The 260006-nt window shown below is 39.8% G+C and overlaps 3 protein-coding genes across 20 annotated transcripts; 2 read left to right on the forward strand and 1 right to left on the reverse strand.

The window, feature by feature from the left end:
- The first annotated feature begins 36949 nt into the window (after nucleotides 1–36949).
- HTR2A (5-hydroxytryptamine receptor 2A) lies at nucleotides 36950–77022 on the forward strand. 9 transcript variants are annotated; one of them, XR_004417111.1, is made up of 6 exons: nucleotides 36950–38555; nucleotides 42551–42751; nucleotides 60541–61340; nucleotides 61933–62001; nucleotides 65720–65747; nucleotides 76878–77022. XR_004417111.1 is itself a non-coding variant. In XM_033052779.1 (4 exons), exons 1-4 carry the CDS (start codon nucleotides 38156–38158, stop codon nucleotides 61942–61944), a joined length of 1413 nt encoding a protein of 470 aa, XP_032908670.1. In that variant the 5' UTR covers nucleotides 36950–38155; the 3' UTR covers nucleotides 61945–65540. The 9 variants fall into 9 exon arrangements, 5 of the variants coding, with proteins under 5 accessions (XP_032908670.1, XP_032908668.1, XP_032908669.1 ...); XR_004417112.1 differs by lacking the exon at nucleotides 65720–65747; XR_004417110.1 differs by having other exon boundaries at nucleotides 36951–38555; nucleotides 60541–62001; nucleotides 65715–65747.
- A 235-nt stretch (nucleotides 77023–77257) lies between these two features.
- Nucleotides 77258–90317, forward strand: ESD (esterase D). 2 transcript variants are annotated; one of them, XM_033051612.1, is made up of 9 exons: nucleotides 77258–77324; nucleotides 79255–79330; nucleotides 80258–80346; nucleotides 81816–81914; nucleotides 85410–85534; nucleotides 85861–85980; nucleotides 86160–86258; nucleotides 88876–89043; nucleotides 90092–90317. In XM_033051612.1, the coding sequence occupies exons 2-9, from the start codon at nucleotides 79263–79265 to the stop codon at nucleotides 90170–90172; spliced, it is 849 nt and encodes a 282-aa protein (XP_032907503.1). In that variant the 5' UTR covers nucleotides 77258–77324; nucleotides 79255–79262; the 3' UTR covers nucleotides 90173–90317. The 2 variants fall into 2 exon arrangements, with proteins under 2 accessions (XP_032907503.1, XP_032907505.1); XM_033051614.2 differs by lacking the exon at nucleotides 77258–77324 and adding an exon at nucleotides 78484–78755.
- Nucleotides 90318–92073: 1756 nt separating this feature from the next.
- LRCH1 (leucine rich repeats and calponin homology domain containing 1) lies at nucleotides 92074–212119 on the reverse strand. 9 transcript variants are annotated; one of them, XR_004417015.1, is made up of 21 exons: nucleotides 211816–212119; nucleotides 155618–155762; nucleotides 152641–152767; nucleotides 146460–146565; nucleotides 145832–145968; nucleotides 144556–144683; nucleotides 142690–142774; nucleotides 138078–138183; nucleotides 137433–137545; nucleotides 135880–135947; nucleotides 134906–134992; nucleotides 131935–131971; nucleotides 131132–131245; nucleotides 129019–129069; nucleotides 127712–127784; nucleotides 121895–121999; nucleotides 117540–117649; nucleotides 112906–113043; nucleotides 111384–111461; nucleotides 103504–103761; nucleotides 94611–94697 (listed from the first exon to the last, which is right to left on the reverse strand). XR_004417015.1 is itself a non-coding variant. In XM_033051608.2 (20 exons), the coding sequence occupies exons 1-20, from the start codon at nucleotides 212063–212065 to the stop codon at nucleotides 94584–94586; spliced, it is 2175 nt and encodes a 724-aa protein (XP_032907499.1). In that variant the 5' UTR covers nucleotides 212066–212115; the 3' UTR covers nucleotides 92074–94583. The 9 variants fall into 9 exon arrangements, 3 of the variants coding, with proteins under 3 accessions (XP_032907499.1, XP_032907500.1, XP_032907502.1); XR_004417013.1 differs by having other exon boundaries at nucleotides 121895–122002; XR_006162930.1 differs by having other exon boundaries at nucleotides 129019–129066; nucleotides 211816–212118.
- Nucleotides 212120–260006: the final 47887 nt, after the last annotated feature.

A 260006-nucleotide genomic window follows, 5' to 3' on the forward strand; every position in this document is an offset into this window, starting at 1 on the left:
ATCTCTCCGTTAAACCCAAGCCCATGTGTTTCTGGTTAATAAGCAAGATTTCTAAAAGCTGAAGAACTGACACTCATTAAGATGACTAGTCCCTAAAGTAAGGTTGTGAAAACAGGTTTACCACTCAGCCCTGGGAGTATTAGCCCAAGGAACTATTAACATTTATTTACTATTGTTGAATCCCTCTGAGAAAATTAGGTTATCACTTCATACAGATTAATCAATTACTTTGCTTCAACCTACACGTGTCAGATTTTATTACATTCTCATATACTTTACATCAGTGATTATTTGAAGGAGGAAAGTACCAAAGATAACAGAGGAAGAAGTGTAAGTTGCTGTGTGCAATGAAATTTTATGCTGCGTGCCACAATATTATAATAATGAAACTGAAAGATCAGTATTACATTGCCTTCCTTTTTAATACAAACAGAAACTTACATGTAAATCCACTTAAAATTTAGTATGAAAGGTGACCACTGTGAAAGGAAAGCAGAATAAAAGAAAGCAAAACTTATACACGATTTTCTAAATGTTTCTAAATCTCTAAATGATATTTGTCTGAATCATGGTCAGTCAATACCACAGCAGATGGTGCCTGACAATTTCAATCCTGTTACAAACAGCATCACCAAAAACATCCAGATTTCTGTATTGTACAAAATCTAGCACACAGGGAGAGATGCTCCCATATCCTTAGTTATCATCTCACTTCTGTCACATAGATTATTTTTGAGACCACAGGGCAGAAATTAACAACAGAAATTCATGGTCTTTCTTCACCAAGAAACAAAGTAGTTTTATTGAGTGTTTGCCCACAGTGAAGAACCATAAAGATTCTGAAAGCCAACACCATAAATAAAAGAGAGGTGGTAAAATAGCATCAAGAGGCTTTCATTTTAGCCAAAAATAGATCAATGTACTTAGAAGTTAAATATTGATCAAAAGACAAGACATCAATCAGATTTCACTGGTTTTTAGCAGGTCAGAAGAGCAGAGTGTTCAAATTATTAGCTAGATAAAAGAGGTACACTTTGTAACTCTGCAAACCACAGGAAAATAGATACTGATCTTCACATTAGCACTGAACACAGCTCTCTTGATGTGAGCAAGTAGCTCACATCTCCAAGGAATGCTGTCTACTCACGTAGCTGAGGAAGACTCAGGCATATTCCAAGTTGGCTTATTGGAAACAAGAGGTTGAAGAAATCCTGCTAACATTGTACATAATTGAGGCCCTTAAAACTAGAAGTAGATAGCTAGCAGCTGATAACTTAATAGAGATTCTTGAGCAGTGCCTGGAAGTTCTCTAGGAGGGAGGCTCAGTTTTCAGGTCATCCTGTCAATCACTTTTACCCTAAAATAAAGGACCAACCAGACCAAAAACACATATGGAATGGGCATAATGGCACTGATTTCATAAACTGCAATATCCCAGAAAGAAGCTACTAAATATATCTACAAAATTCTATGAGATGGGAGATATTATAGCACATTCTTAATACCAAAAACCCTTTCATACACACTTGTTCAGAAAAGGACATTCAAAGGTAAATGAAGGCTCCCAAAAACAAGCCTCTTCATTGTTGGAAATCTAGTGTCATTAATATGACTCTACTCTAAGCAAACAGAATGAGAAATTATTAAACCTTCAATTAAGCACTGTCAGATATAACTATGTGAAAGCACTACCATGCAAGATGAATTGTTAAACAGCTAACAGAAATAGTGGATAAAGGAAAATTATTTAATATAGAGTATTATGAAATTACAGATGTTTCAGTCAAGAGTAATGTGCCATGCATGAGATGGTCAGATGTTTTCCTGTCACTTGTAAGTGTTGTTTTTACTTTCATATTCCATACCTGAGGTTGCACAGTAATGCCAACAGACCCCAGAGGACCCTTAAAATGACTGCAGACCACTTTGCAGGAGGTTTGGTAGCCCCCATAAGACAGAATGACACATCCCATTCTGTTTGCTTTCTAAAGCTGCTCTAATTTTTCTCTGCAGTTTGCAGGAAACTGTCAAAATTCAGCAGACAGAAAGCCCCCAGGCTAAAGAAATACTTTCTCCCATCAAATTGCATTTAACTTTGTTTGAGTTATAAACTGTTAAAAACCACAAGATCCCCATTAAAGCCTGAAAAGCTCAAGAAAAATTATTTCCAGCAAAGTGACAAAACAAGTCTAAAAAGAGGAGGGGAAGAGGATTTATTGATTTATTGCACTGCCAAGGAGCACCAGTAGGTTCTGGGAGACACCAGGCCATGGGGACCTGTGCCAGCTCTGGTTGCTCTGGTCATACCTCTCCTCACAGTCTCCTCTGGCCAACAGCTGGAACAGCAGCTGGAGCACTGTACCCCTGTGCCAGCAAGGCTAAGTCCCACATGACAACCTGCTCCAGAGGAGGTAAAGATTAAGCTTCCAAAGACTTCTTTCAAAGTTTTCTTAAAAAAAAAAAAAAAAAAAAAAAAAGAGAGTAAAAGTTAAATTTATAACCACCTGAATAATCTTAGTTCTCTAATTAATTCTCCACATCCATCATGATATAGTCTACTTTTATTCCTGTGTGCTATTTTTTCCCTTGTTGTGATCCAATTCATCCCACATAGTGTAATGATATTCCTTGCAGAGGGGAAAGAATAGTGATAGCACATGCAGCCATGATATGATTTTTCCTTCACTTACTGTGCCCTTGTAATGCAATGCTGATCAGGTCTTTTTACCCCCACAACAACATACAAGAAATATTGGTGACCTGTTATGCATTTGATGAATTTTCTTTAATAATTTCTGATAATTTCCCACTAACTTCCCATTTCTGATGTGTCACAGAGTTGTTTTGTTTAATTTAGTTTTGTCTATAAACTTCCTTACAATCAGAAAAACTATTGTCATTTAATCAATGCCCCTAGCACCAAAAAATTTTATTATTATTATATTTTTCTCATTACTAATATATTTTAAAATGTTTCAGCTATCTTAAGTGGTGAGCTAAAATAACTTTTATTGTAAGATTACTTCCTCTTTGAGATTTTACTGATCAAAATTTTTGCCTGACAAAAATATTTTCTTAATTTTTTTTTAAATTCACATTTCTGCCTTATAATTCCATGCCTTTGTTTCTATGTCTTTTTTAAACACCTTCACCAGGTTCACTGCTTATAATACTCAAAACTTGGTAGGCAGTAAAGTTTTCAGTTAATCAGCATATACAAAGTTAAAGCTTTAATTTAATTTTAAAGCTTTTAATTTAGCTTCTCCAATATTTTTTTGACATTTTGACAGTGATGTTGCAGTGGCTCAGACACTGCTAAATTCTAATGAACAATTAATCTGAGCTGCATAATTTAACTTCAGAGTATACAAAAATCAGAATTTAACTACAACTGAGCATGACCTACAACAAAAAAGTTAAAAAGTAAAGGCAGATAGAAGATTATTACAGGCAACTTAAAGGTAGCTAGTGAGCCCTTATTTTAAGATATTTTTTAACCCTTTCTTGTATCAGTGAAAGGAAGATGAATCAACTACGAAACCTGGCCAGAACAACATAGAGTCATGTAGCTCTCTGAGTAGTGTAAGAGCTCTAAAAGTAACAGTTTCAGGATAGAATTCAGCATCATAAAATGTAGCTTTTCAATAAAAATTTTGAAAAAGGTTTGGAATCCCCCCCCACTGGAGGTGTTCAAGAACCGTTTGCATGCAATCCTGGATAACATCCTTTAGGATGAGCAGGGAATTTGGACCAGAGGACCCAGTGTGGTCCTTTCCCACCTGATCCATTCTGTGAACACAACCACAGGACCTCCAAAAAGGAAACCTCTGTTGTTCTTGTATGGCTCTGAGATGCACACTTGAAATTAAGAAATCACAGACAAGGCTTCATGTTTACACCTTTAGAGAACCTTTACTACATTTTATGGCATTTATATGAAAACATCCCTTCACTTACAGCTCAGGCAGATTGCACACTAGTGAGAAACTCCTAGAAAGACTAATGAAGAGCAACAGCTGCCCTACATGGATTTCAGATATTTTACTGCAAAGGTTAAGTACACAGTGTGCTCACAGTAGAGCTTTGAACTTGGGAATAAACCCTTTTACTTGTAGAAGTGAAAAGTCCTTGGCAGATGTCTTACCAGAAACTGGGTATTTCTATACAATTTCTTCAGCTTATGAGGAGAGAAGGACTCCAGCCCCATTGAGCTCAGTACCGAGTGTCAGCCTGTCCTTGGTTGATGAGGAAGCCGGAGTCAGCAGAAGTGATGGGCTCTCTTCACATTCAACCTCCAGGCAAAGCATTTTAGAGACAGCTGGGGTGAAAGATGACATAAGAAGAAAAATTTGAATATTGCCTCACAATTTTTCTGTCAAATCAAGAAACCCATCAAAAAGTTAGGAAGAATTGAGGGAATTATTACTCCATGGGAGATGTCGTACAACTGGAGTGGAACTGTCTATTCCTGAAGATGATTCTCATTCTTCCAAAACACACAGGTGTCTGAGGGAAGGGCCTGTGGCAGGATCTCAAACCTCAGTTTAAATCTACAGAGGACACTTAAAACCAAAGGACATAGTACTTCCTTATAAATTGTTTATTAAAATTATTCTACCTATTAATGCAAAAAGCAAAGAACTGCAGCTGAATTTATATCACACATGCAACTTTTCATATCTGAGGAGGTCTTTCTGCACAATGTTCATCAAAAGCAGAGTTAACTACTGTCTGTATTGCAGAAGCAGTTTATTATCCCAACGTACTCTGTGGACTGGACTGACTGATTATATCAAACAGGAATGTGTACAGTAATTTCACGAATACAAGCCACACCATTTTGACTAAGATTTTGCTCACAAACTGGAAATGCAGTTAATACTCAGGAGCGGCTAATATGTGAATAATTTTCTGACATTTACAACCTCAGAAGTGCCAGCCAGAGTGCCGAGCCGAGCAGCTGCAAAGCCAGCATTTCGCGATTGTTACAAATTGTTACTCTGTTGCGCCGCGGGTGGAGCCTGGCTCCCTGCAGGCAGCACGGGGGGCCGGGGAGAGAGGAAGGAGAGCTCTCTCCTTCCCTCCTCTGCCGCAGCCCGGGGGAGAGACGGGGGGGCCCCGTGCTGCCACTGCCGTGGCTCTGGGAGGCGGTGGGGGACCCGGGCCGCCATTGCTGCGGCTCGGGGAGGCAGCTGGGGCCCCGCATCGCCATCGCTGCAGCTCAGGGAGGCGGCGGGGTGCTCCGTCCCTGCCCGCCGCCACCGCCACGGGAGCTGGGGGTGCTCCGTCCCTGCCTGCCACCACAGGGCAGTGCTGGGCTGTGGTGACCGAGCCCAATGGCAGCGGTGGCTGGCCCCGAGCGGCCCTGCCGAGCGGTAGTGCCGGGCTGGGCCACCTAGCCCCGTCGGCAGCCCCGAGCGGGCCAAGCCTGCATAGCCCGAGCTGAGCCAGTAAACCCCACCCTGCCGCAGTTCTGTTACTATTTGGCAACTGTGTTGCACGCAGGTCCTCGCTGTGAACTACAGAGCGGCTTATATTCAGGTGCGGCTTATTTATGGACAAAGAACGAAATGTTTGCCAACACCCAGAGATGCGGCTTATACTCAGTGCGGCTTGTATTCGTGAAATTACTGTACATTGATTGCACATTGATTTAGAAGTACAGTAATTTCACGACTATAAGGCACACCCTTTTGACTAAAATTTTTCCCCGAACCCGAACATGCACCTTATAGTCCGGTGTGCCTTATCTGATGGACAAAGTTCAGAAATTTGCCTACCCAGAAGTGAGAAATGTGAGCCACGGGAGGAGCTGGCAGGGCCGCGGTTGCCAGGTGGAGGCGGGGAAGAGCAGCAGTGGGCACGCCCCGGCCCTGTGGAGGCGGGACGGCCCCTCCACAGACACGCCCCAGCCCCGTGGAGGCAGCACGGAGGGGCGGTGCGCATGTCCCAGCCCTGCTGGGTACAGGCGGCTCCAGGGGCCCATGGTTGCCGGGTTGAGGCGGGGCCTCGGCCAGCAACCGATATACAAAAATGTTTTTGATAAACTGTTACTGCATGATCAACATGGGACTATTCCATATATTCCAGCCACCCTTAGAACTGCAAGAAATGCTTGTAAATGTGAAGTGTGCTCTGCAGTCAACTAGCTTGAGTTTGGCCATACATCATCTGTGACAACATTATGACTCCACTGCTAATGATGACTTTGGGATACACCTTTCTGCCCACAGACAAATGGAGAAGGATAACAAATGGTTTCTTGCCAATTGCCTTCATCTATACAAAACAGCAAAGCATTCAAAAGATAAATCAACAGGTAAAATTGTGGACTGTATAGCAATGATTTTGACTTCTTTTGTCTGGAATTGCAAGTTTCAAAACTACTGAAGTTCCTAAATTTGGTATGTCTGAAGCAGTGAGGAAGTATAGCCTGCATCATGGATCCTTCCATGTCTAGTGATTGACAAAATATTAAAAAGTTTTTATGTTAAGAGGAGTTCCTACAGAATGGTGGGGATTTCTACCTTGAAACTTTTAAAATATTTTAAAATATATTATTTTAAAATAATATATTTTGGGAAGAAGCAGACATATTTTTGGTGGCTTTTATTTCTCTCAAAAACTCAATACTTCTTACAACCCTTCAGAAATTTGAATACTCTATATATGATGAAGTGTATGGACTCATAGAAAAGTAAAATGTAATAGAAAAAAATCAGGTTTGTTGGTCAAGAATGCCATTCCTATTTAAAAGCATGAACACGACAAAGTAGGTAAAAGAGGAAGTGCGACATTATTTAGAGACATAAAATACATATAAATTTCTCTTTCAATTGAGGAACAGTAGTACATTATCTTAATCTATTACCTTTCTTAAAATAATACAATTACTTTTTAAGGAAGACATAAAGATTCCTGAAAGGTTGAAACTTGACAAAAAAGCTAGATCATAGAAATATGTATGTGTGAAAAAAAATTGTGTACTGAAAAATTCAGTAGGAGATTTATACAGATTTCAGGAATTTTACATTAGAAAATAGGTTATATTCAACCATAAAATCTTGTTTTGGTTTATTAAACCATATGGGTTAAGAACTACTTTATTATGTCCAGCTTAAGCTATACCCAGACTAGTTCTTCCAATTTTGAGGGGATTATTTCAGTGAGCAGGTTTCTTTCTTGTTTTTAGCTATCCATTCCATAAAGCTGTCTGCTCTACTCTGTTCTTCATTTTTACCATCAGTAAATGTTTCACTAAGATATTTTCTCAACCAGAAACATTGTCATCAACAACTTGTTAAAGAAATCCCATTTATTTACTTCTCTATGTAATCTATCCATGTTAGCTTTTCATTGCATATGGAGAAAATGAAGAACTTTTGTGGTGACAGATTCTATGCAATGAACTTGGACAGTTAATGGAATGTGAAACATGTGGGTATAAAAGCAAACAAAATAAACACACTGATTTTGCTAGCATGTTTATTTTTCTAGCATGTGGTTTGAGAAAATGTGTGTTCATTCAAAGTGCAAAAATTCATGTGGTTTTGTGCAACAAGTTTTAATCCTTGTTTACAGGTATGCAGCTTTACATTTGTCAGAAACACTACAGTATAATTACTGTTGACACTGTATTGCTGACACACAGCTGCAGCAAGGAGAGAATAAAGGAGTGACATTTGTTGTAGAAAATAAAAACACCAAATAGGATAATTCTTGCTGTCTCCCTTCCTCTGCTTACTTTTCCTTTCATATGTGTTAGCACATTTCTTGTATATAAAAATAAAGACAAATCTATATATTTCTTTGAAATAAAAATAAATAAATGAAAGATCCTGAACTTGGAGATAAAATTTCTTTTCCTCCAAAGGTGTTTGCAAACTCCACTTATGAAAAAGTTCCATCTCTGACTACTCAGGACAGAGCCCAGTGCTATGTGACAGATGCAAGGAGCACAGTCAGGTTGGTGTGGGGAGGCTTTTCAGATGCTACAGGACTCTAGCAAGAACAGATACTCCCTGTTTTCATCCTTTATGAGTGACCTAACTTGATGGCAGACACATGGCAACAGATTTTCCATCATGCCTTTTATGCAGCAAAACAGCTCTGGTACTAAAACTCTTCTTACAGCTGTGCTTAACTTCGTGAGAACTCTCACAGGGAGCAAAATTGCCCTATTTGACAGGGCAAGATCCCCAAGGAGAACTTGAGTACATGCATGGAGGGAAGTGATTACAACTCTTATTTCAAAGTTCTTTACATAAGGAATGAGGGATTCTCTATTTGTAGTTGTATGTTGTTTTTTTTCTTTTCCTCCCCACAGAAAAGAAAATGTGAAATACATTCCCAAAGCCTGGCAGTAACTACATTTCGAACTTACTCAGGTTTACAGAGAAGCAAGTAGTAGATCTGTGACTTCACTTCAAGCTAAGGCCAAGTTCTCTCTAATGTTTTCCTGTGCAGCAGTGATTTGGAAAAACAATACCTCCCACGACTTGCAATGCAAGTTGTTGTTCCCTGAGCATGTTCACTGAGATTAATTTGAACAGAATTAGTGGTTTTATCTAAAGGTTTCTATCTAATTGTACCCCAAACTTATCACATTATAATTTAGGAAGTGCTGCTCAGCTGAAGAACAATTAATAGATAGGATGAAGGGTGACAAACAGTCAGGGGAGTGACAGTGTAGGTTAAGAGATTGAAGCAGGTGTGTGAAGCCAAGTTAGCATCCAACGACAGAAAAAAACCCTATTCTTGGCCTCACACTCAAAATAAAAAATGAAGAGTTCTTGCAACAGTGTGATTTACCATTCTCTAATCGAGACAAAAGAGAGAAAAAGGAATATAAAAGTCGGCAGAGGAAAAGCAGCTGCTGAGGTAAGCACTCCCAGCCTCAAAGGAAAAACTGGAAAAATCATAAAAGTGGTCAGAGCAAAGAACCTGTGACATCAGGACCAGAAAGCTGAATGCACACACAGCCTGTGGCTTGGTACTCATGTACCCCTTGGCACTCTATGTACCCCAAATACCCCCAGCTCCCTGGACAAGAGAGAACTCAGGTGATATTAGAAAGGAATGCTTATCACTGCTTGGTTTTGTGCAATTTTGTTTGTTCCCAGTAAGCTTCTCCATTAGGTTTGTCCTATTTCTACCTTCACTACTAACTGTTTGATTACTTGCTGACTGGGTTTATCCCTTCAACAACAGCCATGGCAGTGAAGCAGAGAAAAAAAGGGTGCGGGACCAGAAGAGGAACAACTTAGGTAAGGGCAGAGTTTCTTTCTAAAAGGAAAAGTTGCAGGTGAGAAATAGTAATTGTAAGAAAATGTTCAGTCAGTGGAGTGTAGTTTTAAGTGCAAATTAAAGCTCAGAGGAAAGTCTAACTCTGAAAGTGAAGTTGATGCCAATTAAATAGAACTGCAGCCTGAAACTCTCTGCAGAAGAAACAACAGTTCCACAGCTCTGTCACTAAAGTCTACTTCCTTCTCTAGACGATGCCTTTCCCATTAAAAAAAAGCCACACTGCCTTGTTCTCATCTCAAAATAACTCAAATTTTCTTCCTTTGGTTATGACTGTTCAGTTCCTTGTCATGGCAGGAAACTGAGTTAAACTGAGTTGCTGTTGTAATTTTCTGGAGTCAATTTGAGGTTTGTGCAAGTTTTATTGGGGAGAAATATATAGAGCTCCATGGGGTATTAGCATGGACTCTGTGTGTAATATCCCCTCTTCTCCACACCTATCCTGAAATAGTGCCAGAAACAAGCCAAGAACACTACCAGTACTTACTACTATTGAACTTTTAACTTTGATTTCTCGAGTAATTTACAGATGATTGAAATGCTGTTAACAGCTCCAAAATCCAGCCTCCAAAATTATTGCTGCCATTTTTGACCATATGTGTTCTAAATATAACTTGTTTTCTTCTATGAAAACTATGATTAGAAGACTCAGTGAGCCCTATATTTTTTAAATTACACCATAATTATTTCCCTCAGTTCACTGCTTTGCAGCTCTTACTGTTTCCTGTGGCACAAATCTCCATTCCCTATCAAAGGACTTTGTTATAGCTTTGCCTTTTAAGACCCTAACTGGAGATTGCACCAGGATATACTGCCAGGTAGAACCAGGGAGCAGCTTGTAAACAGACCAGTTTTTGGTCTGTTTATCACTCTGTCACTGACTTTGTTAACAAAGCAAGGATATTACAGGAAAAAAAATAATATTGGGAGGTTATAGTAGGTTAGAAAGTGACTATGAATCAAGAACATGCTGCAAGAAACTTCAATCCAATTTTGTGATGTACAGAGGCTTCATAAGTGGCAAAGGATGGATTTTTTTCTGTCCCACACAGCACTGTTGAGAACCTGTCTGGAGTACAAATTTGTAAAATATGATGATCACAGAAGAAAGTAACTCTGTTTCTGAGAGCTTTAGAAAACAGAGTGATGAGAAATTATTTTCAAAATTTTGTTGCTTCTATCCAGAAGAGAGAGACTTAAAGAAAAAATGAAACAGAAGTCAAATGTTTTCCACATCTTCCAAAATAAAGAGTTTTCATAAAGGACTGTGACCAATGGTTTCATTTTGCACTGGGCATGGAATGGAAGGTTCTTTGCCACAGAAGATAAATAATCAAATATAAGAGAAAAACACCTTCCAAATTTAGTGATATGGTGAAACACGGATACCTGGAATATATGGCACTTTCAAAGCAGGGCCAAGAACATGCACTTAATCTTCCCCAGAGAAGGGAGATGGCTAAAATGACTTCTTCAAGACCCTTATGTGATTAATATTTTCTTTGGTTTGTGCACAACTTAAATTCTACACACCCAGCTTTCAGAGTATACCACCAAGCTGCCCACAGCCAGTTGAAAAATGTTACTGTCATCACCAGAAGCTACTAGAGAGATTTTACTCATCAAATGTCTGTTGGTATTAGCTGCCAAGTAGACAGCTGTCCTAGTAGTGAAGTCCTCCCTTTCATGGGTCTTCTTCTTTTGCTGGTAATGTTTCATGCTAGTCTAGTACATATTGCATATCTCTTTTTTCTCCTCATTTCTGCTTATAGAAATTTGTTGTCATCATATAAATCAAGCACCTTTTGTTTTATTTTATACTGTATATAATATAAATATATTATCTTTATAAACCATATGTTAAGCTGACTTTTACAATGGAACAGTTGCCTTGGGTTTGGTGGGATGGTTCAGAGAGCTCTCAAGGGCATTTACTCTAAAATCACTGGAGCAGGTTTATATTCCTCTGACAGAGACCACGGTGAACGTGCAGCAAGCACATACCTACTCATGATGTGATATGAACCAGATGTTAAGAGGAAAATGGGGAGGTGTTTCAGTGGCTGATATGGAAAAAAAAATATATTTTTAAGCAGGAAGTGTTGATTGCTGCTTCAGTCCCAGGCTAGATTTTAACAAAATTGTGTCATATGCACAGTATGCATGCCTTAGCCTTCTGACTGAAAAGAGGACCAAACAAAAAAAATAATGTGTAATGGACTCCTAATGATTTGTCCTGTAAAACTGGTACCCAAACTCAGCTGAGATTTACAGTCACCATTTTAAACCCCTTATCACCTATAGTGTTCACACACAAATGATATTCCCTCCAATCTCATAAATTCTAATTAGCTTTAACTCTGAGATCTTAGAATCTCACTTTGCTACAGGATCCCTCAAGAAGAAAAGTAGAACATTGGAATGATAGTCTGATATAATGTTAATAACCAACAAGCATTATGTTCAGATCTCATATCCTTAATTAAAAAAAATACAGTTGTCCCATTTGGAATTTGCTAAAAAATAATAGGACAGATAAAAGTAAAACATTTACAAAATGTTTTGATTACTACCCTTAAGAAAAATTCGTATCACAAATGTATTTTGTACTAGTGTAGTTCACCATAAAGAAATTCAGAAGCTGGTATCTGAATTACACCCTTACTGGTTTTAACTGGAAAAGTGCTGAAGGGTTTACTTCATTGCTGGTATGACATGTTGCCTGAAATCTGGGGAACCCACTTTTCCTTGAGTTACTATGTGGTCTTCCTTTATCCAATGCTGCCTTTAAAGATACAAAAGCCAATTGCTTCTCACATTTTACAGTTTATGTCATTAAAGACAATGATCTGGCATACTTTGTGCTTTCTTCCCTCCTGTTCTAGGCTTGACCTTATTATCCCCAGCCTTTATGGCATGGGGATAAAAAGGACTTGGCATTTCCTGCTGGTAAACCCTTGTGCTTTCTTTTTCACCCATGCAGACTTACTCTGTTCCTCAGACAGGCTTTTTGAGTGCTACCTTGGAAATACAATTTGAATTCCGCTGGGCTAAACTCAGTTTCACTTTGACTGTATACTCCCAAATATCTTTTGCAGCATTACAGCACTCTGACTATCTTCTTTGCTCAAAGAGAGACCTGTCCTGTGTCAACAACAATAACATCTATTTCTACTGCTGTAACTTAAAGCTAGGCTGCTGCACTGATGCAAACTCTCCAGAATGATTTCCTGTTCTTGCAGACATGTAGTGTGTTATATGCACAAATAATGATGTGAACATGTTAAGCTGGTTTTAAAAGTATCCTTTCTATAGGAAGTGTTGACCAAAAATTAAAGAACAATATCTTTTGCCTTATATAAAGCAAAACCTATAATGTATGTATGGATTCTTTGCAATCACCTTTCTCACTTACTTGTTTTTCTTCACTTCCTCTTTCTTTCTGCTGGAAAAAAGTAAGGAAAAGAATGAATAGGAAGTAGTGGACTGAATGGGGCAATTTCTCAAATTTTCCTTCTTCTAAAGAGTCTTATTCACTGTTTTCTTGCTCTTCCTTCCTCTGTCTATCACAAGCACAGTTTTAAAATAGAAAGGAAGAAAGCACAAGAAGTCGTGAATATTTTCTTTTAAATTTTCCCTCTCCTTTACCACTAAGAAGGGGAATAAACCAATGAGATGCACAAAAGAATGAAGGGATCTTCCATATTTTCGAGACAATCTACTCCAAAATCTTCCCAAATTAAATCAGCTTATTCAATTCTGATCATAGATATCTGTCTGTAAGGTGACAAGATACAAGTGATTTTCTTTTAATCAAAATGAGCAAATTGAGATGTTCTTTTACGCCTGAAGTTTGACTTTGATATTCATTAAAGATCTTCCCCTTCCAAAGGTGACAGAGAAACAGCAGCTGTGGACAGTTTAGTTACAGCTGAATCTGCAGTAATCCTTCCACAGGAATCCCCTTGTATTAAATATTCATGGAGTTTTTACCCTCTGTCTGTCTCTCTTCTCAAATTTAATTTGCCCTCAGCCCTTTGCACACGACACATCTTCCCAAGGAATTCACCCCTGTATTTCAGAGGGATATTTGGCTTCCCTGCATGCACAGAAATTGCATCTCCTCTGCTGAATCAGAAGATGATCAGACCTGTGTGTGAACTGGATTTGTTGTGCATTAAGTGGTTGCTCTGTGAAAGCTTCCTAAGCTATGGAAGAGCAAGGATCAACAAAGAGTCCATCTTTAGGAGAGCAGGGCAGAAATTCAACCCCATTGCTCTCTGGGTGGCTGGATGGGTGGCTAACACAGGTACCTACATCACAAAGCAGGGAATATTCTGGCAATGGGCTCCACACAGCTCCTGCCATCCTTTTCTCTGTGGAACCTGCACCTATGTCAGACACCCACAACACCCGACGAGCACATGATGTAGACATGCAGCTCAAAACCTCTGAGCAATGAGCTCTGGATGTTTATGGTCTACACTGATGCAGCATCTCCAGCGTTGGGCAGTGCAGGTGTCAGGCACAACACACAGCTGAGTGGGTGAGAGAGGGAGGTTTGTGCTGTCAGACTAAAGGCAAAAATACAGTTTGGGGTTACATCTGTACTTGCCCCAAGACATCCCACAGGATGGCATCTGCTATCTCCCTGCCAAAACATAGGCATATGTTCTGTTAGCCAGTGTCAGCAAACTGCATGGTGATGGCCACATTTCTCCTTACAGAAGGACTTTATCACAGTAAATGACTACAGTACTAAAGTAAATGTCATGAATTGGTTAAACCCCTCTGAAGAATTAGATCTGAGTTTCTACTTGTCCTCCTTCTTGGAGAAAAAATTTGAAAATTAATGCTATTTCTTTAGCTGCAACAGAAAACAGAACTGAGAAAATTATTCCAGAAATTGAGAGGTTTTTATTTCTTATAACATTATAGCACACTTTCTCAAACTGAAAATGTTACAGTGAAAATGCAATGTACTTCTGCTTGCTCTGCTATAAGGAGCAGTAATTCGTCCCAGGAGAGGACAACAGCACTCCAAGAACTTTTGCTGTCCTAGATACAGTTTCAGCTATCCCCTGGAAGCAGTGATATATTCAGGAATCTTTGTGAGAAGGTAGAAAAAAAGAGCAAACACCTACAACTCCCATGAGATGCTCTTGACACACGTTGCAAGGAATTAATAAGAAACTATTTGATCCCACAACTTCTATGCTTCAGTTGAGTAGTCTGTGGTTTCCAAGAACTAGTGGGACTGCATGTCTGGAGGGTCGATTTTTTCTTTACATTTATTTTCAAGTTTATAAGTCTCAAGAATTATTTCAACAACCTGCCCTAGAACCCTACCAAGGGGAATATCTTCTGCTCGATAAATATGATTGTGTTCCAGCTACCAGGACACAAGACTAGGGCCTAAGGCTGAGTAGGTCAGAGAGGAACAGCCACCCACAAACCCCAACACTAGTCAGCATTTCTTGGGAGTGGAGCAGCACCAGGCAAGTCTGATGTGTCCTGGGCCTGGTGACAGTCAGAGAAATGGTTGTTATTACCTGCCAGCTCTTCCAAGCTGCCTCTCACACAGCTTTGAGCATCACCTGGATCTGTGATCTGACCATTCAGTGAGTGAATTCACTTCTTCATGAGTCAGAATTGATCAACTGCTGACAGAAGCAGGTATAGGTATCTTTCAGCTGAGCTCTGAAGTAAAAATTGCAATCACAGAAATGGAGATTTCATAGCATCTTCCTAAGTGTCCTGGTATTGATCAATGTCTGCATACTGCATCTCTGGTAGTTTCCTTTCACATGCATGAATTCCTAACTTAACTATCTCATAGGATGCAAGATTGGGGTCTTGTCATTTTATGGTCTCTGAGGACAGAAGACTACTTCATTTCCACAGGCAAAGGAAGAAATCCTTTACAAAGAAAGGGTAGAAAGTTCCCCAAGTCACTAATTCCAAAGTCTGGCACTGAGAAATATTTTTCATATATGCATTTATGCAGTATGTGCAAACATATTATACACAGGATGTAATAAGAAGTAGGGTACTAATTTGGTATGCAACCAGGAAATATCAAATTACGTTTCCAAAACATCATCATGTTCAATGTTTGAAGAGACTTGACTTACTCATTGATTAAAATCTGGTCCAGCCGGTTTGTTAGACTTCAGTTACCAGTCTTCTTTAAGCAAAACGTACTCAGTGATTAGACAAAGAAGTGTTTCTTTTGTTTTCATTGCAATTTCTCAGCTTTATCAAAACTGTCTGCCCTTAGATACTTCTCTCAGTCATATTCTACATACCTACAAAGGTTATTCTGTAAAACTCATTCAACAAAGAAGTACTCCCTCTATAAAAATATAAAATAAAATAGGTAAATCCCAAGCCATGTCAGCTCAACCTCCCTTACACCCTTTGCTTTCATCAATAAAACACCAGTACCTTGGTTGTGACCTTTGCTCTGACTCTGTGTATGATTCAGAGTATTCAGAACAGCCCAGCTGGTGCGTAAACAACTTCTAAAAGTTAATGTAGCAAAAACTATGGAAGGATTATATGCTGCACAGTAAGTGTGCTCTTAACTTTAAGGGACATTGCAATTGCTCAGCATTATGCAAACTGTGAATCTGCATAAAATAGGTAAGAATTATTTTTGTTTTCACCAAGACTTGAAGCTCTAAATTATGTTGAGTGCAGCTAATTATAGGATAGTTCTTTGCAAAGGGAACAACTTATTGTTGCAGAGGAGTGCCCATATTTATTATCATCTCTTGACAGAGGTTTAAAAAGCCTGCTTATAAAATATTTTCTAGTTTTCCATTAAAAAAAGTTGTCCTTGTTTCTTATCAGTATATTCCATTTCTCTCCGGCAAAAACAATATTTATTTTCCCCAAGCTGTGTCTGTTTTACCCATCATAATAATCAGAAAGCTATTTCCCTGTCTTTATCCTGATCTATGAGATTTTCCACACAATTTTCTCTCCCAGCCCTTGTCAGGAGGGGGACAAATTGCACAGTTGGACTTGGGGAACTTGACATGTTGCCAGCAGAACGTCTGCTGGAAAGACTCTGCCCGCTCTCAGAAGTGAAATGATTATCACCCTACACCTGCTCAGAAGCAATTAATCCCTGGAGGTGATGACCAAGGTGATCATGCAAGTACTTGCAAGTATAGATGAGCCCATCAAGGAACTACATGGAAATAGCCAAGTTTAGCATTTATTCTGAGCTGAGCATTCAATTCCCAGCTTACCTCAAAGGCAGAAACTCTGTTTCAGTTCACCCTTTATTCAATAAAAGTTATTTTGCTTTTCTATCAAGTGCGGCAAATTATTTAAGCCTCAACTTTAGTGGAAGGGCAATTTAATTAATTCACAGAGTTATTCTTTTAATTGGATTTGGGTGAATCAACTTTTCTGAAACTCAGAAAAGGAGGTTATTGGCTTGACTTTACAGATGCTATTCTTACATTTCAGCTAGCACCAGAAGCAAGGTTATTTCTCTCTGAGGATGTCAGTCTGAGACAGTTGCATCCACTGCATTTTTATTATCTTACTAATATAAAAATTCAAGAAAATTGAATGTTAAAATCAAACTCTCTCCTTCTGGATGCATTTTTTAATTATGTAAATATTAATTAGACTGACACAAAATTGATCAACAGGCTATCCTAACTGTCAAGAAAAAAAAAGTCAATTAAAGGGGAAAATATTCACATTTTAGTAAGGAAATATTCTCGTCAACTTCATCATGCAACTGTGGTGATTGATCCACCTGAGTTGAGCTTGGTAGATGACACCAGTGATGTCCACAGAGCTTTTATCAGTTGCCTTTTCTGTATTAAGTAAAGCGAATTCAGTAAAACAATGAAGAACAACCAGACTGGTTTACATTAAAATAACAGAGGGTTCTTCCTGTATTCTGGCAGGACTAGGTAGCTGAGGCCATACTACAAAACTAGGACTGAAGCAAATAAAAAATTCTCAATAACAACCTTCTAACCTAAATCTTGAGATGCAAGACATGCAAGAGATGCACTTTATCAACAAGATATGCCAAGGGAAAGATTTTTCATTTTCTCTTTTTGTAGCAGTGAATTCTTGAGTCATTGGGAAGCACAGATCTATTATAGTCTCATTTCCAAATATTAGGAGCTTCTGGATGGTGCTGTAATATAAAAAATGCTTCTGCTTTCACTACCCTTTCCTTCCCTTCCCAGCGCACAAACAGGAGTAGGCAGCCTGTTTGTGTTTACTTGCCATGTAAAAGCCTCATCTGAGTCTGGGACTGAGCACATGGTTCCTGATGGCCCCAGGGATGGTATGAAATGAGAATAGGACACAGTTCTTTCCTCCAGAAAGATGATAAAACAAGAGTCTTATAAGAAAAGTTTGATAAGACAAGAAATACTGTGAAAAGAAAGAGAATGCAAAGGGGGTGAAATAATGTCACCTCGCTATCCACTGCCAGAGCTGGAACTCTGCTTCTCTTAAAACCATGCAAGATAATTTGCACCTGCTTCTATAGGATCAGCAGTGAACAGTGTCAAGAGAAAGTCCCTCACAAGGGGAACATTCAGTCAAAGAGATTGTGTATCTGAACAATAACATAAAGTTCTTCTAACAGTAATATAAAGACAAAACTGGAATTCAGGTAAGGCAATGGATTCGCATATTGTGGCTGCACTTGTAAACACCAAGGTAGATGTTGACATTTAATTTTCTCACATTTATACTCCTAAGAGGAATTATACATTCAGTTTACATAAATTTATTGCCTTAATTTCTTAGCAGTTCTTGGTATAACATTTAAAAGGTAAAAAAAAGTTTTTTAATACATATTGTGAGGTCTTGAGTCCCCATGAATTACAATTATAAAGCCTTCCCTCTAAAACAAAGAGCAGTCTAGATGTGAGTGTGCACAAATGAAATGGCTTCAGAGATGGGAGGAAGAGGTAAGTGCTGTTTTGGGACATGTGCACAAAAACACATTTATGGAGGTAAATGCTGTCTTCTCTGGGAGTAGAAATATGGGTGCACAGTTGCATCTGAAGTCTTCAGGTGTGAACTTCTCATTGCCTTTTCTAAGCAAAGACCCCATAAGGAAAGGGAACTTGTGGTTCTGTTCCTATGGAAGTCTGATAAGACCATCCACTTCCAAACACCAGGACTCAACTAATGTTTTCCATTCATACTTTGTAGTGACGGGAAAATTAGAGGGGTTTATTAAACAAAACTTTTTTTCAGAAAGCTTTGCTCTCCTTCAAATGTTTTCAGATTAGGAGGGAAAAGCCCTTTCTTTTTCTTAATCAAGTATATATTCCTTTTTCCCCCAATGAAATGCTAGTATTTTTTAAAGAACATTTATTTTCCAAACAGTTCTAGTGGATATCTTATGCCAATGACTAATTATGTAACTGACGATCATTTAGAGGTTATTATATGATCTTGTGTAGTGCAGGTTAGCTCTGCTGAAGTCCAACAAGCCACAGTCAGGCAGCGAATTTCCCAAGATACGGTGAAGTCTGTAGAACTGCACCACTCTATCTATCCCCTCTGTGTTGATGCCAGCCTCTTAACCTGCAGTGATTAATGCACTGAGTCTTACTCATCTCCTTCCCCTTTCAGATCAGGGCTGCATGCACACTGGCCATGTGAGCATGGGCAGGAGTGTATTCCTTCCTCTAAATTCCTTTGCACATTTCCCACTTGCAAAAGGCCTGAACAGCTTATGAGCTGCCCACTGTGGCTAGAGAGGAAATTGCTTCAATCAAACAATTTCCCACTCTGCGATGATAATATGTACTGTGACATCTCTGCAGGACTCCTGCTGCTAATTTAGCTTAACATCAACGTGCAACATAACAAAATCATTTGGCAATGGCAGTGTTAGGATTCCAACCAGTGCAGTTGCCATGACATGAAGGGGAGTTTAATCTTCTAAACCAGGAAATGATGTTTTAGCTGGAAATGACTGTGAAGATTTTAATCTGAAAATAAGGATATGGAGTTTTCCAAACTACGGCATGTACATTACCAAACCTGTGTATGACATTACACTGACAGTACTGTAGTTTTTACAAATCCTGCCTTAATACCATAATCAGTACCTTTATTTTGAATTCAGGTTTTCATCTGATTTTGATGGGAAAAAAAATTGGTATTCTCTGTGCTTCCTCAGACCAATATTGCTCTGAAAAAAAATTCCCTCTGACTGTACAAGTAGAAAACACAGCAGCATTTAAGATTTTGTTTTCTCCTTCTAGACTATCACATTAGAGTTGGACGCTAGAAGTTAGAAAAAACTCTCCAGACAGTGAATCTAATTCAAAGCAAAACACTTGTTGTCATCTGTTTGCTTTCTAAAATCCTCGTTCACAAAGGTCTCTGAACTAGATTTCCCCAGAAAGGGGAGGGGATAAGATGACAAAAGGAAATTGTCTCTTTGCTTCAACCTGTTTTCACTCTACCCTTTTCTGCGCTTAGACTCTGCTATTTTCATTTATTCTGCAGACAGTTCTACAAATACTTCATGCTTCTGTTGCCCCTTCTTGTATATCTTCACTAACAGTCCAATAAATTGAATCTTTCCTGTTAAGCCCCTAAACTTGTTGGGGTTTGTTTGAGACCTGGTATGTTCTGTTTCCATTCTACAGTAATACTAAATTGTGTGTGTCTGTAGAGGCAGACCCCATCCTCGATCCACAGAACTTTACCAGGCAGGAATGAAAACCAAACAGGACACTCCAACCAAATCTGGGTGAAAAAACTCTGCCAGTCCTCAAATCTATATATCATTCCAACCTGCCTTCATTTTCACTGAGGCAACTTTGGGGCACCAGCCTTCTACACACGTGAAATTTAAAGTTCTGTCTAGGAGTTTAATTCCCAACTACTCTATGCTAGATTCACTTAGGAATAAAAAAGTCTCACTGTACATTTGCATCAAATATTCAGTAATGATAAAGTAGTCAGCACCTCTCCACTCACAGTAGGTCCTCCTCAGATTGCATCCACTCAACCTGTCCTCTTTCAGGGTGTGTTTAATGCTTTATCACTGCTATCTCTCAGTGCCTCATATCCTCCACATTCCTTCAACATCAGCACTGCCATCCCTGTGTGGCTTCCAGAGTGGGCCACTGCTTGGCCAACAACAGTGTGAGAGGATCAGGTGGTATCTCTCTTTCCAAAAACACTACAGCCAAAGCAGGTCACAGTTGAAGGCCTTGCCTTTTCCTAGCCTGGCTTCTGTCTGCTCTTCTACCATCCTTCAGATCAGACTAGGTAGAGCAAAGAGACCAGGAATTGTAAATCCTTTAGCAGATCATCTAAAGTGATAACCTTCCCTTTAAGGCAAGCATTCGCTTTCATTATGAGAGCTCTGTAGCTTGGCCAGTTGCTGCTGCAGACAAGATTTATTCATGTGAAGTAAGGAAAGAGACTTGCTTTTCAGACCAAAAGAGGATTTTTAAAATTTTATTTAAGACAAAGCTTAAACTATTAAACTGTTCTAGTGTGGACGTAAAATATAGCACCAGATCCAGTACAATATTTCGTAAATAAATCTGAGAAGCAGAGACATGGGACTCCTTGCAGTTTCAGACCAGTTTTTGAAAGCAGTTTCTCAAGGCACTTCTGCGGCAGAGAGCACATGCCCTCAGAAAAGCAGCATGGAGTGAACAAAGGAGTCAAAGCTAGGGTAGCCAAATGTACAGACTTCTGCAATGAAAACATATTTGGTAACCCATAAAACATACTGATAGGGCTGAAATCAGCAGGTGCAACAAATACAGATAACAACATTCCACAGGCCAGGCACCCAAGGGCATAATCTGCCCTGTAAGCCTGCCCAAGCACAGGTTCTTCTTTTTTTCCTTCCCCAGGAGTAAAGAACAATTCAACATTTCTTGAGGTTCTGGGACATAAACAATCTGTCAGAATTACACTTGGGGGCAGTCCTACTTTGTTTTGTTCATTTATTTTTATGTGTAGGACAGGGTAAGCACTTACAAATATTTTCCTGCCTGGAGCAGGAAGGGGGATGGTTGCTGGCTCAGCAGCTTGAATTGCTTCACACAAAGGAACTGCCCTTGCTCCTGTGCTCAAGCAGTCATGCAGTTGACACTTATGCAAATGCCTGTCCATATACCATGGAACCTCCAGCTGGCTCCTATGCAAAATAAGATTGCTTGCAGTGTCCAAAACCCTGCCCAAGCACACGCAGCTGGAACAGGGGATGGCGACACCATTATGACTAATGCAGGCTATCAATTAATCAAGGAACTTCCGACTTCAGATGCGTTTGGGAAACCCTACCGCTGCGCTATTCACTTTTTGTCCTGGATGCTTATGGGTGTGGCGGTGCCTAAGACTTAAAACGGGAAGGATTGAGTTTGCTTAGCCCTTAAATACTCGTTTGCTGGAAACTGTTTCCAGCAGGAAAATCTGCATTGCACATTTAAAGAGAAAAAACCCAAAAAACAAAACAAAACAAACAAAACAGAAATGTAGCTAAATCCTATGAGTAATAGAGCAGCTTAAGAAATGTGTAAAATCTGCTCAGAAGCAGAACAGAACAAAACAAAACAATTATTATTTTTGCACTTTAGTCTGTTCCTAGTGGGTTGTTTGCAAACCCCAGCAGGTTTCTTGATGCTTCCTGCTGTTACCTCCTGGGATGTTCCTGTGACCATTCAGCATCACAGAGCTAAAACCAAAACCAGCTGGCATTTAAGGCTTCCTTATGCTAACTGCAACAGCGAGTAGTTTTCAGAATATCTGTCATCCTGGAGGAACAGGCAGGATCCATGAAAATGAGGTGGCTTGTGACTTTATCCAAATATTGTAGATCCAACTGCATTCCATGCACACTCCTGGGCTTCTCTTCCAGAGGCTTGTTTCTGTTATATCACAATGCTCCCCTTCTAGAGCTATAAACTGAAAGAGGAACCCTTGAATAGAGATTCCCCTCAGAGGTTGGAGTTCCCTAGCTCCCCCGAGGGGAATTCTTTTAAACTCATTAATGCTCATACCTCTGGCAATCTTTTTTGTAACAATGCTTTGTAAAGTTATACCAAGCACAGGCTAGCAGAAGACCTTAATCTGTTCACTCTGCTCCATCTTACCATCCACATCAAGCCATAGTCTCGGTACAGAAGAATTTCCCAGATCATTAACTGTCTTTCAAGTTACAAATCCAGCTTTCCCATGCTCTCTGCTGCACAAGGAGGATTGCTTTTCTCATCCTTCACACCCAGCAGGTCAGTTGACAGTGGTGCAGAACCTTTTCTATTTCTCCCACTGTCCCTTAGCTGCCACTGATGCATCACTTCCTGCTGCCTACTGCCTACTTGGCCTCCCCAGTTCAGCCTTCCAGTGTACAGTAAATTCACGAATACAAGCCGCACTGACTATAAGCCGCATCTCTGGGTGTTGGCAAATATTTCGGTTTTTGTCCATAGATAAGCCGCACCCGAATACAAGCCGCTCTGTCGTTCGCAGCGAGGACCCGCGTGCAATTAGTAACAGAACCGCGGGAGGGCGGGGTTTACTGGCTGAGCTAAGGCTGTGCAGGCTCGGCCCGCTAGGGGCCGCTGACGGGGCCAGGTGGCCCAGCCCGGTGCTGCCGCTCGGGGCCACCCGCCACTGCCACTGGGCTCGGTCACCCCGGGTCAGCGCTGCCCCGCGGTGGCAGGCAGGGACGGAGCTTCCCCCGCTCCTACGGCAGCAGCGGCGGGCGGGGACGGAGCTTTCCCGCGCCCGTGGCGCCGGCGGCGGGCGCGGACAAAGCACCCCGCCTCCTCCCCGAGCCGCGGCAATGGCGGCGCCCCCCGCCCCGCCCCCCCCCCCCCCCCCCCCCCCCCCCCCCCCCCCCCCCCCCACCTCTCCTCCCCGGGCCGCGGCAATGGCGGCACCCCCCCTACCTCCTCACCTGGGCTGCGGTAGAGGAGGGAAGAAGAGAGCTCTCCCGCCTCTCTCCCCGCCCCCCGTGCTGCCTGCAGGGAGCCAGGGCAACACGGTAACACTGTAACAATTGCGAAATGCCGGCTTTTACTGGCCGGTCCTTGGCTCGGCACTCTGGCTGGCACGTCTGGGGTTGTAAATGTCAGAAAATTATTAATATATTAGCCGCACCCGACTATTAGCCGCACTTCCGGGTTTCCACCAAAATTTTTGTCAAATTGCTGCGGCTTGTATTCGTGAAATTACTGTAATCATTGCTATACCTTCTTCAGCTACCCTGCTCAAAAGCATCTATTTCCCACCAATGTCCAGTCGTCCAAAGCATTTGTCTTGCTTTACCCCCTTCATCTGTCTCTATCTCCTCTCATGCCTTACTTTTCCCAAACCTTTTTAACACAGATAAAGTTAATCATGAAATGAAACAGTTGAAGAATGGGAAGGGCAAAAGCTTCTCATTCACTTCTTTTTTTTTCTCTCCTGTTTCTAAGGGAAAAAATCCAAACACAATTTAAAGGACTGAATATGACTGAAATTACACTGGAGGGGACAATCTGTTCCAGCTCAGAAGGTGGTGGGAAGAGAGTCCAAGCAAAAGCAAATTGTCTATTTCCTATTGTAAAATGGTAGAACAATAGTATTAATTGTCTTCCATTCTATATGCAAGGGTTTGGCAAACCTGTCCTGGCTGTTGTAATACCATCAAAGCTGAAATGCTAAGACGTATGCCCAGTGAGATATTGTAAAAACAGAGCAGCAAAAAGGATGCGGGGGCTGCATGAAAAGCTAGCTATGAATACAACTGGGCTTAAACACATCTGCAAAAGAAAAGGGACAGAGATTTTCTTAACCATTTTTGAAGGGTCGGCACACCAAGGGGAGTTACCTCCTGCAGGAGAAAGGATGCAATTAGGAACAGTGGATGAAATCATGAGGTGAATTTAAACTGCCCATTGTGAAGGGGAAAAAACAAAACCTCTTTACAAAGAAAGATATTTTAGGAAGCAGGCATCCCATTGATTGGAGTGTGGAGTACTGATCAGACAGAAGCACATTGCTTGCCTCAGTCCTACACTGCCGGGGGTACACAGTAGCTGATCTAATGGGGTTTTTACATCTGTTCACTCCATGTTCTGAATTAAATGATTGCAAACTCAGTATTTGTATGTATTTATTAAAATAGTTTATGATTGTACTCTCAAGACAGAGTTGGGATTGTTCAGCCTGGAAAGGAGACTTTATAACACCTTCCAGTACCTAAAGGGGGCTGCAGGAGAACTGCAGAGAGACTTTTTACATGGATATATAGCAATAGGACAAAAGGAAAAAGCTTGAAACTGAAAGAGGGTGGCTTTAGATTAGCTATTAGGAAGAAATTATTTCCTGTGAGTGTGTTGAGGCACTGGAGGAGGAGATTGTGGATGCCCCATCCCAGGCACTGTTAAAGGCCAGGATGGATGAGGCACTGAGCAACCAAGCTTAACAGAAAGTGTCCCTGCCCATGGTTGTCAGTACACAATCTTTAAGGCTCCTTCCAACCTAGACCATTCTAGGGGCCTATGGCTGACTCTCTGCTCCATGTCCCATAGCTTGGCATTATTTCATTTTCCTCTGTTGCCAGCTCAAGTGCTGCTTCAATTATTAACGAAGGAGTGGGTTTTTTTGAACCTCTTCTTATCCCAATGTATTAAATCTGTCTTGGAGTTGTACTACTGTGTAATTAAATTTAATGCATTTGAGTTGGAGGCACAAATAAGGAGGATGCTGCAGTAGCAGTGTAATGATGGGATTTTTTCTCCAGCTGATGACACACAACGGCACGTTTCCAATTTTCAAATTCTGACTCTAATGGTTCATTCCTTTCTTTGGCAGGGGGCATGTGTGAGACAGAGACACAGGGTGCAAGCACTGAGCTGTTTGTTTTGCAAAAGTCAGTAGCCACACAGAGTACGTGAACCCAGAACAATAGTTCATCCCACAAATTGGGTGAGGGGACATTCAGAAAGCAGATTTCAGGTGGTAATTTGCTACTTAGTCTGGACAGTACAGAGCTTACAGATTTCCCTTGTCAGTGCACACGGACGTTATGGGAACTTGGAACAACATATCTAAACATCTAAAGAGCTGCAGGAGGATGGGAAAGTTAGGAGCCCTGTCCTAGACAGCTGCAGACAGGAGGTTCACCATGCTTCAGCTTCATGTTTGCATTTTTCTGCAGCTCAGGAAATTTCCATTCTGAACAGTTAGGTGGGTAGCACTGACTTACTTATTTTGGAGAACCACCTACAAGTCCCAGTAAGTAATGTACCCCCCTGCCAGGAAGCATTGAAGTGTGCAGCCCATAAAATAGGATCTGGATCACATCTTTTTAGCTTCACTGAGATAGTTCATGCATTTTGACACAGGAATATCTGCCCCACATTTTCCAAATTATATTTTGTGGGAGCTCAGTTCTCCATTAACTTCACATTAGTGAGAACATTAATGGACAATCACTGAATTCACTGAGGAAAAAGAAGTTCTTGCTGTTACAGAGTCTTCCTTTATTTGTCTTGGATGACTCCATTTTCTTTGTTCACATATCACCAGCACAAGATCAGTCAAGCCGGATGCACCATTTCAGCAGCCTAATATTTAAGCACATATTTACAGGAAAAAGGTATTCCCTGAGCAGCTCTTGACTCAGGACTCAGGTCCAGACTGGCAGGGCCCAGGCGTTTTAGCCACTATACAGAGCCACAATACAAGGCTCGCTCCTGTCAAGCATTTGGGTGGATGCCTGATTTATTTTCAGAGGCAAATTTTTGGCTTGAATCTTGCATTTTAATGCTATGCATTAAATTAAACACTACACATAGAACATCAAGGAAGCAATTCAGCTCTCTTGCGATGTACTGATTTCACCTACCATGTGCCAGGTATGTCTCATTGCCTTGAAATTTTCCAACAGCACAGAACATTTTGATTTCTGTTCCCCTCATGGTGGGCTTCTTGGGCACAAGGTACAAAGCACAAATAGCAGAAGTGAGAATTGTCCTCCTTACAGCAAAAGTGCCTCTTCAAAGTCAACATGCTTTTGACACTTGTCATTTTCACTCCCAAAATGCCCTTCACAGAACTTCTGACTTGAGTAAACAGTGTGTTGCTAAGAAGTGAGTTGTGTTCATAATAACTCCGTGAGGCAACCAGGAAAGGAGATACATTTTTCCCACTGCCTTTTCTCCCTTGGATTGTGCAATCCCAAAATGCCCTATAAATAAAACCAGACACATATAAACATACAGGCTCCAACCTCTGCCAAGCAACTCGTGATGAGGCTTCCAGTGGCACCCACACTCGGTCACCTCAACCCAAGGATCACAAATCCCTGTTCTCAATTTGCTCCTCGTTATAACCAGTGCAACTGATTATGATTTCTTGCCCACACAGTGAAAGCACACATGTCCATCCCAAGCCTCCGTTTATAAAGACAGGTTCTTCACTGTTTTCTCTCATCTGACTGTCATGGGATTTCCATTGTTCCAGGTATTAAAAGTCAGTCTCAGTCGGCAGAGTACACTGGAACAGTGCCTCAGGAAATGGCAGTAAGAAGATCACTAAGGCCCAGATTCTGGATCTGGCAAAGACAAGCTGTTTTCCTCCTGGAAACACGTTAAGAGTGAAAGCAGGAGATTTTCCATTTACATTGATTTACTAGGGGTTTGAAGGACACTATGCTCCCTTGCCAAGTTCTCCTTTTCTTAGTACAAAGAGGGATGCGAGTCTAAGTTACTTGGAGCAGTTTTTCTTTTACAGGATGCCTGACAATCACATGGAAAGAAACAGTCTAAGAAATACTGAAGAATAAATGGGCATTAAAATTAATACTTGATAGTGTATGAAAGAGCACATTAAAATTTCAAAGAGAACCATGGACCATGAAGACTCTTCTGGAGTTTTGTTTTTCACAAGTTTTTTTTGCACTTGAAGCAACAAACGGATGTGGGAAAGGGTCGTTCCTGGGCTTAGAAAGGAGTTTTTGTCAAAGACTCATCTGACTCTGCATGCCTGATACCTGACTCATGAATCTCGACATCAGGTCATGATAGATCTTCCTTCCTTTCCTTTTCTTTCCTTCATCCAACAAACACCAAACCCTTCTCTAGCTTCCTATACACCCCTCACTTTCTGTTCTGCAGGTCTTGCCAATTTGCAGCAGTCCTTGCTCCTTGTATCTCTTCACCTTATCAAACTGAATGTCTACTTTCACATATGCTTTTGAAGTGCCACCCTTTTTGCCCATGACTCGTCACCATGTGAGAGCTGTGGCACAGGTCCCAGTTAGTCACTGCCCTCATGTCCCAGGAATTGCCGTCTGGGCTTTCCAGGCTGCCTCCCACCCTTCCTGTGGGCAGCCCAAGGGTGCTCATGCATCCTCCCTGCCCTTGCAGACATGGAACTGGCAACCTTAATGAAGACTTTCCTTGCTGGTATCTCACAAGGGATAGCTGCCAGGGCTACACAATATGCTATCAGCCATGCTCATGAGGAACATGCATGTTTTGGGAAGTGTTCTGATTCATGTGAGTCCTAGTGCTGTGCCCAGACACACATAGCTTCCTTGCAATGGGTTGTGCCAGCACATCTCATAGGACTTTCTCACAGATCACCAGGGCAGAGCAGCAGCTAACTGGGATTTATTGGTGTGCATTAGCTCAGTGACCCTGCATGTACCACAGAAAGCTGCGATGCCCTGTAATGTATTAGCAGACACTATAAAAACTTGTGGCTGGAACAGAGTGGATAGCTTCCACCGTTCAGCATTTTCATGCTCCTAATGCTAATGACTGTTCCCTCGTTCCTTTCTCTCATCAGCAGCCCTCAAAGAAGCATCATTAAGACAGCATATTCCCACACCAGAAAGACATCAGGCTCAGTTCATTTAAAAGACATATTTCAATAAAGTTAATATAACATTCAGATCGGAGATGTCTTTAGGGATTCTTGTGCCTGCCCTGCATAACTCATAGCTCACTCAGCTGTAGCCCAGGTTTGCACAATATGGGTGTGTAAGAGCTGGAGATGCTGGGTTTTCCTAAAATACTCTTAATCTTAGTCAGCCTTTTATTGCACTCCACACCAGTGGTGTTCTGACATGTGTTAGAATGATATAAATAAAATTACAGTAATTTCACGAATACAAGCCGCACCAATTTGACTAAGATTTTGCTCCTAAACCGGAAATGCGGCTAATAATCAGGAGCGGCTAATACAACCTCAGAAGTGCCTGCCAGAGTGCTGAGCCGAGCAGCTGCAAAGTCGGCATTTTGCGATTGTTACAAATCGCTACTCTGTTGCACCGCGGGTGGAGCCTGGCTCCCCGCAGGCAGCACGGGGGGCGGGGAGAGAGGCGGGAGAGCTCTCTTTCCTCCTCTGCCACAGCCCAGGGGAGAGACGGGGGGGGGGGGCACCGCCATTGCCGCGGCCCGGGGAGGAGAGGGGGGACCCGGGCCGCCCCTACCGCGGCCCGGGGAGGAGGGGGGAAGCCCGCGCCGCCATTGCTGCGGCCCGGGGAGGGGGGGGAGAAGCCCGCGCCGCCATTGCTGCAGCCCGGGGAGGGGGGGGAGAAGCCCGCGCCGCCATTGCTGCGGCTCGGGGAGCCGACAGGAGCCCCGCGCAAGCCATTGCTGTGGCCCGGGGAGCCGACGGGAGCCCCGCGCAGCCATTGCCGCGGCTCGGGGAGCCGACGGGGTGCTTTGTCCCCGCCCGCCGCCGCCGCGGCAGGAGCGGGGAAACTCCGTCCCTGCCCGCCGCCGGCGCCACGGGCGCGGGAAAGCTCCGTCCCCGCCCGCCGCCGCTGCCGTAGGAGCAGGGGAAGCTCCGTCCCTGCCTGCCACCGCGGGGCAGCTCCGACCCGGGGTGACCAAGCCCAGTGGCAGCGGCGGCCGGCCCCGAGCGGCAGCACCGTGCTGGGCCACCTGGCCCCGTCAGCGACCCCTAGCAGGCCGAGCCTGCACAGCCTTAGCTCAGCCAGTAAACCCCGCCCTCCCGCGGTTCTGTTACTAATTGCACGCGGGTCCTCACTGCGAACGACAGAGCGGCTTATATTCGGGTGCGGCTTATCTATGGACAAAAACCAAAATATTTGCCAAGACCCAGAGATGCGGCTTATAATCAGTGCGGCTTGTATTCGTGAATTTACTGTACATTAAAAAATCAGTCCTTCACTTGTAGTCCAATTTACAGTACTTGCTTCTTAGGTGGAAATTGATATTTGGATCCTCAGCGGACTCAAAACTGAGTAGGGAGAAAATTATATCTAAAATGTTTACAGAGATATCAAACTTCACTGGAAAAATATTTGCTATTGTAGTAGTATTTCACTTGTTTCTTTAAGCGATTCAGTGATTTAAGTAAATACTTTTGATTGCCTTCATTGTTCTAAAGGAAAACATTTGGATTCCAGTAATATTTAGGAAACAGAACACAGAGCAGTGTCTATTAAACTGGGTAAGTAATAAAAGCTCCTTTCTCCTTTTACAAAACAAGCTGTTGGGCTTTGTGATTTCTCTAGAACCTTAGCAGAAAAATTCTGCAGGCTTTGAAGAGAGTACTTGTTTAGAAATGGTATCTAAAAAATAAGTTGGCGATTAATTCCATCACTAAGTGAAAAGGACACTACATTTCCCCAGAACACCTTAAATTATAGTAAAGCAATTCTGTGAGAAACACAGTATTTAAAATACTGGAAGTTACAGCAAAATATCAGCACAGTTGTTTGAGTCAACTAGTTCAGACAGCAGTGTCTAGATGTAAAAGACAATTTACACAGCTGGAGGTAACATCATTCTTTTGTTGTATTTTGTGGATCTGTCTTGGCTTCCACTGTTTTAAGAACCAGACCCTGCTACGAAGATACAATCAGTAGCTGGACATGTGAATCGCCACCTTACATGAAATGAGTAGAGGGTGGGATCCAGCTCAGCAGCCCACTGAAAGACTGGCCCTAAACTCACTGCCTCAGCATCAGTGGAAATAAACACTTTTCCATGCAGGGAGCTGTTTCTTTATGCACCTAAAATTAAGATGCACATCTATCTTACACAGGCAAACTGGATCCCAGCATGTAATGGCAACCAACACTCCTGGCAAGCCACAGTCACAATATCATGACTGATATTTAAGGGTTCCATCAGCCAATGTGTCTGTATTACTTGTTTGCACTTCCTTGCCAGTCCACATTGCCCAAACAACTTTGATTTAATGCTGGACTATTATGCATGAAGAAAACAATTTTACCTGTTTCACACAAAATCGGACCTACTGGGGAATGTCTTTTACAGAGCTCTTGCTGACATCCATTAAAGCTTTTCTAATCAGTTAAATATAACTAAACAATACCTGATAGCAAAAATCTTAAGTTTGCCAATGAGGAATAATTGCATATTTCTAGAAATACAGCACATATTCAATAACAGACATTCATGCTAATTCATGCACTGCATAATGTTTTCCACTTTGATGGTTATAAATTACTGTAACTTAATAACTTGGAAAAATGTCCTATCCCAGGAATAACAGAGGACATATATTTTTATATATGCAAAACTTCAGGGCTGCAGCTGTTTGATTCTGCCAAATGTACGGAAAGTAAAAATATTTTAATCATCACTCTTGTGGTGCTCACCTATTTGACAGCTCTGTGGTACTGACTAACATACACTGGTGAACCCATGAGCTTCTGGAAAGTACAAATATTTGAGTTAATCCCTGCCACAACCCAATGTTGCAAATCCAGAAGAGATGATCCACATCTTTGAATTCAAAATTGATTCCTCTTTCTCTTAAATGCTTCTCTATCCATCAATGTCGAAGCATAAATGTGGGAAAGTCCTTATGTATTCATTTTGTTCTTGTGTTTCTGTTTGCGTGCTACCAGAGAAATAAGAGTAAAAAAGTAACCCAGAGAATTATGGCCAAATCATAGACTGGAACACGCTCAAAAAAAATGAAATTGCTTTTGTCTTCCTTTTGTTTTCCCTTTCCTTTGTACTGACCATCAAAGTGATGGAAGTTTTTTGAAGAGGGGAAAGAAAGAAAGGATGGAGTGCCCCCACCATCTTCTGCAGCGCCTATCACCTGATAAAAGGCTTTTAAGCTGTGAGGTTCTCCAGACATGATGCTGTCTTGGCAGACAGTTCCCACAGCCAAAGGCCCCTTTGCAATATAGTGCATTGGTTTTGATCACCCCACTAAAAAGAAGCTATTCCACTGGGTAACAGATGGGGGGAGACAGGCTTTGGATGATGACCAATGTTAACTGTGGGCAGGAAGTGCATCTTTGAGCAGCAAGCTGAATCAAGTGTAAAAGGCTCACTACTGCTTGAAAGTTTAAACTGAGGAAAAAGATAGTGAAAGAGATTCGTGTATTAATGCATGGAATATGGAGCTTTATATGATGGAATTTACAGTGATGTGTGTCAGGATGCAATAAAATTTTACCTACAGAAAAACTGGCCAAACTGTAACACAGCTGACCATAATATAACATAATATTGTCTCAGAGCAAGCCAACCTATCAGCTAGCAGAGCTGAAATGAGAATATTCAAAGCAACACAAGTTTTAGTAAATCAAATGTCTGCATATACCTCTTGTGGTATGAAAGGTTATTCTCAGGTACATAAATAGTTAATATTTACAGCTGAGAGCAAGACATGGAGAAGAACCTTTCCCTTCAGGTTTCACTGAAATAAAGCATAGATTTTTAGACAGGTTTCTAAATAAGGCTGCAGGGTTCCTCCTTAAAGCATCAGAGGCTTTTGACTGCTTCAGCACAAAAGCTTAGGGACACTCCCCAACAGTTAAACCTCTGGTGGTAAATAAAATTTCCATGAAATCAACTTTCTGTTCAAGGAAAAAATCAAATCAATTTTACCCAAAGCAGTCAGGTTTCCTCTGGGAAAATCAAAACAAAATATTTTTTTCACTATGGGTTTGACCCAAACCAAATGTTTCAGTTTATTTTTTAGCTGAACAAGAATATTCTATTTCAACTCAGTTCAACTTGAAACTGCCTCTGGGTGTGCTGTCTTGGTGGTTATAAATTGCCCAGGAGAATCTGGGAATAAGACAATTTGCATCCCAGCCGGTTAGCTGGCTCATAAGAAAATATTATTAATTCAACAATATTAAAGCATCATATTTAGAACAACAAGACTGAAGCAATATATTTGGATACTTTCAAACCAAAATCCTTCATAACTTTGCCTCCCAATAAAAATTTTTGATACAGAGAAAGAAATGTTTAAACAGGTAAAATTGCACATGAGAAAAAAAATTAATTCTGACTCTAATTTCCAGCCAACTAATTATTCTGTCATTTTTATGCCACAGTAATTCCATTGAGCTCCACTGGAATGACACAACCTAAAGGGGCTGAAGGTACAGTATTACCAACCTGACCTCAGAGCTTGGGTTTAGGCAGATAAAAGATGTGCCTTAAGGTGCTCTGGGCTCTCACTCACATTTAACTTCCACGTGGCACTGTATGTATGCACAGGAACTTGTAGATCCTGAAATAATAGCATGGTTAGAAAGGATGACACCCTACAAATCCTCAGGAATATGGCACATCTTTCCAAAATTCATGGATGAATGAGACAGTCAGGTTTTCAAAAGCAAGCTATGAATTCAGCTTCAGCTGGGACTGAACAGAGATTGAAACTAGCATTAGTGTGTGGGATAGACAAGAAAATTTAGAGCGCTTCAGCTATATATATATGTATATTTTCTTATTACTTAGAAATACTAGTTAAACTGAGTTATTCCAGCTTTTCCCTTCTACCTCAGCTTTTAATATTCAGTTGTCATTCAAAAGCAATACAGAGCAAATTATTATTACAGACATCCAGTTTCACAGCAAAGACCCCTACAATATCACACCAGTTACTCACCTCAGGTTTGCAGTCACCAGGACACAGGGCTCTGGTGCTGCAACACCCAGCTTGCTCAGGATCATCAACTATGAACAGCAAGGTTAGAGGATGCTATTCCAGCATGGTTTTCAGAAGGCTCATGTTGAGCTATTCTCACCTCACTGCAATGACACAGGTCTAGAAGGCTGAGAGGTCCAGAATGAGCTCAACTGTATCAAAAAGAGAGGAGTGTTTTTAGTTATTAGTTCTGGTTTGTAATAGCTAGCCTCTGATTCACATCCAGCAGTCCCTGATGAATGCAAACAGAGACACCAATCTGTGGTAGTCTCGACCACAACACAAATTATTCACATTCCACTTTAGATATCAGAGTGATTGATTAACATCTGCAGTTACTATTACATTTACTGATTACAAAATCTATTCAGAATACCAGAGAGCAATGGCAAACTCAGAAACTGGGGATTTTTACACCTTAAACAATACTGAGAACACCAAATTTGAATTATGTAAACTAGGTTTTTAACTTCTCATTTTCAGATGAAAATTATTGAAAAGCAGCATTTCTAGGAAGTGTTTATGTGCACCAAGCATAAAAACTCTGTCCAAGAGAACAGAATAATGTCCTACAAAAAATTTCCAAGCAGAGCTAGGGAACAGGGAAGGGGCTGTCATGAATTTGTTACATTGGTGCCTTCCAGAAATTAAAAAGCAATATGCAGTCTGTTCCCATGCCAGCTGTTTTTCTAGAGACTGTTTTCTGTCTACCGCAGACCACATTATTGCCATTTTAAGCTAAGATTTCACTTAATTTACATAGGCTGGGACAGACCGCAGTTGCCTGCTCTTAGCGCAGACACGCTGCCTGGGACTGCAGGTCGCAGCGTGTGAGGCTCTGCTGCTATCTTGTTTGAAATGGAAAATCATGGGACCTGCAGCTGTCCAGAGATTTCCACCTTTAGGAAAAGCAATGATCAAGGCTGGCTGGGACATGACTGATCACCTAGGGGTTGTACCAAATTGAATTCTCAAGGTAGAGCTCATGCTTGGTTTTGCAGATGGGTAAGGGCCCTGGTCCCCTCTTTTTGTTGGGCTCTGCAAATGAAGATTGGACACCTCTTTTGCTTGATACCTGCCGTGATACTATGTGGAAGGAAAAAAAAAATCAAATTCTTGGGAAGAGGTGAGATGAGAGATTTTTGCGGTCAAAATAAAATAAAAATCTTGAGAAAAATAATACGATAAACTCATGATCAGTTGCACATCCAACACACTTTACTAGAAGACATAAGATCACAGATTTGATTCTGATACATCAACCTACACAAAACTGGTTTCTGATTTATCCATGCTTCATCTGCAAACCTTAAAAAAAATTTAATATGCATGTGCCTCAGTTTCACATATGTCAAATTGTTTTCTGTGAGGACAGCTAAGTTTTCAGAAGGCACTCAGACCTTGTGGTAGATACTCATGTGTTTAAAGCTATACTAGAGTAAACAGTGCAGTCCTTAAATGAAGAGCTTATGACTGTAGCTGCAAAGGTCTTAGGTAAGGCAACATTCAGCTGACTTGCACTTCACTTTTGTGTTCTTGACGTCCAGAGTAGAGCTGCAGTTTTAAATGAGTCATTGTACACCCCCAACCATAGTGTTTGTCAAGGTCCAACTTAGGCCAAGTTTGGAAGAAATTAACTTCTTTAATTGGTATGCAAATATGACTAAGTCAATTAAGTTACTTCATAAATAGTGAACAGCCAGGGCTCATTGATCTCTCCTGCACGACCCTGACACTTTGCCAGGGTCTTTGCTTTGAGTAGTAGATCTCAAGGTTACTCCTCAGAGTTGAGAGATTCCTTGACTCAAGAGATTCTCAGCAAGTGATTAATAGCATGCTAAACTCTGAAATCTTAGCTAAGTGACACAAAGGATTGATTGTGCATGTATAATCCTTGAGACATAAACCATTGCCTAAGTCTGGGACTAAGTTTGGAATTAGGCACACATAAACTCCCTTCTGAGAAGGAGCTTAGAACACAAGGAGGTATTTTCTGAATCTCATGACTCAACAGGAGAGTCTCTCTCCCTTCCTATTTTGTCTGATCCTGTCCTCTATGCCATAAATAATCAAGTGCACCTTGTCATCAGTTCTTATTAAACCCTTCTCACATTTACTGTGAAACTTGGCAAAATCACTGGGTTATGTCAATAGGCATATTGTTATTTCTTTCTTAGGAGTGACATCCATGACTGCTATGCTATAGCTGTCAGAGCCCAGAGCCAGCCTTCTAAGAAAACAACAGGACACCTGGGCTCCTCACAAAGGTGTATGTAGCCCCAGCCAAGGAGTCCTGTGCCCTGTTCTATACAGTAGCTGCATTCAGCAAAACTGGAGCCCACCCTCTGCAATCAGATATGCACCCTCATGTGCATGGAGATGGCTGCCAAACCCTCTGGTGCATGGGTACCAAATTCACTTGATGAACACAGTAACCCATTTGGTTCTTGTTTAAAAAAAAGAGAGAGGAAAGTTCCTCTTTTAGCTTCTGGGGGAGACTGCCAGGGCTGAAAAATTTCTGGCTAAACTCAGCATTACCACCTTTTTAAACCAGTCTGTGTTATCTGATAGTCTTCTGGCTTCACCTATGGGATTGGGAAACTTTAGTCCTGTGATGACATGTTTCCAAATCCCACATGGGCACCAGTGGAAGCTACTGCCTTGTATGCCCAGTCTTACTGGGTTCATCTGAGTAAAGCTGTCTCCAATGAACTTTACTGTGAAAGGCTTTCTCTGACTGTGCCCCACTGATCTAAACGAGCTTCAGTGAGTGCTCTGAGGCTCACTTTGGCAAGGTTTGGGTCCGTGAAGAGAATCACATGTCAGCTGAGTGTAGTAACGTTCCATGTTTCTGGAGCTCCCTAGGATCTGCAGCAGGGTGATCAGTGCTGCACACAGAGCTGAGCTGTGGGAGCAACCTGTGGCTCCCAAGGGCCTGCCAGGACCCACAGGTGCTCTATGCTCTGACACCTCTCTGAGCTCCCACTGTAAACTGCCTGAGCCTGCCTCTTTTAAGCCACTGCTCTCAGTGTGAGTGAAGTCTGCAATATATGTCAGGATGCACAGGTGAGCAGCAGACCCACTCAGCCAAAATTTTGACAGCTGTAAGTCTCAGAAAGTCTGGGGAGCTGGTTTTATTCAGGTGGCAAATTGAAGAGTTGGCTATTTCTTCATGTGCGTCCTGGCAGCAGAGGTACACGACAGAAGCAGTGTGAGGCTGTTTTGTTTCCCCTTTGCTCCATACACACTTTGCTTTACAGAACTGCTTCATTTGGGATGCCTGCTTGGGACAGGCTGCTGGAGTTAGGTGTTACATCCATCTCCTGACAAATGAGTATGACATCAGAGTGACTTCAATTTTTTATAAATATCTATTGCCAATTTGATTCACATGTCAGCACAGACCTCAACTTAAAACTGAAGGAGATTGAATATTATGCCTGCCTTTTAAGGCTGGTGGAATGTCCCCTCTACGGAAAAAACTTCTCACTTACGTATTTCACTAGTATCTACCATTGCAATCCTTAGATTTTGTCTCACTCAAGCCTGCATCCTGTAAATCCCTGTAATTGCATGCAGCTGTTTGTGAGCCATCCGCTGCAAATTGAAAGCGTGCATTGAAAAAGCCCCCAAGCAGAGAACTCTGAAATGAGCACTGAAAAAGCTGCTGGTTTACCAAAAGGACCCTCTCAGCTCTGCCCTCCCCTGCCCTCCTCTGCTGTCGCTACCTTGTGGTTTATGACATCCAGAGAGTGGGAGGTCTGACAATCCGAACAAGGCAGCAAGGAAGAAATTCCATTCCTGTTGCAATCAGTAATTCCTCCGTGGAGGCTGCTTTCTCGTGAGTGTGTGCGCGCGCTTTCTTTTGTGTCACTTCAAGAAGGGCTCTGATATTATTATTACTTTAAATATAGCTTGCCCTGGGGCGGGGAAATGCACAAGGAAAGAGCCGGCAAGCAGCCTATCTCTCAGAAGAAAAGAGCAAGCCTCGCAGCACAGGAACTGGCTTCACTCAAGTGTGCAGTTTAGAAGTCAAGAAACTATTTGAAATACCACCATTGTGGAGGAGGCTGAAGAAAAAAAGACACGGAACTGGATAAACACAGTGAAGAAAATGGTAAACCAGGGTGCAAAGTGCATCTATGTGCAGTTTGAAAGTGGGCTCTGAAGTGCAATGTAAGTCTTCCTTAAATTCTATTCTTTTATAACAGTATCTAGTTGTTTAATTTCCATTCTGAAGCCATGCTGGGCCGAAAGGTACAATTAGCTACAAAAATCAGCATGGAGCAGAATGTGTAGTCTCTGATAGAAGGCAGAAAATGATTCTGAAATACAGCAGAAGACAGAGACTATCAGCTCTATTATGAAAGATACACTATAAATAAGAGCATATTTAATTATTTCAAGAGAAAGATGCTGGATGGAATCACTAATCAACTTCCTTAATAGAGAAGCAAGAGCTTTGCTGTTTGATACAGCAAGCTATTTTAATACTGCTGTGTTTAAAATTGTGTGATTACAGTTACCAATAGCAATAAGATGTAGCTCCAGAGGGGAGTCCTCGTGGTTGCAAAAGTTTTATGTCTTTTATTTCTCCAACATTTTTGCTCTCTGAAGCCTCAAGTCCACATTCTGTATCCTACAGCCCAGTTTTACTTTTCAGCTGGATTTTCAATATATGCCAACACTGGACTTCCTATGGAACTGTAAACGAAACATTTCAGCCTTCAGAGTAATTCTGGTATGTTTTTCTACATCATCCTAAAATACAGAATACTGGCAAAAATAAGGTCGACGAAAGATTGTGCTCCCTCAACTTCTGGCATGGAAAGCTGAGGAATATAATGCCCAATGGTGACAAAGGGTGATAATTTCCTGTTTTTCACAATTTGTCTCTGTGGTTTTGGACTTAGCAATGGATATTCTTTGTGATGGAGAGAGCTCTGTGAACCCAACTGCAAACTCCTTCATACAAATAAATCATGAGAGAAGATTCTACAGAAACGTTTATGGGGCTGGAGAAATTAATATATCGCATCTCTGCAACTTGACTGTGAACTCTGACAACCTAACCAACCTTTCATGTGAAGGTAACATGAGCCCACCGTGCTGCCCTACACAGAAAAACTGGCCAGCTCTGCTGACAGTGATAGTGATTGTTTTAACCATTGCTGGAAATATTCTTGTCATCATGGCTGTTTCACTGGAGAAAAAACTACAGAATGCCACTAACTATTTTCTAATGTCACTTGCAATAGCTGATATGCTGCTGGGTTTCCTTGTCATGCCTGTATCCATGTTAACCATACTGTATGGTGAGTATTAGCTGTGTAACCTACTGCATGTATTGACAAGCCTTAAACATTGCATGCAATAACATCTTGTTATTATGATTTCATTCTCTTACCACAGAAAATTGTTATCACTCCATATAAGTGTCACTGGTTAATGGATGGAACAGGTGAAGTACTTGAATCTTTTCCTACTTTATATTTCCAGCTACCTGAACACAGTACATAATGTTAGTTTATTACTCAGTTGTCAGTTGAGTTGTTTCAAAATATATATGAAGATGCTTTGTTCTTTCTATTGCTTTCAGGTTTTTTCCCCAGCTCATAATTTTCATATTCCCTATGAGAATGTAGGGTCCTGCCAGGGTCCTTTGCTCTGCAAATGTGTACCAAAACACTAATGACTACTTTTAGATTCAAAGTAGGCAGCCCCCTCAATTTTTACTGAAGTAATACAAATGTAAATAATTTTCTTATCACCAATACTCTGCTTAGATATCTGACTTACTAACAAGCAGATTACTGCTGGAATAAATATTGCAGGAGTTAAGAAATGAATGGGCATTAATTCTGCCTGTTTACGAATGCAAAATTATCATTTCTTAAGAGAAGTTATTTAAGTTAATAATGACTCACAATTCATGCCCTTGCAGGTGATTAATAGCAGATCTTTCTTCCCATTTTCACCAAAATCATTTGCAGCACAGCTCATGCAGGAACAAGGAGCACCCTGTGTGTTCAGCACCCATTTTGTCAGGCTGTTACTGTCCCTAAACTTCAGAAACTAGTCTTCCAGTGCTACAACTGAATTGCTACACTTCAGAAAGAAGCTAGACATAGTCAGGAGGAAAATGAGATTGTTTGGAAAGATTTCTATTAACTTCACTACTTCGAGACTTAAGGTCCAAACATGAGCCTGTGATTTAAGGGAGATTAATCCAGCAAGTTGGAAGTCTATTTTCCATGTTCAGTATCTCTACACAGATCGCCCCCAGTAGCATTTGCAAACTGCATTTGGCATCAGTGATGGTGCAACACTGTGATTTACCGTGTTAGTGAGCGATTATCTTTGGCGGGAGAAACAGCGTGAAACAGAAATTGTCCGATGGTTGAGGTTTGAGTCGTGCGTGATTCCCTGAGACAAGCAACAGGGACTCCTGCTGGCCAGGCTCCGCTGCCGAGGGAAGGGACGCCCGAAATCCGTGTTTCGGGAGGGGTTTGGGGGCTGGGGCGCTGGATGCCTTTCCTGCACGGCGGGATTCCGGAGCCCTAGTCCCGGGAAAGGCTGCGCCGCCCTCCTTGGCCACGGCCGGGCACGGGAGGCAAAGGGAGCGGCTGTGCTGGCTTTGCCTCCTCTCTCCCTCCTTCTTCCCTTGCAAGACCAGGAATGGCAGCAGCATAACTTGGGGTGACAAATCCTCTGGTGGCACACACTGCTACCAGGAGAGCCATCTTGGTGTGGTGCACCATCAACCTCCAGGATGATCAGTGGTGGCATGGAGGGAAACCTTCCCTTCCACAGGAGCATTTTCTTGGCCACTACTGCTCAGCTTCAGGCACATCACCTATGCTGACAGTCTTGAGCTCAAACTGGAGGACTTTGTGCACACCTGCTCTGCCAGGACTCCTCCAAGGCTATGGAACAATAGTGCTCCACCACCCTTTCTGCAGCCCCTTGAAGGGCTATGGTGATTGCTTGGCTTAAAGGAGAGATGATTTTCTTGAGAGCTTTACAGCTACTGTGGGCAACCCTGGTTTGGGTGCCTGGCCATGTGCCTGTGCCAGCCCTTTGGGCTGGGCAGTGTTCTCCATCCACACAGCAGCCCCAGGCTCTGCTGGAAACAGCAGCACCTGGTAACTCCTACCAAGGTGGCTACAGAGCAGAAAACTTCCTGGAAGATGTTTTCTATACCCTTACTAAGTGTGCACCTTATTGCATCCAGAGTTTTCTCCTCTCATATATTTTCTTTCCCCTTTCTTGAATCTGTAGTCTCTAAGGAAGTTTACCTGACAGATGCTGTTTTATCCCTGCCCCATCCTGGTTATTGCAAAGATGAGAAGTCTAGAAGGATATGACAAATGTGTTCCCAAGGGTCACTGAAGCAAGAGAACAGATATATGTTGTCAAGTGTAAAAATACTTTAACAGGTTTCCCTGTGCAAACTGGTCTGGCCTGACATAGAGATGTTACTGGGAAGTCACACCCTTGAAATCCAGCCATCGCATAACACACTCCAGGGACCAGATTTCCCAACAGAAGACCTGAAAACATGATAAAATACATCCATAAATGCTGTGTGGCTTGTCAGGGTCAGCTTGTATTACAGCAACCCAAGAACACCAAGAAATAGGTCTCCTCAGTACTCACTGAGACTAAATGTAATTGGGCACAGACCTACCTCCTCCACCTCTCCTTCCATTCTTGCTGTTGCAAATCTTGTACTGTATCTCCAAAGGAGACAGGTAGTCCCCAAAATACTAACATATTCTCACAACATGAGCTTCGGCATTGCCCCGTACCACACTACAATGGGCAGCTTGGTTAATATGCTCTAAATTAAATCACTACAAAATAAGGACCCTGTTAACTTCAAAATTTGCTCAAAAAAGAGCTATTAGTGGTCCCTGCTGGAGTAGGAGGCTTTTGAATGGGGGGTCCTGCAGGGCTCTCCTTAGCCTGGGTCTGTTCAGTACAGTCTGCTTTGAACTACATGTATAGTGTGTGGAGTGAGAGCATACACAGCTTTCCAAAAGCACCAAGCTGGGAGAGGTTACAAGCACTCAGAGGGACAGGATGAGAATCCTCAACAAGAGTCTGGACCCCTGAAGAGAAAATCTGAAACCAACAAGTACCACCCAGTGAGGGTAGGTGCAAAGGTAAAAGAAGCAAACCAACTTCTGCTGGTGAAATTTGTCCAGGCTTCAAGAACGCTGAACAAGATCTGGTTGTCAAAATATATCGTTAGCTAAACTAGCTAGCTTCACTAGCATGATATTTTCATACAAAAGGCACTTACCATTCCAGGTTGTATAAGTAAAGACATTACCTTCAAGATCCATGAAGAAATCTTGTATTTCACTTAGCTGTCAGGAGGTCTTTGCAAGAGTACCGAGTCTTGCTTTAGTCTGAACGATAAACAAGATGCAGATAAATTAAACAGATTCCAGGGAAGAATTAGAAGAAGGAAAACAGTTTTAAAAGCATGATCTGTAAGAAAAAGATAAAATAGTAGGCTTTTCTTAGACTGGAAGACAAAAAAATAAACACAAAACTAGGCAAGCCATGATAGTCATCTCCCAACAGCCTTGAGAAAGGAAGGTAATCAATTAATCTTCATGGGTAGTGGAAAGAAAAAGGAAAAGGTAAAGGCTTAATTTGGAGCTAAGAAGCTGTAAGTTGGATATTGGTAAACACTAATGCATCTGCTTTGTATTACATTCCCTGGAGGAGCCTATCAATATTAATTGACAGAGGGAATATCCTTTTTTAGGTATGTGGTAGAGGCCTAAAGACAGGTGAGATAAATATCACTGGTAAGCAACAAAGTAATTTTTCTTCTTTAGCTTCCATTAAATCCAAAGTTTTACTTTTAGAAGGCAGCTTTACATATCAGCAGGTGTTGATAATACAGTAATTATGTGGACAAAAAGTCCTAAAGCAAAACTGAGAACTTGCAGATTTACAATGACAAAATTGCTTCTTTTTTCATAGATTTGCTGCCAAAAATGTTTAATCATAGCAGCAAGCACTAGCATTACGCAAATAGAATTAAAAAGAAAAAACATATGCTGCCTGTAGCCTGGGAAAGAAGCAGAGTTAACCCCAAAAGCTACAGTTAGAAGGCTGCAAACAAATAAAAATATTTTCTTAGAACAGTGTAAGGCAGCTTCTAAATGTATCACTTACTACTACTAAGTACTTACTACTATCCTACTAGAAGGACATATGCACTAAGACATGTGTCACAGCAAAAGATGCATGCCACATCTTTAGCTGATGCCAGCTTTCTCTTGTGCAGGATATGAATGGCCTCTACCCAGGAAGCTCTGTGCCATTTGGATCTACTTGGACGTGCTGTTCTCCACGGCGTCCATCATGCATCTCTGTGCCATCTCGCTGGATCGCTACATCGCCATCCGGAACCCCATCCACCACAGCCGCTTTAACTCAAGAACTAAGGCTTTTGCCAAAATAATTGCTGTTTGGACCATATCAGTTGGTAAGTGAGGCAACACTTCAGCATGGAATTACAGATTTCCAGCTTTTGAGAGGATTTGACATACATACTGCAGTCTAAAACTTTATTCTCTGCCTACAGTATTTTGCTTTCCACAGTCTAAGAAATGCTGTATTGTAGTACTTATGCAATGGAAATCAACAAAAATGGGAAATGGAGGAGAACTGAGCAGCACTGAAAGAATATACATTAGTGATAGCCTGACTGCATTCAAGTTTATGATAAAGATGTGTTGATTTCCCATACTGATGATCCATCATTACCTAAACAAATATAGGAAAAGAAAAATAGATATTAACTGGAATAAGTATTTTTTTGCCAATTTCTTATTTGGGTAATTTGCTTACAGATTTTTCTCATGGGCAGATCTTCTCTGCCTATCTTGGTGTGTCTGGTGGGGAATTTATGCATCCTATTTAGGAAGCAACAGATACTGTGTAGAGTGAGAATGAGAGATGTCTCTCCAGAGGACAGTTTAGAATTACAGTCTGAAATAGGTGTTGTGAACGACCCAGTACACAAATCTCTTTTGTGGTGGCAAAACCCAGAGCCTTGAAACTAGGCAGAGAACACTGATCTTTCATTCCCATGGTGGCAGCATGTCCAGAGCAGCCTTATGGCATGGAGTTGGAAGAGTTTGGTGTCTGATGCCATCAGGGATTTCCTCACACACCTGGGGTAGAGGTCCTCAAATGCTTTGAAAACGTAGTTCTCTTTCAGTGCTTGTGGTTTTGTAGACCCTTGAGCATTAGCAGCTCACATATTCAGAGGCAGGAAGAATTCACTCTTTTGCCCTAGAAGAGATGTGAGCTGTCAGCAATCAAAGGTAATTAGCTCCTTCCCTGGCTAATACAAATTATTGCAAGTGGTAACAGTGATCCCTTACCACTCTTCCCAGAGGAGGGAGAGGAGATGATGCCTAACATGCTGCCAGCCTGGCACTCTAAATTGTCTCCTGACTTCCCTCTTGATCCTGGCCCACAGTCTGAGAAAAAGCAGCCTAGGATTGTTAGGATTTAAAATAGCTGTATCTTCCGCTGCACAGCAAGAAATCGTGGGAGTATTCACTCAACAGAGGACAGTTCTGCGTTTTCCATGACCTGATGAGGTTCAACAACATCTGGCTCTGGGGTGCATTCAACTGATCAGATGTAGATGTCTAGCACAGGCCAGGTGAACTCCACCCTAAAAATATCTAGCTCTCAACTATAAAGGAAGCCTATAGCAACTCAGATGTAGACATCTTCATTTAGATTAGACGAAACATATCTTGTGTCTTTTACAGTCACATTTTTAAAATCCAGTAGAAAACATATTACCTACTCTGTCCAGTTTTTCCAGTTTTTGAAACTGCTAAGTGCAAGTATTTTCAGTGCATTTCTCTATATAGCCTAAATAGTTCAAACACTCCTTAAAATTGTGCATACTGTGTTTGTTGGCATTTGACGCCTTGTGCTTAGTGTGTGTGAAATTACTGTCCTTTTCAAATGCAAATTCACAGAATTATCAGAATGACCATTCCAGGGGCAAACAAGTGGTCCACTTTGCTGTTTTGCATCTTTTCTCAGACAGGGACTTACTGACTGAGTATCTAAATTATCTCAGTATTAAAATGAATCCAGAAATAAGGTGTTATTTTAATCCTATTAGTTAGAACATGGTTTATGTCCTGTAGCAGAAGGGTTAATTTCTTTGATAGCTTGATACTTTGTTTCAAAAGTTATGGTTTTTCTTTGCAGTAATAATTAGTAACATATCAATTGTAAAAACACCTTTTCTGCTCTCTGTAGAAACTGTCTTCTAACAGTGATGAGTCACAGATGTTATTGTTATTATGGCAAGTGATAGCAATGTGCTCCATATTTATATAACTCCAAAAATACAACTCCTTATTTTATTGGAAACCACTCATGTGTGGCATGAGTGAAGAGGACAGAGTCCTGCTCTACTGAAGCTGGATAAGGACGTGTAAGGGAACAGTTGATGTCAGGAAAATAGGAAGGGTTTTAGGGCAGCTCCATCTCATTCACACACTTCGTAACACCAAAGCAGTGAGGAGGCTAAATGGTACAAATTACTGCAGGCAAGCACACTTAGATGGGCAGGAATTAAGTGGTGCTTAGTTGGTTTCTGGTCTCAAGGAAGCAAGGGGCATGGGGAAACCAGCTGAAGGAAGAAGGGTCAGTTTTCTAGCCTGGCAACAAACTGTAGCAAATGGGATGCGCTCCAGAGGACAGATAAGAAAGCAAACACATAGGAAAAAGCTATAAGAAACTGATGAGGCAGTCGCTGCCAGGCTGGACTAAGTTTGCACTGTGCCATATCGCCATATTAATAGAACAAAGAAAAATGCCAGTATTATAAGGAATCTTGACAGGTCCCAGATCACACATGTAACCTGCTGTCTGTCAGTCATCAACCCTTATCCTCCTGGTTTGCCACCATCCAGCTAGGAATATGTAGAAAATGGGTTTCTGAAGGTGCTTTCTATATCACTTAGTAACTGGAAATGCTTTTTGAACAAAAAGATGTTCCATGTATCATTTACCAGCCTCCTGGTTCTCAGTGCTACTTAGAGTGACAAGGCTATAAATGATTTAACTCTTTGCATTTTCACACAGCTATGGCTGAGAACTCTTACTGGGATGAATGAGGCAAGACACTGGCATAGGTTGCCCAGAAAAGCTGTGGGTGCTCCATCCCTGGAAATGCTCAGTGCCAGGCTGGATAGGGCTCTGAGCAACCTGGTCTAGTGGAAGGTGTCTCTACCTGTGGCAGGGGAGTTGGAATGAGATTACCTTGAAGGTCCTTTCCAACCCAAACCATTCTATGATGGCACAAGCAGAGCTGGTGTTGGGCACAACACATTCTCCACAGCCCCTAGTGTGGCCACTATTTCACTTAAAGATACAGATCCAAGGTTTTGCTCTCCAGCCTCACTCAGATAGATATCCTTTGACTTCCCCATGTTCCTACACTTGACAGCTGAGCTGGTGACCTGTGAACTCTTATGAAGTATGAGATGGAGAGTAAAAAGCAAGAGAAAGAAAGGAAAGATGTTATGTTTCCTGGTGCAGAGGTTCATTTTAGCAGAGGAGAGGGGGAAAACAGCCAACAGTTGTGTGTTGGCAGCACATTTAATCAGTTCCACCTACCATGCAAACAGCTCAGGCCGAGCCGAACAGCACTTACGGATCTACAGGGCTCTCAGATGCTACCTTCTACCACCATCAACGTGGAAGCAAACCATTTAATCCTACCACTTGTCTTTCAACCTTCTCTCTTTCATCCCATTCTTTTTCTACAAGAGGATCTTTCTTCTGTTGCCATTAGAATTTAATTAACAGCCTTTGACAAAAAGTATTGTCAGGGATTTCTGGAAACCTGGGAACATTATAGCAGGTGGATTGTCCTTATCCACTGCTCACTGACTCCTGCAAATACTTCTAGATGATTTTTGGGGCCTGAAGAAGCTCTTCTAGTGCTTCCCAACCCATCTAGATTATAATTTCTAGTGTACCAAACTAATTACACTTTTGTTCACTAAATTAATATTTTTCATTTTATTCACAAAATACACAAATACATTCAGTCAATTTTAACCAAAGGCAATCAGTGATATTCCTTCCATTGACTTCAGTGAAATATGAAGCATTTAAAAAAACAGCAGGAAAAAACCACAGACAGTTTAATTTACTTGACTTCTGAAATCTTGATTTTCTCAGTTTAAAAAAAGTGAATTGTGCTAACATTTGTTTTTGCATTTAGTGGAAGAAAAGCATTTAGACAGAAGCCTTTGTTTCACTAGACCATGTAATGCCACAGGCAATTGGTTTAGAAGAGATTCTAATTACTGTAACACATTCTAATTGTGTCTTTAATTCTTAAATCATCCAGTATGTACAGTGGCTAGATAATTAGATTATTTGTAGCTGTTGAAGGCAAAAGCTCATTAAACCCTCAAAATTATTCCATTTATTTTAAAGCACAGAGGTCATTATTGAGAACAGGTGTAAAAAGCCAAAGGATTCCCCTCTGCTGGAAAAAAAGTAGAATTTTGAATAGAACTGGACTCTATAGAATTGTAAATAGAGCCTATGCTTAAAAATACATGTCAAATACCTTTGAGTCCTAAATGGGCCTGCCAAATGCATTGCTCTGCAAGAGGCCAATAGTGCATCATTTACTCCTTGACAGGGTAACATAAAAGAATTACAGGCATGAATGTTAAGTCCTTATATATAAACATTATATATAAACATTCCTCAGTTCTTATTTCTCTCTATTCCTCTGTTAATGCTCTAAGTAATGTGAAGTTTGATGAAGCTCAAGCACTCTAAGCTGAGTTTTCTCTTATCATTTCTCACTCAGCCTACACATCTGTTCATTGCCTTCAGGCAGTCTCTGCACTCCCCAGTCACTAACAACTCAGATTTATTCAGTACTTTTCACGCAGAAAAAAAAGCCCAACATGGATCTGGATGAAGCTGGTAAAATACCTCCCACCACATAATTCTAAAATTTTGCCATTGCTTTTGAGACTTCAGAAAGGAGAAATACTGTAGCATGTGAAGCAATGTTCAGAGCGAAGTTAACTCCAGGTGTACAAATCAAGACCAGCACAACTGAGGCCCCAACTACAGTAATTTCACGAATACAAGCCGCACCAATTTGACCAAAAGTTTGGTGGAAACCCGGAAGTGCGGCTAATATTCGAGGGCGGCTAATACATGAACAATATTCTAAGAGCTGCCAACACAGAAGTGAGAGCCCGCGGCAGCCCCAAGCCAAGCTGGAGCCCAGCCGGCCCCGGCTGAGGTGGGAAAGCCTGGCAGAGGCGGGGCTAGCAGTGTGGGGGGCGGGCGGCAGAGCCTGGGCCAGCAGGGCGGGGCAGGGGGGGCGGCAGAGCCTGGGCCAGCAGGGCGGGGGAGCCCAGGAGAACTGGGGCTAGCAGTGCAGGGGAGCATGGCAGAAGCAGGAAGGCTGGCGGGTGGGGCTGCCTGGCAGCGGGGGAAGCCCAGCAGAATCGGGGCCAGCAGCGTGGGGGAGCCCGGCGGTGCGGGGGCCTGCAGTGCCGGCCAGGGCGAGCAAACGCGGCAGCGGTGCAGATGGGAGGGGGCGGCCGGCGAGCCTGGCGGCGGCCGCCCCGCCGGCAGAGCCTGGCAGCGGCGGCTGGCCTGCCGGCTGGGTGACCAAACATGGCGCGGGGCGGCCGGCGTGCCTGGCAGCGGCGGTGGCGGCTGGCCCGCCGGCAGGGCGAGTAAACGCAGCAGCGGGGCGGCCGGCGTGCCTGGCGGTGGCAGCGGCAGCTGGCCCACCGGCAGGGCGAGTAAACGCAGCAGTGGGGCGGTGCTGACGGGAGAGGGGGGGCCAGTGAGCCCGGCGGCGGCTGCAGCACCACCCGGCCGGCCCCGTCGGCAACCATGAGCGGGCCGAGCCTTCCTGGCCCCGCCCCGAGCCAGTAAACCCCGCTATGCCGCGATCCTGTTACTAATTGGCCAATTTGTGAAATCTGCACACGGATTCTCGCTACGAACGAAAGTGCGGCTAATATTCGGGGTGCGGTTTATCTATTGACAAAGACAGCAACATTGTCGAGGCACCGGAAGTGCGGCTTATACTCCGTGCGGCTTGTATTCGTGAAACTACTGTAATTTGGCAGTGTGGCATTTTATGCTGCCACGGAGGCTTACACCTCCTTCACAGGCAGCCTGCAATTTCTCTGCATGACTTCTTGCTGCCTTACAGTGTAGGAAGGGCCAGGCAAGCAGCAGGGACTGGGAGAGTTCAACCACCCGTGCCTCTGGATTGTTTTGCTGAGAGCTTTGGGCTCCTTAGGCTCAGCCTTCTTTCTGTCAAGGACAGCTCCATTTGAAAATTCCTTTACAGTTTTCAAAAGGCACAAACCGCTAATAATCTGCAGGCTGGGAGTCCCTGTCTTAAATCCTCTACACATCCTTTTCTTCCAGGTGACATAATTTGCCATTTTAATCAAGTCTAATTTACAGATGCTTTGGCATAGGAAGAGATCATTTGTTAAAACATGGAATATTCTGCCAAAATATACAAAATTGCAAATAATTACACACTGAACTGTACTCTGACAATATAGATTTAAAGCTCAGCACCTAAATTTGGAAGTGCTCAAGCTAAACTTAAAATATCTGCTACACTACCCTTTTCCCATCTAGTCATTCACTCTGCTTCCATTTCTTCTTTTGAAGACTTTGACTTTTTGACTTTGCATTCTTAGAAGTTTTTACAATCATTTCCCTAGGGAACATTTCTTTTATTTTTATCATAGTCATGAAACGATCTCTCAGAGAGTGAACATACTATTTGCTCACTCCAACTGCAGGATCTCAGGGGCAAACATTGTAGGTTTTATGTTTGAGCAACCCTGGGACCTTCACCAATTGTGGATGTAGATGATGCCATAAAAATAAAATAAAGTTGTAAAAAATTGTTGCACAACATATAGAGAAATTTGCATCAATTATAATGAAGGATGTTGGCATGAAATTTCATTAATAAAGTATTAGAACTTCAGAAACATCTCAGAAATAGAATCTTCATTATATTTTTTCATAGAGACACAATGTATGAGGCTTCATTGCCATACTAATGACTACTACAGTAGTGACAACTAATGAGAATAAGCCCTTCATGTACAGGTTGTCTTGGGGAAGGTAATCTTCAGATCCATGGGAAAGGAATATTCAGTGTTATGATGCACATTTCTGAGTTGACTAACATATGCATTCTGGTCATGAAGCATTACTTAAGATAGTTCTGAAAAAGACACATAAATATCCTATTTACTTTGATGTAAATTATCCCCATATTTCCAATGTAACATAACCCTTTATTTGATTTGTGCTTCCCAGAAGAGTGAACACATCCACCAGACCATCAGCTTACCACACTTATCTCCCTCCCATAACTGTGAAGGTTTAAAAGCCTTGCATTTTGAACTTGTAAATGTTTGTTCATCTGACAAGGAGGTGTTACTAACATTATACTTTTCTTTATGGAAAAAAAAAATGCTTAAAAGAATGTTAATGATTAAACTGCTTTCTAAATTCTCCAAATTTGGAAACACAGAGATAAAGAAATGAGACACAGGCGTGTGTCCATAGGGATATATTTGCAAACCAAAGATACTGAGAACCCAGCATTCATCTGGATGGGGGAGAAGATATTATAACAGTAAAAATGTGTCATTGATGGAAAAATAATTATTATGTATATATTTACCACATTCTTTGGGTAATTACATCAGGATGAGACGAAAAAGGCACATACTCATTTTGCGAGCACTCCTTTTGCAAGAAGCAATCTGCTTTTCAGCTGAAAAAAGGAATGAGGGGTGGTCATGACATTATTATGTGGTATTTCTTTCAACTTTGGTTTTATTTTTAAAGCCAAGAGATAAACAGCAGAGCTCTATTTTTAATTGAAAAGAACCTGCTTGGTCAAGGTACTAATGAAAGGATTAGTCGTCTTTTTTAAAAACAACTTGTCTTTTTTTTGAAGACCATAAGGACCATGTTCTTCTTCGTCTTGAAGCTACCAGCAAAGAAGCATTGAATTTATTTGGCCAGCCCTGTCCTATTATGAGGGTTTTTTGAATGAATAAGTAACTATCAGTGGGTGCCAATATGACCTATAATTAGCCAGTATCTCTGTAGCGTACATCAGAGTACAGTAATTTCACGATTATAAGCCGCACTGAGTATAAGCCGCACTCCCCAGTGCCAGCAACTTTTCATTCTTTGTCCATACATAAGCCGCACCTGATTATAAACCTCACATTACAATACAGAGTGTGATAAAAGGTATCTATTCTATCACCATCTGTTGAGGGTGGGGGCAGTGATCCTTATCTCAACGGCAGATATTCTGCTAATGGACCATCCATTGAAACCAGGCAGGGCATTGTTCTTTATCTTTTCACAACCCATCCTTCCTCCAGCGAGTCATTTTCTGCTAATGGCCCATTGAGTCCCACTGTGTGACTGATAAAATTACTGCATCCCATTGGGAGTTGCTCCAGCCAGGGGGAAGAGCCCAACATTTCTTACCAAGATAAAACAGAGGTTTTGGGATACTAAGGGAGCCCATTTCTCCACTGGACTCCAGAGGAAAACCGGATTTCTCCACATCACCACTGGGCTTTTAGAGGGAAACTGCACCTTCTGCAGGAGCACTGCTCCAACTGAATCACATCTGTCACTGCAGGAGGACGCAGCCACCATTTAATGGGACTGCTACCAACACCCTGCCTGACGGGGTGTCAGGTTGTACTCTGACTCTGTCAGGGTCTGGGGTTTGTTCTTTGTAGTACTGTATTTCTATTTTAATTTCCCTAGAAAAGAACTGTTATTCCTAATTCCCATATCTTTGCCTGAAAGCCCCTTGATTTCAAAATTATAATAATTTGGAGGGAGGGGGTTTACATTCTCCATTTCAAAGAGAAGTTCCTGCCTTTCTCAGCAGACACCTGTCCTCCAAACTAAAACAGCAACTTTTCGTTATTTGTCCATATATAAGCCGTACCTGATTATAAGCCGCACTTCGGGTTCGGACCAAAATTTTAGTCAAAATGGTGAGGCTTATAATCGTGAAATTACTGTAAATGGAATATTTCAAGAAAAAATTTTTCTGCATAGAAAATGTCAGATGCAACACAAATGTGAACAAAAGAAGTGTACAAGGAATTACGTTGGGATTCATAAATTCTGTTGTCTGTACGCTGTGACTGCATTTAATCACCTTCTAAATTAAAAATGGAGCTGCTTAAGTAGCACTGTGTTGCATAAAAGAAAATGTCAAGAAAAGAGAAAATTTCATTCATTTTAAAATTATATAGAACAATATTACAAGTTCCTTTATTTATTATATTTTACTCAAGCTAGATGTGTTTTATGATGTTAAGAAAGGTTCATGCATCACAGAATTCTTTAAAATTAAAACCTTATATTTATCAGCAGGAGCATTGCAAACTATTGAACACTCAGGCTGCAATTAACTTTCCCCACACATTAGCTGGCCTGTGCCATTGGCATCCCTTCTAAGCAGAAGCCCAGCTAATAAAAGTCAAGGGTTTTGTCAGAATTGCAACAACATATTCCTAATTACCTGAGACAAATTTAGAAACACCTGTCAGGTGATTTTGTCTGTGATGTCCTCCAGGGTCATTGATGGAAAATAGCTTGTTGAGCTCCTGTGATGTCCTGAAAGCAGGCTGTAGCATTGTGATAAAGGCTTTCTTTTCTGCCTGATCAAAATTGGAATCTGTGTATTTCACAGTATTCAATCCTGCCTTTATGTTGGAAATAAATCACACCCACTGGGAAGACTTATTCCCTTTTGGCAGAACATAGCCCTTATTACGACTTCTTGTATTTGATCTGAGTTCTGAAATGTCAAATTGACCACTATTGCCAGGATCATAGACTGAGCTGAACTGTGAGTATCCTGGGAGAAAAAGTATGTGATTTTAGGTCCCAGGCACACTAAGTGAGCAGTGTAAATTTCCCCTTGCAAGCACAGAACAACTCAGAAGTTTTAGATTGAAAGTTCCCTGGTTAAATCCAGCCCTGTCTTGCATACTACTGCAAGACATGAGGAGGTCACTCCTGCATTTCTTGTTGTGAAGACAGTTCATGTATTTATTTTTCATTTTTAAGGTGCTTTGTGACATTTAACAGAAAGATAAGTCCAGGGATCATGCTGTAGCACCCACATAGACACCAGTAGGTGGGAAATATGGGTAAATGTGACCAGGGCATTGACTGGTCTAAGAGTCAGTCAGGGTGAAGGACATTAGCTGCAGGGTAGACAGTAAAAGCACAGTATCCTGACTCATCATCTTCAGACCTGTGCAGGTCTCTAAGCTGCTTCTCATTCTGTTTTTCCTTCCAAATTATCTGTGGCATCACAACATCTATCTGAATAACAGTCCAGCCACTGCTGCAGTCTCCTTGTATAACAAGTAAGAAGCTGACAATTTGCTTATTGAGCAGCTTCTGCAAACAACCACAAAGGGAGGCATGGAGAAACAGCTGGGAAATGGTCTGAGGTCTAGAAAACCTAAAAGAATTACAGTTTTTGTTATCTCTGTCCTTCAGATGGAGTGTGAAGTTATTGCAAAAAAATTAATAATAATAATTTTTAAATGTATCTGATAGCTACATTCAGTCTTCTTTTAAACAACACAATGAGGCCAAATAGCACTGCTGAAGAATTCTCAGAGATATTACCAGAAATCTCTGTTGAGTTCAGTGGAAGATTAGGGCAGTGTCAAGTAAATTATCAGCATTCAACAAATCACACCAAGTAGTAATTACAAGACAGAGATATAAAACCTGGGATATTAGGGGATCTTGTCACTTGGACTGCTCTAGGAGGCATCACGTTATTTGCTTATGGTAGTGGAATATCTAAGACCTTTCCATAATTTCTAGCTTATTGCTGCTATATGTAATTTTTAAAGCATTACTGTGTGTGTAGCATGTATAGCACATAATAAATTAGCCCCAAGGATTCTTTAGGAGATTCATAGCTAAACAGACAAACTGATAACATCTGATCTAGGAAGATCCTGTTAAAAATGTATGGTATTTCCTTCTTCTCAAAGCACTATTATCCCCAAATCTGCTCTCCTAGGGGCCTGAACAGTGAACACTGCACGGCCATCTGACATGGAATACAGAATAAACAGAGGAGGCATCACAGGTGGCTGGAATTAATCCTACACATGGCTCTTTTCCCTTGCAAATTAACATATTTACCAAGGCCAGTGCCAACCATAAATTTGTAACTTCTTTTGAGTAGAAATTAAACCGTTGCTACCGGGAGCTTAAAAATATCAATGCAATATAAACAACATTAATTGAGTACACAGAAAGGAAAAGGGTGTTTGACCTGCTCTGCTGCATTTTGCTGAGCCACAGAAGCAGCAGATTTAAATAGATGGAGGACAACCTTGTCTCTCTGTGCAGAGAGAGCCTGGAGACCTGTAGAACCCCTCGAAAATTTTCAGACTAGATATTAAGCTCTTTATTTTTCATCACTTCTAATCACCATGGATGAAGGGGTTACACAGCTGTCATTAGCCTATGTCCCGTGGAGGAGCACATCAAGCTCAGCTTTCTTCCAGCTCCCAAGTGACAGCAGAATTGTAGCTGCTGTCACCTTGGACTTGGACGCCACTCAGTCAGCATTCTCAGGCAAGTTGCTTCCTCACCTTTATTTCTAGCTGTTTGATAAGTGTAGACTTCTGCATGCCCTTTTATGACTGGGTAACCAACTTAGAGAGATAAATAACTTCTCTCAATTGGAGATCTCTGTGAGAAGCCAAAAAACACCTCGGAATAAGCCTCTGCCCAAGTAAAAAATAATGTCACTAGTTGAAAAGCAAAGACTGTATTGGGAAATAAGCTCCACTTAGCATAGCAAAGTAAAGTATTTGTTCTTCCTCAAATACTCAGAAGGCCTGAAAAATCCAACTAGAAAATTAGAGGAACCAGAGTGCAAATAAGTCCTGCAGCATAACTAACAAAGAGAATATCAGGAGCGCATAGGCAGGAAAACCACTTAAAGCCGAAAGCAAAAAAACTGTTTCCTGCTGTTGGATTCTTGCTGCCTTTACGAAATAGGGCTGTGTGCACGTTTTGAGGATTATATCAAAACAGAAAGCAACTCCATCAACGGCTTCCTCTTTCATAACTCAGCTCACTCTGAAGCCCAGGGTTTCTGAACAGCTGGGTCAAAAAGGGCCACCTGTCCTTCATTTCCTGCACTGTCCTCCCTGTAATTCTCCTCTAATCCTGTTAATAGTTATTTCATTATCGCAGTTCTACAAATTAATTTGGAGATGCATATCTCTGTTCTTGTTAAGAAATAGGCTTCAGGACTGAGGACATAAATGAGAAACATATTAGGAAACACAGACTTGTCTGATTTTGTTTTTCTAAAGTGAAATAGATAATTTATGGTATAAATTATCATTTACCATATTCTTCTCACATAACAATAATTGAATGTATCTCCTGCTAGGCTAAATAATATGTTTCCTTAGAGATTTTCTGAGCTGTCAAGAACAAAGCCATTTCAAAATTAATAGAATAATCCAACTGTTACCTGGCACCCCCTCTATGTGATGTTAAATTTGTTTTCCTTTCTCTTGTATTAAATAGAACATGTGAGATCAAATAAAGTGTTCCAAGGGAAAGATACAGAAAACCAGCTCCATGTGTGCCCTTGAATAAAAAACTAAATTTGGTCTATCAGCAGTTATAAGGAAAATGCCTGGACCCACTCTGATTCCGTTCCTGTGAGTACAGCCTCTTGGGATGCAGAAAGGAGACAATGCTCCCCCAGCACTGTGACTCACTTAGCTCTTGAGGAAATCCATCTGAAAACAAAAATTATGTGGGGATTTGTGAGAGAAAGCTCCTCATCTGCTTCTGCCTCCACCAACACATGTGCCTACCACCAGGGAAGAATCCTGTGCTGGTCTCACATGAGAGGAGAAATTCTAGCCCAAGACTTTGGGGACACTGTCACGCTGACTAGGGAAGGTGTAAGATTTTTAACATTCATGCTAACTAGATGCAGCCTCAGATGGTGATTCCCAAACCACACAGAGGTTTTCAACAGCCTCTCTTCCCAGGTGGAAATTTCTGCTTCTCCACTGCCACCCATCAGCAACCTGCACGCATTTGAAGTATGGCTGGCGCTACTCTGGCAGCAACAAAATTATCTCAGTGAAGGGTTTGTCATGACTGGAAAGGAGTTAGTGGGAGAATAACATTTTCAGGCACATGCAGAGAGCAGTGTTTGCAGGTCTGGGGAAATGATGAAATAATGACAAAACAATGAAATGTTGTGATGTAACAACCATAATGGTTAGTGTCAAAAGCCAAACAGAGACATGAAGCCAGACTGAGCAGCTCCTCTGTGGATGTTTAAGTGGAAATAACTGTGGCTAAACTCCAGCTCCTCATATAAGACCCAGACACCTTGTCACCCTTGACACTTAGAGGAGGACGTGGTCCCTCTGCCACAAGTCACTCATTGTGGCTTGTATTTGTTGAGCAAACAAACATCCACGCAGGGCACCATGGTAGCCCAAAGGAATAAATATTCTTTTGTGTGGTTAATTAAGCAAAAAATATTGAAAATAATGTTATGACAATGTGCAACAAGACTTCTATATAACGTGAAACTAAGAGTATGCATTGCATACGTGTAGCAGGTGAGTTATACATGGACATCTATTTGCTGTTTGAATGTGTAGGTGTACCTACACAGGATATTTTCTGAGAAAAATAGGCACCAGATACCAGCATGGGCTTTTCTAAAGAAATTAGACAATATGGCCACATTAGCTGCTTGAAGGAGACACTGGCCTCCTCAAGCAGCAATCCTTTCAGAGCTCCCCAGAGTCACAACACATCTTTGTGCAGTGGCCTGTGAGCTGGCCCATGACCCAGTATGTCTAAATCAATGTGACTGCTAAAACCTGAGATGGGGAGGGTATTTTGTTTTTCATGAGAAGGTGAATAAAGGTGCCAAAGCTTTTGAGAAACTGTAATGACATTTCTAAAAGGTAGTTCCTAACCCTTGGACATTTACTAAGGCACAGAATAATGCTCATTTGCATTAAACAAAATTGAAATGGATTTATGCGAGGTAAAAGCATGTGACTGACAGTTTCTGCTTAAATGAGACTTTACTGAAAGAACCTTGACCTTATCAATTCACTTCCCCCTCCTTGCCTTCACCCCAAGTAACCCAAGTGTGCCACCTACACACACATTGTAAATTATGACATTGATTTATTCATAGTCCCAGCAGCTCAAGGTAGCTGCACACCCAGTTTACGTGTCCAGTTAAAGTGGTTTCACAGCTGTTGCATACTTCTGAAGCCAGCAATGTGTACCACTCTATCAACCTTTGTCAATTGCACCAGGCTTTTTGAGAAAACAAAGAGGATGCCATCGCTTTATGTCTTAACCTTTGATGCTTTCAAGAGCCTTTTGTCATTCTCAAACTGTGCCAATATTCTTGATGTTTAATGCAGAATTTATTAGTCATCTTTAGTGTTTGGGCTCTGTTGTGCAGTTTATTAAAAACCACAGTTTGAAACAGTCATGTGTGTATAAATCAAACCATATTAATAAACCACCTTGTACCAGAGGAACATAATATTTAGGGCTTGTTCACAAGGGAAAATGTTCTAAATGGAAATTTCAACTGGAAATGGAGTGGCTAATGTACTTTCAGTGCTTGAATGAATGCTCCTGTTCTGTGCTGGATGCTTCCTTGGGCCTCACTTTAGTTCTTTTGAAAGCCAAGGAAGATAAACCATAAAAAAGCTCCCAGGGGATACCAAGATTTTTTCCAGACTGACCTTGAGCTAGTGGGAGCATGGAATGAGCAGGGTGTGGAATAGTTGTTCTGTTACAGTCCTCAGGTTGTTTCCTTCAGATCTACTGTTGGCACATGCTTCACTTCCCAAACACCTGTTTGTCCCTACCTGGTAGCTCTGTATGATCCTTTCTTGTGAAGCTGATTTCTTCTTATGATGTTTGAATGCACAGGCACCATCTGTGTCTTCTTAAATATACAGTCACCAAGAGCAGGGAACTGGAAAGCAAGGACAAGTAAACCAGCGAGAGTATACATCTGAATGATCCAGGTGAAACAGATCATTCATATTCAATGTTTTAAGAATTAATTCAGTTGGTTGCAATAGTTCTAGTGCAACTTTAGACCAGGACATTTTGTTACAGATTATCGGACAAACTTGATCTTGACCAAACATGACATGTGGGTGATACTCTTGGCCATATGTGATGATTCCAAAAAATCCCATCAAAATAGCAATGTGAGTTGCACATGGAAGCTCTTTTACTAACAGTTTAAATATGACTGCCTTTGAATTTGGTCCTTGTGCCCTCATGAAATTTGCTATACTTATGCTGCAGAAGCCAGCTGCCAAGCGGGGACAAACCCTGTTCCTTTCAGGAGGGAAACAGTAAATTCAGTCCCTGTAGAGACAGGAAAAGAAAAAATTGGGCCAGACATTAACTTTTTCCATGCAGGAATGCCACAATATCATTTGGGGGTTGGCCTGCCATCAACTGATCTGGGGTTACACAAAAAGCAGTTTACAGCTGTCAGTGTTCTCTGCCACCAAAGCGCGGTATCTCTGCTTTTTTCAAACTGTATGCAGCCCACTTCCCTGTGGCTGGAGGGGAAAGATGCCTCAAATGGTCACTCAGAAAAACTCACGTGACTAGCAGTGCCTGCTACAGCTGTATTGGCACAGCACTTCTGTGCTTATTAAAGGAATGGCAAAGAAATGCAAGAACTTCTGCTACACACTGAAGCCATTTTTAAAAGTCAGAAATCTGGATTTAGATGCCAGTCTCCAGAAGCTGCTAAGAACGAAACAAAGCAGCTAGGGAATTGCTCCTCTTTTTTCAGGTGAGAAGTTGTAACAGACCTTGGCCCTTTACTTCAAAAAGTGTGTAAATTATGCTAAAATTTTCCTCTTTCTAGTGCTGCTGCCTCTGCTCCATGCCTCCTCATGCAGCTGAACCATAGGTAGTAATGAAAATCATCTTTTTACTCTGTCAATACCATTGTTTATTTTATCTCTGCAGCTCACACTAGGTCTTTGAATTAAATGAAAAAACAGCCTCGCTGTTATCAGCACAGGGCAGAAGCAGACGGGAAACTTGCGGTATTGCTCTGACTAATGCTCTATCTTCGTGCAGCTGGAGTATGATACTGGGAGGTGCTGGATGCCTTTAGCACCCCTTCACCTCATCCAAAAAAAGAAAACTAACTTCAAAGCATTCCTCATTTCCCTGGAGTTTTCAGCACCCCAGATTACTCAGCCATGGCTGGACAGTCTGGCTTCCGATGGTGACTTCTTCCTCCGTGTTTTTAGTGAGACAGACTCGGACCTTTTCAGCCAGTAACTAAAAACACTGGAGGTTTCTGTCAGCTCAACTCAGGAGCTGCCACACACTGCATGAGTTTGTATCTCACTCACTGGCTTTTCCTAGCCCAAGTTCAAGCATTTGGAGCTTGTGCGGGAGAAACAGAAAGGGTAATACCACAGGCTCTCCACCAACTTCTGCCCTGGGCAGATAAAAACAGCACTTTTCTAAAGTGGCCTGAGGCAATACCATGACTCAGTTCAAAGTTGCAAAGACAAAATAAGCTATAGTGTTCCTAGAAAAAAAATATCTTTGTAGAAGCTCCAGAAGAACAGAAAGAATGAAGCACCTGAACAGAATAATAATCTAATATTATAACTGTGATTATTATTGTTTGGTATTGAGCCTGCACGCCCCAGCCTTCCTCTAGGACTGAAGCTGTTATGCTGGGCACCAGATATGTGTGAAATGAAGAGACAGGCTATGCTTTTAAAAGGCCCCCAGTCTAAAAGTGGGAAGAAGGGAAAGAGAGATAGAGGAAGGTACCATTGAAATGCAGATGTTTTAGGACTCGTTTGTGAACCAGTAAGGACACTCCTGGGCATCCACTGAACAAAGTAGAGCACAGCATCCTCATATCATAAGAAATTCTTCTCTAGTCAATGTTTTTATGTCTCATAAGCCAAATACAGCAACTGGAATTTCTGTTCCAAAATGCAAATGGGACTGAAGGTCTCAGAGCTCACAGGAGTCAGACTCCTCTCTGCTTTTATCCAAACAGGGCTGCATTATCACCCCCTGCTTCACGCCACTTCTACTATCTTCGCGGCACGTCATCTCTTTCATTATCTGAACACCGCCTCTCTGAGAGAGACAGCATCCATTTGGAGGGGAAATGACAAATGCTGAAAAAAACCCAAAATCAACAACCAAAGAAACAGCAGCTGTTTGATTTTACCCAGCATTCACAGAAATTCCTGAGGAAATGGCTGAGCAGCTTGAAACAGACAGAGCAGTCCAAGGAGAATGAACTTTGTCACCTTGTCTTGCCATTCATGACAAGCCAAGGACGCATGCTCCAGGGGAAGACAAATTTTGCATGGCTGTGCACACAGAAGGCAACCTCTAGCAGCTGGAAATACAGTGAAAGGACTTTTGCAGTCCTGCAGGAGAAACTGCATCTCAGGCTGCCTCATATCAGTACCTCTCAGTGCTTAATTCATTCCCATTGTTCATCTGGCCATTGCCACATGGGAAGTTGGGTTTTGTTTATAGTCAACACATTTAGCCTGTGTTGACTATATGGAAATCACAGCAAGAAAAGAGAATACAATAGCAAGAAAAGATTACAATGAAAGATTACTCTTAGACCTATGACAAAAAATTATCTTTCCTCCTAAAATCAGTATTTCCCAGCCTATTTAGAACTCAGAACACTTTTAATCCTCTAATGAAAAACAGTCCAAGAAAACTCTTATGCCACTCCAGAAAAGAAATCTTGGTCATAGTTCATAAAATCCTTTGCCAAGGTGGCAGGGACCAAGGAGCAAGTATAGAGATCATTACAAGAGGTCCAAGATCCAAAAACATGCTTTTCTGGCTTCCAGAACCAAAACCATGATTTTCTGGTGTTCCTAGGACAGTTGGAAGGAAACAAATGTGTTCTACCTGTGACTGAGGTAATCTGTATAGCTACGATCACCTCGGCCACAGGTAGAACACAAATAGATGTTTATTTGTTTTTTCTTGGAGGCTGGAAATGTTTTTCATTATTGTTTTTAACCTCTTCTTTCTCTCATCCACCTTCAGGTATCTCCATGCCTATACCCGTCTTGGGACTACAAGATGACTCCAAAGTATTTAAGAAAGACATTTCTAAGAAAGATATCTGCTTACTCGCAGATGAAAATTTTGTTCTAGTAGGCTCTTTTGTGGCATTCTTCATCCCTCTAACCATCATGGTAGTCACTTACTTTTTAACTATCAAGTCACTGCAGAAGGAAGCTATGCTATGTGTGAATGACATTGGCCCTAAGACCAAGTTTGCTTCATTCAGCTTCCTCCCTCAGAGTTCCCTGTCCTCAGAGAAACTCTTTCAGCGCTCCTTGAACAGAGATACGGGGACTCCAGGGAGGAGAACCATGCAATCCATCAGCAATGAGCAGAAGGCTTCCAAGGTCCTTGGCATTGTCTTCTTTCTGTTTGTTGTGATGTGGTGCCCGTTCTTCATCACCAATGTGATGGCTGTTATTTGCAAGGAGTCATGCAAAGAAGAGATCATTGGAGGACTTCTTAACATATTTGTTTGGATTGGCTACCTTTCTTCGGCTGTCAACCCACTGGTATATACATTGTTCAACAAAACATACCGCTCAGCTTTCTCTCGCTACATACAGTGTCGCTACAAGGAGGAGAAGAAACCTTTCCAGCTGATTTTAGTGAACACTATCCCAGCACTCGCATATGACTCCAGCCAGCTCCAGCTGGCACAAATGAAGAGTTTGAAAAAGGAGGCCAAAATGATGGCTAAGGATTACTCGACGGTCACGATAGGAACACATCGTTTAGATGGTACCTCCAAGGGAAGTATTGGCCCAGGGAATGAAAAGGTTAGTGGTGTGTGATGGTCAGCAGCTGCCATGACAACCACCTTCTGTGCACTGAAAATTTCACCTGCTGTGAGAAGCTCTGATAGCTTAGGAAAGTCAGCTGTGCTCAAGAGACCTTCCAACAACATCATATACTCCTCACATTATCCTGTGGATGAAAAGCAGGGTTGAAAGGGTATCAAATGTGCAATTTTTTTCCATACAGTACTTTGGCTGTTTTAAGCACAGGCTTTATTAAACTTATTTTTTTAATCTTCTAAAGGATATATTTCTTAAACAAAAAAAACCACAATTTCTGGTGTTATAATATGGGCTGTGAAGAAACCTACGCATTTCTTTTAGCAAATGAAAGCTAAGCTGTCCTTTGATGTTCTTGCAGAGTAGGCTCCAGCTAGTTTGTCTTGCTACAATTGAGTTTTGTTATCATTAACTGGATGAGCACTTTACGTAATTTTAAATAAAATGATGGTTCATTTGCTAATATATATTTAAAATAAATCCTAAAGTATTAAACAAAATATATTCAAACTGCTATAGATTAATTATATGGACATTTTGTTAACTGTTTTTATGCTATTTTTTTCTTCCTCAGTTACCATCCTGAAATGCCCCTGGGCCTTTATGCCATTTGTTCTGTATTTCAAATAAGCAATCTTCAAAGGTAAATTATACTTGAATAATCCTCTGTTTCCACCACCACCACCTGTAATCTTTATTTCAGGACTTGTAGTTTATTTGCATTCAAAAATTTCATGTGTTCATCTTAAAAATTGAAAGTAATGTTTTCAAAATTATTGGTCTTAATTCCCCGCTCCTCCCACTAGTGGTGACAGGGAGGTGAAGTGAGAGAACAGTGGAAAACCAGGCACAACACTGCTAAATAATTTCAGCACCACTTCCAGATTCATGACTGTTCAATCCCAAAAAAGTCTGATTTAAAAACTGTCAGAGGAAGTTTTGCATGAGTAAAGCCTTCAGTGAAAGGTTGAAGCAGATTCTCTCTCATAATTTCTCTTTGGTTTAAAAGGCCATTATGAAGAATGTTCTGATTTTGGTTTAGGGCTTGTAAAGCCAGAATTTTTGGAAAACTGTTAGTTGCTAAAAATTCTTTTCCCTTGTTTCACTGTATTGCTGTTAAGGCAGATTGCTCAGGAATGGTCAGAAGATTGCACTACTAGGACTCAGCCTTAAAGAAACATGTATGGGCAAGTGGGGCTCACTTCAAAATAACAGCACCTGTAAGCAACACTGCATTTCACCTGCATAGATCCAAGGGCAGAATACATTGCACAAAGAACATAAAACACATTGCCTGACAGACATGCCTAGTCATGAAACTCTTTTTTTTCAGGCGTCATAGCCAATGTCCCTGAGGCCAGTGGGACATTGCTGAAGAGGAGAAATATAAATGCTGCATTCACATGCAAAGCTTAAATCCAATCATTTGATTCATTCCATGAACTTTGAAGCCATAATCTCATCAGAACCAGGATGCATGCCAGCTTCTCTGGAAAAAACTGCCCATCCAGAAGCAAAACTCCAATGCCTTCACCCATCCTTCTATTGAAGTTGTTCAGTTTTTACAAAGCAATTAATTTCCACTAAGTCAAAGAAAGAGAGACACAGGGAGAAACTGAACCTTATTTTATCCTACCAGGTGGAACTCTTTGGAAGAAGAAGGCCTTTAGCTTAAGATACTGATCTATGGCAGAAAAGGACTTAAAAGTTGGCTGGGTATTTGACTTATTTCCAGGAAGCTGATTTACTGTCATATATACTGTATAACTAAATGTGCTAGTTTCATCCTCTGACATGGGATAGGCAGGAACCACTGTGCACTGGTCACACAGAAGCTTTGCATGCACATGATGACACTGACTCACCCCACAGACCTCAGCCTCTATGTCTAGGACAAAGTGTCATGCTGTAGCCCCATTGTATGCCATGTATGTCATCTATCACCTCGCTGGCATTCATGGTTTTCCCCCCAAAACTGGTCATCTAGGATGAACCGATAAATCAGGTGGAATAAATACTGTGCTCACCAGGTGCTTTATATGGTCTCTCTGTCTCTGGGTACATTTGATTACCACAATCAAACTGAACAGCTTCAGCAGAAGCAAAAATGAACTCGCTGCTCCTACCTACATATGCACACATCCCACTCCTACACAGCATTGTGTGAGGGTGTCACACTGGCAAAGAAGGGATTCCAGGGGGATTATGCTAAATGTAGATGAGCATGAGGACTACCATAGTAGTAGGTGGGAGCAGTGACTTTCTGACGTTTCCTGTCAAGTTTGATATTGACCCTAAATCTACTACTTTGAACTAAGGACAATGCCCATCTTGTATCCCACAGATGTCCTCACTCTGCCACTGGGGTGATGGTTTTGAGGATTTGCCCTTGGAAATGCGTATCTCAGGGAATATGCAGGCAGTAATAAAAGCAAAAGTATTTTGCGAGAAGAGGTCTGAGGTTCTAGATCTGCCACCAAACCAGATTGCCTTCATATGATGAATATTGACAGGGGACTAAAGGTCTCTAAACCTACACGTGAGGGGAAAGGAAACAAAGAGGTTCCACCAGTGGGGAGAATTGCCACATTTTTTGCCATTTATGCCTGACTCGATGCAAGTTTCTCTGGCCTTGCAAAAGAAAGAAGTAGGTGGGACAGACAGCTTGGGTCTTATCACCCATTTGTGCCAGAGAGCAGAGCCCATCTGCATCCTGTAGGATGTATATGGCACCCTGCACTTCTCCGGAGCTCAATTCCTCCCAAATCTCTTGAGGGTCCAGTTGCTGCTCTGCACAGTCTCCTTCACCAGCTTGCAGCTGATAAACTGTTATTGAACATTTCACATTCAGTGCTTATGTTCTCCACCTATAGTCTGCATTTTGCCCACATGGCAGAGCAGATCAGTCCTCTGTTTCTCTTTCATTTCACCTTCTGTTCCTCATTCACAATGTCAAATTGCTCAGGTTGCAAATACTGACAGGGAATGTTTTGCTACAATCACAGAGGGTTTAAATTACTGGCTTGAAGTTTCATTACAAGATGACTCTGAACATTTTTTTTTTCCAGCTTACTAAAATAAAACCTATGTTTTGGACATAAGAAACTTGACAGCATTTAATTAATTGACAGCTGGAGATAATATAACACTCAGTTTTTGCTTAGGATCAGGGAAAACTGATGTCTGACATTTTGATTCTGGAGCACTCAGATGATTTTATTGAGTGAACAGCAGCTTTTGCCTATGAAGCCTCTGAAGGCCAGGAATACACAGCAGATAAAGACCAATATCTCCAGCTCTTTATGGACTTTTTTGATAGTTTAGAAAGCCCTGATTCTGCCACCCTGCATCAAAATATTAATAGATTTTTGTGCAGTTTGCCTTAGTGAGGATGACAGAGTCAGGATATGAACTTGTTTTAGCTACCATGCCAAATCTGTTAGAGGTTGTTCATCAGTAGATAGCAATTAATGGTCTCATTATAATGCAGACAGTTGACAAAGCTCAGCTGTTTTAAACTAGGATTTACAGCACTTGGCCCATGCTTGGAATAAACACCATAGTTTAATACGACCAGCTTCAGAGCAACATTTCCATCTTCCAAAAAACTGTGTTTTCATTATGCATCAGACTAGAATGGAATTTTTTGCAATTATTCAAGTTAAAAAAAAGAGAAGACATTTATACAGACTGGTTCAGAGGTTAGGGCCTTTCCCTTTTCACAGGAAAAGCATACTGAGTCAGTCTGTCGTATCTGCATCCAAAAAAAACCACTTCATCTGAAAAAAAATTTCAGCATCAATTTTTTCAAGTAGATTAAGATTTTATTACTGTTAAGACGGCATCTGAAAAATGTCCAAAGACATGAAGCTCACCATGTATCTCCTAAGCTGGTGTGCATCCTTTTTACACTTCAGGGTAAAATTCCTCTGTACCTATCCCATCCAGTCAACCATGCACTGTACTTATGTAATTATTGCCAGATGGTGAGATGCATTCTATTTTGAATACCTATATGTTTGCTTATGTAAATACATAGAGAAAAAAATTTGCTGTATTTTGTAATGTTAATGTAAAATGGTGTTTCAATGCTTTACTGTTTTGTCTGATTGCACTGCTAGTAAAGCAGATTAAAATATTCAAATGTCATCAGTTGTTTTATAAACTGGAGGTTTGTCTTAAGTAGATAATTTGGTTTGGTTTTATTTATCCCATAAATATTCAGTACAAAGTCTGCTGAAGGCTAAAGCAATTTTACATATTTTGCTGGACAAAAAGAGAAAGCATGTTGCAGAATTTAACTGTCTCAGTAAACTGGTCCCAAATGAGCCATTGTAATCATTCTCTTTTTCTAAGGACAGCCATCCTATTGAAGATGTACTCTTTGGGGTAAGTACATACAACTTAATAATTTTTGGTCTCAGAAACAGTGTAATTTGCAATAGTAGAAAGACAAATTAATTTCACTAAGAAACAGAACTGTAAGATTAAAATTTATAAGCTGTATTGGTTTGCATGGTAAGGCTTCAGAAGAGAGGAAGCTACAGGAATGGGTTCTGTGAGATGCTTCCAGAAGTTTTGCCGGTATCTGACAGATCCAATGCCAGCCAATTCTAGGATGGACAAACTTCTGGCCAAGGCCAAGCCCAGCAGCCACCACTATGCTGCCAGTGGGGTAATAGATTTAAGAAGTGGGGAAAAGCTGTTCCATTGCAGCCAGAGAGAAGAGTGAGACTGTGTGAAAGGAACAGCTCAGCAGACACCAAGGTCAGTGGAGAAGAAAGAGCAGGAGGGAGCAGAGATTCCCTGGTGCAGACCATGGGGAGGCAGCTGTGCCCCTGCAGCCCAGGGAGGTCCATAGAGGAGAACTCCTGTGGAGAACTCCACACTGGAGCAGGTGAATGCCAGAGGAGGCTGTGATTCCGTGGGAAGCCCGTGCTGGAGCAGAGTTCTGGCAGCATCTGTGGGAAGCCAGTGGAGAGAGGAGCCCCTCTGGAGCAGGTTTGCTGGCAGGACTTGTGACCCACAATGGAGCAGTTCATGAATAACTGAGGGAAGGATGCATGTTGGAGAAGTTCGTGGAGGACTGTCTCCAGAGGGAGAAACCTCAAGCTGGAGCAGGGGAAGAGTGTGAGGAGTCCTCTCCTTGAGGTGGAAGGAACAGCAGAAACCACCTTGAAACCAATTCCCAACCAAAACACAGTTCCCATTCCCCATCCCTATGTGACACCGTGGGGGAAGAGGTAGAGAACATCAGGAGTGAAGTAAAGCCCAGGAAACAGGGAGAGGGGTGGAGGGGTGAAGCTGTTGAAGATTTAGCTTTTATATCGTATTAGACTACTCTGATTCGATTGGCAATAAATTAATTTCCCTAAGACAAGTCTGTTTTGCCAACGACAGTAATTGGTGAGTGATCTCTTCCTCCCCTTTTATCGACCCGCGAACTTCTCCTTGCGTTTCCTCTGCCCTGCCTGGCTGGGGAGAGGAGCGGGAGCTTGGCGTTCAGCCCGGGTCAGCCCCACCGCCAGAGCAGCACGCACAGCGCGGCACCGCTAGAGACAGAAAATAACCCCGGGTCACAGAACCACAGTGCCATCTATTGACGGCATTTTCTTTCACAAAGAACATTGAGATGAGAACCTCAAATGGATTTTAATCGTTTTCATTTTCCCTGTTTTAAAACCAAAATAAATTTATTCCTCCAACTGATCTTATAGCATACAAGCTGTTGTTTGCAATGGCAACACATATCAAACTAGTACAGCTGTTAATAAGCAATCCCTTCAAAACCATGATGTAATCTTAAGATTTCATCGAGCTATATAATGTGTCAAAAAACCCATACAAACTGTATTTTTCAGAAGCTATCAGACATAGGGAATCAGATTGTTTTATCTGCAAATATGAGACATACCACAAGGTGAAATGTATCACATAAGATCCCTGAACTGCAAATCCACTCAAGTGTTACCTCAGTACTACTAGACCTCTGTATGTAGGCTCCAGCATATCATAATTTGTTGTGTTCTTTGGAAAACTCCCTTCATGTTAACCTGTTTCTACATAATTTGCATTGAAAATTTCAATTTTGATTGAAAGAGAATAAATTTAGTTTATCAATATGGCACTTCAAGACATAAAGATGATCGAAAATGAAGACACTGAATGAAGTTCCATCTACAGATGCATTCTCTGAAGGGAGTCAGCATTGTAAATGCATCAACATAGTCCCTTATCAAAGGCTCAAAAAACCCCAAAAGTTAAGACAGTTTCTTGTCATTATCATCAGTTGTCACCTGCTCTTCCATAAATACTTCTGCAAGTGCATTTGCAATTGGCATAAAGAAAATCTCAAAGAGTTTATTTGCAAATTCTTAGGTCACAATTCACTAGCAAGACAAATATTAGTATTTTGTGAGTTCACTTTTATTCTTCTGTTACATGGTAAATGTTCTGTAGCAGTAGAAGAGATTGAGAGTCTCAGAATCCTTAAACACTTTTGTTCACAGCTCTCAGGAACCCAGCAGTAAAAATTATATTCCTGCTAAAAATTATATAACTGCTGCAGGAAATGGAAGCAAAGAAACCAGCAGTTGAAATGATGGTTGCTGAATTTCTAAGCAAATTTACAACATGCTTGTTTTGTAAAGTCTCTGCTGCTGAATAAATTGAAACAACAAAGATGTTTGGGTGATCCATGCCTCTTTGCAGAAGAAGCAAAAAGTGTGCAAGTTGAAAAACTTATTTTTTCATGAAGGCATTTAGACTGGGAACTGCTGGTGACTCCTAGTTAAATGTCCAGGCCTCAGCCAGTTGAGCCAGCTCCTAGAGGCAATAGAGAAAGAGAGGCAGCCTAAAATTAGTATTTTAAGCAAGTGGAAAGAATTACCCTTTGGAATTTCCTACTGAAGAAAACACCAATCTTCAAATACCACAAGTATAAAATATCTCCATTCCCAACTAACAGCAGATGTAATGCAGCCACATAACTTTGCTTTTCAAAACTAAATAATTCAGGCTTATGGGGCCAAGGCAATGCCTGGAGACAAGTATAGGGAATATTTTTCCCCCTAGTAAGAGGACAATTAACAGTCACATTGGGGATTCTTGAGGGAAAGCTGAATGTGTCTTTTGAGGAACAACCACCTGCAAGAAGGTGAAAAGACTGAACTGATCTTCTGATCTGCCCAAAAAGACAGTGGCTGATGAAAGAGGACCACACTGCGACATATTAAGTGAGGTTTCACCTTACAGATCTACACCTAAGGATAAAAATGGGGAAAGAAGCACATTGAACAGATTGTTGCAGTCACTGTCAGCCTACATTCACTTTTATTTATTCGCACAACCAGTTTCAGGAAAAGACAACTGCTGCTGGGGACTTATTTGCTGATGGGCAACTGAGGTATAGTGACATAAAATCAGAAAAAGAAGCCACTCAGTAAGCTAGGAAGAGGACCTAGAACTTAAAAGACATGGATGAAGGTCCCCTGCCTGTAAACTTTTACTTTCCAATGCTGGTGAAAACAGATTTCAAAAGCACATCTGGAAATCTGCAGTTCTTATTGACCCATGGAAAAAAAAATTCTGGCAATGCATAGTTATTGCAATTGAGATTTATGTGTTTGAAATTAGTCAAGTTTACTTACTTTGGGTTTGTAGCACCAGGAGAAATATGGATCAAAAGTAGTTATAAAGGTACTTCCTGAGATGAAGTACAGCAGTTGTGAGATCCTGAAGGGCTCAAAGACAGATTGTCCTAAAATTCCTCTTTGAAACTTCCCACGAGAAAAAAAATGACAGCCATTTGGGAAGCAGCACACAGGACCTGAAAATTCATCCAAGGCATACCTACTTCAGAAATTTTTTGAAAGAGATGGAACTATTCAGGGTCAAACAAAGGCAGAAAATCTCAGGATTCAGAAGCAGACTAGTCCAACAGTTACTCCACCAAAATATTTGGAGTTGCTGCCTACAGCTATGCATAAAATAAAGGATGAAGTTTCCACAGGAGCATAAACATCATGGCTGCACTTTGGAAGTCAACATTTCTGTTCTCCACAGAAATTATTTTTCCCCCCTTCCTATCTTGTAGACAGTGAAACCTTCAAGTGAGAAGGGTTGTTTCAATATGTTTTTCTACAATGCTTTGCACTGTGGACCTGGTCACTGTCAATAGCAATGAGTTCTTTCCTATTTTTCCAATGAGCTGTATTATCAATAGTGACCGATATTATCAATAGTCCCTTCCTTATGGCAACTTAGATTCTTTTTTCCAGAACTCCAGAATATGTTTCTGAACAGAAGTCACTTCTTTTCCTAAAAATCTATTATCTTTCTCTCTTTATCTTTGTTACTGCAGGCAGTAATATAAACAGGTTTCCTCTTACCTACATATCTCAGACTGTACTCCATCTCATCACCCAGGTCATTAATAAAGACACTAAACAGCCTGTCCTTCGTATCAATCCCTGAGCAGTGTCACTCTGACAGCTGGACTCTGGACTGCTGATCAATATTCCCTGAGCCCAGCAATGAAGCCAATTTTCCACCCACCTTATTATCCACTAATCGAGCTCATATTTCTCCACTCTTGTTAAAGGAGACAAGGAAACTATTAGAAGTTATTTCAAAGCCCTTGCTGAAATATACAACTTCCACTGCTCCTGCTTTGTCTGTTGAAGCAGAATTCTCTTCAGGAGGTAACTAGACTGGTCAGGTGTGCTGTGCTCTTGGCAAATCCATGTCGGTTATTTCAATCCACCTTCTTGTTTTTGTGTACTGGAAATGGGTCCCAGGAGGATCTGTCCCATTACCTTCCTGGTAAGGCTGACCTGCCCTTAGTTTTCTTGATCTTTTAGACACCAGTTTAGATACTTCCAGACACCAATTATAACTAAATACAGTAAATTCACGAATACAAGCCGCACTGAGTATAAGCCGCATCTCTGGGTGGTGGCAAACATTTCGTTTTTTGTCCATAAATAAGCTGCACCCGAGTATAAGCCGCTCGGTGTTTGCAGCGAGGACCCGTGTGCAACAAAGTTGCCAAATAGTAACAGAACAGCAGCAGGGTGGGGTTTACTGGCTCAGCTCGGGCCATGAGGGCTCGGGGCTGCTGACAGGGCTGGGTGGCCCAGCTCGGCGGGGCCGCTCGGGGCCGGCCGCCACCACTGCTGGGCTCGGTCACCCCAGGCCGGCACTGCCTCGCGGCGGCAGGGGGGACACAGAGCCCGCCGGCACCTGCGGCGGCGATGGGAGGTGGGGATGTAGCCTGCCTGCTCCTGCGGCGGCGGCACACGGGGACGGGAGCCCCCCGAGCCGCAGGGCCAAGCGGAGAGAGCTGCCCCTGCCTCCTCCGAGCCGCGGGGCCAGCAGGAGAGAGCTGCCCCTGCTTTCCCCGAGCCGCGGGGCCAGCAGGAGGGAGCTGCCCACCTTCCCCATTCCCTGTGCTGCCTGCACAGAGCAGTTCCACCTGCCGCGCAACAGAGCATCAATTTGTAACAACCGCGTAAATGCAGGGTTTTACTGGTAGGAGCTCAACTTTGCAGTTTGCACTGACTTGGTTTGCACTCCCAGGGTTGAAAATGTCAGAAAATTATTCACATATTGGCCGCACCTGAATATTAGCCGCATTCCTGGTATGGGAGCAAAATTTTGGTCAAAACGGTGCGGCTTGTATTCGTGAAATTACTGTAATCCCTATATTAGTGACTGAAAAATTGTTCCCTTCAAGGTTTATTCTTCTTTTAAACTTTCAGAAGACTTCTCTTTTCTTAAAATTCAGATCAATCAAGTTGTTTGGCAATTGTCTTTGCGCAATATAAGCATCTACTTTTATTTTTTCATTTTAAATGATGTTTGGAATCTTCTGACCCTTTCATGCCTATACTTCGTCTAGGAATCATATACATTATAGAAAAAATATTCTTTCTGCTGGGCATCATGCTGGTTGTTCCAAAATCCATGTAGGCATACTCTTCTTTGACAGCAATAAATTACTGCTTTTTCCTCAAAGCCATGCTCTTTAAAGTAATTTTTTATTGTAATTTTGTAGGACTCTTTGTCTTACCTCATTATAACAGATTTAAATAATCCTCACAGGAAGAATTTATGATACACGTGAACTCCTGCTACTACAACCCTAATTTTGACAAATGATTTCAAGTTTGTGGCCTGAACTGTACACCAAGACCAAGAAGGAAAGTCTACTGTACATGTATTACTTCAAGGCTCATGTAGGCATCAAGGCATGCCAGCTGGTATTGCTGAGCTTAACTTATTCCACAAGACCTAAAGAAAAGTCTGTCTCCCTTGGAAAGACACCCACAAGCCTAAACAAATGGCTTTTATACCTCCACATCTCCTTGCAGCTCCCATTAATAAGACAAGCCCTGGTGTTCTACTATATTATTTATTGGTTTAAATTGAATTTAAATTGGTCCTTTGGCATTTACTGAATCAGATCTTCATTATTACATTCCTGTCAGCCAATATCTTTCCTTAGCTGCAATTATACATCAAAGTTTACTTGAATATCTGAATTCAAAATACCAGCCTCAAGGGCTCAGTAAATAAATGTGAAATTTAAAACCGTATGTGGAAAAAATTCTCAAACAAGCAGACTCTTCATAGATTAAAAATTAATCTGTACTAGAAAGAAATAGAAAACAAAAGACATAATACAAATGCATGCAATTAATTTACTATGAAAAAACAAGACTTCTTCATTTTTAATTGTAACACATTAAGAGGAAAATATTTTCTTTCCAAATTATCAGGTGCACATTCCTCACTGGATTTAATGTCAGTTGTAATGTGCTTAATTTTCCATTTTTCAGAAGAGATAAGAAAATATTACTAATATTTCTTACATTACTGTAATAAAAGAAGGATGACTGGGGTTTTTTTCCTTTGAAAAAGTTTTAAGTGCTTTAACAGCTCCAGGGACAAAGAATTTTTTAAAAAACATTACTTCTTCTATTTTCTTATCACAAATTACTTGTTTCTGCAACTGCAAATCTTCTGTGTATATACTTTCCGCAGCCTCTCTGCAAAGAGGATTTATTAACATGCTCAGCCTCATAGCAGCTCAGAGCTATTGAGGCCATTCCTGACCCCCAGTGCAGTGCTGCAGGAGCACCAATCCAAGATAAAGCCAAGTGAAAGACGAGTCAGGGGAGCTATGTAACTGGGATTACAGTGCAAGCAAACCAAATGACTATGCTGTGTCCCCAAAAGACCTAGGGACTCAAACAACACATTAATGAACAGAAAGGAAATAATGAAATCAAGAAATAGAACAAAGCAGAAAAAAGCCCTCAATGTACAGAGATAAAGAAAGTGAGGAAAGGAAAAGAAAAGGAAAAGGATAAAAGATAAGCCAGATGGATGTAAAAGGAAGGGGAAATAATAAAGATACAGTAATTTCACAAATACAAGCCGCAGCAAGAAGACTAAAATTTTGGTGGAAACCCGGAAATGCGGCCAATATTCTGGTGCGGCTAATCTATGGACAAAAATGTGATATCTGCCCTTACCTAGTATCATGCTGGTCCAGTCCCGAGCCAAAACAGCCTGAAATCCATGGTTTCCCGTTGTTCCGACGATGAACCAATCAGAGAACAGCTTATTGCCTGCCTGTGGATGGCGGTATTACTGAGGGGCGGGGGTTGTTATCGGGGTGAGTTACCTCGGCAGTTCGATAAAAGTGTGTGATATTTCTCTGTACTTTTTAAAGTGTTTTCAGTCTTGTGTGGCTACGGGGCTGGCTGGGCTCGCAGGGAGAGGGCTGGGGGAGCCTCTCTCCCCGCAGGGAGAGGGGTAGAACGGCCACTCGGCTCGCAGGGAGAGGGCTACAACGGCCACTCCCCCCGCGGGGCTGCGAGGGCTACAATGGCCGCTCCCCCCGCGGGGCTGCGAGGGCTACAACGGCCGCTCCCCCCGCGGGCTGCGAGGGCTACAACGGCCGCTCCCCCCGCCTGGCTGCGAGGGCTACAACGGCCGCTCCCCCCGCGTGCTGCGAGGGCTACAACGGCCGCTCCTGTGCCAGCACGGAGATGTGGCTCCGCTTGGATCTCAGCTGCCTGCCCGCGCGGCTGAGCGGCTGTTTAAAGGCAATGCGGATCCATTGGGAATGCTCGCAAAATGACCACACTATTGTTCCTGTCTTTTTCGGCTTGTAAATAAAGGGTGTGTCTTTTTTCACTTGGAAACAATGTTTCCGAGGTCGGCAGTAAGCCAGTAAGCCCCGGCGATCCCGCGATTGTGTTACTAAATGACGATTTTGTGAAAGCTCGCGGCGAACTAAAGTGCGGCTAATATTCCGGGTGCGGCTTATCTATTGACAAAGACATCAATGTTGCCAACACACCGGATATGCGGCTTATACTCCGTGCGGCTTGTATTCGTGAATTTACTGTAATCAATAATCGATAATCATTATGCAGAAAATTCTCCCTTTCCCTGTGCAAACTTTCTCCCTTGAAAAACTAAAGACTTGAAACAGGTTGTGTCAACATAGCCAGCATGAAATATACTGAGGGATGATAACATTGCAAGTGTGTATGTTTCTTGAAAATAACTGATAGCGTGGCATAAGACAGTCTTAAGATAATTTAGATAAGTATCACATTAGAATTCTAAAATACTTAACTATAATCAATTGCTATAAAGAACACTGAAGAAGTTCTTTACAGAAAAAAACAGCATACAAATAATCTCTTGGCAAAGTCAACAGTGAAGTGTGAATTCAGAGCGCTGAATAACTGAAGTGATTATGAGATCACATACAAAAAGCTGAGAAAAAAATGACTGAAAAGTAGGTAGGAGTAAGTAACCACCACTCTTAATTCAGACTACCACAAAAAGTTTTAGAACATTAGACAAGCCTGTATCTGTGGAAAGCTGGGGTAATGTAGGAGGGTATCTTCCCCAATAACTTGCAGCTGTAGTGATCACCAAAGAAGAAACATCTGTACCTGGCCAATCAGTCTACAGGATATAAAGGAGTAGGGCAGCTTTCCTCTAGGTAGAGGCACTTGTGGATGTAGACAGGTTAGAAGGCTGCTGGCTGGGCTGAGAGGTGCTAAGGGACAGGTAAGACAAGATGATGTTGTATGAAGGTCAGTCAGGGTTAGGTAGCCATGCAGAATTTTTCAGAGCTGTGCGGAACTGCCTATAAGTAAAGGCATCGGTACAAGCTGCTAATAAGAGAATGGAGACAGAATTAACAGAAACCTATAAGAAAAGGAGACAGAGTTGTATGAGGAAAAAGGTCTGAAGACAAAAATGTGGAGTTTGTGAATGAAGACTGGTAAGGAATGCCAGTGAGAGGGCTGATGGTGTTGCCAGCCCTGTCTTGCCTTAGCTGTGATATGTACCCAGATGCATGGCTGAGGGAAGGACTGAACTTACTGCAAAGACAACGGGAAAGGAAAAATTTAGTGTCATAAACTTAAGGTGTACAGGTTGTTTGGCTACAATGTGGAAGTTTCTTGCTGGAAGCCTTACAGAAAATATGTTTGAGAGTGTTGAAGCTACTGATATGTTTCCCCAAGTACAGAAAAGATGGTCAAAAAGCAAAAGCCTTTCTGACATGCAGAGACTTTCTTACTGATACCAAGAGAAATTCTAGGTAGATGATGTGAAATCATATCTCACCACTGGATGAGATAAGGGAGTAGCAAGCCCTGTCTGTGTAGGGGGGACACAGAGAAAGTATGTTCTGCTGTACTGGAATACAATAAAGGAATAAATAAAGCAAGAATACACAAGCCAAAATATTTTCTGAAGTAAGTACCTGTTCCTCTTTAAATATCCTCATTTCTGCTGGTTGCTCTGCTGCACCCTATGAGCCTTTTAATGATGAAGGAAAGGAAGTCTGTTTCACCTCTAGTATTTTTTGGAGAATTTGAAGTGATAGGAAAAATGGAAACAAAATGAGTTCACAGGTGAGAACTGCAGATGCCGTCTGAAAGAATACAGAAATGGAATTAAGGTTAAACAAGTGCGCATAATCAAAGATTCCAGAAAGATCTATACCACAGCACAGGGAAGACTACACCAGCTTGGTGCCCTCTACCTTACACTGTCCTTAACACTTTCCTGGTGTGTCAGCTCTGTGCCATGAAAACAGCTCTCTGGAGGACTGAGACACAGCTCTAACATAATTTACCTATGCATTTATGTTCAGTCATTTTTGACTGAAAAGACATAGAAATAATGCATACATCTTGACATCCTAACATGGAGATGTGGGAAGCCAGGGAAACTCATCAGCAGGCTCTGGTGAATCCTTCTGAATATATCACTCTGAAATGTGAGTAAATTGGGCAGAGCTTATCTAAGGGACTTGGATAGGAAGAGCACAAACACATCAAAATTTTATCAGTATCACTGCCTGAGTTAGGCAGATTTCATATTGACAGTAGATAAATAGATAAAAACAACTGCAGATACCAGGGAAAGTGAGATATGTGTAACAACAGCTGTTTATATATATAAAATAGAAAACAGACTGGCTACAGTTCAGTTCAAATAACTAACTGGGCATATCTTGCTAGTGAAAGACATATAGGGAGCTACAAAATGCACACATAGAGATGGAAGGAACCTGAAGAGTACTGAAGTAGTAAAGAAACATAATTGAATTTGAGTGATGGCAGCCTAATCACAGCTTGAAAAAGAAGTTGAGGAGGTTTAAACACTCAGAGACAGACTACTTGTACCAACTGCATCCAAATACAGAGGCAGGATAGGAAAGCTGCTCTGGAAGACAGGATGCAAGGCCCAAGGTCTGGGGTCCAGCAGCTTTGGTCCAAGTGGATCTGCTGGGGAAGAATAAAAAATAATGGGGGTCACAAAATTGTCAGTACTGTGCATTGCTAGAATTAGGGATCAAAAACATAAAAGGAATTGGAAAAGTGAAGATTGTAAAATGTTGTAGGCAAAAGTAGTTACTGTCAATGCAGTATATGGTAGAAGACTACAAAGTAGGAGGGAGCTTTGAGGACATCTTTTGACAACCCATAGACATCTTTAACTGTAAATTAATAAAGAAATAATAAAAGCCCAGCACAAAGTGGGATAATTTGGATTATGAATAAGATGGCAGTACTGCTAAATAACAAGCAACGAAGTTGCTTTGTGATCTGGCAGGTGAGGTGTAAAATACCTACACCTGAATTTGGATTTATTGTAAAATTAGCGGTTTGTCTGGTGGCATCTGTTATGAAGAACTCTGAAATCCTGAGGGGAAGTAAAACATTTGAGATGCAGTGGTCCCAGTTCAGGCCACGGCAGCAGCTTTTTTCCCCCCTTCAAATGATCAGGGGACAATGGCATGGAACAGAAACACTGTTTTGAATAGTTCACTACTACGGTTCTGTGGTGGGTTTCTTGTGTCAGTGAGTTGCGACTTGATGGTCACTATCTCCCCATCAGAATTATCTTCTACCCAATCAGAGCTGATTTCAGCACCGTTAATGAGTTTTCTTTGTTGTTTCTTCCCTGTCCTAGGAGTTCTGCCAAATGTCCTTGTGTGGCCCGTGAATTCTGCATTCTTTGTGTGCAGTAGCAGCAGCACATCCCTCTCCCCAAGCTTTGCTAACCTCCCACTGGATCTGAGACCACTGACACGTGTCAAGCCCTAAAACTCACCAAGGCAATTTTACCGGCAAGCAATTTGCCTTTCTAGCACCTGGGCGTCAATTAGAACTTGTTCGCTGCTGTCTCACGGACTAAATCTCCTTTCTTGATTATGCTTCAAAGCACAGCGACCAAACATCACAAAACAGCCTTTTTTAAGAGCACGTTTACACACCCGACGCGCCGCAGACCCGGCCGTGCCGGGGGGAAGGCCCGGCCCCGCGGGGCCATGGCGGGCGGGGGCGGTGCGGGCCGGCCCTGGGGCGGGGCAGGAGCCGCCTCCTTTCAGGGGCCGTCCCTTCCCGCCGCTCCGCCGCGGTAAGGCAGCGGGAACGGGCCGGGAGCGCGGGGAGGTGGCAGGGCAGCGGGCGGACCGTGCGGGCCTGGCCGGAGGGAAGGGCGGAAATGGAGGCACAGGAGAGCGCAGCGGGCAGGCCTGGCTGTGCGGGCCGGGCCGGGGCCTTGCTGCTGCTGCTGCCCCAGCGCGGCGCTGCCGGGCCATGGCGGGCGGGCGGCCCTCAGGCCCGGCCCCGCGGGACACAGCCATGAGCCCTCAGGGCTCTCCGTGCAGCCTGGCTCTGCTGGCCCGTGGGAGTGCGCAGGTGTGAGGGATGGAACGCCTGCGTTTTGATGTTTACCTGGGTTCCTCTTAGGGTTTTCTTGTGTGCCGGTGACAGGACCGCAGGGAATGGCCTGAAGTTGTGCCAGGGGAGGTTTGGGTTGGATATCGGGAAGAGTTTCTTCACCCAGAGGTAGCTGGGCACTGGAACAGCTCCCCAGGGCAGTGGTCACAGCAGCAGCCTGGCAGAGCTCAAGGAGCGTTTCCACAATGCTCTCAGGCACAGGGTGTGACTCTCGGGGATGGTGCTGTGCAGGGCTGGGAGTTGGACTCGATGGTCCTTGGGCGTCCCTTCCAACTCAGCATATCCGTGATGATTCTGTGACTGTGAAAAACACGTTTTACTGTTTTGGTAAAATTTTAAAAGGTTTAATAAAAAGATAATAGGAGATGCACATAAAGTAAAGGGTTAAAACGATTGGGTGCTTGACAAGTTGCTAAGCACACACAGTTGTTTTGGGAAGGTTCTTTTAAATACACTTTACAATACATTAACTTGTTGCATATTATAGGGGTTTTTTTGCATAGTAAAAAGTTTTTGGGAACTGTTTAGCGTGGCTGCTTTTTGGGTTTGCTTTTTTAGGGTATGTGTGTTTTTTGGCTTGTAGTTCTAATATTTTTTATTATTTTTTAATTTGGGTGGTAGTTTTGGCTTTTTGCAGTTGGTGAGCGTTGATAATTGTTGTGTTAGTTGCAGGTTTTTTATTACACATTTGCGGGTTGTTATTTTAATTAGGTGGGTAGTTTAAGCATACTGTCTTTAAAAGCTTATGTTTAACTTTTGCTATTAGAAGAAAAGAAAAAGTCTTATATTCATACAGAAAAGCTATTTTAACATTATACATAAAGTATTTATTTTAATAGTTGCAAAAAACCAGCAATGTGTCATGTACTTATAACAGTGACCCTGCAGTCTGTTCACCTTTCAGCTGCCTGCTTGGCCTTACTGCCCCTGTGCAAGCTGACAACATCCACTTCGTGTCAGCATTCCCGAGTTTCCTTAGCACACTTGTGCTACCAGCTGCTCTAAAACTCCCATGACTCTCCTTTATTTGTATTTTTCATACTGTTTGCCGTGGAAATAAGCCTTCTACTCCTCTGTTTCTGCAGTCCCACAGACTTAGAACATGGTAATTAACTTCCATCAAAGATGAGAGTAAGGCTCAGTATTGTGGTAGTTATTGTCTGGATACTGTCACACATGAGAAGGAAAGGTGGGACAGGTTTTTCTCCTGCATAGTAATTGTGGAGGTAACAGCCTGGCACAGGGAGCTCCACGTTAAATCACAGCACGTGGGAATGCTTGTTTGGTAGCCAAAGAGCAAGCCACAGTTAGTCCTGAGGTAAAGGTCATTGGAGATGTGGGTCTGTAGGAAAGCAGGTAGGCTCTGCCCACAAGAGTTCAGCCTCCCCTGCCCCATTTTTTTTGGGAAATAGAAAGTTAATGAAACATCAGAAAGCACGTGCAGGAAATTCTTCTGAGAAACAATAACATTAAGCCACGATACGACAAGTGTATTCAACTCTTCTGTTCTCAAAAAGTCTAAGACCAAGATTATTTTATTTTCAAATTTAACTTTCTCCTTTTATTTTCCTTTTTTTTCTTTTTTTCTTTTTTTTTCCTCCCAGTTAAAATCATGGCACTGAAACAGGTTTCCAGCAACAAATGCTTTGAAGGTTTCCAGAAGGTGTTTGAACATGACAGGTAAACACCACTAAAGCAACCAAGATGTTTAGCTTGGGGCAGTGAATCCATCCTGTCAGTCTGCAGGAAGACAGCCTGCTCTCACTAATATCCATATTTCAGTCAGGAATAATATCTGCTGCTGCTTTGGCTATGCTCTTGAATTTCTGTGTTAATGTTTAACATAATCTAGTGTACTTAGTGCTGCAGAGCTGAGGTGGGAAGCTAGTATTTTTACCTTTGAATATGAAGCTTCCTTACTTTGGGTTGTCCTGTTTGCAGCACAGAGAGCCACCGTGTGTGCAAAGTTCCGCTCATTATTGGATATCTTACTTCTGTGCACTCTGAAAAAGTGCTGTGAGCGGTGACTTGGTGAATAGATCCTTGTTTAATAAAGGTGTACAAAAAACCAAGCTTTTTTAAAAAAATTGACTCAAATAAAAATGAAGTCATCAGTTATACTTTGATAAGAGTTTATTGATTGTTCTAGGCTTTAGTCTTAATTGAGCTACTAATTGGCCTGTGCACTTAGTAGGTTGAAAACCTTCCTTTCAGCATATGCTGTGCACTTTATCTTGTGCAAGTCATGTGGATGTGTTCTTCAGTAAAAATTATTTAGCATTTTGGTAGCCAAAACTCAAGCTAAATACTGCTGGGATTCAAAATTTGATTTTTAACCTGTTCTCGGTTAGCAACACTGTGAAAATGTGGCCTATCTGTAAGTCTCTGTTTTGAGTATATTCAGAACAAGGTTGAAAAGTTAGCTGTTGCCAAATCTAGAGTCTGAGTTTAAAAATTGATTTTCCCTTCCTTTAACTTTATTGCTACTGTTGACTGACCAGATCTCCCTTTGAATGAAATGCACTGATCCACTGATTCCTCTTTTTTAATGTTAGTGACCTTGTTGATTAAGTAGTGATGATAACAAGAAGTATTTTATTAATACAGTGCAGAGCTAAAATGCAAAATGAAATTTGGAATCTACTTGCCTCCGAAAGCAGAAACTGGGAAGTGTCCTGTGCTGTATTGGCTCTCGGGTAAGTAACATGGGTCTTAGTAACTTTAAAAATACAATCTTAAATATTTTTAAACTGCTGCACTACGATTACTGAAAACTTAATGTAGGGGGGCTACAGTGGCAGTTCTTGGATTCTACAGAAACTCATCGTTTGGAAGCTATACTTAGTTTGAGTGTTCTGTGATAAATCAGGATGCAGCTTGGGGGTAGTCTACCAAATTGTGTTTTAAAATGCTCAAAGTGTTCTCCCCTTTTGTTCTAAAATGTTCATACCTTTTGTTCCAAAGTGTATATATAAAGGTTCTCCTGTAAGGCCTTCCCATTGGGACATGTCCTGCTTTCTTTTGTTTTTAAAAACTCTTTCATCCCTAAGAGTAGGGATGTGAAAAGAACCCATGGAAGCTAGCATATTTGTCCTGGTGAACTTGAAAAGAAAGGTGCTGTCAGCTGCCTAAGCACAAACATGTCTAGTGTGAAGTAGAACTGTGGGATCAGAAAGGGCCAGGGGCTGGAGAGGCTTGTGCAACAGGAGTGAAGTTGTCTCATCAAAAATTAATTAATCAAATCCTCTTTTTTCTCTTTTATTCAAAATAAAAACCAGAAACTCTGTTCTGTAATTTAAGAAGTTGCTTTATTGAGACTTATGTTTGGAAAGTTGGAGACTGGACTGTTAGTGTGGAGACTTGTGTTCCTTGTATATATTCATTTCACAAAATAGCTGGTGTGTCTGATCTGTGTTGTGACAGTGGACTAGGTAAAAATGTTTATACTTGAAGTTAGGAACATCAAAATTGTCTGAAGATATCTAAGCCATGCAGCACATTTATTTTATTGAATGTAAACTGTATTGTCTTGGGCAATATATCAGTCAAATTACGTTACTGGCAACTTGTCCTCAGAGGAAACCAGAATCATTAACTCCTCTCAAATTGCACAGTGAAGAAAAATTGAAATATTGGTGTGAAATGTAATTTATTTGTAATTGGACTTTATTTTGACCTGCTGCTGCACAAAAAGCATGTATTGCTGTGAGTTTTGGTGCCAGGGTGCTTATGGGCCCTTTATGCTGTCTAATGTATGTCAAATTTGTCAGGCAACATGTGTGATTCTGTAATGCAAACAGCTGGGATGACAGTAGAAACAAAAATGTAGTTGCAGGATTAGATGTCAGAAGTGTTAGCCTTAGCAAGTGCCTGTGCTCAATGGGTTTAAATGCACAGTACTTGGAGGCAGTGTGCACTGCATGGGTTGATGCTCCAGGGGATACAGGGTGCACTCGCATCTGGTTTTGATCACTGTTAGTGTGTCTAGATGGGACAGTGCAACTGTGTTTCTGTGGATTGTGAAGTATTGTTGAGCCTAATGAAAAGATCTTTCGTGTTTATGGAGATAGGAATGCTTGTTTTTCAAAACCTTTTCTGTCAGAAGGAGTTTTGAAAAGAGTATGCCATGAGTAATGGGTAACCAATGATATTTTTCTTTCCCTAGGGCTGACCTGCACAGAACAGAATTTTATAACGAAAGCTGCGTTTCAACAAGCGGCTGCTGAGCACGGCCTTATTGTAGTGGCACCAGACACGAGCCCACGTAAGTTCAACAAGAGAATGGCCACACTCTTTGCGCTGAAGTGCACTCTCTGTCCCCAGAGAATGGGGTGCTGCAGTGTGCTGAAAAGTGGGCTGCCCACCAGAGTCAGAACTTGACCTCACCTCTGCATCTTGCACTGTTCACTATATTACCTAGTGTGTGTTATTAATAACGGGGTAATGAGGATTTGACATTTGAAACTCTTCCTGTTGTGGCACTAAAACTAAAACCAAGGGGTTATAGAGTTCAGCACTGACAAGTAGAGGGAAGAAAAGTGAAACAAGAAATGTGTGTTATTAGAATCCTTGCAGACATTTTGTATGCCTTGCTGATACCCTAAAAACCCTGCAGAACTGTGTTGCCACACAAAGATGCAATGCTTGCTCTTAATTGTATTCTGTCTTATAAAGCAAATTCAATACATGCCTTCAGAGGATTACATTACTTGAAACGCAATCTAGAAGCTCTTCTCCCCTCAGCTACAACTGACTACTAATGAATGAACTTTTTAATGATGTGCTGATATTTGTATAAGGCTGAGCTTATGGCATGGAAAGTCAGAAAATGGTATATCTGCAGTTATTGGAAATACTGAGATTCACTGTTTTATGTTTTGTATCTGTTGGATTCTGACACAGTCTCATGAGTGCTGTAAACAAAAGTGCCAACCTTCTAATATTTCCCTAGTTTTAGTGGGTTACATCTGAATACTGGCAATATGGGAAAGAAGTGATGTTCTATCCATAAAGTATTTTTTACATCTAGGTTTTGAAGTTGTGTCAGGTCAAAGAATGTAAATGTTTCTAATGAAGAAGAGGGACAGAAGAGCAAAACGTGTGAATGAATGAATTTAACAGTTCGTTGTTGCTATTTGCTGCAGGCTAGAGATGGTCAACTAACCTTTGCATCATTCATATAGAGTAGTTGTGATAAGGATTGCTATACTATTTAAATGAGTTTTGGTATGAGCTTCATATTATAGTCTTAAATTTTAGCTCGGAGACCCCAGATGTTCTTAAGTACAGTAATTTCACGAATACAAGCCGCACCAATTTGACTAAGATTTTGCTCCTAAACCGGAAATGCGGCTAATAATCAGGAGCGGCTAATACAACCTCAGAAGTGCCTGCCAGAGTGCTGAGCCGAGCAGCTGCAAAGTCGGCATTTTGCGATTGTTACAAATCGCTACTCTGTTGCACTGCGGGTGGAGCCTGGCTCCCTGCAGGCAGCACGGGGGGCGGGGAGAGAGGCGGGAGAGCTCTCTTTCCTCCTCTGCCACAGCCCAGGGGAGAAACGGGGGGGGCCCGGCGCCGCCATTGCTGCGGCCCGGGGAGGAGAGGGGGGACCCGGGCCGCCCCTACCGTGGCCCGGGGAGGGGGGGGAAGCGCGCGCCGCCATTGCTGCGGCTCGGGGAGCCGACGGGAGCCCCACGCTGCCATTGCTGCGGCCCAGGGAGGAGGGGGGGAAGCACACGCCGCCATTGCTGCAGCCCGGGGGGGGGGGAAGCGCGCGCCGCCATTGCTGCGGCTCGGGGAGCCGACAGGAGCCCCGCGCAGCCATTGCCGTGGCTCGGGGAGCCGACGGGGTGCTTTGTCCCGCCCGCCGCCGCCGTGGCAGGAGCGGGGAAACTCCGTCCCTGCCCGCCGCCGGCGCCACGGGCGCGGGAAAGCTCCGTCCCCGCCCGCCGCCGCTGCCGTAGGAGCAGGGGAAGCTCCGTCCCTGCCTGCCACCGCAGGGCAGCGCGGACCCGGGGTGACCGAGCCCAGTGGCAGCGGCGGCCGGCCCCGAGCGGCAGCGCCGGGCTGGCCCACCTGGCCCCGTCAGCGGCCCCTAGCGGGCCGAGCCTGCACAGCCTTAGCTCAGCCAGTAAACCCCGCCCTCCCGCGGTTCTGTTACTAATTGCACGCGGGTCCTCGCTGCGAACGACAGAGCGGCTTATATTCGGGTGCGGCTTATCTATGGACAAAAACCGAAATGTTTGCCAACACCCAGAGATGCGGCTTATAATCAGTGCGGCTTGTATTCGTGAATTTACTGTATGTTTGAGCTATCTGGGGAAACAAGTGAAAAGCAATTAAAATATAGTCATGAGCTGAGAGGTATTGAAAATGCTTGCATATGTATTTTAATGGTAATGCATGATAATTACCTTTCAGGAGCCAGGAGATGTATCTGGATGGGGAAAAAGACTGTATGAAATATTAAATATTTTCATTACAGACCCTCTGTCAGGCCTTGATAGACTTTACTTTTCCTGTTTCGAAGGTGTTGGTTTTTCCAGACAGGTATACTGAGTAGTATTATGCAGATTCCTTTTCAGATTTCCTGAAAGTTTTTTTTTTTAGTGTAATGAGCATTATGCCTTCATTGCCTGGCAGGACTTAGAGTTTTTGTCCATCTCCAAGGTACTGAAGATAGACTTTTTACATCCAACACGTTGTTTAAGCACTACAGTCCCTATGATTGCTGGACTGTTAAATTACAGAGTCACTCAGTGTTAAAGGGCATGTCACTGGAGCAAAGTCAACTTTGATCCTTGTACAAATCTGATTTCACACTGTGGCAGGGTGGCAGCCATCTCTGCACAAATTGTGAGGGACTCTTGAGTTATGTGTGGGTTTGCAGTGTAATCTGACAGTGGTAAAAGCCTGTGTCATTTCGGATTGCAGAAACTAGGAAATAATTGGCCTCACTTTCTCCAAAGCATTGCTATCACATGTACCTTGAAATATTACATTCTGTTCTGCAGATCAGGCTGGTAAATCACAAACTAATCAAAGGGAGGACTGGATGGGATGTACTTACTTTCAAGAACACATCTGCAAATGTATAATGAAAGTGCAGCCTTGGAAAAGGGGATACAGTCCTGCAGTTATTCAAAGAAGAAATTAAGTTTCATGGAAGTTATAGGTGGGAGCAATGAAATGAATTGCAGAAGAGGTAGAGGTATGGATTTGTGAAGTTATAGTAACAGTGAATTGTTCTTCTGGAGAATTAAAAAGGGAGGTGTAGCAGGCATTATTTAAAGCACATAAATTGGCTTGGACACAACATTTGGTGATACCTGGTTCTGTCATTCTGGGATAAGGGAAATTTTCTTCTGTTTCTCACACAGTTTCTTGTACTTAGGATAGGATGAGGTCTAATGATTGAAATAAGCTGGTAGCACCAAGTAACAAATGCCAACTTTTGATTAAGTTTCTGGGTAAATTGGACAAAGCTTTACAGAACTAATTCAGGAGGCATGTATATGCTATATTTATGAAGAGATACTGACACTATATATAAATTGGATATATCGGTAGGTATTATGTAAGTGTTATTTTAAAAGTGTTGAAATAACACTTGAAAACATTGTACTAATGAATGAAAATCTGAGTTGTCTTGTAGTTGAAGGGGTAGAGATACTATTGAGGAACTTGTGTCCTGAGTCTGATTTGTATGGCAGGTTCTCCAATTCTGAACATCTAGTAAGGGAAAGATTTTTCATGCTAGGTGGCTGCAATATTGAAGGAGAAGATGAAAGCTGGGATTTTGGCACTGGTGCTGGTTTTTATGTGGATGCCACTGAAGATCCTTGGAAAACAAACTATAGGATGTATTCCTACGTAAAGGATGAGGTAACTTTGCTGCTGGGTTCTCCTGGTGTTGCTGGGTAAGATAAAGGGGTGTGGCTCTGCCATAGGAAATTCTCACTTCTTGTGTTACAAGGTTATGGGAGATTTCTATAGAGATACTTTGAGTTACTTATTATCGGCTGAACTGTTTCCTTTTAATTTCACATTGCCCTTCAAGTTGCTTTCAGGCCGTGATCACAAATGTCAGGCTAGAACCAGAGATACTCCTTTGGTTTCAGTGGCATTAGAAATTGCTTAGCTGTGTGCTTTTTTCTTAAACATACTCAAGTTGCTTTAATATTTCTATTATGCTTTTGTCTCCTTTACAGCTGCCTAAATTAATAAATGCCAATTTTCCAACTGACCCTGAACGGATGTCTATTTTTGGGCATTCTATGGGAGGTCATGGAGCTCTAATTCTTGCTCTGAAGAATCCTGGGAAGTACAAAGTAAGATGAAGCATAGCTTATATGAGGTATACTAATGCCTATATAGATTTCTGTAGACGTGGCAGAAGAAAACATAATACTACATTATTTGAAGGCATTAAATGTATAAATAGTTTCATTTGCTGCAGTTCATTGTTACATAGTTTGTTTGGTTTTTTTACTTCTATCTTTCTGAACAGTCGGTGTCAGCATTTGCTCCAATCTGCAACCCAATTCAGTGTCAGTGGGGGAAGAAAGCTCTTGGTGGATATCTGGGATCAGATGCAAGCAAGTGGGAGGTATGTGTTGAAGCCCCAGTTCTTTAATAATAGATGAATGAGTGATCTGTAAATACATCACAGCAGGAGCCTGGAAAAAAACTCTGGAGCGCCCATGAGCTGGTACTGTTGTTTTACTACACCCCTAAGCACAAAAAAGCATTGTTTGTTTCTGGCAGGGGTGACTTGCTGTTGCCTTATGGTGCTGTCTTTATGAAAATGTAATGAAATACAGGTCTCTTATCAAATCAACTACATTCCTCTCAGTTTTCTGAAGATTTAAAAGCTTGGGCTGAGAACAATTATGAGCCATGTATTTTTGTAGTAGCCTGAAGAGACTGCTGCATGCTGTTCAGACTGATGAGCCTCATGCATCTTGCAGGGGCAGCCTGTGGGAGCCCTCCAAGAGAAGCCAGTTGGATACTTGGAAATTGGTGTCCTGCAGAGCAGCGTTAAACTAGATAAAGTCAAGTTTTAGCTCCAGAGCCTTAATTTTGAGCTATCAGTAGTTGCATATGAGTGGCTAAGATAAAAAAAAATGTTTGTTTGCTTGGTTGCTGCATTATTTGGGCAGCCCTTCAATATTTTTAATCTCAAGTTAAAGGCTGTACTGTATTTCTATAATTAAGTTAGAAGGGATCGTCGTGGCCATGTACAGTAATTTCACGAATACAAGCCGCACCAATTTGACCAAAAGTTTGGTGGAAACCCGGAAGTGCGGCTAATATTCGAGGGCGGCTAATACATTAACAAAATTCTAAAAGCTGCCAACACGGAAGTGAGAGCCTGCGGCAGCCCCAAGCCAAGCTGGAGCCCGGCCGGCCCCGGCAGAGGTGGGAAAGCCTGGCAGAGGCGGGGCCAGCAGTGCGGGGGGCGGGCGGCTGAGCCTGAGCCAGCAGGGTGGGGCAGGGAGGGCAGCAGAGCCTGAGCCAGCAGGGCGGGGGAGCCCGGGAGAACTGGGGCTAGCAATGCAGGGGAGCATGGCAGAAGCAGGAAGGCCGGTGGGTGGGGCTGCCTGGCAGCGGGGGAAGCCCAGCAGAATCGGGGCCAGCAGTGTGGGGGAGCCCGGCGGTGCGGGGGCCTGCAGTGCCGGCCAGGGCGAGGAAACGCGGCGGTGCAGACGGGAGGGGGCGGCCGGCGTGCCTCGCAGCGGCGGCGGCGGCAGCCCGCCGGCAGGACGAGCAAACGCGGCAGCGCTGACGGGAGAGGGGGGCCAGTGAGCCCGGCGGCGGCTGCAGCACCACCCGGCCGGCCCCGTCGGCAACCATGAGCGGGCCGAGCCTTCCTGGCCCCGCCCCGAGCCAGTAAAGCCCGCTATGCCGCGATCCTGTTACTAATTGGCCAATTTGTGAAAGCTGCGCACGGATTCTCGCGACGAACGAAAGTGCGGCTAATATTCGGGGTGCGGCTTATCTATTGACAAAGACAGCAACATTGTCGAGGCACCGGAAGTGCGGCTTATAGTCCGTGCGGCTTGTATTCGTGAAACTACTGTACTCTGGTTTCCTTGTAAGTAAGCACAAGCTGCAGTTCAATCCCTTGTAAATTGGATTAAAGTATGTCTTAGGAAGACTTCCAGGTCTGATTAAAACTTTACAGGATTGGAGAATGTTCTCTGATTTTCTAATTGTTAATAGAGTAGATTGTGTACTTAGAAACCACCAGTTAAACTTGCTTAGACTTAATGTAATGGATTTGTTGTGAAACAAAGCAAAACAGCCGCCCAAAAACCTGTTTTCTGTCCCCTTAACTTGTTTTGGAGTGCTTCTGCAAATCTAGTCCAATAGATCAGCAGCAATCATCAGGAACAGACTTAGATCTGCCTTTGGCACAGATAAACAACCGCTGATCTCTCTATTTTCGCTTAAAATTGCCATGTAAATATGTTCAGGATAATTTGATACCGTGGTCACAGTGCTGGGCTGAGCCCAAGCTCCCACTTGCATCATAGTGTCTTTTCTGGATCTGGTGGCCTCCTGGAAGGATGGCTCTGATGCCTTGGTGTAGGACTTCGGATTTTGGTGTCCATTGGTGATTGGTCTTCTCCACAGCCTTGAACACTTTGCTGTCTTTTTAAAGAAGTTATTTTGAGCATGTAATGAGCACAGGACCCCATGGGTAACATGTTCCCCATCATAATTAAATTTTGATATGTATATGTTTAGAGTTTTTAATTTTTGTTTCTCAGTTGAACCAAAGTTTCTTGGTCAAGTGATCGTGGGAACCTTCAGGTTAAATGCCTTCCCAGCAGCATAGTTGTGTTACACTGGTGTTTTGACTTTTAGAGGCCAGAATAATTACACCAAGACACAAAGTTTCTTCAGCAGGTTGTAGTTTCTGCACAAGGGTGTGACTATATTGCTGTTCTTCCATTCTGTAGGAATTCAGCCCTAGGCTGGATGTGGTGTTTGGTCAAAGTGCCAACTTGGTAATTACCTAAGTCATACATTTGCTCTTTTAAAAGCAATGAGTATTACTTTTCAGTTGCCTGGAATTTCCCTGCTTTTTTATTGTTACAAAGTGCAACTTGGTGACCTGATCAACGCTGCTCAGGACTCTCTCTTCTTTTCCTGCAGTTGACAAACTGAAACCAGTTGAACATATGTAACTGAATGTCATTTCTCTTTTATTTCTGCAGGCATATGATGCTACACAGCTTGTGAAGTCCTACTCAGGCCCTCGGCTTGACATCTTGATTGACCAAGGCAAAGATGACCAGTTCCTGTCTGCTGGCCAGTTACTGCCTGATAACTTCATCGCTGCCTGCACCGAGCAGAAAATCCCAGTAGTCTTCAGACTGCAGCAGGCAAGTTGTTTCTGGAGTCCTTGGTTGTTGGATTCTTGTTTGTGATTTTTGGTTCTGTACAGCAGGCAGAGAAGAGAGTGTCGGTAAGGGGCAGGCATGCTCTCACTGTGCCACTTGAGGAGGAGGGTGAGAAGCGACACTTTCCTGTTGCATGGGCCGTGAGGGTGTGCATCACCCGCCTGATTCAGCCGTGCTTCACCACTAGGTGCCGTCGTGCTTCCAGCTTGGACAGGCTGATCCCTGCACGGGGACTCGGGCTACTGGTGCTTGGTGCTTGGCTGAAGACACAGCATTAATCATTTTAATGAATATCGTAGTCACTGAACAGCCAAAGTGACACATGGCCTTCTGCTGCATCCCTTATCTGTGCTGTGGGCTTCGTGTTTACCATAGAACTTTGTGATTTAGTTTGCATGGGTTAGTGTAAATTGGGAAGCAGTGGAACTGCTTGACATCCTAGATTCATGTAAAGATCCAGGTGGAGGGATGGCTCTTACCAGTAGTGCATTAGCCCAGAACAACAATGTCCTGAGAGCACTGGAGTCTGTAAGCCACTGGCAACTTCCACCCAGACTCAAAGTGAGGAGTCCAGTTGAGGAGAGTGAAGGATTGTCCTCTGTTTTATGATAAACCTTTCACTTAAAGATAAGGTTAGTGCTGATGAAGGGGCATGGGTGACATTTCAGCACAGTGATGGAGCAGTAACTGAGACCTGGGCTGTGTTCTCCTTATCCCCCCCAGTTTCACCAAAACAGTGCCTGTGAGAGCAACTGTTCTTTCAGATTGCATCTCACTCTGCAGCTGACTCGTGCTGGTACCCATCTCTAGATCTGGGCAGGTTAAGGCACTTCCTGTTTGTTTGGCTTCCTAGTGCTCATCTGTACTTAGCCTATTATTGTATCCCTTGCCATGTTTATATATATTCCAGGTATTTCTTAAAATGGATAAAACCAGGAGTCATTACATTTCTTTCAAGAGAGATTAGCATGACTGCTTTATCACAAGCTGTATGTTCTCTGCTGATGGCTTTATTGTTGTTCTTTTCTAGGGTTACGATCACAGCTATTTTTTCATTGCTTCATTTATTAATGACCACATCAAACACCATGCAAAATACCTCAATGCTTGAACCATTTGGATGTGACTGCTGTCTGGCCAATATAAATCAAGAGATAGTGGTAAACTAAACAAAAAACATTTGCTGAAATAATGTTTGTAAAATGGAGCTCTTCTGATTGTATGTCTAAAAAAAATAAAAGTCACACTTAATTTGATGCGTGTGCTTTAGAGTAAGTATTGGGAATGTTCTTGCGTGCTTAGAAAACTCGTGATGCCATGAAGTTACATCTGCTGGATTTTGGGTCAAAATGTAAGCCAGCAGATGAGTGATTTTCAGACCATGAGTGTGGGTGTGGATGTGGCACCTGCAGAAAGCTCTTAGTGCAAAGACTGTGATTAACAACAGTGTGCCCATTCAACTAATTAATTACTGGGGTTTACTTTGTCCTTTAATGGTGAAGGAAGTTGTTAGTGGCACAGCTAATCAAGCCACTTTATTAATCTGAAGTGGTAGGTGTGTTTTTCCTTGGCCTGTGTAACCTTCCAAGGACCAAGCCTGCTGTGCACAGTAGTTTACTGCCCTGTGTGTTATCAAGCAAATGGATGGATAATACTTGTAGCAAAGACCTCTTAAAAAACATGTGAAGGAATCAGTCTCTAGTAAAAAGGATTTTTTTCTCCATTTGCCTTTGATTCTTAGAATGTGAAAGACTTGTCCTGTGTATCTTAGGTTTGACAGGACTGGGAGGAAGCTGCTAAATAGATCTGAAAAAAGCAATTGCTATCTAGATGATCTAATATCTTCTCATTGCTGAAATCAAGTATGCTTACTTTACAGAAGATGGCAGAATTTAGTCTTGACAGTGGCAGATGTGAAACAGCTCTTGGTGGTGTAATTCTGCTAGCTACCTTGGACAAGAATACAGATTGTTCCAGTAAACTGCAAGTAATCACTTGTAAACTCAGCTTTCTCATGGATCAGCTGGACCTGAATCATTGCTCAAAACTTGACTCACTCTTGCCAGAGGAAATGTAGGAGAGGTTTCCTTTTTTAAGCAATGCTGAATGCTCTTCTGTGTCTCTGGCTCCTGCTGGATTCTAGGTTACGGAGAGGCTGGTGCAGGTGACAGCCTTAAACTAGGCATTGACTTGTATCAATCTTACCTCTGTTTATTTGTTTTGTATCAGTCTTGCATCTGTTTGTTTATTAAGTGAGCTCTGAAGGCTGGGAAGATGCAACTGTGTGCATTGCAAGAGCTTTCCACAAGGAAAATATTGCAGGAAGATCCTCTGCTTCCAAAATCCCATCTCAAAGCCCATGAAGTCACCTGTTCACTAAGGTGAAGACACACTCCATTGGAATCTAAGATCTGCACTTGGATGATTTCAGAAACCTGTATGGGCAAGAGCAGGCTGTGACCTGTTCCTTGTTTCTGCAGCCAGGGGCAGAGCAAAGCAGCTGAGCAGAGCCCTGGCACACTGGGTTATCCCTGGGGCCAAAGGGGCCAGTGTTTGCTGTTTGGATTCAGTACTATCAAGGAATCTTCAGGTTTTGTTTGCTGAAGAAGAAGGCTGCAGAGCAATCTCTGCAATTCAGGAGGAGAAAAGGCGGCCCTGTGGAGAGAAGTGTTAGCAGTAAAATTAACAACTCTCATACACCAATGTGAGCAGGAGCATACTGAAGGAGGATTTCCCCAATCTCCCTGAGCCCAACCCAGCCCTGGCAGCAGAGGGCAGATAATTCACTGCCACTGATGCTGGCAGGAGGCCTTCACAACAGGAGCAGCACAGCTCCAGGGAGAACATTTCAGCCAACAGCTACCAGCTGGATCTTATGCCTACTTTAGCTGCAAAATTCCTTCATTTGTATCCCATCATCATCTTCTCCATCCCCAAACCCATCATTTCCAGTGTTACACTCTCCAACTACTGTCTCTTTTACAAGAAATCATCAATCATAGGGATAAGGCATTAAAGGGTTTCTGCAAATAATATAGTTTAATTGTAACTACCGTAAAGATTTTCTATATACATTATGTTCACTGTGGAGGATATTACAGATTTGCCATGCATGTCTTATTGCACATATAAATATTGTACAAAGGATCATGAAGATTCTCTTTTTAGCCATACAGGTTAAGACTGCATAAAAAAAGCTGTATTACAAAATACTTAGAGCTATTTATTTACAGCTAACTTCAAGCAAATACTGAAAGACACTAACAGGAGAAAAACAGAATTTTAATTATGAAAAAACCAAGATTTGTCAAAATAATAATAATTACAAAGCTTCATGTTGCCATATATACATTGTAAAAAAATACTCAGGAAACCTGCATTTTATCCCTCAAGATGCAGAAATCAATATTCCTATTTTTATACTTGATCCTTGAATGCTTCTAAAATTTGATAAACTCTGACTTGAAAACTTATTTTCTTTACATTGCTCGTGCTTTTTGACAAAACAGATATTTGTGCAGCTCTGTAAAATATTAAAATACATTTTCATTTAGTGTTAAAGTGCACAGTACATTTTATAGGAAACAATATGCTAGCTGCCAATCAAATTACAATTTTAAGTCAATGTTCTCTCTATAAAATAAATGGTTTGCTTTGGTTGAAGTAACTGGATATTCCATGCATACTGTCTGTCTCATAGTCTGTGAGTCCACTTCCCTCCTCCTCAGGCTACTGTCACTACCTCCCAGCCCTTTAGCAAGTGGTGGTGTTGAAATGTGTGCTCTGCCTTCAGACACCGTCTGAAGCTCAACAGATCTGCTACTGAACGTGGAGGGGTTTAAATGCAGTGCCTTGGGAGAGTGTGTCCAGCTGCCGCCAGAGGGGGTAGTGACAAGTATGCATCACTCTGCCCAAAAGCCTTCATACAATAGTTCTCTCCCCATCCTCTTGCTTAAATATTTAGTCCTCCCCCGCCCTTGCCTCTTCTTTTGCCACTCTACATTTCAAACTCCCTGCTTGTGTGTCCCCAGCCAGCTTCCCTTTTCACCACATGCAGCTGCCCTGTCCTGCTTGCCCAAACCCCATCACTGGCTTCTTGTGTGAATGAAAATGGGATGTTCCAGATAGCAGAAGAATCACTGTGCTGGAACTTTCTGATCTAAAATGCGTGATGTCTTAGTAATAAATTATACTTTTAAAAATCTCTTTGAAAAATGTAAAGTGGTGATAAGGAGAAGAACTTTTTATTTCCTATTGCTGATGTGGAAGTAGAGGTCTGATGCTGCAAATGTGCACTACAGAACATTGTGCTTAATTCTGTGGATACTTTTAAAGAGAAGCACTGTACTCAGGTAGGTTGAATCTGGAAGATCAGGTCTTTGAGACTGCCTTTGGCAATTTCAGTCATTTTATCTCCTCTTGACAGAATCACCAAAGAAAACAAGTTAATTTTTTGGTTACCTGGTGAATCTTGTTAACGGTCTTGTGCTATTTTTTACTATTTGTTCTGTAGTGCTGTAATCTTTAAAAGAAATCAAGTTACAGTGCAAAATTACATTTCAAGACACATGATCCTAATGCACATAATTCATTTTGTTGTGGCAAAAGTTAACTGTCTTGTGCATAGTAAAATAAGCAATCAAAAATATTTGTTCACATTTATTTTTCAAGTTTACATATTTCCTTTTGTTTTTTGTTTTTAAACATCTATATACAAATAAAATGGGTGTGCTCTCACTTTCAGCCAATTTAGTCTAGTGAGGGGAGAGGTGTTACTGGAATGTAGGAAACTCAATGGAATGCAGACATTTTTTATCAATGTTCCACAGATTCAAGAAATAAAGAATGTCATTCCAGCTAGCTGTTCTTTTAATAGAAGCACCTATTTTGTTTACTTTTTATCTTACATATTAGAAAATACAATTTACGTTGATCTAGAGCTACTGCACACCAAGTAGAATAAAAAATAACTAAGTATTTATATTAAAATAAAGTGTTTAACCACAAAAAAAGCAGTAATAAAATACAGTTTCCTAATTTACATTTTGCATCCAAAGGATGAATAACAACTCACTAATAAATAATATTTATATAAATATTTTATGTCTGGATATTTTTAAAAGGCAATAGCCTGAAGCAACTGCAGAAAAACCTAAGGTGGTAGCAGTCTGATTTACTCTCCCTTCTCCCTCCCCCCAGGTGATTACAGTGATTCTTAGTTTAATAATACAAAGGTATCTTGCTGCAAGACAGCTGTGTACTCCACACAATTTTAAGTGGCAGAGAGGTGGTTTTAGTAAGTACTGTACAAAGTGAGCTATAAAAGCAGTGAAGCGTCAACTTCCTCTAGAAAGTGTTTCTGTTCAGTTTCTGCTTTGTAGTTCAACACATATACGTACAGTCTGAAATATGTAAGAATACTCTTGGAGTACTGGAGTTGTTTTCAATGCAGTTTGAAAAAATGGGCAGTTTTTTGATTCTTTCATGGCACAGTGTAGCTGGTAACAGCAGAGAGAGTAGTTTCATGTGAATAAAGCTTGTTTCACTGTGGTTACATCTAGCAATGCTTGAACTGTTATGCTCACTTTTACCAAGCCCTTTTCTTCTAGGATGTGATGTGGTAGGCAGAGCTTCTCCTAGAAAAAGACAAAAAGGGAGTAAAAATTAGAACATTTAATACTCACTGCAGAACCTCACTTCATATGATCACATTTGGAACACAAAGCCCAGCAAGCAGCAATCGTTTCCTATTTTTAATTAAAAATAACTTCCTGTGATTTTGTCAGAAAGTCTCTGATTTTGCTCCTGCTACACCTAAGAGTTAGTGAGAGATCTGTTAATATTCTGGGCCCCAGAACCAAGTTGTTCTGTGGTCATTACAGCATGTAAACAGCTAAGAGGGAGGGCCAGCAAGCACACAACAAACTTTCACCTACAAAGCAGGATAACACGGCATTTGCTCTGTTACAACATGTGTGAGATGGGGGATGGAAGGCTGACTTTTTTGAAAAAAGAAAACCAAAACCCCTCCATTCTCCCACTGAACTCTAGACAGATCCCAGGATATGCACCTGGAAAACTACACTCTAGCACATACAGGGAAGTGTGTGCAATGTTGTGCATTCAATGGGTAAAGTGTTTCATTCCAAGTATTTGCACCTTATTTGAATCAACTTTATTCACCACAAGGACACAGCAGTCATGGCCAGGATGGAACTCACTAGCTGTCCACAGAGGCTGTTACAGCAGAAGACAGTCAAGTCAAATACTGCATCTCCTACAGGGAGAGCAAGACACCCACCCATGAATAATTAGAGAAAGCCTTAGAGAGGCAGCCTTGTGTCATGACTGGCTCTCTCTTTAAAGAGTTTTTCTCAATGTTATGCGGTATTCTTGTTAAGAAATCAATGGAATTATGAAATCAGGCAGCAGGTCTATAATAAATAAATGGAAAAGCCAGACTACACCACATAAACCATAATTACAACTGTGAGACTCACTGCTACGACATGAAAGCCAAAAGCGTTAAGTGGGATGACAAAAATATACAGGTAAGAGAAAAATTCAAACAGAGCTATTAAACACAAACACATGGAAACAATGTCTGGCTCATGAAGTCCTTCAGCTCTATGTCATTGCTTTAAGCATAAAAAAGACACCATCTGTGTGATCTAACCTGTTCCTTCCCTATATATCTATACATGACCATCAGCAGACTTGGAGTACTGATTTGTTGGAAAGAAGAGGGTGGTTTTGATATTCTCACTACTGCATATCTTAGTTATTCAATAAGCTTTCAGATTTTAAAACTACCAATGCATTTGAGATTGTTTTAATTAATTGCCTGTCTTCTGTATGTAATGTTAACTAAGAGTCCCTTGTCTTATCTTTATACAATTCATGGTCTTTTTCCACACTTCCTCATATTGATTACTTCTTCAATTTAAACCTCACTAATCTCTTCCACCTCTTTTCTCATGACACATTCTTTCAGTTCTAGTCCCTTCTAGTCTCCTGTGGAGCCTTACAACTCAGTATAATGGAACTGGTACATACAGGAACAATTAATACAGTCTCTGTTACGTTATGCACCTATGTTTTATTGTTTTTATCTCCTTCCACTCTTGGCCAGTACTTGCTCAGGAGACTTCCTCTAGGAGGACATAGCTCCAGAAAAGTATCAGTACTAAACAGCTGTTCTACTGCTTCTGATATTTATGACTTTGTTTTGCTAATGAATATTTCCTCTATGTGTAACCAAAATTTAGCTTGCTTAAATTCCTTGTGAAGTTCCTCACACCCCACTGCAGCCTCAATGAGAGGAAAAGCTGCAAAATGTACCTATTGACTACTGAACCTGGAGATAAGAGAGAAACTTCACTCACAATCACAGCATCTGATACTGCTACTTTTTACTGTAATTTAACTATATTTTGTTTACATTTTATATTTACTACTCAAGTTGGTTTAGTCTTTATTACTTTATGTTTGAAAGATTTCTTTAAGACCCAAGAAACAACTTCAAACAGATACTTTTCAAGGAGCTTAGCTGAGTAGGTCTGCAGGAGATGGACAACACACATTTCCCCAGGAAAGCTGCTGTCATATTCTTGCTAAAGCTGAGTTCCTATTCCACTGAGTTTGTGGATTCTGATTCACACTGACCAAACTGTGGCAACTGCCTCCTGTTCCTATTGTCCACCCTGCCCCTCTCTGCGGCAACTATTTGTCCAGCCAAGCCAAGGAACTACTTCCATCTTGCAGCCATTCCAGGTCATCACCCACATTTCCATTCCAAACCTACCTACCATAAACTGATCATTTAAGACATTGAGTCCTGCAGTTCATTCTTGTTTGTTTTTCTGACTGAAATATTGACATGCAAGCTGTCAGCAGTGGTTTACTCCAACTTTTATTCCTCTGAAAAAAAGTGTCTTTTCCAGAAAATCATATAGTTTAGGATGCAAACTCCTAAACTGATACGATTAGCGCTGGAGTGGCTATATAAGAAGGTAAATACACTGATAGCAAATAAAAGGGAAAAAACCCCCACCCCAATATTCTTCTACTTCAAAGATATGATTTCTACTAGACATTTTGCCAATCTACTGTCCTGGGAGTCAATTCATCTAAAAATTCACAATGTTTTAATTCTGATCATTAAATATACATACATATATATATATATATATATATATATATAAATGTTATTTGAGAATACAAATCACACATCCAAAGTGAAATGTTATTCTTTCCATACTTTTCTACTTTTTTTCAGTGTCCTTGCACAGTAGGCTCTTTCACAGATTTGGTGGTCCTTAGCATGCCAGTATTTCATTGTTCTTCTATGCTAGACAAAAGACAATTAGTAAGAAGGCCTGATGAATCCAGTATCTGAAACTAAGTGACTGGCATTACATGGCTGAAGGGTATAGGCTGAACCCAAAAACCCAACCCCTAAGGAAATCTACCTTGCTGTTTTATTTTCTGCAGCTAAACACAAGACTACAATGAGCTTTTCAAACTTGACAATGAGACTGATGCCATCTCCTAAAAATTACCAACTTCTCAATATGTCACAAATCAGTTCTGGTATGTAAGCCCTAAACATTATCTTAAAAGCTTTGTAAATGGCTTTCATCAACCCTGTCTCACATACTTTTCAAATACGAGTTTTTGAGTCACATATTTACTTCTCAAACTAAGAAAAGTCAAATCTTGCCAAGGATGGAATCCAAAGCACAAACAAAAGATTTCCATAACAGCAGTAACATGCCAGTGCCTCCATACTTAAGTTCAGCTGTTGCCCCTGCTTTTCCATCCTTTGCCTCATTTCCTCACCAGATACAACTGCTCTCTGGAAACTACTGACAGCAGAGCTGTAAAGTTGCAGGCCATGGAGATTTCAAAGTTTTCCTTAAATCCTAGCATTTTGAAGCAAATGCCTGACCAACCAAGAGGAGAACTTGTCCAACTCTGAGGAGAATCAACTTCACCCACTTCTCACATTTAATAAAATTTCTGACCCAATTATAATAGATTCAAACACATAACACTTCTGTATAGAAGTGCGAATTCTCTCTCTAAGAACACTCCTGTTGGAAACATCACTCAACAAACTTCAAAAGAACAGATAGAAGAAATGGATACTAATTCTACAGACCAGCCTAAAACAATTGTGGTAGGAAGGGCTGCCACTCCTCTCATAGCAGCACCAATCTCTCTATTCTCTATCCACTACAAAAATGAAGGTCTAATATATTTTTGCTGACTATTTTCTCTCTAAGAACACATAGGAACTTATATTACTTGCAAGCAAACCACCTTCTACAGACACACATCCATTTTGAATGGATAAAGATGTTTTCAAACCCATCATGAAGCAAAAGAACAAACTCCTCTTGAAGGAAAAGGAGGCAGCAGCAGGAGGTTGAATCACAAAGCAGCACAAAGAGACAGTACCACAGGTGTACTCACAAACGTGCACGTGTGCATGTGCTTGCCATAGCAAGTTTCTAATCCTGAAACAAGATGTTGATTGAGGATAGAAGAACGCCAGGAATACGCTGTGACACTAATTCCTCAAGAACACGTGACACGCTTCACATACATATCTATTTTCTTTGACACTAGATGACTTCAAAGTCAAGACAACTGTTTGAATTAGTTTATGGCAGGGCAAACAGCTTGGCAATTCAGATTTACAGTAAGTCCTTATAAAAAAGACATTGATGCCATAATATCAGATTGGTAAGTAGTAAAATGACTGCATTACGACAAGAGAAGGGCTCAACTGTCTGTATTTGTTAGTAAAAATACAGAGAAATGGATTCCCAGGATTCAGCAAGAGCCTTTCTCTTTCTTCGTTGTATTTGTAGAATATGAGATTTCAGATCTACAGGGGGGAAATATTAATAAAACAATGAATACTGGAATGTGCAAGTTCTCACAAAACAAATTAAAAACTTACGTCCATGTAATGCCCATCAGTTCGTGTTTGTAGCCAACTATTTTGAATGGGAAGTCAATAAAAGAACCTTCAGAGCATTACACTTAAGCAAACTTATGTCCAATATTCAATCTCTATTTTTTTAGGTCAAGGCCAATTTTCTTTCTAAAGATCAGAAAATAAAGCTATAGCAAATATTTACTTTTTCATATATCTAATTTAAAATTATGTCCTTTCATATATTTTTTCCTTTTCCACTATTACTGTTGATGTTTATATATGCCCAGATGCCATGAACTACCACTTCAAGTACGAATAAAAAGAGATGCAGAAAAGCACAGTAATTCAGGCTATACTGCAGCTGCAAAATTATGTATTTGGAGTGATAACCAGTTAGACATCTAGACAGGTGCATCTTCTGCACATCAATAAACTGGAAATACTTGCAAAACTGTAATTGCCAAGGATGGGTTTTGGATTCTTCAATAAATCAACACCTTGAGCTATAAAATTTAAAAGTAGACTACATATTTTACAAAATCCCTCACAGTTTTATTCTAACATGCTTAGAAAACAGTGACCAGGAACTTCAAGGAACAAAAATCTTAATAACGACAAGACACACATGAAACAGTAAGAGAAAACATAATCTTACATGGGAAATACCAATTATACCATAAAGTTACATATTAAATTCAGAGAAAGTGATGAGTATTATGTATGATCAAAGCAGAACACGTCATCACCTTACAGTATTTTTCTACTGCTCTTTCTGCATAATACAGTTTGTGTTCTAGAAATGAAGTAAATGGCAAAGGTTCACAAAACCAGCTGTACTATTATTTTTCTGAACCTGCATGTATGACAGGGTTTTTTTGTTGCTGGGTTTTTTTTGTTTGTTTTTTATGGGTTTTTTTTTATATCAGGAGAAAATTTTTGCAAAAAACAATGACATGGCGATCCTTTGGTAACTTACTAATGTATACTGAATTGAAAACTGTACTGAGTATTTGCTCAGATCTAATTCAATGCCCATTCACATAAAGTTCAACTTTCAGAACACTTATTAGGAGCACAATGGGACCTATACACAGCTTTCAGCTATAGAAACTTGTTAATATACAGGAGGCATTTGAAGGACTGATATATTGCATTACACAGAACCTGAGAATATTTCTTTTTTTTCTGGACTGAGGAAAAAGAAAGGCAAATCCTCCCATCAAAATGCCACTTGTGATACAGTGCAAATGCATTTTGCCTGTAAGAATATCCACTACAAGCTGTATTTATTATTTTGTTGCAGTATGGATGAGATGACCTCCACAGGACATAAAATTAATATGGGCACAGACCAGATTGGAGACCAATCTATTAGGAAACCATGGTCTGAAAATCTCTGATGATTACTGCAATGTGGAAAACAAATGAATGGGAAAAGAAACAGAGGAGCAAATATAATTAATGTTATTAATGAATATAGGACTACAGTGCACTTTTTTTTTTCAACTCAAGGCAATTATATGACTGACCATGAGCAATAAGTATCAATTATATCTAACTGGATATCTCAATACTGACATCTCCTCAAAGGTGAGGAACCATCAAAGAGTTCAACTGTTTGATTCACAAGTACTAAAGCCACAGAATAGCAGCACAGAAAGAAGACTGAATTTAGAAAAGAACCTATTAGAGTAGATTAATGATATTTTAGTTTACAGTTCCCCATTTAGTGTAAGAATTACTGACTTCAGAGATGGAAAATCATATTTTTCATATTTTCATTACATTTGAAATGTATTTTGAGAAACTTTATTATACTCAGACTTAGAAAATGTAAGGGTAATTTCATTATTTCTTGCCCGGTAAAATCTACAGCTATTTGGAAGTGCAATCAACTCACAAAAAATACCAAATTCGATAAGCTTCACGTATGGTAACACAGCTGTGCTTTCCAGGAACCAAGTATGTTTGGCACTTCTCACCATCTGTTTCAAGATGGCTTCACCACCTCTAACTACTAGAAACTGCACATAATGCTACACTTTAAATACCAGACACTGTCATAGCTGAGAACACACAGAAAATGGTCCCTAAGAAACCAAGTGATGACTCTGTTTGCATGGTAAGCATACACAAAGTTAGGACTTCAGACAAGTTTGAGAGTGAAGTGTCACCGTGACTGGGGGACGTTCACTTGGTCTACACTGACACAACAGTTTCTAGCCCAGTCTCTACTCTGATAAAGCAGTCAAAACCACTGAAGACATGGACTTCCATTTCCACACACTGAAAATGTAAAACACACTGATTACTCCTCCTCTTACTGCCCTTCAAACTACTGGATACAGTGGATAATCAGACGTGCTATTAGACAATAGGACAGATGTGTATTATAGGATGGTAGCAAAACTTTTCTCCACATGATCTTCTGATTTGAAAAGATGTACTCGTACATGTTCAGCACTATATACGGAGGGCACAACACAAAGCAGACAGGAGATCTATTTACCACTGACAGAAGCAATAGCAAAACCTCAGCCCTAGAGAAGACATCACTTCTGTCTCAAATGCCAACACTGGATTATAGAGAAACATTAATAGATTCTGAACTGATTCAAGCCATATGTCACTCAGTTTCATCAGAAAAGCAAAACAATTAGAACAAGGCAACAAAAATTAAAACAAAGATCTGCTTGAAGTGGAAGCCTAAATGTCAAGCTGTGACTGAGTAAACAAATGTCAGGTGCTGAAATTGCTGAAACTGGGGACACAGAAGACAGGTCTGTCCAGGATGAGGGCACAGGTCTATAGCTAGATACCAAAAGCTTTGAAGCACTTACTGAGCTCTCACCTGTTCACAGACAACACTCTTAACAAATGAAGTTGTTATTTGTATGCACTGGAAGCTGCCAGACACCAAGCCCTTAAAAAATTTTGATTTATCTATTGTCTGAAATTGATTTTTCCATTGTAAAATACATATCTAATAACACATTTACTACTTCTTCTTATATCTGTCTATATATATGTATCCATTTATATATTTAAGCCACAGAAACTAGGAATAGAACTGCATTTAAAAGTTTTTAAATAAAATTTTACAAGCCTCTGTGGAGTGGGGATATTTATAGAGTAGCATTAAATAATAAGTGTACGGCCAGAATAATCAGTAACATACAAATTCTTATCCTAGTTATACTCTAAAAGTCTATAGCTAATTTATTATATACTAGACAGTGGAAAATGAACGCTTGTATTTTCAAGACACAAAACTGAGGTCCTTTGGTTAGCTAGCCTGAGACTGACTTACAAATTTAGGCAACAGCATCTAGGTCAGTATCGCAACACCAACATATGTTTATACTCGAGGGTTTCTATTTTTCAATTAATTTTCATTTGTATATTTCATGTCAATAGAGAGAAAACCCAAAATTTGTTTTAAGTTTTAGAGTAGATGAACAGAACACAGAACTGGAAGGGAAATGGAAGTCATCAGTCCAGCAGTCTAACCATAGGCAAAGTTCAAACACACCAAAACAGCTCCTGGCTAATGCATGTCTAAGCTGCTCTCTAAAACCTCCTAGGATGGAAAAGCTGGAGTCTTCCAGAGGATCTATTTTCCTAGCTACATTGTCTTTGCTCCACTGGTTACACAAACAAACAAACAGACAGTATCTGCATTTTCACAGGTGATGCAACAGAGAAGATGGGAGTTGCTTGATGCCACACTAAAGAATAGCAGGTAAAAGGATCTAATAGCTTATTCCCAAACAGTCTCACTGTACTGCATGATCTTCACCCTGCAACATTCTAAAGTCCCTTGGATTCTATGGCTTGCTCACACCCACTGCTAATTTACAGTCACCTTTGGGGTCTAACATACAAGTGTTTAAAAGGAGTTCAACATTGTTTTGTGTGGCAGAAGAAAAAGATTATTCTACCATAGGAAAACATAACTACTCCAGTATGGATTTTAATCAGAACAGTAGAGACAAATACTACTCTTTAAAGTTATAGTAGTCTTGTTAATATATCAGAATTTAAAAATCACAGTACTTTCAAAGGCAGTTCTGTAAGTGCTCTTAACACAATGTGTTCAGAGATAATTGGCACCCACTCAGAAAATACTATCACCTGCTGAAGGTGTCACCTGAAGCTGCTTCAATATCTGCAGCACTCTTGGATTTTCACAAAAAGAGAGAAGTTCAGTTCTATTTAGCATGTGACAGACATCTAGCTACACCCAAAAATGGAATAAGAGGAGCTTCACTGCTTTAACACATTTAGTGAGTAGTCTAGGCAACATGAAAGAAAAACTATAAATAAAGAGGTATCTAAGTTCTTAAACTACAGCTGGAGGAGATAGAAGACATGGGACTTGCCTTCGAGATGCTACTCCTCTCTCCTATTTCAAGAAATTAATAAAGATATTACAAGGAAGGGAAGCAAGGGAAAGGGAGAAGTTTGTAAGGCAAAGGAAGGAAATTAAGTACCTGTAATTTGTCAGAGACAAAGCAGAAAGTTTGTGCGCACATGCGAACAGGTTATGCTGTTAGCAAATTCCAGTGATAAGTTATATACATCAAGACTATAAAAAGTATATGGAAAAGACAAAAGCCTATTAGATCCCAGGAGCGAAAAGTAGAAGTTGATTGTGGGGGTTTCTCCCCGAGGGCGAGCAGAGTGTCAACAGTCTTTCGAATGTGACGAATATCCGACTGCAGGATGTCATACGGAGAGCAGAGGTCAGCCTATCCCGAAGGGCAGCCATTAGAACAGAAAAAGAGTGCAAAAAATTAAAAATACAAAAATAGAAATATATTGATAAATTATCACAATATTCTAGCATAAATATGTAGGAATAGCTTCTTCCTAGTACTGCCTTAGACACTAGACATCCCAGCTTTCTTATTTCCTCTAAAGAATGAAGCTATTATATAACATCAGAATGTTAAGATAGAAGAGCTCAGGTCTTCTAATCCTTCCAAAATTATGCCCAAGTTCAAAAGGGCGAGGAAGCACGTGTGATCCGCTCATTCCAGTGAGGTCTGCACACATCTTTGTCCATCTGGACCTTATTCAAATGCTTAAATGCAACCAGCTGAAAAACTAACTTATAAAATAGCAAACAAAACGTGGGTTAGAAAGCTGTTAAAAGCACAAGCAGCAGCAATATGAAGTCTCAAGAAAAAGTACTTACAGAAATCATTAGAAGTATGCAAAATTCTCTAATATAACAGTCTAAAACTTGGTATACAAATATCACCTCAAATGATACCCTGGGATAGAAACTTAAGTATAGTTAGTGCTGTAATGACTTTTTAATTTTAATAAAGTTTCTAAAATGAAGAATTGGACACTAAATTCCTTATGTAGCATTTTTAATAATTATTAGCAGGTTAGATTCCCACAGCTTTTTTTTTTAAGTATCAATGACTTAATGTGGCAACTTACCCTAGACTAGCTATACAATATTAAGTGTAATATGCAATAGTATCAATGTGTTCACACAAATATTTAACATTTAACTCAAACCAAACAACACTAGTACTTTCAAAATGCAATCTAAGATACATCATTTTACATCGCAAATAAGGCCTTACTGAGATAATGAATACTTACTGAACAAAATTACATGCAGTAAGTTTGAGAGAACACCGCTCCTGTGCAAGCTTTTCAGTCTCACTTCCTTAATAAACTGACAGTACACCAAATAAACCAAGACATGGAAGTTCACTGTCTGTTTTCCGTTAGTGCAAAGTTTCGAGATCCAGTTTGAAATAAATTCAACTTTAAAATATTTTAAATGCCTTTCTATCCTGAAAAGTGACTAGTGAAACTGGAAGTCGAAACTGTAATTCATACAAAAATTAAAGTGACTTTTTTTTTTCCTTACCATGACTGATTCTAGCTTTACCAGGAGTCAAAAGTTGCAAAATGTTGTTACTTAGGCCATCAGACACAGCAGGGAACCAACCTGCCTAGCAACAACACTTTTTTGCAGTAATTTTTCAGATTTTTTAAACTAAAAACTCTAATGTGATAAACTTCAATGCAATTCTGTTAGTTTTTAGAGTATGAAAACTCACTGAGAACATAAAACGTGTTGATCTTGTTTAAAAATGGGATCAAACTAGTACTGTATTTGAGAACACCTACAACCACAAGCTGCTTACCACAGAAACAAGTTTTAATGCAAACTGTTCATGACTACCAACTACATAATATATTGCATTTATACCAAAGACACCAGTAAACTCACTAAATGATGGATTAATTTTAGAACAACATCCAAAACTCAATTCCTACTACTGAAAATACATACCAAGAGTAAATATCTAATATACATTCAACTTCTATTTTAAAAAGAAAATGCCAGAACTTTATAACAAGGACTTTTTAAATTTTTTGTCCGAAACACACCCAAACAATAGTCCCTACTGTAGTCAAATGAAGAAGGGAGTAATTTCAGAGTTTTGGGACTGAGAGCTGGTAATAAGTTGGACTTTCTACAGATATTGATGAAGTTGTTAACCCAGTATTAACATCCTAAGCCGCACAGGGAGAAGCCAAAGCATACAAAACCAGCCAACACATGCAGAAAAACTTTCTACAGAAACTGCCATGATGTGTTTTAGTTAAATTCAGTGAAACTTAGGGAAGCCTTAGGAATGTCTATTTTTGTGTGCTCTGTGATGATGGATAATTTGGTATTATATTCACACCTTATAATGTAAAATATTTATATTTTACGTATTTTAGATTTTTATAATACAACTGTAGATGAAAAATATATAGCTCTTCTGTAACAGTAGAAGTATTTCCACTTATTGCACTGATACTGTGCAATAAAAATGCAAAACTAAAACATGACATAATAAAATAGTGAAAAAGCACATGACTCCCATACAAAGTCTCAAAGATAATCACCCATCCATCCATCTATGACAAACACTCCCATTTAGGGAACTGAAATTATTGCTAGTAAGAACTACAAAGATATACCTATTTAATCATTACATTTATGGACTGACATTTTGCATTTAGGAAGCTGTATGATTAAATCATACAACTGTCAATCATGCACACAGAATAAAGACAGTAAGACAGAAATGGGACAGCAAAAGCATAACCAGCTGTTTGTGTGCACAAACCACCCCCATTCTGCATGCTCCTGCAGTGACTGAAAATAGACAGGATTTCAGAACTGACCTCCTTGGACTTTTACCTTGACTGGTAAAAAAAAGTCAAGAGTAAGTTTGCAGAACTGCATTAAAGAAAGAAACCTGTAGTGCAAATGCACTATACTCAAAACACAAATGAAAGCAACCTCAGAACTCTGCTTTCAGGACTGTAATTGAGAGTGCATTGAACCACTTAACTCCATACCATTGGCCAAATAATGTCATTACTGAGTCAGGAGGGAAAAGGTGGAGAAAAGAGTCATACCTGATAAAACTTACTGCAACTTCATGGATGTCTCATGATGAAACTATGGAGAAGTAACTGATGATGTGAAGTGATCAGAAAACAAGCATAAGTGGCAACGATAGTATACCTTGCATTAAACTGAAAACATGATTACCAGTTGAACAACCAACAGGTGGGTAGAAGGTAAAGCACTTTACAGTCACTGCCTGGCTGCCTCCTTTACTTTGTTTTGCTACATTTTTAGAATACAAAAGTCTCCTGTTTTGTTTATCTTTATTATTGTTTTACTTAATTTGCAATTCCTACACTAACTCAAGTCACACTGATTTTTAAAATTATTCTGACATTGCCACATAGTGGATCTCATTATCAGAGGAGAGGTTGAAACACAGTATTAGTTAGGTCCCATTTGCAGGACTCCAAAGTCACTCAGAAGGGGCACAGCTAAACCTTTCATAGTCTGCATCTTCGCACAATGACTTGAGATCCAAAAAGCCATTCCTTACCATCACCCTATTTTCTGCTCAATATGTTTACATAATACAAACAACTGAAAATTTAAAGAGATATGGCAGAAGTCTCTCATTCCTACCCAAGATATTTGTCCCACTAAATCATGCTGCATCACTGCTTAAGTGCTAGAACACAGACACTTGGTAAATCTGCTGGAACATTTGGCTGTGAAAGATTTCATTTTATCATTGCCTTTTATCAATGAAAATTACTATTCTACTACTATCAATGATAACGTCAGCCTTTTTTTTTTTTTTAAATCATATGAAGACTGACAGGGTATGTTATGTGGGGAAAAGTCTTTCCTTTTTAAAAAGATAAATCTTATTTCCCTGACCTGACCCCATAAAGGGTCAAAATATGCTCGAGTGCCTAAACTGTTAAGATATTACATTAGTGTAAGCTGTTTATCATAAAAATTCATTCCTGTCTTTGTAAAAACCTGATTCACAGATGTTGAAAATACTTTATTTTCTTTTTCAAAAAATGCTTAGGAGATCCTACTTCTGATACCTTTTATTTGTTCATAACTGAGAATCAGAAAAAATGCAGACCAAAACTTCTAACTTTTGTCTTTCAAACATATTTCATGTACAGCTTTGCTTTGGTCTAAATCTTACTTGTAGTAAGGTATCATTAAACCCACCACAAATCAATTATTTTTATCTTTTGAAAGGAGTATTGGTAAACACTACTGAAATTGTATAATACCCTGTTATATGGATTACCAGGAATAACAGCTACCAAGAATAAAAGCTCAAGTTTAATTAGGTTATTAATTTGCAGGTTAATACAGGAAAGTCCTTGTCCTTGCTCCTAGTATGAATACTGATTTGGCAATGACAAGTTGAAAAAATCTGCAAGAGCATTTTTGCCTTTATTTACATATATTCTTACTGGTTTTACAAAAGAGCAGTTGTAAACAAAATATTTTCATAAATTCACATACAAGGTAATGTGATGATAATTCACCCCTCTGACAATTTTTAATATCTCTGGGATGAGATGCCTCTATGAAGAGTAATACTGCAGTAGAACCATTACATTTGACGTTTTGGGGGCCACACTTCCACACAAAAGAGTAGTAAAAACTCCAGCTTTATTTTTCCAACCCACAAAGTGTAAGAGGGTGGGTGCAACATGGATGAACTGAGTAAGAAGTGAGGGTGGTATTATTTGTGGGTTCATGTGACATTAACAATGTAAGTCCAGTGAATGGTACCATCCAAGTACTGCATGTCACTGCAACATGCAGCAGGACCACAGCCCTGCTTGGCACACATCTACTGCCACTTGCTTATTCCACCTGTATCACCCAAAAAGTAGGAATGCACTACTGTCATTGTTGCTACTATAGAGGAAATTAAGTAATTTGATGGATTTTAGTTAATAATGCAAAATAAAGTATTCTTTAGTAATTTTCTAAGAGACAAAGATTGCACCTTTTTGTCATACAACTCCTGAGGGGCACAGCAGACATTCTCTGAGTCTTCATGCTTTCAGATACTTACCTGACAACATTCCTTTCTTAAATCAAACAAAACCGTTGTATTGTCTCAAAAAGTCATCTAAAAGGTTCTCTGATAAGGTGTGACAGTAAAGCCTAGTGGCAAAACAGGACACAGTTTGATTGTCCCGCAATTCTCACACTTTTCACAATCTCCTGGTGCAGCCAGAGCATTGCTATTTAGTTTCCTATTAAGGGTCAGACTTTAAATCTCCCTTTTGCACGTGATCCAGCAAGTTCCTTCTGCGTGCAATCAGGAGCATCCTGTGGCTGTTAGCAGAAATGGATTTCAATGTGTCCCCCACTGAACTGGAATTCTCACCTGGTAGGTAACAGGCTTTCAGAGCCATCTACATACCAGCCACTATAAAGAGACACTGGTGTTCCTGAATTTTGTATTTGCAATTCTTTGGTCAAGATGCCAACTCCTGTTACTCACTGTGACACATTTAGATAGCAGCTGCATTGTTTTACATTTGTATGAAATTTCCCAGGTTCATTCTAGGAAAGTAAAACTTTGATCCAAGAATTGAATGCTGAAAACCACAGAAGAGACCATGCATATCAGCACAACACAGCAATTACTTAGCTATTTTCTTATTTTCATTTTACATAACTAAACAGGAAGTTGTTCCAAACCTGTGGAGTTCAAGAAACAGCACATACTCTATTTGTTAAATAACTCAGAACAAATCAACACAAATTATGACCATTTTAAATCCTTTTCAAACTCATGCAGCAGAATTACAAGTCAGTTCTCAGCACCTAGACATGGGCATAAGCACCACAGAAAAGCCCAATACCTACAGGTATAAGGACCCAAAAGCAGAACCTGTCACTCCCACATAAGGTGCTTGTTTTAAAAAAGAAGTCATTTGCTGCTCTTCTTTTGCTGGTTTCTCCAGAGATAGTTAGGCACTGCACAACTCATAAATCTGAAGCAGCATGAGCACACCATCTGTAGTTCTTTAAAAACTCTGACAGCTGTCATACTCACTATTACACAACTTTGCATTCCTAATCCATGTCCCTGCAACACACAGCAAAGTTCCAGCATCTACCAGCTAGTTCCACAACATGATGTGTTTTCACATAATATAGCAAAATACACATTTGCAAATTACCAACGGCTAATCAAACAGAATATCCTCAGAGTACTTAAAATCGATTGTAAGTTTACAATTGCAAGCAATTCATTTAATGTTTAAGTGAATGAGTTTTTCCCTTCAAGAGAAGTTAATACTTATTTAGACACATAAAGATGCTTAGTTTACAAATCAGACTGGTAAGATGTGGCTTTGTGCCCAAGCCTCCATGCAACTCTTCAACAAAATCTTTAATAAAATGTTAAAAAATCCTAAATAATTCAACAATAATTTTGATGGAATTAAGATTAAAAAGGAGGGGTAATAAATATATATATGGAAATGCCTATTCATGAAATACCAAAAAGATATTTCTCTAGAAATCTTAATTATAGAAATCCAACATCAAAAAGAATGAAAGATTTCTGAAAAATCCCATAACAGCAATGAAAACAGACCTTAGCCTTTACTTTCCCAAAAGGCTACAGCCAGGAAAATCTGACCTGTATTATCATTGATAATTTATGACACATCAGAAGAATCTTGGGGTAGCTTAACAAATACTCCGTGTCTAGAAGACTGAGAGATTTGACAACAACAAAGAGATTTTAATCTTCTCTGAAGTGAAATTTTACCTTTTATACGAAATCCTTCTAACATAATAAATTATATAACTAGAACAACTAAATGAACCATTACAACTTAAGAGACCCAGTCATTACACTGAATTGTCAAATCAAATTTATGATGAACCATTCATTGGAACTGTAAGAAAGTCTCCCCCTCAAAATTCCTACAAATAGCAAAAATGATCTGTCACTTTTGCTGTCCTCCAAATCAAGTGCTAAAATACAGATAAAACAAAGAAATCTTTCCCAATGTGAAATCTTTGCATTACCATCTGCTCCCCAAGGGGATGGTGGTAGAAAGCACACAAAATACCTTTTCATTTCAGCATTCCTGAAACAGACTAAAAAGAACTCAGCCCTCATTATACTGTCATATGTAGGCACCAGTGAAAATACATAATGCAATTTTCCTGTGTTCAGTTTAAAATGACCTTATATAATCCTTTACCTTCTTTTGAGGTTCAAGTATTTGAAATTTAACTGTTTCTTAACAGGTTCTTCTAAACCATAAGAGAGTCTTCAAAATAATCCCAATGCAACTCCAATATTCATTACATTAGTTATGAAGATTAGAATAAATTACATGAGGAGTGATACCATTCTTGCATGAAAATCAGAAAAAACCAAGCACTGCAATTTCCCTGTTTCCAGCTCCTAAAACACTTATAACTACATTATAGACTCTTACACATATGTGCTTTCCATACTTAACATACAACGTTTTTCTTCAAATTACTGCAGAAATGTTTCAATACAAGAGACGAGTCTGTTATTAGTCACTAATGCACAGAGTACTTAACATTGTAAAAAAGGAAATATTGCAAAAAAAAATTAAAAGAATGAAGTTCATATTCTAAAAGCATGAGGTAAAAATGCAGTTATGTTGTGAAATGAAAAAAATTAGCAAGCTTTTGGCTACTTACATAATATATTATAATAATTTCTAATTGATTTTCCATGGCAAAGAAAGAGGTATTAGAGATAATAGTGAATCACTCTTTTGGCACAACACTTGCAATTTTAAGTGCTTTGAAATAATCCATTTAAATGCACTACAGTAGTATAAAACTACACTATTCAGCTCATTTTTTAAATTCTGTGTCTTTATTGCTAAAAACCTGTAGTTCATAAAGTTATCCTTCAACTTTCATGTAATTAATGTGTTTTCATGTTTGAACATCTAGCATTGACAGACTTAATTAAATTACCTCTGGTATCCCCAGTTTTCTACATGCATCCAAAAAGTTTTCCACGTTTCTCCTGCATTTGGCCATGCTAAGTTTAGGCTGTAGAACAGAAAAAAAAAAATAGTCTATGGTAAAAGAAGTCACGAAGAACAAACTTAACTGTAATTAATAGGCTCACTCCTTTTAAATTTTTATGTACCCACAAATTTATAGTAGTCATACACAATATTAATGTCTCTGAAGAATCAATGTCCTAGAATCTCAATGTCTCTAGAATCTCAAACACTTCTATAATTTGCCTCACTCAGGACTATTCACCACATACTTACAGAAGTACCATGTTACTGAAAAGAAAAACCAAAATCCAAACTCCTCACTATTTTAGTTTTTCAATATCAGATGTGAAACAACGATAATTCCTAAATATCCACTTAAACCTAGAATTCACTGTAGTAGCAAGGAATTTTCCAGGCTAAAGTAACTTGAAGGTTGTTTCAAGGAAGAGAACATCAATATAAAGTTGAAACAAAATAAAAAAAATACAATATGTGCATTTTGTTACAGAAAACAACATAAGATACTCATTTTAAAGAATCAGCTTGAGGAATTTTTACCCCAGAAATTTAAGTTTGCATATTTTGGTAATGTCATATTTTTACCAAAGACAGAAATAATTTGAAGTCAGGAAACAGCAAAAGAAATTCCACTAGAATATCCAAGAAAATATCTTTTACTTAAATCTGTCTTCTTCGAAGTTCTTACAGATTGCCTCCAAAATCCACATGTTATTCTCAGAATTGAGTATCAGGGTGCATATGGCAAAATTTTACCAAAATGTACATTAAAAGAAAAAGGTAAATAGTTCGAAAACACAAAGAAACTCCTTAGAACTAGATTGTTACCCGAAATCTGGAACAATGATCTATTCAAGAAATAGACATAAACAGAGAAAACACAATAGTGCACACAGATTTTATGTCCTGAAATCTTCAGGTCCTTAGATTTAGGCAAGCCTACATGAAATCACCACAGTGCAAGTTTCTGTTCTGTCTGCAGGTAAAAGGAATCACCTTTACATTGAGCTCAACAGGACAAATAAGCTAATAAGTGTTTTAAGTACTTTAGTAATATGACATCCGCTAAGCCACACACTGCTCACATTGCTCACTGAAGCTAACCTCACATTTTTTCCATCAACAAAGGAGGGTCTAGTTTTCTTGTAATCAAAGCATTTCATACTGTTCTGAATAGAAATGTCATTAAAAAAATACCTGATCTTGATGCTAGATCAGGGACAAGGTAAGACAATTTTGTTAATTTATAGATGCGCTTGTATATATATACACATGTATACCTAGACAATACATATAAATGTGCCATATATAAAAGTTAATGAACATTTGAATTTGCAATCATATAAATGTTGCCCTTGGCAGCAAAGATCATTCCTTGAGTAGTAACATGGTTTATGTACCCAAGTATCACTTGGGAATGAAAAGTAATCAATAAAACATTGCAGTGCAGCAAGAAACACACAACTTACTACTGCTGGTGAGGGTACATGAATACTCCCAACAGATCGAGGGCGAACATGATTCACTAAATGGCACAGAACGACACCATCCATCAGAGCTGAGCCCAGGTCTTCAGGCAAACAAATCTTTAGTCTTGTTTCTATGTTCTGCAAAGGAAGAATGCAGGTACACTTTGATATAGAAATGGATGAACGGGGCAAAAAGGGAATAAATACCCTCATCGCCTATGCTACAGGCACATAGGCAGATTTGGAGTTTTTATTACCAAAATCCCCTATTCCTTTATATAACTAATTCTTCAGAAACTAAACCTCATGCTGGCCACTGAACTACATAAAATTCCTTAAAAGAACTCAATACTGCAATGCTGTGCCACAATATGCATCTATTTTTATATTGAGAGGTACAAAACACATCTGCATGCAATTAGTCATGTGACTGAACTGCATGCAGCTCCTTCCTTTCACCATTCCTCCAAGTCTTCTTATCCATCTTAAATTTCCTGTATCAGCACCACATTGAAACAGAACTACATTGTCTTAATGACTGTACAAGCAGAGAATAAAAAGCAATCTTTCCCTAGTAGCCTAAAAATTACTCAGGAAGCATTAGAGTGATTAGAAAAACAGGTAAGGGAAGTCAAAACATTCAGATGTAAAAGAGAAATTCTGGATACCTGTTGAGAAAAACATAAGTCTCAAAGAAGAGAATTTGATATTGCAAAATAAAATACTTTTGAAAATATTTAAGTATTTAAAAAACACCTAACCAAATAGATGGTTACATAGGATGTATTTCCTCAATTGTGCTCCAATCTTGAAAACATTCCAACCCCACACTCAGAGCTAATTACTCCCATTATCTTAAAATAGATATTTCTTAGTTGAACCTCTTAATGTCATTACTCTCTATTAATATGCTACTTCAACCTATACTGGTTGAATATGAATATCTATTAATAGGTAATTATTTTTAGAATAAAATAAGTAGGTTGGAAGGGATTTTTGGAGGTCACATTCTAACAAATTTGAAATGACACCAGAGCCCTGGTGAGTTAAGTTTTGGATATCTTCAAGGACAGAGTCCTCAAAATCTCCAAGCAATTTTATTCAGTGTTTCACTTCTCTTACAGTAAAGACTTTTCTCCTTATAACTACAGTAATTTCACGAATACAAGCCGCACCAATTTGACTAAGATTTTGCTCCTAAACCGGAAATGCGGCTAATAATCAGGAGCGGCTAATACAACCTCAGAAGTGCCTGCCAGAGTGCTGAGCCGAGCAGCTGCAAAGTCGGCATTTTGCGATTGTTACAAATCGCTACTTTGTTGCACTGCGGGTGGAGCCTGGCTCCCTGTAGGCAGCACGGGGGGCGGGGAGAGAGGCAGGAGAGCTCTCTTTCCTCCTCTGCCACAGCCCAGGGGAGAGACGGGGGGGGGGCCCGGCGCTGCCATTGCCGCGGCCCGGGGAGGAGAGGGGGGACCCGGGCCGCCCCTACCGCGGCCCGGGGCGGGGGGGAGGGACCCGGGCCGCCCCTACCGCGGCCCGGGGAGGGTGGGGGAAGCCCGCGCCGCCATTGCTGCGGCCCGGGGAGGGGAGGGAAGCGCGCGCCGCCATTGCTGTGGCCCGGGGAGGGGGGGGAAGCGTGCGCCGCCATTGCTGTGGCCCGGGGAGGGGGGGGAAGCGCGCGCCGCCATTGCTGCGGCCCAGGGAGAGGGGGGAAGCGTGCGCCGCCATTGCTGTGGCCCGGGGAGCCGACGGGAGCCCCGCGCAGCCATTGCTGTGGCCCGGGGAGCCGATGGGAGCCCCGCGCAGCCATTGCCGCGGCTCGGGGAGCAGACGGGGTGCTTTGTCCCCGCCCGCCGCCGCCGCGGCAGGAGCGGGGAAACTCCGTCCCTGCCCGCCGCCGGCACCACGGGCGCGGGAAAGCTCCGCCCCCGCCCGCCGCCACTGCCGTAGGAGCAGGGGAAGCTCCGTCCCTGCCTGCCACCGCGGGGCAGCGCCGACCCGGGGTGACCGAGCCCAGTGGCAGCGGCGGCCAGCCCCGAGCTGCAGCACCAGGCTGGGCCATCTGGCCCCGTCAGCGGCCCCTAGCGGGCTGAGCCTGCACAGCCTTAGCTCAGCCAGTAAACCCCGCCCTCCCGCGGCTCTGTTACTAATTGCACGCGGGTCCTCACTGCGAACGACAGAGCGGCTTATATTCGGGTGCGGCTTATCTATGGACAAAAACCGAAATATTTGCCAACACCCAGAGATGCGGCTTATAGTCAGTGCGGCTTGTATTCGTGAATTTACTGTATTTGAAATTTGCACCACTGTTTTTAATGGGTTCACTGTGAATCTTTAAAAACCTGGCTTTACACCTTCTCTTTTACTAGCCTTCAGGTGGCTGGGGACAGTTATATGACATTCTAGCACTCTAAAGCAAGAAATCCAATCTAAAGAAATCCAGCTCTTCACTTCTTCCTCATACATCCTTTTTTGGGTGGTATCACCATGAAATAGCCTCCACTGAGGCACTCTGGTGTTTCATTATGTTTTCACTTTTTTCTTTTACTAGACACATTGCTCAAGTATTTGCATGTAGGTTTCACAAGTTGCAAACAGGGGAGTGCATCATGTTCACTAATATAATGTTTTGCTTACACCTTGGTTTAATTCACAAATCAAATACATTTTTGGTATATACGTACATAAAAGAATACACTTTGAGACTGTGTTTCTAAAACCTGTTACAAAAAGATTTATATAAATTAATAAATTAAAAATTCATTGTTAGAACATGAATTTGTTGGGAGACTATTCCGCAGAGATCAGGGTACACATTTTATGGGAGCACAGTGCATCTACAATACCAACTCATGTTGGAGTTCATGGTTCTGTGGAATCTCACTAAATGCTAACTTACCTTCAAACAATTCAAAAGCAAAATTTACTAATATAGATATTAATTGAATAAAGTACAAACTTAATTACTTATGTGTTCTGGGCTATTTTCTTGTGCAGTACATAACCAAATGCTCTGGTGGTTACTAATGTCACTAAAGAACCCAGTATACCTAAAAAAATTTTATTAGTTTGAAAATCTCACTTTATGTTTTCAAGCACAGTCAGTCTTCTAGCTCACTGACTTGTAATCAAACTTCTCACACGAAACAAAATAACTTGCATTCCAGGACATTATATTTCAGAAGGAGAGCAAGGAAGGACACTGCATGGAGTTGAAGGTCAGTAATACATTAAACCAGAATTACTGGTAATACCTAATACTGCAGAGACATCCTTATCACTTCTCCACAATCATGCCTGACACGGTGAATAACCTTGTTCTACTTTTCACTGTGAGGATTAACTGAACTAACGCACAAGGCAGGAATCTTGCAGAAATTATCTGATTATTTTTAGGAACTTGGGGACTTGCTATACACTTGTGGCAACTCTTCAAAGAAATGTTTAAAAGCTCTATTGATGCTGCTGAACAGACTAGGCTCAGAATAACTATAAACTACTGCAGTTTATTATTGCTATTTCCTCATTACCACATTTTCTTCCCCATTACCAATAAATCTGTCTCATCTAATTCCTGCATCTTGTCCTTTTGGCATTATTCAAATTTAGAATTGATGACATACTACATTCTATCAACTATGTTAAACCTTCAATAAGATCAGTTCTATTAAAAAAAACCAACCAAGTCTGCAGGGCAAAGTTAGGTTAATTCATACTTAGAACAGGTGAGGGCCTGAGGTAAGACAATGCAAATCTAGAAGTCCACATAGTTCTACATAAAAAATCCCACCTTTTAATCCCTTTTTGGTAAAGGGAAAAAGGTCAACTCTGTTGCTTTAAAATTGAATAGTATCAGATTTGTTACTTAAAACAAACTAATAATTTTTCAATTAGTCATTCCATGAACAAATAATCTTGTAATTCAGCTGTGAAGTGAAAATTACCTACCACTTCCAGGATTTGCATTAATACCCTCTGTTCTGTTACTGGGATATAACTGGAAGCCTTCACAGGTTCAGGCTTGTGACATTCCTTGCAGCAAAGGTTGTCATCAACCAGGTGTCACACAAATATTGCTATCATGTAACACAAATCCTATGCACCAAATTTTCCATCAGGCTCTAGCTTTTACATTCAAGACAATGTATGAGGAAACCACCTTCTGAAAATCTATTTCTGATTTTCCACTTCTGAAATATTGATTTAATTTCTAAGAAAGCTGTATCAAGCATCTACTTTGAGCTTTTGCTAATGAATTTCACTACATCTTTTGCATGCAAAAATGAATATTTTTCCAGCTGTTTGGAAATAGAACTCTCTCTCCAAAGTGCTCACTTCATCCTTTCTGATTAAATTAAATACATCATTAATTCCACCAGTGCAAGGCATGCTGATTAACCGGATGTTTTTCAGGTAACTCCCATTACTATTTCTCATTTTTACAAAATCTTTTCTGAAGTACAGACATCTGATTGTGATAAAGAACTTCAGCAATAGTCTCATCAATGTGATTTGCAGAAGTAATATTGCCTCATTTAATCTTTCTTATATTTTCCTCCTTAGGCAACTTTCTCAAAGAAAAATTTAAAAAGACATTCCATCAGCATTAATTAATTCTACCAACACTCACATACCTCACGTAGTTGTTCCACAAGTTCTCTCTCTTCTCTCATCTGCTCCATTTTCCTTCGAATTGTGAACTGTGGATCTATTGATTCCAAATTTCTTTGTGGTCTTAGGAACACTGTGATGTTTAAAAAGAGAGATTTTACTTTAAGAACAAACACCTCGATTTATTTATTTCTAAATTAAGCAAAATCCTTAGGCGCTGTCTCCAGCAAAAACAGTTAGAAATTTTTTTTTTTTGTCCTCAGGAGGACAGAAAATCTTATCTTGGATTACAACTAAGAATGGTTGCTTTTTGGGTATTGCTCTGGACAGTGTCTTGAGGCATCAATGCTGCAGATAATTTATCATCCAAATCCTAATCTCAACAGGGAAGTTTTGTCAGATGATTAAGCACCAACAGTGTCCCTTAGAGAGTCTGATCTGTACAACACTTTGTATTTAACACGGTAGGAAACACCTCTTAAGTAGAACTCTCTCCTAACAAGATGATGAATTGCATAAAAAGCTGCAACAAGCCTCCTACACAGAACAAAATGCTTACTAGATAACGTTATGCTAAAGAAAAAAAAAAAACAACCTGCCAAACAAAGATGAATGTAGGAAGACTCAGCCATTCAGCAAGAGCCTACATGAAGAAGTTGTACTGCAAACGCAGAATTGCACAAACTCTTGGCAGTTGTCCTTCCCACCAGTCTTGTTGACTCTATCAACTTTGCCCACAATACAGTTCCTTGAAACCATTATATGAAATTTCTGCAAATATCCACCTCTACCATTCATTTCTATGATCGTTGACTGATTTGAATGGTTTGGAGGAATAAGATGTACAGCCAAAATGCAACTGTCCCCTTTTCTGACTTTGTCTGCCATCTCACACAAGTGTAGTCATGAGGAATCCCAACTGTGTGCAGGCTCACCTGTATATGCAGGCAGTTTAAGTAATGAGATGATTGATCTAAGTTACTTCTCTAGCCAAGGGGACAGACAGACAGCACTTCAGCCAAAAGGCAGAGTTCTTTCCCCTAGTTACTATAAAAAGCTTAAGGCAACAAACTCCTTGCATCTTTCAGCTATTCAACTGAGGCATCAAGAGAATAAACCATGGTCACTTCAGCAAGGAACTTGCTTCCTTCCACTATTTGACTCACACAGTCCAAATTTAACTTTTCTCAGGGAACAGAAATTTGCTACATTGCTGTTAAATCAGTGATTTCTGGACTGCCATATTAATGCTATTTGTTAAACAGAACTGCCTTGAAATAGAACATCTAACATCACAGTTCTATATTAGTAAACTCTACTCTTAATAATGTCATCAGAAATTCCAGGGGCAGATGGGAGACCATCCTGTAGAAAATGTGCAGGACTGAGAAATACAGCAAGTGACTGCAGCTCAGGTCCTTTCTCCAGGTGGACAACACATCTTCATCAGTGTCACCATTCAGAAGGATCTACACAGAGGTGCACACATCATAAATAAAAACATTCTTCATGCTGACCTGCCACACAATGCATGAGAGTAGCAGACCCATGCCTTCAGATGCAAAAGGCCCACAGTTTTATTGATATTTAATCCTTTGCTTTGTAGAGAGCAAACTGGACATTTGGAATTGAATTCTAGATCCAAAGTAGAGTATATGAACTGAACACGTTTCCTAACATTTTGTAGAAAGGTGACACACGACTATGACTGTAGATGCTCAAAAACACAGAGTCTGTTAGAACACTAATACATGGTGAAAAATACCTAAAATGTTACTTATTAATTGCATCATTTAAGATGACTACAACAACAAAAAAATCAAATCCCAAGTCTTTCAAGAGCAGAAACCCTTATCAAGAACTTCCATTAACTCCAGAACTGTACTGTACTAAAATGTTTGCATTAACAACTCTGTGATAATTTACTGAAGACTGTTTCTAAATTTTTAAGAGGTGAAATAAATTATTATTTGTCACATTAATTACAAACAGTAGCTGCAATTACTAAGATTTTCTAGTTAATTGTACAAGTCAAATAATTGAGCTTTGCTGCCTCTTACAGATGAAATACCTAGATAAAAATCCTTTTCGAAGAGTAAAACCATGGTTTAAATGGTACTTAAAAGCCATTGTAGCTCTATTAGCAGTAGCAACATTTCAAATAATTATCTACAAAACCAGTAGTATAGAATTATGTTCAATTTTCATAGAATTAGAGTATTATTATGGTCTGCATTCAGTTTGGCCACAGTAATCCTTTTTTAGGCCTTTGTGAAGTCAAAGTTCCAAGATTTACTTCCTTTCAATTTCAGATTACAAATGTCCCTTACTGAAAGACATTAGCATTACTTTGTCAATTCCACCACGAGAAAAAGGCAGGCTAATCTTAGGCAGTGACAAACTACAATTAGAAGCTTTTCAACAAAATAAATTTAATAGATTTAAAAACAAAATTTAAAAATCTCCACACTCTAAAGCATTAACTATAAAAGTTTTAGTTATGTATTGAATTTCTATGGAAGTGTTCCCATAGAGGAAGTTTTGGGTTTTAAGTTTTGCTTGCTTCTCAGCATTACACACAATCTCCAGCAAGGGGAGCCCATACCTCACACACACCTGAATGTCTATTTTTCATTCTTTCAAAGAGTTTCTGTTTCTGAATCCATGCTCAAACCAGGAGTAGCACTTAAGTACTACTTGTTCAATAATTTTTTTAAAAGTATTTTGCACAAAGGTCAACAAGTTGGATGAGTAATAGTTAATAAAATAGTATGTACTCAACATATCACTGTCAAGGACAAACTTCCTGGTGAAAATTTTCATTTCTGCACTAAATTTCAATGCACATTTGGGCACTATTAATTGTACATGAAGGAATTTAGTGTACTGAGTACTTAGTGTGACAACATCATCCTTCAGGCAAACCACAAAACAATTTAACCAGAGTCTAAAAATAACAGATAAAAAGAAGGTTCGACTATGACAGGCAGAGATGAAGTCAGGAGGAAAGTTTATAGTTACATTTCTCTTTGATTGACTCATTCTGTCTAAATTTAAGTAACAGAAATGCAATAGCCCCAACTTGAAAAAATGAGTTGTAAAAGCAATTTTTGCTGTAACACTCCAAGATAATAAATGCTAACATTTGCATTTGGTTTAAGATTTGAGTGGCAGGAAGCTTCTATCTGTCCCAAACACACAAGCTAGTCTGTGCCACTCCTTTCATTTAGAAGATTAGAACAATAACAAGTACAGGTTAACACAGATCAAATTCTGCACCCGTAGTAGAATCATCTCTAAGTTTCTCTGTTACAATATTCATCAATGAAATGTTAACTTCGGTTCACACCATTCTGAACTAAATTCAGTTTTTTCAACTTACCAGTATCTGAATTCTTATATTCCACACTAATTTCCCTTATGGAGCTGATTCCTCGTGTATGCTATCTTTAATGGTTTTATAACCAAGAACACTGAGGCAAATAGGAAATACTCTCAACTAAAGAACTGAACTAAGAATGAAATGTCCCCTGTAAAGGGGCCTCACTCCTGAAGTCTTGGGTGGTACAAGTGTGACTTTCAGAGTGACATCTGGATAGTCAGACAGGAAAGTTTCCTTAATAGTAAGCGAAACGCTTGCATTTATCATTCAATATTTGTGGTCTTGGTTTCAATCTGAGGCTTTTGACAGTTTCGCTACCTTTGAATACTTAAACACTTTCCTACTTTAAGGCAACTGGCAAAACATGGCCCACTTTGCATATTACTGCTGTGTCGAAGTGTACTATGACAATTAAGCCCTGGAGAAAAACAAAACAAAAGCAGCAGTAATGAAAGTCCATTAATGTACCTGATCTTCACTGTGAACAGCTTATTAACAGTTTCTATTGGACAGAAATCAATATTTTTGCTTAGCTGATTGCTTCAGCTTTGTTTCTTTATGAATTCTTCTACTCTAGTTATGCACCTGCACCAACATATGCAGATGGAAGCAGGATATTTTAGTAGTCAGTAACTTTCAAAAAATAATAAATAGAAAAATGCAGAAGAGAGAGAGCAGAAAAATTATCTGCTGTTTGAGTACAACTTTTGCAACTCTTGAAAATATACCAAGTAAATAAACCTACACTGAAAATAGCTCTTGGAATTAATGTCATGGGAAAAGTTGTTTTGCCAGAGTAGAAAAGAGTGAAATTTCACTCATTCACTTTTGACACTACATATTCCAGAGCAAATTAAAGTGCATCCTCTAAGGAATTCAGTCTTATAAACATCCCCTGGAGAGCAACATCTTTTGCCCTTAGCCATGTAGGGCATTCACCACATACTCATGTTTCTGAAAAAACAAAATTAAATAAATTATACACGGAACACCTACCATTGTCACTGTCTCCTTCAGATGGGATACTGTAGCTAAAGTTGTCCCATGTTTGTGCCTGTGTAAGTGTGTTGAAGGAGATAGGAGGAAAACTGAGGGATGGGTCTGCTGAAGGGGAATGATAACCAGTCCAACCATGGTGGTAATAAGGACCGGAGTGGGGATAAAAGTGGGCAGCAGCATTTCATATATGGCATTAGGATTGTATGGTAATGGCAAAGATGTAATTCAAAGGTGATTAATACAAAATGTATAAATTTTGAGAAAAGAATGAGAGATGGTGCAGAATAAAAAGAACGAAAAGTTAAATGTTAGTACTTGCAAATCATACATTATATGTGCAGTTAAGGCTGTTAAGCTTAGCAAGATCATTGTAACTATGGCACGTCACACAACTCGTTACAACCAAGTTTTAAGAAAAAGTACCCATAGATTTTACGTTATAGCCTGATAAAAACCTTGACTCAGAATCGGAAGGTAAATATACCAGCTGCGAAGTTTCAAGTAAACTTTCACAGAGTAAGATTTTTTATATATTTGGGTAACTACAGAATAAGAGCCTTTCTCACAAAGAAAATTTACATCCATATGAAAATATTATTACAATTTCCTAGTTGATTTTGGAAGTAGAACTACTTTATCACTTGGATTCTCATTTTGTTGAGGGATATTCAGTAAGTACGTGTACCACAGATGTTTTCTTTCCATTTTAATTCACTTAATAAATGAAGAGCTAACTTTTTTCCTTGCTAATTCCCCCAGCAATAAATTCAAATCTACAATGGGTCCACCACACTATGTAAATACTGGTCCTTCACAACTTTTACAGGTTTTCCAGAGACATAAACAAGCCTAGAATATCCCTCAAAGGCTGATACTGAGGTTTGTGCCACAAGCCTTGGCAAACTGGCATCACAGTCTTCTAATAAGTAGAGTATTATTAATTATTCCACTAGAGTCCCTGAAGTACACAAAGCTGTACATTTACACAGAAGATGCAACAGTCTGCAGACTATTCACCAGATGACTGTAAAAGCATGTCATGCCTACAGTTCAAGGCTACCCATGAACTCATTATGGAGCTAAACTGGGGCAGCAATACAGCCTCTGTTCTCCCTATCCATTCTGCCTTCCCTCCTTTCACTAGTCACACCACCACCTCTTACTGATCCTCATATCCTTGTGCAGAAGGTTTTACTCCTTCCTTACCACATCTACTCTGTGCTTCTGTCTCTTGTATTGATTGTGGCAGGGATTTCTGCCCAAGCTTTCCTCAAATCTCTATTCTACCATGTTTCAGAACTGCATACTGACACCCTGATTCTCTTTAGCATATCATCCATCCTTTCCAAGATTCACACTGGTTTCGTCTTTTCTGACAGAGATTTAAATCTCATTTCTGCCTTTCGTAGTGATGTTGTTCCTTAATGAACTATTCCTGCATCTGATCACAATGTTCCTTACCACTCCTGCAAAAAAAATTAATTCACTCATTTCTTGTTTTGCTACATGTATCTCCACATTCATCTACTGAATCCTACACACAGGCAACATTAATGTTCCTCAGATCAAACTAGAGATTATAAACTACCTCTGCTCTAAATGCTAAACCATAAACACAAATCAATTCAAAGTTGCTGTGTAGATCTTAAAACAACTAAAACCACTTAACCACAAAGTGATGTTTCAGTAAGCACAGAAAGTCCCTCTTTTCTACAATTCCAAACTAATATTCAGAAGGAACTTAATCATGTAGGATTTCTCCTTCCCACAATTTTGGAATCTGTATTAATACGATAATAATTCAGGCAGTGTCACATCAAACTTCACCTTAAACTTCTTTTCAGAGTTCCACAGCTCTCTTTCTTTAGACTTTCCTAAGGCTGAGTCACTGCTTCTGGCTATTAGGACACCAGAGAGTCAGCACAATTTAAATTCTGTGTCAACACAGGATAAAAGAACCCAGATTTATGGCAAAAGATAAACAGTTTGACTCTGGTAGCAATCAGGATTCTCAACTATTCTCTGAAGTATACACATAATGCAGTTAGGGAACAAAACAAATGGAAGGAATAAATATCCAGAGATACAAAAAGAGTAATGAGAACTCAAATGAGAGAAAAATACTGTCAAGGGTCAATGATCATTTTATGTTCCAACTAACTTGAAATACAAGCATGTCTACCACAGATACTAACATTGTGGTTCCAGCTCTCTACAAAAGTCACCCAAATTGAAGGCACTAGATTCACATCAATGCTATGCTACATGAACAGTTGTGAGGGAAAAACTTCTCACTTCATAGTACAAAGTGCTTTGTGACTTCAAGTTTTGTCAGTGCTTGTGTCAGCCTCTGACAGTAGTTGTTTTTTTGTCTGTGTTTCTGTCACTTTGTTCAGCAAAAACTAAGAAACACAGTGACCTAGAAATGGCACAACAAAAAAGGAAAAACAACTCCTGATTGCAAGATATATTAGAAGCTGTTCAGACTTGAAGATCTGGCATATTAAAGATACCACAAGACCTTGGCAACTCTCAATTTCAACAATTAGCACCCCTTGGAACATTTTAATCAATTCATGGATGAAGGAGGGAAAATTTAAATTTATTTGCTATTTTGAGTACTTCCTTTTCAGAGAGCTAATGCACTTCCCAAGACAAAAAGTACAGCTCTAAGAAAATTGTTTCTGTTTAATGGTATTTTTTCAAGGTTTTCAAAATTAATGTGAATTTTAAAGTCCATACTCCCTGAAAATATTTAAAATACAGAAGGAAATAATCTGAATAATTAAAAAGTCCCCTGTATTTTACGTTCAATGTAAACTTCTGACCCTTGAAAAAAATTGTTTAAGAAATGTAAACACATTCATTACCTTTCAAAACATTTTCTTTGAGTACTTTGGGTTCTGTAAGCCATCAGATATTAATTTTCCCAATGTTTTGCCTAGCTTAAAAATGAAAGTATAAAAGGACCTTCAGTCCTGAACACATATCAGTATGTACTAACACAGAAGCTTAAGCCACTGTGGTTTATCCTCTGGAAGCACTTATATTTGTGTGTGTACTTCAAAAAACTGGAATCTTTACCAGAAGTCTAGAACAGTTTACTTTCACCTTTCCAAGAGACATAAACCATTATGAAATGATGAGAAGCACGGAAAGTCAAATAGAAAGCAACATTCGTTTTAAATAGATGAAAATAAACACAGTAAAAATAAACTCTCAAATTTCAGAAAAAAAAATATGGTTGCATATATTTTTATTGAAAATTTTCCACTATTTATTCCACCAAGCATGGTGGAAAAAAGATGGACACCTTTTAGTTAGAACACTCCAATGTTCTTTAATGTTGCACTTGGATTTAAGAGATTTATAGAACCAACGAATTCAAATGTAAGCTCTAACAAAGTCAAATAGTTAAAAGTTATTAAGACTATTTAACTTCATTAGAGTTTACATTTCCAGTAAGTTTTAACATTTCCCCTAAGGCCATTAAGAAGCGAAATGAAAAAAACTACTAAAATACACTGCAAACTAAGCCAAAAACCTTTCTGGGTCACAGAAATGCTGGACCTCTGCACTAGCTCAGGTCTAGGACAATAAAGCAGTATATAATTAACAATTACAAATTCCAACCAGTGATAGTGTGGCTCAAATGCACAAAACTTGTACAAAATTTTAAAGGAAATATAATGAAGAAACTACAGACTTGCCAAGCAAACCAGTTTTAAAAGGAAAAACATGCAGACTTCACAAACATGTCAGTATTTTCAGTCATGGACTACTTCTATCTGTAAATATTTCTTGTGTTAGCAAAACAGCAGAAGATGAAACACTATGCCTCTGCAAGGTTTCATTTTGCTACATGGTGCTACATAACCAATACACTGTATTTTTATCTGAACTGGACGTGAAGTTTTATTATTGCCAAGTTCCCCTATCTTACCATGGTATAAATTTAAGGCAAAATGATTGAAAGTACACATGATCAGAAACTGTGCAGTAATGGGTCTTAGTGTCTGTAGTGTCTCACATGGAAAAGAAAATAAAGTCACATTATCAAGTTTAATGCAACCATAATGTTACCAGAAGACATTACAGTACTGGCAAAGCTTTTAGAATTTATGGACTTCAATTAGTAGAGTGCAGAAAGTCAGCAGGTTCTAACCAACTGATTTTGGTATTCAACGAGGCTATACACAGCTGCAATACAATCAGGGGATGCACTTGTGGACTCGTGGAGATGTGCACATCTTGAATCACGTGACTTGGAGGTTTTGCTGCAAAGGACTGCAAACATTGCAAACAGTCTTTCTAGAAATTCTCTCAAAAAAAGTCACTAGGCTATTTTGCCTGGTCCTATTCTAGTCATTAAACATAAGAAACTCAGGCACAGTACGCAAAGATTCAGAAGTGCACATTTAGCAAACACTTGAATAAGTCGTCACAGTCTCACATATTCTTCCACAAAGCAGCTTCCAGTTCCCACTAGCAGATTTCACTGTGGCTCAGAACATAGCCCACATCCTGTGAAAGCAGCCTGGGCCCCTTTGCTTTTACACATCTTTCTTCTGACAGTGATACTGCAATACTGCCACTGGACTATGCAATATTGCTCAATGTTTAATTTTCAACAGATCCTAAAAGGACTCATTTGCTCATCATTTAACCCATATTTTAAATTTATGTAGAAATACCAACATGTCTAAATCATCAGGAACAAGACAGACCCAGCATTTAACATTCCAACAACCAAAGAAATCCAGTTCAACAGATCTGTCTAACTGCATATCACAACTACACGAGAAACTTAAAATATCTTCCTTAATATAAACAGCTTTCTAACACTTTAAAAAAAAAACAACAACAATATAAAAAACAGCTAAATCTATGGGTACAATTTCATAAACATTTGCGCAATGTTTCACCAGCAGTTTCACCAACTGCTGTCATTATTACCAAGTATTTTGTTATGGAAACTACAAGCTTGTAGGGGTTTACTATCACTTGATTAAAAGCATTTGTGGTGAATGAAAACCTACAGCTACTCATTAGAAGTGACATGGCATGACTTAATATTGACTGCCTCAGCAAAAGAAGACAAAAACTGAATTAAATCGTGTAGCTAATCCAGTTTTTAAAGGAAGCTGTTATCCAAGCCCTCAAATACATCTCTAAGTTTGGGAGGTTTTTGTTGTTACTTGCTTTTAGGTTTAGTTTGTTTTCAAACAAACTGCTGCTTGTTAAAAGACTGGTGGTTATGCAGATATAGTACATTGCAAATCATTGAACTCAGTTGCTGGCTGAAGTAAAGACTGCAGCCTTTCCATAATGCTCAATGTTTATTCAGTGACAGACTCAATAAAGTGAAAAATTTTCAGACACGAATATTTTCCAAAATAGCCTAATTATTCACATATATTATTCAACAAAATCTAAACTGCATTACCACATACCAATCAAGCAAAGTGACATACTAATTATTTCAATTAGTATGTCAGCACAGATGATACATATGTATATGCATATAAAATATGTGTAGTTATATCAAAACACATATTTTTAATACACATATAACTTTATAAAACACCCAATTTACTAGTAATGGATGAAAATTGATCCATATATAATGTGCCAAATAAATACTTCTTACAAATTCAAAACTGGAGAATCTTAAAATGTTCAAAGCCTCTTTTAACTGTTGTACAGAAAATGTTACATTGCTTACTTCTTAAGGGGAAAAAATAGAGATATCTAATAATAATAGAGCTGTAAAAAACCCCAAACCAGTACACACAAACTGTTTTCCCACATTACCTGATCGTGGCTTCAGACCAAAAGGGATTGTGGTGTTTGTAGTAGGAGACATTGTTGGACTTTTATCCCTATTCTGTGTAATTCAAGAACATACATCAAAGTTAGAATAACATCCAGAATATATCTCAGCATATCTGACCATGCAAAATGCAAAAATTAACAATACTGCATGCCATAACTATTCTACCATAACCTGATCACAATATAGTCCCAAATCTATTATAATCTTTTTTATTGCACCCCAGTTCTCTGCTAGAAAAGATGAGCTCCTGACAAATGACAGCAAGATATTCCCCCTAGTTCTAAATAAGCTTAGTTATTTATCAGTAATTTCCCATGTCATCACTTGGTTCCATCAAACATACATTTTTGTGGCAGAGTACATTTAATAAAACAAAGACATGTTTTTTCTTTAGACACGTTTGTTTCTTTCACAGAATTAATTATGATTCTGCATGGTATTTTCCATGCAACACTGAATTTCTACATTAAAAACAGAAAAGAGGAAATTAAGCTTATGCCTCAGAGCAGGATCTCCCCTGACCCTGAACTAGGCTAAGAGTTTAGTTTTCTTGCAGTAGGAAGAATGAAGCAGTAACATACAGGAGTATAACCATCATATCACCAAGGGCAACACAGAAAGAGCCCTAAGACCAAACTCTGTAACGGGGATCTCATTTAAAAAGTGATTCCACTGGGAGTTGGGAACTACAGAAGTCTCATCACCAAGACCGGTGGATTGTGGCTGGGTGCTCACAAATTTGCAAGATGCTTATGCTCAGTGCAATATAGACAGAGAAACCTTATTTCTGCACAAAAAAAAAAAAAAAAAAAAAAAGGAAGGTAAATCTCCATAAGGAGCTCCATATAGTTTTTTACCTTTTTGACCTTCCAATGACATTTGCACTAGAAAGTTACAGGATCAATAGTCAGATTCCTCTCTGAAAACTAATCAAAGACACGACACAACTGCGCAAAAAGAAATTGCACTGAAATCAATAGGAAATCTTGTTGAACAAGGAAGAATTAAAAAAAGAAAAATATAAAAAGTGCGTCTGAATGGAGAAAATGTAAAAAATTTAAATGCTTTATGCCAAACTGCATAACTCTGAAACAAGCTGATCAGAAAGTGTATTTTTCTAACCTAGTAAATCTCTGCGATTACAAGATTAAACCACACACCAACCAAACCACATTCATGTCTGATAAAAATCTAAGTCATATGTTCTGTGGAATTCAGTTATGTTTCATTTAGTCTAAGAAACATTCACACAAAACATATAAGAGACAAACAAATGACATCTTACTTCAATGTGAGAGGTTTGCCCACTTGTGTTCCAAACAATGAGATCATTCTGCTTTGAAAAGCAAAAAAAAGACAAAAGAAAAGATAAAACTATTTCAGAATCTATATTAGTGATACACCACATTGGGACATTTTACTAATTATAGACAGATACACATTAATACCTAATTCTGTTCTTCACTGAAGTGATTAATTTGCATGAACCATAAATAGTTCTATTGCTAGCCAAATAACTCTTTTTAAAAAGCATGTGAAAACTATTCACAGATTTGTCATTAACTTTTTTGCTTCAATACTAAGGGATTATAACTGCATTTATAAGATTTTAACGTTTGTTGGTTAAAATGCAGCATACTTTTTTGAATTAAACTATCACAAAGATTTCATTTGCAAATACAGATTTTCAATGCAGATTTGAAGAGAGATGTATTCTGGAAACAATTAAATTTATAATTGCAATATAACATACCTTTTGTTACCATTTCTGTAGTACATACGAAACATATACACCATATTGATAAATATGAAATAAAATCATTAATTCATCAGCAATATAACTCAACAGAAAGACAGCTGGCATAAGTAAAAGTATATTATAATTCAATCCAAAACAATTTCCCTAGAGCAATTTTTTTTAATTAACAAAAAATGGAAACAAAAGAGAGCACTTGGAACACTAGGTCCCAACAGACACAGAGTTTTCCAAAAGTTAGCAAGATGGGAAGGAAGATGACACATCCCATTTTGCTTCATGACCTTTCTTGGTCACTTTGCAAGACTAAAAAAAATTCTTCAGCCTTAGACATCTTTCATAATATTAGCTCAACTACTGTATTACCTAGAATAAACAGAAAGAAATCTGATCCCAGCCAGTCCATACCTGGGGACTTGCATGCTTGAGCACTTCTATTTTACTCTAGTCAGAATTTTGAATTTATGCTGAATTTAATCCATTTAGCAACACAAGCAGCAAGCGCTTACTGTACTACACAGAAAACAGCATGATTAAAAACTCGCTCTTGTAGGATGTGTTTCCATTTCACAGAGTGTGCCTAGTATTTTCACTTGCATAAGACAGTCCAGATCATATCCCCACAAGTGATCAGGAAGATTTTGCCTCTTTTGGAGAGGTGAATTAGTGGCGTATCATTACTAAACAGTTAACGAAAATACAGAGACCAGTTTGACACTGAATTAGCCTTATCTGTTAATCTCAACACTGAAGTAAGAGTTGCTCAAAATAAAGTGTGGTAAATCCAATGTTCAATGGTATAACAAAGGAAATTAATCAACTCTGTTTTTTTATGTTTTAAAGAAAAAGTAAAGACAAAATTAGGTTAACAAAGTCACATCTTTATCACAGGAGAACTTGATATTATGATGATGACAATTATACATAAGAATACTTGAAAAGCATCAAGATAAACAAAAAAACCACCCTTATTTCTGGATAGAACAGACAACACTAAGGTACTGCCAATAAAGACAGCATCATCTGTAATTTTTTTCCTCACAATCTGCTTGTAAAGTGCAGTTACAAAATCCCTATATTGTAAATTCTGAAGTAATAATTTATGCCCTAAATAGTTGAAGTTTTTTATGCAGTTCTACATTTCTGGATCATTACACTATACAAATCTTAAAATATTTTTTAAACTTTAAAAACTATCATCTCAAACTATATACAGTCTGCTTGCAATTTCAAATACAATAAAAAACTGCTGTTAATGTAAACTTAGAAACTTAGATAACTACAAGCATTTTTGGGGTAAGGGGAGAAAAAGATTCAGGTACTACATTCTTATTTGACTTAAATTTAAGATGGCATTTTTTCCAGGGGAATACAACACCTGCAACTACTATCCTTATTGGATATATTTATTATCTAAGTTCTTTCCAAAGGGATAGGTCTTAATCAACTTTCCATTTACAGTCAAACCTTGAGAGGCAAAAAAAAAAAAAAAAAGGCAAAAGGCAAAGGCAAAGAAAAAAGGTAAAAATAAAGCCCAATCCTCACACTGGGTCTAAACCCATTATCCCCACACACAAATTGACAGAATGCAATGATCCGTTCCAAATGTTTCCACATTTATTGCATCTGGACACCTCTGTACCTGGCTCAGTGACCATTTTTCACCCTGTTCACAAGTTCTCGTTTCAGGCTTTGCCTTCTCCATAATCAACTCCCTCCTCCTCTGGAATTCCAGTTCCTCTTCAGCATTTTCTCTCTGGAAGAAAATAACTTCTGTCTGTACTACTGGAATTAGAACTTTTTTCTCTTTGTGCATAACATTACCTCGAAGTATTTCTAACAAATACTGTGATGAAAAGCAGACAGAGAAGTAAGTAGATAGTATATAAGTTCAGTTCCAACACTAACAGGTAGATAATGTAAATCTAAAACTATTTCATAAAAAATATCAATTCACCAGACAGGATACACAACAAATAACAAGCAACATATATCACAATGTAAAACTTGAAACCCATACTTGACCTATACTCTCTGTAACTATAGTGACAGTACTCTGGAAAAGCAATGACTTATTCTACAAAATGTTTTGGGATTATCCTTAATGAATATACTGTTTTCCTACAACAAAAGGTGGAGATAGGGGGATCAAATGGTAGATGATGATGCACAGCTGAACTGGCGTACAGGGACACAGGGTGTGAGTACTAAAATGAAAAAGTAACAGACAAACACAGAAAAACTTTACATATACAGACACACAGACAAAAACAAACAAATCCCACAACAATTCCATAAATACATTAAACAACAATTAGTTTTTGCCCTTCAGCCTACTTACTTTTTAGCTTCCCTACTTGGCAGATTACTAAATGATGAAATCATGGTCTCATTTTCTGTCTTTCCCCCCCAGAATATTTTGTAATTATATACTCATTAACATACCTGTCCAAGAGAAGACATGTCCATTTGTATTTGACCACTATGTATAAAGACAAAGGTAAATATGTAATTCATTATGTAACAACTTGAACATGATGCATCTACCATTTTTTTTTTCTAAAGAAGGTACATAAACACACTTTACTGTAGATGCCTGAATTTCTAAAACTGTTGCTGGTTCTGTGGGATACAGACTCACAGCACTGCTCACTGAAATATCTATGCTTAATCTTCAAGGTCTGAAATAAAAACATTGCACTGGATTATAGCTTTAGTAGTACTCTATTCAATATTTAATTTCAAACAAGTATATATATTAAATACTTTTATAATTATCATTTTAACTTGTCCAGTGTCATCTCTTAAGAGCTGTTGGAAATGCAGTTCAGTCTGAAGCATCATTCATGGTTTCATCTGCAAAGTACCACCCTGAGCAATGGTTTGTATGAAAACAAAAGGACCTGTTTACTACCAACAACCATGCTGTTACCTAGAAGCCTGTAGATTTCTGTATCTAACCTCTAGAACCCAGTGTTTAAATGGAAGCCACAGCCCTGCCTAGATATTTCTACTTAATTTACAGTGGCTGGAAAATAAAACAGTGAAACAGAAAACGAAAGAAAGCAGGAAATATAGGAAAGCAAATATAGAAATACAATGCAAACATATTGAAAATATTGAAAAAGGTAGAATCTGAAAATTCTCTTCCCAGAAATGAAATGCTGTCTATGTCTAATGTATCCTATGTACAATAGGGTATGCAGATTTAAAATTCTGCAGAACACTAAACCAACAGTAACTGGACAAGCATTTTACAAGTTTAATAATCACACCCAATAGCAAAAACAGCTTGAAAGAATTCCAGTCAGTGCACATTAGGTGTACCAGCATCACCAACTGCTTCAGCCCCGACAGTGTTTTCTCCCAAAGGACCTTCAGTGTGAGATAAGGATGGTCCTGGATAGAGCTAGTTATTTCAATTAGGTTACCTTGACTAGGCCACCAGAGTTATACGGATGCACAAAGGAAACTGGAAAAAGTTACAATGTTTGACATGCTTTAGGTTTAAATTAAAAGCAAATGCCAGTTTTGTGCATCTTAAACTCAGGAGCAACAGAAGCATTGAAATTCCTTTCTGGAGCTGGATAAACACAAAACTTCTTGAGTATGAAAAAACATTTCTCACAGTGCTTTATATAAACCCAGTATATTAAAAAATGCCATAAAATCCAATAATTATAAAAAAAATAAGAAATTACGAGGAAGCCATGGTTCAGAGGACTGAAAGTCTATAGTATCATTTGACAAGTACTGGGCACACAGATGTATCTTGCTGCTTAGGTCTGGATGTTAATATACAGGAGGTGTATATTGAAAAGCCTATATGGCACTCAGAAAACTAAATATAAATGCTCATATTTTGAGGTTAGAAAAAGAACGTGCAGCCACAAACCCTGCAACATGCTGTAAAAGCAACAGTAGAGAAATACAGATATACTTGATGTGATTAGTGTGATTAGCCACTTCTAAAAGTGATTTTTGAAATTTACTGTAGTGTTACTAATGAAAGTATAGCTATATGTAAACAAAAAACAGGTTTTCTGTATTTTATTGACCCTCTTAATTTAACAGAAGTACCTAGGTATGTAGGAAATATTAGGGCAATGTCTGGAAACAAGATGCCAAAGTTTATCAGGCTAACAACTAAAAGATTTTTGCTGGTGTTTTTTCCAAAACAAACATTTTCCTTTTTTAACTACACCACTCTTCTGCCAAAGTAATAAGCCTCATATGAGATGCAGAACCAAAGGTACTAGGAAGCTAAAGGAACTAAAGAGATTTCCTAATTATTTACTTCCTAATTTTACAACATTTTATTAAGCAAAAATATTTTTGATTCAAGTATTTGTATGATTTGTATGATTCAAGAATGATTTGTATTTGTATGACTCAAGAACTCAAGTATTCTTTACATGATGCAAAATAAAGTCAGCTAATTGTCTCTCTAGAAATACAAACAGGAGTCAATTTCTGTACTAAAAGTACAAAAGTCTGCTAGGTGAAAAAGCATTTCAAAATAGGTATTTAAAGTAAAGAACAGTGTAGTCATAAAAGCAAGCAGCTATCAAGGGAGGAAAGAGAACTTAAGACTGAAGTGACAAGTAGGTTTCTATTCTTCAGAGAAGTGAAGCTGTAAACCAGCTACTTCATAGAAGTAAGAATTAAAATGAGTTTTGAAATGAACTTAATTTCTGAAGGTGATTACACTAAGAAAAGCAATAGCAAGCATCTGGACAGACAGAACTACAGGCACTGCTAGTATCATACTTTTTCAGTAGGGCAAGCACTTGTTTTCTTTAAAATACTACTTATTTTGTTTAGCCACAGTTCCAGAGTCATTCTATGTGACTGGTCACTTTAAATGGGCATCTAAATTATAAAAGCTTGCCTTCTATAGTCAGGGTATATCTAAATAGTTTTATTTGCCTCTTCTTCTTTCTCCTTTGAATTTCAGAATACTAAACAATCTCTACCATTAATTCTGGCACTTCCTTTATGTGCTTCATTGAATTGGCATGAAGATGGGCCAGAAGCCCTTCTCATTCCAACAACACATACCTAGCATGAGTAAGAGGAAAATTTATAGCTCCTAAAAGAAATGTGAGAATCCTAGACAAAACTTCAGATAATCCACATTAGTGTACATGAGATGAATGGTTAAGCTGTGTCCCCACCTCTGATTTTAGGTTTCCTTTATAACTTCCTAATTTACTGGGAATCTTGTCTAGATACTCAAGAGCAAATTTGAGTTTCCTTCTTAACTAGCTTGCACACACTGGTATGCTAACAAAGCACTTGGTAACTCCAGAGAGCTTTCAGCTGTCAGTTAAAAGAGTACTCTAACCTAATTCACAAAAACTTGAAAATCTATTACATTATTATTATATTATTATATCAGCTATTGTAAGCATACCTGTTGGAATCTTGCAATAAATCTACAGCTTCTCTTAGTTGTTCTATCATTGCTATATCAATAGTTTGTTCTTCTGATAAATTTATTCTATAACAGAAAACAAAAACATTCAAAAAACACATACAACAGCAATTCTCATGGGTAGTCTGAATTTCAATGTGTGAGCTTCATCTTCCAACCGGCATGCAAACACTACAGGGGGAAATACAGCCTCTCTGCACACTGGGATGTGCTGAATTTATGGAAAGAGTTGCTTCCGAAAAAAAACTCTCCAACACTTTGTCCTTGACAAAGCTCCTCAGCCTAATACATACATAAATAAATGTGATGAAGCAAAACTTTTGTCATTCAATTAAACAGAATGATTTCTAAAATTGAAAATTTATTTATCAATATCTGACAAAGGCACTCATCCCATGTACTGTTTCAGTAAAAATAATAAATTCAATTAATTTTTGTAAGGGTCAGCTTGCTTCCTTTTGCTTTTCAACATTTATCATTCTTTTTCGGTAGTAGAAATATAACCTCCCATTCATTCTGCCAATAAGGTTCTTTCAGAAAGTACTTATTCTTTCCTCCCTTCAGGTTTGGGTCTTTTTTAAGTATCTTATAGGACTACACTGCTCTGACGAGTGACAACTTCACAGTACAGTCAAGCTGAATTCCCTTTCCTTATGCACTTATCTCAGCAACTGATGCTAACTTGTTCTATTCTGGAATTAATACCTATAAACTGATGATTGCTTCCAGGTTAAAATTATGACAAGTTATTAAAAAAAAGAAATGTTTTTTAATTAAATTGGAACATCCACTCTATTCAGCAATAAAATGTAAAATACTGAGCACACAAAGTGCAAGGTTACGCTATTGTCATGCCTCCAAACGTAAAAAATTATTAAACAGCAAAGTCATACCAGTCCTGGTCAAACTAAATGACATTGCTAATTATTAACAAATACATAAAAAATACTCACATTTCGTCTGCTTGCCATTGCGTGTCCTCTTCTATTCTCAGTAATTCATCACACTCTGCTGCTCTGCTCTGTAAGCAGACAAAACTGATAATGAGAACTGAACTTTGCAATTAAGTACGCAGATAAATTTTGCTTTCTGACTCAGCGTTGACCTAATTTATGTAACATTTTAGGTTGGCTGGTTGAAGCAATCCAACACTTCTGCTCCATTCCTCACTCTACCCCCTTTTAAGATACTGATTATAAGACCTTCTATTCAGAAGATTTTATTGAGGTCAACAGCCCTTACCCTCCTTTAACTGTAAAAAGAAAGTCAAGTAGCATAAGAATTCTTTGTTCTATGTCCCAGATTCCATTTGTGACTTTCTGGCATATAGAAACAATGCTTCAATTAACCATGATCCCAACTCCCCTCCTACTTGCTCTCCTACTGCAGCCAGATCTGTTTACAAGGCAAGGAAATTCCAAACATGCAAAGTGGCAATTATGTACTTCATGCATAACTATTAACAGGATTCATATTTGACAATTTTGACAGTCATGAATAATTTCCTCTTTAAAAGGAATAAATTGGAACAAAAGTTGCATCCAGAAATTCATATCAGTCAGCCAGTTATTATGGGTTCAGTGTAGTCATAAACTGGATCCCCCACACCTATAAAAAGGAAGTGCATCTCATTTGAAAACCTCAATCTCTTTTATGCTTCCACTTGGTGTTTGAAACTCTTATCTCAGGCAAGAGCACTGAATTAGTCCAGCTGCCAGTAAAGACAGAAGCTCTCGGAATGAATGTGTATTTGTACTTGTAGAGAAGATACAGCAGAAAACAGAGGCTTATCCTCTTTTGTGTCATGTGTTTGGCACATCAGTTGCATCATCCTGCACCAATAAATTCTACCCATTTCTAGTATGTGACAGTGAAGAGTGTACCAGCTTCTCTAACACTCTCCAATGATGGCTCATCTCCCAGTGACAATCCTTAGTAGAATGAATAAAGCCATTCTTTTTCATCTTTCTTCACAATGTTTTCCTATAATAAGGGTACATACCATAAGACAACAAAAATGCAGCACTTATTCTACAAGGTGATTTGACATAATTTGTCTTTAAGGATCTCTCAACTGCTACTATAATGTTTAAAAAATAAAGAGAACGTATTTTAGTACAATAACATTACTTCAAAATCACTTTAGCCACCACAGCCAGCACAAAGTCATCTCATATTTTAGCAATGCTACAAACACAATACATCATTCAATTCAAAATATAAAGCGAATAGCACAGAACAAACCTGCCATTTCTCTTAAAGCTTTAGACATAGTTAAAGGATAACTTCTACATATCCTAAATAGAGTTCTGGGTAAGTTCTCCTAGATCAATTGTAATAATTTTAAACCACCTGCTTATTTTTCCTTTCTGTATATTTTTAGAACAATGAGTATCAGCTGCAGTCTCTTATTCATTAAAATATCTTCTGCTTATAATTCCTGTTTGCTCTGCACTTACGAAAGGAGAGGAAATATTTTCCCCACTTAACATTGTCACAAACTTGCCTTAATGTAGCTCATAAATTCAGTAGTAAGAGTATCCGATTCATCATACTGGTTTCCTGTTTCTCGTGACTTATCATTGATGAACACATGTGAAGATCCTTGATGGAATTCCACTAGGAATAGCAATTGTAAAAAAAAGATAGAAGAACTATTTCAAAGATTTCAAACAGGTTATTTGTCATCGTAAACAGTGATGTCAATTTCTAAGTTGCAATAAATCCATTCTTGGGCATATACAATTGTATATCAGAAGCACCACATCAGGCATTGATGGAGCCAGTTTTGAACCACATCAAATCTGTCTTGCTAGTACCAATACAAGAACACAGCCAGACAACTGCGCAGTGTTTTAAGACATTCAGATGTCTTAGGCAGTGACTTGCAATTGGACGCAAGTTCAGAGTTACTATGCTGCAACAAACTATCAGATCTTATTAACTCTTGAGACAGTAAGTTTTTTGGAATCACTATGGAAAATTACTATACTGACTCAATTCAGTATAGTAAACATTTTCTAAGTAACATACTTTTTTCATTTTTAAACAATTGCATATGCATGCCCAAAACCTTCTGGGTAAGTAGGTAGGCACAGAATCAATAACAGAATTTCTCTGTATTTAAATTCCATGTTTTTTACATTCTAACCTTTTCTTGAGTTAGCATGGTGACCTGAATCATCCTTTATAATATGGTCTTCTTCCACAATATCTGACATTGGAACATTAAAGCTGATAGTATCTTCATCAGATGGCTAGGAAAAAAATAAGAGAAACACTAGTCCCAGCTCAAACCAAGAATGATAAAAATGTACATGTTAACAGGAATGCTCACTAAAGAGCTGCAAATTAACATGGGAGAGGATACCAGAGCATCTAACATGACCACATCCTGCTGTAAGAAGTTGCAGTCATGCTGAATACATCTTCACAGGAGGTTTGCCAAGTAGAACAATTCACACGTCCCCTTTTCCTGTCTTACTCACTGCACTAGTCCTCTCTCCTTGCACTGACACCACTGCACTGTGCTGCTCTCTGTGCTTCCCTGGGGCAGTTGAAAACAGCTTCCTTGTAGCCACCAACCACTGTGGAAGAAACACTAAGCCTCCTATCACAGTCCTTTTTTTCTTTCCCTCCACGACTCTTCTTCCATGCTTTACCATGCAGCTTCTGAAGTGAATGCCTACAGCAAGCAAGATCAACATCCAGCAAGGCAATATCTTTAATTGCATTAACTGACAGAGCTGGGGAAAAAAACACCAAAACATAGACACTCAAGTACACTAGCTTTTTCTGACTTAAAAGTTCACCTATTTTTTCAGCTGTATTAGCTGGTACACTAAAACACATGACTTCTATCTACAAGCCTATCGTGTCTATGACTTTACAGATAGCAGCAGCACAAGGAAGCACAGACTCAATTCTACACCTAGCCACCATGGCTCTGTTTCTCTGCAGGGTCACCAGTGACCTGCTCAAGTGGGACCAGCTCACATCCCCTCCTGAGGTGAGCTAGAGCAAAACCACAGTTTGCAGAAGAGGCTAGGTTTTTATTCTTGCTCCCCGAGACAGAGAACTTACCATTACAACAGTCTCAGAACCTTGCAAATACTTTTTCCAGTAAACCCATGGGTGTTGCTCATTCTTTAAATGCTCTGTGTTTCTGTAACTTGCTATTTTGTGCATACATTTTCCATACATGTATTCTGTAATTGTAACTGCCATAATACATCTAGAACTTTGTTCTATATCCTTGAAGAATATATACTTTTAGGGAAATCATATTCCCCATTTTATCAGTTCAAACCACTGTAATAAAAAAGATCTGCAATGAAATGTGTTAGATATAATCAGTTATTTAATTATAGTTAGTTTCTAGTAGAAGTTTGCCATTCTTGCTACTTTTATATGCTCATAATCTATGTAGAAAGTACTTTTTCTAACTCCTGAAGCTAAAGTTGGTAAAGGATGGAGCAAATCCACCTTGCTCTTAAGAACTCTACTGAAGATACATGTAGTTATTCCTATTTTCCAAGAACACCTTGGACTCAAAAATTGTAAACGTGGACCATGATGAATGCTCTTTCTGATGAATAAACTGCATGTTATTAACTCTATGAATTCACTGGCTGTATTCTTTAACTTAAGGAGAAAGAAAATCAAAACGGTGTTCAGGGGCTTCATAAAACCTTTTCAAAACAAATTTTAAATTTTAAAATTAATGATATTTTAAAATGAAACTAATTAGTAACTCCAACAGAAAATAAACGACACTCCAAGTACCCAAAGCACAAGATTCTTTTAGATCTGAAGCAATGACAATCCAACACCTTAAAATAAAATTAAAAAATGAAAAAGCAATGACAATCCAACACCTTAAAATAAAATTAAAAAATGAAAAAAAAAGACAAGGTACAATAGAAATTCATTCAGACAACCAAGGTAATAGTGAAGTTCCTTCACTTTCAGGCTGTATCTCATATGACATTTAAATACTAAATTTAATTATTTCAGATCAAAGTTCATGTTGTGCTAAATTTTCAATTATCCTTTGAAAATAGTACAGTAAAATGTCCCTACATACATTATTAGAAGTTCTGGATCTGAAACAGGTACATTTCTTTTTCTCAGTAGAGTAACACACACTTTGAGGGAAGTATTTTGGAGTATTGGTATAAAAAAAGGAACAGATCACTCAATTTGGAAACATGCAATATTCCTTTAAAAGGCTATGTCTCACTTTCAGGACCTACAGAATTCTGCAATTAATTTTCCAGGTGTTTCCTGCCACTATACTATAAAACAAAAACTAGCCAAAGCAGCCTTGCATAACACAAAAATATCACTCCTTCACAGGTGGAATACTGTATCCAACTTCCTTCTTCCACTGTCTAATTTTTTTATTCAGACAGCAACAGAAGACAACAGACATATAAGAATCAAAAATACCTAACATTATTCTAAGACAGAATTGAGATGATGCACTTTGAAAGATTCTCCATATATATTCCTGCTGGTACTAATGCATCACTCATACGGGTAATAAAGCACAGACATCATTCTAATGAATTTTAACAAGAGGAAAAAATAAGGCCGAATGAAGGGGGAAAATAAATCAAAATGCTGTATTTTTCCTAAAGGATGAGGTAGATGGCACACTGCCTTAAGGCAGAATTTGCCTTCAAGTTGCAATGATCAATTTTACAGTAACACTACAAGATATCTTTTACTTCAAATGCCCGAGATGGCTATAGCTGGGAAAACTGATACTGTAAGGACCCTACCGAGTCAGAGACATGCACAGCTCATTTCAACAAGTACTCCCTCCTCTGTGCGTTCATCCAAAGTCAATTAGCAAGCTTCCTGAAACCCACATTAGCGTTCAAACAAGTGATTAACTTCTGTTATTAAGTTACACATGAAAAACAACACTGTAGTATTTTCTGTAAAAAAAAAAACTCAATAGCCACTACACTCCAGACTAAACTGTAGTTTATATGCATTTAAAAAAAAGATCCAGAAACATGTTTTAATGATTGTTTTATAACTGATCATTTAATATTTATCCAATGTTTGATATGTAACTTTCTGACTGTAATTAACAACACATGTGAACCTGTATTTGCATCATGCTAATATTTCTTGCACAATTCCCATATGTTACAGGTCACATCAGAAGGAAAGTGAATTGTAACCTTTGTACCAAATGCATTTGGGGTTACTGATCTCAACATCTATTTCTCCTTAAAAGTAGAGTAGCAGCCTGGTGGGGATAGAATGAGGAAATTGTTCTCATATTAAAAAAAAAGCTTTGTGCTATTAAAAATGTATTGGGTCACTGTTGGTAGTCTTCAAAAGAATTTTTGCAGCATTTCATTTGCTATATTTTTATTACAGGTAACATGACTTATTTTCTAAAGGTGGTATTTATAGCTAAAGAGGAAATTCTGGAATAACAGTTTCATTAACAAGCCAGTGCAGTTTCAGGAAGTGTACAACTGGAAAAACAGTTTGAACAGACTGAATGCTCTTACAGCTAGAGGTAAACCATTAGAGATTTGGCTAGAAATCATAACAATTCTGCTTCACTTCCATCTACCAAGAAACTTGCCCAAACATTTGGAAATTCATGTGAGGTTTTTTTAAGTACTATTGTATATAAAGGACCCATCAGTAAGTGGATTTATGTTCAATTTGCTTTTGTGTAACTATAAATTCAGTACCTAAGCTTGATTTTTCCTACATTTGTTCCAAAAGAAACAAAATCCCTTTTCCTCAAAGAAGGAGAAAAACACTAAAGAATCAGTGTAAAACTATTTAAAGTAGGAAGAAGGTCCTCCTTTTATTGTGAGGCATTTCCCATTAGAGGTCAGACCACAAATCCCATTACTGTACAATTCAGAAAGATCATCATCACACACTAATACTGCTAATTATTTACTTATTTGACATTATCAATCCAGTTGAACTCCACACAGATTTAGTGCCCTGTTCAGCTAAGCAGTGCCTCAGAAAAAAACCCTCTGTGAATCAGTTCTAACTGCATAGGACAACACTAGTCCCACAAAGCTATCCTTTCTCTTTGCTCAGCCAGACTGCAAAGTTCAGGAAAAGATCTGAAGGTTTATTTGCAGCATTACCTAGCTGCCAGAACATTTAGACACATTAAAATATGCAAAGTTTCTAAAGTTTCTACACTATAGCAATCTGCCATAACCACATCATGGAACATATCGGGGCTGGGCACTGTAAATTCCCAACAGGAAAGAGTAATCAGGCAAAGAGAAAAATATGTGAGAAGTCATCAGCTTGTAACCTGTTAGCACATTTACTTTGTTGAAAACAGCAGATTTGAATTCTGGTTTTTCTCATTCCCTAAATTATGTAAACTGCCAGAAAACTGTAGAGAATTTTCACTGTTGGTAAGTCTGTAAGTATTTGGAAACAAGTATCTCACTGCCCACTCCAGACAAAAAAAAATTAAGAAAAAAACCCAGAAAACACCAAAAAAACCCCAAAAAGCCACACACACAAAAAACAAACAAAAAAAACCCCCCCAAAAACAAACAAACAAAAAAAAACAAACAAAAAAACAGTCTTCTTTTATCTTTGTTTTAGCCATTTCTTAGTGTAAAATTCACATCAAGGATATGGTTGCAGAGTTTTTAAGTCTAAAAATCTTTTCACATAATTACCCAACTCAAAACAGTCAAAATAAGAGTGCTGAGAGGGGAGTTTGACACAAAAGGCAGGTAACTTACCTCTGTTGCTGATAAACGTTTATCACCATTATCACTACCAACACCTGAATCTGAGTCCTTTTTACTTGGGTAGATGTCATCAATGCTAGATGTGAATAATAATAATTAAAAATCAGTAAAAAGTTATCACAGCATTCACATTCCAATGCTGTTCTGGTTTCATCTAACTGAGCAAATGTCAAACTATTCTTAAAGGTAGAAAGTGAAATACCCTGGTACAGCAGAACACTAAACATTTATAATCTGGTGACGGTAAAACAGATTGGATTGAATGGCTAGTTAGCCTAAGGATTAATTAAACAACAGAAATCACCTGCTATCAGCTTGCTTTTGTCTAAACACTAGGAAAACTGCTCAGTTACTACCTAAGCAGCATAGGACTGAAGCAATTTAGCCATGGGAGAAGAAACCAAAATAGCAAAACTCAAAGTGGAGTCAACTGATTTAATGGTAACCATTGATCCATTAAAACAGAACTCATACCTCCCTCAGGCTTGAAGTAATTATTAACACAGAAACCCTCTTCTAGTGCCTTAAAATAGAGTTTGGAATTTAGGTTTTAGAGAAAATTACTGTAATAACAGCAAATGCTCTCTATTCTGGTTTCATTACCCAATATGACCTCTACTCATTTTAAAGTGCAATACTAATACTCTCATCCCTAACTTTTTTTTTTTAAATGCACCTTATTATCCCTTTATATGCTATCCTGAAAGCTGTGATACTGAAATCAGATTGACACAGCAATTTAAGAAAGGAGCTTTATCAGTCTTCACATGAATAAGGTATCTGATTCATTAATCCTCATCTTAAAATTACCTCTCATGACTAAGCACTGAAGATTGTTTTGCAGAAATTGCCTTTGGAAACCTACTCTGTACCATCCCCTTACTCTAACCTGTATTCTTCAATATGAATAAAATACCCCAATGGAACATCTACTCTTCATCCTGGATTCTTCTAACCTTTGACATTTATCAGATAGAAATTCACAAAGGAATCTCCAAAGGTACATGGAAGAAAGCAATTTGATTCAAACCTTATTGAGATGACTGAAAGGGGATTTCATAACAGCTCTTGTTTTTTTTCCCCTCTTGGGGTATTAGCCGTAACATTTCTACTATTATTCATATCAACACTTTGTTTTCATTGAGTACTTCTCTTCAAAGATACCATACTTTCTCTGATTGGTTATTTTACACTGCCCTTGTTAGCAAAGAAAGACTGGGCTAAAAGCTGATTTCCAACCAGCTATGGAGATTCTCACAGAAAGAAGCTGCTTTGTGTCTGGTTCCTGTCCTTAAACCATGGTACAAGATGCCATTTCCTACAAGTCTCATGCAAGACACAGAAGGTTTTGCCTCCTTTTGCTAACAAATCAGTACACTTCATTTTAGAGGCAACCTGACATTATTGTAGTTTTCTTTTGTTTGACAGAAGACTTTGCATGAATTAAAAAAGATGAAGATGTCACAAATGAGTAAACATATAAATCACATAAATCACAAAACACATGAAATTAAAATTTATTTAATGTGCAGATAGCTAGATCAAGCCAACACCTAATGTAACTACTATCTGATTATTTTTGATACATTCCAGGAGTCCACTTGAAAGAGGTGAGATTTAAACTAAGGTTCACTTTTAAACTCTTAACTAATGTGCTGCTAATTTTAATTAGAATTGATTTTTAATTTTCTGAACTCTTATGGGAAATTCATTAGAATAAAAGCAAATGAAATCTCTGTGCAAAAAAGTACACTCTGAAGAGTATCTAAAGAAACAAAACTTTGGAACCTAAAGATAAATACCATTTTATTGTTTGTAAGCATTACATGAAAAAACAAGTGAGACTTTCATACATACCTTTCTTCCACAGGTTGTGGCAAATGCTGTGGTTCTATGGCATTAAGATACAGCGAGTCTGCTGTTTTAATCTGACAGGCTTGTACAGTCAGATATTTGAATATATGCACCTTACCCTTTGTACAAATCTGTGGGACAAGAAAAAAATTATGTTTATAACAAAAGGAAAAAGTGATTTATTCCAAGTGTCACTTAGTGCAAACCTCCCTTAAGTTCAACTATTATTATAAATTTCACTTAAAGGGAAATAGATTCTATTCTTTTTTTTTAATTACTAATACTTCAATTATCTACACACAACTATTTGTCTGTACCAGTATAAATACCCTCAGGGACTATGACAGAAAACAAGAAAATAATGTATTCTGCTTTTAAAAAATCCAAATGAGTTTCTAATTAAAAAAAATTCATTAAAATATTTCATCAACCAGTGTGCTCTTTATATTCTTGGTCACATTGTTTTTAGCAGTGTCCAAGCACACTTACGATGCAATCCATCTTTATTTTAGAATTTTCTTTAAGTGCACCCTTCAACTTGCCTTGTATTTTTTTAGATTAAAGGCAGCATCACTATTGATTATGAAAAGCACGTCTCTAATGTAATAAAAACTCTTAAGTATTTCAACAGCTGTTGATCTAGAACAATTGTAGCTTTCAGAGATGAAGTTTCAATCTACTGTCCAGTAAGTTAACAACAACAAAACTGTCCTTAAGCAGCAAACACAGGTTGCATTCATTTATCTTTATTACTCAGAATGGCTGACAGTTCCAAAGAGGAATTTTATTCCTTTGTGTATCACAATCTATAAACTTACACTATAAAGTAAGATATATTTCACACTGATTGCATTTTAGACCATTTGCATATTTTTCAAGTTAGCAAATCGCTGTAGAACTTTCTAGAACTGGATTCTTTTTAACAGAAAGAAAAACTAACCACAAAATTTATCACTACCCTTTTTCAAAATTATACACATATTCCAACATTAACTTTCATATGCAGACAGAAGTCTCAAAAATAAACAGCAAATAGAATGCACATCTTCTAGATGTATGTTGGTTTAAGTGCTGTACAAATTCATACTGAGAACAGAGGGTATTTTTTATGTCTTATTTAGATACATCCTGTGTCTTATTTAGATATCAACAACTATAAACAGCCTGTGATGACTGATATTGAGAAGCCAACAATTGCAGAAGGTGACATTTTATACTCTAAAATGTGTTAGTAGCCATCCAATTTTAAGGTACAACTTAAATTATAGTTGTTACTTACTTGTGCTGGTGGAGATTGCAAAGGATTATTCTCAAGCAGTAATACTTGTAACTGCACCATCTTTCTAAAACAAACTGGAATCACAAGCACTTTATTGCAGGAAAAGTCAAACTTTACCAAGGGAAGCTGTACTAGCTCTAAAAGTAATAAAAAGGAGAGAAGGTGTTACATTTGTTTTTATTTTTGGCATTAAAAAAAATAAAGTATCTCTGAATAACCCTTCTTTTGCATTCAGGAAAAATACAAACTCAAGGAGGAATAAGATCAACATTTACTCCATTTTATACTGGGAAATAAAAGAGTGATATTATTATACAGGTGACAATAAATTCTAAAACAAATACTTCGAATTTTTTTTGTCCTGAAACTCAGTTGACAGTTCCCATACTGCATTCAGACACTTGTTCAACTTAAAAGTTGCCTAGAATCATAAAGGTACATCGAAGAAACCTCACACACTCTTCAGTGGATACAATTGAATGTTATATTTTGCAGACCCAAATTGAAAAAATTTGAAAACAAGGTAATAGTACTTTTTAATAATATCTATTTATATAATGAAGAATACTTTCAAAATTATAATAAGAAGAGTTACTGTAAATATATATTTTTGTTCATTTGCTTTTACCTTGGGGTAAAACTTCGAGGTAATTTCTTCTGACATTCAGTTCTTTTAAAGATTTCAGCTGGCCTATCTGCTGTGGCAAAGCTGTGATTTCATTACAGCTGACATCCTACAGTAAAACAGTAATAACAAATAATAATGAACTTGCAGCTCCTACATGTTCCATAATACAAACATAGCTAATTTGCTATATCATTGTGACATTTTATTAGACTGAAAAAATGAAACAACCTGTGTCTTGTAGTCACAATGAAAAATAAAGATACAGGGGAAAATATCTGCACATTACTTAAAACCAGACCAAATTCTTGTTTGAATAAAAAGGTAACTTTTCAAGTTAATTTAATTTCTATAGAAATATTCAAAACTATTTACTTAGGAAATTCTACTTTTTTGGTCTTTTCTTCACATGAAGGATTCAGTACAGTGATTATATAACCAAATATGTTACGATGAAAGGTAAAAATCCTAGTGTGTAGTTTTTAAAAAGGTTCTTGTTCTTCCAGATGGAATATTTAAGCAAAATAAAAAAATAACAATAATAGTAATACAGCAATAGCATTCTGTAATGATGCTCAGTAAAGGCATATATTTGATCATCATAGCACATAGTAGGCCATAATGAAAAGGGACAGAGCTTGTTTAGCATTACTAAACTATTTCAAGCAAGATACTGCTATGAATGTACATGAAGGATCAACTTCTTGGATTAAGCCAATCTGCACTGAGACAATTATTAAATACTAGCTGTCATTTTTGCTGCCAAATGGACATTGAAACCTCTGCTCACATCCCAGGCAACCTGCAAACTTGAGAAATGTCCCAATTATGCTGTCATTTCTGTACTAAAAGAAGGAAACAGTATCTCACAATAGGAAAGCTAAATGGGGTAATGCCCAATTTTCCTGAAAAACCAGCAGAATAGTCCTACTCTCTCAACAGTTTCAAATGGATTTAAAAAGTATCTGGGAGCTCTTAGACTACAGAAGTTTGAGAAGTCAGATTTCCAGGTCATGTCTTTGAAGATGCATGCTTTAATACCAGTCAAAACCATTATATTAACTCCCTATCTTTGAGCCTAAAAATCTAGTTAAAAAAAGATAGCAAAACCAAACTCTGATCTAGCAGTGATGTTCCCTGTATGTGACAAGTTTCTTCTTGCTACAGAATCTTATTGTTGCCAAAACTTCTTTCCCTTCTCCAAACAGTCAGGAAATTACTGTAGCTTTTAGACAAGGAAATTAAAAATACTAGTTAATGAGTGCATTTTTGCCTAAGTTGTCACAAAGTGTAGTTAATTGCACTGTTCCCTTACCATTTATTTTTAAAGCTTTACTGCCCTATTTTTAATTTACAGTCTTTAAATGAGTTCATAATTAGATACTTAATTTTTAGAGCACGGAATTTAAAGTCACCTTGTGGCAAAGAAACTCTAGACCAAGTGTACTTAGGCATACACATCAGAACAAGTCAGGGAAAGAAACAGAGAATTCTAGAGGAAGCACAAAAAAGGAAACCTGGCAGTGCACAACCTCAAAAACAAAGTCCACCTCCACTTACAGCATTTCAAAACATCCTCAGTAAGACTAATCTGTTGTGACAGCATATCAGCATTCACAAGATCTCTAGAGACAGCAGTATCCTTTATCCTACTAAGCACTGTAGTCCAACTTACCACAAAGACGTGTAACATTAATTCAGCTATGCTCTTGGCTTATTAGACTTCATGCGCGTGTATGTGACAGAGACAGTGCTAAACTTTGTCATTACCTTGGCAGCAATGGAAGCAATGCTATCAAACACCTATGGTTTCTAAGATAGCAATTTTTTAAGGAATTATGCAACCAGCAGTTTGGAACTTGGTTTCAGGGACATTTGCAGGTAACTGAAGTTCAAACACTTAAGTTCCACGGGGAACTAGTATTTGCTTAGGTCAGACTCGTATTAATTTTGCTTTGTTCTCACCAGAAAGGCAATTTGTCAAAATCAGAGAAATGTATGGTTTTTATCTAACATTTATTAAATTAGGGAAATGTAACATTAATTTCTGTGGCATGAAAGCAAAATCATTAACTATTTCCCTTTGTTTATGGCCTTAAACCAATCAAATTCAGCATGTATGTTCAGTAAGACAAACAAAAAACAATAAGGTATTCTGACTCCATATTCATTCATACACACATGGATGTTTATCCAAACCATTCAAATTGAAGTGGACTTCCTCCTTGCATAACTTTAAACTCGGGACTCCTGACTGGGCCATTATTCCTAAAAAGCAGCTGGGTTCAGCCAGAGCTTGTGACATAGAAGCCATACTGGACAGTAAAAATAAGCTACACAGTACATGAGCCCATGGACCCTTTCAGGAAACCACAGGCAGAAAGTCCCCATGGTCAGGCTACTGTCTCTGATTAGATGAATGAGGACATAAATCCCAGGTGAGAAATTTAGAAGTTTTCCAACATGAGATAGGAGCATCTCAGAGATGGAGAAGGCTGTTATCTGCAGAAGGCAGAAATGCAATATGGCCCGATAGGATGGAAAATAGAATTTTACTGTACATCTGATGGTTTTGGGTAAAATTACTGAGCCATCTCTGCCTAATTACTTTTCCTTGGCAGAAGGTAAGCTCCAAATTATCTTCACACTAATTTTGCGTTCTCCTGGCTAACAGTAGACGCATGATTAAGTTAAATATTTTTTTTGCACCAAATAATGGCAATGTATTCTGTAGGGAGAACAGTTTATGTTACAAGCATCAAAGTAAGTTAGCTGTCAGAAGCCTGAATTTAAAATAATATCTGAAAGCTTTCCGCATGCAATATCAGTGTTAATTCTATGCCACAGGTATGAAATTACAATAATTTCACGATTATAAGCTGCACCATTTTGACTAAAATTTTGGTCCGAACCTGGAAGTGCAGCTTATAAATGGACAAAGAATAAAAAGTTGCTGCTTTAGTTTGGAGGACAGGTGTCTGCTGAGAAAGGCAGCAACTTCTCTTTGAAATGGAGAATGTAAACCCCCTCCCTCCAAATTATTATAACTTTGAAATCAAGGGGTTTTCGGGCAAAGATATGGGAATTAGGAATAACAGTTCTTTCCTAGGGAAATTAAAATAGAAATACAGTACTACAAAGAAACAAACTCCAAACCCTGACAAAGTCAGAGTACAACCTGACACCCTGTCAGGCAGGGTGTTGGTAGCAGTCCCATTAAATGGTGGCTGCATCCTCCTGCAGTGACAGATGTGATTCAGTTGGAGCAGTGCTCCTGTAGAAGGTGCAGTTTCTCTCCGGAGGTCCAGTGGTGATGTGGAAAAATCCAGTTTTCCTCTGGAGTCCAGTGGAGAAAGGGGCTACTTTAGTGTCCCAAAACCTCTGTTTTTATCTTGGTAAGAAATGTTGGGCTCTTCCCCCTGGCTGGAGCAACTTCCAATGGGATGCAGTAATTTTATCAGTCACACAGTGGGACTCAATGGGCCATGAGCAGAAAATGACTCGCTGGAGGAAGGATGGGTTGTGAAAAGATAAAGAACAATGCCCCGCCTGGTTTCAATGGATGGCCCATTAGCAGAATATCTGCCGTTGAGATAAGGATCACTGCCCCCACCCTCAATAGATGGTGATAGCATAGATACCTTTTGTCACACTCTGTATTGTAACGTGCGGCTTATAATCAGGTGCGGTTTACGTATGGACATAGAATGAAAAGTTGCTGAAACCCGGAAGTGCGGCTTATACTCAGTGCGGCTTATAATCGTGAAATTACTGTAATAAAAATACATACTTGTAATAGGAAAACCATTACCTACCCCATTTTGGAGGGTAGAAGGGAAAACGCAGAGTTTATTGGAAAGATCTAATTTGCAGCAAATTATGCTTGTATCATTCTGCAGTGACTATAAGGGTAAATTTTGTATTAAAAAGGTAGATAAAAAAAACCCTTTGCTATGTACACCCAGATCTCATTGCATGCAGTTTGTGAAATATTTGGGAGACTTGAGATTGCTCAGAAATGTCCTACTGATACCAGAACTGCATTGAGCCAGGTGGCATCTCAGGGTCTATCCCCTGGCCCAGGCCAGCAACAGCACAGTGTGCACACCAAAACAGCACCCCCTGACAGGAGGCTGGGGGATGCTGTTGCTTGAATCCCACGTTATTCAGGCTGGCAGTACTCTCACACAGCTGAATGTTTTGTGTAACAACTGCATTATGACTCAATGTTTTTTTGTTTGTTTCTTTTACTCATTTTAGAACAATGATCACCTTATTATCTAAAGTGCTTTATATTCTACATGCCAGCACAGATTCCACACTCTCAATGCTACCACTATTTGCTTCTCCCAATACATCACAGTTATGTCATTTCCAGTTAAACAGTGCAACTCATTTCACCAGAAATGTACCAAACACACATGGGGGCATCAAACTGTGTAATCAGGTCATCTGAACAGACTCATGCTCAAATTAAGAAAAACTTGTTTTTCCTTCAGCCCCCATCTCCCAATGCCTAAATCACAAAGAACAAGTATCAGACCTTTCTCATACATCTTTTGGCTACCAAAGTGACATGTAGCTAGAGTTCTCACATTAAATACTTTTAGAGCAAGAATTGTTTTGTTCTTCATGACCAACAGTAACATTGAAACTAAAATGTAACTGGAAAGTAACATGAAAATCCAGAATTCCAGAATATAAACACATTATATGCTTGAACTAAGCAAACCCAATTTGCTTTGGGTATAATCAACATTGTTTTCAAGCTTTTAGTTTTTATTAAACTTTTTACTAAATTTAACTTAAATTATTTATAAAACTGGAACCATCACCTTTTATTGTGTCTATTTTAAGCACAACAAAAAACAGTGCTATAACCTAACACATTTTTGAGAATAATTAAATCAGAACCATCTGTGTTACTCTCACTAAACCCATCACACACACACACAAAAAATTAAAATATTTGATAAGATGAATTAATAATGCTCACCAAACAAAACAAACTTGTCTTGAACTCAGTCATAACTCAGAAAGGAAAAGGTAACTGCTACCCCCACCATCCTCATCAACAGCCACATCAACTATCACATACAACAGAAGCCTGATAACACAGCATGCTGTTCAAGAGTATCAGAAGGAAAAAGCTCCACAGTTGCCACTTCATGCCGCCTATGAAGAATCAATAGCAGGACTGGGGCCTCAAGCAAGGTTGTTAATTTCTGTAACATAATTTACTGGAGGAACTACTATTATAAAAACAACAACATGATAAGAAGACACTTTCAGGTACAGAAAAGGTGTGCAAGGTAACTGCTGTCAGTGGAGATCCCAGCAGATGGAAGGAAGTTCAAACTACGTTTTTACTATGCATAAATTAGCAGTATTAAAATGCAGTTTGTCAATTTGTATCTCAAAAGGTCAAAATTAACAGAAATAACCTAAACACTTTTTTTCATAAAGAATTCAGAGTCTCAGCTTACAATATACAGCAAAGGAAGATAAAGGGAGAGAAAGGAAAGCATTCTCATATATATATTTTCCACAAACACGCAATTAAATTAATGTTATGCTATAGTGCCAAATAAGTTTTGATTTTTCAGACTCTCATTGACTGGACAATACATTCTAAATGATCTACTGCTTGCAGAAACAGTATTTGTGTAGGCAGCTTTGAAAACAAGAAGAGTATAATCATTTTGTGGATCTTTTTAGATGGGTGTTCCAGGAAAGGAAGGCTGTATAACAAATGTAGTGAAATAAAATGAAAATAAACTGATAAGACCAGTATCACGAGTGGAATGCAGCATGGTAAGCAGACAGCAACAACACAGAAAGGAAGCAGGAGGAGAGGGTGCTAGAGGGGGGCACAACCTTGTAGAGCCAGAACTTATGAACCTGATGAAACAGGGAGCCAGGGCAAGCAGTGAGCAAAAACGGTGACGATTAAGAACTTTGAATGAACTGAGGGCAGTGATGTTATTTAAAAGAGTCCTGAAGAACATAAAGGAAATTCTTATTTTGCTGCTAGCCAACACACTTGAGAAATTAAATTAAGTTTTGCAAATTACATTATACTATTAAGCAGTTGTTCAAATATATGCGAAAAGTGAATTTTACTGTTTCTACTTAAACTCAAAAGCAGTCAAAATAAAAAGCGGAAAAAAAGTCAGTAACATACCAATTCCATTAACTGTTTTAGCTGACCTATCTCTTCTGGAAGGGAACCTAGCTTATTGTTACTTGCAATTAAGACTTTTAGAGGAAGACCACACAGGCAAGCTGGCAAAGAAGAAAGCTGATTTCGACTGCAACAAAACAAAACAAAAATATTAAAACCATCAGTGATGTTCTACTGTATACTCACAGAAACTCTGAGAGCTGCAAAATTTCTTCATTTCCATGGGTCATATTTTATGCAAATAAAACTGAACTTTTCAAATGGCAATCATTAAGATGACACTTGCAGATCAGAAACACCTGATTGACTAACAATATTGAGGAATTTACCACTCTGGAAAAAATGCATTTTATCAGTTTAGCAACATTATAACAAATCTGCTAGTCGCACAAAGAACAGCTGTTTCCTTTCCTAATGAAAACAGGAAAGTCAACTGAGACAGTATTTTGCAAGTATTTAAACATTCCTGTGGTTTTATGTGCCATTAAAATGGATGCCTTTTTTTTTTTTTACAGCTGAAAGACAAATATATAAATCACAGACAAAATGGTTATTTTCTCAATTAATTTAAAGCACATTTATAGTTGAAGATTACTTGGCACATCTTGTTCTCTGGTTCTGTGCTATTAACCCAGGTAAATACAGAAAAAATTTCTGGAACTACCAGTGGTTCATTTTTCCCAAGATTCACAAGCTAGAGCTTAAAGATGATAAATGTCATGATCCTTTGCGATGTCCACAAGACTAAAAATAGTAACTTGTGGCTCAGTTCCCCAAAGAATTTTTATGCTCATCAGAATAACATAGTAATTACTCTCTCCTAGAATATTTAAAAGTTTTCTTTAATTCTTATGATTTCTTACAATTACTAACCTGCAGTAAAACAATGAACAGTAACTTAAAGTGGCACCATTTTAATTAGCTCCTGTCTACGTGTTAAGGTTTCAGAAAGCAAAGACAGATGACTGAACTCCGGAAACACATGGTAAAAATTGTCCTGTGCAATTTCAGTAGGAGTTGCAATATTGAGATGAAACAAAAACAAACAAAAATTCAAATTCCACAAGTTGCAAAGCATTTCTTCAACTGCCAATCCAGCAGTGTGCTACAAAGCTGCATACAGAGATGCATTTTCATGCTCCACATAACAGTCTCAAAATGCTGTACAAAGCAAACTACCATCATATCTCTGTTGCACACCCCAGGATACAAAGAGATATCGATATCCCAAAGAAAATAAAAATGAGAAATCCAATTACTAACCAGCAGCAGCTGAAAAAAATGTATCATTGCTTATTTTGGAGCCAGGTTTCTTAATTCTAGTGTCCTTACAGAAGACCATGACACAACTTTTTCAAAAAATTACTTAGAAATATTTTTTCAAGTTCTAAAGAACTCAAATTGAGGAACCTTAGACTCTAAAACAGTAACCCTATGCCAGAGATCAGACATAGATAAAAAATAAGTAAAAACAATTTTTAAGCTCCACAGAACTCAGAAGCAACCCACTAAGAGATAAGGAAAAGAACATAACCAGGGCAAGCAAGTAATAAGTCATCATTAAGTTTCAAAGGAATTTCTTTAAATAAAACATGGACAGTATCCACCAAGGGCCAAAGACTAAATATAGATCTCTTGGCATCACTTTCTAATGCTATTCAACATATGGGCTCTGCTGGTAACAGGCAGAAAGACATGCATTTTAAATCTATCATGTATTTCTTGCCAACAAACAACGTGGTCAGAAAGTCAAGAATGTATTTCCTTGTTGAGACTGTTCACTATGTCCAACTAACATAGGGAAGAGTACATTCAAGTGAAGAGGAGATTTTAAGCTGAGAGAAATGTCAGTTACTTAATAAAATTCTAAAATTCCTTTTATTTTGTTCAATTTACTGTCATATGTGATATAAAATCTACTATTGTTTTGTGTTGACTCAGATTGTATCACTATACAGAGTTCTAATTCACAAGTTTTAACCAAGTTAATTCTAATTCCTAATTTAACAAGATGTTTTATGCATATTCAATAACTTAATCCAGTTTTTAAATTCTTTAGGTATATCTAACACTAATTCAAAATTGCAAGTCCTATTTCTTGTGCGCAGATACTCAGGACACATTATTCCACTTCAATTTTTAGAGCCAATATAGTGTTCCACAGTGGCCAAAACTGCAGTACAGTAGTAATACAGACTTGAGAAAGATCCTCAGTGTTGATAAAACTGATGATCAAACCTTCACTCCCTGAATCTAAAAGGCCAAGAGAACCACTTCACCCCCTATTCAGACCTCATTCTTGCATAGACCAGACTGTTACATCATCACATTACTGTTTTTACACAGTTAACTGCAAAGAAAACTCCACACCTTGCTCCAACTGAAAAAGGTTTCACCTGCCTTGCATCAAGAGCACATGTGCATTCAACTGCACTTGAACTAACAGCAATTCTCTGTACTGATTAGTACTCGCACAGATTTTGCCTGGCAAAAATTTTGCGTGGCAAAGATGTCTAATTCTTTGCCACTTACTCCTAAAAAAGGCTGTAGCTAGATTTCTTTCATAATATGACTATGCTAGTGACAGATACAGTATCACACTCTTCCATTCCATTCCTCATGGACAAAAATAGAAATCCTCTGCCTCTCTATCTCCTTAACTGCAAAATGTAAGTCAAGCTTTACAAAATTTGTCATCAGAAGTAAATTAAAACAATACAACCATATGGATGTGTTGAGCATTCTGGATTTGTTAGATTAAGAACTGGATTAATATTGCTTATTTAATAATTATTTTTACATTTTGGCATTTACAATGCCTTCATACAGAGCTGTCTCTGCAGCCAATGAGCTTTTGCATTACCCTTTCCAGCAATATGAAAAAATGCAGTGAGTTGTTCCTGAAACTTAAAAAGCGCAGACAAAAAAAGCTTTACATATTTGCAAATAAACAAAAAAGTGGCAAAGATAAACTTACCTCAAATTTAAATAAGTTAGCATTTGCAAGTTTACTATGGCATCTGGTATAACTTTAATACAATTGTGGTATAGATTTAGTGTTTCCAATGACACAAAATGGCACAACTCCGTAGGAACTTCAGTTAACCGATTCTTGGATAAATCTGAAAACAGAAAAAAAAGAAAATACATTTCTGAACCATTAGAAAAGCTGCACTTTATTAAAGTAAGTGAATAAATATAATTTACATTGGGACAGCAAATTAGATCAGTATCTTTATTATGCTAAGTAAAGCTAGGGCAAACTTTTACAGTTTTGAAATGGAACAGGCTGCATATAAAAGAGCAAACATTCAATTAGGATTTATTTGGTCTCATAAAAACTAATTATTTGCAGGACTCAATATGCTGAGGAAATAGTTGCAAACAGATTCCAAAGCCCATATAATATACCCAAAGATCTAGCCAATACACAGTTAGACATCTGCAAAGGATAGCATTGAGAGAAAACAAGCAACCAGGATTCCATTTTCAATTTCTTTGAATAAATTAATAATTCGGTAATTCTTCCAACTGACCTGTATTTTCTGGCTCTAAAGCATTTATAAATGAATGCTACCTAAAGAAACAGTGATGGTCTTCAAGAATGGATTTTATAGAAGTACATACAAGACAACAATAATGGATTACAATCCTCCAAGCCACTGCTTGCACCCATAGAACAAAAGCTTTTGACTTCTGATCAGTTATTCATTCTTTATTTCCCATTTAAGCACACAGACACAAAGGAAAATAAGGAGGAAAAAATGTTACTGAGCTTTGTTACTTAACTACCACCGTATGAAGAATGAGGTATCCTAATACTGATGTGAGCTGAAGTCATAAAATAACAGTGCATACCAGTATTCAAGTGAATCATCAGGGTTCAAATAATTGTTTTAGTAGTGTTGTAGAACAAGTATCTTATCCTCAGAAACTAAACAAATGCAACCTACTATGTCACCAGCCAGATGACTTGTCCTGAAGAATGATCACCTGCTAAGTGGAAGGAACAGGAATGACCCTACACAAAAAGTGAAATGTCTGATGGTAAGGAAAAAAGTAGAACTTAATGATCTATCTCCTCACTTCACTGCTGCTATTTTAAGCGTAGTACCTTATCCTTCAAAGCCTATTTCAAAGCTTACTTAAACTTAATATGAAAAAGCAGCCAAAGTATGGATTATTTCCACAGTCCTGATGATCAGTATCCTATCTTTAGGGCCATAAATAATATTTTTGCTTTTTGTGATCAAACAGGTAGAAGTCTGAAGAATTTTTTAAGTTCCTTTGAAGTTTGTGCTGCAGAAGCACAGCTTGAATTCAAACCTATCATGAGTCAAAAGGATTTAGTAGTTTTGTTCTTGTCTCCTGCAACGCAAGCTGAAATTCAGCACATTCTATTCTTGTCAGCCTCTACTTTGCTTCATCTCATTGCTTCCAACAATAAGTTGTCTTCATTATTCCAACTCCTACCAAGACAATTGTGATGGCTTACAGGTGCAGTAACTGAGAGCAGCTCTGCCAACCCTAATGGTAGCACAATTGAATTGAGCACCTCAACCAAAATTATTCACTTCTAAGTGACTATACAACAGCAACTCTAACTGCTCTGCTTTCTCTTACCAGGTTTTGACGGTGGTTACATGTGGCATTACCTCAGCTTCTGCTCCCCTTAATTTCTGACATCAAACATAGAGCATTCCCTGTTGAGTGACTTTACTACTGTTTCAAAGCAGGAGAAAGCTCTTCATTGTTCCTCTGGTTTAGTGCTTTAATTTTCTATTGTTTTCTATTTATCCTGAGAGCACTTGTTTACCAGCACAGAATTCCAAAAGAATTCTGCTGTTTTTCTAGCTATGTTTACTATCAGATATTAACAGAAGACTGCCATGCAGTAACTTTTGAATCATGCAGAGGCTATTAATATTTTACAATTCAATTGCAAAGAAAACTTTACTCTTTTTAAATCATGTTTTTCTGTGGTGACATTGCCAGGATCATCCTGCTCACTTTCTCCTTTAAAGTGGAAGGATCAACAAAATCCAGATGAGTGAACACTCCATCTAGGGTGAAAACAACCTCTATGGCACCAGATGGAGAGTAACAACCCATCCTTCACCTGATCCCTCTGCAGTGATGCACAGATCAAAACCTGTGAACACTAAAATGTTACTTCTTCACAAGCTCCTAAAACTGCAGCCTGCCACCTTAACTCCCTCTTCATGCCTGCTCTCATTTATCTTCACATCAGATAAAAGACTGTTGCCACAATATTTGACTCACTCTTGAAAAATTCTAGTATCTCAAAAAAGCAAAACAGCAACCAGATTGACCCCACTCCTAAAACATACATTACTAACAGTTAAATGCCTTTAATACTTTTTTCGTTATTTATTATTTATTACTCATTATTATCCTTTGTTCTCAAGGTTTTAATTCTGTTAAACTGATGAAAGAAAAACAAAACCACACAGATCATAAGAGACAAATCCCTTCCTGTCATCCACAGGACCATGGCTTATAGGACACACTACATGCACAACAAAAGAAGTCAATTATTTGTTGCTGTCTAGTTATCACAGTAAGATAATTTCAACACTTGTATCTACAATATTGCTTCCTAAATAATGATTATGATGACAATAAAAATAATTTTTAAAAATCGAATGCATTCACACTACAAGGCAGAGGAATAAAACCTGCATGTTTTATTTACACTGTTGTAACATAATAGGAAAAGGAGAAATTTTTAACTATAATTTACTGATAGAAGGTATCATTAATAGGAAATCTGAATGCCTTTGTAGAACACAGTGCTGGAATGGAATCTGACATACAGAATGTCCATCACATTTTTAACTAGTGGTATAACTTTTGCCAGAAAATAGACCTCCCTGATCATATGGAAGTTAAAGAAGAAAACAGATTGCTTTTATACAATCCTAGATAGAATGTGAGCCTCTGAACATGATGCAGCTGTGAAGAAGGCTTAGCAACTTTCTGAAAATGCCACACAGGAAAGCACATGTTCTAAGAAACTGAAAGGAAAACAGCCTCCATAACAGTTTTATACCATACCTTATAAGCCCATACAAACATGTAGAGAAACCTCTGAAGTTTACACAATTATTTTGATACCACTTTATATGAAGTTGCTTTTGCCTCAAGTTTCTGCATCCTACAGTAAGTCTGTATAAAACTCAGAGTTAACCTTCAATACAAGTTCTGGAATAAAATACAAGGGTCAAGACTTTAGGAAGCTGCAGAACCTTTTGAACATACTGAGAAAAACAGTATCCACAGATCTTGGTTTTGTCACCATTCATAAACTTTCTGAATAATATTTTGCGAAAGCATTCTTGGGTTATTTAGGGAAAAGGAAGAATGCAGAAACTACACTTTTCAACAACTTTTGAAAATACTTTTAAAGTACAGAAACAACTAGTTGGCAAACCTTTAGTTTCTTCCTGCAATTCTTTAACTCTACACTTCCCAGACTGCTAAGCTACACATCCCCCTTACATCACTAATTCGAAGAATAACACTTAATGGTAATCACTAATAATAAAGTTACTGTCCAGACTGGCTTTTGCTACAGAAATGAAAATGAACAGAGGGGTAAATTTGCTGGTGTTTAAAAGAATTTGGAACAATTTGCTTATACTATGCAACACAAGGGAGATCTAATGAATTAATAAATCTATAATAACAGAAGGACATTTCATGATTGCCCAAAACAGTACAGGCAGGTTTCACCTGAGGTCACTATTTCCTGTACCTTCCATTATGAAATAGGTGACACAAATATGAAACAATGGGGCAGGGGGAGTCCATGCAACAGAGTGAGCTTCCTGTTTCAAATGAAATACACCATTCATTCACTATTTGTGACACCAAGACATTTTCAAACTACATCTGGCTTTACTTCATCTTTCCCTGCCAAGAACAAGTTTGTTAGAACTCCAAAATAAAGTAACAGAGCACAGAAAAATAAGCAAGACAGTTCAGAAAAAATATTAGGTGGAATCTTGATCTTTAAAAGCGTCAGCAGAATTCTGGCACAATGACACGGTTTTTGTATGAGAAAAGTTACTATGTTGGAAGCCAGACAGGAACCACACAAAATAAGCACTTCCTCAGTTGGGAGCAAACAATAAAAAGCAAAAAAGTTCACACTGGTAAATAAGCATTTAACAGAAAACTCCAAGCCTTGTTTGGTGACAGGCACGCTGCATGGCCAGGAATCACACTGCCATTACAGCAGTAATTACTGGCCCCCCATCCCTGCGGCAAAACCTCTTCATTCCTGCAGCTCTGACAACCTCCACCACAATGAAAAGCCACCACTGAGTAGGGCCTTCCTGACTTCACACTTTGCAGCCAGATAACCAAGTGCCACTATACATGTATATACTATATATTTAAAAATTGCACTGGAGAAACCAAAATAGTTTTGTCAAAAATATCCAAAGTAAAATTAGAAGTTAGATAGTTACACTTCCTTCACTAAAGTTACTGAAGTGTTCCAATTTTACTACTTTCCAGTGATTAATATATTGTCAGTTATTAGTACATTATTAAATTAAAATTGCATGCTTTTCATGGGAGAACTAAACAACTTGAGAATTTAAATGATAAAAGTAATTCCTTAAACAAATATGCACATACACTACCACATCATAAATCATAAAGAATGTCAAAGAAAGCAGTTTATTAAAAATAAGTGATTTATATATTTCAGATGTTACTCAAATTCACTAAAGTTTATGTTTCTAGTACACAAACCTGTAAGATAAAAAATGAAATTGTGCTATAAGTATCTATCTATCATTGAACAGGAAAAAATTAAAAATATATGTATATATACATATGAAATATCTGTATTTGCTATGAAGTTCTGAAATCAAGATATCGAAAGGGAAAAAAGTTGCCCAAAAAACCTTAATTCCAGCCCCTAAGTTCCTTTTTTCTGTAGGATTCAGCACTTACTGAAAAAAGACAGGAATCATTTTGAAAAAGCTATTTGCATTTGCACCAAGATACCATTCAAAGTATTCAAATGAGATGTCTGAAATGCATTTGACAAGGAATTCAAACAATTCACAGTAAAAGCAAAAAAAAAAAAAAAGTAAGTTCAACCCTAATTTCGTAATGCAAATAAGAACGCTAGAAAATACATAAAGAAGTCTGTAAAGGCATAACCACATGGAGCACTTCCTGTTATACTGTAAGCTCCCCATAGTTTTATCAGGTTTTGAGGAAGCCTGTATTTCCTCATTAGCAAGGTGGGAACTGAAGCCACAGCATGGCACTGTATCTTGGACACCTTTCGGAACATCTACTTAAAGTGCATTCAGATCTTTGGGAACGCTTTTCCCCACTTTGGCAAAGAAGGCAAGTCATCTACAGTCAATGTAAATGCACCTACTAGAATCAATCAAATGTCAATGCTCTCTAATGAAGCAATTACTTTGTTCTGGCCTTCCCCCTAAATGGTAGGAAAATCCACCATTCTAGAGACAAATGCTATCCACTAGTCATGAAAACACTAACAGAACTATGAAGTCCTACCTACTTTTAAGACATGCCCTACAAGTTGTCATTACCTCCATACTCATGGCACAATACCTACTTGTCCTCTCCCTCCACCAGAATTTATGAATAATAACCTGGGTGTACAGCCAGCTTTAATGCTTTCAGGAACTTCTAGTACAGTGATGCTACACAAGTGAAAAAGAGGCAGCAAAGATCTCTACCACCTCTAGCATCAAATGCATTCTGCTTTACTCAAGACAATTACGCCAAAAAATGCATGGCATTTCTTCACTAAGAGACATTTCTATTTCAGTTATTTAGCAAACAGAATAATAAATAACAAAAGCCAAAGAACACCCAGTAAAGTAAAAAAAAAACTCTACTTCCCTATTAGAAAAAAAAAGAGAGAATAATGCATAGGTTCAAAGTTTTTCTTTCTGAAAATACAACTTGCATCAGATTGAAAACAGGGTAGCTCTAATGTTGATTCCTAGCAAAGTCATCATCAGTGATCCCATAGTATGCAACCATAGCATCTGAACATTGATCACGACTGAGTCCAGATGTACAGCTGCTGACTCAAAATACACAGAAAGTGCAGCATCTCTCTCAGGCAGAAAGACATAAAAACACACAGACCTCGCAAGACAAGTATTTTGAAGAGATTATGAAGCAACTCTGCCATCTCATACACTTGGTAAGCACAAATTTTGAGCACTGTCAGCATGTTGTCCATTTCCATTTGTCTCGCATTCATTAATTTAAGAACCAACATTAAAAATCTCCACCTCAAACCACAGTTAAATTAAGATTAAACTAGAGATACAGGAAATTTCTAAGTGATTATACATATACTTTTGTATCCACTTTCCTTTTAATCACTAGATTTAAGACATCAAAAATTTTTCCTTTACCACTGTGTATAATAAGTGGGCAAGTTAAAGGGCTAATACAGAGTGGAACTAAATGCAGTACTTAGAGGTTAAGGGGAAAAAAACCCGGACTGAATAAAAACAGGCTGAGAGCAACAAATCGTAGAGCCTGGCAGAGATGTCACCACTAGAGGGGGCCCTGAACTCACAGACTTGGCCATCACGCTGCAAGAACTTCTCCTTCTTTCAGAGCCCATCCTCATCAGATGAAGGGGGCAGACACAGGAAGGTTCACTTTAGAACCACCCCTGGGCACTCCTGTGAACCTGTCACCCACCATAGTTTTCAAAAGATTACAAATGTGGCTGTTCAGTTGCAACCCTTACTGCAGGAAGCAAATACACATGATGATTTCCAACAGGGCTAAGCCCTTAAAAAGAGCCTATTCTGAAATAGTCACATTGAAGTACAGGAATTTCATGATTATAAGCCGCACCTGATTATAAGCCGCACTTCCGGGTGTCGGCAACTGTCTTGGGTTACATTACAGAGTGTGATAAAAGGTATCTATTCCATCACCATCTGTTGAGGGCGGGGGCAGTGATCCTTATCTCAACGGCAGATATTCTGCTAATGGGCCATCCATTGAAACCAGGCAGGGCATTGTTCTTTATCTTTTCACAACCCATCCTTCCTCCAGCCAGTCATTTTCTGCTAATGGCCATTGAGTCCCACTGTGTGACTGATAAAATTACTGCATCCCATTGAAAATGCTCCAGCCAGGGGGAAGAGCCCAACATTTCTTACCAAGAGGTAAGAGGTTTTGGGACACTAAGGTAGCCCCTTTCTTCACTGGACTCCAGAGGAAAACTGGATTTCTCCACATCACCACTGGGCCTTTAGAGGGAAACTGCACCTTCTGCAGGAGCACTGCTTCAACTGAACCACATCTGTCACTGCAGGAGGATGCAACCACCATTTAATGGGACTGCTACCAACACCCTGCCTGACGGGGTGTCAGGTTGTACTCTGACTTTGTCAGGGTTTGGAGTTTGTTTCTTTGTAGTACTGTATTTCTATTTTAATTTCCCTAGAAATGAACTGTTATTCCTAATTCCCATATTTTTGCCTGAAAGCCCCTTGATTTCAAAATTATAATAATTTGGAGAGAGGGGGTTTACATTCTCCATTTCAAAGAGAAGCTCCTGCTTTTCTCAGCAGACACCTGCCCTCCAAACTAAAACAGCAACTTTTCCTTCTCTGTCCGTATATAAGCCGCACCTGATTATAAGCTGCACTTCCAGGTTCGGACCAAAATTTTAGTCAAAATGGTGTGGCTTATAATCGTGAAATTACTGTAATTTTCCCCAACCTTCATTCAGATGATGCAAGAATGCAAGGCATCCTTGAACCCTCTGCAGTACAGCAATAGCAACGTTTGGCCAAAATGATGATACATTTGATATAAAGACCCTGCTTGCATTCCACCCCAGCAATTCTTATTTATTCTATTCCATCCATCACCCTACAATGGAATACATATCTTACTTTTCCACAGTGACCTGCAATAAAGTATGGTCAAATTCAAGAAACATGCACCCTAACATTTTTTCCTCAGGTAATGCACTAACTAGCTCCGAGCAATCCAGTAGCATAAATTGGCTCTTCTAGTGATCCCAAATTTTCATGCAAACATCACTTCAAGGTTTTTGTTTTCTCCGTATGAAAATAAGAGGGGAAGGAGAGAGAAAAAGGTTAGCATATTCTCATTATTATGTCCATAGCACACTCCAGTTCCAAGGACACAAAATGAAATTTCTCTGCAAGAAACATGTTCAAAGAGCATCACAAGTCTGAAGAAATAAAAAAAAATTAAGATTATTATAGTACTCTGCTTCATTATTGCACCTGCTTTTAGGAGACAACATATAACTTCTAAATTTGTCCTCTATTTCTTCCTCTTTAGAATAACAATGGTTTGGGGTTAAGATTATCAGAAAAAATTAAAAAATACCTGTTTGGAGATGAGTCTGGTATGAAAGTGCATAAGACTCCCTAAAAAAAATACAGTAAGACAACAGCATTATTCCTGCAGACCTTCAAGTGGGTGCAGACAGATGTGGACTTTGGTGGACTGACCCTGACTGGCCACTAGGTGCCCATCCAGTAGCTCAATCACTCCCATCCTCAGCAGGACAGAGGGAGAAAACACAAAGCAAAAGCGCATAGATTGAGATAAGGACAGGGGAGACCACTCACTATCATGGGCAAAATACAGACTCAGCTTGAGGAATCTGATTTATTGCCAATTAATAAGAGAGTAGGGTCATGAGAAACAGTAACTAAAATGACCTTTCCCTTTTACTCCTTTTCCAGACTAAACCTCTCTAATGATTCTCCTACATCTCTCCAAGCCTCCGTGTCCCTCAGTGGTGCAGGGGAACAGGGAATGGGAGTTGTGATCAGTGCATAAACACTTTGTTTCTGCCACTCCTTCCTCCTCTTCCCCTACTCCAAGACAGGTTCATTCCATTGGTTGCAGTCCTTCATTAACTTCTCCCACACAGGTCCTTCACACATACTGTAGTACAAGAACTGCTCCCATGTGGGTATTTCTGCCACGCAAACCCCTACAGGCAGCCAAACACTTGGATTATCAGATAGAAAAATTATCTGGCAACAAACATGTTCTATCAATACAACAACCATCAATAGCATCTGGTATGAAACCCACTTTATGGCCCATGAAGAATTTCTTCTTCTCTCACGCCTTCGGTACAAGGGGGAGGATACAAGTCATTAATTTTCACTCCTCAATAAACAACCAGCCCTAAGAAGGATCAATGGATTATATCATGCCAGTATAGTACACATCAACCTGTGCAGGACAAATATTTCAGGTGTTTTCTCAGACACAGTAGCAGTAAGAAGAATCTTCATTCAACTCTAAAAACTTTTAAAACTGCCACCTGTCTCCCATTTTTAGCCTTTATAGTAGGTTGATTTGGAGCACTGGAGAAAATAACTGAAGTGCTTACATCATACACAATCCAACTGAATCCCTCTACTGTAAGGAACTGTATTTCCATCATCTGTCTGAACTGTTTCTATTGGCACATGAGAGAAAATTTCAGAGTGAACACCCACAAATGAGGGTGGGGCTTTCCCTGCCTTCTCTTTGGAAACAAAAAGTATATCTTGATACTGAAAAGTCCTCAAGATTAGTTTCTGCCACCAGAGATACACTTTAATTATCAGCATGGAATGATGAGAGATCAGGTAAAACTTCAGGCCAGCTATATTAGACATGTCTAATAGAACTAAGACTTGGATTATGAAATTCTTTTCTGAAATAAGAACAGTGGCCACTACTTTCATCAAATTCAGAAGAAAAGTTGAAAAATACATAAATTTAATTTGCATGTATACAAATGTGCAGGCACACAAGTTTATTTCATTCAAGCAACTTCTATAAATTGGAGAACTGGAAAAGATGTGAAATAAAACCAGGAATTACATTCTATCCCAAAGAAGGCAGTGGATCCCTACAAAGACATACTCTTCCATTATGTTCTAATACAAATCTCTTGTTTCAACTACAGAGATCTTCTTTCTTAAAGCTGTCTACTTTGGAAGTCAACACTTTGCACCTTCATGGGGGAATTCCACATGATGTTCTCAAAACCAGCAGGATGTACAGTAAATTCACGAATACAAGCCGCACTGAATATAAGCCGCATCTCTGGGTGTTGGCAAACATTTCGGTTTTTGTCCATAGATAAGCCGCACCCGAATATAAGCCGCTCTGTCGTTCGCAGCGAGGACCTGCGTGCAATTAGTAATAGAACCGCGGGAGGGTGGGGTTTACTGGCTGAGCTAAGGTTGTGCAGGCTCGGCCCGCTAGGGGCCGCTGACAGGGCCAGATGGCCCAGCCCGGCGCTGCCGCTCGGGGCCGGCCGCCGCTGCCACTGGGCTCGGTCACCCCGGGTCGGCGCTGCCCTGCGGTGGCAGGCAGGGACGGAGCTTCCCCTGCTCCTACGGCAGCGGTGGCGGGCGGGGACAGAGCTTTCCCGCGCCCGTGGCGCCGGCGGCGGGCAGGGACGGAGTTTCCCCGCTCCTGCCGCGGCGGCGGCGGGCGGGGACAAAGCACCCCGTCGGCTCCCCGAGCCGCGGCAATGGCTGCGCGGGGCTCCCGTCGGCTCCCCGGGCCACAGCAATGGCGGCGCGCGCTTCCCCCCCCTCCCTGGGCCGCAGCAATGGCGGCGCGTGCTTCCCCCCCCCCCCCCCTCGGGCCACGGTAATGGCTGCGCGGGGCTCCCGTCGGCTCCCTGGGCCACAGCAATGGCTTCCGCGGGGCTCCCGTCGGCTCCCCGAGCCGCAGCAATGGCGGCGCCGGCTTCCCCCCCCCTCCCCGGGCCACGGCAATGGCGGCGCGCGCTTCCCCCCGCCTCCCCGGGCCGCAGCAATGGCGGCGCGCGCTTCCCCCCGCCTCCCCGGGCCGCAGCAATGGCGGCGCCGGCTTCCCCCCCCCTCCCCGGGCCGCGGCAATGGCGGCGCGGGCTTCCCCGCCCCTCCCCGGGCCGCGGTAGGGGCGGCCCGGGTACCCCCTCTCCTCCCCAGGCCACGGCAATGGCGGCGCCGGGCCCCCCCCGTCTCTCCCCTGGGCTGTGGCAGAGGAGGAAAGAGAGCTCTCCCGCCTCTCTCCCCGCCCCCCGTGCTGCCTACAGGGAGCCAGGCTCCACCCGCGGTGCAACAGAGTAGCGATTTGTAACAATCGCAAAATGCCGACTTTGCAGCTGCTCGGCTCAGCACTCTGGCAGGCACTTCTGAGGTTGTATTAGCCGCTCCTGATTATTAGCCGCATTTCCGGTTTAGGAGCAAAATCTTAGTCAAATTGGTGCGGCTTGTATTCGTGAAATTACTGTAATCTAATGGCCTAGAAGCTTTACCAGCCCACAGACAGCACTAAGAAGAAACAAGCTGAATGCAATGTCCAGGTTTGTTTTTCATTCCATTCTCTCTTTTAATAGCTATTAATTACTTTTTCCTCTCAGGGTGTGAAGAGAGGACACTGTTATGCTATGCATTATCTGCCTCAGTAACCTGCTCAAAGAGGAGTTACCTCACACTTACCATCTGGTGTAAGTAGCACATAAACCAATTTCTGTGAAGTAGCTCACTTGCTTGCACTTTGAGGATGATTATTTTTCACACCTGACAGACTTAAATACTATATTTGCTTATTTTAAATTAATTTTACACATGAACAGTCTCACTGTTCAGTAAGAAAAATTGCTACAACCATGGAAACAAACAAAAGTTATTTGATCTTGGAGTATATCAAAGGTATGAGGGCAAAGACATGAGAAAGCTACCTGATGCTAATTTACAGTGGCATGGAAAGCAGTATTACTCATCTAATCACTTCCCTTTCTGTCTGCCCATCTCCCACAGATGTCAGGGTTAATCTCCCTTATCTACATTATTCATGTCCTTCTCCCACAATGGTTCTTGAAGTCTGCACAACATAATTGTAACAGTTTATCAACACAAATCTGTTTTGTACTATGAAAGCTGACTTACACTATTGAGCACAACCTTAAACAATGAGGTAATTATATGTCTGTTACACAGGAGGTACGACATCTGAAAGAACGGCTGAGAAGTATTTCAGACTTCTAAACAGAACAGAAATCCATGAAAACAGTATAAAAAAATAAGGTACCAAGAAAAAAAAAATCCTGGAATAAACAAATTAAATTGCAATAAATAATCAAAAATCAGATAGTTATTCCTAGACAGAGGGGGTGCAAAAAAGGAAAAAAATAATAAAAAAACTTCCTTGATCTGAAAACAAAATGAGCACAGTACATATTTTATCCATCCTTAAACCCCAAAGCAACTAAAAACCACATAGCTGGAACCACTAGAACGACAGACTTGTAATTTCTGCTCTAAGATTTCTATCCTGTATAACTGTTCCCATGGCTCGCTCTTAAGTTTAAGACAATGTTTCTCAACCTTCTAATTTTTCTTTCCTTCATAATCAAAGAACCTTGCCTCCTTTGGGGAAAACAAAACCAAAACAGATACCCAGTATGCTGTTTTTCAGTCAGGGAGGGGCTGGATGGGTAACTTCTTTTTTTAACTTGTTATAACAAGTTATAGTTTACAACAGGATTTCAATCTAACATCTTTACAAGATCAGACATCAGATACACAGACTCCAAAAAGACTTGGGAGGAGGAAGCAAAATTGACACACACAGCCTCTACTTACAAACAACCAGTGCCTGTGACTGGGCAGTCAGAAATCACCTAATGTTTGCCATAATTTTTGCTGGGGGGTGCAAGTGGGAATAAGCCAGCAAGCACCAATGGCACTTGTGAGCAGCCTGAAATCACAGGTAAGCATCAGTGCTATTGCTGTGTAGCAACTGAATGGCAATGCATTTTGGACAGACAAAAGAAAGTCTCCTTCTGGTCCATTTTTTCCATTTGGTGTCTTTTTTGGGAGGTAAACTTCATAGACAGTCTTCTGAAATGCACAAAATAATTTAATGCTCATCAGTATAGCCTACTAAACCTGGCCTACAATGTCTGCTTCTGGTGTAAATTAATTTCTACTTCCTTATTCATTTTCCTTTCAAATTACCTTTCATGAGGTCCAAGTTCCACCTTACAGGCTAAGTATTATCGAGATACTATTCTATAGGACTGATTTTCGGCTGAGTACTCTTTCTGAAGGAATTCCATTGGGCCTTTGCTTTTATTCGTATCTTACCTCACACATTCCTCTTAGTTTGACAGCTTGTGTGCTCTCACTGTGGCAACACTCGGATACCACAGACAGAACAGATTGCATAGAAAGCAGGGAAGGGACAGGAAAGTGTTAATTCCCTATGCCATCCCTAACAATAATTAAAACAAAATGTAATGAATAACAGACTTGGAGGTCTTATCCTGAAGAGGTTACAAGTGCTCGTTCATTTATGCCCAAATGAGACCCCTGCAGGTAGATAATGAGGAGTACTGTGAAGAGCTGATGGACACCATTATCTCCCTTCAGTTATCATAGCTTGATGGGTAGACACAAAGTCTAAGCAACATTTAACAGATCTTAGATTTAAGAAGTCCAGTAACTGCAGTGTTATAACACTGTTATATTTTTAAAAAAATACAAAACCAAAACCCCAGCCTTTCACTCAATCTTCTTTCTTCATGGTGATAAAATATAATAATGCTTTAATTAAACATTAATTTAACAGTTGGGGTTAAATTACGCTTGTCTGAAGACGAACGTCTTCATTGTACAAGCTGTGAACCTGCTCAAACCAGTGACAAGTAACGTATTGATACATATATTGCTGCAAATTCAGGTCAGGTTTTGTGAAAAACAGAATTAGGCTAAAAGTTTCAGGTCTAGAACATGAAAGATTTGGGGAATACACCCTAAACTGTGGCAGCAAAAAATACAAAAAGATTGGGAGGGGGGGAGTTTAAGAACTTTTTGGCATGATTTGTTTATCGAGCATATACATTTTAAAATCTTTATTATGAGATGACTTTTAAGTCTTCCACCAGAGGAAGTGCTGAACCTGGCTGTTCAGAATGGTGAACCTGCTAAGCTCATACTACCACTACTATTACTCAATGGCTAAACTACTACTGATATCATTAATTCCAAATGTGCAATCGTGAGTTAATTCAATTTTTAAGTCATTAATGTACTGGAAAACTCAGTGATTTAATAACATACTTTAAACATTCTGACTCAATAACTGATATTTCAAATGTACCCCCAACAAGTTCATTAATATACAGGTCAGGAGATCTACTGGTGATTTAGACAATGTCTTTACAGACAACATTAGAAGTCATCCTGTCAGGAGTTTCAGTTTTACCAAATCCATTTTCATGACTCAATATCTCAATGTCAAGTAGTTCAGTCATGCCTAGGAAAAGGTGACTGCTACTGAGAAAACTATGGTTTCAATAGAAAAAGTGCCTGGCATCCTCACATTACAATTTCTTTCCTGCATTCAAAAAAAAACCCAAAAAAACCCCCAAAAAAACCAAAAAAATCCCAAAAAAGTAAAAAGACTCGCACTTCTATTTAACTCACTCCCAATTCAGCCTCCTTTTACCCAGAAAAAGGAAAAAAGAAAGCCAAGAGTTCATGTTTGTTTGGACTTACTCCAAAACTGGGTAATCCTTGTGACTGACATATACTCTCCTCAGGTCACATCCCTTCTCCCTCTGCATCATCAAAACATTTAGATACGAAATTCATTCTTTTGGGAAGAATTTCTAAAGAGATTCACCAGCAAATGTACAATTATAAATGCATTTTCCGTCAGAAAAAAAAAAAAACCTTCTGATTAGGCAGAAATTATGAATCATTTCAACCAGCAGTTTTTCTCTGCAGAGATGACAATACCACATACCCTCATGTGTTTCCTATGCTTACTTAATGAAAATCTCATCTCTGAAGTTTGTTTATTCCAGATTAGCAGATAGCAGAGAATCAACTTAACACAAAAAGCCTCTAATGTGGCTTGTGCTGAGCTCTCTGCCAGCACACCTGCAGATATACTGAAGGTGTTATTTGAGACTATTATTCCAGAGTTATACACTCTGTGCAAGATAGAAGACAACTGTTGTGCTATAAACTGTCAGTTGCTCTGTTTTCTGTACACAACAGGATTTGATTTCACAGAAAGCTAATTTTAACCCTTGACTGAGGACAGAAATATCCATTTTATGCCATGCTCTTTAACAAGTGGAAAAGGTTAAAAGCTTCTAGAACTTTGTTAAAAGGTTAATTTATGCTTTCAAATCAAGCATCTCAAAATTTTAAAGTGCCAGGAAGCTCAAGATATATTCTGTCAGGGTCTGCTATATTATCTGAAATGTTTTTCCAGAAGCAATTGTGAATAACGAATTCCACTACAGCTTTTTCCTAATGCCTGACATGCAGGAGGCTTTTTTCTTGATTCTAGTTCACTTGCTACACAACCACCCACGCGGATATGTAACACTAAGGACAAAGACTGTCCTTTTAACAATTCCTCCCCCCACTTCTTCCCAGTGATATTCATGAGAACATTATTTTCTCCCAGTCATCCTTCTAAAAGACTAATAAGCAAGCTGGCTTCTTCTAGATTCCTCTTGCTGCAGTTTTCCTGACCATCCAAGCCCTTTTCTGCACCTGTTCCAGTCTCAAGTCATCTTTCTTGAACATGAATGGGACAGAAATCACGACAGAAGTTTTATGTTACACCATTGCCATGCATAAAATAATGAATTTCTAATCTGCATTGAAACACATCTTTTGATAAAGTCTCAAGACAAAATCAGATGGTTACCATTTGTTATACTGGTGGCTTGTGACCATCTTGACAAGTATCATATCCAGGCTTTCTTCCTTTATTGATTATCAGTGATGAAATTATAACTTAGTCACTTCACTTTGTGACCCTTTCAATTTTCTTCTGGAGTAGTCTTCACAGAGCAAGAAATGTTAAATGAATGCTAAATGTACCTTGAGTGTTGACATAAATCAGTATTCTCACCATAAAGAAGTCAAAGTGCTTAAGAAACACAACACTAGGTGAGGGGAAAAAAAAAACCACACCCAAACCGTGACACTAGGAAATGCTTCATTTCTATAACAAAGTTTCAGGTCACAAATTAAGTCACCTACTTCAGCTGAAATTAAAGAAAAAATGAAGCAACCAACACCATAAAAATAAAGACGGGAAAAAAATACCACCAACATTTTCAGTCACAAGCAGACTGTAAACCACAAATTTTCTGCTAGAAGTTTGTAACAACTAAGTGTTAGGCAAGTATCTGCAAGCATATCTGGCATTGCAAATCTCAGTTGTAATTCCAAAGACAAAAGCTATGATCCCTCAGTAAACTATGCCAATAGCCAAACCAGTGGGGTTGGTTTATCCCTGGATTATTTGAAAACATGTGCCTTTTCATTTGTTACTAAGTTTCCCTAGGTCTGCTTTTCTCAAACATCTGAAGAGAATCTTGCCCACGCGCTTCCTTCCCTTCAATACATCAGCCATATCTTAATCATGAAACAAAAAACATGTTCTTGACATTTTCCACTAGCAAAGCCCATTTCAGAGGTTAAATAAACCTCTAAAAAAGAAGCAAAAAATTTATCTAGGTTTACTTTAAGGTTTGTTTTAGATTAAATGTCTAAAGCAATGTTTATTAAAACAACTCTCACAACATAAAAAACACTTGAATCAAGTATGAACAGATTAAACTTACTTTAATAAGTAAGTATTATGTATGTATAAGTATGTATATCTAGTACTTTTTATATAAAGTATATATAATTTATAAATACACTTCATAAATTAATAATGTATACTACATTCATGGGTCAGTCTGTTGATGTGAAATTACATCAGCAACTCCCCATCAACAACTCAGAGGTATGCACCAGCATTTCCATTTCATGTTGCATCTTTTCCAGTGAGACAAAGTCCAGGCAAACAACCTCAGCAACTCCCATCAGGGAAGACTCATTTGTTATCCCACAACCCATTTTTTATTGGAAAACAAGAAAAGATGCTTCAAAGAGGCAAGGTAACTTGTAAATCCGGACATTGTAGCCAAATTCCAAGAGCATTATCGTTTAACCATATACACACTGGATTTACGTGCAAGTATTTTTCAGAGAGGAAAACAAATACTAGCATGCATAGAGGAAGGAGGGAACTTAGCCTTTCCTTCAGGCACCATGGGTGACATCATTAGTGACTGTGGCACAGTGCACACCAGCAGCTCCCTGAACACAGCAACAGTGGAAGAGGACATTGGCAGGAGCAGGGAGAAGCTGGCACAGACCTGGACCAGCATCCCCTTCATCAGGCAACATTGGAACAACATACACAGCCTAGTCCTGCTGGAGTCCCGTTTGCATACATTGGAGACAAAGTAGGAAGCGGGAATAGCAGCACCCAAGATGGAAAACCCTTACTTGTTATTCCAGTGAACAAGTGATCTTCAGCACCATATAGGACACAATCCTTAAAAACATTTCAGGGCTATGAATCAAAGAATGACTCAATCAGAGTTACAAACAGATCCGTGGGATCGTTGCCCTTGACAGAAAGGAAGGGAAGGCAGAGCCAGGGTTCTGCTGCCTTTCTTTCAGCAGGTGAATGGCCAATGTAGACTCAACAACTCACTTGGCTTTGTTTTTCCAAGCACATAAAAGCAGAGATTATTTTTTTCAATATTTTTTCAAATGTAAAAGTTGAAAGGTAAGAGAGAAGGAGCATTTTCTCCTCTAACTGCAGTTCTACTTTCAGATGAGTGGTGAATACAGACTACTTGCTTCTGTTACACTACGTTGAGTTTATCCTCCTGCATTATTTCATGATACTGATAGTGAAGAGGAAAAATAAAAATTGGTCACTGTCATCCATTTATCAGCTCTTGAATGCTTAAAGACAATGTCAAAGCTGAAAGCAGAATTTTCCTTCTAGGATAATTCATTAGTAATAGGATAGTCTAGGATCACTGTGTAAAATGCATCTGGTTTATGTAAAACCTGAACAAATTAAGAATCCAACACAGATGCATGCTTTAGAGGAAAGAAAATCCTACTACAAATAAGAGTGCATTATTTTAAGGAGATATAAAAAAAGGTTGGTCTAAGGTGTGGGGGTTTTTTTAAGCATTGTAATCATCATATTTGTTCCTCAGAAGACATTATCATAGTCTAAATGTACCCTAATGGATTTTTTTAAAAAGAAGTAAATTTCAATTCAGACATTGCATGACTATTACAAGAACAATTTGACACTGGTTGGAACAAAAAAATAGGGGAGGAGGAAATTTCAATCCATGCACATGCTACACTCCTAAATAAGCATGGATAAAAATCCACTCTCAAAAGCACCAATGTCACTAACATACTAACTCTTCAGACTTTAATAGCCTAAGTATTATTATTACACATGTAACACTGTATGTATTTAAGCAATGGCATGAAAAAAATCTCCTTAAGCACAGAAGTAATTACTTGAAGTCTCTTAATGCATATTTCATTTCTTTTCTTTTGGCATATGAACATAAAGCAACTGATAAAAAGCATATCACTGAGTTGCCTCAAGCTGCTTCTAGATGTAGACGGGAATTTATTGCCAGCAGGAACAGTCTACATTTTTAAAATTGTTTCTGCATTCTCTGTATATAGATTGTCAAATTATTTGCATGTGGTAGACTCATGTCATTTCCAGCTGCTCTTTGGTCCTTACTGTTTTGCACCAACACATAACAACTTTCAGTACAGCTTATTGAAACTTGGTCACGGAGCCAAATCCTCCCAAAAACCACAACCAAACATGCAAAACCTCTCTCCCAGTCATTAAAAGGTACAATAAACAAGAAACATAGCCTTTCCTTAACTGCCAAATCAAACAACTCAGTAGCTTTCATTCATTGTGCTTTAGTAGCTTTCACTGCCCAATTCTGACAGGTTAAAAGCCCCTTTTCGGCCTCAAAGTTTGCTTAAAAGTAAGCAACAGTGTAAAGGGCCTTTTGAGACTTCCATGAGTCCTTTATATATTTTCAGTAAGTCATACTGATTTTAAGAAGTCTTACAACAAAAAACTTGTATCTAATAAATGAACTTCAGTTTCTGTACATAAGACTGCACGACAAAAGTAGCCAGTGAAAGTTTATCAGAGCTCCTCAAAATGTATTTCCAGACTTTCATATAAATTGTTTAGTTGTTCCTAGAAGTTTTCTGGTCTTAATACTTTTGAGAAAATTCAGCTGTACAATGAACTATAAATTCTTTGCCTTCACATGAGTTTCCAAAGTTGATTTTGAAACATGACTAATCTTGCACTGACTTAGGAAAATAGTGTTCAAATAACTTATATACCAATTATAAATTATAATTTTTCAGACTCCTAAGTTCAGTGAGCTATAAAGTTCCCCTAACTCCACTGCAATGGTCAATGAACTGCAAGGTTCACTAAGAAGTTAACCAAATCACTGTCTGGGTACTGTACATAGGAGAAGGATCACACAGACTGACAGGTAACCCATACAGTACTCCGATTACTAATTCAATCAAAAAATCATGAAGTAACAGAGAAAACACTCCTGGTTTTACACTCTGCTCTAAATTGTTCTTCTTACAGCATGATTAACTGGTGATTATCCTCTTTGGAGGAAATGGTTGAGATAAACATTCTAATCAGCAATCTAATGTACATCAGTCAGAAAGAAAGCACTGTGATTTCACATTGTCTCTCAGAATTAAGAGTTTCTTAAATTCAGTGAAACAATCCACAGTATTCCTCATCCAAATTTCTACACAAATCCTCCCCAATTTGCTTTGGCTACTACATTCCTTGGCTGAACCCTCTTGACCAAGGTTATGTGACCCCACTATCCTGCCATGGCAAATTCCCAAATACACTTGCCAGAGTCTTTGATTCCCAAAGATTTTCCTACCAGCTACTTGAACCACTATTAATACAATCAGTTAACTCCATTTTCATTTATCACACTTTTGGCTTATTTTCTACAGAGAATTACCTATCCGATCAACAAGGAAAATAGTATTTTAACATTATTTATTGAATTATTTGAATAATTTTTTTTTCTTAACAGGAGTTTTAGATATATGCACTATTAAAAAAATCCAAAAAAACTAAACTACCAAATGACTGAAGTGGTTTGGAAAGGTCAAGGAATTGCAAAGTTTAAGGTATCCTCTTCAAATATAATGTGTAGGGCTCACAGGATTTCTTCTTCACAATTACTTTGTAATTTGGTCTGGAACTCTGGTATACCCCTGGCATTCAGGGGCACACATATGAGAGCAAGAGGTCATAGGACTTCATCATGCTCTTGGTCTACACAAAATCTACATTTTGTCATACAGCAATTTCATGACTATAAGACGCACCCTTTTGACTAAAATTTTCCCCCGAACCCGGAGGTGCTCCTTATAGTCCGGTGCACCTTATATGATGGACAAAGTTCAGAAATTTGCCCACCCGGAAGTGAGAACTGCGAGCCGCGGGGGGAGCCGGCAGAGTCGCGGTTGCCAGATGGAGGCAGGGTGGAGCGGCGGCGGGCACACCCCGGCCCCGTGGAGGCGGGACAGCCCCTCCACAGACACGCCCCAGCCCCGTGCAGGCGGGAGGGCCCCTCCACAGGCATAGCCCGGCCCCGTGCAGGCGGTACGGAGGGGCGGCGGCCATAGCCCAGCCCCAGAGAGGCGGCAGGGAGGGACGGTAGGCATGCCCCGGCCCCACTGGGTACAGGCGGGCCTGGGGGCCTGAGGCACCCTTCCTGCCGGGTACAGGCAGGCTCAGGGGCCAATGGCTGCCGGGTCAAGGCGGGGCCTTGGCCAGCAACCGCACGGGGGGAGTTGGGGGCGGAGCCTCGCTGCAAAAAAAAAGTGTGCCCTACAGTCCAGTGCGCCTTATCTGATCTACAAAGTTGCGAATTTTGCCGACTCCCGGGGGGTGCGCCTTATAGTCCAGTGTGCCTTATGGTCGTGAAATTACTGTATATGTGACAGTAAATTACAGCACTCCATTTTCTATTTCATACCAGCACTGCTCTGATTCCTCTTAAAGACAGTTTTTTAATTCACCAGCAATTACTCATATCTTCAACAGAGCAGTATAGTCCATGACTATTTTCCTAGAACACTGCAAACTAATCTAAGTCTGAAAAACCAGAACATTTGCCCAAAATAAAAAATTCAAGAAAAAATAACCAGTATCTTTTCTTCCAGCTTTTATCAGTAAAAATAAAGCTTCAGAAACATGTCATTTTATGGCTCCAGAAACAGCTAAATCACAGGCAGATCAAAGTGGCTGTCCATATCAACACAACGTACAAAATTCAAGAGGAGTTTAAATGTCTTCACTATAGACCACAGTCAGTAGCTTGTGACTACCAGTAGACAGGAATGAAAACAAGACCATTACGATATGTAGCTTTCAGCAAACTTCTGAAGTTATTCTCCAAATCTATTCAAAGTGGTGAATTTATGAGGAAAAAGTGTTGACTGTGCTATTATACTGCAAATACATTTATTCCCAGACAACTCAACTATCTCAAATGTTGAATGCTTAAGCACATGAACTATAGCAAACACTTACGGCAAAAAATTCAGTAGAGACAAAGTGGAAAAAAAAGAAAGAAGAACCACATCCAGAACGCCGTAAGACACAACAGAAGTTTAGCTTTATTTTATACTGTTGTTTTCACAGTACTACAATTAATTTAGTAAAGTGTGCTGTGTACGTACAAAATATTCAGAATTTTACTCTACACTGAATAAACAACCTCTTAAATAAAAACTCTAATGGACTATTACTCCCTATGGAAAACAAATTTCAGTGTCCCCACCCTTGCTGTCAGGAGGTGAGAAGTTGTTTAGATAGAATACTCACTACAGCTAAACAGAGTTGAATGAATTCACATTACATTGACATCAAACATGCCCAACCATCTAAACTGCTTTAAGAACATCTGAGTTAATATAAATGCCTATGCAAAACAAACTTAAACAGAACTGAAAGTAAAATCAATATCACAGAAATACAATACCAATTTCTCTGCAGAAGTTTAAGAATCTAAATCAAGAAATAAAATAAACTTCAAAATAATGTTATGAGAAGAAACTACACATATTGGTTTTTGTTTCCATTCCATCTTAGTCTGATCTTACAATTGAAAACTTCTCACCTACATGATTTTCAACGACATCTTTCACCACTATACTAAAGAGATTGTTTATCCTCCATTAATTTAGTTCCAGAATTTTTAAAAGTTAGGACTGCCCCTTATTTGAAATCATTCAAATTGGTAAGAGGCTGTTGTGTCCATACATGCAGGCCTGCCAGTAAAAGAGCAGACCACAAGGTTTTATTCCTCTAGCGCCACAAGATGAATAAAGGACATTAGAAGAAGGAATGTGAAGAAGGTATGATAAAGTTATCAGGGTCAGATCAAAGCAGCTTTATAAGCTTTTATCTTTCTAAATGAGCTCAGCTTTTAACATTCATTTTGCAAGCTGTAATTCTACCCTGACTAAAGGGAGAAATTGAGAGCAGCTGTTCAAGTAAACATACATATATTTCTCTATATTCTTGGTAAGTCAATAATGCTGCTTGCATTGTTAGTCAAACAGTGGCTTGCCAGATCATGACCTAGTTAACCATTCCATCCTCACAGATGATAATAAACACTTCTCACGCCTGTAAAGACAAAGGTCAAATGAAGTGTTGTCAAAGGACACGAACACTGTGCAACCAGTGTTACACAGGAAGATGAATGAAGTATAAAAATAATGCATATGGTTGGTGGAAAACATTATTTAACACATCAAATAATGGGATTTGAGGCATGGAAAAATAAAATCTTCATCTAATGCAGCATATTAGAGTGACATACAAAGTTCCCCAAAAAATGCAGAGTACCAGCAGAAGACTTTCAGGATTTGAGGTGTGTTTAATACTTTTCCAAACCCTAGAAAGAGGCATTCAGTAAGCAAAGCTGGATGATACTTTTGCCCCCTTCTTCTTCACTGTATGCTACTTCAGAAGGCAGAGATTTTGAATTAAATAGGATTATCAAAGAGCAGCACTCAGCAGGGTTCATTATGAATTGTAAAAGTAATTAAAACATTTGGAAAAGCAAGCAAAGCACAATGTATAAACAGACTAAATGCCAATGACTATGTCGCCAAATAAATCCACAGAGCTATGGATCTATTTTGAAGACTGTATATGGTTCTAGCAGACTCTGTACCAAAAGAAAAAAGGTCAAAGAAGAGAAAAAAACAAAGTGTCAGAACAATTTACATGAATAGAAAGATTGAGTTGTTTAAGATTGTTTGGGATGGAGACAACCTGCTGGAAGAGATATGAGACAAAGTCAGGAATGCAACCAACTTAATCAGTAGGGAATGGTAATTTCACTGTCTCTCTATCTCTGTAATACAAGAAAAACAAAACAAAACAAGGCATGGAATTCCTTACAAGAGTCTACTGGAATTCAAAAAAGAACACCACAAGCCTGCTGAAAGAAATAGCCACCAAAGACTTAAAGGTAACACTTCTGCCCCATGAAGTCTCTCAATTACAAATTTTTGAAAGTAGGCCATATGTTCTGGGGGGTAAGAACACGTGCCTGGCTAATCAGTTCTCTTCTCCATCACATGCGGCGGGCCACTGAGATGGGCTCCTGGGCTCAGCAATACCTACTGCCCCAAACTCTTCATCAGCATATAAAAATCTCAGATAAAGTTAAAGTCTACAAAAATTCAGAGAAATGGCTTTGTTAAAACTGCCAATTGACAGTCATACATTATGATTAATGACTCCAGTTCACTGACTTACCGTAGTCCCTTTGCTGCACAACAATGGACAGCAAAGCTATTAGTCTCTGCTTTATTGCCCCAATCACACTTTTGTCATTTCACTGTGCTATCTCCACTGCAAACCTGCTATACAGCACTTTTTACTTCAATGTCAGTTATTCTAAGGTTAAAGAAGGCGTTTAATATATCTCAATATACTACCAGATTTTCAACCCTAAGTTCTGTACACAGAATCTGCTTGATTTATTATAAAACAACATACAAATGAAAATTAGACTTCTAAAGGAAAACGGTTGCAGCCTCTCTGTCACAGTAATGACAGCTTACGAGTTTGAATGGAATAGATATGCACTCTCCTAAAAACAGACTTGAAAAGAGTTTCATATCCCAGCAATATACTCATTTAATAAGATAATAAACAGTACTGGTTTAGGGGCACATCAGTATAAAAAGAAACACAATCTCTATAGAAGAGCTGTTAACTTTACACAAATAACAAACATGTGTTACACAAAGAACAATAGCATCTCTTTTCTGAAAAGTTGTTAAATCTAGACATAGATAACTACACACAGAAGATGTGTAACATGCATAAGATTACAGGCAAAGTTGCCAGAAGACCTAAGTTCTACATGAACTATGCTTTCCAATAATAATCATCCTCATCATACAGCATTTCATTCAGAATGTCACAAAAATGCACAATATTGGTTTTACCAGTAGACAACTAGAAACATAAAAAAGAAATGTAACCCACCTGCCTTCCTTCATAAAAACTGGCAGATCCCTGTTAGAATTATTTTTACCAATAGATAAAGGGCAGGCAACAAAAGATGCTAAATAAGACACCTTTCTGATAGACCCTCACATGTGACAATAAATGAATCACAGCATCAATTAGGTTGGAAAAGAACTCTGAGATCATCAAGTCCAACCTATGACCGAACATCACCCTGTCAACTAGACCATGGCACTAAGGGCCTATCCATGTGGCACTAAGGACCACTTCCAATCTTTGCTTACACAGCTCCAGGAATGATGTCCCCATCACCTCCCAGAGCATCCATTCCAATAACTCATCACCCTTTCCATGAAGTAATTCCTTCTGATGTCCAACCTAAATCTCCCCTGGCACAGCTTATGACTGTGTCCTCTTGCCCTGTTACTAGTTGCCAGAGAGAAGAGGCCAACCTGGCTGCACCCTCCTTTCAGGCATTTGTAGGGAGTGATAAGGTCCCTCCTGAGCCTCCTCTTCTCCAGGCTGAACACCTCCAGCTCTCCCAGCCCCTCTTCAAAAGGCTCATGAAGTTATATGCTGAAATTCCCAGTTTTGTGAGATTTCAGAATAGGAGTGAAGTTGAAACAAAAAATATACATTGCTTGAGTCTCTGGCTGACCAGTTGAGATACTTTCTCCAAAACTCTCCATAAATTATATGTGATGAAGCAAAGCATGTTTTATTCAATTAATCCAGCAATTACACCTAAGAAGGTGATGAATGTGAACCTGCATCTAACACCTTTGTGGGCACTGGTTTACAAGCACAATGGTGACAGTGAGGAAACTGAGCTCCTATGAAGAACCAAAGGTACACTGAATTTATTATGTCAAATATTTGACTCTCAATTACAGTATTTCACAGCAACTACATTAATAATATATTCACCATTCTGCAAGCATGAGAGAGTTCAAGTGTAACTATTCCCATTTGCTTCCCCCTTTGACTTGAATATTATGAAAATTTAGTTACACTATACTCTTCCGTGTAAGAAAATCATGACCTAAATAAAATAAACTGGCTAGACAGAAAAACAGTTGCTTAGTAATTTCAGGCAAAATCAATCAATCCCCTGCAACAATTTTTTTTTCCAGCAGCTGGTGACAAAAATGCAAATCTCACAATTGATGAATTTTTGTAAAGCTTTTCAAGAAAACAGGGTTAGTAAAAATTTCAATTAAAATCAAGAACAGCTCTCAGCAAGGTCACCTACTGAGATGATCTCAAATAATTTAAATTCAATTGTTGTCAAATATATTTTTATGTAAAATGTTGCCTAGCTTGTACCTATGATACTAATTTTTATACAGAATTACTTTAATGGAGGTTGACAGAGTAAAACTAATTCTATCTGGAATGAAACTGGAAAAAAATAAGTGCAAACTAGATGTCAAGTGACTTTTTACTCAAAAAACACATGATGTTGCCTAAGAGATGAAGAATGTATGTCATATATAAAGACTGATTTTAATAAACGTCAAAACATTTAAAGATATGTGCCTAGATACTTTAGGAGACCAAATTCCACCTTCAGTGATTTCAAAGTCTAAAATCACTAAGAAAGCTGGTGCTTTGAAAAAGTCCACCTACATATACAAGCAATTACCATACAAATAGCAGTCCCAAAGGTTTTCAAATCAGAGGAAACTCAATTTAACTCAGCATGTCAGAACACTCTGCATATTAAGGCACAGGGGAAGAGAAAGCCTATTAGATTACTTCAGTAATTCATTACCAAACTACAACATTGAAAGGACACAAAAGCAGCTTGATTAACAAAAGTGCTTGATTAACACATTCTCAAATCAGTTTGCTGTAAAAGCATTTTTAGAAGAGACAAGTACACTAAACCACTTTAACATGTCCCAGATTTTATACTACTGAAAATCTTGGATATAAAATAACCACAAGATGAGCGTTTAAAGGGTCATCTTAAAAAGAAGGACAAACATTTGTGCTTTGTTTATAATGGAGGAGAGGAAGAACCACATAGTGGCAAGAGAGTCACCAAAGCCTGACCAGAGGATGGCGAAATCACCCCACATCCTTCCCAATGCATCACACCCTCCACAATGCCTTGGGGAGCAGCCTCCCCACAGAGTGACATGGGCAGCCACACTCCAATCAGCACAGTGGCAGCAGGGAGGGCAGGAAGTGGGGGAGTCCATGGCTTGGTGGGCTGTGTGACTTGGGATGGAGAACACACTTTACTGCTGGCCTACAGTTTAGCAGATTGGGTGGCCCTGCCATAAACTGGAACATCCATACTGCCAGGAAGAGGTGTGTGCAATTAGGTGAACACACAATCCTGGAAGAACAAGTGCTTCTTGTAACCCACACTGCCCATGGAGCCTGGGTGCCAATAACTGTGTGGGGCAAGAAGGGGATTAGAAGTTTTCATGAAAAGTTATGAGAAGTGTTTAGGTATTTGTAGATGCTTATTAATTTCTCTAATGGTCTGACACTCTGGTTTACCTGTTGTATTCTGCATATCAATCCCAACACAGATTCAGATTGCAGTTTACATTGTCAGTAATATGAGTCTTTGAATATATAAATCTTTACATTAATTTCTATTGTTTCTTAGCAGCTCTGTGTAGATAATACAGACCAAATGCCCTTTATTGCAGGAAAAAAGAAAACAACCCAAAACATTTCCTCAGAGATGATTAATTATTCGGTTGTATCCATTTAACTTAACAAGACACATCCTTCAGCTAGACTTAGACCAAAGGAATACAACCCAAAAGAGGCATTAAGTGCCTTTCTGAACTCTCCAAATTCATTCACCTCTGATGAAATTCAAAGTGGATCTCTCCATCAGTTGAGTCTTTTAAAATCTTATACTAGCCTGTTTTCACAGCATGACTTTACATCCAGCATAATCAGAAATCTCATACATATGCATGTTAGTCAAAAAGAGTTCTAAAAGGAAAGCAAAAATAAGTTGAAAATTACTAGACAGCAACCATGAAACTTCGCACTGCAGAGTAACAAACAAACAGGCACAGTTCAAAACACTTGCATTTTAACAACTTCATTCCAAGCTGGTTTTACAGCCTCAAGTTCTCAGGTTTGTTCAACACTGCTGAGTAAGGTAGCAAAATTTTTACCTCTAGGGAACTAAACACAAGGTCAGTCTCAGAAATACAGGTCTTGCCTCAGCAAGTTTACCTCAGCAAAACAGAAATACTTGTCCTCACTCTTTTGCCAGCACTGCCCACGCATAGTTACCATGGTTAAAAAAATTTGAGCCCATGCCACTCCCACTATTATTTTTCTCTTTTAACTTTGAAAACAAAGCCTCAGTCTGGCCAGATGGCTTCAGGTCTCCTGAATCAAAATGACTCTGCCCTGAAGAACCACTTCATTATATACATAATATCAGAAGAGAATTGAACGTCTGCTTATGAAAGAATATATGATACTTAACAATACCTTTACCCAACTATTAACTTCACAAATGGAAGTTAGGCATTGTAAGCAAGGCAGACTGATGCACAACCCACACCTCCCAGATCACACAAGGCTTTGTTTCTCACAGTCATCTGCCTCAGAAGTGCCTGGCAGGTACCGAGATATGAGAGAAAAAATAAAAAAAAATAAAAAACATCATGACTCACAGGAAGAACAAATCCAGATCTAAAGAAATAGAGCAGCTGATCATGTAGTTACAGAAGTCATCAATATTTTTGGTGGTTTGTCCTATGTGGTCCATCTTACAAACAAAACTAAAGCAGTAGAAGAATAAATAAACCCAAATTTAAATTGGTTTTGTATCTTCTGTTAGAAGCACAGTGCTCAACCCCACCTAACATTCCATCAGGCAGTTTCTTTGAAATGCACAACTTTTAACAAAAAGCTGTCTAATAATAACTATGATGCAGAAATATTAAATGGTTGAGACTTGAAAAACCCAACTCCCTTCTGAATTGCCTTTTTGCACTTCTAACATTACAATCCCACAAACTCACTGTTTCAAAATCCTTCCAGAAAAAGCTACACCCGAATTTCTAACATGAAGACCAAAGGGCAGGGAGACAAAACCATTCAATGCAGATGTAAGGAGGTATTTCTAAGTTTTACATCAGACTGGTTCAACTAAAGAAACAAACAGAAAGTGAGTAGCTACCATAGACTACAAACAGTTTACATATCTGTATTTTGAAATAATAACTGGAGTAAAGAATGGAAAAACCCCGCAGAAAGTCATTTATACAGAACAAAAAGAGCAGTATTTAATGATATGTTTTATACATATATATATATATATATATAAAACCACTTTGCAAGTCCATAAGAAAAACAAAATCTACGTGTATAATCCATTAAAACATATATGCAGTATTTTATGATTTACAGTTGGGGTATGAATTGCACACCTACAAATCTTCTTCCTTCAGCTCTTTCCAAATAGTGCAACTGGCTCCCAACAAACTTTTTATGAACGTTCACCAGTCTCAATGCCACTGCTAGTTAAAAAAATCCATCCAAACACAATCCATTTCTTCATGGTCAAATATAGTTGTACAACAAAAATACAAAATACTTAAGGCTTTGAAATTCTAGGATTTGTGTAAGGTAAAAGAAGTTGATGAAAGTCATGATTTAGCTTTTTTTGTATTTGATACTATTCCAAGTATAAGATTCTCATTTCCTGAGGAATGTAATTAAGTTGTAGAATTCTTGTACCACAGTAGAACAACTTCAGTTAAGAAAACAATAAACAAAACTGAACAAATGATTTTTAAAAAGCAAATATAGTAGTATAAAGACTCATCAGCATTTAAAAAACTGTTAGAAATAGAATGATGTTAAATATTAAACAAGAATCAAATTCATTAGTGATTTGCATTTTCAGCCCCGAAACTTAAGAGGATAACTGCTCCTGCCAGTTGCAGGTTTCAGAACAGTTTTCAATGAAGAAAGGAAAAAAAACCAACAACAACAACAAACAAACAATGAAAAGTAGAAACAGAAAAATTTATTATAAGGGAATTCCTAACAATCATTATACATGACAAAACAGATTTATTGTTATGAACAAAGTTCTTTAAAATTAATTTCTTAAAAATCTGAAATGATCAGTAGCTATTCTGAAAAATAACTTTTTTCGATTTCTTCAAAATTTTCTGTTTTATTGCCCCATTAGAGACACAAGTCAAAGAATCTGTGGCATGCCACTGAAATGTACAATTTACATATCAAAAGACTAGTTTCTAAAGTGCCTTATAGGCTGCAGATGACAGATTCTTTTTTTTTTTTAACTTCTAATAAACATGTGACTTTTGATCGAATTCAGTAACGCTTTTAAAATTCTGGCACATACAAAAGTAAAACCAACTGAATTCTGGCAAAATAAAACTTCAATTTTTCTGTCAGTAAATTCTAATTCTGAAATTCCAACTGAGTCAACAGACTTTTGCTGAGTAAAAAGGATAACATTATAACAATACGACTATTCCAAACACATGGGGAATGTTATATAATGGATTGCTGAAACAGGAAAACTAAAGTCACACATTCATTAGAAGTTCAAGTGTTTTCAGAGTACAACTGAACAATCTACAAGCTTCCCACATAATTTATTTCTAAGAGGTCAATACAGTTGTTTGTTCTATTATCAATTGTCTTCACTAAATATTCAATAAAGAAAACATGTTGAAGAGACTGAATGCACAATGTACACAATAAAATGCAGTGTACACCATATCCACAGGAAATGCCGATGGGAAACAAATTGCCTAATTCTTGGAATTTTGCAACTATCTCTGCAAGCATACTATCAAGTCAGTAAGACAGACTGGATAAGTCTGGATACTGGATAAGTAAGCCCATCAATCACACTCCCTTGGTTACACCAACAGAGTTGCCTCTTTACATTCATTCATATTCATTACATCCAGATTTCATCGTATTAAGTCATTCAATAACCTCATCATACAAGCAACATACTTAATGCAGAGGATACATAAATTTGGTACCTCATGTTCACTTTCTATCTTCTTCCATCTGATAAAATATCACACTTTACACTTTAGGGACTTCTTTTTCTGTTCTACATTTATTTAAAAATTAGGAAGATCTTGACAGGGTTTTATGGCAATGTTAGTATTGCAGTGCTGTGGACTTGCAAAAAAATGAGTAAATAAAGATTGATAGCACATAATAGGAGAGAGGATTAGTGGAGAAAACTTAGTTTTGAAAAACTTCCAGTCTCTCTTGGCTGGAAAAGTGGCACCACATAATAAATAAAAACAGTGTCTTCCTTTAAAGCAACACCACATATCATGCTTCTGATGTGCCTGTATTGTTTTAATTTTGTTGGCTGCAATTCCAACAGGCAACAGAAGATCAAGATTAAACTGAAAAAGGATGACCTTTTATAACACCTTAGTGTTAAATACTACTGTTCTGAAAACAAAGGGTGACTCATCCTAGTCAGAAATGAGACCAGACCTTGGGCTTATATACCTGCTAGACGATGAAAAATTCCAGAGGGGAAAACCTAAGGCAAGGTTGTAAGTCATGAAGCAGAATCCATGAGGAACAGTGTAACTGCATGAACTTCAGGAAGGCTAAATTACAATCTCAGGTTAAAGCATGCTCTGGTGAGTGCATCCTTTAGGGAAACAAAAGGAACAGCTCCAATTGTCCATGGCTATGAGTGCCATAACTAACACAGTTGTACAAGAACCTGGTCAAAAGTCAAGTCCATTTTTCTAAAAAGTTGGTTTGTTTTTGTTTGGGTTTTTTTTTAAATATAGCAACAGTACCAGCTTTACCTAAATTTTCATTTCCTCATTGTTGTCCTTTTGGGCCTTTTTTTGTTCAGCCAGCTGGCTGGACAGCAGTCACTTCCACAGTAGCATCACAGCTTGTCTTCCATTGGCCATTTTCTAATGTAAGGATTACGTTTTGAGTGCCGACAACAATCACTGCATCTACTGCTTTATCACTGAGACTATGGCTTATATGTTGTTTTATTGAAGTCCTAAGAATTCTGTATCTTTTACTACTAGTAAATTTTCACACTCTTTATAAAGGAAGAGAACGTGGTTGAACTTCTCAACATCAAACAATATTTTAACAGCTTCAGAAGTGATAAGTGACACAATTCCCTCACTTTTTTGTTCAGTCACACACAGAATCTTTCAAAGTCATTACGAGCATTGGGGAGTAGACCCTTTTCACCCAGTATGCAATACAAACCTAGTTAAAGGATCATGCTCCTTGCAGGTAAAATGTACCCAAACAATGAAGTTACACCCCACACAGAATGGCAGGAACACTGATCATTTCAATTTCTTTGCTTTAAACTGCAAAATAACTGCAAATAACTGCAAAATTTGCCATCCCTGCTAGGAGTAGACTTAAATTAGTAGGATCCAAGGAAGACATTATGTATCTTGGCAGTCAGATACTTTGACAATGTTTCTAGGTCACAGTTACTCTCTGTCAAATCCATAACAATATTTTATGTCTTAACCAGAGCTGGTATAGCTCATGCTTCTCGCAATAATACTTGGCAAAGTTTTAACACCTTTTTTATTGCAGGGGATCTAAAACTAGAGGGAGAACCCTGATGCCACACGACCCTGTCACAAAATGAATTCCGATTCACCAAATGAATATGGAGATGGCAAATGAGTTAAACTCTCTTCACTGCTGCATGAGAACACAACACTCAGTCAACTAAAGGAAAGTAAACAGTAAAGTGAAGCAGGATGGCCTAACACTTCAAGCTAGAGAAGGAGTAGATGACTAAGAACCAAGCATTCCAAGAATTCGGAACCAGCTTTCTAAGAACAGTGGTTGGCATAAAGCTGGCATAAAACAAACTGTTCAGACTTCTGGCATTAAAATCATGTTATAGCAGCTCTCTACTTCAGTCATGGTGTTCATTAACACAACTGGCCACAAATCTACCTGGTAGCTTTTGTTAAAATAAAACCACAACATGATAAACAGCAAAGCTTTCTGAAGCTCCCACTACTCTACTTCTAATCAGCATGGAGGCAAGCTTCCCTCACACAACCAGTGTCCCCTATTCTCAGTTATGTTGGCAACAAAATAAATTAAAGGAAATTATACAACTGCTGCTTGTTACTCTTCAAACCAATATTTAGAGTTGCCCCTGAAAAATCCAACTAGAAAACCATGAAAACCATTAAGAAAACTCCCCTCCAAATATATCTTGCAGAGCTTCTTTCCCCCAACATAAATGGTGCTCCATAAATCAGCTGTATAGCAGGTCAGTCCTTTGGATGGCTATATTAACCACAGGTAATTGGCTTCCTTGCGGTAAAAGGGATAACTGAACTGGGATTGCAAGGAAGACAGGCATACCAAACGCAAAATTTATTTCCCGAAGTTTACACTGGAAACCAAGTTTTATAATAACAGCACTTCAGGAAACATTGGAAAATAAGGGTTAGGAATGGGAGTAATCCTAAAACACACTTAGCTACTCACGTTTACACTTCTACCACTGTTTGTGTTAAACCATTCTGGCATAGTTTCACATATGCTTTTGCATAAAAGTCATTCAGTCTCTCTCCCCCACTATTACTTTCTATTTGTTTCTAATAAATTATTTTATAGCAAGAACAGAGGACTACTTTAAAAACCAAACCAAAATACTTAGCTGATGTGCTAAAAACCACACTGTATATATAAATGAGTAACAGTGTTTATTCACTGTTATGGAAAGAAAGTTGTTAGGACTCAGCAGGCATTAAAATCCAGAAGTGAAAGTACTCTAACTTTGGGAGGTGATAATCACCCAAAGGACATATCAAATTCCAGAAGAGTTCAGTGTGTTAACCATTTTTTGAACACCAGGCCTCCAACACTAAAAATTTTGTTCTGCACTGTTAGATGCAATCCTGATACAGAAAACTTGCCTTGAGGGCAGCATCAAACCCTGCAAAGGATCCCACACAGAAAACTAATAACTGAAGGAAAAAGCTTATTTGTTGGGGGTAGGCAAATAAGGATATGAAAGACTCACAGAAGCTCTCCTCTCCTGGCTTGGGGAATAAGACCTATTGCTCCCTAGCACCTTTCCATGCAAAGGAAGGTGGAGGAGTAATTCCAATGGGCAGAGACACACGTTGTAGATAACACATCTCACCACAAATCCACAAAATGAATAGAAGGGAGCAGTACAGCACTGAACACCCACACAAGCACAGACACCATAGACAGATCCATTCTGTTCCTAAGGGTCAATACTAAGAGATAAAAACCCTCCACTACTGTCTCGAGTAGCTTTTGTCCATCCACTCTCTCACTCGTTCTACTTGCTGGCTGCTCCATTCTGAAGCCTGCTAGATGATCATGCACAGATCCCAGAGACATTCACAAGGCAGGGGAATGGGAAGAGAAAAAGAATTTTTAAAGAGAGTTTCATAGGTAAAGCCATGGTAATAGGGCAACGCAGCATCACCAGGCAAATGCTTTAAAACGTAACAGTTCCCTTTCATCTGTTCTTTCTCTCCTTTTCCCACACTCCTTTCTCCTCACTTCACTTGGATCCTTTTCCACTTCTGATCCTTGCCTTAACCAATATCAGACCTGTACAATCTCAAAATTCTGTCACTCTGTCCCCAGTGCCACTCTAATACATCTTATGCACCTTTTTCAACAGCCACCCCTCCCCAGTTTGCCTGTCATTCCAAAGAGTTTCTTCCAGTGAATCAACTCAGCAGGTTTTGCAACAGGGATAATGGCATCACTGGTCAATTTTGCTGGCTTTAGGAGCAGCTTAACAGTCTAAGTGGCCCAGTTTTCCACCTTATGGCTGTTACTCTGGTCGTTATCTGACTGTCTGAACGGCCAGTAATCAGATATCATTACACATATCTCAAAAAGCAACAGGTTACTATTTCATCAACATTTTTTACTGCATTATGATGCCCTGTTTTTATTTTAAAACATTTAAACATGATTTAACAAATAAGCATGATTAAACACATGTTTGTGTTTAATGACATGCAGTCATTGAAAAACAAGAGGCCAGAAGAAAAACTTCACTTTGGCTTAGTGTAGCTGCAAATTAATTCAAACTTAAAACAGGTGAGGGCAAGGCTTCTCTTCCCTACTGTAGTACAATCCATCTTACTCCCACTCCCAGCTCCAAAGTTTTGGCCATCTATCCCTGCTCATTCCAGCACTTGTTCTTGTATCTTGCTGACACATTTGAATGAGTCCTGAGATATTGGTGTTTCCCTCTTTATTACACTTGCTCTCATACTTCTAGTACATAAAAATTGCTGCTATGTCTATTTTACAAGGAACTGGAGACACAGTGACTTCTTTGAAATTAGTTTTTCAAAGACACCACACATCACTTGAAGCAAGTGCAGTGGGAGTTGTATTATCCATATTTAATAAGTAACACAAGCCAGCAAAGCAACACTAATAGAGAAAAGCCAGATTTGTATGTTGCCCTAGATGTATGCTCTAAAATGACATCTTATTTTCCTAAGAGAAAATTTTCAGGCACAGAGGCTGTAAAAAAATTCTGAGGAAGAGAAAAAATGCACAGTAATACTGGTGAAAGCAGCAGAGAGAGTAAAAAAGAGAGGGACTCTCCATCTTTACCACACACAGTTCTAAAGACCAGGAGAGGAAGCTAGCTTTTGCCTGAAGAATCCCAGACACTTTCAGTTTATTTTGTTTTGCTGAAGACTGAAGAGTTCCATTGCCCAGCATTTACTAAATGTAAATGTTAAGATTCAGTAAATATGCCTACATTGGCAAAGTTCAGATTCCTGGTCTGTGCTGGTGCATTTACAACAGTAAGAGTGCAGACCATAAGCTAGTAGCAGTCTAAAAGATACTTTTGGCATGTGTAATGATAAATGGCCTTAAAGGTCTTTTTACCTATGATCCTATAAAAGGACAGAATAAAATCTTATGATTTTAAGGTTGGTTCCAACATTTTCACACCATTTTTAAATAAGGCACTATTTCTTTCAGAATTAAAAAGTGATTTGCAGTGCTTTATATAGAATCAAAGGCTAGGAATTCATTTAAATAGCCAATGCTTTCTTCTCTCCTTTTCTGGTGTGCTCTTACATAGCAACTATATTCAATAATAAAAAAGGCTCCGTTCTACTGAGAGTTTAAATATCACACAGTAATTACATGTCCAAAAATGGGTTTATGTTAGCATTTGCTATAAACATCATCCAGAAACTGTGTCTATACTCTGGTTAGTCTATTTAATTACAGCCAACCACAGGCTACTAATTTGCTAAATTATTTATAGGTTTTCTTATCTTTTTTTTATTGTATGGCTTTATTTGCTTTTTCCTCTTTGCCCAATAGTCACAACTTCATTCACATTCATTTCAGACAATTGCGCAAGGAGCACACAAGCACAGCCAGTATCAGGGACCTCAGTATAACCCTTAAGAGCTACAGTCTTTCCTACCCCTTTTTTTAAAAGCCTTGCAAATTAAGTACCTCAACTATAAAGACACAGAAGAATTCTAATATGGTGCCCAAAAAATATATAGGCCAGAAGAGGATTTTAAACTTATTTCTAGTTCTCAAATAAAAAATTAGTCTGGAATATTTCTCAGCATATTATAAAAATATACTATACTTTTTAATAAACACAGAGTAGTTTTAAACTTTAATATAAACCAGACACTTAATTCAAGAATCTTTTCTGAGTCTAGAATATTCATATAAAGTGCAAAAAATAACCCAGAGAGTTGAAGTTGTTACATCAAATAAATTTCCTTTCTAGAATCTCCGGACTAGGTTGCATAGCTCTCCTTTAGAACAGCTTAACATAGAGAATTCTGTTTTGCTTCTGGTTATTGCTTGTATTTTCAGCAGTAATAACAGAAAGAGGACATTCTTCAGAAAATCCTCAGGTTTCATGTCAAGGATCTGCAGACAGTTTTAATGGGATGCCACTTTCAAGCTTTTATGTAATCAATGTGTTTCAGTTTGGAAACCACTGTTCTAGAGAAACTGTCCAAAGTGAAAAAACAGTACAAGATGTCTTTTGCAGTGAAAAATCAGAACAAGACTTCTTCCATTTCCAATTCCAACAGATCAAAAACACTTAGAGAAAGTCTCTCTGACATGGAATTTTCAGCAATAAGTTCAAAAGGAAAGGTTTTTTACAACCTTGTTTCAATAAAGAAATCATAAGTAACTTCTGAGCAAACTTGTACACACATTTCAATGTTACATATCTGACAGCATTGTTAAATACTTATCCTACCCCAATTTATTATTTCAAGTCCACATACATCTTGATTTGACAAAGACATAGGGATGTCCTGGTTGTTACAGTGGTCCCCATTTCTGCAGCTCCAAAGCATCAGGACTGACGAAAGAGACAAAGTATTTACTGCCACCATAGTTAGGGACACACCTGTATCTGCCTTACATTGCTCTTCTCAGACCCTACACAATCTTGGAAATAATGATTAAAACTTATACAGACATATCCACAGAAATCATAAAATCATGAGTGAAGAGAGGAGTAAAAAGAGTAAAACATAGCCAGACATACTTATAAAAACAACTGCACAAGGACAGAAAATTTAAGAGAGTAGGATAGAATTATGTGGTGCTAACACTCTTCTACCACTTACTTCACCTGTAAAAACAGAATAGTGATTTTAAACCAATAATCAGTTGCACCCTTTACATTAAAAAGTGGCTAATGCTACATTATTACTAAACAGAATAAAGTGTATAGATATGAAGAAAATACTGTAAAAATAACCAAGTGTGCATTGTGAGTTGCAACTGAAATCAGAATTAAATATATATAGCATTTCTTTGAATAAATTCTACATAAATCACAAAATCTTTAAAGTCATCCTGAAAAGCTCCAATGATTACACTAGTTACCTCTAATTTTAAAATTATGGACATAAAAATGTGCCTTTTTAAAATTCCAGCTACAAGAAAATTAAAGCCCAAATTTTCAGTCCATATGCCTGAAGTGTGTACATATGTTTACATCATGTGCCACATGTCTCGCACATACCTGCAAATAAGAGAATACAATGCACAAAGACTGGAGTAGTTCTTTATTCAAATCCATCCTTGCTTGACAAACTGCATCATACAAAACTCTGGTTAGCAGTAATTTCAACAGTCAATATGATTTGAAATATTTTGCCTGCATATACTTACGAAACCCTGAACAGATGCGTCTTTATGTGAGTAGTTACCCTAGGGAACAGTCTTTCAGGAAATATATTCTCCTGGTTTACCTGTAGTTTTATCTGGCAAAAAAGATAACAACCAAGGTATCACACCTACCCTACCAAGGGTTAGAGAGGTCTATACCTGATGAAGCACTACTAAAAAGCAAAGTTATGTTCTTAGAGTGTGCCCTTTTCAAACTGTTACACTTCAGATTTTGTTTTTCTGCAATAAGAGAAGGTGAGCTGCATCTTCTCTTGCCCTCATTTTCACTTGATGTCAGAGGGAGGCCAGACAGCATTCACAAAGACTCAACTTTTCAGTGGGCAAACTGGTTTCATCACTGTAAAATGAGGTTAAAGCAAGAGGGAAGAAAAAAATTTCCAAGTGGTATCCTAAAATTCAGTATTGCCATCTTACTCTCATATACTGTACAGCTCTATTCATCCTGCCACTCCAAGTTAGCTACTAAAATACTGCAAAACAATAAATTCATGCTACATAACTTACGCATTTTCCAAATCAGCAAACTGCATGAAAATGACCAAAAGCGTAAAGGTAGCTCAGTGCTTACACAGTAGTTTTGTAAGATCACAAGTCAAAGCTTCTTCAGCAACAGCCAAAAAAAAGCTGCAGTCTAAAAAATTACCTTTGACCACACTAGAAATCCAATGGAAAGCCCCTGAAAAATTTACAGATTAAACAGTCAAGCAATATTATTTTTAAACACTAACTTCCTCCAGTTAATTTACTGCCAGGTACTGGCTTTCAAACATTTAAAATGAAAATTGAGGAACACTGAGCAATTCCCCAAAGAAAATATGTACATGCTGTTGAACTGTAGAAATACAGCACAGCGGGATATAAGCTCAGTTATTATACTCACTGCACTTCCTCCTTCTTTAAAACTTACAGTTTACTACATTTATGAAAAAAATACAAGAGACAGTTTCAGATTTAATCACATTCGAGTTCAAAACCATTCAATGCACCTAAAACAGTAAAACTATAACTCTATTTGCTACTATTTTGCCTAATAGTTACCCCTTGTTTCTTTACCTTTTGCTATAAAGGCTAACAGAAAGCACAAAAACCCAAACAACCAACCAAGCAACAAGGGAGTTAAACATTCAGAGGGCTAATATTAGTCAAACGTTATTTAGAAATTTGTCACTTCCCAAAACACCTACTGCCTGCTCCATTCCTCATCAACTTCTCCAGTTATAACAAGAAAATTCTCACTAGTTGAAATCCACTATTCTCAAGGTTTATAGCCCTTGACGGTTGTTATGGGAATAAATTTTTTAAAAATCTCAAATACTTTTAAATGTTGGCTTAATGTTTTACAAGGAAGAAACATATTGGTAATCAAAATTTAATTAATGGAAGACAGTTTTGTGAGAAAAACATTGTAAGACACAATTTGATTAAATATTTTCTTCAAGAAGGTACTGCACTCAAAAAAACCAAAAAAACCAAACAACAACAAACATAACGAACAACAAATCCAGTGTAACAAAGTGATGCCAAATAGCACAGTCTGCAGTGTATTTCATTACACACTAAAACATGGCTGAATCATGAAGGTATTAATCTGGTATCATCTTGCTACAGATGAGGTTTCCTGCAGATTTTCATCTGATTAAATACAGAAAGCAGATTCCTTTTAACAGCTACAGTTTCTGGTGATTTCTTGAAGAAACTAAACAGAAGAAACGAAAGAGAAGAAACAGAAGAAAAACAAATATTTGTCATGCATCATAAATTCTGTTCCTCCATCTGTGTGGAAGAGGACCTTCCACATCTTAAAACCGTATTTAATGAAGTTATATAGTACACCCACTGCATACAATGAAAATATATTGGCAGTTAACATAAATATCAGGAATCATTTTCTAATAATCAGATCCTGGAACATAAGAACAAAGTCTCCTACTATTTTATTGTTTACCTTCCTGCTGTTGTGGATTCCCCAAGACAGTCAGAAAGAATGAAAACCAAGGTATAACATGCAAGCTTTCTAGTGAGCAAGAACGACCATATTCCAACAGCTCTAACTGCATTATAGTCACATTATTTACAGACTTTCACAGTCATGGTGACACAAACTCCTGCTGAACTAACTACACTCAGATGCTGAGAACAGGCTAAGTAAAGCAGCATGACAGGAGACCTTGCCCAGAAAGTAGGTTGAACAAGCCTGTGCTGAGGTTTATGCAGATGAAAGAAGACTGGAAAACTTCCTTACACTGCTATAACCTAGTCCAAAGTATCATTTGTTTGAGAGCATTAGAACAGGAAAGTCCCGCATACGTCACTCAAAGGATTTTGCCAATAACTTCACTCATGCCCACATTTCATGCTACCTGCATTTGCATACCAAATTTTCAAAACAAACAAACCCACCCACAACTTATTTTGCTTTGCTTGCATGTGCAGCTTTTCCTTTACCTAATAAATTCACCATCTCGACCAACACTTTTAACCCTTCTGACTCATTTCTTCATTGCAGTGTGGGGGAGTGAGTGAGCAGTTGTGTGGGTCTTAGCTGCCTACTGGGCTTAACCCAGTACAAATAAGCAAAATTTACTGCCATACAACTTTAAACAGTTTTGCAATTTTAAACACAGGCATTCCACAGCTGCCATCAGAACTTCACAGGAAAAAAACCACCACACACTATCTCAACATAAGCAAGCCTGTGTCTCTGAATATTTTTATTGAGAACTCCAGTCTTGAGTGCTACAAGCTCTCCATTAAAATCTTTCTAATGGAGAAACTCCAACATAGACAGAATAGGATTTAAAACTAGAACCACATCACATTCTCTTTTAAAGTGTTGTAAAAGCACTTCCAAAATGCATTAACCTAGGTCCTCTCCAGTATTTCCTTAACAGACTAACAGTAAGAGTCCACATTTTGTAACAGATGCAAAGTGTGTCAGAACTTATGCCAATACACAACTGGAGCAAAACTCTACAAGTAAGTCTGTGGATAAATGTCAGCAAACAAAAGGTGTTTGAATAGTGTACTTTGCATAGCTGCAATGCAAGGTTGTAAAACAAACCTAATCTCCTTGGGTATTCTGTCACCACAAAAATGCTGGGAATTCATAACAGAAGGAATACCCGGGACTTCAAGATACTTAGGAATGCCTCAGCTAAATGAAATATGCTTTAGCTGGCAAGAATAGATTGAACAAGTTTAGACTTGACCCAGTTTTGCACTGGTGATTGGACTAGATGACCTACAGGGGTCATCTTCATCAGCATCTTAGGTCCCTTCATAGTCTATCCCGTGATCCTATAAAATTTAGATACAAAGGTAGAATAAAGCTTTTATTAAATTAACTGCATATTTTAACTAATACTTATCATTTATTTACAAACAAATATTCTCTTAAAGAAGCTGGTTTTGTGAAGTTGTAATTAGATCTTAACCAAAAGTTTTTGAAAGGAAAACTCAAATGCCAGCGGAACCAAAATTATCTCAAGTGAAAGAAAAACACTTATAAGAGATCCAAAACGAGTGAACAACATGGATCTGCCATACAAGAAAGGTAGGTGAAGGGTTATGTTTTAGATCACAAAATTACCTGGAACGCACACTGCAATTATTCACAGTATTTTAAATGGAATAGGTAAAAAATCCAAACCACCCACTACTCTATTTTTATTGCCTTAGCTTTGATCACCTGGACATCTATACCATCAATTCACCTTAAATAGTAAGACTGCTTAGAATGCAATTCCTTTTATGTCACTGACACTTCTAAAGTTGGTTTTTCTGTATCCATAGCACCAGTCCATAAAAAATTCTGATGTCATCTGCATTCCACCAAGGGTGGAGGCAAACACTTTCTCAAAACGAGTTCCCAAGAAATCCACATTCATAAAACCAAAACATCCTGTTTCTATAAATGGAATTGACAAGCAATACATTCTAGGATAGATACTCGGGGAGAAATTCTTAATTATAAAGCAATTTTATATGTATTTGATTTTAAACCTTCCTCAATATTATACATAACTTTGATTTTTATATTCCTAGTGCATATTGCAAAATACAAAAGGAGACGCAAGTGAAAAATTATCACAAGAAGAAGAGTCCACTCTGATATCTTTAAAAAGACATGGTCATAAGCTAGGATTTGTACACTATTGAAACAAATAATATTCTACAACTCATACAAATATACTACCTACTAGAAGAGATTTTTTTATCTGCTCACACTTAGAACATCAGTCATTTTTATGTGGTTGTAGAATGTTAATCCAATATCTACCCAGAGAAAAAGAACAATACCCTCAAGGAAATCATTAAGTGTCTCACACAAGAAATTAGTTTTATTTCTTCACCAGCAGCATCAGTCAGGATTTGCAAGACTTTCCTCCCTAGAATACAAAGCCATTGCTGATAAAATCTGTGAGTGATTGCTGGTAATGGTGCTATAAGTAACAGCAAGGCTAAGTTACAGATGGGGACCTGGAGTACATGGTAGGTCAGACACAATCAAGGTCATATTTAACTCTGTCATACAAAAGCATAAAAATTCAACAAGGAAGAATGTGATCATAGAATCACAGTCTTGACAAGTGACAGCATAAGCCTGGAACAATGACAATCATGAGCTCCCACCAAGTCTAAGATGCAAATTTCTAAAATGAAAGTTGAGTGCCTTAACAGTGACTATTGAGAAATAAGCTGAACACACATTACCCCAAGGAAGGCATTTGCAAAGCAGCTCACAAATTGCTATGTCCAGTTGTTAATAACAAAATAAAAGACAATAAGACTGTTAAAGCACCCAAAAACCTGTAAGGTTTCGTGAAACTCCAAGATTTGAGATCTGAAATCATATTTCACAGCAGAACACCAAAGGTTCATCTGTTTAGAATTGTCTCACAAGCCCTTGCAACATTTAGTACAGCAATGTAAGACAGGAGCAGCCTCAACTCTGTCCCCCACTTCTCTGAGGGTGGTTTACTCCCCAAGAATAGGCACAGCAGGTGAAATCACAGGCCAGCTCCTTAACCAAACAATTCAAAGCCTGTCCCAGTAGTTTAAATCCACCATCAACACCATTTAGGTTGCCACTCTATTTACACAGGCAGCAGCTTTCAGCAGGAAGCTAGATGGACAACTGCAGTGGCATCCTAAATTACTGTAATTGGAATTATCACTCAAATACCTAAGTCTATTAAATACAAAAGTAAAAAATGATGCATAAACAACTGCAGAGGAGTAAAAGTCTGCTACAGTGTATTAGCTGATCTAGAGAAGAAAAAAGAATAAATGACCAGAAGTTGAAGCTAATACAAAATTGCTGTGTAATCTCTTATTTGTTTCCGAAGGAAATATATAATCAATCATACTATTACCAATGCCGTATTTTAAAATTGAGAGAGTACACATGAGCCACAGATTTCTGATCTAGATACACAGACTCAGCCAGGGAAATTGATAGCCAGCATTAGGCAGAGGGACAAACTACACCAACATAAAAGTCTCTTTAATAAAGACAAATCAATTGCATGAACACGTTTCAGCAAGATAGTCCACGAGCATCAGAATGTAAACAGCAGCACAAAATAAGGTGAAACATCTGGTAAAGAAAACAGGACTCACTAAAAACTCATTGACTATTAGAGAAATTCCTCTAAAGGCAAGCAGCTTCAGTTAATCAAGCAAAAAACCTTGGCAGTTATTACCCTCTACCATTTTCTTTTTTGCAAGACTGCTTCCCAATGATTTATTTACATTATTCCTCAGGAAAAACAAAGTTGTTATGGTCACATAATCTTAATAACTTAATCATAATAATTACCAATAAAGTGAAATACTTCTTCCTATGTTCTGTTTCTTTCACACCTATTCATTGGGTTATCCTCATGCTATCATTATTTCATGCACCAAGGAAGGGTTTAGAAACATATGAAAAAGTAGAACTCTATCATGCATAAAGTGCAGCAGGTGAAATATTCATATATATAATACACTCATTATGTTTAACACACACAATGACATAATGTAAATGCACTAAGATTGAGCACAATTCCAAGCAGAACACCTCCTAACCGCAAATATTTCTATTTCTATGATAAAAACATTGAAAAACAAGATGGTTTCATTAAGAGATAAAGAAGAAAAAAATTTTAGACACAGACAAATTCCTTCAAATACTGTTAACCAAGAATGTAATTTATCTTCAATAAGAACCTTAACAAAAATAACTTTTAAAAATAGTAAACATTCTATAAAACTGTTTGGCTAAAGGATACAAGCAAGGAATGTAACCAGCACATAGCACATAGACATCAAAACACAAAAGATTCTGTTTCACAGGGACACTTGCATTTAGGAAAACTAGCAACCTTTCTGCTTAGTCCAGTAAATAAAATTCAAGCTTTCTGCAGACTGAGCACAGGTATTCTACAGAAGCAGATCTAGAATTACTCTTCTCATAAATTGTCTTGTTCAAGAGAATTTGCATTTTAGAAACTGTAATTTTAGAGGTAAATACCTCTCCGAGATGCTTGCGCTTCACTACCCCCCTACCGATACCATGATTTATTTCTTCATTTTAGAGCCATAGCAGAAATAATGAAATTTGATAACTGTCTTTGAAAAGCTATTCACTAGACTGATCATCTCAAATTTGTGTGATCACAAATTTGATCAGAAGTCATTTTATTTTGGCCATATTTCCAGATTACCGTGTTAACAAAGCATTACACTGCAAAGTTACACAAAAAACCCAATACTGATTTCTTGGATGATTTTAAAATAGGAGTTTTATGGATGTTTACAAGCTGTATCTAGAAAAACTCTGATTCTCATGAAGAATCTGTCCATGTTGACTTCACGCACACACAAAAACAAGAGAGTTTAAAAAAAGTAGTTTTTTAATGAATTCTGTTCCTGAAAACTTTGCTTTCTTGCAGCAGGATGCACTATTCCTATATAGTCTAATACAAAAAATCAGGGAAAAAGCTAACAGATTTGTGAAGCACATAGAGGGAATCAATCTCCAGTTGCTTTTTTAAAGTTTTCAGACCTTTTATTGGTATTAGATTTTTCAGATTTAAATAGCCTGTTCACTCGTCTCCTGACTATGTCAAACTCCTGGTTTAAAACTCCATCCAATGTATTTAGAAATCATTCAGAAATTTTCATTGACAATAAGCACACATTCACATCTAGTAACTGGCATATTTGTTTCATGGGGGAGGGCAGTGTAAGGGTTGGGGTGGATTTTTTTTTCCCTTTTAAAGGTAAACCCTGCAACACTGGATAGAAATACAAGGAAACTTCACAGACTCCTTCTATTGCCTACATGTACATTCTCACTGCAATGCTTGAGTTTCACTGTTCCCACAGCAATACCCTGACTTATTTCTTCATTTTAGATCCTTTCCCTGTAGAGGCTAAACCTTACACTGTCTCTTACTTCCCTCTAACATGTAAAAAAGCCTCTTTTTCTTCAGGCTACCAATGCTTAATAGATAAACATGGCTTAAATTTTTCTGATAAATGGGATGCTGGAGGGATCCCAGAGCCACATCTCCCACAGCTTAACATTTAAGTGCATAACTAAAATGCTTCAGTGAGACTACCAATTACTGCAGTTCTGTTACTACTGCACAGAACTGCTCAACACCAAACGGAGCTATGAGATTCCAGAAGCCATTTTTAGCCCAGGGCACTGGGCCAAAAATAACCTTTTCAGTTCTCTAGGAAGCCAAATGTACAAAGACACAAAAACTGGCAGAAGGACGACAGCACTTCTTGCCAAAATACTGATTTTTTTTTTTAATTGTGTAAAGTTACTACTCTTTCATATTATCTGACTCTTAACTGATTGCAAATCTATAGTGGTACTTTTTTTTGGGACTACTTCTAAGTTGTGTGTACGTGCCAGATGCTACCATAAAGTGAGCTTCTGCATTGTGTTAATACATTTAAAACCACCCCCAGGATTTAAGACCTTAATGGAAGCTTTAAGTCCTTACTGCTATCACAGCCTCTTCCAGAACAAAACCAATTCAAATGCCTCAACACCCATTCTTCAAGATATCATACACTGAAATTTTAAAAAAACATACAAAAAAAATCCCCCAAAAAATACCAGAGAACCAAAGTTGGACTCCATTCACGGTTTTGTCTCTGATCTGTTCTGAGATCTGGATTAAGCCATTCAAAATTCCTGCTTCTCAGTTTTTCCAATCTATAGAACCAGGGATAACCTGCATCATTATAGAACAATAAAATAATATACTGAGCAAAGTTTGCACAGTAATTATTTAATGCAAACATAGAGTAAGATCTATGTGAGGAACAACTAAAAGTAGAAATTTCAAAGTCATTATATTAATGACTTAAAGACTTAAGCTCTTAAAGTCATTACATCAACAATCAATATAATTACGTAAAAGGCTTTCAAATTATAAGAAATTCAAAAGACTGCTTTCTCCACCGCTAGAAGTTCCTGACTGTGGTTGGTTGAATGTCAAAGTCACACAGAGCACACTTCAACAGAGCAGTAATAGCAGCAATACCATGATACAAAATTGTCTCATGGTCTATACCATGATAGTGTGTCTTATCTCTAAATTCCCTTACAAAATGTTAGCAAATTGAAGTTACTGGTTATTTTAAATTAGTTCGTATTTTATTTCCAATCATATGATCAACACCACCTGCATGAAAGATTTTTTGTGGTGAATCTGACAGATTTTCACTTTTTATGGTGAATTTGAGACAGCACGAGAAAAAAAAAAAAAAAAAAAGCAGTTCTGAGGACAGGGGAGAAGCTTTCCAATTTTTTTAAATGAAAAACAATTTTAGACTCTGCAGCCTTTTTTGTTCTCCCCAAATAAAACTCAGAAAAATAACATATAAAACTACACATTGCTAAATTAACATATTCGTTTTCCATCACATTTGAAAGTTCAGACAGTGAATGGAAACATCCATTATAACATAGCTACAATTCAGTACATCAGTCTCAATTTCTGCACATTATGACTAAGAAGCTACATCATCACATTGATGCTGTATAGAAACTAGAAGGAACTGGTACTGATGGGTCTCAAAACAAGATAAAGTACAGAAGCATTTCAGATGGATGGCACAAGGATATTCTTGGTCATACATCTTCCTTCAAACACACTAGTAAACAGGGGGGGATAAAATACCATGTCTAGCAAACCTTGCAAGTGACAGGATGTGTGAGTGAGGAAAAAACCTAGGCAGTAACACAAGACAATCTGAACAGCTGCTAAGTGGAACACAAGCAAGGAGTAGGCATTCAGCCAGACTGGAATTCAAACCTTGGAAAGGCGATCATACCAAGCAGGGAAACTACACTGCACAAAATAAAAGGCAAAAGGACAGTTTTCTTGAACTGGGATGAACTCAAAAAACAACAACAAAACAAGCAAACAAGAAGCCCTAGCAACACAACATAAAATGAGCATGGGAAACCTCGGGTTAAGTTGTTCCCCTTGATCAATCATAGCTGTATTTAGCAACCAGGGCATCCTTGTCCTGCCCCTACTGCTGAGAAAGCTCCTTTCAGCTTTGACCAGACACCCATTCCAGAAATCTTCATAACCGTCTGCATTTTTTAATTATATACTATATGAATGACACTATGTTCTTCCTCCTTCCCCACTGAATAGACAGACAGCTTTGTTGTTAATGCCCTTGCCCTGCCTTAAAAAGACTGAATTTACTGAATTCAGCTAAACCTCACTATTCTCAAAATACAGCACTATAACAGCAGCGATGGTACTACCTGCCTCTAGTTCAATAACCCCTATTTCTCCTGTCATTGGGTTTTTAAATAGTTCAAAGTTCAAATAGTACAGAAAGACATTTTAATAATAAAAGTTTTGCTTACTGTGATAACAATTTCACTGTCTTTAAAATCTGATGTAAGGTTCTTATAATACATAACCTATTGCACGTGCATTTTTGGTATCTTGCCTTACCCTATAAAGGTTATCCAGGGTTGTATTCTGGTCCACTTCTTTCCTCAGCTTAACCTCTGATTCAATTTTCTTTTCCTACCCCATTTCTTGCCCATTTTACAAAACTTCTCCATCAGTTTCAGTGATTTATCTTTGCACACATATTTTATGAACCTGTTTCTTTCTGTTCACCAAAACAACAGATCCAGCTTCTCACTCAGGCTTTCCTCTTCCCAGTTAAATGTGGTGAATTTTTCTCCCCATCTTATTTATTTTTCATTTTTATGTTTTGCCTGTCTAATGTAATGCTACAAAGGAGAGGTGTCACTGCAAATAGCACAGCCAAAGACGAAGACTTCAGATGTTAAAAAACCTCACTTCTGTTCACACACAACAAACTGACGTGAAAGTGTCATTTGCAGTCAGTTTGCTACTTTTGAAACATACTACATTAGAATATAAACTAGCATTGCAGTAGTATTTTAGTTTTCTTTACAATATAAAGAAATCAAGTAACATACCATTTTAAATATTCTTCCAAAGTGTATTTTGCTGAATTTTTTCTTTAATTCAAAAAATTATTTGTCTTAAATCCTCCACACACATATTAATTCCAGCTGCTCCAGCAAGTTCACCTCCTACCAGAAATAAATATTTATCAGGCTACAATACTAGAAAACACCTAGTTTACATAATTAAATCCAAAACCTAGAAATTAAATCTGGTACCAATCTAGCATTTTAAAGCACCATGGAAAGGAAATAAAAACATTACAACTACTGCAATTCGCACCAAGGAATAAAATCACCCATCTACAGAAAACCAACATAAAAACCTCATCCATTCAGCAGCACAGGTCATGTTAGCACTGCTAACATGGTGCTCAGTTATTTTGCCTCTGTTCTGCTTCTCATAAAGACCATTATTCTGATATTTAAAACCTCCAGCCACTTCCAGTAATTTCTCTAACCATTCCTAGAAGAATTACTTCACATAATCATCAGGAACTTATCAGCTAGCTTTTAACTAAATCCACACAAGCTCAGCTGAACATGAAACACTTCATGCAGCTTCAAAAACAAGTGCAAACCTCAGGCTCCAAATTATGCACAAAACTAACTCCTACTTTGGCTCCGCCACAATCATCATCTCACAAGTTTTGACTTTCTGTTTTTTCCCTTAAGGATATTTCTCCTGCAGCCTGGGATAGGAGGACAAAAGACTGTTATTGTTATTTCTATTTTTAAATAGTTAGAAGGTTTACAGGCATTAGAGTGTTCTGCACCATACAAGGGAAAAAAAGAATAAAAAGCTGGCCAGCAAGAAACGCTTAGAGAAAGACGCTGGGAAGAAAGCGTTAGAATTTCATAAATTAACTCCTCCCACAAAGACATCTACACACAAATTTAGCAGAAAGGAAATATTCCTCCAGAAGCTTAACTCCTCAGTACCAATCCAAAGAACTGCTCTTATGTGTGTATAATACGTTGCACAGCATGGCCAGCAGAGAACAGTCAGAAGTCAGGAGATGTAACACACGTTTCCAGTTTAGACAATGATCCGCTCACCAAACACAGGGATAATGTTTCTGGCTCTGTCAGTTTTACACATCTCAGGACAGTAAATAGGTACACTTGCCACAACTCTGGTCTCAGCAGAACAAGTTTAAGATATCTCTGGTTTGGGAAGTGCCATTTCAATTATTTAAATCATATTGATTTTATCTGTGAATTAGCCATCTAACCAGCTTGGGAACATTCACAAACCCAGCAAATGCTTACTAACAGTCAGCAAGAACACAGCAGGCAGAATGATGAGCAGTCAGCCTGCGACCCAGAGAAGTTGCTCATCCTTCCTAGAATGGTCATTCTGATACACAAAACACCATTCTCTCTATCTTGGTTTATTTTGCAACTCTGCAAGCAGCAAAATCAATGGGTTTTCCTTAGGCAGACAAGTGCTTCCCAAACTTCAAATCAACAGTTAGTATTTTAAAATATTAATTTGAAACTATTATTTGTAGCATACAGTCTGTAAATATCAAGTATCTTGGAGCCGAACAATTTTCTCCATGTTTATCTGATTCTCTATGCACACAATTCTAATCATTATGAACATAACTGGCATTTTTCCTCAGTTTTACAGATTTCAAATAATTATCCCAAGCCATTGCACACATTTCCTTTTGCTGATTTCATATATTTTCTTCCAACAGTTCCTAAGTTGTCATTCTCTATGACACTTCCGCCTTTAACAGTATCTTTTCATCTATTTCCTTGTTCAAACCTACACTGCACTGGGATTGGTCCCTTTCCTCTTCCAAGCAACAGCTCTACTGTGCAAATATTCATGCCAGATTGTCATAGCTGATTCTGCCCCAGCCTCTTCCCCTCACAGAAGTATTCAGTGTTTCCAAAAATCTGTGAACAGTAACTATGTTAAGATTCATACAGTGTCTCCTGTTTCAGAGATGTCTAAACCAAGATGCCTTTTTTGCTGAAGACACAATAGAAACAGACCAGGGAAGGACTAAAAGGAGGTTCGCAAACAATGCGGGAATACTTGGCTTCCTCCTCCCACAAGCCAGTGACCACAGGCTAATGGATCTGCAAAACTGCTTGTCTAAAAGTATTTGAAAGGGAACTGTAGCACCTGGACTTTCATAACAGCACTTCTGGAGCCCCCAGTCAAGTCTTTTCCAAGCAGACTGGCCAAGGATGCACAAAGTGACAATATTTCTATAAAATCTTCAGCCTTTATTCATTTACATGCACAGCATGTCCAAACATGGCAATTCTAGGCAGAGCCATTTAAAAAACTGCCACCCTGAAGGGGAAGTTCACTTTGGGAGTAAAGGCTCAATCCACAGCAGAGCCTACTCCTGCTGAAATTGGAAAGGGGTTTCACCCTTCCTCCCATCCAATGGTTGGCATCTCTCCTACCTCTTACCCCATGCAATAGTTTTGAAGCCTCTCTACAAAGCAAGTCAAAAAGAAAAAACAAACAAACAAATACAAGGGAAAGACACACACAGTCAGCGGTAGAAAGCCATAATCTGCTCAAGCCACATTCTGAAACAGTAACCAGGCAATTGTGTACTCATAATTTGTCCCATGCAAGATAGACAGTCTGAGTTAACTCACTTTATGTTGTGCTGAGGAGAGTCTAACAGCACCTGCAAAGTCACTGGCTACACTTCAGCTATGAGGGCATAAATCTCCAGACAAAATAAGTAACTTCCAAAAGCACCACTGACTGGACTCTACAGCAAGAGAACCAATAGAGTCTTCTCAATAGAAGTCAATAGCCTTGGTGTTTATAAGATCCACAAGCAAGCATATATATCATCAGGTTTCAGGAAGAATAAAAGGACCAAGACGTTTTAAATGGTATTCTGCAGTTTTAAGTTGCTATGCACATCAATGTTTCTAAAACAACTCCTTCAGTTTGAAAAAGCTCTTTCCCAAAGCATTACTTATGAGTAAAAAACAGAAGCTAGAATATATTGGCACAGAGATGTCCAGATAGAACACACAATCAGGTGGTGTCAGAAGCTGTTAAATAGATAATAATGCTACATATACTGCTGGATACATAACAATGAATACAAAATTGATTTATCTTCATTTTTTAGCCATAATAATTACATCTCCTGAGTTTTGGTTGCAGGGTAATGTTCAATTCATTGGTGATAATAAGCAAATATACTTACTTTCTCTCCCTGTCCTAACATACTTAAGATATTACTTGTGTTAAAAAACAGTAAGTAATGTTAGAAATCTTCAAATAAACACAGGAAAGCTCTAGGAAGGGACTGACTTCTGAAATTAAAAAGAAACAGTTCTATTAATTTTTTTAGCCTTATAAAGACATTACTTATTGATATTACTTTAGATTAAATGAGTAAAATGGATGGATCTCAGCCTTATCAAAAAACCCCCACAATTCAATCAAAATATGAAGTCAAAATTATGAATTATTCAAAGTAACTATCAGAGAGAATTCTTAAAAGGAGTGGGGCATATCAAATATCTTCTCTAGTGGCCAAATAGCAATCAAATTCTAAACAAGAGTCTATATAGCAGTCATATTTGATATTTGGAAGTGTGCAGTAGCACAAACAAACCAGTCTGGATGTCTGGCATCCTGCCCAGTACAACCTGCACTTAGAACAGGTGGAACCAATTGCACATCTACTGCTGCAATTAGAAGAATTCTCAGACGTGAAGGAATAATTACATTAACAAAGCAGGTGGAGGAAAAAAGTTAGATTAAATTCCAGCAATTCAATGTACACAGAATCCCAGAATGCTCTAGGTTGGATTGAACCTTTAAATGTCATCTAGTTCAACTCTCCTGCAGGGAGTAGCAACATCTTTGACTAGATAAAGTTGTTCTGAGCTCCATGTACATCATATTTAATTTAAAAAGGGAAGGGGGGGGAAACAAGAAATACTGTTGTTGTTGTTGTTGTTATCAGCAAAGAGGAATGAAAGGAAGATATTTCACCCAAATGAGCATCACCGCTCACAGTGATACTGCAATTTTTCAACCATCTTGAAAGCAAATCCATAGCTATACAGTCAAGACACCTATTTCAAAGATGCTGCCAGGCAAAGGTGTCTTCAACACAGCATTGTCTGACAAGTGCAGTCCACCTGAAGCACTTTTCAAAACAGCAGGTAGAAGAGCGAGCATTTTACTGCACAAAAAAAAAAAAACCACATTTCTTCCAAAATTTCATACTGTCCAAAGTAGCAACCAGATTCTTCAACTTGTAATTATTTTCTAATAATCTAGCATGTAATTTAAAGAATTTATTTTCTTCTCTGCCAGATCACTACCAGCAGCAGCAAGTAATCCCTCCTCATGTGCCTAACTCACCCAATAGAAATGGATGAAGTAGGTATTCACCAGAAAAGGTTCAGAGGCTCTGTCTTCAGAAATACAAAGCCCACAGAAGGAGGCTGAAGTAATACAGCAGGCAGCTATGGCTATATCTTTGGGGCCTTTGCTTGCTCTTTCATAAAGTAACATGCTTCCAGCATTCCCAGTGGTTCAGAAGAATATAATTGCATGCTATTACTTAAGAACTGTGTGATTACTGTGCCACTGCCTTCTGCATAACCCAGCCTGTAATAAAAGTGATAAGAATAGCATTTATTATTTTTGAAATGGTTTTTGCATTGCATCCACACTGTGGTTTAAAACATCTGACTAAACTCAAGACACTTTACATAGAGGTTTTATTTTCTTCTAACAGTACTGAACACCATCAAAACTCCGTTCTGTGTGCAGAGATACTGCCTGAAAGTTCCCTCTGACCAGGTCAGTCAGCACTTGAGCAGAACCCTCAATACTGAGGAAGAAAAGTCCTATCACATTTCTGTACCCAAGATGTATTTAAAGCAAAGTCACTGAAGAAAAAGCATAACAAGCAGCTGCAGGAAAAGAAAGTGACAAGTACAGTCCAGTCTCTGTAGATATTACAGTAAGAACTAGAAAAAAAAAAAACTATCTCATTCCAGCTGCTAAAGACAAACAAGCCACATCCCTTTTGTAAGTGCATCAATTGCTATATAAAATCTGACTTCTAACTTCAGGAAAAAAATAAATACATGAACAGAGAACTTAAAGTTGATCGGTTTTTTCTTCCTCAGACCAATAAAAAGCACTCAGAACCTTTCTAGAAAACAAGTTTGATAATATTTTATTTGAGAGTAGCTGTAGACTATCACTTTCTGAACCAAAAAAGTATTTTCAACCTGTAATACTAAAACTGTCAAATGCAAGCATGGTTTCAGTTTTCTGGAAATTCCCTGCTCCTCAGCCCTCTAAACTCAACCACCCCTCATTAATCTCCTCTACATCAAGGAGTGTCTCCATTTTTCAGTGACTAGTAATCCCCTCCTCCCTTCAAAAAAACAGTGAAAGGCTACCCCTACCCCAAAACGCAGTATTTCAGGACTTCAGAGACATGTCAGTACATCAGATCCAAAACTACAAGTCACTCATTTCAAGGATCTATTTAAAGCAGTACAAGAAAGTTTTATACTATGCATTTATGGAGAGGAAGCAGGATAGAAAACTCCCATTAAGAGTTTGCCCCAAGAGTTTCAGAAACCTGGCCTTAACCCAAGCATCTCTTCTGTTTATATATTTGTTATGTAATGCAACAAATTAAAAAACCATGGATTTTTTGGAAATAGAAAAACACACAACTTCCAAGGCAGTTCCCATTAAACAGTTACAACAAGCTGCTTCAAACAAAACCTTAAAGCAACTATAGATTAACACAGTGTTCTTCTAAGAAGGGACAATGATAAAAGGGCTGCTGTTGTCACAAGATTAAGACATGGGTTGACCTACACTGCTGTTTATATCAAACAAAAAGAATGAAAACACAATTCTACAACCAATTTCCTACTGAAAGTTTTCCATGTAAACTCTGAGAAAAGCACAATAATGCTTGAAGATAAAGACTACTTTTTTCTTAGAAAAATCAGTAGAACAAGCAAGCATGTAACAAGCAGGTGCTATCTATCCATAGCTCATGCCTGTACAGCATATACTTACACAATACACAAATGCTAACATGCAATCATTACCAATCAAACAATTTTCTTCCCAGTATATAATCTCCTCAATATACAGTTTGGTTTTCCAACAGTTTGGTTCAATATTAGGTCAATCTAAAGAAGCTTAGTTTCTGGATTTCCAAACTATTTACCTTGTATTGCAGCATGTCTGCTAGACTTCAACTTTAAAAAAAGAAATGAGATTAAAAATGCCTTGCTTGGGATGATAAGCTAAAAGTCATTCTAAGCACATACAGTTCCCCTACCATGCCTATCCCTTTCACATCTGCTACTGAGTCAGCTAATGGTTAGCATGGTAATTCATGCTATCAATTCACGGCAGTTTCATTCATCACACTTCCTTCACTTTTTTTTTATTTATATGATGATATAGGTGCTCATGCAGCCCAATGTGAAATCCACTCAGCAACAGGCATCAAAGTAACAAAGTTAAACAACAGTAACACATGAAACCTACCACACATTTGAGGCACTAACTCGACAGACTCAATAAGCAGGCAGCACATGTCTCCACACACAGGAAGGCATAAATGCCCTCATGTGCAGGAATAGCTGAGAATTTAGATTCATGTTATCACACGTCTGCATGCAGGTATAGCACCTGCTGTTTTGTGGGACAAGAACAAGTGACTACATGTCTCCTGCTCTGCTGCCACAACACAACTATCTCCAGCAGGCAAATGGGGACATGAGGGCATATGGAGGCTGTACACTGAAGACCTTAGCAACACACTAATATACTCCTCTAAAGCGGGTTTGCACCATTCTACCTAGTGACATCACATAAAGAAGGGATTAGGTTCCATCACCTGGGATAAACAGGGGCAGGAAAACTGATATGACCCTTTGAGGTGGGTCTGCCTCCCTAGGTGAGAAATAAGTGTGCCTTTTTCAAGTTGGAAGAAAGGTGTGAGAGCAAGTTAAACAAACTGAATGCTTGTCCCCTCGCCACTCCTGCCTGCAGGGTTGCCAGGCCTGGCCCTTTTCAGATTTACAGTGCCTGTGAAGACAGGGATTTCTCTCTACATTTGCCCAGGAAGATAGCATTGCAGAGAGCTGGCACTTGTGGCTATATGACTGTAAGGACACTAAGCGGGGATGTCAGCCCCAGTGCTGAACAAGTGGCACTTGTGAGAGGTAGCATGTTCCCTGGGGCAGCTGCACAGCAGTCGTCCTATGGACATGCTTCCACCTATGGCATGCAAATAGGTGACACGTTCAGAGTTACAGGAGTATCTCAATGTAGTTACACACGGAGCTGCATCCCCTCCGTGCCGGGTGGGTTCACATGGACAGAAGCAGCAGGACAGAAGCAGCAGGTATCCACCCTGGCACCGTGTGTGCACCCTTCCCGCGGCTGAATCAAAGGTGGGCTGGCTGCCACCGCAAATCTCTGCAACCAGGGAAGAGTGGCACAGAGACGCACATTCCCCAGAGGGAGAAGAGGACAGGTGCGAGAAGAATTCCCCACACATTCCCCCAGTGTGCCACGGGAGAGGCAGCTCTGCCTCACCAAACGCCGAGCGGGGGGATGGAGGGGAGCGTGCACAGATCCAGCCATATGGAAGCAAACACCTACCTCATACACCAAGGCGGGGGGAATAAAGAAAGCACAGGGTCCACGGAGAGATGGGGGTGGGCTCGGCTTCCGTGTGGGGACAGGCCCCGGGGGAAGGCGAACGAAAGGGTGGGGAGTGGGTGTTCGCCTCACAGCGAGGTGGGGGGCACCGAAGTGCCGAGGGGCGGGGAGGGGGTCCCTGGCAATTCGACAAACCCACCTTCCCCGCTCCCGGCCGCCCCCTCCCTGCGCGCCCCCGCCGCTCGCCCGGGCTCACCTGCCCGCACCGTGTCGGAGAGGTCGTGGCTAAGGGCGGCGGCGCTGCGCGGGAACTCCTTCAGCTTCCTGCCGCTCAGGTTGAGCCCCCCGGAGTGAGCCGCCTCCTCCAGCGCCCGCTCCAGACCGCGGTTCAGCGGCGCCTGCAGACCCAGAGCCCCGCTGCCACCGCCGCCGCCGCCGCCCACCCCGGCCGCTGCCGCCAGAGCAGCAGAGGGGAAGGGCTGCGACTCGCCTCCCAGCGTCGCCATCTTTCCCTCGCCGCTGGGGGTACCCGAGAGGGCCGCCGGACCTGCCTCTCTCCTCTCTCTCTCCCTCCCTCCCTCCTTCCTCCTCCTCCTCCTCCTCCCGCTCGCGGCGGCGGCGCGGGCAGGGGGCGGAGGCGCGAGGCTCGGGCGAGGCGCGCCCACTGCGCATGCTCCGGCCCTCCCGGCACCGCTCCCCGCCGCGGCGCCACCTAGCGGCGGCGCGCTGCTCCGGGCGCTGGAAATGCCAGTGGGAAGGCGGAGAGGGGGCGGCTCTCCATTGTTTCCTTGCTACTGCATTCCTTGTAGAGCCAGCCCGGGAGGCCTGCCCGCCGCCTGCTTGGGCCCCTTCTGCCGGCGCCCGGCGAAGCTGTCCCGCAGCAGGGCCCAGGGGCTGGATGGGTGGCGGTGGGCGGCGGGGCGGTGTGAGCCTGCAGGTGTGCCGGCAGCAGCGTGTGCGGGCTCGGCTTTCCTCCTTGGGAAGTTAAAAGCTGCAGCGAGGCCTTGGGGAGCATCTGCCCTGCAGAAGAGCTTTCTGTGCCGTGCTGCTCCCGCAGGGGCCGGTTCGCACCTGTCTCTGGCTCCTGCGCACAGCCTGCCCCAGACAGACCCTCGAAGGATTTGTAGTGGCAAATCAAGCATAGGATCCACCACCCCTTCGGTTTCCGGTGGGATGATCTTTCCGAGCAGGTGAGGGCGCTGGGTTGGTTTATTCTCCCTTCCTCTCTGCGGCTTGGCAAAGCTGAGCCCAGGAGATGGAGAGGAGCAAGGCCAGTGTTCCCACAGGGGTTACAGAGTTCGAAGATAAATCAGGTCTTCATCAGCCCGACCTGTGCTTTACAGACCATTACATTTCACTCACTTATCCTGAGTGGTGATCAATGGTTAACATTAAACCAAAGCCTTCCCAGCTCCAGGAAGTTCAACTGCCGAGTGCTACAGGGACAAGGAAGACCTAACTGGCACAAGGAAATAACCCCAAGTTTCTGAAGAACAGGAGACATCATAGCGAGTTTAGCAGTCACAACCAGAAACAGCACTGAGGGAAAAAGGTGTGTTAGAGGTGGATCTTTTCACATAAAAATATCATAGCATCCATTAAAAACTTGTTCTTTATAATTAAGATATGTTCTCAGTATCAGCATTTTTCATTTATGTTTTATATGCATTGTATCACTGCAAAAGTGTCAGCAAGAAGCATAGCAGTGTTTTTAAAGAGATGTCTTACATTAAGGAAAGAACTGTAAGGTAGATGGGTAAGAGGGGGTTATTTTACTGTCATTACATTTATACTACACCTAAGGCACAACTCCTGAGTTTAACCTCCAGTGCAAATTTTCCTCATACCTACTACTGCTAGTTCTTCATGTTTGATGCAGTGATCTTCGTTTTTGGCATGACTAAGTCAATGTACTACCAGTTCAAGAAAATTTTGGATGCCCCCAAGAGTAAATCTTGACAGCATTCCTTGGAACAGCTCCTAGCCGAAGTTAACCAACAGTTACTACAACATTTGTGCCCAGATATCACATTGCTTTTGACAAAGCTTGTTGGTGGGTTATGAAGATCGTATTACCCACAAATTTCCACTAGGCACAGCATGTTTTGGTTTTGTTAAAATGCTTAATTCCAGTTTGCGTGCAATCTTTGCATTGCTGCTGGAAAGCATAAAGAAATTGATAAATAGCTACATCTTCTCAGCAATTGAAAGGAAAGTGTTGATAAACAGTAAGTAATAAAAACATTCAATTCAAGTTGAATAAACTGAATAAGAACTAACTGCTAGGCTCCCCCTATATTTTAAATGCAATTTCTTAAATGCAAGTTTAATGAACTAAGTACTATGTTCTTATACACTTAAAGAAATCTGAAATACTGTAGGTTTTATAACTCACAAAATTACTTTGCATGGGAGATTTCCTGTGCATTAAATTACCCAACATCATGGCATTTTATTTGGAAATTTTAAATATAGAAGTAATCATTCAGGCAAACATAGATGAAAAATTCCTCTTGCAGCATCAGGACTTTATAGTCAGGAATCAGCCTGTCTTCTGGTGAGGTTTGTGAAGTTTTCACCAGTGGAACACGATGTCCCTTCCTCACCCACTTCTGTAGTAAGACAAAATTATTTCTAAAGTTGATTTCTATTAAAAAAAAAGTTTTTTTTTTCTTTTCATTGACTTCACACCATAACACTAATCCTGGGAATTGATTCACAGCGTCTTGCTGAAGGGAGATTAGCAGTGATGCCTTTCCCAGCCTTATTTGAAGGACAGCTCATCCTTTGCAGGTGGTACCTAAAGCCCACAGTAGCCTCCAGGTTACCCTCCTTGCAAGCAGAGACCGTGTGCCCACCTTGGCTGCCCCACTGGGCTCACATGAAGGGCCTGTGGCTGGCCAAGACAGACAAGTCAGCACAGCCTTCCTTCTTAAGATATGCACCATCAGGACAGCTAGGATTACAGAAAGGCTGGGGCTATGCAGGCACTTGGCCTAGCAGGGGTTAAAGATGTAGGTTTTATTTTATAACAGTGCAAGGGCACATCAATAATCAGGGAACAAGACTGATTGAAATTGCTTTTTGATCTGAGCAGCTGAGCTGCAATGCAGGCATGACCTGTGCTCATCAGACACTGAGTTGAAACTTCTGGAAGTAACACTATGAAAACTGTCCATGTTACCAAGATTGTGGAAAGCAAAAAAAACCCTGCATAACACTGAGGCTGTACATTGCCTTCACTTTCTCTTCTCTCTGCCTGAGCACTGTGCCAGATCTAACTCTGTTCCTATAGATACAAAGGATTAGAAACTGGAAGCATTACAGAAAACAAAAAGATCAAGCACACCAGCACCAGTTTCCTATCTCTGCAGATGCATTTGGAAGGTCACGGTCCATATATTGACTTTGGTCAGATCAGTAAGTAGGCACATCCTGGCACAGCAGCTAAACTAAGCTAGTGGCAAGCTGTCACTGCAAGCAGCCCTTCCATTCCTTGTCCCTACCAGTTCCCATGTGACAGTATTTGCATCTGTTTGACTCTTCAGTAAGACCCATAACAGCTGATATGAGTCTAGCAGAGGAGAGAAGAATGCAGAAGGAAGTCTTATGGATGGTATCAGAAGAGAGGTGACCGTTCTGCCAGTTGTGTCACGCATAATGGTTGTCATAAGAAAACTTGTATAGAGATGCACAGAAAGTACCACAGCTAAGGGAGACATGAGCCCTGGAGTTTTGGTGTGAATTTCTATGACTCTAAATTGGCAGAAAAAAAGGCAAATGGTAAGGCTCATGTGGCTCGTGAAGATCAGAGTTGGGTGGGGACTTATGTGCAGGGAGTTGGCCCCTCACAAGATAGCATGAGACCTCAGTGTTAGACCTGTCCTGTGTTACACACGGAATCTTCACAGCCTGGAGCAGATGAGCCTCACTTCAGCATGAAGAGTATCACCTCATGCTCCATGTGCTCTAAAATAATGCTGAAGAAGGGATTGTGTGAAGTAGCTCAGACACAGTTGGTACACCAATGCTTTCTTCATGTGAATATCACAGGTGGACAAGCTGTCTGGTCTGGAGACAGAAGCAACACACACATTAAGTAAAACATCAGACAGAAAGTGTGTGGCACTCAACCTGCAAGGCTGCCTCTGTTTGGTGCCACGTAAAACAGCAGCTACAACTCAGGACACATTATACATCCTTGGTAGCTTGACAAACAGCACCAGGACAAAGAAAATTACTAGAGGAATCTCAAGAGAAAAAGTATGCAGACTGAAGCATCAGGTGGTGCAGAATGAAAGATGCTCCTTTCAATTAGAGCACAGACTCCCTACCCTGCTCACAGCATTCCTGAGACGAGCAGTTCATAGCAGACACACCAGAAGAATTAGTAGCCTACACAGAGCAGACACACTAGGAGAATGAGTAGTCTACGCAGAGCAGACAATGCACTAGAGCTTCCTTGCAGCAAAGCTGGTGAAAGGAGTTTGAAGGGCAAGGAAGTTATATCAGGAAATAGCTCAGAAAAATCCATCTATAGAACATCTACCTATCAGAATACTCGGGAAAGAAGAAGAAAAAAAAATGGGTGAGGGGAAGAAGAGAACAATTAATTGATAGGAGACAAGAGATGAGAAGAAGCTTGTATAAAAAGCAGGAGCTGAGAAAGTAGATAAGCAGGATAGTCACTGGTCAGAAGACAAACAAGATTCATCCTTACATAGACTCAAGCAAGCTCACTATATAAGGGAACAGAATTATTGTGATAGAGTGACAACTATAGCCATTCTTACCTTGTATCAGTTCAGCAGAGGTTCAGGGGATTGTAACTGTGATGGGAGCCTTGCTCTCGAAACAGGAAGAGCTGATAGGTATTTGAACTATGGAGAGCTAACAAAGACATACCTAAGCTGGGAAAGGATCTTCCAGGAGTTTGCCTTTATGAAAATTTGAATCAGCATCTGGTAGGGGAAGAAGTCATCAGAGTAAGATATAACCTGTCTTCTAACAAAAATAGAGAAGGCAATTGGTTATTGTCAATAGCAATGAGGCAACATCTATGGAGACACATTGCTGGCAGCCTCACAATACCTCCAGTGTATGCTGTTGAAATAAAACAGTTTATATGTCTGTTGCAAAAAAACTATGCAAACCTGATTTCCCACATCAGACTATTAGCACAGACACATGAAACAAAAATAGAAATAGCAAGTCCTCAATCTATTGCAAAATTCAGAAAATGCAAGGAGATAGAAGACATCAGCCAGCCAGCTGGATTCAGGTTTCTAGGTGGACCACACAAGGCAAAGATTTTATAAGACTTGTGTTAATGATTAAGGGAAAGACAGCAGGTAGAATGCTTCATATCCCTTTAAAGAACAGCAAAATCACTAGGACCAAAGAGAACTGCTGCCTGGTAAACGATTGTGATGTAGAAGGGGAAAGTGAAGGCCCAAAGGTCAAAAGCAGCAGTGGAAATGAAAGAACAGCTTAACCTACATGCAAGACCAAATATATTCCCTGCAAACCACACAGACCATCTCTGGTGTAAAGAAGTTCTTGAGACACCCAGGAACTCAGTAAGAACCATGAACCAACACAAATCTGATGGTTGCAAACCACTCCACTGACTTAAGTGAGGTAAGTGATTTTAGCTGACCAGCACTGTGAGGCCTTGTCCTCACTCGTTGATGGCTCAAAAACAGTTCACATGACAGAAGTCCTGATTCTTGCAGTGCTGGGCAGACAACACGTCTCCCTTTACCTCCTCCTCTTTCCGGATACACACTGTCAGACTGGGCAATGCACAGCCAGCAAAATAACTTTCCTTCTCACTGGCAGGTGGAGTTACAATCTGCTCTTGGACATGAAGAAACAAAGGCAACCCTGTTAGCTGCAGACTTTCATATCCTGCATGTAATGAAAGCCAAGAAAGTGCCAATGTATGGGCGTGCTCTGGCTACTTTCTCCTGATTGTTTGGCTCCTAGGAGATGCCAGAAGATCCTCCCATGCTGCAGAAGTTGATGGGAGTGAAGGGTGCTCACCTTCCTGCAGAATCTGTCTGTAAGGGACATCCCTACTTTCTCAGTGTGCACCCATTTAAGGACAACTACATGAATGTCCTTCTCTATTCTCTCCCAGTTTTGTTTGAGCCATCTCCTTTGCCTTCAAGTGCCTTCAAGTGCTTTCTTAATGTCTCACACTCTATTTTTAACAATAGGAGCTGAACATTGAAACAGCAGAGCTAAGTGAAATGTATGTAGAGAGAAGGGGAAGGAACAATTCTTCACCCATCCCCCATCTGTGTGATCTGTATGTTTCTGTTAATATGTAAAACACAGAGCAGCCTGTACAGTCTATATTACATGCAGCAGTTAAAGTAAGGATGTGTTTTCCATGTGTTGCCTATGACACTGAAAACACTGCTATTACTGCAACACCCTAGCAGTAACACAGATTGCTGGTCTTCAGTGATTCTAACAAATGAAAGAGAAATAGCAGACCCAAAAAAGAACCTTTCAGGGATCTTGCTGCCTTTCCCTGAACTCATTTGGGCATATATTTGGGCAAAGTTATATCCTTTATCTGATTCATGAGAGCCTAGACAGCTGTTTAGAAAAAAATGAAAATAGCTAACAACGTGAAACAAATGTTCTGAGTACTCTGAAGAAAAATAAAAGTAAGAAGGAAAGTGCTAGTCAGGGAAAGCATCCATTCAAGGATTTCCATGACAGGTAGGGGTAGGTGATAGAGATTATTTTTACAGAAAAAGAATGGAAAGAGGAACTTGATGTTGAGTGCTTTACTAATTGGTTGGTTGGTTGGTTGGTTGATTGGTTGGTTGGTTGATTGTTGGGTTTTTTTTCCACAAAAAAAATTCTGAATTTGCTATCCTTTAAAAAAAAATTTATTTTTTGAAGATATTAAGCTGGAGATTTATTAGGATGATTGCTACTATAATGCTTCCATATTGTAGAAGCTTCCACAATGCTACTATAATAAATTGTGCTCTGATGAGATACCATTCTCTGTAATTACAGGCCACAAAAAAGAGGCATGTTTCATAAATAAATTCAGAAGTTTTATTCTGAACTTGTAAGTTGCCTTTCTTTTTGTACATACAACACAGTTCAGGTTCACACAAACCAGCAGCAAGTTCCTCACATCTTTCATCTATGGCCACTTGTTCTTCAGGCCAACAAGTCCTTCTGCAGCAGCATGTCTTACAGGACAAGTCACAGGGCTCCACATCTTTTTCAACACTGGATCATGGGGACCTTTTGGTCCAGTCCTTGGGTGAGTTTGGCTGGTTCACAACTTCTAAATGCCTGTAGGATCCTCTCAAACTGCCTTTGTGTGGATGTTTATGCTAAGTGTGCCTAATTTTGTTAAAAGTAGGATTCAAGATACTCATATTCACATGAAACTCAGCCTTTCCTGAGCTCTGTTGGAGGTACATACCCTAGGCACTTACAGCAACACTGCATCTTTCATTCACAGACAGTGTCTGCAAATTACCTTGACTTTTGTCAGGTCATGGATACTTAACCAGAGAAGTGAGGAAGATTGATTTCAAGACAAGTATATATTTAAAGCGTAATTACCAGGTGCACCTCATATTTGCAACATATCTGCAATAAAACCTCCAAAAATTGGCCAGTGCTCATGTTTATAACAGAATGCAACCCAGTATTAAGTCAAAAGCCTTAATAAATCTAAATATATTACAGTACTTTTATCAGCTAACTATATAAATTCCTCAAGCATGAAATCAGGTTTGCTTTAAAATAACTCATTTTTACTAAACCATATTGATGGCAATAATTATATTTGTATATGTCAGTTCTTTTGAAGCCCCATGTCATTCTTCTGTCATTTTGCCTACAACTGATGTAAGCTAACAAGCCTATAATTAGTGGCTCGTCACACCTTCTGAATTCTGGCACAGACTCGGTATTTTTCCAGTCTTCTGGAATTTTCTGACTCCAAGATGTTTTCTGAACATCTTTAACTGCTGATGTGTTGAAAGTCATGTGTGATTCTGCCAGAATACAAGCAAACCCTGCCGCATACTAAGGAATATTCTGAAATATTTCTGCCTGTTCTGCATCACTGAGATTGTTCTCTTCTGCTTTTTCTAGTGATGGGCCTAAACCATTATCATCATTCCTAGTAATTGAATGATTTGATATTATCCTTGGCTGTCATTTGCAGATTTTTATTTACTTATTTTCAGCATGATGACTTCTTACTTTTATGGATTGTTCTTTTTTTCACTATAGAAATTGTCTTTTCAACAACTGATTTCCTTCTACCACTGAATCATAAATTATATTTATTCCTTCATTGACAAAGAGGAAAATGTGACCCTTTTCTATCTAAATAAACATCTCTAAATTAAATTGCCATATTTATTTTTCTATTTCTATTTCTATTTTATTTCCTATAGATTTTTTCTTAATTTATCCTGCATCCAGGTATTTAATTTTCAGGATAACCAGTACACATACACCACTGGTGGCATGTGTGCAGCTCTTGCCCATATTAAACATAGCCAGATCATGGTCAGTGTCCCTGAGGCAACCAAAGGTTTCCATGGTAGCCATTAATTCTCTTTTATGAAAAAAGACTGTAATGCAAATCCTGAGCCAACAGCTAAATTAAAGTCATAGATATTCTATGAATTCCAGCCTTTTGAATGTCTGGTTTTTACAACAAACCTGCGTGTTCTTCTAAAATAATGCTATGGGGAGAAGGTAGGAATGCAGAGAACTTTTTTGCCCATTCTTCCTTTTCTAAAACACCTGGAAATACTGATTCCTTGCCCCCTGATTTTGCCTTCAGCGGAATGGTCAGCTCCAGGGCCGGAGCTGACTGGCTCAGCAAGTGCCAGAGGACTGTAGGACATTGCAAAGTTTTTTTGCAGGTGATTGTCTTCTCAGTGGCCCTGTCCTCAAGCAAACAAGCAAGAGTCAAATCTGTTTGTGCATTAATCAAAGTCTATGGCCCCCTCGTGGATTTCCCCTCAGCTTTGCAGAGATCCTGTATAAGCAGCTACGTGTTTTCCTCCCAGTCCTTCTCAAATTTGACCTCTTTTGCTCCCAGTCCATCCAGACTCATCTTTTCCTATTCCTGGCTTCTCATGCCCAGTCCCAGCCTCCATGTTCTCACCCAGCCCAATTCTCCCCTCATTATCCCATTCTGTCCTTTCTCTATCCTTGTCCAAAATTGCTCACATGTGTCCAAGCTCTAGCTCTGACTTTTTCCTATATTTAAATCAAACTTATCTCTACTTACTACCACCCACCAGAAAAAGAGGGACATTAGGAGGCCAGGAAAAACAGAACCCAAGGCCACGACAGCCCAGAGCTGCAATTACACAGTCCAGAAGGAATGGTGTCCACCTCAGACAGATTTTCAAGGTATTTAGCACACAGCTGCAGCAGAGATTTACAAAGCATAGTGGCTGCATTTTTTCTGCCCTAGAAGGTCTACAATTTGGCCATATTTGGGTTCGTTTTTCTGGACATACAAAGTATACAAAATTCATCTACAGTTAGTTTCTTGTCCCTCCCACAAGCACAGGGACCAACTGGAGTTTCCAAATGAAAGACAGAAATTATCATAATAAAATAACACATATTTTCTAGCCACATTCTTGGAAGAAACTGAACTGTTTTATTTATGCACTTAAATTTCAGCTAAATGAACAGATGCCCAGCAGGGAAACTTTTATTCCCTATTGTTACCATTTGGCAAAGTTATAAGCATAGGGAACAGGGGTTCATCATGGAAAGCATTAGACAAACAATAGATGCTGCCACTATTAATACAAATATTTTTATTTTTAGATTTCCTATAAAATCTTCATTAACTCTGCAAAGAATTTGATATACTAGTCTTCACTGCAATTACATGAACATTTGACTGAAACTTCTGGGCAATCAATGAAAGCTATTAGCACCGAGAAAGTGCAAACCAACTCCTGAGGTTGAGGAGATTCTGGGGGCAGCTTTATAATAACAAATAGCATGTTATGTAATTGGACCTGCTGGTTAAAAAATTCTGGGAAGGGGGTGGGGGGGGTGGAAGTGGGGGGGAAAGAGCAAAAATGTACCAGAAAGCTAAGGGAAATAAAGCCTCAACATCTATTAGATGAGTTTATGTGTCCTTCCCCACTACAGTAACCAAGAATCTATTTTAACTGTATATAAGAAAACAAATAACAATGAGAATACTATAAACTTATTAGCAAAAGGATAAGCAGAGAATAGGAGATAAGAGAAACTTGAAGACATTGTCAACTTAAGACAGTCCATTGTACCCTAAGATTTATATTAATTACACAGATGGACAGACAGCAGTGAGAAGAGAAGGGATGGAAACTCCCCTTTCTGTGGTCCTTAGTGATCACTGAGTAATAAGAGCATTAAGACAACAAATGTGCACTGATACAGTTCTCTTGTGCACTCAAGTGCAGCAGAGCTGGGATCCTACAGCCAACTGAGAACTGCACCAGGCATGGCCAAGTGCAGCCTTCACCTCATGTTCTGCAGACTTAGGTTATTCTTGTCCTCATTTAGGTTACTATATTTATCTAGCTCAGAAATTCAGCTACCTTTTGCCATTTTCCTCACACCATAATATATGAGTTCTTGATAGCAATGCAATGAGGTTGGAAAGCCTCGTGTAATAGACAGGAATCTGGAAGAGCAGGACCAAGATACAGCAGCAGGAATTAGGCAATCATTTCTGTATTTTGCTCCCTCTGACCTGAAATTACTTCCCTAAAGACACAGAATAAGTGACAGAATCCAAGTCTAGAATGTCCTACCCTAAGGTTGTAGCAACCGTCTTCCCTTAAAGCATAGGCAGTTAGTGGCATCCTGACACTACATTTCCACACTGAATGACGGTGTTTGAGACTGTTCAGCTTCAGGAATATTTGGGAAGAAATCTCTCGCCAGTGTGTTGATTCATCCAAACCAAAATCTTTTCCATGGAAGAGAAAAGAAAGGAGCATGGCAAGAAAATTTGCAGTTCAGACCCACCCAAGGATCAAAGTCATGTGGCCTAGGGTGGCTGCTGTTGTAGCCAGGTGATTACCGGCACCTCAGCTGGTTTTGGCACTTCAGCACTTCTATTCAAGGTCAGTGCATCTGCATTGCACTTATGGCTCTGAATGCAGCATAAGCATATGCTCTGAAAGTGGGTCATAGCTTTCAAGATGATGAAAGCTAAATCATACAGCAATTATGCTCAGGATCTAATCTGTTGCACTAAGACTCTCAGTGCACTTTGACTCTTAAAATAAGTACCTTTAAGTAGACTGTACAATACTAGTTCAAAGCGATTTGTGCTTTACCTAGTCCCAGTGCAATAATTTTTAGGTAAACCTTTAGGAAACCATTCAATCTGAAGCTATAAGCAAAGTGTCTAGAGTGAAAAAAATAATAATAAAAACAGGAGACAAGTCTGTGGTGATACACAGTTTTGCTGAACATGTCTCTATAGAACAAACCCCTGCAGAGCTGCTGTTCACCTGGACTGCAAGACAAGCACAAGCGTCAGGTGTTGCTCATCCACTACCTGGCTACCCCAGCGACACAAAGATGTAAGAGTCCACAACATCCCTCCCTGCAATGACAACTCCTTTCTCACTGCAATTCCACCTTCAGAACTCCCAAGGCAGGTGACATCCCACCTGTGCCAGCAGCGTCGACATCTGTGAGCTTCTGCAGAAAAGAGAGGCCAGAGAGGTGGGCTTTTAACACAACAGAACTGCAGGGCACAGTTTATAACGTACAAGAGGGAAACATTTAGAGACACCAGTTTAGCTCTGAGTCTGTACTGCCAAAACACATGGAAACAATGTTTAACACTTCTATTTCCATAATTTGTAATTCCCCTGTCTGGGCCTTTTAACAGTAATGTAGGTTATGAATAAGGTAGATTCAGAACAACAGAAATATGAGCCTGGCTACTGATAATCTTTTGTTAGTTTTTAACTAACACGGGAACAACAGCATTTAATTCCTCAATGAAAATGATTCAGAGCCTGTTTGTTTCCAACAAGGCATCTTAAAAGTTGTAATAGAAAGAGGTGTTCCAACATTCACTACCTTGCAAAAGCTGGGTTATGTTCATGCTTTGATATAACTGAATGCATTAGAATTTGAAAACCATGGCAGAATTTTGTCAATTTAAAAGCAGTCATCTTCTATCATCCTAAGCAGTCATCTTCTATCATCCTTTGAATGCTTGTATATATACATATACATATATATACACATACATATATAAATATATATATACACACATATACATATATATATATATATATATATAGGTTTAATTAGTGCTGTTATTGTAAAATTATAAGATGTGACTTATTGGGCTTGTCTTTAGGGATAAAAATTTCCTTAAAATAAAAGGTGTCAGATGGTTTGAGAAAAATATCTACAGTAATTTCACGACCATAAGGCGCATCGGACTATAAGGCGCACCGCCCAGGAGTCAGCAAATTTCGCAACTTTGTAGATCATATAAGGTGCACTGGACTATAAGGCACACATTTTTTTTGCCGCGAAGATCCGTGCCACGTGCAACAAAGTAACAAATTAGTAACGGAATCCTACGATTGTGGAGTTTACTGGCATATGCTCAATTTGCAAACATTTTTCACAGATTGGTGTAGCTTTTAAACGCAGCCCCAAGTGTCCTCCCCGTGCACAGGGCCCGGCACTCCCGCCTGCCCCTGGCTGGCGAGGTGGGGCTCAGGGCAGCCGGGGTTCAGGGCGGCCAAGGCTCACACCTCAGGGTTGCTGCGGTTCAGGGCGGCTCGGGACCGTCCACGGCTTGGGGCGGCGCGGCACTGCCCGCTCCCTCTTCTCCCTGTGCGGCCACCGGGGGCTGGGACTGGGGGCTGGACGGTGCTGCCCAGCCCACGCGGCCCCCACTGGCCGGGGACTGCCCGCTCCTTCTCTCCCTGTGCGACCGTCGCTGGCTGGGGGCTGGTCACTCCTGCCCCCCCCTCACAGCTCAGCACTCCTGTGGCACTGCCCCTGCTCACGGCTCAGCTCATGGCTCACACTTTTTTTTTGCAGCGAGGAGCTGCGTCGCGTGCAAAAAAGTAACGAATTACTGGCAGTTTGCAAACATTTTCCACAGACTGGCACAGCCTTTAAACGCAGTCCCAGGTGTCCTCCCTGTGCCACGGGCCCCGCACTTCTGCCCGCCCCCAGCACCAGTTGGCGCGGCTCGCAGCTCCTGGCTACCACCGTGCAGTCGTGGGTCCCAGCTTCCCCTGCCCAGCAGCCGCAGCTGCCGGGGGCCCAGGCACTCCTGTCCCGTGCTGGCTGGTGCAGCTCAGCCTCTTCTTCCCCCTGTGCCCAGGCTGGGGCCGGTGGCAGCTCCCTCCTTCCCCACGCGGCTCCTGCCAGCTGCGACCGCCCGCTCCCGCCCCCCTCGCAACTCGGCGCTCCCGCGGCACTGCCTCCCCATTGCAGCTCACATTTCTGGTTTGGCACATTTCGCAACTTTATACATTATCTAAGGCGCACCGGATTATAAGGCGCACTTCCGGGTTCGGGGGAAAATTTTAGTCAAAAGGGTGTGCCTTTTAGTCATGAAATTACTGTAACTTTTGTTTGCCTCCAATGGTACTGTGGGTCAGCACAAGCAAGAAACATACAGAAGAAGTAATGTTCATGCTGCTGTTGGCCAGAATCAACAATATTGCTTCCAGCTTTGAGACCTAGAACATTATTTCCATATTCTTCTTTAGACAAAAGACAACTGTGGTTCAATAACCCTCACTAATAAAGAATTCCTTTATTTTTTTTGCACAGCAGCCAGTAGTATGAGAAAAGGCCATAAAAGGGTTATTTTCATCATAGCAAAATTTTCAAGGTCCAAGACAGCCATAAACTTGCTTTTTGTGATGATCTCCATATTGCATAAAAATATTAGCTTAAAATATAAGTTAAAGGCATTCCAGAAGAAATGATCTCTGTAGTTCATGGATCATTGAAATCTTCAGTGTAGCAAATATTCATGGTACATAAAATACCTCTTCACCAGGATCAGATGCAAGCTTTAAGGAAGGAAGTTATAAATTTAAAGAGAAGTAAAGGACTTAGGTAAGAAGTAGAATTTTTGGTGAGATTCCACTACAATACAATGCATCTAGGGAGAATTTGCCACACACCACATGAATTGCCAGAAAGGCCCAAAGCATCTTCAAGTCCTTCTGCCTTCCTATACCTGGCAGTTTCATAGAGCCCTCTAAATCTTTATCTTTCTTACACCAATACCTGTTCAAGATTTGCATGTCTCCAACACATGGCAACAGATTTATGTTTTATTCCCTTTGGAGTGCTGTGAGACAGGTCAGCTGTAAGGAAAACAGGACACTCTGCCCTCTGCAGAGCTGAGTGTAATCCATGGTGCACATCTTATCCCCTGGGGATTAGGGTGCCTCAGGACAGCTCTCAAGGAAGAAGCTAGAGGACTGAGAAGCAAATAAGGTGTTCTTGAGAGGAAAAGGCAATAGTGGGGGTGACTGGAGTTTAATGATGTTTTCCAAAATCATTACCCCAGGTATTTCTCATCTACAGCTTCTCAAGGCTCATTTGATATAAGGAGGAAGAGAATCAAACCAACCCTAAGGTAGACATAACATGATATGATCTGCCTCTGTATTTAATACAAGTCACAGCAAACATCACCAAGGGATGCAAATTCTAGTAACTTTCCAGCCTTAAAAGCCTCTAATGTCTGCTTTTAGCTGCAGTGCTGAAAAAAGCCATTACAATGACAGAGTGACTTGAAGAGCAGTTCCTTACAATGTCAGTGACAGCCCAGTAAGTCCTATTTATTCTGCCTTCTCCCCAGAGTTATCTATGCAGCCATGCAGTGAGCCACTCAGGGAAATGGATTGGATTTTAAAGTCTGGAGTTTTTTTACTTTTTTGTTTTTGAGGCGAGGAAAGCAGACTGGACGTTTAGACTGGATGAGAAGATAGGAAAAAAATTTAGGGAAGAACAAAGAGCTAGCAGGCTGGGTGAGAGGGCAGCTGCTGGTTTAAGATTTCCACGCATGTCAATGCCACATGAGAGATCAGCATTGCTGGCTGGAATACCTAGTAGCTCCTCTAACAGATTCATTTTTTCTTCAGAGTTTAGAAAAAAAATTTTTAATCTAGATTTTTATAGCACTTTAAAATCTCCAAATGAATGGTTAAACTGCCTTATATTAGCATTATATATACAGGACACAAAGAATGAGAGGAACAGTCTGTTTTGATTAACAACTAATTTGATATTTCTTGGACCAAAAGCATTGATCTGTAGCAAACATTGCTGCATTTATAATTCATAAGCACAGGGAGTGCCAAGTCCCACTAGGAGGACAGAGGTAAGATTAATTATGTGCCTTTGCTGTAAGTTTCCATATGGCACCATATTTTGTTTAGGTTGTTTTCTGGTAAGTTTATGCTTTACTCTCAATTTTCTTAGTTTGCAGTGTACACTCCTGCCATACTTGTGTATTTCATCGTAACCCTTTTTAACCTATTTGTGTTCCTGACCATCACCTCAAATGTATCTAATCCTTAGTTTTCTCTTTGGCATCTATTTCCCAAGCAATTTGCAGTTTTTATTTTCAAATAGAAATGACCCTCCTTAGAATAGCTTCAGCTGGCTGAGTTTTGGCTAAAGACTGCCTCTGCCTGAACACTGCCCTGCAAACATTTGCCAGCACATGGAAGGAAGCATCACCTCCCTGGCAGCAAGGATGCCTAAGACAGACCATGAAAGGCTTTCTGAAATTTGTTCAGCCTTTGTTCTCTTGTTTTTTTAAAAATGCAGCAAGTAACAAAAGAGAACTGGTTGCTTTGTTTTATCAAAACACTTCTGAACTCTAGTCAGTTTGCAAATACACATAACAGCTACTGCCATCCAGCAGCTCTAGCTTACCCCCAGGACCTTGTGCCTTTGGCAGGAGCAGCCCTGCAGGAGCTCCCACAGTGAACAGGGGGCTGGAGGGGGTGAGCAGCGATGCCTTGTGTCATGGCTACACTTCAGCCTCAGGGATCTCCCTCCAGAAGATTTGTTGCCAGGATCTAGCAAGTTCCCAGCTTCAAGCACCAAGATCACTTCCAGCAGCAAGTTGTCCCTTGTAGGCAATGGTTAGCTGGGAAATCAAAGGTGGTTCCCTTTGGCAGTTTCTTGGCACTAGTGAAAAGAGGGTATTTCTTGCACTGTATGTTTTTCATACATATGTTATAATATATTTATATATAATTTATATATTCCATAGCAATAAAGACTCAGAACTGAGAAACGTGAGCTGTAACTGGATCAAAATAGTTGAACTCAGTGGTCTTAGAGGTCTTTTTCACTCAAAACAGTTCTATGATTAAAAAAACCCTCAAGCTGCATTTTGAACTTGATTTATTATCTTTTTTTTGTTAAGTCTTTTTTGAACAAGAAATGGAAACAGGACTGAAAAAAAAAATCTATATATTGGTTTAAAGTTATGGTTCAGTGAAGAATGTTGTGGTATGACAGATAATTTTGCCTTTTCCTTGCCCTTTGCCCTGCCTCTTTAAGCCAACCACAAGTTAATTCAACAAGCTGAGATGTACTGATCTGCTTATTAAATCATTATAAGCCCATGTTGAAACAATTTCAGCCACAGCTGAAGCTGAATCAAGGGTTCACAAATAAATTTTGCAGGCTGCTATAGAAACATGTCATTGTCTACTTTTTGAAACCTCCCTAAATTTTGCAAGCTACAGTGGAAACATATTCTTGTCTTCTTAGCAAGCCCACAGAAAATGGAAATTGGGCCACCGATAGAGACTAGATACCATACACAAAGGTTGGGTCATCTCATATTGCCTAATTATGTATCCAAGGGACAGATCCAGAGGAGTCACAGATGTCTAAAACTGGCCTTTGTTATCCAAACTCAGAGTGGCAGTGCTGGAGACATCTGGTCAACTCCAATTCATCCTGGAAGAATCCCAGCCTACGAAAAAGCAATGTCAGAATTTCCTTGGCTGACTGAAGTTCTGCATCTTTACATGAGTAGCAGCAGCACCATTTTGGTTGTGCTGAACAGGTGCTGGAGAACACCCACCATCCTCGAGTAGAGACGGACATCTTCCATGCCCTGTGAGCAGCTGGGTTGGGAAGTCCTGCTGGCATGAGTTGCAGGGCAGCCTTCCACATTAAACGTAATGAGATGTTGATTTCTTTAAAACCTGACAGAGTACTTCAGGTCCTTCATTGAACTGGACCCTGAGTGACCATTCTCCTCATTGCACTTGCTCTCCACTTTCTCAGCCATGTGCATATGCCAGACTGGTAAACTGCCTATAAGATTGCTCTCTAACACAATTCAGACAGAACTAGCTTCAGTAGCTTAAAAATATAAATAGGCCTTTGCTATTAAAGCCTGACACACTTCATCTGAAAAAGGATTGATTGGGAGTGAAGGTACAAGCAAACAAACCATCTGTCGAGAGACGGCAGAGACATGGCAGGGACACAGAAGCAGACAGAAGTCTCTGTTTACACCAAAAGCAAGGCAGAAGCTTTTGATGGCTCTTTGTTGCAAAACTAGGGCCACATATACCTCTTCCCCTGGGAATGTGTGACAGACTGGGGACAAATCAATGCCATCTAATCTGACACCTTTATGGAGAAATGTCTATATCTGAAATGGCATCTCTATAAACAAAGGAGAAAATAAGACATTTCTAAGACACAGATGATATAATTTTATATGCCACCATCTGCTTCATCCCAATTCTCTCTCTGTCTCTCACCATCCCTTTACTCTGCTTAGCAGGGTAGCCAGAGTTTCACATTTTCCCTGCTTGCATACCGGTCACAATATTGACCAGGGAAAGAACATTAAATACATCCTGAAACAGCTTCCTTTTATCTGCGGCCCATCAGAAAGGTCCAAGTATTTATTGATAGCTTACACCTATCCCATCTCACTATTCTTGAAATCCTACATCCCTTCACCCTCCACAGTTTTTTGTCTTGCTGGATTCTGCCTCTTCAGCACCTACTGATGTATAGTGAGAGCCAGCTGTATTTTCAACAGTAACTCACAACCTGGTTTTCATCTTTCAAGGGTGTCTGTTATCACCCCCTTTCCAGATTATGCCCTCCACCCTCCCTTTATATTGCCTATCTTGCAAAGTGTATTGATGAAATTGCAAGTAAGTGTCGTGCCTTTGCCTGTTAGGGTCAACATATATATTCAGGATCTCTGGTAAATGAGAAATGACAGGAGAGATCAGATGAGTTTGAAGACCCAGGCAATGCCAGGATGTTTCTAAAATGGCTTGAAAAAAATGCATGTGTGCACATATATATACCAAGGGCTTGATATATTGCTGTCCCTATTTTGGTTCACTCTTCAACCTGCTAATTAATTTTAAGAGTCCATTAGGTAACTCACAAAGCCCAAAAAGAGCCTGATTTTCCTGTCACCTGATACACTTGTCTCAAGATCTGCTCTGCTCCACAAATCCTCCCCACCCCAGTCCCAGTGGAGGCACTCACATGCTCAGCAACTCTGCAATATTTTTACCCCAACAAGAACCCTACATCCTGTCAATCCTGCATCACCCAGCTCGTATCCACAGCTCTTGGGGCTTTGCATTCTCTGCCCCACAGGTGGTGAAGGGAGAAGAGGGCAACCACAGTGTCACAGCCAGCTGCTCCTCCTCGCATGCTGAGGAAAGCATCTAAGAGGTATTTTCAGCTCCTCTCCTTCTTCCCAAGTGAGGTGATGAAGGGGAAGAGAAGTAGTGAGGACCAAAAATGACAGGACAGGGAAGAAGATTTTTTGGGTTTCCAGTGGGTTTCTGTTCTCCCTCCTCAAGGCAAAGCTTGGGGAACAGCACTTCCTCCCCCACCTGAGCCAGCCAAGGAAGAGGGCAGTGAAGTGGAAAGCTGTGGAAAGGGCCTTTCCTGCGAAGGAGAAAAAAGTGTTTGATACTAAGTGATCCTCAGAGCTATTTGAACATTTTGTCTTCTCCTCCAGTGAGCACTGGCACCCTGTCGTCTTGGATCTGGCAGGAAAGGCACCTTTTACAGAAATAACAGTGAAATGTTAGGAAAAGCTGAGGTCTTCACTGAGGCAATGGTGTGTGGCTTGTATGTACTCAGCAAGTACAGCTTTCTTGTGGCAATGGATGGGGGGATGTAGTCCTCCCTGGAAACTTTTCAGAGCCAGCCTTCCAGATGAGCTCCATCCCACGGGAGCAGGGCACTGACTTAGTGGGATGATGCTAGGGTCTTGAGCATCAGTCCTTTGCCACAGAAAACACCTCCACACAGTTGTCCCGAGCTTGTGCAGCTCACAGATGGCACTTTGAGTATCACAGAGGCCATGGTTGCCATTAGGGCAGTCACTAAAATAAAGGCTCCCTTTTCCCCTTGCCCTTATGCTCCATCAACTGTACACTCCCTCCCTGAGCTACATATTCCCAGAGGCTCACAGCTCCCTGGTGCTGGCAGATTTTGATCTGGCTCTTCCAGTTTTGTTGCATTCCCATCAGAAGCACAATAATCGCAGCAGGTGCTGTAGCACGATCTGTCATATGGGTTGGTAAATTGTGGATTGTCACATCCTGCTGGGCAGAGGCTGCATCTGTCAGTCATGGGGTAGAGAAAGCCACTCTGGGTCTCACCACTTCTCTGCAATTCCTTTGCATACAGCATTCATCTTCTTTGGGCCATATCGTGGTGGCTACATTTAAGCAAAACTCCGTCTGAAGCTGATGGGAGTTTTCCCTGAAGAAAGCGTGATTTTTCCATAACTTTCCACCCGTTTCAAAAACATTTGTCTAGCCCAGGCTGAACCAGACTGGTCAGGTTAGGGAAACCATGACTCTTTATGTCCCTGTAAAGAACATTCCTGCATACCTTCTTATCCCAGAAAAAAAGGTTCTTCCTTCACCCCTGGGGGCATGGGACTAATCTTATGAAACTAACAGAGAAAAAGAAGGGTTGTCTTTCTCTCTCTCTCTTTTTTTTTTCTTCCAAATAAAGAAGAATGGACTTGTTAGCAATCATGGGATGACCTGGACAGAACACAAGCACCCCAAGCATGTCATCATCATTGCCTCACAGTTGCAGAACGTGATCAGATTAGGGCTGTACTGGCTGCTGGGATAGAAGACAGGATTAGGAGATACAAGAAGGTTTCCAGGCAATTTTCTTGGAGAAAAACTCAGCGTGACTGCAGCATGCTCATTTGCCAGAAAAGATCAGCTCTGCAGGTGTCATCCCACAGGAATCAGGTAGGAAATGTAGGTCCTTCACCAAAAGGATGAAGGTAAAAATTGCCTCCTTAATCAGAGTGAAACATGCATTGAAAATGGCTGGAGATGCATTACCACAATTTCCTCATCCCAGGGAAGGACATGACATCTCAAAAATAGCTCCAGTATGTGCAGGCTGCATCTGTACAATGTGGTGGTGGTGGTTCTCCACGGTGTAGCCAGACAGGAATGGCTGCTGGATTTCAAGGGTGGTGAACAGAGAGTGCAAACGACTCTGTGGCAATCTGTTACCACAGTAAACATAATTCCTCCTCACCCTACCCAGCACATATAACCACTTTGCTCCTTCCAGCTCAGGGTGAGAGAGGGGGCCAAGACTGCAATTTGAGGGAGGGGTTTCTGTGTTCCTGATGATGAATCTACCAGAACATGTCTTAACACATTTTGCTAAGAGTCACACAGAGCCCATCTGCATTTTCTGCAGAGGAGCTTGTTTCACAGCCTCCAGGAATCCAACAGTGCCTCAAAGACCCTCCGCCAGAGGAGCTCCAGGTCTCCAAAGCAGTCCCTACACGACATGCTGGCATGGCTTCTTCCCCGCCTCCCTCACAGCTCCTGATTCACTTGCTCACAAGCAGATTCATGTTTTCCTGCTATTTTTACACACAACAGTCATCCTGGTTGTGTGCTGGGGTGCCTGATGCACACTAACCTGACCTGACATCCTTCCTCACATACGTGCACATTTGACTAGACCTTGGGTCAACACAGGCAAAATCACTCAGGCTGGTGTTGTGAGTGTCAGGCATGCATTCATCTGTGGAGACCTCTATTAGGATAAGCTCATGTGTGTATTCGCAAGCCATTATGTGATGTTCTGTTATGTCTGGATGAACAAGACATTCAAATTAACTTAAATGAATTTATCCATATGGCACTGCAAACCCGAGTCACATGAAGGAAACAATGCATAGAAATATCACATCCAAATTTTTCAGTGGTGACCCCTGGTGCTGGGTGCCCAGCATTCAAGTTTTTCCTCACATGTTTGATATGTCATTGTTTCCCTATTCTGTTTGCATTGAGGACTTTGCTATTTACTGTATTTTGAATATAAAACTCCAATTAATGTCAGTAGAACTTCTGCTTGCAGATAAGGGAGGAATATTAAATAGATCTGCAGTGCAGAGAGAGAGGATATTTTAGTTCCTTTCATGCATTCGAGTTAGAAAATAACACTGTACTTGGTTGGTGCCTTAAACTCCCAGAGATTTCAAAGTACTCTGCTCAGCACACAGGCAGAAAACTTCCCACCACTGAAGGGAGGTTCCTCCTGGTGTGGGAATCACTGGCTAAGCCTGATATGGGAAAGAAAAGCTAGCACACTACAGGTGAGCTAGAGTAGAAATACAGAAGGTGTTCCACGCCTGGGTTAAACAAGCAGGGCTGCTCAGCAGAGATGCAACGGGGGGCTGACCTGAGGGCACAGGAGCAGAGTACAACAGTCCATCTCAGTTAGAGGGCTGTAGAGATGATCCAACATTTTTTGCCTTTATGGGTAATAAGCATGGAAGCATTTATCAAATGTCTTTTTCTTTCCATCTCCAGTGTCCCTCACTGGATATATCAGGGAGTAATTCAGATGATTTTCAAGTGATGAAATTGAAATTGCATTGGACTTCTATACGGCTAGAAGATAAACATACATTTCCAAACCCCCTTAATGTTGACCTCTGCATTAGTGCAATTTATTTGAACTGGAGACTGTCTGGAGCAGTTGGGATGTGCTTTTAAACAATATCGTCTAAAGACTGCCTTCACCTTGGCCTTACAAAGCAACCTCTGTGTGCTTAGTTGCATGTACCATAATGAGTAGTCAGATCTGGTTTTGTCTTCAAACCTCATTTCAGGAAGTAATCTGGGGCTTTTCGTGCCTGCTCCCCCACACAGCGGACATTCTTACCCTCCTTTGAGAAGCAGAAAAATCAGAGGAAAGCAACATTTTGGTGATAAGCATATAAGCAGGAACACTGCTATAAAACTTGCAACAAAGACTTTAAGAAGCCAGTGTCATAGCAATTAGATTCACAGCATCTAATTAATTATAATTCCAGCAGCACTGAGGGAGAGAGAACTTGTCCCACACGGCCAGCATCTCTTCGCACCTCTCCAAACATTTTTTTGCTGGTGCAGTTTGACAGGTTACAGAAAGACACCCTGAATACGGCCAAAACCACTCCTTTAGAAAGTTAAGACAAATATTTACAAGTGTGTTGCTTTAGTTGTCTACAAATATCCTTTTATCCATCTAAGCATCTGGCTTTAGTACTGTCATTGAACGTGGATCGGCCATGAAAGTTCAAGAGCCTGGGAAACGGCACTTCCTGGGCACGGGAAAGCAGCCGCGGCGGTGCAGGAGGAGACGTGCAGAAAGCGGTGTTCAGTGCCCGAGCCCTTCTCCCTGACACTCCAACTCCTCCAGCAGCCTGATGGGGCCAGGCGGGGTCTGCCCACCTGCTCCTGGGGCCCAGCGAGGCAGGTAATAGGGCAAAGAGCCGGAGAAGAGGGTGAGTCACCTGCTACGGCAGGGAAGGAGAAGCGGCTGAAAGCACTGCAATGCCACAGCAGCTCCCCGGGTCTCTGGGCTGGTAACCTGCCTTCCCCTTTCGGGCTACCTTAGCATAATTCTGCAACTGGCGGTTTCTTTGCAGCTACAACCTAGGGAGAAGCTCAATCAAACTACAAAAGAGAAAGAAACAAAAGAGCAAGTGCAAAGCAAATGGGAGGGGCTTAGGAGCAGTGCAAGCGCTCAGCATCTCACTCCGTCAGACAAGAGAGGGGAGCAAGAGAGGAGGAATCGAGTCGCAAGGAGTTGGGACACTTCTGCACAAAACATGTTACCCAGATGAATTAAAGAAACATCAGCTGGTTTCTACTTCTCAGAAATTCTTTGTGTTTAGCAACTTTGTCAGGATCAGGGTTTAATTTATCAGATCCTTGAGCAGTAGGAAAATGCTTTGAAAATCATGAAAGGTTTTTCTTTGTTTGATTTTTAATTTAATTTAATTTTAATAAATGGTAGGTTCTTTCAGTTTGCCTGCTGGTTTCTTAGCCTTTAGGGCCTATTTAATTTGCATATTCATGTTGTCTTATGCAATGGTTCAAGCCTTTTAAAATTATCTTTTTTAACAAAAGCTCAGATTTTCCCAGAATCAAATTCCAAGTAATGGCAAAATGCCAAGGATTGTCATGGTAGTGATAAATTAGCAAGCTAAATTTAGTAAGAATTTTCTGATAAAGGGCAAATAATTAACAGACTGATTACAGCAATCCTTTTTATATGCTGTTGACCAAAATGCCATTGTATGTTCTTTTTGTGTGCCCTAAGTGTGACCTGAATATATTGACATATGCACAGATCCCTAGTATTCTGGAATTTGGGAGTTAATCATATGCTGAAGTAGAGTTACAATAATCTGGTGAACTTGTCATATGGCCATTTCCTTTAAGTTACTTTATTTCTGTTTCTATTTATTTTTAATTTAATTTGTTCTCTCCTTGAGAACCCCATTATAAGGTATCAGATTGGAGCCCTTGTACGGGGAATATTGTGTGAACTCAGCCTGCGTGTCTTACAGACCTCTGGGAAATATCTTCTGATAAGCAAGAAATCATTCTTCAGTGGTTTGTATTTTTGTTTTATTTTTCAGCTGAAAATCTTTTTTACCCCACAAAGCAAAGTAAATCTTTTCTAGAGGACACGATGCTGAAGAAGTCAGCCAGTTCCAGAATTTTGTGGTGTCTTAAAGGCAACCATGGGTACAGCCCATTGATTTGGGGAGCAGACAGAGAGCTAGGAAGGAGTAGGGGACTAATGTTGTGTGACATGATACTCACTGACCCTAATTATCAACTTCAAAGCAGCTCAGTAGTGGAGTTATTGCCTCCCAGCAGACAGATGCTTCTGACTTAGCCCTGACCACAGCCCCAGTTGATGTCAGCATCACTTTCACAGACTGCAAGTGGAACAAAAATAATGTCAGGGAGCAGGGAAGGAAAGACAGTGGGAGAAAGGCCAGTGGAGCCACCAGCATTAGTGGGAGGATGGCCAGAACTGGAGGGAAAACTGGACCACATTGAAATCCTTTGGGTAAGGGAGGGGAAACTCCCTCCTTCACTGCCCTAGGCATGAGGGAGGGCTGGCAAAACCCAAAAGAAAGGACGCACAGGAGACCGGGAATATGACACAAATTTTTAGAGTAGTGCCTGGGGGTTAGCAGTGAACAGGACCAAATGTCACATCAGAAAGTGTGACAGACTAAAACTGGGCTGGCATTAAAGGAGGCAGCCGAGTTACACAGTCTGTTTGTAAATCAAGTGAGATGAATAAGCTTGTGCTGGAGGGGGAAAGAAGATTTAAATAATTTGTGGTAGGATGAAAGCTTTTCCTCACAGAAGTTCAGGACATAAAGGAAAAATACAGTCTAGTGCTAAGAGACACTGGGAAAGGAACTGTCCTTCCGAGCTGCAGTCCAACAGGGAGTCTTCAACATCAGTGCAAAGAAACTTTCTCTGGTGGGTTTTCTTTTTGTTTGTTTATTTGTTTAAAAAGAGGGAAAATTTTAAGCACTTTGTTCTTCACTGATGTCTTCCAATATCACACAGGAAGGCTCGAAGATTCTAATCCGGGGATATTGTAGATCAAAGTGGTGCTGCAGCTGCTACATCATATGAGATATGGCTCCTGTAGCGGGACTCTGGTTTTCCCTTTTCAGACAAATTTCCATCAATAAAAAAAAGCAGATCAAGAAAAAAAAAAATGAAGGAAAGTGCTGTTATTAAAATAAAAACTTCCTCTTTGAACTCACATGCCAAGAGACATCCAGCAATCAGCATGGGAGAGTGAAACCTCCCCTCACCTTTAGAGACATAGAAGCAGCGCCATTTCTTCACATTTGGTACTTGCATTCCATCCCTCCAGCTTTGAGACCTACCTGCATAATCATTTTACAGCTCTACCAATATGCATAACATCAAAGAGGATTTTGGGGCTCTGAGAATGTGACTGTAGGAAATATCCTATGCTTTGTGCCACTCTCTGGATGCCTCTTTGGGCCACTGAGCTGTTGGAAACATCATTGCAAACAGCTGTATCAATCAAATGATGGTGAATACCCAGTAACTCGGACATCCCTCCATCTTCCCTCTTTCACTGCAGCTAGTTTAATTCTGATGTTGCTAGGATATATCATCTTAGAGAACATAAACCCTACAAAGCTCTCACCGACAAGAGGATTAGAAGTCTGTCTACGAGTGGATTATGTATATGAAAGAAGAATAAAATCAAATATAAAGTATTTCATTTCTGGCTAAAATTATATAATTCTGTGGATGCAGAGATGAAATGGTCAGGGTGGCTTTATCTGTTGTGCACCCCCAAACAATAATGCTCTCTCCAACTGTTCTCTCAAGACACACTGCAGAAAGGCAGTGGTGGTTTAGGAATTACCACAAACTTCTCTGTCATCTGATTAAATGTAGACAAATCCAAAGTAAATGTAAGTACTCACTGCTTGACCTAGGTAACCTTATTTCCCATTTATTCAGTGTCAAGATTAACGTATTTTTAGAGAACGAGTCATTCCACTCTGACATGGGGTGGAAATTGTGCCATTGGAGAACCAGGCCAGAGAGGTCCAACTCCCTTTGCTGGGAGCTCCACCAGCCCTTCCCAGTCTGGCAAGGGTGGGGCAATGCAGTAGCTGTGCTTGCTCATGAGTCCCTACCTAGCTGCATCAGCAGAGAAAATACAGACAGTCTGCCATACATATATACACATACACATGTAGAGACATACACTTATGTACACATATATAAACCCCCAAAAAACATAGAACCTCTGGGTATATATGTCTATATATGTGTGTATGTGTATAAACTGCTCCTATGTTGTTTTATTAATCAGATTCAGGTATCTCAAATTTTATGATAATTTCTCTAATATGCTATTAGAGAAAACCTGCCTATATCCATCAGGCCTTTTGCCTCTTTATCAATACCATCTAACTGCTCAAACATTTAATTTTTTGCATTTCAGCAGTCAGTCTTGGACTTGACATCTTCATCTGGACCAATGTGACACAAGTAACCAGGATCCTGGGGGTAGAGATAATTTTCTTCACAGTGACTGGTATGGGGCTGTGTTTTGGATTTGTGAAGAACACAGGGTTAATAATAGAGAGATGTTTTTGTTATTGCTGAGCAGGGGTTACACAGAGCCAAGGCCTTGTCTACTTTTTTTATTGCCACGCTGTCAAGGAGGCTCAGGGTGCATGGGAGGAGACACAGCCAGGACAGGTGACCCAAACTGACCAAAGGGAGATTCCAGATCATAAGGCATCATGCTCAGTATATAACATGAGGGAAGAAGGAGGATTTGGAGTGATGATGTTTGTCTTCCCAAGTACCCATTACACACGATGGGGTCCTGCTCTCCTGGAGATGGCTGAACACTTGCCCCTGCAGGGGAGTAGTAAACTAATTCGTTGCTTTGTTTCACTTTTGTATGCAGCTTTTGCTTTCCCCATTAAATGGTCTTTATCTCAGCCCATGAGTTGTCCTGCTTTTACCCTTCTGATTCTCTCCCTGATTCCACTGGTGAGGGAGTGCGCGAGCAGCTGTGTGGGGCTCAGCTGCTGGCTGGGGTTAAACCACAACCAAGTCACTGCTCAGCGAAGTGTAAATGCATGTGTACAGATATGGTCATACCAAAACGAATAGGATTAAATTAATGGATTGCCACACTGGCTGAATAAAACCATCTTACTTAGTTCATGAAAGAGTCAAATAAATTGTTTGTAAACCTAACAGGAGTACTGTGCACATCCCAGTCATGTGTTTAGCCTGGTCTTAACTCCAAGTTTTCCTTCACAGCAAAACTCTCCTCTCTGTGGCACCCCTAACCTTTGGGGGCAAAGTCAGAAACCTTAGTAAACCTTAGTGGAAGAGACCTGACAGTATGTTACAGATATTTGTACCTAAATACTACACATGCTTGTGTCTAAAGCACGATTCACTGGTACTTAGCAAACCTCAGACAGAGGGATTAAATAACTGGAAACCCATCAGATTTGGTGACTGATCTGTACTTGTTTCTCTACTGAGCTGTAGTTGTTTCTCTAGTGTGCATTTTAGTGTCTGCACCAAAACTATGTGCTGTTCGATCTTGACCTTTTACCTAGACTTTGATCTCGATCTTTTCCACTTACTGTCTTGACTGTGATCTCTTTGGGAATTCCAGATGATATGGAATTTGCCTGATACGCACCTCTTTATGTGACCTATGTGCCCTATCATTTGCTACCACACTGATTGCCATATGCTTGGGCATGGATACCCTTCCATAATACCACGCATTTGTTCCCTATGAATATTCAGGATATTTCAGTATCTGAGATCCCAGGTGGCATTTTCTTTTTAGCCTGTGCACAAAAAAAAAACCCAGAACAAACAAACAAAAACCAACATAACAAAATCAACAGCAGCAACAAAAAACACAAACCAAATTATTGACAATGAATTCTACTTCTTGTTTTCTTCTGAGCTTTGGTCTTATTTCCTAATTCAAGTTCTCAAACTCATTAATGTGACACCTCTGTAAACTTACTGGTCATGCAACTCTCCACCTCCCTGCTCTTGCCCTGCACAGTTACACCACAGATCTCATTAATACTTGCAGCATTAAATACTGTGAGAACCTCACATAGTTTGGGTCCTTTCCTTCACCATTTCCACAGAGCAAGCCCCCTCTCTTTAACAGGTCCCCAGTTCAGTTCTTCCTGAGGACTAGGCCTTCAGGCCATCATAGGGAGACACTGGAATTGTGACAAGTTGCAGCAAAGACCAGTATGTTTTTGGCAAACCTGAACACTAGTTGAGCTGGCCAAGCCAGAAAAACCTGGTGTGCTTCCTCACACCTAGTCCAAGCACACTCTTTATGTGCATCAGGCTTAGCAGCAAGCACTCACATGCAAAGGAAGGCTCATATCAAGGTATCTGCAAATCCTAGTTATCCTTGGCAGGCAATGCCAGGATGCTTGCTAGAAAGACCATGTCTTTCCCATCGCCATGTGACAGGCTACCAGACACCAATAGGAGCAGCTAAGATGAAGAATTCCCTCGTTCATGTTAAGGGTTTGCCAAAGTTCAAGCTTTCTCCATCAGGACCAAGCTGAAAATCAGCAGAAATCTGTGCCTGAGTGCTACCAAGGTCTTTCTTGGGAACAAGAATAGTCTGAAGTGAGTCTGTCCCCAGGGAAGATGGTTTTCCAAGATTTGCCGGAGAGTCATTTCCTATCAGAGTAACTGGAGTTTTAAGCCAGGACTGAACAGAAGACTGCTTATGAATTCCTGACACAAAATGTTCTCTTTCAGATAGGCTAGGTGGAGATGTCTTTCAATATCTGAGAGGCTTCACTGTGGTTAGGACAAGCGAAAAATTGTCTGACATGTTACTGCACAAACTGGCTTGAGGGTTGCTTGTTGTCATTCACATAGCTCTGCTCAGCAAATCAGACTCATTTCAGTCTCATTAGCAGATGTCCTTGAGGTGTTTGAGGCTGGTGCCTGAAGACAAAGAAAGAGGTCTGCAGATCAAAGTACACCTTTGATCATCCAGGACATTATTTTTATGAGCTGGGCTAAACCACCACAAATTCCACAGATTCAAGCATAATGAAAAGGCCAGAGAGCAATAGGTGGTATAACTTGACACTCAATTTCTAAATTCAGAGGTGGCTTTCTCAACTTGGTGGCTGCTGGGCAGCGTGATTTACAGCTTTGCCTGCAGGGGGTAACTCTACTGCTAATAGGAAGCGAGCTATTTGTTAAACAGAAGAGCTGGGTGTCCCTGTCCCTCAGTTTTGCTTCCCACATTGTGGCTTTTGTTGCCAGCATTATGTTTCAAATCATTACTTCAAAGCTTTATATGAAGATCTGTGTCTGTTTGAAGACCTGTGAATCCAATACTGGGACAAGAACAATGTTTTGTGTTGGAGAGCAATGGGAACCCAACTTTGCCCTGTATATGAAGTCCATGACACATACAAGATAAGGGAGTTTGTGTGGATTGCTGTGGCTGGAAACAGGCCATCAGGGAGATTGTATAAAGGCAACTTTTCTTTGTCTTTCCAAGGCTGTTTCACATTTCAGACGATATAATATGTGTGCACCATTTTATTTGAGCAACCTCGTTGAATGAGCAGAACAGAATATACATAAGGGAGTCACATACTACTGAAAGAATAGGCCTGAATGTTGGGGTGGAACACACATTTTTACAAACTGCTTTCCTTTTGCCCTAAAATGATACTGGTTTTCATCAGAGGAAATGCTTACAAAGTTCAGCTGTATAGGGTGTGAAATAACTGCTGTCACCCTCCAATGCTTTTAGCAGTTATAAATATCTCTCATTAGACAGACATACATACATCTAGACACACATCCTTATGAACTGTTTGTGACATAATACTGTTGCTGAGCTGACTTAGTCTTTGTCAAGTGCTTTTTCTTGTGGATGTTGCCCATCTCTCATGGGGTCAGGAGCCCAAAGAGCTTAGCTGGCAACAAGTATGACCTGTGCTGGATAGAAAACCTATGCTTTGTGTTCAGACATATATTAGCAAGATATCACTGAACTTTAGTGGAGTGTATTACTGCAGAAGCTTCAAAATATTTCACCAGTGCACTCCAAGATCATCGAGTGACGAGATCTGTCAGCACACAGAGATATAAAAGTTTTGTTCTGACTACTCACTGGGTTCTGTAAGTACCCATATTCAGCGTTCTGACTGTGTATATTTTTAAATCACCCTGACAGATGCAAAGACTGGAGGCCCAGCCTTCAGCTATGTCTTAGCAACTGTAGATCAGTAAAAAGTATCTGAGTAGTTGCCAAGACAGTTGTGTTTGCAGTGTGACTGCTGCTTTGAGTGACAGGGCTATAGAGGTATGATCTGCCACAGTTCTTCCACTTCAAGACAAGTTGATAAATTTGGCAGAAATCCAGCAATGGCAAACATGGCTTGGAAAGGGTGGGAACCGCTGACCCAGTTTTATGTTTGTCCAGATCATTACCCACAGGAAAAATTCATGCTGAAAACAAGCTCTCTCCCTTTTTTTTTTTTTTGAAGATTACATTACTCTGGAAAACAATTTAAAAAAAAGTTGAGTGGAATGTGATTTTTTTCCTGACACTCTCATTGTTTTCCTTCTTCCTGCACTGCTAAATCATGTTGCGAGTCTTATCATGCTTTGGCTTTGTCAGGCTGGTCACATGTCAACATCAAGGCAAAGTCATACTGAAAACTCCACAGCCCTTGCCTCTAGACAGACCTGTGCTTGCAGCAATGCCAACAACCCACAGACTCTACCAAAATATCTGCAGTAGTTACTTCCTGCCCCTGCAGTCCCAAGTATATTTCCTAAGTCAGGAATATCTTGCAAATATTCTCCTATGAAACATAGAATTGTCTTTCAAGTAGCAAAGTAGAAGTAATTGGTACTGCAAACCTTCCTTCCTGTCCACAAATAAAGAAAAAAAAAAAGAAGGATGTTTTGGTTGTTACCACAAAGCCAATAAACGTGCTTCAGGGGTCATTAACTTCAAATCTGTTCTCTTGAAAAAAAGATTAAGTGCAGCACTGTACCTTATCCTGAATCGCCTGCCAAGCTTTGTTTAGAAATAGCATTTTACTGGCAACGTTTTCTTTCTCCCCTGTGAGAAAAACATGCTCACCCAGGGCAGAAGCTGACTGCATGCAGCACCTGGCTGCATAACAAGTGCCACCCTAGACTGCTTAAGAGCCTCACTTCTCTTTTTATTTAAGAGTCTGGTCCAGCAGCGATAAGGGAGTTTATTCGCTGTGGCTCAGGGAGCAGCACAGCACAGGAGGTGAGCAAGCATTCCTGCCAGCCACTTTGAGGTCCCACAGCAGCATCCGGTGGCTTTGGGTCACCCACATCCTGCCAAAGTGGTTCAACCAACTCCTGCTGCAACCTCCTTTCATGCTTTTGATGAGAAACTGCTATGAAATTAAGCAAAGAGCAGGAATTAGGAGATTTTGGGGTCGGGAGTCAGGAGAGGGGAAGAAAGCCAAGGTGGGCAAGATACCTGGGTGTCCATTTGGGGCAGGGCTCACTGGCAGAGTGGATGAGTGCAGGCCTTTCATGGCACAGGTGGTCACCTCTTGTAAGCGAGTCATGACTGCTATGGGATATTTTATGGGGGAATTTTCCTTTTAATTGTGGATGTATCTTTTAAGCATTCATTTCAAATACCTCCAGTAGCCAATCAATTTAGTGAGCTCGAGGGCACCATTTACTTTGTTGTTATTGACAACAACATGATTTAAGACATTTTTATGTCTCAAAATCAGATAATACAATTCTCCCCAGAAAGACTGAAATTACTTCAGTTTGAAGCCTTACATAATTCAATTTTTAACAGATTCACTTGTGAAAAATATTCAGCATTCTCCCTGCAGCTGAAGTAGGAATGGCATCATGAGTTCTAAGGGGTTTAAGATCACGAAAGAAGGAGGATTTAGCCTATTTCTTAATAAAAGGCTCCTGAAACGTGTTAAAGCTGCTGTGCTGAGAACCTCAGTATATAAGAAGTCTTATGAAAAGATATTGTATCAAGCTTTCTATGAGATTGAAGTCACTCAGGAGAACTTACAGTGTCCTGAAAGTCACTATTTTTTTCAGAGAAATCATCTTAGTCAGATGGAGACTAAAACTAAAATGTCAAGTCAGGTATTTGGGTATGTGACAAAAACCTTTTTTTTTGTTCACTAAGAAGTGTTTTAGATAAAAACAGCACTTATTACTGAGGAACAACCAATTCTGTCTTGTGACTTACCTCTCATGAATGCATGATGTAGTTAATTTCAGCTCATGCATCATTAGGTCATTCAATTTTAATGTTATCATATTTTAAAAAGTCTTGTAACACATTGTGAAAGAAATGTTAAAGTTTTGATAATACTCCCTTGTCAACTGCATCTAAGTGATCATTTAAGAATTTTAAAGTGCAAGTGGAAAATCATTATCTAACACCAAAAGAGATAAAGAAGGAATTTTGGTTGATTTTTTTTTTTAAGAGCTAGAAAAGATATTTTTAATTCCTTTTAATGCAACTTTATGAGTTAACCAAAATCAGAAGATATACCCAGATATTTTCATATGTCTAAAGTTAGCAAAAGTGAGATCTCTCCTGCAATTAAAAAACTCTTGTAACTGAGAAAATATCTGTAAGTGTTACTAAACTGCTTTTAAAATCAAATTGCTTTGCTGTATATGAGAGGTTTGATCAGCTAGAAGAAAATATCTTCTTTTTTTCTGCTAGAGAGGCAACTTCCAAAGTTAACATCTTGCATTATCCAAAGCTATTGATGACACTGTGAAAGTTCAAATCACTCGAACTTAGTTAACTTATTACATTTCAGATATTCTTTGTATAGTTTTAGCACCATCTTGAAAAGAGTAAAAACCATGATTGGTTACTCCCCTTTCATATCTGTGCAATAATGAACTACAGTGAAAACCATTAGCCATTTTTAGTTGAAAGCATAGATTAAAAAATTAAGACGTATTCAACCACATCTCCAACATTTTCTCAGTTGGAAAAGAACAAAGAACTTGAGGACAACACAGAAAACTTTCAACCTACCAAAATGTATCATATAAGCTCCTGGCTAATCTTGGGAGCAAAATTATTTAAGTTACAGTCAAGACAGAATGGTCTGCATATGTAACTACGGGTAATACTGGTGTAGCAGCAGAAGCAACAAACCAAATAATTCTGTTAGCAACAAACCAAATAATTTGAAAATTTCATCTATTAATAATTCCTCGTGTGATCAGCTCTTCTTGCTCTTAGTCTTCCTTCTGGTAAAAGACACTTTATCTTCTCTATATAGTATGCATATTGGAGCAATACCATGTACTGTGCCTAATTTAGCTCAATATTTATCCCCTAACAACTGTGTAGGATAAATTACCTTTAGATAATATAAGGAAGTGTATGGAAGGTAATCTTAGATGTTCTTTCAAGTAAGCTAAAGCTCCAGCTGGACTCAATGATCTTAGAGGTTTTTTCCCAACCTTAATGATTCTATGATTGATTCTATCATTCCTTGAAATGCATTTAAACCTGATATTTTTACATTTCTACATTGCTTAAAATTGTTCCACTATGAAGACTGGAAAGAAACAGGACCCTTTGATTTTACAAACAATTTTTTAACATGAACAAAAGTTAGAGTGAAAATGCACAGAGCTACAACAAGAGAGTTTGGGGGGAAATGAAGCAGCGTCCAGCAGAGATAACTCTAGGTAATTCATTCAAAAGTCCTTCTGGAGGAAGGAATCTGTTCAGTTCTTTGTTCCTTTCTCCAAGGAGCTTACCTATCCAGGCCATGCTTTTCCTTCTGCAAACAATAGAATTGTGGGCATATCCACTTCAGTTTTTTGGAGGGTTTTCCAATCTCAGTTCACCTATAAAATCCTTACCTAAGCTTTAACCCGAACTCAGAGGGAAGCACTTGCTTTTCCATGCTGAGGTTATCAAGGAGCTTTGCTCTTCCAAAGACTACTTTAGTATCACAGAGTACCTGGTACAGCACACTCAGTCTCCCACTGCTGAAGCTGGATAATTATTTTCAGGAGCCCTGCTGAGACCCCAGACATCTCCAGGCCATGTTATAAAAACGTATTTGACACCATGGCTTAAAGACTAACCCTGCATGCTGTGTTCACAGGAGAAGCATATGAATGAAGTTTGATTTACTCTCTTGCTAAATGGATGCTCACCGGGGATGTTCACAGCTACTCAGCTTCCCTCATAGGTGCCAGGAGGTCCTCTGATGGCTATGAGCACAGTGTGGGCTCCAGCCAGATGTTTGCTGTCTGGAGATGGGGCTTGGCAAACCCCAAGGGTGGATATGTGAGACACTCTGAAATCACAAGTAGTGTAGTGGAAAGAGGCAGGAGGACTGGGTCCTTTCTGTGAGCAAACCAGAAACTTTCCTGGGACAGACAAATTAGAGGAAAATGTTCTCAGAGCTGCAATGCAACTTGGCTATCTGCCACATAGATTCCCACACAAAAAGGGACATTTTTGGTTCATCAGTTACGTGGACTTGTATGCAAGGGCTTGCTGTCCAAACAGTGTGCTGCCTTCCCAGGACCATAGGATTATCCCCATAAAGGGGCAAGGCCAGCCCTTTCTTTGGGCTAGACCTGTTGTGTTCAGACACAAAGCAGCAGTAGGAAGAAAATGCTGAATTATACACAACCAGGACTTAGGAAAGAAACAAACCAGTTATATAGGAAAGGAAAAGAAAATGGCAATAAGAATAGGAAGCAAGTTCTTATTGCAGAGACTCTTTCCTTAGAGTGGCAGTCCTGTCTTGAAGGCTGTGAGGCAGAGGACTCTGTATGTGCTTTCAGCTGCCCTGCATCGCTCTGCAGACCAGGTGATCTCACCAGGTCATTTTTATGATGATCTGTGGTCTGTCCTCGAGATACGTTTATGCAGTCGTGTTTCCTTCAGCAGAGTTATGACTACATAAACTGAGGGCTGAAATCAACCCATCTGAGGTGAGTCAAAGCAGAAGAAACTCGTTTCCCCTTTGGGCATGATGGTAAATAGATTTGTCAACATGTTGTTTATGGTGGTGCTGTACAAGAAAAGCATTCCTCCACCTCATGGCTAATGCCTGTCCATATGTTTATAAATACCCTTTGGCTTGAGCAGCTTAAATGCTCAGACCTAATAAAAGTCCACATTTCACTGATACTGTACCCACTTCCCCCTCATCTCATTTCATTTCAGTGATATTTCTTGTTGGAATTCTGTTATGTCAGGATGTGGTCTTCCTTGTAATTTTTCTCAGTTTTCCTCATATGACATGATCTATACATTACCAGCATGTTATGAAAATCAAAGGAGATGTAAATCCTTCTAATGCTGGCATGTCTACTTTAGTATTATAAGCTACCAGGAAAACATCTGAGCAAAAATGAGAATTAGAATGGACAGAAAATTCAGTTTCTGTTGGAGACTTAAATCAGTTCAGATGCAGCCGACACCTTCCACAGTCTTTTCTGTGTTTGTGGGTATTGATGTGAACTAGAACACTTACTGTCTTATTTTTTTGTGACTGTGCATTAATGCTTGTATAATCACTGATATGTATAGCCCTGGCACAAAACATACACAAGTTGAAAGATAAATAGCTTTTGTAAATTATAAACACCTCAAACTGAAATAATTTTATCATCAGCTATGGTACTCAATTCTGTATTTCAGTCCAGCAAAAGGGCTGGAGAAGTTTCAATAAAAGCTATTTGAATAGACAGTGATTACATTATTCTAAATACAGAAATACTGAATTTTGTGCACTGAAGTGACTGGAGCTTCAGAAGCTGCTACTATTGTAAAACACAGTGACAAAATGTACAGAGCACTTAGGGGTTGCCTGGAGGAAACCTCATGATTACAGATAAATTCTATCAATGTGTCTGCCTGAAAGGCTGCTCTGCACTAAGGAACTCAATTAACATGATTTGTGTCTAAGATTTATTTTTGTCAAACCACCTATTACACGTTTTATGTGTGTTGCTTCCCCTCAGCCAGGGCGGGCAAATATATTACACTTCTGCCATCATCCTCATCATGTTTCTCCACTTGCTAAAATTATTTGGACTGATTTAAGTAGAACTGGTATGATTTACAATTTCCTTTAGCTTTCCTTTTCATTTTTAATAGCCCTCATAATTTGCAGCCTGTTGTTATGGTTTGTACCACTGTGTGCATGACAATATGCTTTGGTCTTTCCTTAGCTGGGCAGTTTCAGACGCCTCCACCACAGAGGTGAGGGTGGGACCCTGGTTTTGGCAGATGCCTGCAAAGAGTAGGGTTGTGCTGCAGCACCACCTTTAGCCAGAGAAATCCCACAGATGTGCAGGAAGAGGCATTTTGGTAACACCCACAGAAAACACAAGTTATCCACACCCAGCAGCAGTGACATTGAAGATGATTGTGACTGTTTCCTCTGAACAACATGATGTTGCCTGGACAGGTTCTTGTTTCATATCCCCAGACCTGTGACTGTACATCTGGAGCTGCTCTGCTCCAGCCTTTCTTGGATCTTAATGCACACTAATGATCACAGCAGGATCAGTTCACACGAAAGTGACCTCCCTGCTCCTACATAATGTTGCTTTAAGTGTATGTACTGCACACATATATCAGGCTTTTTATTCACAGCATCACACTTCAGTTGCTTAGTCCCCATGGCTCCTGGTATATTTTTAGCTGGACGTTTAGTTATAGACTCCTTGCTCTGTGATTGTTGGAGCTTGACTCCTGCATGACTGTAGAGGTCAGGGGCTGGTGGGAATACTTTACTATCTCTGCAGAAAAGCTATGGAGCAGGGCTAATCATTTGGATCCTACAGGAAATGGCCCATCTGTGAGACCACAGCAAGCTGATGGGTTACTGCAATTTGAGTCATCTCCCAACAGTAGAGCTTATGCAGCCTTGAAAATCAACATTCCTCTTGTAGACATTGCTCAACACCTCTTCCAAAAAAATTCATCACCTTTCTGCCTCCTAACATCCTCCTTCCATACTGTTTCTCTGAAGAAAAGCCTTTTTTTTAATCTCAGAAAGATTATCAAAATACTTCACATTCTTGCCAATTCGAATTTTGCAGAAAGGAAGGCAGAAAATTTGAGCTGGCGTTCTACAGCTGTGCTCTGGAAAACCAGCAGGAACTGCAAACTTAAAACAAGCAAGTTAGGAAAAGTCAGGTTGTTGAATATAACCCAGAGTGATACATCAAGGTGTCATTTAAAACACAAATAGAAGTTTACCATAATGGAAAAACTTTTAGGTGTCACAAAATACAAACAACTCACATTTTAGACTTCACTTGAAGATGCCATTGAAGAGGCATTCATGTCTTTCCTTCATGTCTTGTTCCTTCAGTGGGAGATCCTCATGTAAAAACCCCTGCCTCATTTTTTAACTTTTCTTGGTGGTTTAAATGAGTCAAACTGCAGCATTTCTGTTGAGCCTTCCACCCAGTTTTGAACTGAAACCAAGACACCATCCTAAATACTCCTGCATTTTCTCTCAAAGTCCCTAAGCGGTGCAATGCTCTGGTTTCTTAATTTTCTTTTGAGATGCTAAAAAGAAAGAATTTTTCTGTTTTCCTTATTTCAGATTTTTTTTTCAGTTCTTTGAAATGTCTCTGGTCTTCTCTCTGTAGTTTTTATCAGTCTGTTTCAAATGAGCCATGCAGATCAGATGCCAGACTGGTTTACTGGGCCTTCAGCTCTTGGCCCCAGAATGATCCTAACTAGCTGACTCTATCCCTGGCCATGGTGAGTTCTCTTTGTTCTTACTTGGATGTACTTTCATGTGACCGGGCCAAAGCAAATCGAATATTACAATAAGGCCTTTCAACAAACCTGCTATTAATATGTATTACAGCAGTGCCTGGAGTAGCCAGTTGAGATGGAGACTATACGTGTTGTCTAGTTAACCATTGCCTCCATCCTAAAGCAGCAACAATCCCTGGGTAAATTCTGCTGCACGCCCCTGGAGTATCTTGCTGCTCTATTGAATTCAGTGGTACCACCCTCTCATCAGAGTATAATTTTTCATGAATGGCAGCAGCAGAAATCTGTTAAAGTTCAGAATTACTCTCTTTCCTTGACGTGTGATATTTCTTGAATTCATTATGAAGGACAAGGTGAAAGAAATATTACAAAGATCAGTAGAGCTGCTTGCAAATCCCTTCTGAGAAACCTATTTCTCCTACAAGGATAGTAAGAGACACTTTTAAACTAGGATTTAGGAATGCCACTTTATTAAACTCATAGATGAGGACATACTGTATGTCTGTTTGTGATTAGTGGACTTCAAAGGATTCAAATGATAATGCATAAATTAACTGATGAAAAGTTTTATTAGAAGACTGTTAAAACCAGAGTGAGACCTGGCTGTTCCATTTCAGCTTTACCAATCTCCATTATCAGTAAGTTGTGGTCATATCACTGTACAGGGGCTTGATGACCTCTCAAAGCAAGATCATGGAGCATCCTGTGCAACCCTCTAATGCATAGTTCCATTGTCTCCACATTAACTCTAAATCAAAATGGGAAGATAATGGTGAGGACAAATGAGCCATCAAGTTTCATTTACTCTCATTTTTAGAATGGGTTCAGGGCTTCAGTGAGTATTGCAGAATTTCAAACTTGTTATTAACCCAGAGGTCTATAAAATGAAAATACAGATGAGTATTATAGATAGACTGAATAATAAATACAGAACAAGTGTTTGCCTGTTTTAATACACTGGCAAATTAGGTCTTTCTCTTACAGACTTTGTCAGCTGCAGGTAAGGTTGAAACATCTAGATTTATTAGCCTAAAAAAACCAGTTGCTTTGTGCTTTGTATTTCTTTTTTAATTCACAAAAAGGCCCAATTTTAATGCAGATTTTTTTTCAAACTATAGCTTCAAACAGAATCAGCTTCATTCTTTATTGGATGAAATGGGCTGCTGTGCCACTCTGTGCTTCAGAGAAGACAGAAGATGGGGATGCTAAAGCCCCTACAACCCAGACAACATTGGCCCTTGGCCACTCCTGATCTTCAGGAGCAGAGCAAGAAGCAGGATCTTCCCATCTGCCCAGTGGGAAGACCCTGCTTTTCCCTGAGAAGTTGTCCTACTTTGCAGCACGGACTAAAAGATTGAAGGGGACAGTAACTGAGCATAGCTGTAGTCCAAGGATTAAGGGATTCACCCACAAGGGAAGAAAACTGGTTTAATCTCTTCTTCAAGGGCTGCTTTATGCTGATGAATGCAAAACAGATAACCTGCCTGTGGAACAAGAACTGGCATGAAAGTACCCCTCTTTATGCAGGCATGAGCTTTGATGGGGCTGGGGGTGCGAGGATTCCTAAAGGGAGGTCCCTTTGGAACTGCTGGGCATTGTGAGGTCTCTCTGCAAGGCTGATGGACAGTCAGTCATAATTTCAGCACTAATTGCAATAACAACAAGCCTGAGCCCTGGGATTTTTTAGAATTTAAGGATGAAAGCAGCTGTGTAAAGTTGAGCCACTGTGCAATAAGGCACCACTTTAATCCATTAACTCTCCATTATGGGCTAAGTATGTTTCTTAATTACCATGGGTGACTTTGGAGGGTAGCTTAACCACATGATTCCCACTAATAGGAATGAAAAGTTTATTGTTGCATCCTAGACTTTTCCTAATATCTTAATTTCACCCTCAGAGCTGTGCCTGAAGGCAGCAGTCAGATGAGATCCATTTAAAGAAAAATGTGTTTAGCATTAGTGTTCAGGATTTAGAGCACATAGCTTGATCCTCTTTATTTGTAATTCCCTGTTCAGGCATTTCCCTTCAACTCTGTGAGAGCATCTTGAGCTCTGAAAAGGCCAGGCTGAAGGATAACACGTGGTGCAATTAGAGCAGAGTTGCTTTTCCTGAAGTTAAGGAATGTGAACAAAAGGCTTCCTGGGCCTGTCCAGTTTTTAAAATCAATTGTGTCAAGCAGGGAACAGGAGGCAATGAACAGACAGGGCTTTGGCCTTTTTCTCCTCCCTTGGACTGCATCCAGTGTCACCAGTGTACAAGCTACAATCTCAGCTCTCCGATGACTTCTGTTCAGCTGCAGGGAGCTGCTGCATCCCTGCCCCCACTGGCAGGCCCCTCAAGGGCACTGCAACAGCTGAGAATAAAAGGAATGCAGCAGCTCAGGTCACCTTTCTCTCATCCCTGCTTCAAAATACCCCTCTTCCAGAAAGGAAAGCCATGGTTTCTTCTGTTAGTGCCACACCCTGGAGCAAGTGTCCTCAAATTCACAATAACCAAGGTTGTGGGGAAGACTTTAGATGTGCCAGTGCAGAGCAAACAGTTGGCACCTTAGAAGCCGAGGCTATTCATTTGGAAAGTCGTCTCTGTCAGTGGGAAATGGGTTAGAAAAACTGCTCCTCTCTCCATTTCATCCCCTTCCTTCTCAGCCACATGCTGCAGCTCATGCTCCCCTCAGTTGTGCCAAGGCAGCTGCTTTGGGGACTGCTGCAAACAGGATGGCTTTGACTATCTCAGTTTAAAAATAAATATTTTCCCCTATTATTCTTTAGCTTAAATTATGTCAATAATCCACTCTGCAGTCCAGCCACAGAAGCCAGTGCATTGCTCAGTGGAGGGGACAGAGAGACACAGTGCTGGGAAGCAAAACTGTGGCTGAGGAACTCTTTCATTGTAGTTCTCACTTTCTCCTATCAGGTTCCTATAGCATGACCTTGATATTCCATTTTATATGGGGCTCCTTAGTCATTAATACTGAGCTGTACATTACTTGGTCAGGCAGCAGTAGAAATTTATGCCCAGTGGAACATGGACACACCATTGCACTGAATTTAGGAAATAATGCACCATGGACTGTTTAATCTTTAAATATTTATGCTAACCTTATCTCATGCGAAGCAAAGCAATGCCTTTCCTGCAGAGACTGCAAAGACAAAGTTACCTCATTCACACTCCCAATTATCTGGAATTAAGTTCAATAAGTAGAATTTGGCATGTAAATCAAGTCCATATTTTGAAAAAGAGCCCTAGCATGTTTGAAGGACACCCTACAGTTTTTTGATTCCTCAGTGATAAAAACAGGCATAACTTGAAGCAATGAAGTGAAACTAAAGAAGGAAAAATTTCCATTAAATAAAAACAGAAAAAAGTGCTGGATTCTGCACAATCTCACATAAAAAATAGCCCACATTTCTTATATTCTAGAAAGATTGGATTAAATAATCAAACTACAGCATAGTGAATAATTTTTCATAGGAGACACAGAGATAAACTTACCAGTCTTTATCCCTGACTACTTTCTGTGAATCTAAAAATGATTAATGGATTTATTTCTCACAGAATATGTAAAATAAAGCGCCATTTTTACCAGGTTCATCATAACTGATCTTATGAAATGCTTTATTCAGCTCAGCAAACCTATTCCTATGAATAAGGCAACAGAAATCAACAACAGGATTGCCATTTTCTGACTGGCCTGAAAATGTCACTGTAGCCACATCCTCGGCACTGTCTGTCTGAGCCAAGGCAAATTTACATGTTGGATCTATAGCACAACCTCCATCACATAGTTTTTATACTGATTTTAACTATTTTGACGCAAGATATGGTTTACCTTGAGGAAGTTTCATGACACTGCCGGGGGCAGATGCTTGAATTGTATTTCTGCTGGAATTTGTGGCTCCATTAAGGAGGGTGGTCTATATTAGCCACGGTCTCATCCAACCCAAGGAAGTGACTGAGATGTTGTGTCTAAGAAGTACCTCAGTTGCTACTGACCTGAACTCAATTTTTCTCTGTCTCTTCTCAGCAAGGGGTTCTGAGCTTGGTTGATTTACTCTGTTGAGTTGGACAACAGTATAAAGATGAACATTAGTAGACAACTCTGGGCAGTGCATTTAAAGAGGAAATGAACTTGTTAAAATGGATGTTTACACTTTGGCAAGTCAGACAACATCCTCCGCCTCCACCTGTATTTCTCCATTTATTCCACTTTTTTTGTTGTTTTTGGGTTTTTGTTTTTGTTTTTGTTTTGTTTGCTTGTTTTTAAGGGAAACACTTCCCCAAAGGGACAACAAGAGTTAGATTATCACACTGCAGGAACAAGATGAGTGTTTCCCACCAACTATGCCTTCTTTCCATTGGGTCCTCTGCATATGAGCACTCTAGATGTTGTATTGCTTCAGAGATATCTCTATAAACAGTAAAAGGCATACTAGAAATCCAGATAAGGAATTCTGGTTCTCCCTGCTGAGGCCAGGTACATTATTGTTAAGCCTTGAGCATAATGAAAGCATCAGATTTGTAAGATTAGTGTTGCTTGTTGAGTTTATCCTTATAACCCTGCGTAAGACAGGGAAATACTATTCTTACTTTGCAAGTTGGGTGGGTTTTCTTTCCCTAATTACACCATGGCCAACTCAGAAAAGTACTTATCTGTTATTTACCTGTGGGTGTTCCTCTTCAGTCCATTTGAATTTTGCCTGAACTTTTTCTACCTGAAAACCAATATTGATAAGGCTGACATCATGAGCTAGTTTAACATCCTTGTGACCAAAACAGAATTTCCCACACGTTTTGGCTAGATAAAGAGTCTAACTTTGGAGGGATCAACATTTCCTGCAAACACCCCACTTTTACATGTGAATGGCAGCTTGAGCTGAAAACAGACTACAATGCCAACAAGCTGTGCCGGGTGAGGTCAGGTAAGACAGACAGGTGACCTCATTTCTTTCTCACCTGTATCAGCACAATAGCTCATGATTCCTCTGTTTACTTATGGGCTTTTGTATATTTACCCTTCCCCTGTCCGACAATATTAGTACTGAATCTCTACTTGTACCTCTTCTTCTTTTCTGAAGTGGACAAAGAGTATTAGATGGCCTTTAAGAAGCACGGGCATGATGAGTCTCCCTTGTCTTCTCCAGACCCGCACTCTGAGGAATGGCGTGCGGGACGTGAGGGAGCACCGCCAGTCCCGGGGCGTTCCGCAGGCTTCCCTCGCGCGGGTGCCAGGGCCGGGAATGCGGGGATGTGGGAATGAGGGTATACGGGGATGTGGGAATGCGGAGATGCGGGGATGCCGGGCTGGAACGCCGGCACGGCACGGGAGGAGGCCCGCGCTGTGGGCACTGCGGGCGGGCTCTGCCGCCCCCTGCCGGGCACTGCCCGCCATGGCCGCCTCACGGCCGCCAGCCCGCGGCCTGCGGCGCGGTCCGCTCGTCACGGCGCTCCTTCGGGGCCCTGCTAAAGCTTTCAGCGTCCCTCTCTGGCCACCCAGCGTGAGAGACACAGAGCAAAACTCAGAGGATCATGGAATCGTTTATGTTGGAAAAAACATCCAAGATGATCCAGCTATTAATCTGGCACTGCCAAGGCCACGCTTAAACCGTGTCCCTCAGTGCCACATCTCCACATCTTTCGAACACTGCCAGGGATGGGGACTTAAGCACTTCTATGGCCATCCTTCCCATATAGAAGTTGTTCAAAATACCCAATCTAAACCTCCCTGGTGTGACTTGAGGCCCTCTTGTCCTATCACTTGCTACCTGGGAGAAGAGACTGATCCCCACCTGGCTCCACTGTCCTCTCAGGCAGCTGTAGAGAGCAATAGGGCTCCCCCGAGCCTCCTTTTTTCCAGGCTAAACACCCCCGGCTCCTTCAGCCCCTTCTCACAGGACTTGTGCCCCAGGCCCTTCCCTAGCTTCATTGCCCCTCTCTGGACTCACTCCAGCCCCTCAATATCTTCCTTGTAGTGAGGGGCCAGAGCTGGACACGGTTTGAGGTGTGGCCTCACCAGTGCTGAGTACAGGGACAAACCTTGATCCAAATCTACTCCTTTCTACCATACCAGTGATTCCATAAGCATCTAAGAGCAGTACTAGCCAGGCTTTTTCAATGGCACAGGTCATTGCACAGCCTCTAATTCTTCTTTAACCAAATGTGGCCTAAACCTAAGGCAGAACTGCATTCTCCAGCATCCCGCCCAAGATGAGTTCACCTGAGTACTGACCAGCCACAGGTAGCTACATAATACCGACACAGGTGCCATCAGGGTCTTAGTTCCCGCAGCCGCTCCAGGGGAAATGAATATCCAATGTCTATTTTTTAAAAAAGAGAGACCAGTATTTTTTATCAAAGCAAAAATTGTCCTCCTTAAAGGAGGAAGGTGTGAAATGTAGTACAACTTGTACTTGTGGGTCCCTTCCAACTCAGAATACTCTGTGAATCTGTGAATCTGTAAAAAATTACTGTGAAGTACCAGATAGTCATATTTGCAGAATGTGTCTGCTGCTGGAATTAACAGTATTTGCTACTATTTAATGACCTATAAACAAGTATGTCTGTGTGAGTATTCTTCTATAGGCTTTTCCCTTTTCTCAACCTCAAAACTCCAATTTTGGGAAGTCTGTGTACTGACAGGACATGGGGCCAGATCCCACAGCCATGCACTCTCAACCACACAGTCACCAAAGCAAATGGACACAATGTGAAATAAAAAGCAACTGTTCTATGATGGCTTAAATCTGTCTCATCTGAGGCTAACATAGTCACCTCCTTCTTTTCCTTCCCTCCCCTCTCAGAAGCTGACATCTGTCCTCCAGCTGAATTTGAGGAGTCTGATTTCAGTTTAGTTTAGAGATGACCCTGGAACAGCCTTCAGACTGCTGATTATACTATATGTGCCTATTATGCTATACCATATATATATGCGCTATATATATATACCTATTATACTATATATGTACCTATATATACCTCATCCCCTGCCATTCAACAGACTGAAGTTATTCCAAACAGCCTATTAAATTGGGGAACTACAAAAAAAGCAGAAGTATTCTATCACATACAGCAATTGTACTTTTAGCATTAATCACTTGTTTTTCTTTCAGGAACCAGAAAATTTATTTCTTGCTAATTAGATTGCACAAGGAGCTACCAAGCAGTTTGTCAAAAGCAAATGTGATCCCCTCCTCAAGACGCAAAAACCTTAAAGAAAACTTTGGTGATATTTTGATAATACTCTTGTGCAAGTAATTTTTTATGGTTTTTTGGGTTTTTTTTGTTCTTTTTTTTTTTTTAATAGGGACTGTCTAATTATCTCAGACTAATCCTATGAACATCAAACATTCTGCAGCTACAACCAGCTTGTTTGCAACTACAGGTAAATCCTTGCACAACTCTCCCTTTATATGAGCTTTCTGATTAAGTTAGTACTTCTCATAAATAAAATCAGTAACACTGGCACACTTTCTGCTCTCAGGATCCCAGTTCATTTTACTGCACAGATCTATTAGATCACCTAAGCCAATTGACCTATACAAATTGGACTTTGTCAAAAACAGAACAGAAAGCCTTTTGGGGAGTTCATTACCTTTTTTTCTGGGAAAGCAGTAATTGGAAATCCTATTTTAAATAGGTAATTAGTTCAGTTTCATATCCAAATATTAATTTCTCCTTTCATTGCAATGAATGCCTAAAATGCCTTAAATATCAACACCTCAGATCTAGCACATTCTTTCTCAGCATTAACATGTATCTCACTGCTGCTAAACAATGCTGAGAATGGAAGGGGGGACTCTGCACTCATTCACCTGCACAGGAAGAAGCCCACGTTGCTGCCAGTGCCTCTGTTACTAATTATTCCTGGTGATTTGCTTCATTTAGGATCTCATTTGACAGTGTGAACCATTTGGTACTGCAGCATGGATTTTGATCCCTTGGAGCCTGTGAAACACAGAAAGCTGTGTTTGGCCATCAGCTGACAGGGAGACACTGGCAGGTCTCAAGGTGGCCTGAGGTGTTTGTCACAGAGCCATATAAGCAGGGGTTTTCCACAGGGTATGAGGTAGGAATATGAGGTGACATTTTCCACAGGGTATGAGGTAGGAATATGAAGTGACATTTTCAGAGGCAAGGCAGCCACAAAATTTCTGTCTTTTATCTCAATATACGCCAGCTTCATTCCGTGAAGTCTTAGTCTGCTGTGGCTGGCTCACCACTGCAGAAGTACCAAAATAACAGGAAGCCATGGCCAAGAGAGGGGTCAACAAACCACAACAGCGACCTCAGCAGCAAGCAGCACCTCACAGAACATTATTTCATTTAGCCAGATTCCTAACCCAGGGCTTAAATGCTGTGAAGGCAGAGTTATGTGACTCTTCTGTAGGTTCCCACATGTTCTTGGCTTTTATAGAAAGGAATCAGAATGAATATCAAGGAAAAGAAAGAAAGAAAACAAACATGAATAATTTAAATAGAGAACAGAAAGTGAATAGTAAAAATAAAACAGCCAAAAGAGGATGTAACAAACACTGTATGCCTGAAGAACAAGAACAAACCCTGAATTTACTTGTGGTATTTAATTAGAGAAAGAAGAAACTCCACTGATTTCATTGAGAGAAGAATCATACCTTGGCTTGAAGCCTGTGAGTTTGCAAGAAAGGATACCTATATTTTCCATTTGAAATAACCCTCCCATACTGAAAATTCACTACCATGCATCTGCCAGGCCTTCATCCAGCTTCAAGGACTTAAATGGTCATAACAAAACTAAGTAACTTCTCTCTTTACAGCTAAGTTGTCTTTAGTTTCATTTAAGAATATTAAGATCTCAGCATTCAGAGCAGCTCACTCATTTTCTTTGAGGAGTCTGTGGACTATTTTAGCCTTGAAAGGTAACCCAGAAAAGCAAGGATATGGACAACAGGTTTCCATTCACCACAGAAATTTACTCCTTCAAAAAAAGTGTAGGATGCATGCACATCAGAACAGTTCAAAAGCACTGCAGACATAATCAGGAAAAAGCCCCAAAACCCAGAACTGGAATAAGACAGAGAGGGAAAGATGTAATGTGGAGAGCGACATCTGTCCTAACAGGTCAGCATTCTTCAGAAGACAGAACAGAAGGATATAGCCAAACAGGTTCTACCACTGGATTTAACCAAATTGCAGTAATTTCATGACTATAAGGTGCACCAGATTATAAGGCGCACCTCCAGGAGTCGGCAAATTTCCGAACTCTGTCCATATATAAAGCGTACCGGACTATAAGGTGCACTTTTTTTTTGCAGCGAGGATCTGTATGCAACAAAGTAATGAATTAGTAACAATCACACCAGCCATGCTGTCTTGGGCTACAATAGAGGATGTGATCAAAGTATCTATTCTATCGCCATCTGTTGTGACCAGGTGGGGCAGTGATCTTTATCTCTGTGAGAGATACTCCACTAATGGGCCATCTATTGAAACCAGTAGGGCATTGTTCTTTATCTTTGCATCCCCCATCCTTTCTCCAGGGAGTTATCTTCTGCTAATGGCCCATTGAGTCCCACTGATGACTGATAAAATTACTTTATCACATTGAGAGTTGCTCCAGCCAGAGCGGAAAGCCAAGCTTTCTTGCCTAGATAAAAACTGAAATTCTAGGACACCGAGTAGCCCTTTCTCTACTGGACTCTAGAAAAAAATGAGATTTCTCCACATCACTACTAGACCCAAGACACTTTGACAGTGTTTGTGGTTTGTTTCTTTGTAGCGACTTGCAGCTCGCACTTCTGGGTTGGCAAATTTCTGAACTTTATCCATATATAAGGCACTCCAGAATATAAGGCACACTTCCGGGTTCGGACCAAAATTTTAGTCAAAAGAGTGTGCCTTATAGTCGTGAAATTACTGTAATTGCTACTGTTTGAACCTTCACTACCAGATTAACACCACCCCCCCGCCAAGAACTTGAGGATGTCTGCTGTCTCTTCCCTGTTCAGTCACTAATGCAGCAGAGGTCAGCGCATCACTGACAGAAAATTTCTTCGCAAAAGTAGTTTATGCTGTGTATGTTCAAAGCAAGGTTTGCCTCCCAATATCCTCTCTTTTGTGTGAATGTCCTGACAGCAAAGCTACACACTCAGATTGTTGGGTTTTCGGGTTTCCAATGAATTCTTGTTTCACATAACATCTTTATTCAGAAGGAGACTGAGCACATGCAGGTCAGAGCAACCCAAACCCTCATGCTAAAAATGCTAAGCACAAGTGTGTGAGACATCTCACAAGGAGGAAGCAACTGCACCCACAAAACCTAAGTCAGCCCTTTCTGAGAGCCTAGCTCTTTGCTTCCCTGAAACTGAAAGTTAGTATTTTCTTCAAATCCCAGAAAGAGGGAAAAAAAAGACAAAACAAAAGAAAAAAAGAGTAACCAAAACTGAATCATTAACATTTATTAATTTGACAAAAAAGGCGTGACTGTTGCTCCTGGGTTTTCAGCTGCTCAGATGGGCAGTGAAATGAAAATTACTCTTTCAAATAGTCCTACCCAGGTGTCAATTAGCTGGGAATTAATTCAAAGGCTTCAGGTACTGACACAAACCTACTTATGGTTAATGTATTCAGTAAGTTGGTTGCCATAGACTCCTGAAAACTGATAAAAGACTGCAAATGCAACAGTT

This window comes from Catharus ustulatus, chromosome 2, assembly GCF_009819885.2.
Source record: "Catharus ustulatus isolate bCatUst1 chromosome 2, bCatUst1.pri.v2, whole genome shotgun sequence".
NCBI lineage: Eukaryota > Metazoa > Chordata > Aves > Passeriformes > Turdidae > Catharus > Catharus ustulatus.

Coding starts and splice junctions, on each gene's coding strand:
- HTR2A (XM_033052774.1), top strand. CDS start 38,156: ATGGATATTCTTTGTGATGGAGAGAGCTCTGTGAACCCAACTGCAAAC. Junction 38,556..42,550: donor CATGTTAACCATACTGTATG/GTGAGTATTAGC, acceptor TCTCTTGTGCAG/GATATGAATGGCCTCTACCC. Junction 42,752..60,540: donor TGTTTGGACCATATCAGTTG/GTAAGTGAGGCA, acceptor ATCCACCTTCAG/GTATCTCCATGCCTATACCC.
- ESD (XM_033051612.1), top strand. CDS start 79,263: ATGGCACTGAAACAGGTTTCCAGCAACAAATGCTTTGAAGGTTTCCAG. Junction 79,331..80,257: donor AAGGTGTTTGAACATGACAG/GTAAACACCACT, acceptor TTATTAATACAG/TGCAGAGCTAAAATGCAAAA. Junction 81,915..85,409: donor GGCACCAGACACGAGCCCAC/GTAAGTTCAACA, acceptor TTTTCATGCTAG/GTGGCTGCAATATTGAAGGA.
- LRCH1 (XM_033051608.2), bottom strand. CDS start 212,065: ATGGCGACGCTGGGAGGCGAGTCGCAGCCCTTCCCCTCTGCTGCTCTG. Junction 142,775..144,555: donor CCACAACCTGTGGAAGAAAG/GTATGTATGAAA, acceptor ATTCACATCTAG/CATTGATGACATCTACCCAA. Junction 134,993..135,879: donor CAATGGCAAGCAGACGAAAT/GTGAGTATTTTT, acceptor TTTCTGTTATAG/AATAAATTTATCAGAAGAAC.